General features: G+C 37.0%; 11 protein-coding genes across 17 annotated transcripts; 7 read left to right on the top strand and 4 right to left on the bottom strand.

Annotated features, from left to right (window-relative positions):
- Positions 1–12,102: 12,102 nt before the first annotated feature.
- Positions 12,103–61,542, top strand: grin3ba (glutamate receptor, ionotropic, N-methyl-D-aspartate 3Ba; the record flags this gene model as incomplete). Its single annotated transcript, XM_081373972.1, has 9 exons — positions 12,103–12,555; positions 33,552–34,189; positions 45,299–46,391; positions 46,978–47,123; positions 49,034–49,149; positions 54,365–54,516; positions 58,026–58,190; positions 58,645–58,715; positions 59,441–61,542. 9 exons carry the CDS (start codon positions 12,103–12,105, stop codon positions 59,970–59,972), a joined length of 3,366 nt encoding a protein of 1,121 aa, XP_081230098.1. The 3' UTR covers positions 59,973–61,542.
- Positions 61,543–74,498: 12,956 nt separating this feature from the next.
- Positions 74,499–89,702, top strand: plppr3a (phospholipid phosphatase related 3a). Its single transcript, XM_081373973.1, has 8 exons — positions 74,499–74,834; positions 79,132–79,235; positions 81,321–81,506; positions 81,745–81,874; positions 83,922–84,117; positions 84,634–84,691; positions 85,765–85,938; positions 87,718–89,702. The coding sequence occupies exons 1-8, from the start codon at positions 74,807–74,809 to the stop codon at positions 89,029–89,031; spliced, it is 2,190 nt and encodes a 729-aa protein (XP_081230099.1). The 5' UTR covers positions 74,499–74,806; the 3' UTR covers positions 89,032–89,702.
- A 22,357-nt stretch (positions 89,703–112,059) lies between these two features.
- Positions 112,060–129,207, top strand: palm1b (paralemmin 1b). Of its 3 annotated transcripts, none has more exons than XM_081373977.1 (7): positions 112,060–112,407; positions 118,466–118,511; positions 120,406–120,486; positions 126,699–126,820; positions 126,926–126,995; positions 127,101–127,122; positions 127,487–129,207. In XM_081373977.1, exons 2-7 carry the CDS (start codon positions 118,467–118,469, stop codon positions 127,888–127,890), a joined length of 744 nt encoding a protein of 247 aa, XP_081230103.1. In that variant the 5' UTR covers positions 112,060–112,407; position 118,466; the 3' UTR covers positions 127,891–129,207. The 3 variants fall into 3 exon arrangements, with proteins under 3 accessions (XP_081230103.1, XP_081230101.1, XP_081230102.1); XM_081373975.1 differs by having other exon boundaries at positions 112,264–112,407; positions 127,484–129,207; XM_081373976.1 differs by lacking the exon at positions 112,060–112,407 and adding an exon at positions 113,240–113,328 and having other exon boundaries at positions 127,484–129,207.
- Positions 129,208–130,988: 1,781 nt separating this feature from the next.
- ptbp1a (polypyrimidine tract binding protein 1a) lies at positions 130,989–146,485 on the top strand. Its single transcript, XM_081373974.1, has 16 exons — positions 130,989–131,066; positions 133,424–133,477; positions 136,834–136,864; positions 138,655–138,721; positions 140,189–140,361; positions 140,462–140,608; positions 140,722–140,877; positions 140,962–141,072; positions 141,164–141,344; positions 141,471–141,548; positions 141,647–141,801; positions 142,725–142,758; positions 143,416–143,508; positions 143,581–143,797; positions 143,898–143,975; positions 144,059–146,485. The coding sequence occupies exons 1-16, from the start codon at positions 131,059–131,061 to the stop codon at positions 144,189–144,191; spliced, it is 1,716 nt and encodes a 571-aa protein (XP_081230100.1). The 5' UTR covers positions 130,989–131,058; the 3' UTR covers positions 144,192–146,485.
- Positions 146,486–148,272: 1,787 nt separating this feature from the next.
- Positions 148,273–209,104, top strand: efna2a (ephrin-A2a). Of its 3 annotated transcripts, none has more exons than XM_081373476.1 (4): positions 148,273–149,243; positions 198,884–199,176; positions 203,928–203,993; positions 206,836–208,259. In XM_081373476.1, the coding sequence occupies exons 1-4, from the start codon at positions 149,134–149,136 to the stop codon at positions 206,952–206,954; spliced, it is 588 nt and encodes a 195-aa protein (XP_081229602.1). In that variant the 5' UTR covers positions 148,273–149,133; the 3' UTR covers positions 206,955–208,259. The 3 variants fall into 3 exon arrangements, with proteins under 3 accessions (XP_081229602.1, XP_081229604.1, XP_081229603.1); XM_081373478.1 differs by lacking the exon at positions 206,836–208,259 and adding an exon at positions 208,940–209,104 and having other exon boundaries at positions 148,742–149,243; XM_081373477.1 differs by lacking the exon at positions 206,836–208,259 and adding an exon at positions 204,158–204,337 and having other exon boundaries at positions 148,742–149,243.
- Positions 209,105–214,675: 5,571 nt separating this feature from the next.
- On the bottom strand, positions 214,676–218,569 carry rabggtb (Rab geranylgeranyltransferase subunit beta). Of its 3 annotated transcripts, none has more exons than XM_081373587.1 (9): positions 218,436–218,569; positions 218,083–218,190; positions 217,785–217,982; positions 217,276–217,381; positions 217,130–217,182; positions 216,917–217,027; positions 216,703–216,828; positions 216,048–216,197; positions 214,676–215,893 (listed from the first exon to the last, which is right to left on the bottom strand). In XM_081373587.1, the coding sequence occupies exons 1-9, from the start codon at positions 218,436–218,438 to the stop codon at positions 215,753–215,755; spliced, it is 996 nt and encodes a 331-aa protein (XP_081229713.1). In that variant the 5' UTR covers positions 218,439–218,569; the 3' UTR covers positions 214,676–215,752. The 3 variants fall into 3 exon arrangements, with proteins under 3 accessions (XP_081229713.1, XP_081229714.1, XP_081229715.1); XM_081373588.1 differs by having other exon boundaries at positions 214,734–215,893; positions 218,083–218,132; positions 218,436–218,511; XM_081373589.1 differs by having other exon boundaries at positions 214,734–215,893; positions 218,083–218,132; positions 218,225–218,449.
- Positions 218,570–218,717: 148 nt separating this feature from the next.
- On the bottom strand, positions 218,718–223,148 carry acadm (acyl-CoA dehydrogenase medium chain). Its single transcript, XM_081373858.1, has 12 exons — positions 223,009–223,148; positions 222,288–222,399; positions 222,082–222,179; positions 221,931–222,000; positions 220,902–221,002; positions 220,742–220,822; positions 220,509–220,639; positions 220,331–220,439; positions 220,075–220,215; positions 219,891–219,986; positions 219,520–219,768; positions 218,718–219,437 (listed from the first exon to the last, which is right to left on the bottom strand). Exons 1-12 carry the CDS (start codon positions 223,021–223,023, stop codon positions 219,366–219,368), a joined length of 1,275 nt encoding a protein of 424 aa, XP_081229984.1. The 5' UTR covers positions 223,024–223,148; the 3' UTR covers positions 218,718–219,365.
- Positions 223,149–223,518: 370 nt separating this feature from the next.
- On the top strand, positions 223,519–232,503 carry hectd3 (HECT domain containing 3). Its single transcript, XM_081373460.1, has 21 exons — positions 223,519–224,134; positions 224,386–224,546; positions 225,807–225,899; positions 226,373–226,508; positions 226,632–226,753; positions 227,051–227,164; positions 227,471–227,553; positions 227,659–227,824; positions 227,909–227,990; positions 228,286–228,468; positions 229,030–229,082; positions 230,236–230,300; positions 230,374–230,477; positions 230,640–230,753; positions 230,858–230,947; positions 231,054–231,260; positions 231,392–231,521; positions 231,785–231,859; positions 231,954–232,035; positions 232,120–232,191; positions 232,288–232,503. The coding sequence occupies exons 1-21, from the start codon at positions 223,787–223,789 to the stop codon at positions 232,370–232,372; spliced, it is 2,565 nt and encodes an 854-aa protein (XP_081229586.1). The 5' UTR covers positions 223,519–223,786; the 3' UTR covers positions 232,373–232,503.
- A 1,040-nt stretch (positions 232,504–233,543) lies between these two features.
- Positions 233,544–236,106, top strand: rps8a (ribosomal protein S8a). Its single transcript, XM_081373913.1, has 6 exons — positions 233,544–233,642; positions 234,620–234,726; positions 234,954–235,053; positions 235,260–235,435; positions 235,633–235,762; positions 235,948–236,106. Exons 1-6 carry the CDS (start codon positions 233,639–233,641, stop codon positions 236,055–236,057), a joined length of 627 nt encoding a protein of 208 aa, XP_081230039.1. The 5' UTR covers positions 233,544–233,638; the 3' UTR covers positions 236,058–236,106.
- Positions 236,107–236,249: 143 nt separating this feature from the next.
- Positions 236,250–240,379, bottom strand: best4 (bestrophin 4; the record flags this gene model as incomplete). Its single annotated transcript, XM_081373914.1, has 9 exons — positions 236,250–237,880; positions 238,233–238,369; positions 238,457–238,537; positions 238,633–238,782; positions 238,863–238,940; positions 239,013–239,167; positions 239,720–239,953; positions 240,045–240,139; positions 240,228–240,379. The coding sequence occupies 9 exons, from the start codon at positions 240,377–240,379 to the stop codon at positions 237,589–237,591; spliced, it is 1,374 nt and encodes a 457-aa protein (XP_081230040.1). The 3' UTR covers positions 236,250–237,588.
- A 3,431-nt stretch (positions 240,380–243,810) lies between these two features.
- On the bottom strand, positions 243,811–248,036 carry LOC308696187 (uncharacterized protein). The gene is made up of 2 exons (XM_081374635.1): positions 247,915–248,036; positions 243,811–245,536 (listed from the first exon to the last, which is right to left on the bottom strand). Exons 1-2 carry the CDS (start codon positions 247,925–247,927, stop codon positions 244,353–244,355), a joined length of 1,197 nt encoding a protein of 398 aa, XP_081230761.1. The 5' UTR covers positions 247,928–248,036; the 3' UTR covers positions 243,811–244,352.
- Positions 248,037–272,397: the final 24,361 nt, after the last annotated feature.

The raw sequence follows: 272,397 nt of genomic DNA, 5'->3' as shown, positions 1-272,397 counted from the left end.
ATGATAAGTAATATAATTTACATGTTTTATTATTGTTGTTGTTGGTATTTTAAACACATAGGTACATTTGGATACAATGCGAGAAATATAAATGATATGTAATTATTATTATAATAATAATAATCATAATAGTGAAAGAATTTTAAACACAGGCACATAATTTCAAATAGGAGTAATAAAATGTACTGTAAATGTATTTATACATATATTGATAGAGTATTGGTAGTTATATTATACTTTTTTTCACAGCCTATATGTTTATGAAGCAGTCATGTATGGAAAGAAACAGTCGGCACTCTCCTCTGGGATTCAGCATGTTCTTAGAATCAGATAATGTAACATTTGATTTGATTTCCAAAGAATTTAAGCTTTCCGGTCCCACTATTATTCAAGACTGGGAGACTGATGCTTGTCATAAAATCTATAGCTCTCCGGCTATCTTTATATTGACAGCTAGACTCCAGCCTCTCTGTGAAAGCTAGATGCTGAACACACCTGAAAAGCATTAAAGCAGACAGCATCTATTATTATGTGCTCTTTTCAGTCCTCTTATAACACTCATTAGCTTCTCAGTAACATGAAAAAGGCTTACGTATGTAAATTTGTATGTATGTTAAGTACATACTTGGCTGTATGTCAAGTTCTGTCAAAGCAAATTATTGTTCTGCTTTTGGTTTATGCTTGCATAAGGCTGCATAATGTGGCACAGAGCAGATTCCTTTTTTCTCTATGCGATTTATTAGAACGAAGCACCTCACCTCTCTGTGATCTCTCAAGAACCAAGGACGTGAGAGGTGGGGGTAAGAAAGGTTGGGGAAACAGAGCAGCAGGCATGACTAGACCGCGTCTCATGTCTCGTGCCAGTGTTCTGCATGAACGCTCTGGCCGTTCTCAACACCTCCAGATCTGCAAAGGTCAGTGACTGCAAATCCTCACATGAAGGAGAGGGAGTTCTTGCACGAAGATGGTTTCCAAGTAATAATACATGAACCACAAAGGGGATCAATGCATCTGCCCCTTTTAATCACTTAGGTCAGGTTAATGAAATGCTTGGCGGGTTAATCATCTCAAAAGCCACATATGCTCTGCTTCTCAATTTGATGAGATCACTGAGGAATGCCCTATTAGATGGAAAGAAGATGATATGACTGAGAATGTTCTGCAAAATTCCAAGATTCATGTGCCGCAGAGCTTCTGTTTTCACGCGCACTACCACCGACCTCAATTACCTCTGAATCTAAAGGGCAGGCTCTCAGATATGCGTCAATGAAAAGCAGGATTTGAAAGGAATAGTTCGCCACAAAAATGAAAATTCTGTTATCATTTATTCATCCTCATGTAGCCCCAAAACCCATATGACTTTCCTGCTTAATGCAATATTTGATACACTTTGAATAATGTATTGGTTGTTCTTTTCCATGCAATTACAAAGAATATGCGAACGTACCATAAAACTGTAATGAAGAATGGGCAAAAGCATAATTTAGTTTATATCAGGGGTTTTCATCAGGGGTGAAAGTGAGCCTCACCTTAGAGTAGGTAAGGACAGCCAAGCCCCCCCACCTCCCCAAAATCCCGTCCGCCTGCCCTAACCCACACACGCCTCTGCAGTAAATGTCATCGTTTGTGTGTTCCAGGCAAAGATGAGTTTCAATAACAACTGATAAAATGTAAATATTTTTTAATATTGTATTTGAAGACACTGAAGACAACTTTTTTAAAAGTGCATTCATAAACGATTCTTTGCAACAGCAAATAATTTCCAACTTCATGCAGACCTAATTGAGGCTACTTTTAAAATCACTGAACATCAGTAGGCCTAACCACAAGTCAACAAAGCATGCTTAACATGTGTAATCGGCGCCAAAACTACCGCCGACGACACCAGACGGTTGAAATCGGCACAGTGTGTCTGGGCCTTAAAGGGATAGTTCACCCAAAAATGAAAATTCTGCCAGTAATTACTCACCCTCATGTTATTCCAACCCCGTAAGGCTTTCGTTCATCTTCGGGACACAAATTAAGATATTTTTGATGAAATCTGAGAGCTGCATCACTCCTCCATAGGCTTCTAAGGGATCGAAACTTGCCAGCCCAGAAAAGTTATTAAAGACATTGTTAAAATAGTCAGAGTGGCTACAGTGGCTCAACCACAAGTTCATCAAGCGACGAGAATACTTTTTGTGCGCAAAAAACAACAAAAATAACGACTTTTATTTAACTATTAATTTTCGTCTGTGTTTGCCTGAATGAATTCACGTAGTGTAACAGCGCAGTGCGTCTTGGTTGAACGTCACACACATCACATGACCAGCGTCGGCCAATAGTGAGCCTATGTGGTGACGTACAACCAAGACGCGCTGCGCTGTTACACTACGTGAATATCCTCCTCCTGCAGGCTCAGTCTATCACGGGGTGTGGCGGGGAAAGAGAACGGATTTCTCACCCACTGATTTCCTATTGCGTCCTCTCCAAAATACTTGCAAAACTGGTCACGTAACCCATTCAAATGCGCAGTGATGACCGGTTGGACAGAATTAAGAGGCAGCCCTGTCTTCTCCGCAACATCCTCCAGGGTTGGGAACATTTCCACCGAACCTCGTTCAAACACGAGCACACCACAAGTCCAGCTTTTTCCGGAAAGTAAAAGCTTTCAGCTTTTTGCTCTTGCCCCATCAGTGCATATCCAACAACACCGGCCCCAGTCAAGGCAATTAGCCTGGTAAAAGTTATTCAAGGCCTTGAAAAGTTCGTCAGCTGTTGTGCGGGCGGGTAGAGGAACGCAAAACAAAAAATCTTCCTGCACACTGAGCTCTTTGATAAACCGAATGTACATCATCAGTTGAGCACAGTGTGCGACGTCAGTGGACTCATCCAGCTGAATGGCGTGAAAGGGGCTTTCACGAACACAGTCCAGGACCTGCTCTTTGACATAACAAGCCATGTCTAATATTCGTTGCTGGATGGTATTGTCAGAGATAGGGATCACGTCAAGTTTAGCAGCAGCTGCTTCTCCCAGCATCACTGAACACATATCTCTGGCTCCAGGGAGTAGCAATGTTTCGCCGATGTTATGGGGTTTGCCTGCCTTCGCTATACATAGCGAGACACGATAAGATGCTTCTGTCGCCTTCATGTTAATAGTGCCAAACGACTGTATTATGCTTTTTTGTGACTGCAAATCATCACGCTTCCTCTCAAAAAACTCAACTGGCTTGCTCACTAAATTCATGTGCTTAGTTTCCATGTGACGCCGAAGTTTGCATGGTCTCATGCTATCATTTGCTAGCACCTTCTTGCAGACCACACACTGCGGCAGAGGTGCAGCCTCGGACCCCGACCTGGTGAAACCTAACTTTAAGAACTTAGGATCATATTTTTCCAAATTTTTTGCTGGGTCCTGTCTCCTCCCTTAATGCTGTTTTTTGTTGACTTGGGACAAGGAAACGATGCATTTTAAAGCTAATACACACACGCACAATTACCGATATCAATAGAGCTGCATACAGAGTTATTTTTTTTTCACGTGTCGCGCCTCCCCTGTGGCTCTTTGGCACCCCCCAGGGGAGGCGTGCCTCACCTATTGAAAACCGCTCGTCTATGTGACTCGAATGTTATACATTAAGCTCTTCTGAAGTGATACAATAACTATATGTGCCGAACATACTGACTATTTGTATGTCTGGTGAGCTGTTAACAACTGTGACAGGATCATTGAGATCATTGAGATCATTGAGTTCATTGAGATCATTGCGTAAATGATTAATTGAGTAATCAGTCTAAGTCATGGACAAATCATTCAGGGCTGCGATTCCCAAAAGCATCGTAAGCCTAAGTTGATCGTAGAACAATTGCCACCAATTTTGGGAAACGCAACACAGACTAGTATTAGGAATCATTAAAAAAATATTCAACTCAAACAAATTTTCCATTCAGAAATCAGACTTTGCTACTTCACTCATGAAAAGTTAGTTAAAGTGAGCTAAATAAAAATTCAGTCTTTTGTTCAATATCAGCAGTGGGGACATAAAAGCCTTCAGACTATTTGCACTTAAAGTTCAGTCACTCGTTGGTATGCTGGGGCAACTCAGAAGGAAGGGCACTTTTGAATTGCAGTGTGGCTCTCATGTCTCCAGATTATTAGGAAAATTACCTCATGATCTCAGGTCAAGTTTTCGCCGGTTTGCACATCCACACAGACTAGCACGCCCGGCCCTGCCCCGACAGTGAAAACGCAGCTATTTTTGAGTGCCTAACCACTCGAGCAGTGTACATTGATATACTACTGTACATAACCTTGATGCTGATTCCTTCCTCATGGCCCTCAGACGCTTTACTGTCAGATGTGGAACCCCATTTGAACTCATATCAGATCAGGGCAACAATTTCAAGGGAGGAGGAAGGGAACTCAGATAAACATTTGCAGCTCTTGCCCCTGAACTTCAGGGACAGCTCACAGCTTGCCAGACACCAGATCGAATTCCATTTCAACTCCCCAAATCCTCCTCACTTGCTGGAAACGAGAAATCCTTTCTCTCAAGCAAACACTGACAGTCACTATTGGAGCCCAGTCAGTTACCTTCGAAGTGCTAGAAACAATGTTGGTGGAGATTGAGGGAATTCTGAACGCTAAAACCCTTGGGTTATACTTCCTCTGACATTGCTGATCCAGACCCCATCACTCCAAACTCTCTCTTTATGGGACGGACAGATTCCTCCCTACCTCCAGTGGTATACCCAGAGTCAGAGCTTGTAAGCAGGCGGCGATGGCGTCACAGTCAAGTTCTTGTAGACCATGGAGACACTTTCTGAGGTTTTACCTTCCTGGCCTTCAAAGCCGTCAGAAGTGGCAAGGTAACACATCCAACATTCACCACAGTGATGACAGCGATCCACAGTTGCCTCGAGCCCTTTGGCCGGTGGGACGCATGTCAGAAGTCTTCCCTGGGGCTGATGGCAGAGTGAGGACGGCTAATGTTAAGGTGGGTGCAAAGACATACACACAACCAATAGCATGTATTATACAATTGCCTAGCATTCCTGAATAATGTAAGACACCAATCTGTTACTTAGAGGCCTTTTCATAATTGCACAGATTCTCTCCCCAGAATCTGGGGGCGGCTGTTAAAAAGGTCATTACTTGTTAGAATAATATGCCTTCTAACTTAAATCTTTTTCTTTTGCCGAGATTGATCGATGCACAGCATCCAGCACAGCAGCCAATCAGTGTTCGCTGATCTACGTGTATGCGAACACCCCGCCCACAGCGCTCAGTGTGAAGTTGAGAGTTGATTCTGTCTGAGCATAGCCTAGAAATCTAGATGCACCCTAGCAACAGCAAAATTGATTTTGCAGCCAGGGTAGTCTAGCAACTCTCCGTCAGGCCAAACAAATCGTGTATAGAGTCGGTGGACGGGCTTAACATAATGACGACAGAGTTGTGACAGTTCCCTGCTACGTGAAAACAAAGAATGGCTGCTGCTGCTGGCGAACAGCGGTCCTTCGAATCGGCTTTGGCCGCGACTCTGGAGGACTTTGAGTTAAGCTTTTCTTTGAGAAAAGGACAAAGAGCAAAGAACGGCATTTAAGTCATTCTTAAAAAAAGGTGTGTTCGTAGTTTTGCCGACCAGATACGCAAAAGTTTAATCTATCAACTAGCTCCGCTGGTGGGAAAACGCTCTGGTTGGTTGTAGCGCTATCCTATTGTGTACAGAGGGAATTTGAAAGACAACCGTTTATCCCGCCCCTCGGATTGAGCCCTACCAATGGTGAGTTGCCAGACCTAACATCTTGATGTAGGTCTGGCTTGGCAGTATAGTCTGGGTGCTGATGCTGATGCTGAACTTTGCCGTTGTAAATAACATATAGTTTTGTTCATTTCATGGGTGTTGTGCGTCAATACATAGTGTATTATTTGATCTCTAGTGATCATATGTGCAATACTAGACCTGTTTAATATTTAGTTTTGCCGTTATAACGTGCATTATTATTATGCTGTATGTAGGATATTATCTTTATGCTTAGTTGTTTATATTGATGTAATTTATGTATATTTCATCTGTGTTTGGTGCATTTCAGTTGCTGTCTGCGGTTGAGGTATTCTGAAGTTGTAAACAACTTAATGCGTGTGCGTGTAACAAGCCCAGACAGAGCACCGCTGACAAACTATGTGACGCAGATAAAACTGTTTACAGTTTAATTGAATGTATTACATGATAGCAAGTTTGTTTTTCTTTCATTATTAATCTCATTTCTGTATTTTGTTCATATTCATCATGTATCTGTTTTAAAACACTTAGGGCCTTATCTTGCACCCAGCGCAATTGACTTTGTACACCGACGCATGTATCATTCCTATTTTGCACCCGCGCAAAGCGGACTTTTCCCTCCACAGATGCACATCGGTAAACTAAGAAATACACTTGCGCTCCCCAGGGCGGTTCAGCGCAAAGAGGAGGCGTGTTCCTGAGCTCTTTGATAAGGTTTAGAAAACAATTGCGCCACTAACCAGATAAAAATAGTTTAAAGTCAATGGCGCGTTGCACATGTTATTCATTATTATTCATTACTATTATATGCTATTTTAAGGGCGCATGCTTGGCCATAATCAATGTAGCGTGTGCACAACGCGCACTTTGATTCTCTCATCTACACAGAAGCAGCAGTTTTCATTTTTGCAAATCATACATTATTACGATAGATAGATAGATAGATAGATAGATAGATAGATAGATAGATAGATAGATAGATAGATAGATAGATAGATAGATAGATAGATAGATAGATAGATAGATAGATAGATAGATAGATAGATAGACAATTTATTATAAAAGCATACATCTAGCTTACACATTTACCCAAATTATCATACGCCTGTTTACCCGAAGTTAATTTGGGTGGGTTTCTCCATTTCAATGTAACTTCTCTCTTTTACGGCCCTGACGAGAGCGTTGCTCTCCTTGGCTGTGAACCGCTCCTGGCGCGCGCCTGGCAAATCCGCCGTAACAATACAATCCGCTATGGAAAAAGCGCGTCTGCTCTTAAAGGGAATGTGAGATGACACTCTGATTGGTTTATTTCACGTTACGCCCAAACCACACCTATGAATAATGAAGCTACTTCAGACTAACCCCATTTAGATTTGCGCCGGGCGCAAGAGTCATTTATCCCGCCGGGAAAATAGCAACAGCGCCCAAGACCTGCCCACAAAGTTACTTGCGCTTTGCGCTTGACACTTGCGTTTCAGATCGTTAAAATAGGGCCCTTAATGTTATTATCATGTATGTTTATACTTGCCTACATTTTCTGTTTTTATAGAAAAACCACACCCTAAATAAGGACAACTGCTTTATTATCTGAGTTGATGTGGTGACGAATAAACGGGTTATTCTCAAATATCGGACATCTACTGACCAGTCACTTTGATCAATTGAATGCATCTTTGCTGATTAAAAGTATTAATTCCTTTAAGAAGAAGAAAAAATCTCACTGACCTCAAACTTTTGAATGGTAGTGTAAGTCATGTGGGCCACTTAATGGTGCTTTTATTTCAAAAATAATAGTTCAGTGTAATTAAAATGTATTAATGTTCCTATAATGTTACTGTCAAACTCTATTGAAATCAGTTTTGAGTTGTGTTTCTGGTGCAGTTGGATAGTTGCGTGGCATTTGAAGCAGGGCTTTTCAAATCAGTCACTAATGGAGGTTCTTTACAATGAAGGCTTCTGTTTAAAAAGGAACAACTCAATGGGTTTTGGAACCGAGTTAATGACTCCATTAGCTGGGTTACTTCCTTGTAATAATAATAAAAAAAAAAAACTGTATAATTGTAACCTTAGAACACAAACAGCCATGACATGCCAAACCCATATTGAGAACACAATCAGCAAATGAAGACAGCCCTTAGCTACACAGCGCCTGTACACATGACTAAATAGTATCCCTGTGATAATTCACTAATCTTTGATGGGGTAAACCAGGTTTTCTGTGCTAACATTGCCCTTGCCCTAACACTACTTAAATCAATAAAGCCTTTCATCCAGCTCCCTACACTCTTGCAGGGAAAAAGAAGGGAAGCGAGTAGGTTATTTCAATTGATGGTGGCTATAAACTATGACATGCACATAGCCTACACACAAGCAGTGAGGGCTTGTCTCTGTGGATATGATAAGTATGTCTGAACCATGGTAAAAATAAATCCAGCTCAGCAATACTAACCTACCCAGCGGCAGGGTGAGCTGTACAGATTTACATAGTGCATGTAGGAAAATATAACTTGCAATACAGAACCTTATCCCTCATTAAACTTTAATGCAATGACACAACTTGTGTTTCAGAAAAAAAGTACAGCCAGAAACTAGACATTTTCCCTATTAATCCAAAGTTAGATCTGCAATGCTTTCTGATCATATTATATTTAAAATTTGCACTTCTTGTTGAGTTTTCACAAACTCATTCAACTTCTTAGAGACTTGCAAATGTGTAATCACAATACTTTACCACCTTAATAATGTGTTGTTAAGTTAATTAACTGCATGAAACTCATTAGTTTTTATCAGAACCATGTTTGCTCAGTCTGATAAAACAGAGAGGGGTTATGGAGTATTAAATGAGTTTTTATATAGATACCCTTCTGATGTGAACCAGCTTGCGCTCACTATTTATGCATCCCGACCCTAATTTGAAGTCTAAATTACTCTTCATCTCCAACACAAGTCAGTGGAGTGATAAGGTTTACAGTGTTCTCGTTTTCACGCAGACATTCGTTTGATTTGAAAGATGTGCCAAGCTTTCTAAAAGCAAGAATGATCTTCAATTTAGCACAGTAAGGAAAGTCAACTGCTTTGCCTCCAGCAAATTCTCTTGTAACATATGAGTATATAGCACTTCAGATTTTAATAGAATTATCCATTTTAGCTCCTTCCCTCTCGCGCAGAGTGTTCCGATATTTCACCGCATCCGGCATGCTGCTGAACTGTCTAGTGGACACAAAATATGGAGCTGAAATTAGTCAAGTAGGATGTGCTTAGAATGTAGATGCCGGCGCCGCACAGTGATATTCAAAAGCTCTACTCTCCTGTGCGAGTTGTTCTGTAGAACATTATGGCAGATTATGGAGTGCTGCGACATGCAGTTAGACAGAAACAGCACTGGTGCTACATTTATCCATGCAGTAATTGCAGAGCTTCTGCTCAGAGGCTTTTTCTGAGGTACCTCTCAAATTCAATTTCAGAACTCATTGACTCAACTGTTGCATCTCAAACAGTGCAAATTCAGGAATGCCTAATGCATGTGTATGTCACAATAACAGAGTGAAGTCATAGGGAGAGACTGAGGAGGATTATCTATATTGGCGCTCACATAAGGTGGGTGTAATCCCTCTGAGATAAACATGTCTTTTAATTGGTTTCCTGATTAAAGTGTAATCCATTAATTTATATATTCAACCAAGTTGAAGACAATTGACTATTGGAAGGCTCCAGAGACACACTCTTAAAAAGGTTCAATGGGGTTCTTTAAAGAACCTTTTTGCCAAAAGGTTCTGTAAGGGAGAACTGTCTTAAATGATTGCATAATTTAAAACAAATTATGGGATCCCATAGGAACCCCTAAAAAGCTCTATATATGAATCACCTGATAGAACCCTTTAAGGCTCTATATAAAACCTTTTCTTCTAAGAGTATACAAGCCGTCTCGAAGAAAATCAGAAGGACATACAGTATATTATCCACACCGTGTGAGTCTGCTTTAAGGTGAGTAAAAGACAACCACATACCTCTGCTGAAAATCAAGTGGAGCCATCCATGGGTCAGGACAGGACAGTTGCGTACGGTGTAGGTGTCTTGTAAAATGATTTTGATTTACCCTAAAAATCACCTGCATCTCTGAAATATCCTGAAATGTTGATCTGTATGCACTGGAGCTGAAAAAACAATCAGGCAAGCATCACTGGTTACATGTTAGTGTCAGACATCTGACGGACATCATAGTATACGCCTATTAAGCAGAAAGGCAAATGGTTTTTGGTGACATTGTTCAGAAATTGTTCATTGAGATGTGGTTTAGAACAGGAAAAGAGATTCAATTATATATATTGTTTGGTGACATTGTTCAGACATTGTTCATTGAGATGTGGTTTAGAATAGGAAAAGAGATCAAATAATATATATTGTTTGTTTCTGAAAGAGATTACATATACTGTAATATGGGCCATATAGAGTAAACCATCATTTTATGTGATGTCTGTAGCACACATAAAATGCCAGAAGTTTTGCTACACAAGGACATGCTGCCGAATTTTGACATGGTTCATATGCTTTTTACTCAGTCAGTGGTCTCTAATCCTCAATTAGTCTTTAACATCCAAGCTATTATTACCAGCAAATGGATTTGAGGGTGCAAAGCTTTCCAAAATGCGAAAGTAATTGCTTAAAAACAGTTTCATGCACTGCAGTACTAATATGTTTCTTGTCAGATAGGAAATGAACTATAGATGCATGAAAGAAAAATGCACTGAAATTATGTAGGATCGGATCATAGTGATAAAATGACAATGCTATTGAAAATAACTATTTTCTTCTAACATAAACTTCCAGTGTTCATATTTCTTGTGTATATTTACAGAGGTGAAAGGGGCACATGTTCATTCCTTCCTCAGTTGACTGCATGTGCATACGTTTATTTAGACATTACTGTTCAGGAAGCATTGTGTAATGAGTAGCTTATGGCAGATATACATTTTCTGGTTAATTACTAAAGGAGAAAATAATATTTTAATGAACATATTAACCACCTATTGTGGGAAAATGTCTACGGTACTATAGTACTAAATTAAAATGCTCTGTAAATATGAAAAAAAAAATCTATTACACTGCATTTCAGTTTTGTGCTCAGAGTGACAAGTTAATATATGTGGATTACTGTTCAATAGCAAACAAAGGCCACTGTAAATTAATTATACCGAACAGAGCATCTGTGTTGCCATGCAATTATTATTTAATTAAATAATTTATAAATGGGGTATTGTCCTTGAACTATGCCAAACTGTCTGAATTCACTATGCAATTACTGCCTCTTCTTCATCTCTTTTTAAGACTTTACTGAAATCATTAACTGTGAAAAATTTGCTTGTCAGCTTCTGGAGAGTAGAGTTTTGCACCTGCAATCTCAATTTAAAGGTGCACTCTCTCAGTTTTTGCTTTAGCTTTACATTTAGCGGGCTCTTAATCCTCCCAATAACCAGTGGTTTTGGACTTTAAACTGATGTCTGTCAGTTTGGATGCATGCAGGTTCTTTACTAAATATAATCTGTTCTCTTATTATCAATAATGGACATTCCTGAATTTAATCTCGCCAATTTTGAACAGTGTTGATAGTTAGTGCTGGTGTGCAGATGGCATTTTGCTGTGGTGACTGTGACCATTGTGTTCATGCTTCATTCACTGTAAAAAGCACTGACTGAAAGCACAATATAAAGTACAGTTAATTTATTATTATTCCTGTCATTTTTAATAGTAGTAACTTGCGTAATTACATGACACAACTGGTCATGTGATGTCAACATGGCGGCGGCCAAAAGGGGGCGACCCTCTCCATGTACAATAAAATAAAAAAAATTCTGGAAAAAGTGCTCTTAAATGTAATTTTAATGATATTTCTAAAAAATAAAAAATAAAAAAAAATAAAAAAATCATTTCATTATGTGATTAACTTTTTTAATAAGCAAAGATTACTGAGTGCCCCTTTACTTGTCCATGAAGTTAAGATTTGAAAACATTTTAATAATGTTGCATAAGTGACCTTTGAGGAAGCTTAATTCGTCATAATTTGATCTTCTACCAAACCTGGCGTGGCCACAACTGATCTCCCTCCGAGCTCGGTGATGCTGAAGATCTCCAGTGGCACAGCACCTCCTCCCTCAACGGCGCACACACCACCTCCTCGCATTCAACACTTGGAGTAGACGGAATGGTTGCACTACTTGCATTTTAACCGAGGCTGCATCCGCGTACTCGTAAAACCATTAAGGACAAGAATAACTGGACAAGAATAGAGCGATGCCATCTTGTGACGAAACCTCAATCCAGTTGCGAAAGGAGCAGGATGAATTTAGTGCTCTCCAGATTCTTGGCATACCTTCATGTCGGGCTCCAGGTCGCTCTCCAGATGTTTATTTACCCTTGTCATCTGCATCCCCAGCCCTGTCACATCCTGGCACGCATTGGGCACACAGTGCGCTTGGGTGCGCTCCTGCCGACCCGCCAGCAGTCCAGGATACAGGGCGCCCTCAACCGCGCCCTGGTCCACCTCCGGCAAAGTGGGAACAACTTCTTGCCGTACAATTTGAGCTTGGAAGTACTGTCCCGAGAACCGCTAAATGGAGACCCAGAGTCAATGTTCAGGTGCGTGTGTCAGGATATCGTTGTTCAGGGAGTCTCGGCTGTGCTTGCGTTCCCTCAGAGCCACGAGGAGCTCATACAAGTGGAGTTCATGTCTTCGTTTTTGGAAATACCTTTCATCAGCATCATTGAACAAGGCGAACCTCTTAAGACACAGGTGAATAGCAAACTCATTTTCTTTACTTTTATCCAAAGCGTTGCTTAGATTTTGAGGAAGATGTGGCCAAACTGTTCCGATGTTTTGGCGTCTGTCTGACTTGTGTAAGTCGGACTTTTTTTCGGTCTCGAATGTGCATTTTTCTAATTTCGGTTGTTTTCCGATTGTTTCATCATTTATTCTTCCTGTTACAACTGTCACTCGTTGTTATTGAGACAAAACCTGCATAATCCAAAAGCCGCGAAGTGTTTTGTTTCCGCGTCTGTAACTGTTTTTTTTTTTTTTTTTTTTTTTTTTTGCACTGTCAAACTTTGATATAATGTTCCAAAATTAGTCTGTAACATAGTTACAGATCTACAATGTATCCTTAAACTGTGTGAATTAATGTCAAATGCATGTGCTGTAGTCACCGGGGTAGGTTCAAACACCATTTGAAAACAAGTGCATTTAAGAATCGAATTTATTGCTTCAAATTAACCACCTCCCACCCCATTTCCTTTTAAACATTTCGATTAAAAATGGTAAACATATAAAGAGCAAATATATTTGGAAACAAATATAGAAATACATAAAAGCATAATATGCACTATTTGTGTTTGTCACTCTCACACTTGCAGTACAGATTTGGCTCATTTTGTCCAATGCTTTTGGAAAGTAGATGAAGATGGAAGAAAACCTGCTGACAGATACCAGATGATACCAGTTCTGTTATGTGACATTCCTTAATTTGACCACAAATTATATTATTAGCCAGTTTTTTTATATTATTGTTGTTGTTGTCCCAATCCCTCTATATTGTTACTCTGTCATACAACTTCTACTGTCACCTAAGGAGGGTGGTGGGAAGAAAACTCTATTCTCTGAAAAAAAACAGAAAGAGTCAGGGAAAAAATATTTAAGAGTTAGAGCTGTGGCATATATTTTAGGTGCTTTTTTCCAGGGCCTGGACACAGAGATCCTGATAGATTCCAGTGGAACAATCCTAACACTGTTTAGGGCTCAGGGGTTGAGGCGTGCTGGCTCTCGTTAGTATTCTAAGCAGCAACCAGAGCGGATGCCAGTCACACCAGTTGTTTCTGTCTCCAGCAGTGCAGCCAGTTGCAGCGGTTTCTCCTGGCAGGGAAACCTCAAAAGATTTTCCTCCCGTCAAACTCTGCCAGCATATGGACACAAAGGAACAAAGGCACCCCTGATTTTGCATAAAGAGGCGTGAACAGCGGGTCAGCAGTGAGACTCATCTTTTAAGATGCTCATTCATAACATCATGATTTATCCTACATCTTATAAAGTGTCAGTCAAAAGGCTTTTGTGCGCTGTACATTTACAACTTGGCTGCTCGTAAAAGCTGCTTCATATATTGTGTTATTCTTAGCCAGAGCGAAATCATAAACAAGGCCATTTCTGTGATTAATGAAAATTATTAGCAAAATGTTTGTGATTGCTCCATTTTGACACAGCCCTCAGGAAGTGTGAAATCATTAGTGCCCATCTTTTTCTTTACAGAGCAAGGCTTGGCTCATGCCATCACTGTGGAGTCGTTAACTTTCCAAATTACTTTAACAAATTAAAATATAGATCTAATCCTATAAATTTCCCTGGCCAGTATGGGGACAAGGATGTTCATATATTTTTAGGACACCACCCCTAGGATATTATGCTGTCTGAACGCTTTTCAAAAGTAATTTTCACTATCCTTGCTGAATATCTTCCCCTTTTGGCTCTCTAGAACGAAATAGCCATCCACTGGTGTCTTTTACTGAGCACTAGCCTGAATTTGCAATTTGATTGATTCAAATGAAATAGTTTCTTTCATTTCCATGACTATATTCGCCCCACAGCAAATCAAACGCAGAGTAGATTACCATATTTTTAGCGTGTCTTAAATTATTTTGTTTGCTGACCAAATATACCAGGCCTGTTTCGTTCTGGAAAATTCTTCTGCTCGTCTATGCTTGAGTGCTCATTAACTTGTCTCCCTTCTATAGCAAATATTCCTGAGCACAAAAGGAATTAGCACATGCAAAACTAATTTTGTCCCTTTGAATGAAATCACATTCTAATCCAAAGGCCTTTCTCAATTATGCCTCTTTGTTAGCTTACCAGTGGACAACCACTGGAAGGTTATTAGGCTTAATGAATCCTTAATTCAAGAGAGCCGTTGAGACTGTCCAAATGTTAATTTTGAGCTAAAATCCCGGTCGTAACATTCACAGTGGACTCAGAATGACCTTATTCATGTACACCTAAATTAAGACATTAATTTGTGAAAAAGCTACAGTTATCTTGAAGATTCCCTCCTCATTACTTTATAGCATGACCTTTTGCCATTGCAGTCTTGCAGTAATCACTGAAAATAGTAACCTTTGGAAAATTGAAACCACAGTAGTGGTTCTCAACAGTGCACATTTTGAATGTCCTCCTATCAAACCAGGGTTGAGAACCACTAAGTTAGAGGACAATGATAACGGTCATCAGATTACAGAATATTCAGATATCCAGACAGCACTGTATTTTTACAACAGTTAAATAATACTTTAATGTTTTGAATAAGTAATTACTTCACGACCGCTTAGAAATGTTCTATATAGTATGAATGTGTGTAGTATAAATGTAATCCGGACGTACTACATTCTACCTCATTCATTCTACATGAAGCCACAGAAGAGGATTCATGGATGGCGGTGAAGAGACGCTACTGACGCTGGTAGGTCACATGATAATTTGTTTACCAAATAAATAAACAAATTATCATGTAACCTACCAGCGTCAGTTGCGTCTCTTCACCGACATTCATAAATCCTCTTCTGTAGCCTCATGGGATAGTAAAGTGTCCATCGAATGCACACTTCAGATTCTCGCCGGAAGAAGGAAGTCATCCGGGTACTTTTTGCTTATTATTTTACACTGTGAATTTGTACATACTACTTTTGTCACATACTGTTTTTCGCTTACTACTGTATATAGTTGGGAAGTATGTGATTTCGGATGTAGCAGTCACTTGTTTCATTCCAGAATGAATCAGCTGAGCGAATAATTCAATTACTCGCCCATTAAGAGAGTCACTTGTTTTGTTACTGTATAAATCAATGTTTTGATCAGTGTTTTTTGACAAGTGAGATGAAGGGCAGTGTAAAAGTTGATCTTTTTTATCTTGAGCACCACATTTTTAGAACGCAGTGCCATGTGCAAGACGCTGCAAGAGACAGGCGCACAATGGTCAAACACACCTGTATAGCACGTTTACAAAGAAAAACAATGGAAAAAGTTCACAGTGGAATGCAAAAACACTGTGTGAACTGGCCCCTTAGTCAAAGAAATAGATGCAACAGTAGATGCATTATCAGAACTCGTAAATTGTAAAATGGAGTGCCATCATATTGTGTTAAAATGGAATTTGAAGGAAAATGAGCACAAAACCTTCATGTCTGTTATTTGCATGCGCAGTGTAGTGTGTAAAATGCATAGCTGAAGTAAACCTTACAACATTACCCATTTTTGTGCACTGCACAAAATACATATTTCCAAAAGCACCTGGAGAGCAAGCACTTATTAGTCATAGAGGTGGTCTACACTCCCTCTGTTGATGCCATGCACACATGCACGCAAGTCACCACCTATTCCCAGCCGGTACAATGCTGATCATCGGTGCATTGCTGCTGTGATTGTCTGCAGCCTGGATCGCTCCATTATGGAGGCAGAGGGTGTAAATAAAGTGTGAAATACCTGAAGGAGATGGTCTGTAATCTCCCACATGTGCAGGGTTGAGATAAGCAAAGATGGGCCGCTGAGGTCTGTGACAGTAAGGATGCGGGAAGAACGTGGTGCATCAGCCAGGTGAGGAAGCTGCAAGCTGCGCTCACGGGGCCGAGATGGCTCAGTGTTGCCAGGCACATAATGTTACAGCACCCAAGCACATTCATACGATTTAACAAGCCGCGTATGTGGTTTAATACCGCCTGGATTTGGGTTAATGCCCATATACTGTAAGCCGAGAATGCTCTGACCCATCAAAAGTAATTGAGCAAGTAAGCTTTTTTTTTTGGATGCTCTGGGTTGGAGCCCTCTTCTTAAAAACTATTTTTTTATCCATTTTGATGTGCCTGCAAAGAATATGAGACTTTAATTGAATCTGAAGGTCTGTTTCCAATAAGTGGCACGATTGCACCCCGAGGTACATATGACACTACCCCGACCTTATAACTTATTTTCACTCTAAAATGTGTCTTCAATCCTCTCTCTGCCCGAGGTGAGCTTTGAAGTGGTGCCTGATCTCTCAATATAGCGTGATTGAGTTTTCACCCCACTTCTGAATACTATGTCTCACTGAACAAATCTCACTGGCGTTCAGATCTCATGGCAGAAATGATTCATTGTCTTTATTTTGGCTTTTGGCAGCATTACGGTGGGCACAGCGCTGACCAGGCTGCATCGAATGCCAAAGATTCCTCTCCAGAGTGGCTAATTCTTGTTTTGTCATGGAATGAATATTGTTGCTGTTTTCATTGTCCTAATCATAGCGTACTCTACTGCTCATAGAAAAACAATGAACAGTCTGTTGATCTTTTTATCAGTTAACAGACATTTTAAATCAATTTTCCTTTGAAGGATTCACTCTGTAGCTTGGCTCTGGTTAGGGTCTATATCTCAATCTGCAATCTCATAGCCTCTCTGATGATTGCTTTGATGACAGAGCCGGTTAAGAAAACACACAGAGAGAAACAGCAGCGTCTGTTCGTTTTGGCATGGGAACCTGCAAACGGCATCTATTCTGAATAGGAGAGAGATTTGCATAAGCGGGTATTACAGTTTAGCACTATGGGTACTTTTGATGCAAAGTTCCCTTTCTGTGTTTCAAAGTCTCTCCATAAGTCATTTTCCATCTCGTCGTCTCCTTCTTTTTATTTCCATTAGTTTTGTCTTATCTCTTTCACCCAACTCTCTCATGATTATGTTTCAATTATCTTCCCCTTTTTTGAAGGGATAGAAAAAAGACTTGGGCTGGATAACAAGGCAGAAGATGTGACAACCATTCCCATCATGAGGCACGCAAACGCAGTTCTGCTATTATGCTTATTAATAACTATGCATGCACTTCTGATCAGAGCAAAGTCTCCTGCCCATCTGCCTAAAAATGCCTCCGCTTCAGTTAAGCTAGTGAGGATTTTCACTTTCTGTGGAAGAGATTTGGCCTTTTTTATTTACTTGCATCGGTTTATAAAACACACCCCTGCACTTTAGGCTGGGACACACCAAGGCAATAGTCTGCTGTTGGTTAGTTTTTGAGCATTGGTTGGCTTAGTTGTTTCGGTGTGTTCCTCACCATTGGCTCTAGTCGGACGACGTTGTTTTTTTTGGGGGGCCGAATCAGCGTTAGGCCATAGGGGAGAGAGAGAACTCTGATTGCCTGTTCAGCTTAGCGAACGAGTCAGTGCACGAGAATAAAAGCGAAAGTGATGAAAGCAAGCAAAGAAGTCAAGACCGTACAGACAAAAGGCTGTTATAATTTTGTCATCTTACCTGAGCATTTCGAGTGCACAAATATTTTCATAATAACATGAGCCGACAGGAATGAAGAAAGAGATCAGCATGATTGATATTCAAGATGGTAAGCAAGCGCTGCTTTATTTACAGTTTGTATATCTGCAGTCCTAGTTTCGGTTTCCCTTTTTGAATGATGAAAATTGACTGACCTGGTGATAAAGACAGATATTGACTTACACACAGGTGCAGAACGCACGTGCTAATTGACAGTCTCCTTTAATCCTTTTGGTGTGTTCAAGCGCAGGTTTTTGGATGAAACGCAGCCGATGAGGGGCGACAACACAGTTCTTTGACGTTGGTTTGGTGTGTCCCGGACTTTAAAGGAATTCCGGGTGTAGAACAAGTTAAGCTCAATCATTAGCATTTGTGGCAGGATGTCTACCACTAAAAATTATTTTGACTTGTCCCTTTAAAAAAAATGGAGATTGGCCCATTTCTATGGAAGTGAACAGGGCTTATTTCTGAAGAATTTATAAATAAAGCTTATCAATTTATAAAATAGGATTGTTTTTTTCCTGTTAAATCTGTATTATTTGAGCGGTAAAGTTGTTCTTGTTATTTTTATGGTTGTTTTAAGAATATAGGCATTACATTTTCATGGCAACAAAGTAAAACTTGAACATGAGTTATATCAGAACAGAAATGGGTAGTAATGATAATCTCTGCTGTTAAGACTTAATTTAAAACCAATTAACAAAAATATGTTTTGGTTAGTTTAGTGAAAATTTGTGTCACACTAAAATCATGTTTACGCGCATAATGTTTACATATTATGGCTATATGGGTTGGTCTCAATCAAGTTTCTCACTGTAACCCATATTTTTAATTTTTTTAAAGAAGCAAAAAGTCACATTTTTAAGGCAATTAATTGTTAATCCACATTATAGCACTAGTGCTGATGATTGAGGTTAATTTGTATTGAACCCAGAATATTCTTTAAAACAACAACAGCACTTTTAGTTCAATTTATTTTATGAGCAATTTTAAGATTCATAACACTTGTTCAAGCTTTTATTGTTTTTAATGCCAGTTGAGAACCAGTGAAAGAAAAACAATAACAACCACAGTTTTGCTTTGAATCTTTAACCTAGGGATTCATTAATTTCCACCCTCAGTTGGATAACCCAGTCTTGTAAAGTGCCTGAAGCTGGGTCGTCCTCTAGCTTTGAATGTTTTTGCAGTTGCAGTGCAATATGGAGCTTGTCTCTAAAGATACTCTCAGTGTTAACCGGGGATACACAGAGACAGCCGTGTGGAAGTGTTTATTCAGCTCTGTCAGACTCACTTACTGTTGGCTCTGTGTTGCTGATGATTGCAGACATTGTGCTGAATTACCTTTTGTGCCTCCCTGCACCTTCTTGCAAGGTTGTCCAGCCCCCTAAATGCACATTGCTTGGCTATCAGAATTCTTGTTAACTTTCATCTTTTTCTTTTCTTTTTTTTTTCTTTTTCCATTTCAAGGGAATCGGAAAACATGACCTGCATTGCCTTGACATCTCCTATAACATTATTTTCCCCTCATATAGATGACACAAAGGACTAAAGGGAGCAGGTGTCAACTGCCCGTGTTTATTTACAGCTTCACCTTTGAATCCATATAGGCATAATGAAACATTGGAACATCGGTTGCTATTAATAATGACTCATTCACTGATCATGATTTAATGAGGGTTTAGATGCCCTGTATGTGGATAATGCAAAGCATTGACAGGTAAAACTATTGCTGAAGAAAAGTCCTTTTACAGTTAGAAATAGATTTAGTTTTATGCCAAACATGTATCACAGTCTTTAACTCTTCATTCACTAGACATCATATTTTATTCCACTGGAAATCCATCAAGCTAGTTTTGAATAGCTCGTAGATAGTAAGGAAAAGTAACTTGCATATAATATGTCTTATTTTTCTTTTCACTTATATATATCACTTATACATTGCCAACTTTACTGAACTCTTAAGCACTCACTTGACCGCATTTCTTTGTATTTGAGTCCAAGTTCAAACACTGTGAAACGCTCCATTGTTAACGTACGGCGCTGTTTGAAACACTGCCAGCGGTACATTAAACAAGTGTTTGTCCGAGCTCACAACAGTTTTGCGAGGGAACGCAAATATTGTAATACCTTTGCGAGGGAACCCAGACAGCAACATAGTGTCAGCCCAGATCCGGTCCACATCTGGTACACATGTAATCCACACGTACCAGATGTGGGCCGGATCTGGGCCGACACTATGTTGCTGTCTGGGAACGCAAAAGATGTGAAAAATATTTTTTCTCCCATCCCAAATTTTGACCACCACCTTATCCCTTTAGGGGCTCCGTACCATTGCGATATTCTGCTCAAATGAAAATGTCATACAACAAATTACAAAGCGCTCACCAAAACCATGCATATGGATTGACAGTGTAATCATAGTTAGGGTTAGGTTAAATTAAGTATATGTGCCACCCACAGGCCTATTAGGTGAAGTGGGCTGTAAGGTAAAGAAAACACGAAATATGAAACTACCTTTATTACATAATCCTATTCAATAATTATGCTATATAAGCTTTTTCGTGTCTTCTCTTTCTCTGTAATTTCTTCAATGAGAATAATTGTGATTATAATTTGAGCAAATCGTTATTATCAGTTTAACCGTTATTGTGCAGCTCTAATACGGTATATCTACATATATCTAATGAGAGAATCCAACATGATCTCACAAGTATTCATGTGTATTTTACATAAAGTGTGGTTCTACCACACGTACATTTACGTTTGCATAGACAGTGAAATGTACCATGTTGATGTATTGACATAATTTAAAACATAAATTATCTACAAAACAGCAACTTTACAGATGTGCAAATATTTACGAACTCTAATTTAATACTGAATGCATGGAATTAATCAGCTGATTCGGTTGCATTTATGATAAATGATATGTTTTAAGTCTCATTTATTTAATGCAGTTGACTCGTTTGCCTCATTTAAATTATGACATTTCATGAGTTTCAGTGAGACTTCTGGTGCAAACTAATTTCAAAGAATTACATAATATTAAACAAGAAAATTTATTTTGTTTGTCGTGGGACAAAAAAGGCATTTTATCAATATGCTGTGACAAAAAAAAAAAAAAAAAACGCAACATAAAATGATCCTAAAAATAATCCATGTGCAATGTAATCCAAATCGATGGAAGTTTGTGACAAGTGATATAAAATGCTCATTGGCTTCACAGATTATCCCGGTGATTAACCACTTAAATTCCCTATCTGTCAGTCACTTCGATGTGGTGTCGATGACTGACACTAGGGGTCGCACTTGGGAGCCCCAAACACCTCTGATACTTTGAGAAAAGGCCAATAAAAATTGGCGAGTGGAATTTGCATGCGTTGTATACATTTTCCCCATCGGGCTGGAGTGGAATCTTCCACCCTGTCCCGAGCATTCATGGTTGGATGACTGGTATTTGGGCTTGTAGTGCGACTCACAGCTGCGCCCAGCCCCAGTGCCCTTCTTCCTAAAAGTGCATGAAGAGCTGGCAAAGTTGTGGATGGCACCTTTTATTGTCTGTTCCTATTATACAGATGTTGTGCAAAGTCAAGGAGGACAGAGAACATGTCTTGTTGGTTGCACTGTACGGGCCCACCCAGACTTGGTTCGCAGCACTCATTCTCCTTCCGACAGCCCTCTGGAACCTCCACATCTGGCCCCTGGACGGGCCAGGGTAGACCTTATTGGCTTATCACCAGCAGTGACAGACACAATCACTCAAGCCAGTATGCAGGCTATATGCTGTATACACATTAAACTCTGTATGCTTTGAAGTGGAGTCTGTTCGTGAACATTTGTTGTTCCCAAGGAGAAGACCCACAGACATACACAGTCGGGTCAGTGCTTTCCTTCCTGTAAGAGAAGTTGGAGGGCAGGCTGGCCCCTTCCACCTTGAAAGTGTATGTGACTGCAATAACGGCACATCACGACACAGTGGATGGTAAGTCTCTAGGGAAGCATGACTTTGAATCCTCCTAGGCCATGCCTTATTCCCGCATGGGATCTCTCTGTGGTCTTGCTGGGCCTTTTAGGTACCAAGTGGTGAATCGCTGCCTCGGGATTAGGCAGACCCAGCCTTGTCATGGCTGTGTCCTGCTTGTTTACTAGGACCAAACACAGAGTTTGAGAAGCTCTGAGCAGCTGTTTTGGGGGACAGCAGAAGGGGAAGGCTTTCTCCAAACAGAGGATGGCCCACTGGATTGTGGATGCCATTGCTTTGGCATACCAGGCCCAAGGCGTGCTGTGCCGTTTAGGAGTGCCTGCACACTCCATGAAGAGTGTTGCATCCTCCCGGCCTCTAGTGGACAGCACCTCTCTAAAGCACACACCAAGCCTACATCAAAGAACTAGCGGCGACGAAAGCTGACTGTGTTGTTGCCTTTTGTCAGCTACGTCTCAGCCAAAAAACTGCTCCTGAACACACCAAAAGGATTAACTATCACGTGTTCTGTGCCTGCGTGTAAGTAAATACTTTTCAGCATCTATCCAAATGTATAAAAAAAGTACATTTTTGTCTCTATAAATGTTACATACTAATTAGGGGTGTAACGGTACATGTATTCGTCCCGAACCGTCACAATATGGATGTCACGATTCGGTAAATACAGTCAGATGACGAATACAGATGGTCACAGGCGATCCACACCAGAAGGGGGCACATGCAGTAATGCAACGCTGTTTACTACCAGTAAAAAGAAGAGAAAGAGACAGATGATCATTGATATGTTTACATGTAATCTCTCAACTAGTGTTTCACCTGCAAAAATATATCAGTAAAACAGCTTAAGAATAATATCTCACGTAGCATTACATTTACCTCAGGCATTTACTGTCAACAGCATGTTAGTTCGCTAGAGAAATGAACTCTAGAGAGTAACATTGCGTATATGCACTATATTAGCCTATTCATTATATTTACCTGGCTTGTGTGCAATTTACATGGTTTTATTTTATTTGAGTGTTGATTATTATATCTAAAAATATGTTTGGGCTCTGTTGTTAATTGAAACTTTTAATATTATAGAAATGTGTAGGTAAGGGCTCCCTATATAGTTTACAGCAGTAGCTGATAGAGATAGATTTTTTTATCCTTTAAAAATTTTTAATTCTATTTGAATTTATTTAAAAACAGAGACACATTTGTTTAAAAAAAAACTCCTGTAAAAAACAAAAACAATTTTATGCTGTAACTGAACTCATACCGTGTCTTCTAAACCGAGGTACGTACCGAACCATCATGTTTATGTACCGTTACACCCCTAATACTGTTAATAATGTAGACAATACACAAAATATTTCACCTTTTTTAGTTCTTATCTTAATTATATAGTGACACTAAGAGTTTAAATTTAGAGAGCACTGATACAATTATAAATTTATTATATGAATATCATAATTAGATACCTTTAAGCAAATTATCTAAATAATTATCTAAAGTCAAAATAAAAGTATAATGAAAATCTAATTATATGTCCCGACTGCTCATCCAAAAAGTGCCTACTTAATTGACTTTTGTTAAGTCAGCCTGATAAGAAAAGGTTAACATTAAGTTTTCTGTTTAATTGTAACAAGAGTTTGAATGCTATTAGTGCACTGATGGCCAGAGGAGACCTCATCCCCAGATAGAAACGGACACAGCTAAGATGCCAAACGGCCTTTGACACCAAAATAAGAGAGCTAAAAGGCAATAACAAATGAGCTCCTCAGTTACAGTAAATCTCCATTAAAAGTATGCATGGAAACGATTTGTTTAAACCAACATTTTGCTCTGAATCCTGAATTCTTCTCTGTTCAAAAATCCTTTTAACTGTGATGTACATAAATGTACAGAGCCGTGTTAAACTTTCGGATCGCTAAGAAGTTCATTAGCATTACTTCCGTGAGGCGTACACTGCGATTTGCTCAATTAGCAAGGAAAGCAGTAGGCAGCAAGAGCTGCCATCCATAGTCAGCCTGAAATGCACTGAAATCCTCTCTCTATACAGCCTGGCATATGCAGCCCGCTCTGCCCGGCCTCATCTAGACGCTTCGTATGCAAAGCTGCTCTCAGAATGTTGACTGATAGCGTTTGAAACGTGCAAAGGACATCACAACTAAAGAATAATCTTTTCAGGCTTAATGCAAAAATATCTTCACTCAAACACTCTATCTGATTCAAAGCCAGGCTGGCGGTAAGCGTGCTCCACTGAGGTCTTCAGGAAAGATCCTGATATATGATGCATGACGTGTAATGTGTCCCAGAATTAATGACATTAATCCATTTATGATTAATTATCCATTAATATTTGATAAAATTTTAATTAACTCAAGGGTAAATTAATGCTTTAAGTAACCCTTTTAAGCCTGACCTATGAAATGTTGCTTCATGTAAGTTGATGGTGTCACTTAGAAACTATGATATAAACTGACTTTATACTAATGGATGAAAATCCCATTATAATAATGGCCTGTGATAAACTGAGAAGATTTAACAAAAATATTGTTTCTTCTATGAGTGCCTTTCAATATTACAACCGTAGCTTTACATTGGCTGCTTTTAAGCTCATGTTCCAACTCCTCAGTTTTGGAAAGAGCAGCAGCACCCCTCTATTGTCATCACTGAATTTCCCTAATCCAAAGACTATCGGTCTGTGCTTTGCAGATAATGATGATTTCATGCTTGGATCAGTCATCCTTTTTAAAGTTTTGGTTGACATTTACATGGTCTCTGCTCAGAAAGAAAAACATTTTTCAATCAATGTCTGAACACGGCAGGCCTGAATCCTCCCAGGAGGTCGGGATGCCAAAAAACAGAGACTATTGGTGGGTAGAAATTTATCAGGCTGGGGCGAGATGAAGGCCTCTAGTTGATGGCTTTGGGAAGTGTATAAAACTCTGGAGCAGGATGTCTGAATATGAAGATGATCTAAAATTCAGCAAAAAGATAGTGTTTTTCTAGGATATAGGTGGGTTTGATGGATATATTACTCTGAGGCTGACGGCAATGAATTCCAGAGAAGGTTTATCATTTGGGACCAAAGGCAGGTAGCGGTAGAGCTAGCGTTATCTTTGCACTGTGTACTGTGTCCAGGGTTTGAAATTAACTTTTTCACTCACTAAATGTTTGTTACCGGCCATAAAAGAAATAAACCAGAATAACTACGTCACAGCACATGCGCACACGGCTTTTACACACACACACACACACACACACACACACACACACACACACACACACACACACACACACACACACACACACACACACACACACACACACACACACACACACACACACACACACATAAATATATATATATAATTATTCTTCTTCTTTTTTTTTTTTTTTTTTTTTGGGGGGATTTCATCATACATTTCTTTCTTATTTTTTTTATTCAAACAAAATCTTGTCATCCAGCCATCTCCTCCCTCTTTCATCCTCATCACCAGAAATGTATTTTAGGTTGACTGATCAATACAGTAAAAAGAACATAAAAAATGTTGGAAAATAACAATGTCTTTTCTGTTAACCAAATGCTTTTTAATCTTCGCTGTTGCTTCAATGCAAATGAACAAGCATGCCGTTATTTGTTGCGTAGTGACGTGCATGTTCAAGTAAGCCAGATATGCGCAGATTCTGCACAGTACGCTGTATTTAATATCATGATGACTCAGGAGTTGAGTATTTGCGCTAAATCTGCACAGATTTGGCTTACACGATCTTCCCCAGCAAAGTGAGGAATCATAATAAGTAACCCACCAAATTGGCTAGTGATTTGACAGCGCTACACGCCACAGTTGATTTTTACCCGCATTTGGCGGGTGTTGATTTCAAACCCTGACTGTGTCTTCTGTACTGAAGTAATGTGTATTCCATGACTCGCTCTTAAAGTTCAGTGAACTTTTCAACCTTTTTTCCTGCCAAGGACCCATAAATATGATTTTCCTGTCTTGTCTGATTGTTTCAGTGAATCAGTGTTAGGGGTGTAACAGTGCACAATTTAGGCATATATGTGTATTAAAAAAAAAAAAAAAAATGTATTGTTAATTGTGCAGACACAACTAAGTAGGCCTAAAAAGTGTAAACATTGCAGTCTGTGCAGTCTAACATGTCAGTTTCTGTTTGTCCAAATATCGCTGTCGAATAGGCAGACTAACGTGTTAATGGTTGAAGATCCTCCTTTATTCCCCTCTTGCCAGAGTCCTTTATCGCTGAAGCATATTTTGATGTAATGTGATTTAGCCTATTTTCCCGGTTTCACAGACAAGGCTAAAGCCTAGTCCCAGACTAAAATGCACGTTTGAGCTGTTTTTACTGAAAGCAACGCAACTTGCACTGACATATCTTAAAATATGCCATTTTTTTTTTTTTTTTTTTTTTTTTTTTTTAAGATGCACACCAGTAATGTTTTTTATTAAGGCACGTTTTAAAAAGCTACTTAAATGTCCTAAATTAAGGCCTATAATGCTGGCTTAGTCTAAGCCTTTATTTTCAGCTGATTCTTATGAAAAGATTTATAATAAAGTGAGACCAGATTTAGTTATATAAAAATTTTTTTTTAACAAAAATACATTTTAAAAACCTCTAATGAAAGTTTATTTTTTACATTAAATTTTTATTTTTTTTATTTATTTACTTTTTATATATTTAACTTTTTTCTCACCATGAATATAGCTGTGGTAGCTGGCATGGCTTTAAATTATAGACAAACTGTTTGTCCAAACAATGGTAGAATAAAGATTATTAATATAATTATTATTTGACTGTTTGGTGCAGTGATGCAGCACAACATGCTTCCTTAAATGCGACTGTGACCAAACCTTGTGAGGATGACCCAGACTTTTGAGAGTTACTGAGAGTGCAATCCTGCTTTGTCAACATTATGGCCTTAAGCACAGCACTAAATCACAGCTCCTCGGCTCGAGGACTGTCTCCGCAATTAACTGTAACTTTCTTCGCACAAAAAGCCGCTGCTAAAGTTTATCCCTAATTTTTCTTTAAAGTTCACTGTTGGAATATCTAAAATTATATTTCTAATTCCCAAGCAGGAACCACGCATATTTTGCCAGCCTTTGTAGCCAGTACATCAAACTAATGTCCAAAGTATTGGTTAAACTTTGTGTTTTTCTGTCTGACAGCTCATTGCTTTGCCATGTGCTGCTGGATGTTTAAGATTCTGTTCTGGTGATTTTGGACAGGATCATTTGGTAAATCACCTCATTCATAAACTCACATTTCCCCAAATGGCTTTCATTTTCAAATATTACTTTATCGCCCAGTGGGAGTGCGCCTTGCACTGTTCACCAGGCCTAATGTGAGTGATCGCTCCTATTATAAAGTGTAAAAAAAATATTTTGATTTCAAAGCCTCATTACATTGTTGTTTTCTATCCTATGGAGTTATAAATTTATGGGCTTTCCTTTCACTCACGGAATGGGACATTTTTGCAGTGTCATATTAGGGTCACTGTGGAGCAAACAAGATTTGGAAATGTTATCAAGACTAATAACAGGTCAGAGTCTAGGCAGCTAACATTTAATAACACAGAAATGCCATTATACTTCAGATGCAAACTGTGTGCAACGGTGCACCCAGACAGTGATGTAGTGATATACGCAAAAATGTAACAAGCAGCAGTAACAAACAAACAAAAAACACTTTCCTCTCTTGGAGAGAAAAAACAATCAGTTTGTGGCAAAATGCTCACACTGGCAGCTGCTAAAAGAGCTGAGCTTTGGGTTTCTTGGCTTATGTTTCCCTTTCATCATTACACTATACAAAAGTTTTGATTCCTGTGCCACATATGCACAGTTAAGATAAGAAAATTAAAGTGCCGTTTTAGTCACAGCCTTTGACACATAATACTTATACCATTCAGTTGATTACCCCTAATCATGCCTAATCCCTAAAGCAATAGATTAACCTTATGATGCATAAATTATTAATGTATTATTAAATTCTATAAAATATTTATTTTTCTATGCTTTATATAGCATAAATAAATAATTTCTACGATTTATTTCTTTTTTATTAGATCTTTCTTAGATCTATTTCATTTTAAATAGTCACCATAGAAATGGTCACAGTAGATCTGAAATGATATTCTCATATAAATTTCCAAGAACAACATTTTAGTGGTACTTTGTGCTTCACCACCATCAGCCATGTTGAATATATGATGTCATAAAAAAAAACACAAAGTCTGTGTCCGAAATTGCTTACTCTCTAAGTACTTCTTTTTAATAAGTCCTGAGCGTTAAAAAAGTAGATATATGAATGTGTTTAGTATGAATGTAATCTGGAAATACTACATTTGTCATTATCATTGACTTGTGGCCTACCAGCGTCAGTTGCATCGCTTCACTGCATCTGCAAATCCTCTCCCGTGGCCTCATGGAATAATAAGGTTTCCATTGGATGAACACTTCAGAATCTCGCTGGAAATAGTAGGTCATCCAAGTGCTTTTTTCCTTACTGCTTTATGAATACTGTGAATTCGGACATACTCTTCACATACTGTTTTTTCACCAACTATATAGTAGGGATGTATGCATATTCGGATGCAGCCGAAGACGTATAGCGAGGGCAGAATTATGGGTAAGGGTCAAAGGTCATCATCCATGTTGTCTTGGATATTACATCACACCCTGATGGGTTAAGGATTAGTTTTAGTAGTGGACACTGTGCATCGGAAGTTATTCTTTTCCTTCATGTTTTTAATTATCATAACAGATCAAAAATGTAAAACAAGACATGAAACACTTTGATGATAATGCAGAGATTATGAAGAGCTGCCATCTCTCCGCTTATCTACTGCTGAAGTGAGCCTCGGGTACAGTTTGAGACTTGGGATGTCACACATTTGCCAAGACACCGCTTACGCCTAATGATGTGGCTAACTAAACACAGAAGGGACGCCACTCAGTATGGCAAACTGTGCCTATTTAAGCATCACTTTCAAGCCACATGAACATTTTATGAAGCATGATAGCTACTTTCTTCATCGCATACAAAGTTGCTCACCCTTTTTTAATTATGCTAAATCCTTTTTTTTTTTTTTTACTGATTTGCATAAATAGTCTAGATACATAAGCACAAATCACTCCTCGGGTCATAATAGCCCAAACAATTTGTATGTATAATGATACATAGCATAAATCACTTCTTTATGATCCCCACATGATCCACATCAGATGTCAGTCAGAGCCATAAAGAGAGCCTCGTCTTCATTCGGTAATTAAGCATTTTTTTCTTTTCTTTATTTTCTTTCAAGACTGTAAGTGTTTTTTAATTATTCACATGTTAGTGAATCTTTAACGGTTCCAACAGTGTTTTTTATTTTATTTTATTTTTTTATTAAGATTCTGTCACTCTCAATAGAGAACAAGCAGTATTGATGTACCTTTCCTCGCATTTCTCTCTGCCATAATATTTCTCTCCTCAAAACATTGACATCTAGATAAGCAGTTTTCTTTACGACTTTAAAGCACTTTAGCACAGCACTGTGGAACTAAAGTTGATTACAGAGTAGGGATGAGTCAGGATGGTTGACTAGTCGCCCACAAACCAATTTCTGAATTAGTGAGGATTAAAAATATCTAGAGGTTTTTTTTTTTTTTTTTTTTGCATGATGTTAGCATTTCAAACATCATGCCTCGGAAAGTTGGTCTTTGAATTCATTCACTTTAAAGCACGGTATCAAAACACTGCTTCTTGTAACAAGTCCACTTTTAAATGTCAAGACAATTACTATGGAGGCTTCAGATCGCCTGATGTGACCAATGTTCTGCTGTTTTGCAGAATTCCAACTCGCCATTTTTGTGTTGACTCATGTTTTTGTGAAATTAAAGGTTATAGATATTTAACCTAATTATCTCTTGAATATCTTGAATTTTGAGTAGCATTTACCGTGCTGTGCAGTCTCCACTATTTTTAAATGTTGTTCTGTGTACACATGCAGAGTTGCAGACAGAAATCTTAGGCTGTTGCATCACATTTTGCACCGTGAATGTTGTGTTTTTGATGTGGCATGTCAAGTTTGGAAATGCGTCTTGACACCTGATTTCTGTCTCATTCTGTTGTGCTCCCTTAGGCTGTTTCTGTAGGCAAGACCCAAGGGTATGGAGATTGGGCTGGTTAGCATGGACCCGTTAGCGTTAGGTGGGCCCTGCTGTTAGTTGGCAAAACTTCTTTCACTATTAATACCATTCAAAATGTGCCTTTTATTCTGTATGATAGCTATTTTACCAGGGCATCAATAGTGTGAAATTGACTTTTTTTCTATGGGTTTTTCTTCTGCCTTTTCATGTCACAGGCAGCTCAGGATTATTACCGTGTGTCAGTTGCACTAACCCATTTGGTGGAAATGACCCAAAATATAATATGCCCTTTCTTAAAGAGATGTATCACCCAAAAAATACAAATTATGTCATCATATAGTATACTGTGGAACATAAAAGGAGATATTTTGAGGGGGGTTTTTTTGTCCATACAATGGAAGTCAATAATCACCAAAACTGTTTGGTTACCAACATTCTTCAAAATATATATTTTTAATGTTTAGCAGAAGAAAAAAAAAAGTCATACCGGTTTAGATCGACATGAGGATGAGTAAATTGTGACAATTTTTTTATTTTTGAGTAAACTATTAATTTAATACTGACTAATCCGCTAGTGATTCAGACAACCTACTGACTAGTCATTTATGAAAAATATGTGGTTTTGCAAATCATTGTATGCAGTGGTATTGCTCAATCGTATCTCTTTTTTTCATAATTGAATGCAGAAGCTATGAAACATAATTTCAAAATTAGGTACCGCACAAGCTTATCAGCTATCGGAGCAGAAATCATTGGGTTTTACAAGACTTTAGCGTCTGTTTCAGGAAGATAGACAGTAATTCCAATTTCTCAACTCAATTCTGGTTTGTTTATGGATCAGGTGCCATTGCTGTGTGAGAGTGAGATAGATTCAGCACGTCCTTCTCTACACCTGAACGATAATTTGATGGCCAAACTGCTTTGTATTAGTCCGCAAAACCTGTATGTTGCCGTATTGGATATTACTGAAATGTTACTCTACAACATTTGGGCCATTTATGAGCTGTCAGTTAAAAAATAGCACCCATTTATTTCTCCCTGATGTTAAGACAGATTGTGAAAATTGCTCGCAAGGTGTGGGAAAAGTGGAAATGGAAATAGACGTTTTCTCGCTAAACTTCCAAGACCGAGAGAACAAATCAAACTGCTCATGCTGTTCAGAGGCTGTCAGCTTGTGGATCCATTTAGAAGTGAGAAGGCTAATGTCCTACCGAGCACAGGTATTGTTTGGAGGAACGGCTGTTTTCAGATCGATTGAGCAATGAGAGGCTTCAAGGCTGAAGGTTTGCCTTCACATAGAAGGTGTTTGTTTGTTTGTTTGTTTGTTTGCTATTCACCTGGCATCACCTGGATATACTGGTAAATAAAAGATAAGCCAGCCCCGTTCTCTCTTCTTATCTAAGCTCCCATATGTACGCAGCACAATCCCGGGACCCCCTTGGTCCGTTTCTATTTTTTGAAGTCCTATTCTTTTCTTTCAGCAGAGCAGAACTTCAACACCAAATGAACGGTGTGTTTTTAAATTTTGTCTTCAAATTCATTCTGTTTGGCATCACCGCACGGAGTCGTCAGTGTGCGTGCTAATTTATGTGTGCCCTAAGTAGCAGTGAAAGTCACAGGGACGCGTGTCAGATCCGCGGGCGGTAATGTTATTCCAGTCACACAGGTTTTAACTTTGCGCGGGGACTCCTATTCAGCGCTGCGGCCCCGTGCTGCTCGCTCGCAGCCCCCCACCAGGTTCAAACAGTCCCTCATCCTCTCAGAACACCCAACCATCCCATCTTTCACTCTCACGGCACATTCATGCACGCCTCCCTGTCAGTCCACATCAAAAACAGCAGAGAGGCTGTCTAGAGATGGCCAGGAGCTATTTCGGATGAGAGCTGACGGCTCTTCCTCACTGTTTTAGTGTCTATTTTTCATTCGAGGGATTCATATGTTTGCGTCCAAGATTGCGTCTAAAGGAGTGTTGTTTTCAGGGTTCTTGAGTATGAGGTCATCATAAGTTCAGAGTAAGTAATATATTCCTCTATTTGCCTATAAGGCAGCTTTAGGAGTTGGAAGTCACAGGAGATATAACACTCTCTCCAGACTTCCCTCTTATTCAAACGTATAGTCATTAGGGAATACAATACACATTTGCAGCCTGAAGATATATGTATTTTATGGTGGGGTTTGCTTTTTGTTTTGATGAGTCAGTATGAAGACCTAACTAGGGCTACACGACTTTTTTTTTTTTGGGGGGGGGGGGGGGTTGTTTTTAGGAAGGTACAGTTTGGCCAAACATTTTGTGATTTATATATCATATGAATAAAAATAATAATGATTATTAATAATAAATGAGTATTAATTTTCTTTTAATCACGAGATGTTGACATTAAAATTATGTTTTTTCGTAATAACGAGATAATGTGTCATTAAAACTATACATTTCCTCATAATAACATATGATAAAAACATATACCATAAAAACGATAATGCTTTTCCCATTATAACGAGATATTAAATTGTTAAAACCACATATTTTGTACGTGATGTGACAACCTGAGAAATAGGCCTTTATCACAGTCCACGTTCAAAAAGTTGGAAGCTTTAAATAGTATAGAAACTTACGAACTTCAGCTGTAGCCCATAGCGCATGATTGTTGTGATTTATTGATGTACAGTTCATCACAGATACTTCACATCAACCACAGTTTATAATAATTAATCGGGTAATGGGTTTGATGAAACAAATACAAATGTTGTTATGTTATTGTGACACATATGTCATTATTTAAAGGCCTCCTTCAGAGTCTGACCATCTTTTTAGACATGCAAGAATGTAATACAAACAACATATCACACTGCACAGCATTAGAATTAGACAAGGTTATGCATTCCATAAAACATCAATTATGAGTAAAGACTGTACAAATTAAACTATAATAGAGTGTATTCCAGTGATATCATTTTAACATCACATTGTCTCGTATTATGAAAAAAAAAAAAGTTTTAATGACATGCATCTTGTCATTACGAGAAAATATGTTGTTTTAAGGAGAAATATATCTTGTTTTTAACGACAGAATCTTATTACGAGAAAATATATTGTTTTAACAACATTACATCTCGTTATTATGAGAAAATATATTGTTCAAACTATAAAACATCTCGTTATTACGACACAATTGAGTGGAAAATGTATGTGGCAGCATGTGAAACCATAAAAACAAACCTCACATATAGTTATTTAATTATATCACAGCCTTTATGGTTTGATAATCGCATGTCGCGGTTTTATTTTCAATGAATCATGCATCCCTAGACTTACAGTAACTGTGTATGTTCTCTGGTTTCAGAACCGCTTCCATTTGCAGATGATGACACGTACTCCGCCTTCTGCATTGTCGGAGCTGCTATTAGCGGTGTTGCTGAAGGGAGGCTGGCAGGGTGGAGCGGCAGTTCTTTGTCCGGGAGGTGGGAACACAGTAATGCTGGAAGAGCTTGAACAGTGGGGTCACCTAGGCTTGGATGGAGCCCACTGGCACCTCTGGGAGACCCTCAACCTCTCCAGACTCAAGGAAAATACAAACGAAGACAAGGTGATGGAGCTCCTCTCACAGCTCCTCAGCAGGACTCCTTCTGCTCCGGCGTCTTCCGTGGTGCTTTTCAGCTCCGACCCTGAATGTACGGCCACAGTGCTGCGCAGTGCCAACCAGTTGAGCGTTGCATTACCCCCCATGCACTGGATCATGGGATATCCGCTTAGTCTTGATTCTCTACACTCCATTGGCTCCCCCCTGGGTCTTCTGGCTTATGGGGAGGTGAATCGCAAGCCCCTGAACTTCTACATTAGGGATACCCTGCAGCTCATTGGCAGGGCTGTGTATGCGGCGACCATGGTGAGACCGGACCTGGCACTCATCCAGAACATGGTCAACTGCTTTGACAAGCCCAATAAACATGAGCTACCCTCTTCTGGACAGTACCTTGCCAGGTAAATGTATAACTTTTTCCAGTAGCAAATAGATTCTTATTATTGCTTACACACTCAAATAAAAAATAACACACAGTTAGAGAAACCTGACACTCAAGGAGCAAAACCTCAGCCCAGATCTGCACAACCAAAACTATTCTCAGCCTCACACTTTTTTGGAAAACACTGAACACACTTCTCTACATTAGACACAGAAATCTAACATGTCACTTCTTTGCCATTTCAAGGCACTGCTTTCCTAAATACCACACCTATGAACCAATGAATCAAATACGTAGGTGCTTAATTGTAAACTCAACAATCAGGTGAAAGCTCTATAGAAAGGCAATGGGTGAGTTTACCAGTCTTCAACAAAAATTGAAGGCAACATTGCAGTAAGAGGAAGACGGAGAGTGAGGATGGGAGGTGGAGCCCGTGAAGGAAGAGGGGTAGGGAGAGGAAGAGGTATACCTGGTGGAGGACATGAACAAAGAAGACGAGGACCACACTAATCAGATGCGATTTAAACAACCTTGGTTGACTACGTTGTAAACCATGGTTTGACATTGAGAGAGCAATAATGCGATAGATGACCACACAGTTTTCAATAATAACAGTTTTCAATAATAACAATCCGGTCTCTATCAACACTGTGGTGAATCCTCAACAACATCACATACAGATGAAACAACTCTACTGAGTGCCATTTGAAAGAAATTCTGAAAGAGTAAAAGATCTGCGGCATGAATATGTGCAGGTGAGTAATGTACACTTCAGTATTCTGAATACACAGAACATTTTAACATGTAAATTTATAGTAGGCCCATACTGAACTACAAAATATTGTCTTTTTTTCCAGAGAGATTTGGTAATTGATGCTGATCCAATCCCATATGAATTTATCTTCACAGATGAGGCTGAGTTTAACCTGACAAAAGTAAGAAGAGAGAGAAACATCATTGTCCACAGAGATATTTTGAATGTCCCCCAATGTTCTCTGCAATCAGGCAGAATGGGGTCCTCCACCAGCCTGCCAACTTAGGTCCTTAGAACACGGCCCACATACTCACATTTTTAGACAGACTACACAACATTGTCACAGCAGAAGACCAAATAGATGCAGAGCAGAGGAGATACATTGTCATCTGGGACAATATATCTTTTCACCGATCTGCTCTGGTCCAAAACTGGTTTCATGAGCATCCACAATTTTAACTCGCACCATACTCTCCCTTCCTTAACCCCATTGAGGAGTTTTTTTCGGCATGGCGATGGAAGGTTTACGATCTCCAGCCCTATGTCAGGATATCCCTCATTCAAACCATGAAGGAGGCCTGTGACCTAATGGATGCAGGGTCTGTGCAAGGATGGATTCGCCATTTAAAGGGTTAGTTCACCCAAAACTGAAAATTCTGCCAGTAATTACTCACCCTCATGTTGTTCCAACCCCGTAAGACTTTCGTTCATCTACGGAACACAAATTAAGATATTTTTGATTAAATCTGAGAGCTGGATCACTCCTCCATAGGCTTCTATGGGATCGAAACTTTCCAGCCCAGAAAGTGAGTAAAGACAATGTTTAAAATAGTCCAAGTGACTACAGTGGCTCAACCAAGTTTATCAACCAAAGTTTATCAAGCGACGAGAATACTTTTTGTGCGCAAAAAAACAAACAAAAATAACGGGTAATAATAATAATAAATAATAAAATGTATTAAAGGTCCCGTTCTTCGTGATCCCATGTTTCAAACTTTAGTTAGTGTGTAATGTTGCTGTTAGAGCATAAATAATATCTGTAAAATTATAAAGCTCAAAGTTCAATGCCAAGCGATATATTAATTTAACAGAAGTCGCCTACATCGAACGGCCCGTTTGGACTACATCCCTCTACTTCCTTCTTTAATGATGTCAGTAGAACCGTTTTTTGACTAACCTCCGCCCACAGGAATGCTCCCTCAACTCTACCGAAATTCGTTTACTTGCGCACTTCTTATAACTTACTGTGTTTACTCAGCTCTTACGGTGATTTTCTGAAGTAAAACTGACGCTTCATCTTTTGAGTGATGTACAATAAACTTTATTAAACTCATCAATATATGTTTGATCATCATTCGGACCTGGTCCGAAACAGCAGACTTGTAGGCTATTAATAAATAATGAATAAATACAAGCAGATGACAAATACGTTATAATAACCGTAATTAAACTACTAAACCATACCTGTTTCATCTCTATACAGCACTCTGACTCTGTAGGCATTATTGTTCGACTCGAACTGAACACCGTTACTGAGAGTTTCTGATATTATCATCATTCCGTGAGAGGAGATTGTCCTGAGAGACTGAGCGCGAGCTCATGAAGCTCCGCCCCCTGGGTCGTCCAGCATTAGCTTATTTGCATTTAAAGGGCACACACTAAAACAGCGCGTTTTTCTGAGCCCCAAAAAATGACAATTTAAACATGCTGTAAAAAATAATCTGTTGGGTATTTTGAGCTGAAACTTCACATATACACTCTGGGGACATCAGAGACTTATTTTACATCTTGTGAAAAGGGGCATAATACGGGACCTTTAAACTATTAATTTTCTTCTGTGTGGGCCTCAGAGTGAGTTCACGTGGTGTATCAGCGCAGCGCTTCTGGGTTGTACGTCAGCACGTAGGCTCACTATTGGCCGACGCTGGTCATGTGTGTAATGCGTGTGACGTACAACACAGAAGCGCTGCGCTGATACACCACGTGAACTCACTCTGAGGCCCACACAGAAGAAAATGAATAGATGAATAAAGTCATTATTTTGGGTTTTTTTGCCCACAAAAAGTATTCTCGTCACTCAGCGAAAGCTCTCAGATTTAATCAAAAATATCTTAATTTGTGCTCCGAAGACGAACGAAAGTCTTACGGGGTTGGAACAACATGAGGTTGAGTAATTACTGACAGAATTTTCATTTTTGGGTGAACTAACCCTTTAAGAAGATTCTTCCCTCGCTGTCTTGTGAGAGAGGACATAGCCTGTGATGTGCAGCTAGACAAAGAGATTTATGTTTATGTACTACTATATTCTATTGAGAATATGTTCTGATTTTCATTGCAAATTGCAACCTTTGGAAATGCATGGGTGTATTGACTGATTTCACAATATGGAGAGAAATAAATATTTTCATCAATGTGCAGTACTGGTCTTGTGTGTTGTGTTTGGACAATATATCATATCCTTTACTCTAACAATATCTCTAAAAATCAAACCCAAACTATATCATTAGAAGAATAGAAATGTAGTGTTTAAGATTGAGCACAGCAGTGTAAGTGTTTTAAACAGAATCAAATTATATGTGCCGTACAATGTCAAAATTGTGTTTGTGGACCTTTTTTTATATAGCGCTTTATACAATACAGATAGTTTTACAGAATACAGAAGCAGGTTTACAGTGATAACAGGAAAATTATGCATTTCGTAAATGCATTTCTGCAAAAAAAATGACCATCATCCAGTTCAGTTCTCATACAACCGCGGCAGTACAGTCAGATCAATAATATTGTTGTTGAATATTAAGTAGCAAAACTGTTCATAAACTGTAGCATTTCCAGTAACAAGCTATTGTTCCAACAAGTCAATTTAAATGTAGGACAAAAAACATGGTTAATGGGGGGTACCTGTGGAAAATGTTGCCTATTAGTTATAATATGACATAAACATTAACGTTTAGCAATGCTAGATTTCTGTTGTTTGTCACATTATAACTAATAGGCTACATTTTCCACAGCTACCCCCCATTTACCATGTTTCATATTTCTAGTGTGCCATTTCTATGTGACTCATGTGTGGCTTATATGAACCCATGGTCTTCAAGCCCAGTTATTTACAATAAAACTGGAGATTGTGTTAGAGGACATAGCGAAAGAAACAAATATCCATGGTCTTATTTATTGAAATGTATGTGCCTTAAAGAGTCAAGTGTCATAGATTGCACAAATGTGTGCAGCCCTAACACGTTTTTTTTTTTTTTTGCACAAGTAAACTCTATTTACCATGTTTCACATTCATGATTAATGTGGAATCTGCATGCGACACATGGCTTTTGGACCCCTAGTCTTCAAGCTCAATTTCCTATAGGGGATCTGGAAATTGTGTTTACCATAATTGTCATGTGATACCCAGTATAAAGCTTTTTAATCTCGTATCATCTATAATTTTTCATATTATGAATATTTTCATTATTAAAAGGATATTTTCAGTTTTTTATTTTTATCAGTATATTGTAGTCTAGCTAACTATTCTGTCAAAAGTATTGCTTTGTTGTAGTTTAACTGCTGTAGATTATGAGCAGCCTGTAGCTCATCCAGCTAGAGTTTTAAAGTAACTTCACCAACACAAATGTCTATCCTGGAGGTATTTCAAGTATTATACGTAATCAGGAATTCATTTGTTATCTGATCACGCAGTGCAGTCATTTCAATTAAGCTTTAACTTCACCTTTAGTGATTAGTGTGCATAGACATATTAAGCATATTTAACATTAGGGGAATTATAATGTAGTAAATTCTCTCCAAGGAAAAAGGCTGTATTAGTATTCCAGCCACTGGTATAAAGGTACAGGAATATTCTGTCTCGACTGCAGTATGGTCATTTATGGTCATCAGTATAGTTATTTTTCTGATTGAACCACCGGAGACTTAAAAATGCAATTAACGGACTCAGGGGCATTTTCAATACATTTATACCTCCTTAATCAAAACCATATCCCTGTGTGCATTTACATACACCGTCAAGTTAGCAGTTACAGAATGATACATTCTCAGCAATTTCTGTACGTTAGATATTTATACGTGTATCTCCATACTTGTAGATATATATGTATATATATATATTTATTATTATTATCATTTTAATTTTTTTAAGGTTAAAAATCTATAGGCAATGCAAATATTAAACTGATAAGATCAGTTGAATTAAATGATAGTCAAATGTATTTAAATGAGAACACATAATCAAAGGATTATGTTAATTGTATTAATTATGCCTTGATTAAACACTTATTATTAGGCACTGTAGGATTGAAAATAATCCAAGATATTTGAAATGAACAAAGACATTTGCTTTACTGTTTCCACCCCCTCTTTCTACCACAAGGACCATTTGGAGTTCCTAAAGGCACAGAGGGGCTGATAGTGATCAAGGCCTGTAGGCCAAGATGTGTGTACTTTGGGGGTCGATGAATTGTCACACCTTTAGTACAATGGGGGAAGTTGCAATTATCTCATTGGTCAGTTTGGGTTTTAGTCACATGGCCAGGGAAGGGATAAAAGAAGATTGTAACTGATGCTCTGTCTCTTTGGTGCTCTGGCTTTTTTGATTTTCGGGCCCTTCTTGGCTCTGGGTCTTTCTCTCCCCCCTTTTCTCTCTCTCTCTCTCTCTCTCTCTCTCTCTCTCTCTCTCTCTCTCTCTCTCTCTCTCTCTCTCTCTCTCTCTCTCTCTCTCTCTCTCTCTCTCTCTCTCTCTCTCTCTCTCTCTCTCTCTCTCTCTCTCTCTCTCTCTCTCTCTCTCTCTCTCTCTGGTAACATTTTACATATATACAATTTATGGTATAAGTTATTATCACCTCATACATCTATTTTGTAACTATTTTAAGTGTAACCATAACCATATATTGTCATTAAACCCTTTCAATTACAAATAATGTGCTAAATAGTTTTGATTTGGTATTGACTTTGAAGTGCTACCTATTGCAATGCAATATTGTCACTCTCTATAGCAACACTCTCCCACATATTAAGCTATTGTAACTGTGCTTATTTCCGTCGCTGGTATAGCAGTGGGTGGTAATAGACAAGAAATGTACAGTTTTCTACCATCTTGCTGACAACGTTTCTTTTGTCATTCGGCAGTCTTGCAGACTGAACCCCTGCAGGAAATCCACCCTTACAGCTTGTTAAATGGTTTTGTATTTATACATTTGGAAAATGTATATATGTTTAAAAATACAATTTAATGTTTGGAAATCAGGACCATTAATCCATTTACTTGTGAATATAAAACCAAAGTAGAAAAAAATGTTTGGTATATGGGTGATTCTCCAACTACAGGCACTTTTGTGTCCTTGGCCTTTTTTTGTAAATAAATAAACAAACAAGTGCGCAAATAAACTGTCATTATGAAGTTCATGCTCCAACATCCTAGTAACCACCAAATCTTGCCCCTTTTGCATGGCTGTTTATTAGCAGATTTTGCAGTTTTATGCTTGTCCCCAACCCAGACTGGCCCTCTTTGAATGTTAGAAAATTATATTAAAGGATCGATTTAAAAATATTTTTTAACATGTTTGTCTTAAGGACAAATAAAATAATATGATACCATCGAAATTCCATATGTATATCATAATTTTAAACTATTTTTGAAATAAAATAAGTCTGTCCCCAGGTTTTCCGTCATTTCCACCTCCATCAACAAAATCCACTTTAATAGATCCACCTTAAATATTTTATTTACTTTGTAATCATGGAAATAATAGTGAAAAGGACGTATTAGTTGAAGATGAAACAGCACAAGAAAATAAATCAAGGTAACTCAAGCTTTTATACAGAGTATTTTTATCCACCTTGGCTGTTCAGTTGAATTATGTACAACAAATATGAAAATAATGTATTTATGTTTATTACGAGTAAACAACATAATACGTCCAAAAGTAGCTAAGCCTGACATGACGGTGTGCTAATATTGCAGAAAAACTGCTAAAATGTAATTTCCACCTCCGTCATTTCCACCTCTGAGAAATTACAGGCGTAGCTTTGGACATGATATATGCTGTTTTTGTGCGCTATTTGCATGTTCTCATGACATATTTGTGCTTTTGAACTGAGAACTTTATATATCACCATTCCAGTACACTCTAAATTTATTTTTATTTATCTATATTTATATGAATGTTTTGAGCAGGTTCATATAATTTGCATATCATTTGTAATCATTATTTTTAAAACTATTAGGTATACTGTTCAACTCATATATTTTAAATAACAAAATTCATGGTTAAAAATATTTTGGACTGGCAATTTAAGTAAAAATAAACAGAAACTATCTTTCCACCATAAACCGTCATTTCCACCACTATAGTTTTTAAGAAAAAAAATAAGAATAACCAATGATGTGGATCTAAATGTCAAGTAGTAATAGTTTATTACTTACAATATATGTGTGAGTGACTTATAATAAACATAGACCTGAGCAAAAATGAGATGCTGTAGGCAAAAATCCCAACTTGTGGCAACTCGTGGCATTTAGCAACTTTAAATAAAAATGCATTAAGTTCATGAAGCATTAAGATTTATTTTGTAGCCACTGATGTTGTTGACAGATACATAATCTTATATAACAGTTTTACAATATTATATTGTAATAAAATACCTAAATTGAAAAGTGGTGGAAATGACATCTTTGAAAGCGCTCTTCAGAAAAACTGTTAAAAATAATAATAATCCATGGAATTCTAAATCTGCCCACTGTTATATTGTGTTAGAAGACAAATGAATGAAGCTAGGAAGATTGTTTTAAGAGTGTTTTAAGAGAGTGAATTTTCCATAAACTCGCAGTGCCACCCATATATATATAACAAACTGTAGAGTTTTGTTTGTATTGTGATATAGTCCCTATTTACACTGCTTGAGAACTCTTATCACTGAAGGCTGGAAGAAGCCTTAGCTATCTGCTCACTTCTCCAAATTCGTTTTTTTTTTTTTTTTGGTAAAAAAAAAGAAGAGCGAAAGCACCCTCAGATGTAAGATTAAAGTGCCGCTGTTATATGATTCTTGCTCAGTTGAAAAACTTTTTTTTTTTAATGAAAAAAAAGACAGAGGACCCCTGAGATTTAGAACTCGATTGAACGCAGTGATGTAATCTTTAATATTCACCTCACAGAGTGAGAATCCCCCCCACCCCCATGTAATGAAATGTATTTGCTCTGAGAAATGAGTGTATAGCACAGAAACACAGAATCTGAAAACAACACAACACACAGGGATTATTTGTTCTCTGAGGTGCTAATGCTTTCTGAAAGTTTAATAATAGTCACACGGATAGAAATCTCAGTTAGGAAATCAGCTTTTGCAGTGGCTAACTTATTATACCCTATCTTTTAACTTCTGCTTTCACACCAGATCAAGTGTTCTCCGCGGGTCAAACTAGGGCTATCAGGAGAAATTAATGATGCAGGCAATCATTTTTTTCCCCTTTTATTTTCTCTCTTCTCCCCCGTTTTAATGGAAGTGTACAGTTATGGTCACACAGAGTGCATATCATTTATGGCCTCATTTAGCCACACATCACAAGCCTTTTTCACTCTGGGTTTTTCATCTTCTCTCTGTGACTCAGACATTGCCCAGCAAACCTTTGACTACTCTACATCCCCAGCTGGTTTATTGATGAAAATCGATAATTGAAGTAATTCACGGCATATATTCTGCCATAAGAGCAGTGTGGCTCGGCTGTGTAAGAAATCACAATTATGTGATATATGCAGAACATCACAATAGTAGAATATCTAGAGGTGCATGGTGGGTTATTCACCTAGAAACCATGCTCTATTTACATATTTGTTTGTTTACTACATTGTAGTAGTAAATGCATTGTCTGTAAAAGGTCATATATTGGTTCAAAAGATTTAGTGTGATTTATTCAGGTTTCTCAGGTCATAATCCTGTCCTTTTGTCTTTGAAGGAAGCCTTGAACTTCAGTGGCTTCAAGAGTGATCTATATTTCCGTCTGTTCTTATTCTTTTCTTCTGCATGCTGTGAAACATATTGTTTGAGAATTAAAGATTAAACATTTTGGTATGTAATTTTAAAAGGATAATCATTGTGCCAATCAGTAGCTCTTGAATAAGGAATAATTATTTAAATCTTGGCAGACGCACCATGCAGCAAATTTTTTTCAGCGCACTATGTGACAGCTTTGGCACTTCTTTTTATGACAGTTAGACATGATCACCTAGAGGTGTAATTTTCGTTTAGTATTCAAGGGGACCTGGGTTAAAATCCTTATTTAATACAGACACACACACACACGTTTTATGTTTCATGGGGACTTTCCATAGACATAAGGATTTTTATACTGTACAAGCTGTATATTTTTTCCTCTTGCACTAACCCTATTCCTAATCCTACACATCACAGAAAACTTTCTGCATTTTCAAAACACATCACTTAGTATGATTTATAAGCTGTTTTCCTCATGGGGACCAAAGAATGTCCCACAAGGATTTCAGATATTGCCATCTTTGTGGGGACATTTTGTTCCCATAATGTAGGGTTAACTAGGACACACACACACACACACACACACACACACACACACACACACACACACACACACACACACACACACACACACACACACACACACACACACACACACACATAATGACAGAATGTTTTCATCATTGTATGGACATTTTGATCTCCTTTTGTGTTCTATAGGGAATAAAGTCATCTTACCCTTAGCATAAAATAGGCTAATATATATATATATATATATATATATATATATATATATATATATATATATATATATATATATATATATATATATATATATATACATATATATATATATATAATTTTTTATTATTACTCTTTTTTAAGCAAGATCATTCTTTATTGATGCTCACACAGTTGCTTCATGGATTCTATGGATTATGTCTCTTACATAAAGTGATGAATGGACTTTGTGCACAAAAACGGTAAACTGCACCTTATGTCTTTTGTAAGTGGTATTTTTTTGTTTTAATCAGAGGCTGTTCTGTGTGGTCATTCAGCAAAGCATGCAGCGACAGTGAGATTCCCTGGGCGGTGAGCGTGCGCTGAGTTCCTGTGCAGCTCACACTGCTGTTTCAAACACGCGATCGACTGAGCAAATGGCATTTTCACACAAGGCTGACATTTAAACACTTAGGTGGTCTTGTGTTTTCAAAATGGAGAATTTTGTCAAAGGCGATGAGTTTGGAACACTGTTAATATTTTACTTATAGTGGACCTAAACCCTGTAAATATGGACATACAGTATGAAATAATAGTCAGAAAAATATATTTTTTTAAATGGATCAGTTTATTGAACACTACAAAATCTAAAAAATAAAAAAAAAGTTTGCAAATGGGCTTTTTGTTGGCTATCATGTTTTATTGCACATATAGAAGAATATGGAGCTCATGCTTGAGGAGAAAAAAAAATCCAATTTGGTGCATTTGCTGATATTCATATGGCCAAAAATTAAGATAAAATTTTGATAGATGGTATAAATCAATGAGATATGTATTACAATATAGCAAGCTACTTACATAAAATACATATAAACATCATTTGTCACTCTACAGTATATAAGATGATATTTAAATGCAGTTTTATGATCAAATCTCTGTAGTTTTTATTGAGGGGGCAAACACATATAATGCAATGCAATGTAATGTAATGATGCTTGAGAGATGTACAAATACATGTTGTTCAAAATCCTGATATATTATTTGATACATTTTAACACAATTTTATCTAAATAAAAAAAGATGTATGAATATTCAAGTAAACTTAAGTTGCTTCAGTAAAGATTTCACTGCAAAAAGACACCTGAAGCTGCCATTTCCTTTTTAAATATACTAAAATGTGTTTTACTTATTAAAAAAGTACAAAAGTAAACAATCAGATGACAGAAGGCATGTAGTAGATTGTGTACAATGGGTTTTTCATCAAAGTTTTGATTATGTTCATAATTTAGAGGCCTTTTTTCTCATTAAATATGATATAGTATAGGCTTTACAGGGTTAATTACCAAAGGTAAAAATCTCTTAAAATTTAATATAAAACTGTAATGCAGTCAACAAAGCTGGTACTTAAACCAATTAATATCAATCAATGCCATTATATAAATAGGCATAAAATAGCTATAAAAAATCTTCTTTATTTCTATGTAGTATCACTTCTGTACATTTTACTAGTTTTCACTAGTTAGCTCCTCTGGCTCTTGTGTAGGATTCGGTTAGCTAGAGATTCAGCAAAAAAAATGTTGCTCTGCCATCTCATCACTGTCTTTGCTTTTGCTGGATGCATATATATTCCCCTCACAATTCTCATGTCCCTGCTGTGCTCAGGTTCTTGTCGAACACTTCGTTCATGGGGCTGACAGGCCCGGTGCGAGTACAGCGCTCGCTCTCCAGGGTCCTTACCTCCCAGCGCTTTCACATATGGAGCCTACAGCGGGACCCTCTGGGCCAGCCAAGTTGGGTGACCGTGGCAAGCTGGCAGTCGGGCCGTCTGGAATTAGAGGAACAGAGCCTGTGGCCAGGCATGACCCAGCACCACCGGGAGGGCGGCCCAGGGATTAGGCTCGGCGGACGCTGGCAGGCAGGACTCCCAGTGGCGGGGAGCAGATTGCGGGTCGTGACCTTGGTCGAGCACCCGTTTGTGTTCACACGGGAGGTGGACGAGGAGGGCCAATGTCCAGCAGGTCAGCTGTGCCTTGACCCTCAAACCAACAGCTCTGAAGTCCTCAACCAGCTGTTCAGAGAGCTGGAGCAAACCAACAGCAGTTCACTGCCAACTGACATGCGGAAATGCTGCTATGGATACTGCATTGATCTGCTAGAGAAGTTAGCCGAGGACATGCACTTCGAGTTTGACCTCTACATCGTAGGCGATGGGAAGTACGGGGCGTGGAAAGGGGGTAGATGGACTGGTCTGGTGGGCGACCTGCTCAGTGGCGTGGCTGATATGGCCGTCGCCAGCTTTAGCATCAACTCAGCTCGAAGCCGAGTGATAGACTTCACCAGCCCCTTCTTCTCCACCAGTCTAGGGATCCTGGTGCGCAGCAAGGACACAGCTGCACCCATCGGTGCTTTCATGTGGCCGCTTCACTGGTCCATGTGGGTGGGTATCTTTGTGGCACTGCACATCACAGCTCTTTTCATCACGCTATATGAGTGGAACAGTCCGTTTGGCATGACCCCGCATGGACGCAACCGCATTAGGGTCTTCTCTTACTCGTCTGCCCTGAACCTCTGCTACGCCATTCTGTTCGGCCGGACCGTTGCCAGTAAAACTCCAAAGTGCTGGACGGGCCGCTTCCTCATGAATCTTTGGGCCATATTTTGCCTGCTGGTTCTGTCCAGTTACACGGCCAACCTAGCAGCTGTCATGGTGGGGGAGAAGACCTTTGAGGAGGTGTCAGGGATTCATGATGTCAAGGTAAAACACTGCATTTCATCTTGAATTACTAAAGAAATATACAAACATATTTGATGTAATATTGTGAAATGTAACTATAATTTTTAATCATTGTTTTCTATTTTAAAATATTTAACAAAATAATTGATTCCTTTGATGGCAAAGCTGAATTTTCAACATCATTACTCCAGTCTTCACATGATCCTTCAGAAATCATTCTAATATGCAGATTTTATGTGCAAGAAGCATTTCTTATTATTATCGATGTTGAAAACAGTTGTTCTGCTTAACATTGTTGATGAAACCATGAAGATGTTTTGATTAACAGAACATTTGAATATTTTCAATTTGTCATATTTTTTGTTGATTGACTAAAACTGTGCTGTAGTATGTCTAAATGTGTATCCCTTAAAATGAGAGATCTTGATACTTTTAACATAATATGGTGAATGTCAATTGAAAAACAGTTTTTTACAATTGTACATGCACATGTGGAAAAAACTATACTAGTACCACGTTGCATTTTAGTACTATTTTTGGAAATGATGGGATTATGTTTTCAAACCTTTTTCACTCAGTCAGTTCACTTTTCATTGCTTTTTTCAAGCTCCATCACCCGTCTCTGGGGTTTCGCTTCGGCACAGTTCGAGAAAGCAGTGCTGAGGACTATGTGAAAAAGAGCTTTCCTGAGATGTACGAGTACATGAGGCGCTTCAACAAGCCCACCACTCCGGATGGAGTCTCTACACTCAAGTAAGTGTTTGAACCAGGAGAGAAGACACAAAACATAACATAACATAAGTTGGGCATACCAGTGGTGGAAAGTCCAATGAAAAGGTAACAGTAAGAGAAAACAAGAGAGTGGTTGTGAAATAATCAAGCTGAATTTCTGTGCAGCCTTGAATGAAAAACACTTGCAATAAAGTGTATTTAGAAAGCTATCATCATAAAGACTCGCACTCATTTATATTCTGTTAAGGCAATACAATCAAGTGGTGTTGAACAAAACAAATAAGGCTTTCAAAGGAGATGGGCATCTTGGAAAAAGCCTGAAGGGTGTTGAGCTCAGAAATGGCACAGTGCTGATGGAGACACAGCAATAGGAGGGCAACATGTCAGTTCTTACAACCTCAAAAGCTCTTGACACTCCTGTGGGTCTGCTTTGTATGACGCAGAGTTAAAATCATTTCTTTTTCATGAGGAATTATGCACACCATCCAGCTCACTTGATTTAAACCGACGGAGTCGATAGCAACAAGTGTCAGCTCTCCAGGCTTTCTGTCTGTTTTCTCGGTTTCCATTCATCCTTGAAAGAACAGACTCCAAGGAGAGAAGAGAGGCAGTCACTCTCAAGTCAAATCTAAACTTGCTGAATGAGGCTAAAGGTTCTCTTCAGAGACGAGCGTACGCTTACAGGCGTGCACAAACACACGCACACACACAGCGATTCATCCTCAGATTCAGGCTCCCACATAGTGCAGTATTTACTTTGTACTTTCTGTCTTTATGATTGATGCCAGTTTTCTTCCATGTCAGAAATCCTTCTGTTCGATTCACAGGAGACACCTTACATGGTCAGCATTTTAGAGTTGAGATCGCTGCCATAGTTGGGAGCCATCCTTTTTTAGGACAAGCATCCGGATAGATTGTTTCTTTTCTTTAAAAGACGTTGTGTAAGAGTCTTAGTTTGATCCTGCAAAATTTTCCTGCGCTTTATTTTCTGTCGCACTTGAGGTAAAATGGAGGTCAGCTGATACGCAAGCATTGCCTCACACTATTCATTGATAATTCAGCATTTCTTAAGACATAAACAACAAACAGTAAATTATATCACACTCTAGGGATTTTGTTTTTAATAAAAAAAATGGAAATATCCACATCCTCAGGTCAGAGTTGACCATACTTGAATTCCCTGACCGCATCTAAAATGCAAAAAATGTCTTTGACTATAGCTACATGAGACAGATTGTGGAGTTATTATAATATATATATATATATATATATGAAGACTTCAGATGCAAAAGCCTCTAAGTCCGTTTAAAGTTTTTGTTTAATATTAACATTTTTATCAGGCTCCTATGTATAGGTTTCTACTCAAGTACCGGCATTTCTGAATGGGCTGAGGCTGGGATTTAGTGAGTTTGAAGTCAAAGTATTTGATGAACGTATACTATGTGCGGAGAACATTCACTCAATATTATTATCTCATTTTTGACAGCGGTGGCTTTTAGAGGCTTTTGCATCGGAGGTCTTCATATATTCTTTCATTTTAGGGTGATGTAATCCATGCTGGGTTTTTGTAATTGGCTTTGTTAAGCAGTTGGCTTTATTAGGCAGTGTTATTAGTGAAAGCAGCTTGTATTTATTTCGCCACCCATATTGATAAGTTCCACTATAAACCTCTTTGTGGAGAAAATCTTTTGCAATGTACTACTCAAAAATTGTTTGAAAAAATATACACACACAGTATGCAAAATAGCACTTTCTACTCAGTAAATCTAACTAAATCCTGAAGATTTAAGCAGTTTATAGCTACAGGGTTTGGTTCGGGCTTGTTGTAATCAACTTTTAAAGTCGTTTAAAGTCAACAGTAATTAATTTGCATAAGTTTGGCTGGCGGTGTGTTTTGTTTGGCTCTGACTATCCTCCTCTGTATGTTGAAGGACAGATCCCCCTCAGCTAGATGCCTTCATCATGGATAAGGCTTTGCTGGACTATGAGGTGTCAATAGATGCAGACTGCAAACTCCTGACTGTTGGAAAACCATTTGCTATTGAAGGTAAGGACTATTGTGCCACTGAGCAAATTGCTGTCATTGAGAAGGCTAGCACCTTTGGCCATGTCACATTGAATTATATTAGCTTGCAATACAAAAGCCTGTGAGGCCACAAGGTGTTTCTAACACTTTTTACAGATACATTAGAATTCCATCCCACATTAAGACCCATCCATGAATTCACCTCAAGGCTGTTGTAATTACCCTCCAAATTGAAGCAAGTCAAGTTTGACACATGTCATTTCATAAGCGAAAGCTATTACAGGGTGTAGATGGGTTTCATGGCAGTCACCCAGGCATGTCCGCACTCCGCACCTCTCATCCGGAAGTTATCTCCTGCTGCATGCATAGGAATTTTCGCTGCTATCTGCCAAAAGCTTCCCTCACGCCTCAAAATCAAGCTTTTTATTAGATGGATGATCAAGACTAAACCATCACTATCACGTCTTCTGGCCCGAAATGGACAGCTCCGTCAGGGTCTGTAAACCCTGTAAACAGTGTGGTGCATAATCAAACCATGTAGGTGAAAGACTGGAGTCAGGTATCCAAGGTTGTCACAATAAAGAAGCGTGTTCAATAGCAAATTAGTTTTTGCTATCTATCTATCTATCTATCTATCTATCTATCTATCTATCTATCTATCTATCTATCTATCTATCTATCTATCTATCTATCTATCTATCTATCTATCTATCTATCTATCTATCTATCTATCTCTGTCTGTCTGTCTGTCTGTCTGTCTGTCTATCTATCATATGTCTGTCTGTCTATCTATCTTTCTATTTATCTCTGTCTGTCTGTCTATCTATCTATCTATCTATCTATCTATCTATCTATCTATCTATCTATCTATCTATCTATCTATCTATCTATCTATCTCTGTCTGTCTGTCTGTCTATCTATCATATGTCTGTCTGTCTATCATATGTCTGTCTGTCTGTCTGTCTATCTATCTATCTATCTATCTATCTATCTATCTATCTATCTATCTATCTATCTATCTATCTATCTATCTATCTATCTATCTATCTATCTATCTATCTATCTCTGTCTTTCTGTCTGTCTGTCTCTCTATCTATCATGTCTGTCTATCTATCTATCTATCTATCTATCTATCTATCTATCTATCTATCTATCTATCTATCTATCTATCTATCTATCTATCTATCTATCTATCTATCTATCTATCTATGTATCTATCTATCTCTGTCTGTCTGTCTGTCTATCTATCATATGTCTGTCTGTCTATCTATCATATGTCTGTCTGTCTATCTATCTATCTGTCTGTCTGTCTATCTATCATATGTCTGTCTGTCTGTCTGTCTATCTATCATATGTCTGTCTGTCTGTCTGTCTATCTATCTATCTATCTATCTATCTATCTATCTATCTATCTATCTATCTATCTATCTATCTATCTATCTATCTATCTATCTATCTATCTATCTATCTATCTATCTATCTATCTATCTCTGTCTTTCTGTCTGTCTGTCTCTATCTATCATGTCTGTCTATCTATCTATCTATCTATCTATCTATCTATCTATCTATCTATCTATCTATCTATCTATCTATCTATCTATCTATCTATCTATCTATCTATCTATCTATCTATCTATCTCTGTCTGTCTGTCTGTCTATCTATCATGTCTGTCTGTCTATCTATCATATGTCTGTCTGTCTATCTATCTATCTATCTATCTATCTATCTATCTATCTATCTATCTATCTATCTATCTATCTATCTATCTATCTATCTATCTATCTATCTATCTATCTATCTATCTATCTATCTATCTATGTCTGTCTGTCTGTCTATCTATCATATGTCTGTCTATCTATCTGTCTGTCTATGTCTGTCTGTCTGTCTGTATCTATCTATCTATCTATCTATCTATCTATCTATCTATCTATCTATCTATCTATCTATCTATCTATCTATCTATCTATCTATCTATCTATCTTTCTATTTATCTCTATCTATCTATCTATCTATCTATCTATCTATCTATCTATCTATCTATCTATCTATCTATCTATCTATATGTCTGTCTGTCTGTCTGTCTGTCTGTCTGTCTGTCTATCTATCTATCTATCTATCTATCTATCTATCTATCTATCTATGTGTCTATCTATCTATCTATCTATCTATCTATCTATCTATCTATCTATCTATCTATCTATCTATCTATCTATCTATCTATCTATCTATCTATCTATCTATCTATCTGTCTATCTGTCTATCTATGTCTATCTGTCTGTCTGTCTTTAATATTAATATAAATTGTATAGATGGATAGAAAGATAGACAGATCAAATTATATATAATTTGTAATTAGTTTAAATTGAATTTCTGTATTTTAAAATATTTATTTTAACATCTGTAAAATCTAACATTTTATTATCTGTATGTCTCTCTGTCTGTATATAATTATATTTATAGTTTTTTTTTTCTTCATATAGTTTTATTTCAATTGTTTTCCAATTCTGGTCATTATTTGGTACTGAATTATGGTACTTTTGAGGTCCCCTACAGGCATCAGTTCAATACACAGGCTTTGCTCAAATTGAATGAGCACCCTTCTGTAGAACCGTCTCTTCAGAGTGGACCATTTCCTTTTAACACTGCTGGAAAATCCCTTATTGTATTAGTTTGCACTGCACACTTTATGACTGCCTGGATCCACTCCATTAAGAATATTCCAGCAGCCCGCCGGTGCCCCCTCTTCAAAGAGTTCAACAGCACACATTTATTGGTTGTAGAGGGCTGAGTAACAAAATACAGCAGTGGAACTCAGTAGGAGAGGACAGACGTTTATCAGAATTCAAGGGATGTTGTGCCACGTGCTGAAAGGAGATTGGGGAGGGGGATTGCTTGCCAGTTGCCAGGAGTGATGTGTGGGTTGCCGGTGAGGTGAGGGCTTTGATGAAATTTGTGGATGTCAGAGTTGCGCTCGTATCTCTCCGGCTGCCTGGCTGCAGAGACGCCACAATGACAGACGGTACATTGGCACGGGTTGCCAAAGATTCATGATTGTTCCTTCTCAAGGTTCGCTGACATATCAATAATAGAAGTATCAATTCACACTAGAATGTGGATGGTCTCTTTAACAAAACCCCACAATGATCATTGGACTGGCTGTGCTGTATGTGTAAAGTTATTTATTTGTCTAGATTATCAAAACATGTTTGTCTAAAGAGTACCTTCAAAGCTTTATGCAGGAGATTTTTTACTTTTTTAATATTAACAGGATCAAGAAGTTAATGTTTTACAATAAGGTTCACTTTGTTAATGTTATTTAATGCATTACGCATCGCCTTGTAAACAGTTTGTGCACTTAAAGGTACACAATGTAACTTTTGGTCCTCTAGCAGATAAAAAACAAAACTGCATGCATTTTGCGGAAGAACATTGTTTTGGCTGTGCTTTGGCTTTACATGAGTGTGCGGATGAATAAGGTTATCCTACTGCTCAGAAAACATTCACTACTAGGCTTGAGAGATATAACCAGTTTAGATAGAAAGGATCTTAAGCTGACTAGCTGAAGATGTTACTGTAGCTATACCCATTAATAGATACAGTACTTCCTTGAAAATAAATACCAGCACAGCGCTACAACAACCATAATGAAAGAAACAATAGAAAATGTTTTACAATGAACTCTGTTCAGAGCTGCATATGGCAATTTATCTGTTCAATAAAATACCTTACTCACCTTTAAGTAATAAACGCCATCTCTGCATCACTTTTATAACATTTCAAATCCCTCAGTTCTGGCCTTCTCCGAAAAGCCAAGCCAATCTTGATTCTCGTTTTATTACAAGCTCTGTCGCATTCTCTTTTTGCCAGCAGACTCTCCTCTGTTTGGCTAAAAAAAAAAAAAAGTGTTTCCCCGAAGGTTCAAGATTTAGCTGCTCCATGTACTTAAAAAACTCATATAAATGAAATAAAAGGCCACTTACAGTAAGCTTACTCAAAGTGTACTTTCATGTCATGCTTTAAAGAAGTACACTTATTTTTATGTGATGACTAAAATATCATGATTGTTCCTTCTCAAGCCTCTCTGACAATGAGTAATAGAGGTATCAGTTCACTCTAGAATGTGAATGTGTTCTCTTTAAAGCCACACCGTGTAACTTTTCAACCTTCATAATATATTTCCAAGACCCTTGTGATGGTACATCGACTTACAATAGGTTGAATGACACGTCTGCCATAGCCTGACGGGGTCTGTATCGCTTTTACTGGCACTATGTAACTTCGGGGTTCGGGTAGTAACCAGAGCACAAAAATAACTACAAAATTCGACTGCTTTACCAGCGTTTGTTTTCGGCTTTCGTGCATATGTTTTTGTCATGGGGGCTGTTGTGTTTAGACCTGGCCACTTCATGTGTTTTCTCAGATCGGATAGCTATCTGATCGTGAAAAGACCAGGTGTAAATGTCCTCCGAAACGCATTCAAGACGGATTTGAATCCAATCGCTCAAACCACTTCAGGAGGAGGTCTGAGACGCATTCCAGACGGAACTGAACAAGTGTAAATGCATCTGGTTGTTGAAACCACATATGTAAATTGTACTCCTCCCAAAAATGCTAAAAAATAAATAATAAAAAAAAAAACGTGTGAGAGCGTGTTATAGGCTATATGTTATTGCCAGATATGACGACGCGCTGGAACACGCATCACCGCAGATGAGAGCATCAATTCATCAAGCCAACGTGCAAACTATCGCAAATCAAAGTGAAAGTAAGTCGCAGATGCTTAACACACAATCATCATCATCATTAAAAGTAAAGAAATGAAATGATCTTACCAGGGCTGTTGCTGCTGCTCTCTCTTATTGTGGTCTTTGATTTTGAAATTTTAGCTGATGATCAATAAAATGCAGCTCATATCTGTTGCTTTCGGTGACGTGCACTCCATTAAATCTGCATATAGCGCGAGAATTGAAGATCGGATTTAAATCCGTTTCGCAAAAACACATTTGTGACCAGGTGTAAATAGAATCGTTTTGATAAATCTGATAGCTATCCGATCTGAGAAAACGCACGAAGTGGCCAGTAAGTATTTACGACAGTGCAAGTATTCCACAGCGACTCTAGGGGTCGCTGTTTGACAAAACACAATTTCTCCACAGTGTGCCTTTAACAAAATCCTGCTGAGCTGAGCTGAGCTGTATGTGTAAATTGTTGTTTTGATATTCTTTGTCCTCTCAGGTTACGGGATTGGGCTACCACAGAACTCTCCTCTCACCCGAAACGTGTCTGAATACGTCAGCCGCTACAAGTCTGACGGTTACATGGACATGCTGCACGACAAGTGGTATAAAGTGGTTCCCTGTGGGAAGAGGGTTTTTGCTGTGACAGAGGTGAGCCATCAAAAAAGAAAGGCTGAGAGTGTGCGGTACAGTATATGTGTGCGTGTCTGTTCTTGTTTCAAGCCCTTCTGCCCTTGACCAAGTTCCTCTATGAATTCGACAGGCTCTTGAAAAATCCTTTTGTTTGGAATTACTGTCTCCTGCAGTTTTATAGCCGTTCTGTCAGAGCGACGCCGGACCACCACAATCCATTTTCATTCCCAAGGGCTCCACGTCAGCCGTACCGCCCCACACACCTGAGGCTCTGAGTAGCAGCAGCCAGCGCACTCCATCAATGGAGTCTCAGTCAATAACCTCCCAGGAGTTGTAGCACTCCTGTAAGACATTGTCTTGTACAGTTGGCTTCATTACCTAGCTGTGGTTATGAATGGGGAACTTCATGAGCACAAGCAATGACATTTGTTTTCGGCCCCTGTGCCAGCTGGAACTCATCTCACGCTCTCACTGGAGCCAAGCTGTCCTGTCACCACAGACACAATGTTGTAAAACCACTACTTTGCTGTGCAATAAATTCTGCAAACAGGCGTAAAGGATCGACTGTAGGGTCCTCACAATCAGTTGTCCTCTTTGAATGTTTATTCTAGAGCTGTTTATAGAAGCAGTTTCAGATGCAAAAAGCAGCATTTTATTTCCTCAACGTAATGCCAGATACAAAGATGCGGGGATGAAAGCGATGGGGAATATAAAGCAACAGTCCAACATTAAGTGCTGCATCTGGCATGTTCTCAAAATAAATGAATAATTCAATTATGAATTAAAAAAATGCCAGTATTTGTACCTAAATAATATTTGTTGTTCATATTTGAAACACTACTTCTGTATTTGGGCCAACAGTGTATAAAGCCAAAGACAAATAAATATTTTTGTCTAAAAGAGTAACTTCAAAGCTTTATGTGGGAGTATTGTTACTTTTTAATATTAGCAGGACTATTGGTATTTCATTTTTTTTAAAGCATTAAAGCATAAAAAAAACATTTGCCAGCCACCGCAAGCATCTTTGATCATTTTCACTAAATTTACATGGCCCCCAGAATATTTTGTTGTATAAATATCTGAAGATGTAATACAGCAATAGAAAGAAAAGAGCCTCTGCTTTAAAAAGAAAAAAAAACCAAAACATTTTATTCATGCATTCTTTATTTATCAACACTTGAATGTGAAAAAAAAAAAGCAACACTTTGAACAAAAAACTGAGAAAATCTCATTATACACCATGGTGGGGAAGAATTGTTTCATAAATGATGGAAAATTCCATCAATTGCAGGGAAAGAGTTAATGGATTAGTTATCCCCTTGTGAAAAATGGCCTTGCAGATAGTATATTAATAAATAAAAGACCATTTAAGTTTGCTTAAGAAACATAGTCATGAAAGTGTTGTAGACTCATCTTTAAGAAGTGCACTTTTCTAATAATGTCAAATTCATTTTACTTTAAAGTATATTTTAAATCATTATGTTGTAATAATATTTTGTCATGCTTTAAAGTACTATATTTTGATGTGTTGACTAACATACTGTACTATAGCATGTGTAGAGTTGGCTACTTGATTATAATTTTATTTGTAGCATGCTATCCAATATTACATTTAAGGCTAATATATTTTAAATGTACTAAATTACAGATTCATCATTACAGTTTGTAATTACAAATATATTTACATGCATGACATACACGTTTCAATAGAAATTAAGTTAAAGTATATTTTAGTTTACCATAAATGCTTGTCGGTAGTTCAGCAGTACACTTTAACCAGACAATAGAAGTAATTACATATAAGGATGTACTGGAGTCCTACTTAAATGGGTAAAAAAACTCTGAAGTTTATCTAATTGCATTTAATATAAATTTAGACTATTATACATTTTCGTTTTACATTGTTCACACGTAATTATATTCTTTTAAAATGTATTATTTCTGTTATTAGAACTCTTTTGAGTTTTAACATTAAAATTAAATCCATAATTAATCTTAAAAGATAGATGGATGGATGGATAGATAGAAACATACTGTACCCTATAATATACAGTATTAACTAAAACATACTATACCCTATAATGATAATACTAAAAACCAATACACAAACAAAATTAAATAAAGCATGCACCACCCTATTTTAATAATACTTAAGACATAGGTAAATAAAATATAAAAATAAATAAATAAATAAATATAAATCAGACATCAGAATCAGTTATTACACATTAAAGAGCCTAACAGCAGCAGGCAGGAACGACTTACAGTGCCGTTCAGTTTTACATTTTGGTGGAATCACCCTGTCACTGAATGTGCTCTGCCGAAACACCTCCAAGGCATGTAGTGGGTGCATATCATTCTTCATGATATTGTTTATTTTTCTCAACATCCTCACCTCCTCCACTTGCTCAACCCAGCCCTGTGTGATGCCAATGATGGAGCTTGCCTTTTTAATCAGTTTATTTTAGTCTATTCCTGTCAGATGTGTGTGCGCCCACCCCCCAGCACACCAAAGAAGAGAGCACTAGCCACAACAGTCTTAGAGAAGATGCACAGCAGAGGATGGCAACTCTTAAAAGATAAAATAGAATCGTATTGTATACCGTTACCGCATTATTTTAATGAAATCAGAGCAGCCAACATGAAGTGCAGTGAGCACTTCATCTGGTCAGTGGCACTGGCACGTCTGCATGTACGCATGTGCATTTAGCCACTATCCCATTCTGTAACACTCTCTTGGGAACTGACATCATGATAAAGGGCTGGAGCCAATCCTGTTATGTGCAGAGAATGAACACACTCACAACAGAGGTAGCAGGACTGTGATGCACTAAACATGGGACTGCAGTCTCTCTGTGTGTGCAATGTTAGATGACCAATGAGTGTCTCATTTTGCATGCATGCTCCACACATATGAGGGACAGGAAGTGGAATATTTTCCCCTTTTAATCTACACCAAATCCGCATGACTTTAATTTCAATTATAACAACAATATTTTATAAAATTGTGATTAGTTCTCTAGTCAGCAGGACTCCTCCCTCCTGATCAAAGCCATTGCAGGGGAATGATGGATTCCTTTGTGTATGTTGGGGCTTCCAACACCCGAGGGGGGAAATAATGATGGGACAGGAACAGGGAGGTCTATAATAAACCCGAAGAGAGCAAACCGCTAGGATTCACATTTAATTAAAAAAAAGAGCACTGGTAAAGCATCTACTGTAATATGAAATTAAATATTGGTGATTCATACCGTATGAATCACATATTAATTTTTTAGTCGCAAAAAAAGAAAAGGAATTTCAGCAGAAACTACATATACATATATAAAATCACCAGTTTTACAGAATCCTTTGATTGCAGGTGGACTTTCTGCTATTCTTTTTGCTGATGTTACGTGTGGATTTTATTTTCAAAAAATAATAAAACATCTGGGGGAAATGTGCAGTCATCATCAGAACTGCAATATACTGTGATACTTTCTTCTGTGCTTGTGTGTTTTTATTTCTTGTTGTGTATGTGTGCGCAGACTCTGCAGATGGGTATCCAGCATTTCTCGGGGCTCTTTGTGCTGTTGTGTGTGGGGGTTGCAGGTGCTTTACTCACTCTGCTGGGGGAACACACTTTCTTCAGATTCATTCTGCCTCACCTCCGCCGCCAGCAGAGATTCAAATACTGGCTCCACACCAGTCAGGTGAGTGTGTGCCACCATATGCTACAACTCATTTTCTACAAGTAGAGTTTAAAAACCTTGCTGAATACGAACTAATACTCACCAAAAGTAGTGCCTTTACTTACACATAACCAAAGTTATTTTTTAGTAATTCATATATATATATATATATATATATATATATATATATATATATATATATATGAATTAATATATGTGACCCTGGACCACAAAACACAAAAATAATCTTTTGACATACCCTAATATATATATATATATATATATATAAATGCTCTTATCCAAGTTACAAGGCATGTTCCTTTCATAAAAAGAGGGCATCTGCTCCCTCTAGTGTTGGGAAGCTGAAAGCACAAGTCTGTAGCCTATGTAGTAGGCATATTGTATTTGATTATATACAGTGTATACCGTATACTTAATTTAGTATTGTTCAGTGGCCTTTTTGTTATTTATACAGAAAATCCACCGTGCATTAAATATGGGTTGTGATGATGAGAGGAAATCAGAGGTTGAGAGCAGTGACAGATGGTAAGTTATGATTATTGCGTAACAAATTACCACACTTTCTTAAAAGCGCCATTAAATGTAGTAATTCTCCTCACTGAAATTTACACCAGAACTTGTTAATTACAGCAATTTATTATATGGCTCGCTGGAATTCTGGAATGGGCCAATTCTGATTGGCTAGTTAGAGGTCAAATATTTTTGTATAATGACCACTTAACTGTATAATTGTTCATTGCTCCAGGCAACCAATTTCCAGCATATGTAGCTGTGCTAGTTTTATGTCTCTCAGATCATTCAATGGACTTTTTCTAATTACATTATAACATTATTGTATTCATGACCATTTATATATTTATTTATTTGGTACGTAGCCATTTAATAAGTTGAATAATGTACAGTTAGGCAGTCATAATAGGTTACCTAATCGCCCTTTATTTTGCAGTAATGACCAGTTGACTGTACACTATCATTTGCATATTGTTTGTGTGTAAGAAAATAGTATTGCCTTTGAGCTTTGAACTAATGTGTGCAATTAGTGTTATTTATGTTAAAAAAATACCCATAAAAAAGAAATTAGAAAACAAAGGACAAAAATCTATATTGGCCTCTCCAGTAAAAGTAGTGGATACTGTTTCATTAACAGGATATTGAAGAGGCTCCGTGTTTCGATTGATTGTGGGGTCTGTTTGTGATGAGCTGTGCCCCTGCATCTTGTAAAACTGATTGCCGCTGTGTTTTCCTCTCAGTCCCACCTTGTGCTTGTCAGAGAACTGTAATATCCACCGCCTGCCACCCTCCACTTCTTCTCCTCCGCCCTCCACCTCCTCCACTTCCCCTTCCACTTCTACAACCAAGTGGAACAATCAGAGTGTCAAGGCTGGTCGAGAGGCCAAAGAACATAACAAGCATGTCCACTTTAACTTGGAGACTCTCAACAGCTACCAGCTCCAAGCTCCACCCCCTGGGCCAGAAAGGGGCCGGAGGGGTTTGGTGGGAAGCCCGCCTACCCAGTTGTGTTCCAATGGCGGACCTAATCTCAGTCTTAGCCTGGTGCTCTCACCCCCGGCCTGCTCGGGACAGTCAACGCCGTGGGAAGAGGAGCTGCGGGAGCTGCAAGGGAGGATCGAGGAGTTTCGCGGCCAACTCAGGGCCGCCCTTGCCAGGCGAGCCGAGCTCCAGCGGACCCTGGTCAGACAACGGCTCGATCAATCCCAAACAAGCTCGGCATCTAATCCCACCACCAACACCCTGACCAAAGACGTCAACAGGGGGAGGTGATGTACGCTGTGTCCGGACACTCACAAAGGCAGTGGATATGAGGGGATAAGGGACATCCTCTCATCTGAGAAGTCGTGCTGTGCAATGTTCTGCCTTCTCCTTTCTCAATGACTGCTGGAGTGCTGTAGTGATGGATGAAACACACTGTGATGGAGATTCAGCTTGTAATCCTGCAGTTTGGCTGACTTCCAGCTTCAGAGAGAAAGCATTTGTGTGTGTGTGTGTGTGTGTGTGTGTGTGTGTGTGTGTGTGTGTGTGTGTGTGTGTGTGTGTGTGTGTGTGTGTGTGTGTGTGTGTGTGTGTGTGTGTGTGTGTGTGTGTGTGTTTAAAGCCAGACAACTGGACAGAGAACAGACATTTAATGCACCATTAAATATTCGCTGGCCATGGTGAATATTTGCACCCACAGACGTCCAGCATGAAAATAGATTCTTTTTGTAAATAATTCAATGGGATTATTTAGTGGGATAAGCACCAATGGATCTAGTCTCAGTCTCGGACGGCAGGCCCATGGACCACCCACAGTCCGCTCAGTGACCGGCTGATGCTTATTGCACACAAAAATAACATCTCTAGTTCTGATAAAGGCACATAGATTTTTCTTTTTTTACAGTCCAACCTGTTAATGTTAAGACTAAGAGTTGATACAATGAGGAAGAACTAATCCCTGGATTTGACAAAGTTTGCAAGGTTAATAACATCAGGGTTTGGCTTGAGCAAATTAGTAGCAAGTTAACTATATATCCATGAGCAGAACTACATTCAGCTTTGTTTTATGAATTATGTCCATGATAGAACTTCAGACAGAAATTCAGATTACAATCACATTTTATGCCGCCATTGATGGAAACAGTCAGAATTAGTGCACCTATTTGATTTAATTTTATGGAGTACCACACGTGACATTCGGCAGAATGGCCATGAATTAACAATTCGTTCCCACAAATTCTGATGTTTTATTTAGTTTTCATTAATTCGTTGCGACACTTGTACTAATAAGTTCCCTCTTTTTACTTAAATTGTGGCCATGTTGTAAAAATGTGTTCTCTCATTTCATAAAAACAGGCAAATTAATTAATACAACGTAGCTATGATTTAACTAAAACAAGCAAACTAATTAATAAGTCATGGCCATAATATCTTGGGGTCTTTTCCCCTCTGCATGCCATGAGCAGAGCCCCATACATTTTTCAGTCTTTTATTATATTATTATGATATTATCCATTTCAGATCATCCAAGCCCTAAAGGGCACATATAAAACAAACGTGGTTGGTCAGTTTACATGTCAATCAGGCGGCCTCTTCTTGTCTGAGTGGGCGGTTCTTGGCCAAAATAAGATGCCATGGACCAAACTTTAAATTTTGATTAAGCCACTACTTGTCTTGCTGTGGTGTATTTTTTCCACTTATAATGTTTGAATAAATATATTGTTTGCTTGTGTGTGTTAATGGTGATAAAGATTCTGTTTGAGATGTTTTACCATCAAATGTCACTGGCCTCTGATATATAATCTAAATGTTATAAAGTCTGAAAGAGTTATTGCATTTACTATTATTAATAAACACATTTTCAAGTAATCTTTTATGAGTGAAAGTTTCACTTTTAGCAATTGTTTTTTTGAAAGTCCCTCAACGTTGTGTTAAAATCTGCTCAAACTATTTTGGGTGGTTATTATTTCTGCCAGAGATATGAGACTGTCGCTTTGGTTGATTCAATAGCAAATGCTTAAAATCAATGATTACTAAACAATGATGATTAACAGCCTGGGCTGCGTTTCCCAAAAGCATCTTCTTAAGCCTAAATTTATCATAGAGACAATTGGTGGCAATTGTTCCACGATCAACTTGTGACGCTTTCGAGAAACGCAACCCTGGTTGTAGCAGTCAAATTATTCCACTATTACGAGATGATAGTGTTCTCGCATTCATTTTCAGGGCGAACTTCAAAGTGAGTTTTTAGAGCAAACTGTCTGAGGGAGACTGTCAGGGGACTGTCTAAGGAAGACTGTCAGACGATCAGTTTCCATTGGGAGACTGATGAACAATGGCGTCATTATATTGAGTTGTTTTCATTTCATAGAGAGAGAGCATGCTTGGCTGAGCATTAAGTGTTTGATAAAATAGTGTTAACATTTAACTGTCTTTACTAGTATTGGAGCTCAGTTTGTTTGAGGTAAAATTCTTTGTTTTAATTAATGTAAAATAACTATGGTTAGAAGGCAAAACGAGGAATAGCAGTCTTTACCAATCAAAACACTTCAGAATCAGTAGTTAATTATTAACATGTTTAATTATTGTGTGGAATTTGTATTTTACTAAAAACAACTTAAATACTTTTGAGACATTTTGAGTACTCAATGAACTATATTTACATTACATATTTACATTGACATTACTTAAGTACTTTTAAAAATGAGTACTTGTGTACTTTTACTTAAGTAAAAATTGGTCTTTACAACTTTTACTTGTAACAGAATAATATCTGACCAGTAGAATCTGTAGGCTACTTTCACTCAAGTAAGGAAGTTATGTACTTTGTCCACCTCTGGCTTCAAACCCAATTAAATACCTGATCCAGCTCATCAAGTCCATCAGGCTTATTTAAAACTACAGGTATGGTTGGAAGTTGGAACTGAACTCTGTAGGGCTGTAGCCCTCTAGGAATTGAGTTTTGTACCCTTGATGTATGAGTTCTAGATCTGATATAGGGCAATTTGTTCAGCAGAGTGATATAATCTTTGTTATGATTGCATCATCCATGACCTCTAGGAATAACATGATGCAATTCATATAATGTATGACGAGGATTGCATCATTCATTGTTTTGCCTAAAAAGCAAGTACTGTCTGATAACTGTCTGGTTCATCTTCTCCCGACTTACAGGCAGACATTTTAATCTGCCAAGCCTGTAATAAAGACTATAAAAAGATGGACCAACGAAGCGGAGGGGAATACAGAAGTCAAGGAAAGCACCAGGCTCAGACGGTGTGTCACCTGCCTGCCCCCCTGTTACTCTTAGCTTCTGACCAAGGCTGTATCTCAATACTAGTTTTACTTGATCTTAGTGCTGCGTTCGATACTATAGATCACACAATACTCTTAGATCGGCTACAAAACTATACCGGTGTTCAAGGACAAGCATTAAGCTGGTTCAGATCATACCTATCTGACCGCTACCATTTTGTCTATTTAAACGGAGAAAAATCGATCATAACTCCAGTAAACTATGGAGTGCCGCAAGGATCTGTGTTAGGCCCTCTATTATTCTCAATATATATGCTGCCACTTGGAAATATTATAAGGAAACATGGAATTAGTTTCCATTGTTATGCTGATGACACTCAACTATATATTTCATCACGGCCGGATGAAAACGCTAAATTATCCAAATTGACAGAGTGTGTTAAAGATATAAAAGATTGGATGACGCACAATTTTCTTTTATTAAATCCAGATAAGACAGAGGTAATACTTATCGGTTTAAAAAACCGCCCACAAAACCTCCTTCAATACAACTTTAACATAGTAGGGTGTCCTGTTACTTTATCCTCTACAGTAAAAGACCTGGGTGTTATATTAGATTGTAACTTGTCTTTTGAAAATCATATTTCATATGTTACAAAAACAGCCTTTTTTCACCTTAGAAATATTGCTAAATTACGTAACATGCTATCTGTTTCTGATGCAGAAAAGCTAGTTCATGCATTCATGACCTCGAGACTAGATTACTGTAATGCTTTATTAGCTGGTTGTCCTGCATCCTCAATAAACAAGCTACAGTTAGTCCAAAATGCCGCCGCTAGAGTTCTTACTAGATCAAGAAAGTTTGACCATATAACACCAATTTTATCATCACTACATTGGTTACCTATAAAGTTCCGTATTAATTACAAGGTATTGCTACTGACTTATAAAGCCCTAAACGGCTTAGCTCCAGTTTATTTAACGGATCTTCTATCGCCCTATAATCCATCGCGCTCTTTAAGATCACTAAATTCGAGGCTTCTGGTCATACCTAGGATATCCAGATCCACCAAAGGAGGGAGAGCATTTTCACATTTAGCACCAAAACTCTGGAATAGCCTTCCTGATACTGTTCGTTGCTCAGATTCGCTCTCCCAGTTTAAAACTAGATTAAAGACGCATCTCTTCAGCCAGGCATTCATATAATATTTTAATCTTACAGTTAAATCCGGTCTCTACTTCATAAACGCCAGAGGAGAACTGGCCCCCGACTGAGCCTGGGTTCTCCCAAGGTTTTTTTTTCTCCATTAGGTCACCTAATGGAGTTTTTCGGTTCCTTGCCACTGTTGCCTTTGGCTTGCTCAGTTGGGGATACTTAATTTGATTAATCGATTCAACAGTGCTATTGATCTGCATTACCAAACGTGGATGTTTTACACCAGAAACATACACTGATGTACTATTTTATTTAATACTGTGAAGCTGCTTTGATACAATCTGTATTGTGAAAAGCGCTATATAAATAAAGTTGACTTGACTTGACTGTGCTCTTTAAGGACCTGAAGTGGGACAATCACATTGACTCCATTGTGAAAAAGGCCCAGCAGAGGTTGTACTTCCTTCACCAGCTGAGGAAGATCAACTTGCCACAGGCGCTGTTGATGCAGTTCTACACAGCCGTCATTCAGTCTGTCCTCTGCACTTCAATAACTGCTGGTTTGGCTCAGCTACAAAATCAGACATCAGAAGACTACAGAGGACGGTTCAGACTGCTAAGAGGATTGTTGGTGCTCCTCTGCCCACCCTCCAAGAACTGTATACATCCAGAGTGAGAAAAAGGGCTCAGAAAATCACCCTGGATCCCTCACATCCAAGCCACCTTTTCTTTGAACATTTGGCACCGGTGCTACAGAGCAGCGAGCACCAGAACAGCCAGGCACAAGAAAAGTTTCTTCCCCCAGGCAATCTGCCTCATGAACAGTTAAATGTTCTCCCCACTGTGCAAAGATCAATATCACTTATATTTATATGACAATGCCCTGCCTCTTCTTATTCCATTCCCTGTTAATTCTATTATAATCTGTTTGTATATATATATATATACTGTTCACATATATCTTTATTTTTATTTTATTATCCGTGTACTGGAAGCTTGTTCTGTCACCAAAACAAATTCCTTACCAAACATACTTGGCAATAAAGCTCTTTCTGACTCTGCTTCTGTCCAAACCCAGTCATAGATTTATTCATAGATCCAGTCAAAGATGTATTTGAGTTATTTCTGGTTTAAATTGAGAACCCCTCCCATTATTATTCACTCCCATTCCCAAGTATACACTGACCCAATACCATATCTTGAAAACTAGAGCAAATCAACAATTTTAAGCATAATCTTCATTCTCAGTGACCCAAAATTAGTAAAGTTTGACAACATTTATTGCAGAAGCATTTTGGCTGTGCAGTCATTGCTTGTCATTCTCATGAGCATCATGCTTTAGCCCTTAGCTGTAGTGCCACCCTGGTGCTACAGTTTACACAACATGACCTGAAAGAGAGAGCTGCCATATGTCGATGATTCAAACCTCACACAGCCTGACACCGAATGCTTTCAGGAGAAAAATCTGTCTGTAAAAAACTGTAGTTGCTAGCTCAAATCTCAATATACCGCTCTTAATAATAATAAGAAAAACATTGCCAGGTCACTTCAAAACGGTTGCTTTAAGTATGCAAGTGGGTGTGATTATTAAATAATTTAACTTGTGAATGTAAATATAGAATTTAAAATATATGTGGTTTTTGTGATGTTTTTGGGTTAATTCATTCTTGCCTGTTGCCACTGGAGAGCGCTCCAGGTTGCATGTTGTTTGGCTGACGATGCTAAAATGTAATAAAACGAAGAACAAGTTGTTTTCCCTATACTCACAGTGTTGCGTCAGTTCCTACAAGAAAATATATATAATCAGTATTATACTAGCATATTGATGCAGACATATTATAAATTGGCGACGAGCACAAAGTTCCCACTGCCATTATCAAGCTGGAGATAAAGTGCACAGAATGGACGCAATCATCCTTTGGATGAGACGTTAAACCGAGGTCCTGACTCTTTGTGGTCATTAAAAATCCCAGGATGTCCTTCGGAAAAAGAGTAGGTGTGTAACCCCGGCATCCTGGCCAAATTAGCTCCTTTGGCCTCTGTCCATCATGGCCTCCTAATCATCCCCATATACTGATTGGCTTCTGTCTTCTCTCCACCAATAAGCTGGTGTGTAGTGGGCGTTCTTGCTCAATATGGCTGCCGTCGCATCATCCAGGTGGATGCTGCACATTGGTGGTGGTTGAGGAGATTCCCCCTTCTATGTAAAGCGCTTTGAGTACCCAGAAAAGCGCTATATAAATGTAACAAATTATTATTATTATTATAATCATCGGACATGTCGAAGCATTCGACGAAGCGAGGGAACAATGCTCCATGTATGTAGAACGATTTGAGCATTTTGTGGAGGCTAATGACATCAGTGAGGAGAAAAGAGTCTCAGTATTTCTCAGTGTGGTGGGGGCAGCAACGTACGGACTCTTACGCAGTCTCATTGCGCCAGTTAAGCCTGGGACTATAAAGTATGACGAAATTGTGAGCACACTGCAAACACATTTTACCCCCAAGCCAATTGTGATCGCAGAGAGATTCCGATTTCACAAACGATATCAAGCTGAGGGGGAAAGTATCGCTCAATATGTGGCTGTGTTAAAGAGATTAGTGGAGCACTGTGAGTTTGGCGATAATTTGAGTGACGCGCTGGGGACAGATTTGTGTGCGGTTTGAGTAGCGAGTCGATACAAAGGAAGTTATTGACAGAAACGGCTCTCACGTACCAAAAGGCTGTGGACATAGCAATGTCAATGGAAGCTGTGTCTAGGGAGTCACAGCACGTGAGTAACTCACTGAAAGTTAATGCAATGTCCCTGTCATCAGCGTCGTCCAGAGAGAAATGTTACCGGTATGGGAAGTCCAACCACATTGAAAGTGAGTGTTTCTATACGGAACAACAGTGTCACAATTGTGGCAGGAGAGATGACATTTCACGGATATGTAAAAGTAAGAAAATGAGTGACAAAGGACCCAAAACATCAGTCAAGGTGAAATTCATGAAAAAAAAAAGGATCAGATGAAGAAAAGACGAATTCATAAGGTGGATGTTAATGCGGAAAGAAGTGATCATGACACAACCTTAGATACTGATGCTGAGTTGACACTGCACAAAGTGACAGCAGTACTTGATGATACTTCACGAGTGAGTAAAATGCAAAAATCAAGTTCAATATCATCAGTGATAAAAGTGAAACCTAAAATTGAAGGCCTGCCAAAAGACATGGAAGTGGATACGGGAGCAGCGGTCTCTCTCATTTCAAGTGAAATGTACAGAGCTAAACTGAGCCATATTCTATTGCGTCACACAAGTATTGTACTTAAGACATACACGGGCGAAGTGATTTCTCTAGAGGGTGTCATCAAAGTGCGTGTGAAGATGAACGAACAAAGCGATCGGATTTTTGGAGATTTCAAAATAACCGTAAACCCAGCCCTTTGCCTGGAACATTATCCGTTACCACAGATTGAGGACTTATTTGCTTCACTGGCCGGAGGGCAGCAGTTTAGCAAGCTAGATCTCTCACATGCTTACCTGCAAGTGCCAGTTAATGAGAACTCCCGGAAATACCTTACAATAACAACTCATAAGGGCATGTTTTCGTATAATAGATTACCTTTTGGAATAACATCGGCACCATCCATATTCCAAAGAGTAATGGAGCAAGTACTTCGGGGGCTACCATACATCAATTGTTTCCTGGACGATATCCTGGTCACAGGAAAAGATGATGGTCATCACCTGACAAATCTGGAGACGGTACTTAGTCGACTGGAGAAGTTTGGCCTTCACGTGAAACCAGGAAAAAGTGAGTTTTTCAAGAGCTCACTGGAATATCTGGGACATGTGATTGACGCAGCAGGGCTCCACAAGTCCCCAGACAAGCTGCATGCTATTGCAGAGGCGCCAGCTCCAGTTAATGTTAGCCAGCTTGGATCGTTCCTGGGACTGATAAATTATTATGCAAGATTTGTTCCAAGCCTGGCTACAATTCTTCATCCATTAAATGCAATGTTGCATAAGGACATTAAATGGAACTGGTCTCTGGACAGCGAGGAATCTTTCCAGGAGGCCAAAGCTCAGTTGCTGACACCAAGTGTACTCACCCACTATGATCAAAGACTCCCACTTAGCTTGTGATGCTTCACCCTACGGGGTAGGAGCTGTGCTTTCCCATGTGATGTCTGACGGTCAGGAGAGGCCGATAGCGTTCACATCTCGAACTTAAAGCAAGTCTAAGCAAAACTATGCGCAGTTAGAACGGGAAGCGCTAGGAATTATTTTTTTGATTCAGGAAATTGCATACTTACCTTTACGGATGCCATTTTATTTTATTGACAGACCACCGTCCACTTACTACCATCCTCAGCCCTAGTAAAGCCACTCCATCCATGGCTGCCGCGAGACTTTAGAGGTGAGACTTTTGAGGTATAAAATGTTTAAGGTTTGGGTAGTTCAAAGAGAAAGAAAAAAATACTGTATGAAATGTCATGAATTGTGTTGTATACCTCATAACTGAGTTTACATTCATTTGGAGTGACACCAATGTTCAGTTACATTATAAAATTATCACGTTATTGCCATTCTTAAAGTTGAATTCCCTGTGTTTCTATAAGTTTGGATATATGAAAATTTGATTAAGAGGGGAGAAACTGTGATGTTTTTGGGTAAATTCATTCTTGCCTGTTGTCACTGGAGGGCGCTCCAGGTTGCATGCTGTTTAGTTGATGCTAAAAAGTAATAAAACGAAGAACAAGTTGTTTTCCCAAGGGGGTAATCCATCAGCTGGAAACTGAAGCTTCCCCGGGGCCACCATTGATTAGCAGACCATCACCTGCTGTTAGCATTCCCTTGACTCCCATTCATTTTGGCATCACTTTGACAGAGAATAACTTTACATCTGAGGCGTTCAAAGACTCCATTTGTCCATTATTTATTTCTAAAGAAACACGAAAATGTATAAAAGGCTCCATTACCTTGTATCTTTATGGTCCCGTAGAAGCAGTTTTTGTAAAAATAGGCTAATGATTGCGTCAAAACCACACGACTCTCTGTCGCACAGTAGAGTGATTACCGTACAGACAGGAGGAGAAGCTCGCAGGCAATCGGGGGGACGTGGAGGCATAATGAAAAAAAAAAATTATTAATCAGAATACTTAGCAAAAGTTGCTCCTGCTCCTAGCTCATGGACACCTACTCACGCTCTCCGTCTCTGCACGTTTCGGAAGGGAATGATTCAGATTTCTCTTGGCACAGCTACTAGAAGACAGACAGGTTGCTCACGTCACATCTACGTTGTCAAGCTCAGTTTGAATCTGTGCAGTATGCTCAGCCATCAGGAAGTGAGTGCTTCTAATTATCTTGATTGCGTCAGTTCCTATAAGAAAAATATATATAATCGGTATTATACTAGCATATTGATGCAGACATAATAGTTTTCTCATGTTTTAATCCAGCTTTTTAGGTATAAGCATTTGCAAACCTAGCGGGAAGTGTGGTCCAGCTGAAGAGAGATGAGCATTGGGTTATGATTATCTTTACTGTGGTATCTATTTTGAGTGCTTTTATCACTTGCCAATCTCTGTAGTGGGTCAGTGAAAAGAGAACATCTGGTCACAACTCTATAATAGGACTGAGCTTATACATCAGTTTAAATTATACAACATGTCTAAAAACCTAAACAGAACAAAAAATTATTTAAATACACAGGTTGTGCATTCAAATTACACTGGTCACTTTCATCCTGAACTTCTAGTTAGCAACTCTAAAATTGCCCTTCAACTAGACTATATAATCGTTTTTTGTTTTTCTCAGAAAAATATATCCATACCTGTTATATGTGCAGCTTGTACTTTTATAGTCCTACAAAACAATATCCAAAGAACACAGCTAACTATAGAGCTTAGGTCGCTTTTGCATAGTTTGTGCTTACGGTTTAATAATCACTTGAAACTTAGCAAACTAAGCAAACAAGCAAACACTATCATGGAAACTATGTGTAAACCTTAATTAAACAATTTAATAATCAATTAAAAAGGAATTTATACCTGTAGCCTATGCTATTCCGCTGTAGCCACATTCGAGCTGTTTGAAAAATAGTTGGATGGATGATTCAGCTGAGGGTGCCATCTTCTGGCGAGACGCGACCGTCACAGTATATTGGCTATTCGTTTTCACTTTATTTGCTCGATGGTGTTTTTAGCCCCCAATGGCTCCTTCCAGGCAGCTAACCCTAACCTCAGCCTTACCCATCCCCTCACTGCCTGGAAGGCGCCGTTGGGGGCTAAAAACACCAAACACCACTTTATTTTAATGGTCCCTTTAACACATACTGTTGACTTTAAGTAATGCTGTAGCCTACCTACATGTCTACTAACTCTCATTATTAGAGTGTTAGAAGAGTGTTAATAGACTGGTAGGGTTAGGGTTAGAGTAAATTCACATGTTGCAAACCTAATAACCTGCTGCTGCTGTCCTTAATGTTTATCAAACAACAAAGAGAAAATCCTTCACTTATTATTTCATACAGAGGGGACTATGCAGGTTTTTATTTTGCATTTGATTACTTTATTAAATTTCTGCAATTTCTTGAATAGGCCTACTATTGTTAGATAGACCTAACAGATTTCGGTAACATTTAATAGGTTATTGCCTTGTCGGAAAACAGTGCTTCTTTGCAAGCCCTGTAATCAACTAACTGCTAAAGTATCTCAGGGCATTGTGCTTTACCTCCCTCTGAATACGCGTCTGAATGTACACATCAGCACTGGGTTCTTCTGTCATCCAGAAACAGGGATTTTTGTTCTACTGCTACACAGATGACATGCAGCTCTTCGTGTCGTTCTAGCTGGACAACCCCACAGTGCATGGATCTCTGCGTACCTGGCAGACATCTTAGACTGAGTGAAAGAACACCAACTTCAACTCAACCTATCGGAGACAGAGCTTGTCATCTTATCAGATATAGCCCAGTGATTCAACGTCACAAAAAAGAGACATAAAGGTCACACAAAAGAATGCTGTGAATGCTTTTGCATGTGACTAACAGCTGCATTTAGTCTTACAATAATTTTTTTTAAACAACAACTACTTTTTCAGTGTCTTCACTTCACTGCTTTTGATGTAGACCTATAACAGGAAATGAAATATTGTGACTTTTGATTGATTGATTTGTTGAAGTGATAAAAAGTTAATTACAGTAGCATTCTTAATTCAAACGTGTAACATTCACACAATGGCATACAATTTAGCGTCACATAATAATGGCCCTTGTTTTACTGTTTTCCGCTTTACAACTTATCTCCTCTGCTGTTAGAAGCAATGTATGAAAACATAATGGAATGTTTGTTTCGGTTTCTCAATCACATTGACTGAATTGTTGCCTCCAGAAAACAATTTAAATATAATTGCATCACTTCTACATTTATCAAAAGGAAGAAATCTAAGGTGACAAAAGGATTCTGGGTGAGACTAGCTGTGATGGCAAGCTTCTGCCACAAGGGGTCTTCAGTGCTGTTTTGCAGTAATGTGACAAAAACTGTTTAGGTTTAGTCAAAATAGGAGCTTGTGAAGAAATGCTTCATTGTGAGAAATGCTTTTTCATTTTTAGTATTTCCCATATAGTATTTCCCTCACAGAAATGAAGATTCAGAAGTAAAAAAGCACACTATTACCCGGTAATTGATAAAAATGGTACTATAATATTCCACAGACTTGTGCATGAAATGCAATAGGTCTCTTTTCCTTCCTATTTTTCAGTCTTCCTCAAGTCAAATCTCTCCATAATCTTATCAGCAAGGATGCCACTATGATAGCATGCATCCTCCAAAACAGGACACACTGGTGTAGAAACAATTTCCACTTAGACATTGCAAGTGAATTTTGCAAGCAATTACAAAGAAACGACAAGTCAAACCTTGAATTAAACACGAAATTTTTCACAGCCAGGGAGCCGTATACTCATGGAAAGAAATGGGAATGTCAGTGGACATATACCTTGACGTATGAGCTGGTCCCTCACCACACATTTAAACGGCAGTTCTTATTTCTTTTAAGTACATGGCCATATGAGACGTGGTTTGAAGTGAGACCTGGGCAAAAATCAATCATGATACAATCATGCAATGCGAGTCCATAATGATTATGAACCTGCGAGGACCAGAGCGGCATATTTGGACACAATAATAAGGTCAGTTGTCGTAATAACTGATCCCAAAAGAATTCAATTGAGATTAATACAAATCTTTTCAAGAGAGAAGCTCTTACATTTGAATACTGTGACACTTGGCTACAAGGTCTAATACCTCATTCTCCATTTTGAGTCTGTGAGTGTGTATGAAATTGGTGAGAGCGTGAAACATGTTGTGAAGGCAGTCGAGCCACATAGTGTGTGCGACTAATTGGCCAGAGAGGACGTGAAGAGTGAGGCTGAATGGCTGACTGATGATTTTATTAACTCTCTGCAGCTGGGCCCAATCCTGAGGTATAGGAGGACTGCCCAAGAGGCCTCATACAGTCTCCTGGGAAACTAATGGTAAGTCCATTGCCCCCCCACCCCTCTCTTCTAGTGTTGGAGAGGGGGGGAAATAGGGGGAGGAGCTGTTTTTATTATTTTGCCCCTCGCTTTAGTTCTCTGGTATGGCACATTTGGAGCAATGTGTGCTGAGATTTTGCAGGAGAGCTTTGCATTTATATTTAGTGCCCTGTTTCTTGTCAGATGACATTGTATTTAAGTTATAAAAAAAATAATAAATAAATAAATAAATAAAAACATCAGGGGGGCCTGGTAAACTACATTATGGGGACAAAATATCCAAAATCCTTGTCCTTGTGGAAAACAGCTTATAAATCATACTAAGTGAAAATGTAAAAATGTATAAAGTTTAAAGTTGTCTGTGATGGGTAAGGTTAGGGTTAAGGGATAGAATATACATTTTGTATTGAATAAATATCATTATGTCAATGGAAAGTCCCCATAAAACATGAAAATAAAGTGTGTGTGTGTGTGTGTGTGTGTGTGTGTGTGTGTGTGTGTGTGTGTGTGTGTGTGTGTGTGTGTGTGTGTGTGTGTGTGTGTGTGTGGTGTGTGTGTGTGTGTGTGTGTGTGCGTGTGTGTGTGTGTGTGTGTTTCTGTTACAGTCCGAAATGTCTAAGTAACTGTCCAGAGATTGCAATAAGCCCCCCCCCCTTCTTTAAATTTTAATGATTTTTTTCTGCCAAATTAAAGTCAGTGTGGTGTCATGGGACAAGAAAACCATAAAAGAGCCATTACTGTCATTACAATGAAAAACATTACATATTTTGGCCATTTTACGAAAAGGAATGTTTTGTTCAGGTCAAATCGAATAACTAAGCAAATTCCTTGACATTCATGAATCAAAATTAAATTATATATTTATAACAATATTGTAAACCTTGAACATGTTTGAAAACGTTTTTGAAAATAACTATTAATATTATAGCCAATAAATCAATTTGTTGTTCATAAATGTATGAAACTAACAAATTCATTATTCATGTATTTTGTATTATATTTTTGAAACAGTTTATCATCTCAAACATCCTTATTTGTCATCGATTCATATTTTATTCAATGAACAACCAAGCAGCACCTGAAATCTCACAAAACTTGCTATTTGTGTTTACAAATTTTATTTACATAGCCTATATGTTCGTTAAATATATATTTACCTTTTACGTTTACCTATATTTTCATAAAATGGAGAAATTATTATGTTCTGTCATGTTCTATCTCCCTAATAAAGGTAAAGAGTGGGTCTGGAATTGGGGAATGTTGAACAACATGAACAAAAGTGCTTCAGAACACTGAATATCCAATAATATTCAGTGTTACAAATAATCCAAGACCAGAAACACTCATGGTCGCCCTATGATTCAAGGAAAATGCGAGATTCACTCAAGCGACAAGCGAGCGTGCGGCTGCGATGACGCGCTGACATGTTCTCACTGGAGGCGTAGTGCGCCATGTGCTGCTGCCGTCCGCTTGTGACGGGAAACATAGACACAAAGGAACGCATGGTCCAAATGCAGCCCCACCCAATACAAATAAACAAAGACCCTAAGCTTCGCACCTGTCTAACGTGGGTCCACATAAGACATTTTCTTCGAGAAGAATACCTCAGTATCTAAAAGTAGCCTACAGATAACGTCCAGCATGATGGAGCAGTCGATGCACGTGCACAAAGAGAGGAGCGCGCGACTTAACCCTTGCGGTCGTGAACGGCGTCTTTATCTATTTTCTTGCACATTACGGGTTGATGACTGGAAATAAGCGGGGGTTCAGATGCTCTCCGTGTGTCTGTGTTAAAAAGTGGACCGCCTCCTCCCTCATTTCTGTCCCCTCCCTCAAAAACCCCCCTTCCCAGTAGCCTTTTGTGTTCACGGTGCCCTACACAGTCACTGCATTCCTGTTTCGATTACTATCCGCTCATCCGAGAGCTCTGCATTTGAGATCTTCATGAGAAAGTGGCCCAATTCCGAGGAAATTCCTCACATCTACTTCTGGGACTTTGCTACGTTGAGGAAATATAAGTGGAGTGTCCAGTCCCATTCATACTTTTATCCGATCACTTACCTTCAGCGGACGGGGGGGAAGTGAACACAAAGATATATTGTACAAGCGTGAAATGGATTAAGTCGCATTGAGGAAAGCTGGAGCACCACAGACGAACGAAGCGACGGCGAAGGGGTCGGAGGGAGTCGATGAATTTCCAACATCAACGAGAAAGAGGTGAGATATCAGTGTCTGTCAGTCGGATGGTGACCGAGCCTGTTCCTGGGAGCCCTTAAAAGCAGACGTGCTGAAAGCTGACATGTAGAATCGAGATTTTGGGGCTGGTTCGTAGTATATTTCTTTTTCTGAAATGCACATTAATTATAAAAAAGTTCCCTAGCATTACGCTGGGTGTTTCTTTACGACATCCAGAATAATTCATGACACCATTTCAGGAGAGGAGAGAGGTGTATGTGAGATGGTAACTGACCACGAGGACATTTTGAAATGCCAAATCTGAGAGAAGAAAAAAAAAACTGTAAATGTAGCCTATAATTTACGTTAAATGGGGCTTTCACATAGCCTAAGATGTGCTAGGCTATTATAAGCTAAAATACAATATATGAATGTCCCGTGAAATCGCGTATGCTCTATTCAGCACAGATGATCCTCATCTTCCTTTTTAATGTAACATCTCCGTTGTAGCCATGTGTCGGAGCATTGCTCAGTCAGGGCAGTTTCAGTACCGTGTAGTGGACAGCGCAGCTGGTACAGTAGATCAGTGATTCAAGGGTGGGAATTGTGGGGGGCGGGTGTGTTCCCCCAACCCCAACACACACAATCACACACAACCATACAGGGGTCAAAACAAAACAAAACAAAAAAAGATGGGGGCGGGGGAGGAGGGGGGTCCTAAAAACTATGTATTCTTTTTATTAATAAGTGTACATTTAAATAAGCATGTGTAAACGTTTCAGTAACCAAGAAAGTCATATAAAAGAAAAAAAAAAGAAAAGAAAAAGAAGCTAAAACATAAAAGACTGCACTAAATAGACGCTCATGAACAGAAGTTGCCTATGCCAGAGTAAGCCATATGTCACAAGTTTGTCGCATGCTGTTCTAGGACATTGACAAAGCATAAAGGCCCGTTCTCGCCAGGAACAATAACTGTAACAATAACGACATCAAATTTTTTTATAATCGTTCTAGTTGACAATTTTCAAAAGTCCACACCACAACTAACGACAAGGACACAGAGGAACGATATCGTTGGAATCACTTTAAGAACGATTATTTTTTTCCAGCTGATGAAGGATAAAAATATTGACAGCCAATCAGAATCCACTGAGCACTTACAGCAGAAAGTAATGAAAAAAGTTTATATTTTGTAACACATTTCTGAATCTATATAAAATGCAAACAATAAACACAATATAAATAATTCAATAACGAAATAATAAAGTCATCCACATTTTATGGACTTGATGTTGCATGTTGTTACGGCATACAAAAAGAAAAAAAGTATTAGCTATTTTAACCATACTACTGATGAAAATGTTGGATTCCCAAGGCGAAAATTATTAAATTTGTTTTTTCAAAGCATGATTTTGCTTACATTAGGCTACACAACACACTACTGTAATTGAAGTCCCTTCTTTCACTGCAGACATTTTTGGTTATCTTAGATCTTGGGCATGTGCAGACTCTCTTGCAGGTTCTTTCCAAACATCTTTTTCCAGCGTCGAGTAAGGAACCACTCAAATGAGTTAAATAATCTCTCACTTTCTCTACTATTAGTATGTATTTATTCAGTACCAACTTCCCACCAGCTCAGACATTGCTGAAGAGGCTCACAGACCGACTTGATTGCTGCTTTATTGCTAAGCTCTTTTTATTTGCCAGCCAATAGACTCCTTGACAGCACAGACTTGAGTCTGTTCATTCTCGGCCTTCTCCTTATCCCCCTCTCTCTTCAGAGACAAACAAAGTTGAGCAGGATAAATAGTCCCCTCTCTCCTGAAAAGAGCCTTCTTTGTTTGTGCAGTGTGAGGCGTGGAAGCCGATGTGGCCACCATGTGTCACCCAACTTTCATTAGCTGTCCGCCTGGAGAGAGATGTGGCTATTCAAGCTATTGCATGCTATGTCAATAGTGAATTCCACAAGGCAACTCCAATAAGGGAAGCCTAACTACAGTGAGGAAAATAAGTATTTGAACACCCTGCTATTTTGCAAGTTCTCCCACTTGGAAATCATGGATGGGTCTGAAATTGTCATCGTAGGTGCATGTCCACTGTGAGAGACATAATCTAAAAAAAAAAAAAAAAAAAATCCAGAAATCACAATATATGATTTTTTAAGTATTTATTTGTATGATACAGCTGCAAATAAGTATTTGAACACCTGTCTATCAGCTAGAATTCTGACCCTCAAAGACCTGTTAGTCTGCCTTTAAAATGTCCACCTCCACTCCATTTATTATCCTAAATTAGATGCACCTGTTTGAGGTCGTTAGCTGCATAAAGACACCTGTCCACCCCATACAATCAGTAAGAATCCAACTACTAACATGGCCAAGACCAAAGAGCTGTCCAAAGACACTAGAGACAAAATTGTACACCTCCACAAGGCTGGAAAGGGCTACGGGGAAATTGCCAAGCAGCTTGGTGAAAAAAGGTCCACTGTTGGAGCCATCATTAGAAAATGGAAGAAGCTAAACATGACTGTCAATCTCCCGCGGACTGGGGCTCCATGCAAGATCTCACCTCGTGGGGTCTCAATGATCCTAAGAAAGGTGAGAAATCAGCCCAGAACTACACGGGAGGAGCTGGTCAATGACCTGAAAAGAGCTGGGACCATCGTTTCCAAGGTTACTGTTGGTAATACACTGAGACGTCATGGTTTGAAATCATGCATGGCACGGAAGGTTCCCCTGCTTAAACCAGCACATGTCAAGGCCCGTCTTAAGTTTGCCAATGACCATTTGGATGATCATGGGAGAAAGTCATGTGGTCAGATGAGACCAAAATAGAACTTTTTGGTCATAATTCCACTAAACGTGTTTGGAGGAAGAAGAATGATGAGTACCATCCCAAGAACACCATCCCTACTGTGAAGCATGGGGGTGGTAGCTTTGGGGGTGTTTTTCTGCACATGGGACAGGGCGACTGCACTGTATTAAGGAGAGGATGACCGGGGCCATGTATTGCGAGATTTTGGGGAATAACCTCCTTCCCTCAGTTAGAGCATTGAAGATGGGTCGAGGCTGGGTCTTCCAACATGACAATGACCCGAAGCACACAGCCAGGATAACCAAGGAGTGGCTCTGTAAGAAGCATATCAAGGTTCTGGCGTGGCCTAGCCAGTCTCCAGACCTAAACCCAATAGAGAATCTTTGGAGGGAGCTCAAACTCCGTGTTTCTCAGCGACAGCCCAGAAACCTGACTGATCTAGAGAAGATCTGTGTGGAGGAGTAGGCCAAAATCCCTCCTGCAGTGTGTGCAAACCTGGTGAAAAACTACAGGAAACGTTTGACCTCTGTAATTGCAAACAAAGGCTATACTGTACCAAATATTAACATTGATTTTCTCAGGTGTTCAAATACTTATTTACAGCTGTATCATACAAATAAATAGTTAAAAAATCATACATTGTGATTTCTGGATTTATAATTTTTAAATAATTTTTTTAGATTATGTCTCTCACAGTGGACATGCACCTACGATGACAATTTCAGACCCCTCCATGATTTCTAAGTGGGAGAACTTGCAAAATAGCAGGGTGTTCAAATACTTATTTTCCTCACTGTAAGTCACTAATCAGTTGTCTGGGTATATGCAGAACTGACCATTTATAGTGCTAATATTCACACCACTGTTTTAATATGATACTAGGCAGTAGTATTAAATCACGATATTGACTGGCTATGCAGTCTACCTCATCAAATACCACCACAATGCTGTAATATCATCCAAAACCATTAATGTTGCACTGCAGTAATGTGTCATAAAGCTCTGTTTTTGAACCCCTTAAAAGCTGTACTTGTAATTTAATAAGATCTTGAACAGTTGATATTTTACAGTATGGAACACAAAGCACTCTCCAAGCCAACTTTAGAGGTCTTTTTTTTCTTCTTCATTTTTAGCCGCAAAGACCAGTGGATTTTATTACATGCATAAGGGGTTGATGAGCCTGATATCACACAAAAAATCCTTCATGGAAAATTATTTTTATATATATTTAAATAAATAACCCTACTGACGCTTTAATCAGTGTAATAAATGTACACTCTCTAAATGTGTCTCACATTCGCATCATATTTGCATGCTTAGCAAGACAACCTACAAACATGCCCAGTGATCCATTTACCAGACCGATTTGAACACTTAACTATTCCAAGACCTTTTTAGGTTGAGCCAATTAAAAGTTGCAGGCTATTTAATACCACAAGCATAGACACTTACTTATCTTTTCAACAATATGTGTCTAAATATCATGTGTTTGATCTTATTCTGTCTTGACTGTATTCACTTTTAGATTTTACTCGGCCAAACCCCAAAATGATGTCTCCAAAAGACAAGCCCAAGAAGAAGCCTCCCAAAGACAGCATGACATTACTGCCATGTTTCTATTTTGTGGAGGTATGCTTTCACTGTATTTCAGTTGTTGTGGTGAAGCTTCAACAATCTCTTCAAGCCTTCTTCATCCTGCCCTTAAACTGCCGGAAAAAAATGCATGACATGTCACGCACCGCTGCCTTATCTTGTGAGGAGAGTCATCTACACCGAATGCCATGTACATGTCGCTCTGAGTTACAATAATGATGTGATGAATCTTTTGAGCTTGTAAAATGAAATGTGCATCTTAGCTGTGTAATTTGACATTTGTGAAGTTGACATATAATGACAAATGTGAAGTTGATATTTAACACCATAGATGCTATTTATTTTACATATAGTGAGTCATAATAATGGAAAAGCTTCTCGTCGTGTTAAATGAAGGCGATGTCAAGTACCTCTTTAACCAGGTTTAAGAGATTTTAACAGGATTTCAGCAAGGATTACTTGGGCTTAAACTGCTTTATTTCTTTTCAAGGAGATAATATTGATGTAAACATCTAAGAAAAATGATTGTGAAACATGAATAGAAAATGTATCTAGTTACCTAGACATTATTATTATTATTATTATTATTATTATGATGTCTTGATTTACTTGTTTGAATGTCATTACAGTGGATAAAAAAAAAAATCAAACCAAGTGGCATCTGCAAACAAATGATATCAGAGCTTTTCTTAGAACTAACATCACTCTTTTGCTATTTTGTAATTAATTTAAATAACTTGTCTCAAGTTAAGTTTTCGTTGTTGTATAAAGTCAGTTGCTCTCAAGTTCACGCAGGTGTCCTGGCCAGTAAAGAACATGTGCAGTTCATTGAATTAATATGAACTAGTGATTTTACATATGACACAGAAGCTTCTAGCATGTATGTATTGAGAACGCATCTCTATTTTTAGTGAAGTTCCGTGCTGGATCGCATATTGTTTTCAGAGAAACACATGATCAACGAAAAACAAAGCCGCACTTACTTTCCAGTCATGTGAATGCTTCACTTTGCATGTCGTAACGTTTGAACCCAGATCACGACTTTAAAAGGGTTTATGGAAGTTCAATTTACTAAAGAAATGTATAGCCCATAGCCATATTCATTATCATATATTCAAACAGTATAAAAATTGGCTGAAGCAGTGAACTTTATTAAATAAAACAAAAGAATCCAACACAAGGATAGTCCAAACTAGCGAAGGCAACGTAGTGCATGAAACAACTCCAGACAATGAACTGACAGAACTGAGGGCATTATATACACAGAAAACTAATAAGCAACAGGTGTGTGTAATCAATGAAACAATGAATAACCATAGCAACAAACGTAAACCGAAAGGATAAACAAACTAATAGTCTTTGAAAACGAAAAATAAAACATCACAGATTGTGGCACAGTCAAAATTGTTAAAATACTTTTGGCTTAAATTTGAACAAATATCCCCTGGTTTTACAAACAAGGCTTAAGACTAGTCCCAGAATAAAATGCTTGTTTGAGTTGTTTTAATTGAAAGCAACTTGCACTGAAATATCTTTAAAAAGTGCCTTTGTTTTGTCTCAAGATGCACACTAGTAATGTTTTTTTCTAAGGCACATTTATAAAAGCTATCTAAGGCCTGGTTTCACAGACAGGGTTTAGATTAAGCCATAGATTAGGCCTTAGTTAGAGACAAAACAATGGCTTATTTTAAGATATGTCAGTGCAAGTTGCTCTCAGTTAACACAGCTCAATAATGCATTTGAGTCTGAGCCTTGTCTGTGAAACCAGGGGTAAATGTCCTAATTGAACTAACGCATAATCCTGGTTTAATCTAAACCCTGTCTTTGAAACCAGGCCAATATGTTTTTTTGTTTTCACAGTATGCAAAACGCTTACACTATTTGTTTGTTTTTTCAAATAAATACCTTGTTTTGATATTTTGTCATTTAAAGAAATTCATACATTTTTAAGCTTGGCTTAAGTGTTAAAATGTTTCAGGGGGCCACTGTATGCCTAATATTGTTCGCATGAATAATTCATGAATGAGTTCATGTAGTAAATGTTGACTGATTTCTCCCTCCATAATCCTCTCTTGTGCCACCTTTCCCATAACCCACCTATTCTTTCTCTCTCTCTCTCAGCTGCCAATAGTGGCATCCTCCATGATCTCTCTTTACTTCTTGGAGCTGACAGACGTATTGCAGCCAGCCAAAGTTGGGTTCCGTTGCCATGACCGCACACTGAGCATGCCCTATGTGGAAACGGGAGACGAGCTCATCCCTCTGCTCATGCTGCTCAGCCTGGCCTTTGCTGGCCCTGCAGCGTCTGTGAGTGTTCATACTCTATTCATAAACAGCCTAACCTATTTATCCCAGTGTAGCTTCTGTGAAAATTATACAAAATCCTGTTACTCTATTCACTGATGCAATGTGGGCAGTAACAGTGAATTGCATGGTCAAGGACCGAGTTTTAGCATCTTGTGTAAAGCATAATTAAATACTTGACAGATTGGATTTCTTATGGTGCTTCAGGCAGCTCTCAATATTCTGTGCATTTTTGGCTTAGATCATGCTGGGTGAAGCCTTGATGTACTGCATGCAGTCCAAACTGAAGATTCGCTCTGGTTCAGAAGGGAGTATCAATGCAGGAGGCTGCAACTTCAACTCTTTCTTACGCAGAACTGTGCGCTTTGTGGGTATGTTAAGAGAGACCTCAAGTCTTGGCAAACTACAATTAAACTATGTGTAGTTATGAAAAATGTTAATTGCTGCATATTAAATAGGAAACAAATGCAATGATTGTGTTTTTCTGTAGGGAGAACTATGCATTATTCAATAGTATAGACTTAAATACAACATATCTGAATAAGGATATCGAAATATAAATAATAGAATAAAAATAATGATTTAAAAGTTTGGGGTATGTAATATTTTTAATGTTTGTAAAGAGGTCACTTTATACCACATTTTTATACAAAACCTGCATTTATTTGATCAAAAATACAGTAAAAAACAGTTATATTGTGAAATATGTTTACAATTTTAAATTCTATTTTAATATATTTTAAATAATTTATGGCAAGGCTGAATTTTCAGCGTTATTACTCTAGTCTTCAGTGTCACATGATCCTTCAGATCTAATATGCTGATTTGGTGCTCAAGAAACATTTCTTATTATCAGTGTTGAAAACAGTTGTTTTGCCTAATATTTTTGTGGAAACTATATTATATATTTTTTTCAGGAGTCTTTGACGAATTGATAGTTCAAATGAACTGCATGTATTTCTCAAGTTCACATGTACCTGAAATCATATATAGTAAATTATGCTTATTTGCCGTGCTGTCCGGGGGAGGGCTTCGAGCTCGAGATTTGGCCCAAACTCCCCCCTCCTTGACTGGGAGCAGCCAAGGAACCAGCCAAGATCTTTTTTTTTCTTCTTTTTGTGTGTGTGTGTGTGTGTGTGTGTGTGGGGGGGGGGGTCTTTTTATTTAAAGGAATTAAATAATTAAAGGATTCAAAGGGATTTAAGGGGATTAAGAAGTTACAGGTCTATTGTAGTTATGAAGTTGGCTAATCAATTTAAGTGATTTAAAATATGCACATATTCACTCTTATTCGTATGTCTAAAATGTAAAAAACGCAAAACGCTTCTTGTCTCATCACATTCAGTAATGAATTAGCCTACATAAATCATTTAAATAATAGCATATTTTCAATTCGAAATGGTGAGATTTCATTAAAAAAAGTTGACTAGTTTGCATCACTGGATATTACTGTCGGTCGCTGATTATTTCTATTGTAACACACTCTTTCACTGCTAAAACTAAAGCATCATGTAGGAATTTGCACTCATCTTCTCTGAACAGTAAGGCTCGCCTACATTGATTTGATTGGCCATCTCAATCATTCTTACAGTGACGAGCACTAAGAATTTTAACTTTTAAAACTTTTTGTCATCCGAACATCAAACAGAGCTGTGCGTGCAGATGTTAGTGCTAATGGAGTGCAGCAGAGCAGCATCAAGAATTTCAAAAACTGGAGGGAAAAATTTGGCCATTTCTAATTATTGGGGAGGACTTGTCCCACTTAAAGTCTATGGTGGTTATGGCCCTGTTTTGTAATGTGTTCATTTTGTTTTATTCTTGCAAGAATAAAAAAAATCTTCCATTTCTATTGCACATTTTTAATAGTAACATTTTATAATGAGAAATGTACAAAGATATTTCAGGTATTTCTCAGTCCCTCTCATATGCATTTCTGATTTTACATCTAAGCTGACCTACAAATCATATCATAAATGACCAATCAATATGTTATATGTTGTAGAAACATCTTGAAGTTTACCTTACAACTTGTCATAAAACAAAAAAATCTAAAACAAATTTGTTGAGTTTACTCAACATTTTGAATTAGGAGATTAAGGGTACAGTTAAAATGAAATAATACCCATTTGAATGTTACTTTACACACAAAACAGCTTTAAATGAGAACTTGAGGAGAACAATCTGATGGTCCACTAGGTCTCTTATTCTTAGTTTTAATACTTGGGACTTGGGACCTCCTCTGACTTCTGACATTCATTATTCATACACTCGACCGCCTTCAGACATTTTTACAGGTTTGTCTATTTTGGTAGAAGCATATGGTCGAGTGTTGGCCACGTAAGACTCACACAGACAAACAAAAACAAGCCTGGCTCTGTTCAGACGGTTCCACACTGACAGTTTCTCGTCCCCTCACAGGTGTTCATGTGTTTGGGCTGTGCGCCACTGCATTGGTGACTGACGTTATCCAGCTAGCCACAGGTTATCATACTCCCTTCTTCCTAACTGTGTGCAAACCCAACTACACACTGCCGGGCGTGGCATGTGATAAAAACCCCTACATAACCCAGGACATCTGCTCAGGCCGGGACCAGTATGCCATCCTGTCAGCAAGGTGAATACACATAAACAGCACCATGCTTTCTCACATATGACTGGGTAAATTCATGTTGTTGCTGCATTTAAGCTATTACATGATTTGCATATTTGCATATAACTGCTAAAAAAACTCATTGCATATAAATAAACAGCACTATCCATATGCGCAATTCATCCCCCTAATGTTCCGTATCCAATGTGTGGGCCAAACAAGATGAAAAATAGATATTCTTTATGTTTATTTCAAATTTTTAGTTTCTATCCCATTGCAATGTTTTCCAACAAGGATTACGAATGGATTTGTCCTCAAATCCTTGTCAGGCGGCACATAGAACAAGGAAGCTATGGAACAGAAATGACATTGTGTTTTGCTCACTGAAGTGTGCTTACATTCCTTCTGCATCTCTTTCTTGTCTCATTTACATTTCTTCCTCACATGCTAAAACTCTTGGCTGTGCTCTTTTTTTGATTATTCATGTGATGCGTTACTGAATTTACATTTTCCTCTTTTTTTTTCTATCTGTCTAATCAGGAAAACTTTCCCCTCCCAGCACGCCACTCTGTCTGGGTTTGCAGCTGTCTACATCTCCGTAAGCATTTCTCTGAACTTCTTTCAGGGCACTTTGATTTAAAAATTATCTGATGCAAAATACTTGTTATTTGGAATACAGTGCCACTGTGATTATTGAGCAATCACTGTTATTAGAAGGATCCGGCATCAGCATTAAGCACTGTAGAACCGTGTCAACTGCTGAGTGACCTCTACTGATGGAGTGTAGAGTATATAGGCCACAGTCAGCTTGGTGTCTCCCAGCTGTAGAGCTAGAGATGCTCATTAGTCTTCTTTTGTTAGCTATGCCTCGTTGAACTCAATGTGGGATTCCAACTGTTAATGAAGTCATTCTCTCTGGACTGTGAAAAGAAACATTCAAGCTGCTGTAACTACATTTTGAGTATTTTAGTTCATTAATTGGAAATTAGTGTTATCCTGTTGAATCTAATTGGCTGACCGTACTTTAAAAGAATGAAAACTGGTGGTTGTAAAAAAAAAAATATAATATTATAACATTTACTTTAGGGTTTACAATGTAGCGTTAACTTCGAAGAATAGCGAAAAATCAAACTTTAGATTAAAAAAAGTGTTAATTTGTGACCCTTGACCACAAAACCAGTCTTATGGGTCTTTTTATTTATTTATTGAGATTTCTACATCATCTGAAAGCTGAATACATAATCTTTCCATTGATGTATGGTTTGTTAGGATAGGACAATATTTGGCCGAGATACAACTATTTGAAAATCTGGAATCTGAGGGTACAGAAAAAATCCAAATATTGAGAAAATCACCTTTAAAGTTGTCCATTTCTATTGGCGATAGTGCTGCATCCATTCACAAAAATAAATGTTTTATATATTTAAGGTGGGAAATTTACAAAATATCTTCATGGAACATGATCTTTACGATTTTTGGCATAAAAGAAAAATCTATAATTTTGACCCATACAATGTTTTGTTGGTTATTGCCACAAATATACCCGTGCAACATAAGACTGGTTTTGTGATCCAGGGTCACATTTGAGAAAGCTGTTTGGGGTCATTTCATATTTTTGGAGTTTTACTAGAGCAGTTGTTATTGTTGTGACACTCGTGTTTCTCTACTCAGATGTACTTCAATGCCGCCATCTCAGACAGCACCAAGCTATTGAAGCCTGTGTTGGTGTTTGCATTTGCCATAGCAGCAGCGCTGGCAAGTCTGACCCAAATCACCCAGTATCGAAGCCACCCGATTGACGTCTACGTGGGTTTTGTGATTGGGGCTGGCATCGCTGTTTATCTAGTGAGTCTTTAATTGTTTTGTAGTTTGCTTCTCTGAACAATTTTTGCTTTGACAGCTTCAATTTTAGGTTAGCAGAGGATATCAAGACTTATTTATCTTCCTTCTTTCACTCTTTTCTAATCTTTTGACTGCAAGCTCTATATTTAGGATTTCTATTCTATTAGAGGAAGACAAATCCTTCAGGATTCATCAGGGACAATTTCACAGCTCCTTTTCACTGTCATCTCTTTGCTCCGTCTCTTTCCTCTGATATGTCTTTGTGTTATAATCTCCATAACCAGTCAAGTGGGTTGAAACAATTTCGGAAAGTATAATTTACATTAAAATAGATAATAGGTAAAAGAAAAAAATCAACAGCCAAAAAATGAAAAATAAAATCCAACTTTAAAAGTCTTTAAGCTCTGTATAATGGATGAACAGTAAGTGTTTTGCTTTTACACTACATGACCAAAAGTATGTGGTTTTCTAACTAATGGGTTTGGCTATTTCAGCTACACCCTTTACAGGCATAAAATCATAATACAGCCATACAATCTCCTCAGACAAACATTTATAATAGAATGGGGTGCAAAGAAACTGAAAACACACTCCTGGGCAAAAAGAAAAAGGTCCAAAATGGCTAAACACTAAGGTTTTAATTGTCTTAACCACCAATTATTGGTCAGGAAATTAGCTAAATTTAAGCAAATGCACTATTAAAAAGCCATTGCTGTCTCAGAAAACCAAGGACAGAATGAGTTTTTGGCAGGATATGGTAATTTATGTGTGGAGTGATGAATCACAATGAAGCAATAGTTGCCTGGTGATGCTCCAGAGCGATGTTTTCTAAAATCTGGTGAGAAATATAATAATAAATGCATCTCTACCACAGTGAAGCTTGGAGGAAGAGCTGTCATTGTGTGAGGAGCCTTTTTAGCTGCTGGTATTGGTGAGCTACTTCAATGTGAAAAGGAGAGTATTGCAGAATGGCTTGCTTCCCAGAGGAATTTGGTATTTTCCAAAAAGACAATGCTCCTGAAAATTGTGCATCATGCCTGACACCTAGGCCTACATGAACAATTTACAGTTGGTTTTATGACTGCAAGTCATTCTCTTCAAATGCTATTGAAGTTAGAAACATGTCTACCAATGTCGTATGTAACTTTAGAGACGGTCCCTAAATGTCCGAATATCAAATATTTAGTGTCAAGCCAAGCCGTCTCTGTAGGTAGCCTAGGCTCTGAGATCTGCACACAAAAACAAATGGTTTAGCCAAACACTCAAAACCAAAACAAATAGTGTTCCAACCAATCACCGACAGGGGGAGGGTGTTGTGAGGTTTTGTGCTTGTGCACGGCTGCACGCGAAGTCAGAGCTGAAGAAAAAGCTGGCTCAAAACCTCACAACACCCTCCCCCTGTCGGTGATTGGTTGGAACACTATTTGTTTTGGTTTTGAGTGTTTGGCTAAACCATTTGTTTTTGTGTGCAGATCTCAGAGCCTAGGCTGCCTACAGAGACGCGTTTTTTTGACGGCATGCTTATGGGGTGGGCAGCTAGCGGATCGTTAGGAAAGATTAGATGAATGTGATAAAAATATTTTTGGGCCTGAAATCACTGATACCACCTTTAATGCCCAATGTTCTGAAATTAAATATTAAATAAGCACATATAGTGTTTAGTTGTCCACATACTTTTGGTATATGTGGAATCTAATTCATTTGTCTTCATGTTGTAAAAATGTCTGATTGATCAGTGGACTCTCATTAACCTTACAATGACAAGTGTTTCTCATATTCCAGGCACTATATGCGGTTGGAAACTTTAGGTCACATGAAGAGGCCTCCCCCAGGCCACTGAAGCAACCCCATCCTCCACAAAAAGATCCTCTAAGAGAACTGACACAGCGTGGCCATGACTCTGTGTATCAAAAGGCCCATGCTTCTGAGAGCAACGATGAGCTATCAGCCCCGCCTCACGTTGCTGGCCTGAACCGTAAGGTGCGTCGAGAGAAAGCCTCAATGGGCAGCCTGAAGAGAGCTAGTGCAGATGTCGAGCTTTTGGCTCCTCGCAGCCCGATGGGGAAGGAGACCATGGTGACCTTCAGTAACACACTGCCCCGTGCTAACACCAACGCTATGGAGGAGCCTGCTCAGCGTCACATGACCTTCCACGTGCCGATGGACTCTCAGCGTTCTAAACAGCTGGTGTCCGAATGGAAGCAGAAATCAATGGAGATGCGCAGTCTCAGCCTTAGGGATGAGGAGGAGGAGGGAGCAACTGCGGAGGGAGTTGATGGAGTTGAGGAGGAAGCTTCAGAGGAGCTGGGCATGCCGTCCTCCCTTTATCCTACTGTGCAAGCCAACAGGGGAGCAACGACAGCAGCAGGTGGTGCCAGGGTGATGATACCTCAGAGGCCCGGTGCACCGCAGTTGGTTCATATCCCAGAAGAAGCCACCAGACCACCTCCAGTGTCACCTAAAAGCGTCACCACAAGGGCTAAATGGCTGTCCATGACAGAGAAAGGAGGTCCAGTACCAGCTGCCACGCCAGAACCCCCACGGCTGCCCAACCAGCCAAGGGTTATGCAGGTCATTGCCATGTCTAAGCAACACGGTCCAGTTACCATCACCACACCAAAGTCCTCTGAGACCGCCTCGTCCTGTGCTACCTCCAGCACTGGTTCAGAGTCTCCGTACTACCGCATCCCATCGGAGCCAGACAGAAGCAGCATTGTCACGGTAGACGCTCATGCGCCTCATCACCCAGTGGTCCGTCTGTCTTCAGGCAACGGGAACACCTGGGACTGGAGAAGCACCTCCAATGGTAGCACAGAGGTCCATGAGACTAGTCGGACACTGCCCAGGCAGGAATGTGTGCGTGATTATCGTCCCATGAAAACAGACTCCCTCTGTTCCTCTACCAGCGAGCTTGACCCAGGGATCCTGCCTCCGCCACCTCATCCTGACCTGCTCTTGGACAGCACCCTCAGCCGAGATTCCTCACTTCACCGTAACTCCTCAATCTCAGCTAAAGACTGGGAGCCCGGACAGCCTCACCCAGAACCGGACCACTTCTTTAAGAACTTGCAAACAAACAGACAATTTAAAGACTGAGGAGGGTTTTTTTTTTTGGAGGACTCCAATGTGAATAATTGTGTTTTCAGTGGATGGTTAGAGAATACAGCCTTCTTGGTTATCTCACATTGAGCATCTGGGGTGGATTAGTGCAGTGGAGCACCAAGAGGATCACACAGACTTGAGGAGGCTGTTCAGTGTACATGCACAAACTGTGAGGACCCACAAACCTCAGAAAAATAAAATACAAAATCAAGTTGTAATTAAAACATGTTTATGCTCTTTTACATCTTTACAATTTTACAGTGCAGAAAATGTTTCCTCTTTCAATATCAAGCTGTTCACATTAAGTTCACATGCCATATTTACATTTTTATTTGACGTTTCGTTCATACACAATGATTTACATTGTATTGTACAAGAGGAAATCATGTTACAGTTATCTAATGACTCACTGGGGACAGATTTATTGTGGGAATAATGGCTTTGCTGTGTATGGAATCAGTTTTAAGTAGGCCTAGTCACTTTCTCCTTTTTATACTAAAATATGAAGTACTGTTCCTTGTTTGTGCGTGTTGCATGTGTGTTTATTTATGTCTTCTAGACCTTGGATGGACTGTTACATATCAGCAGGGATGGCCTCTTTCATTTTGCTGCCCAATGTTAAGGTTTTTGTAACAAACTTTGAAAAATAAAGTTGTAATAATACTATGTGCTTTTAGTCAATATTTAGATAGTTGTTTTGTGTCAAAATCAACTGTATGAAAAACAAGTGATTGTGTTTATTGCTTTTTTCCTAAACTTTCATAAATTTATAGTCAGACAGTTTTGATGGATTATAATTTCACAGTATAATATATTTTTATAATTGTTTCAGAACATCAACATCCCGTGCATGTATGCCTTCCGCTAACAATAGAATCTGCATTAGTATATTTTATATAATAGTTAAACAATGTTCAGTCATTTATTTTTTTGGGAAAAACATACCGTAATTAACGTGTGTGAGTACATTAGTACATTAAAAAAATCAGCAAATATTTCTTCAAAAATTAGGTCTGGGAATTAAAACACATTTTATGGGGAATTTTCAGAGACATCATGATTTGTATACTGTACAAACTGTATATTCTATCCCCTAAACCCAACCCTATACCTCTAAACACAGCCCTCACAGAAAACTTTCCTAATTTTTTACATTTTCAAAAAAAAAATAAAAAAATAAAAAATAAAAATGCTATCTTTAATGAGTTCACCAAAGAGATGACTAGACATAATAAACAAGACATATTCGTTCGTTCGTTTATTTATTTATATAGCACCTTACAGACTACCACCGTAGTTCAAAGGTGCTGTACATTGCAATAAAATCAACAGGACAGGAAAAAGACATACAACATCCATGTACAAAGTGCTAAAAGGCCAGAGAATACAGATACGGTTTTAAACGACCCTTAAAAACATTAAGATTCAAGGAAGATCTAACGTCCAATGGTAGATTGTTCCACAATCTAGGTCCAGCAACAGCGAAAGCACGATCACCTTTCGTTTTAAGACGTGTACGGGGAATCGTTAAGAGAAACTTGTTTACTGATCTTAGTCTTGCACCTGCGCTATAGGGCTTGATGAGCTCAGCCAAGTATTCTGGCGCCATTCCGTGTAGTGCTTTAAAAACATATATCAGGATCTTATACTGTATCCTAAATTGTATTGGTAGCCAACCTAACACAGATAGAAGGGGAGTAACATGGTCTGTTTTCCCAGCATTCATCAACAGCCTTGCAGCAGCATTTTGTACTAGCTGCAGGCGGGCAATGTGCGTTTGACTGGTTCCAACATACAGTGCACTACAGTAATCTAGACGTGAAAAAATATATGCGTGAACAACTTTTTCCAAGTCGCTGGCTGAGAGAATTGGTTTCAGTTTTGCTATTGCTCTTAAATAAAAGAAGCAATTGCGTACTACTGTCTTTATCTGTCGATCAAAAATTAAGGAAGAATCAAAAATGACTCCCAAATTCTTTACTTGATCCTGCAAGTATCCCTTCCATAGGCCCAATTGATCGATTAACATTTGGCTATCAGCTGTGCGACCAAAAATAATAATTTCTGTTTTGTTTTCGTTCAGTTGGACGAGATTTTCAGCCATCCACAGCTTTACTTCCTCCAGACATTTAAGGAGAATGGCATTTGAATCCTTACCACCGGATCTCAAAGGCACATAGACTTGAGTGTCATCTGCATACAGATGGTAAGAGATGCCATACTTCTTAAAAATCATTCCCAGCGGGAGCATATACAGTGAAAACAAAGTGGGACCTAAGATGGACCCTTGTGGGACCCCACAGCAAATAGGTGACGGTGCAGAGTAGTTGTTACCAACCTTCACTAAAAAGGATCTACAGTCCAAATAAGAGGCAAACCAATTTAGGACAGTCCCCTGAATACCAACAAACTGCTTTAAACGAGTCAGAAGAATCCGGTGATCAATGGTGTCGAAGGCTGCTGACAAATCCAATAAAATTAATGCTGCATGATTACCTACATCTGTAATTAAAAAAAGATCATTAACAACCCTTAAAAGGGCTGATTCTGTACTGTGACCACCCCTAAAGCCGGATTGAAATTTATCCGAGATATTGTTCTTTGTTAGGAAAGTGGATATTTGTTTAAGCACAACTTTTTCAAGTATCTTGGACAAGCCAGGCAATTTTGAAATCGGCCGATAATTTTTTAGATCATAAGGATCCAGATTTGGTTTTTTAAGATAGGGCTCAACAATAGCTTGCTTAAGGCAAAGTGGTACGATGCCATTCTGTAAACTGCTATTAATAATAGTTCACTAGTTCACACTTACAAATAAGTCAGATAGAAATAGATGCGTATTTGGCGTGCTGTCCGAGGAGAGGGCTCCGGGCTCGGTATTCGGCCCGAACCCAGAGTACTCCCCCCGTATTCCTGGCTGTAAAAGATTGAGCCAAGAGTGAGGAGTCGGGGTGGTGGAGGGATGCTGGAAAACTGTCACGGAGTATTAGGTGAGTTGACAGAGTGGATATATATATACTTCTTGTCATGCTGATTAGGGTAGACATAATTGTTTGATGACGAGTAGATTGGATTGATTATTTGAATGTGCTCCTCCCGAACTTTGTTTATAAAACATCATTTCACTAGTTCACACTTACAAATAAGTCAGATAGAAATAGATGCGTATTTGGCGTGCTGTCCGAGGAGAGGGCTCCGGGCTCGGTATTCGGCCCGAACCCAGAGTACTCCCCCCAAAAGCTGCAAATAAAAGCCGGACAGCCGCCATGATGTTAGTGACCCCCCAAACTTGCAGAGTGCAAAGCTAGCATGGCGTCGGATGGGTGTGCCTCTAAGGTGGTAGGCTGGGGATGGTCATATGTGATGTACTTCTGCGGAAGTGGAGTAGAGTAATGGAGCTCCTGCGGGAGCGGAGTAGATAACGCTGCTGCGGCAGTGGAGCAAATTTAGATGAAGTAATGGAGCTCCTGCGGGAGCGGAGTAGATGACACTGCTGCGGCAGTGGAGCAAGTTTAGATGGAGTAATGGAGCTCCTGCGGGAGCGGAGTAGATGACACTGCTGCGGCAGTGGAGCAAGTTTAGATGAAGTAATGGAGCTCCTGCGGGAGCGGAGTAGATGACACTGCTGCGGCAGTGGAGCTAGTTTAGATGGAGTAATGGAGCTCCTGCGGGAGCGGAGTAGATGACACTGCTGCGGCAGTGGAGCAAGTTTAGATGGAGTAATGGAGCTCCTGCGGGAGCGGAGTAGATGACACTGCTGCGGCAGTGGAGCAAGTTTAGATGGAGTAATGGAGCTCCTGCGGGAGCGGAGTAGATGACACTGCTGCGGCAGTGGAGCTAGTTTAGATGGAGTAATGGAGCTCCTGCGGGAGCGGAGTAGATGACACTGCTGCGGCAGTGGAGCAAGTTTAGATGAAGTAATAGAGCTCCTGCGGGAGCGGAGTAGATGACACTGCTGCGGCAGTGGAGCAAGTTTAGATGGAGTAATGGAGCTCCTGCGGGAGCGGAGTAGATGACACTGCTGCGGCAGTGGAGCAAGTTTAGATGGAGTAATGGAGCTCCTGCGGGAGCGGAGTAGATGACACTGCTGCGGCAGTGGAGCAAGTTTAGATGGAGTAATGGAGCTCCTGCGGGAGCGGAGTAGATGACACTGCTGCGGCAGTGGAGCAAGTTTAGATGGAGTAATGGAGCTCCTGCGGGAGCGGAGTAGATGACACTGCTGCGGCAGTGGAGCAAGTTTAGATGGAGTAATGGAGCTCCTGCGGGAGCGGAGTAGATGACACTGCTGCGGCAGTGGAGCAAGTTTAGATGGAGTAATGGAGCTCCTGCGGGAGCGGAGTAGATGACACTGCTGCGGCAGTGGAGCTAGTTTAGATGGAGTAATGGAGCTCCTGCGGGAGCGGAGTAGATGACACTGCTGCGGCAGTGGAGCAATTTTAGATGGAGTAATGGAGCTCCTGCGGGAGCGGAGTAAAAGACACTGCTGCAGAAGTGGAATAAGTTTGGACGGAGTGACGGAACTTCTGCGGGAGTGGAGTAGATCTGCTGAGGTAGACTTGATTAGCTTGTTTTTTAAACTAACTAGAGCCAGTTGGGTGGAAAAAATGGGCTCCCAATGGAGGAAGATGATGCTGCTGTGGTGTTGGGAATGACTTGCTTCAACGTGAATGAGGAGTTGTAAAAGAATTTAGCTGATGAGGGTTCGTTGGGCTTCTTTGATATGGAAGCGGTTTGAGCGGATGTAACTTTTGAAGGCTTCCGATGACCAACGGCCAAGTGATTGGATCTGCTGCTGAGAGAGGTCTTTTTGAGCAGCTGTTGTTGCTGCGCCTATGCGAAAAGAATGGCTGGAAAAGTGGTCTGCTGGGATGCCTGAAAGGAGCAAAACAGATTTAAGGTGTTTTTGGAACCAGAAACGTGTAACAGGGCGGTTGGAGTCGTCTGCGAAAAGTGGGTCAGAAGGGGATTTAGACTGTGAATTCCTGAAAAGCAAGTAGGCTGAGAGAGTTTGGTATGGTTGGATTGGTGATGAGAGATTGAAAATATATATGAAATGGCCTTTCCTGGTTTGATCTGTCTTACTTTGCTTAATGAAGTAGGAGATGGTTTCGTTGTCTAGCACTGATAGATCTGTTGTTGTGGGGTGGATTTTTTGGGTTGAAGCTGGAAGTTATGGTGAGTTCTGAGCATCTTAGAAAGCCAAAAAAAAGCCAAAATGAACATTGCGTCCAGTGTGCGGGCTGTGTTGGTGGAATGGTAACCTCTGCGGAGGGTGGAGATGCATTTAGTGAGTATGTCTAACGTTATAGGTTTCCTGGCATCTGGGCGGGTGGGTTGGGTTTTTTGAATACCTTTGATGAGCATTGATGTCTGAGAATTTGCTATCTCTGTGGAGGGTGAACCAAAAAGGAGTTTGTGGAAGAATTGGATTCCGCTTAGATAACCCTTGATGGAGCCGGCTTTGAGGTTCTTGATGCTGTTGAGATAGGTTATGAATGAAGTGATGGTGAGCAGAGAAAAAATTTGGAAAAGGCAGCTTGTATATGAAGTGAAAAGACTGAAAACACTTCCATGCAGTTAAGTAGGAGTGGAGGGTGCTGGTTGAAACGGCTTGAAGAATGGAGTTAAGAGAGGCATCGAGAAGTGGTTTCAATGGGTGGTTTATGGGAATATCAGCTCTGAATAGTGAGGTACTGGGGTTGGAAAAGGGTCCGCATCTGGTGCCAGCAGCCTGAATTTCTGGAAAGCAAAACGAGAGAGAGAGTCAGCTATTTGATTTCTGGAACCTGGAACATGTTTGGCAGTTAAAATGAATTGATCGCAAGCTGCGATCCAAATGAGGCGTCTTAGGAGAGGCATTAGTGCGGGGGAATTTGAGCGGCCTTTATTGATGCAATGCACAGTTGCTTCGTTGTCGCAGTGCACCATTATGCTGTTAGTTGACCATTCTTTTCCCCACAGGAAAGCTGCTACCACTAGAGGATACAACTCGAACAGCGCTGAGGATGTTAGTGACTGCGGTGAGTCTAACAGCTGGGTGGGCCATGTAGATGCGAACCAACGGCCTTGGTAATACCCTCCGAAACCAATGGAGGGAGCTGCGTCAGTAAACAATTGGATATCCTCAGGGAGAGAAATCAGATCATTATAGAAAAAAGACAGGCCGTTCCATTGTTTAAGGAAAGTTATCCATAAACTGAGCTCATTGCAACATGAAGTAGTTAGGGAGATTTGGTCCTCTAACGCGTGCACTGATGATGCGAGGAAGAGGAGATGTGAGATGAAAGGGCGGCCTTGCGGGATGATGCGCATCGCAAAGTTTAGGTGGCCGAGTAGAGAAAGTAGCTCTCGTTTGGAACAATGTGGATTTTCTAGGAGGGCGGATGTGACCAGAATAATCCTGTCGATTTTCTCCTTAGGTAGTGAGGCCTGGAAGTTAACTGAGTCCAAATTAATGCCCAAAAATTCGATGGATGTCGCTGGACCCAGAGTTTTATCTTGGGCGATTGGAATCCCGAGCTCAGCGAAGACTTTTTGGACTGTGAGAAGATGCGTGGCTGGGACAAGGTCAGGCGGTGAGATGATTAGGAAATCATCTAATAGGTGAATTAAGTAGGGTATTGAGTAGTTATTGGAAAGAATCCAACAAATTGCTTCTGATAGCATGTCAAAAATCTTGGGGCTGCTTTTGCATCCAAAAGTTAAACGGACAGCGAAGTAAAATTTTCCTTGCCAGCGTACGCCGAACAAATGCCATGAATCTGGGTGAATGGGCATCACTTTAAAAGCAGATGTGATGTCGACTTTAGCAAGCCAAGCGCCGTAACCTGCGTCTTTAATCAAGGATATGGCTTGATCGATGGTGTGGTAATTAAGAGAAAATTGTTCCAGCGAAATAAGGCTGTTTATGCTTGGAAACGGGGAATTGTGTGGGGCTGAGAGATCGATTATTAAGCGTTTTTTGCCTGAAAATTTCCTGGTCGCCACCCCGATGGGGCTGATGCGGAAACACTCGAAAGGAGGATTGTTGAAAGGACCAATCATAAAGCCTGATTCGATTTCTTTTTTTAATCAGGATGTCGACTGCGTCGGGTTCAGCGAGCGCGGACTGGAGATTATCGCATATGATACTTTGAGTGGGGAGGCTTTCAACGCCAGGTTTGAAACCGTGCTCGAGACCCGACAGTAAATAGTTGGTAAAATCAGTGTTGGGGTGGTGGGACAATTCAGAAGACAGACGAGAAATATTCACAGGAGTCGACAAGTAATTTTTTGAATCTTTATTTACGGACCTTTTAACAGGGCATATAGTGCGGGCATGAGCGCCGCCACAATAGCTGCAAACATGCAAATAACGGCAGCGTTGACGAATGCAACGTCCTGAGTTGAAGTTATTGCAAACTTGACTGTTGGATGAGAAATTTCTTCTTTTGGAATCGGAGTCGTTGAAATTGATGTTTGCTGGCCGTGGGACGTAACTGGTTGATTTTTCAGCTGGTGATGGATCTGGGCGGGGAGGAGGGTTAATCAAGGGACAAGCTGTGGTGGAGTGAGAAACGGATCTGCAAACCGCGCAGGATATGTTACGGCAACCTAGGAACACTCTATTGTGTAGCTCTGTGTCTAGAGCGCCCCAGTAAGGGCACTGGTTCCACTGGGCTACTCGGACGGCGCACTTTGCAGAGAACAATTTATGGTAAGTGTAAAAATGGGTTCCTCCGTATGAAAGCGCGAGTTCCGCGATTATCGCGAGATAATCATTTAACTCTCTTCTCCTGTGGGGTAGTGCGGCACAAATTATTTCGCTATAACGGCTGAAAGCAATAGCAAATTCAGAGAACGAAAGAATGCGGGATGAATTATTAACTGGGTTTTTGAGGGTTACTTCAAAATCGCCGCAGTCGATTTGACGGTTTGACACGGGGGGAGGAAGTAAAGAGAGAAGGGAAGATAAATCAATGTCCGCACCTGTGAGGATCTGAGCTCTGATGTTACTGGCAACAGGGGGCGGTTCCATAGCTGTAGCGTTCGGCGGGATGGGCATCGGCGTTGCGGAAAACAAAGTGAAAGGAGAACGATTTTGAGGAAAAGTGTTAGGAGGAAAAGTCCCCGGGGCCGGGGCCGTTTGTGGAGGCAACCTCACACTTGGGTCGACCCCTGGAGCTTGTGGAGGAACAGAAAAAGTGGGAAGGGAAGGGAGCTGGGGAGGTAGAAATGGTGTCTGGGCCTGCGACTCTAGCTGAGGCAGCCTCGTGCTAGAGTCTGGAGGTGGGGCTGCAGGCCACTGACAGGGGAACGGGTTGGAAAAAGAGACAGGAAAATTATATGGTGGCTGAGCCTGCGCCATTGGAAGCATACTCACACTACCGCCTGTCTCAATTAGAAATGGCGTTGAGACGGGGGGCGCGGAGCTGGAGAAAGCTGCGGTTTGTAGCTCGGCGGAGCGGAGAGGAGACTGGGGCCTGGCAGCGGCGGCTGAATCTGGGGCGCGGCTCAGGCTAGCAGAAGGCCTACTGCGGCCTGACGCTCGCGGAAAACTAGGCCCTGCGCGAGAGGGAGTAGGAGTTAACTGGGAACGTGCCTTTCTTCCGGATTTTGCAGATGGAGTGGATTTTGGAGACGGGAAAGCAGACTGGAGTGAAACATACAGGTTGTACAATTGTGCTTTATTCATTCTCCTGGAAAAATGAACATCAGCGCTGATTAGCGCTTGTCTCAATCCCAAAACTGTCCATTTTTCTATAGCCGGAATGGTCGGTTGTGCTGAAGTGTAGGAAGAAGCTGGAGAAGGTGGTGGCAATCTTGATGGTGGAGGTGAGGGCAAGCCACGGCGCCTCGGGGTACGGGAAGCGGCTCGGCTAGGCCGGCGGCCTCGCTGTGTAGCTGGAGGTTCAGCTGCGGTGTCCTGTTGAGCCTGGGAGCTCGTTGCAGTGCTGGGAAACTGCGATGGATCCTGGGTAGCGAGGGCATCGTCATCAGACGGGAAGAGTTCGACTTCGATCTCTGACATTACGACAAATGGGCGGGACCAAATGCTGGAAAACTGTCACGGAGTATTAGGTGAGTTGACAGAGTGGATATATATATACTTCTTGTCATGCTGATTAGGGTAGACATAATTGTTTGATGACGAGTAGATTGGATTGATTATTTGAATGTGCTCCTCCCGAACTTTGTTTATAAAACATCATATAAAATACTTGGGCTGACTATATCAACACCTTCCTTGAGAATGGACAACGCAACTGCATCAGAGGGACAAAATGATCGCTTTAAGTGAAGAATGACATTTCTAATATCAGAAATTGATACTAGTTCAAACTGACTAAAAGAAACCATCTCAGTTAAATCTGTTAACACTGGGTTAGCAACCATGGATGAAAAACTTCCCCTGATGGCATTTATTTTCTCGACAAAAAATTTCAAAAAAGAATCACACGTAGCCGATGCTACAGTAAGACTAGGTTTTGTGCTTGGACAGATCAGTCTATTGATAACAGCAAAAAGTTCACGTGGTGGATTTTTAGCAATCACATCAGACAAGTAACATGCTCTAGAATCATTCACAGCTTTTTGGTATTTTGTCAGACTTTCCCTTAACATTTGTAAGGACACCTGCAACCTATCTTTCCTCCATCTCCTTTCTGTTCTTCTACATTCCCGCCTAAGAGCCCGAGTCTGTTCGTTTAGCCAAGGTTGTGTTTTGTTTTTTCTTTCCTTTGTTTTATATGGAGCAACAGAGTCCATGATATACATACAAACAGAATTAAACTTTGTAGTCAACTCATCTGGATCGACTGAGGGGGGTGCTGACTCGATACCAGGGATTTGTGGAGAGGCAATAAAATAATTTAAGAATTCTGATACTGTAAATGGGGTAAGTATACGGGAATATACCACCGACATAGGAGCAGAAGGACATACACTTGGGAGATTCACATTAAATACCACTGGACAATGATCAGAAAAGCTATGTGGGATAATATTAAGATCACAGATCGAGATTCCTAAAGACAGAACAAGATCGAGAGAGTGACCAAGTTCATGTGTACCACTCCTAACAGATTGAAACAAATTAAAAGAGTCCAACATTCCTAGGAATTCGGCAACCATAGGTTTTCCTGGGCAACAAACATGAACATTAAAATCACCAACAATTAAAATTGCATCAGACAAAAGTACAATGTGGGACAAAAAGTCTGAGAAATCCCCAATGAAGTCTTTGTGATATTTAGGTGCACGATAAACATTTACACAGAGCACCGGATTTTTATAGTCCAACATCATCACTTGGGCTTCAAAACTCTGATAATTCCTAAAAGGTAATAAGCGGCATTTAAAACGTTTGTTAAAAATAATGGCAAGGCCACCACCCCGCCCAGAGTTTCTAGGAGAGGTGAAAAAGTCACAATCAGCCGGAGTTGCTTCCATAATAGGGGTGAGATCAACAGCATTCATCCATGTTTCGACAATAAATAAAAAATCCAGATCGTTGTGTATATAGAAATCATTTAAAATGAATGATTTGTTTGCAAGGGATCTGGCATTGACTAATGCCGTCCTTACCAGGGTGTTCCCAGTCGGTGCATCTACGTCCCCACACTCTTTTATCTTCTGCAAGTAGCTCAAATTACCGTGATTTATACCTTTCCTGATGTGGTACGATCGCCTTGATACAAAAGGTCTGGGCACGGACAGCAGCACCACTGGACAAGCAGCGCGAAGGCACGGGAATCGCAAATCCCGCATCCTCAAGGAAAAAACATTCCACGCTCTCTTTAACAGATAATGAATTAGAGCCTTTGAAGACACAAAAATCTTCAAAGAGGCCTCTATCTAAAGAAAGGTCTGTCATTATTAAAACAGCTGGAGAGCATATGCCGTGCGTCGCGTGACATGTCTGTTTTAAAGACAGTGATCAAATCATATACTCATTTCAGAATAGTACATTAAACATTCAGTGCCAAGTCAGACTGTGACTCAATATTGCAGCTATACAAGAAGAGTGAATGTTCCCTTAGTGGGTCATAAAAAGAGCTGCAGCCAAGGCTGGCATGACTGTTCCAACAGCACAGACTTGACCTCCTTGTGGTGATTCAACATTGCAAGAAGAAAAAGGCAGGGATTGAGCTTTGGGGAAAAGATTTTTTTTCTTTTTTTTTTCTTTTGGAGATGTATGCAAAGATGGAAGATTAGCAGTAAGATCACTTGTTCTATCAATCAAGACCACAACCGTCATGCTGGACACAATGTTTTTGGGTTCTTGACTAGAGATTTATAGTATTGTAGAATTAAGGAATTTAGACCAAGTAGACCAAATCAATGAGATGGAATTATTCATGTTACAATTAATGTCAGACTACAAGTTCTCCATGTGGCTTTGAATGGTTGGTACACTAATATGAAGTGTACAGTACGTGATTAAGTGTAGATGGTGAAGAAGTGTATTCAGCAGCTAATTTAATTAAGTTAAATATGAATACTTTTTGATGGTTGTGATGGTTATTAAACGGGCATTGTTTCAGGTTAAGACAACAGTTGTCTGCTCACATGGTTGGGCATTTTACTTCATGCCACAAAGTACCTCAAAGACACAGTATTCCTGGAAGAAGCATCTCTGTGACCAACAAGAAGTTCTTGCAGGATGTGGATTAACCATTTATCAAAGGAAATGAAGCACAAGAGAAGGTGCAGAACCTGGATTTATTAATCGACAGATTAATCCACAAATGGAGAAGCTGGCATAAATTACATGAGCACAGATGGAAGGGTAACAAGTTGTACTGTCCCTCATTTTGCTTCAATAACAAAAGGCATTAATGTTCACTATACTAGTGAATGTGAGAAAGCATTTGAGTATAGCTTAGCTTTAGCTTCTCAAATGTTTCCTCACATTTATATATCCTCTAATCAGTTTCCTATTTATCAAGAGTGCATTGTGTGAATACTTCATACAAGAAGGTAATGAGAAACCTCACACTGCTTTCACTTGCACTAGCTCTTCAGAACAAATGAATAAAATTGTATTTGAGTGACAAGTATACAACATAAAAACTGAAATTACAGTGATTTGGAAAATGCAGCTTGACTTGGCCTGCTCTCATTTACGTGTGTGCCTTGCATCTCACAGTCAATACACAGTGTAGGCGATCTGAATGGTGATTTGAGCATGAGTGAAATGATTTGAATTTGCTTGCAGATGCATGAAGATTTTAAATGGTTACGTCGCTGTGAGCATGTCCTGCAGGCTGACGCTCTGACACAGTTACACTGTTCTTACAACAGATAACTGACTGTATTCTTGCTTGTTTATGCGTTCATGTTGTGCATTCACAGGCGGATAGAAAGAGAGGTAAAGTCAGCATGAATTGTTCGTTAATGGCCTAAACATCACTTGCATTACTGCTACTGCTCAAAGACTCACCTGCAGTGCTTCTTTCATTTCAATCAATCAGTTTGTAAAGAGTGAGGTATGTGGCCTCTACAGACACATCTCATTGAACAGGCCAGCAGGGGTTTCTATAAAATCTATAAAATCACGCATGGCTTTTTGTTTATTCAAAATGTCATTAAGTGAGTCATATCAAGCTGTCTGTAAGAGGAAACTACGTTTTATGCTGAAAAGATTTGCTTGTCAAAGTAAATTTGCCCACATCAAAATATATCATTTCATATAATTTTTTTCCCGCATTTCATGTATGGGGCTCTAGAAACCCTACATTTCAAATGGAACGAGTAGATTTTCCATAATGCAGTGTTTTTGATGGTTTTTCTTCAGTTTATAAGAAAAGAAAATCACAAAATATAACTTCTTTAAAGGGGTCATATAATGGTACATGCACTTTTACAAGTTGATTGTACTGAAATGTGTGTTGGCAGTGCCTGTACACAACCATCATAAAATGATAAAAATCCATCCAGTATTTTTTTTGTAATCTTCTTATATGTTTTCCCCTCTCAAATCAAGCTGTTCGATTTTGTGACGTCACAAAATCGATGCCCCTCCCACGATGGTTGATTGACAGCAGCGTTTCAACACAGACCCGCCCTCACGCCCTCGTGAGCAAGCTGTTAATCAAAGCCCGTTCATTGTTATTAATAGCTGGAGCACTGACTGAGTAGAATGGCGTCTAAGCGATTGTGGTGTTCTGTTCTTGGGTTCATTGTTATTAATAGCTGGAGCACTGACTGAGTAGAATGGCGTCTAAGCGATTGTGGTGTTCTGTTCTTGGGTGTAATAATGAACACAGCAGTCATTTTGATGTTCCTAAATCCGAACCGCTGAAGACGCAGTGGCTGAGTTTGTTTTTGAAGGGAATATTCCCCACGATCAATGTCAATGCTTTCATGTTTGCGCGAATCATTTCACCAGACTGCTTTACAAACGAGGATCAGTAAAAAGCTGGTTATTTGCTAAGAAGCTGCTCCTGAAAAAAGGATCGGTACCAACTATTCGTGTTCCTGCTGCACCTCCAGAAGAACTGAAGTGAGTAACGTTTTATTAACCTTTAAATTAATCGTTATATTAATCTTTGCAAATCGCTTGCACGCTTCACGATGAATGCGGCCTCAGGGTAGGCAACATTACGGCATGTTTTCTATGTACGACGTTCTCAATATAATTCACAATCCCACATAATGAACGACGCGTTATGGTTATTGTGTTACAAACGGTGTACGCACAGAACAGAGGGGCGGGGTGAGCAAAGCTCATTATCATTTAAAGACACATGCACTTAAAGGGTTAGTTCACCCAAAAATGAAAATTCTGTCAGTAATTACTCACCCTCATGTTGTTCCAACCGCGTAAGACCTTCGTTCATCTTCGGAACACAAATTAAGATATTTTTGATAAAATCTGAGCCTTGTCTCACTCCTCCATAGGCTGCTAGGTGGCCCAAACTTGCTGGCCCAGAAAAGTTATTAAAGAGATCGTTAATATAGTCCAAGTGACTACAGTGGCTCAATCTTAAGTATATCAAGCGACGAGAATACTTTTTGTGCGCAAAAACAAACAAAAATAACGACTTTATTCCACTATTCATTTCCTTCTCTCTGGGCCTCGTAGTGTTTTTGCGCTGCGCGTCTGTGTTATACGTAATCACGCATCACACACATGACCAGCTTCGGCCAATAGTGAGCCTACGTGGTGACGTGTAACACAGACGCGCTGCGCAAAAACACTACGCAAACCAACTAGAGGTCGAGAGAAAAGGAAATGAATAGTGGAATAAAGTCGTTATTAGGGCCCAAGCCCTGAAAGGGCGAAGGCCCTATTGTTTCCGTAAGGATTATTTTTTTTTTCCTTCATTATTTTTTTTTTTGCCTTTTTGCCACTTTTGGGGCCCTTAACATGCTCAAAAACTCTTGAAATTTTGCACACACGTCAGAACCTGCGGCCATCAGGGCCGGGCTGAAGCTGGTATTGGGGCGTGGCAGGGGGGCTCGACAGCGCCCCCTGGAATGGGGTCCGAAAACTTGGTCCATAAATCAAACACGCTTGCATGTAATAATATGAAACTCAGTACACATATAGATCTCATCGGGCCGAACAACTTTCGTGCTCTAAGTTTTACAAAAGCCCAACAGGAAGTCGGTTATTATACGTTGTTTGGAAAACGCATACAATGGAATGTGAAATACTCCTCCTAGGGATTTCATCCGATCGCCACCAAACTCGGTGAGAATAAAGTCAAGACATTGAGGATGAATTCTTGCGAACGGATTTTTGATATCTCGAACGGTTTGGCCGTGGCGAGGAAACGAATTTATGGCGAATAATGGGACACAGGAAGTGTGTTATAACTTCTGCATACATTAACTGATCTTGATGAAACTTCAGCAGTGTGTTCGTTGTAAGAGGCCGATCACATGGATGTGACTATTGTGAGTCAAAGTTATAGCGCCACCAACTGGCAGCAGGAAGTGTGTCACTTTCAAAATGCTTTGAAGTCACCCTCTTAATTTTACCCGATTTGCTTCAAACTTTCTGTGTATAATGTAAACACAGGGCAGATGTAGACCTGTGAAAGGATTATTGATATCTTAGATACTGTTGCCGTGGCAACGCATCAAGTTTTAATATTCTTTTCGGATGCGTTTGAGACTCTTAACATGCTTGAAATTGGATGAAACTCGACAGACACATAACACTTATTAGCCAGTAGACATGTGAAAAGTTTCAGAAACGGGCGTGGCAGGGGGGCTCAACAGCGCCCTCTTGAACAGGGTCTGAAAACTTGGTCCATATATCAAATACGCTTGCATGAATTAATATGAAACTCGGTACACATATAGATCTCGTCGGGCCGAACAACTTTCCCTCTGTCAAGTTTCACGCCAGCCCAACAGGAAGTCAGCTATTATGGGTTGTTTGGAAAACGCTTGCTGTGGAATGTGATGCACTCCTCCTAGAGAATTCATTCAATCACCTCCAAACTCAGTCAGCATGAAGTAAAGACATTGAGGATGCTAAATTGCGGACGGATTTTTGATATCTTGAACGGTTTGGCCGTGGTGAGGAAACGAATTTATGGCGAGAAAAGAGAGACACGAAGTGTTATAACTTCTGCATACATCAACTGATCTTGATGAAACTTCAGCAGTGTGTTTGTGGTAAGAGGCCGATCAGATGGATGTGACTATTGTGAGTCAAAGTTATAGCGCCACCAACTGGCAGCAGGAAGTGTGTCACTTTCAACATACTTTTGACAAAAGTGGGGGGGTTAGTTTTAAATACAGTAAAAAAAAAGTTTTTATATTGTTCTCATCAAGCCGGACAACTTTCTAATTTACATTCATTAGCTCAGAGCAAAAGGAAGTCAGATATTTTGGTCTGAATGTGGATTTTTTTGCAAAATCAGCCTATGAATTTTTAGCCACTCCTCTTAAACTATTTATTTTATTCCCACCAAACTTTTTCAACATGATGAAAATACATTAAATATGCTAAATTGTGAACGGATAATAAATATCTCAAACGGTTTTGCTATGGCGAGGGATTAAAGTAATGTCCAAAAAGGAAAAACTAAAAGCCTCAAATTTTCTAAAAATGTAATTATATACCATTTATTTCTATATAAAAGTATGCAAACATCACAACTAAACATTTTATTTATTTTTTTCAATTTAAGAATGAATTTTAAGTTTAAAAACTGCCAGAATGGTTGTTTAGCCTAAACAATACATAAATAAAGTCAAACATAGTGCTATACTGCCCTCTTGTGTTCAAAATCAGGTAGGCCTATTATATCTATATAAAAATATACTAGGTATGTGACGGTGAGAATATTTTACCACCGGTTAACTGACGTGTGACACCGCTGGGGGCTTTTTAATCGCTAACTTAAAAACGAAAGTAAAATATGTTCGTCCGCACTGACATTTATATTGGTTGAGCAAGCGTTTCAAATGAATTCCTATGGAAGTAGGAATTAACTGAAAAACGTTCACTCTGTTCTGCTCGTTCCTCGCCGTGGACGCGCACCATTATGAATGCCCGTGCAGCCATGAGCATTTTAGTTTCATTTTAAAATTAGCGCCTTTCGGGGGGTGGATTGCTTGAAATTATTTTACAAAAGCACAATTTTGTGTTTTATTGCAACTGTACACAAATATAAGTTAACACTTTGCAGTTTGAATGTCGTCCTGTATAATGACGGAGTATGTTTTTATGTGTCTACTGTTCAATCGCGCCCACGCCACACACACACACGGTTTACTATCTTTGTGGGTACTCTCCATGGACTTAATGGTTTTTATACTGAACAAACTGTATATTCTATCTCCTCACACTAACCCTACCCCTAAACCTACCTATCCCATAAAACTTTCTGCATTTTTACATTTCCAAAAAAACTCATTCTGTATGATTTATAATCTTGTTTACCCATGGGGACCTCTATTTAGGTCCCCACTGTGACACGAGTCCCCATGAGTCTGTGTGCATTCAGGTTAAAGTCCCCACCGGGATAGAAAAACATGAACACACACACACACACTCCAGCATTACAATCTTGACATCGCAGCCTGTTCATTATAGCCTTAATAAAATATAATAATAAAATAGTCAACCTAACATATAAAAATTACACTGCTCTAAATAGTCAGTAGTACAATTCGTACATTCACAGTAAGCACCGCTCGCTCCACTGTGATGTTTCCAAGCAAATTTTTGCGCATGTGAAGAGGATGATTTTTTCCATCAATATTGGAACACGAGTGAAGAACAAAGCCTATAATAAAGAATAGTTTAGCATCCAAATACATCGCAAATGTTGAAACATTTTGATTCTGATGAGAGGGTTACGTGAGCCCAACACTTCTTACTTTCATTTTTACTTTTACATTAAATTTAAAGGATTTGTTGTGGAATATTTTGAGTGTATCATAAAATCTGAATAATAAAAAATAATAATAATAATAAAAAAAAATGAATGAATGAATAAATATATATATATATATATATATATATATGTATATGTATATGTATATATATATATATATATATATATATATATATATATAGCTGCGAGCAGCGATGAAGGGCCAAAGCCGGCGGCACCGCCACCCTAAAGGCACCGGGGTTGCGGTGCCACCGGCTTGGGCCCGTAATCGCTGCTCGCAGCTATATTTTTTGTTTGTTTTTGCGCACAAAAAGTATTCTCGTCGCTTGATATACTTAAGATTGAGCCACTGTAGTCACTTGGACTATATTAACGATCTCTTTAATAACTTTTCTGGGCCAGCAAGTTTGGGCCACCTAGCAGCCTATGGAGGAGTGAGACAAGGCTCAGATTTCATCAAAAATATCTTAATTTGTGTTCCGAAGATGAACGAAGGTCTTACGCGGTTGGAACAACATGAGGGTGAGTAATTACTGAGAGAATTTTCATTTTTGGGTGAACTATCCCTTTAAACGGCGTGCTGAAAACAGAGCTGTTTTTGACCAGGTAAAATGAGTGTTTTCCTACAATACTAATGAGAATTTTTAATTAAAGTATATTACAAACTTTTAATTTAGACCCTAAAGAATCATATTAGCTTGTACAAAAATGACATTATATGACCCCTTTAAGATTTTTCTCCAGTTTTTACTTTCTCATTCTTCACAGTAAAGAAAATGGCTTATCTTACCACAATTTTCCCAATGCTTTGGATTGTTAAATAATAATAAATAGATTATTCACACATAATCCTAAAATAGGTAATTAACATAAATGCCTCTTACACCTCTTCTTGTAGCATGAATTGAAAAAATAACAAAAAATATTAACCAAAAAGTGCTTCATGCAGTAAAATCTAAATTAATTGATTTTATTCAAGTCAAAAATATAATTTAACATTATTTAATCAACCAAAATACATTAGGTTACACCAACAAAACTAAATGTAAGGGTTATATGGGGAGAAAAAAACATTTTTTTATTTACTTTTTAGTTTTTTGTAAGTGGAGCTTCTTATACTGTTGCATGCTCTTTGATTTTACTGTCCTAAAATCTGCTGTTGAGTCTCCACTGAATGATTCCTACACCCTCTCCTAGCTCAAAACCCAGGTGATTTTTGTGGCACAGATGCTATGAACATAAATAGCAGGAAGCTGGTAAAAAAAAAAAAAGGTCCTATACACAGGCCGACAACAGTTTGTGCACTGCATGACACACCACTCATTTTCACAAAGATAACAGTAGCAAAGGATCTAAAATTTCATGTATTCTCTATATAGTCCAGTCTGAGTTACAAAAAAGAGAGAAGTGAAAGCCTCCAGACTACATGACACCACAACTTCTTGAATTGCATTAATCTCTTTCTGCAGGCCTTTCTGTTTTTATGCATCACAAAACAGCAGCTTCACTCTAAATTCCCATAACAGTAATACATCAATTATCAACCAAAACCACCATTCAATGCCCCTGAACATATCCTTCAGCAGAAAACAAATCTCTCACATCTTAAAAAAACCTTGAGCATTAGATTTAACTCAGTTTATTCAATAAGTATGAGCGCGATACAGCGCTTGTTTGATCTTTACGTGTAATAGCCCTATGGCAAACCCCTGCTTCTGCAGTACTAACAGGCTTGAGATTGAGTCTCCAGTTCCTTTTTCTTTTACCTCTACCCCTCCTCTCTTAGAACTGAGACTAAACGAATTGGCCTTGTATAGTGGAGCTCGAGCGTTGACCTTCAAATGTCAGAAACAGACTAGTTCATAGGCCTATTGAAGTTATGAGAGGGATATCTTTATTTCCTCGCATTTATGCTGGCTCATAAACACAAATAAGCATGCAGAACTAGTCAAATGTGGGTTGCAACAGCTACACTAAGCCTTAATGAGTCATATTGTCCCAGAAGAACACCGTTCATTCACATTTAGTTATATCTTCCAATGCTAATTAATACCATTTCATAAGCAGAGGCCAATGAAATGGTGTGCATTAAAAAAATGGTTTGGTCTACAAGTGCAGACTAAAGAAAATACAACTCTGTCCTCAAAGGTAATTCATGTTATTTTTAGAGGATGCAACACATTGGAATCTCCCTGATGCAAGTCAAAGAAATTGTTCTACCTTTGTCATAAAAGATGGATTACATTTATGCTAATGCTATTGTTATTGCATCTAATTTCATCACTGTGAACTCCCAGTTGAGGATGTTTTCAACACCTTGCATTTTGTTCTCACTGCAGATTACAACATTTATTCACTCAGGAATTATCTTATGATTCAAACGTATAGGCCATTTGTGAATTGATGCACTCTTGGGTTTGGGTTGAAAAACGTGGATTTCATGAATGGAGCCTTTACGCCCCCTACAGGAGATTAAGTTATTATTTAGGGTATACAAATATCTATGATTCAAGATTGTATTGAGGGATATAAAGAGAGGGAGTGATTCGCTGTTACTTGAATTTATAACCAATAAGAAATCAGAGGACACAATATACTATATTTAAATATACAATATTTAAATGTTGGACTATACAACATTTGAATATTCTTCAGCGATTGTGTGCTATTTTATCGTAAACACAAACTTAGCAGGCATAATAAGTAGAAGAATTTGTAAAGAGCAGATAGGCTACACTAAATTGGTTGTTGACTCAAATCAAACCTCACAAAACAAATATGGAAAAATATTACAACAATTCCAACAACCCTCCAGTAACAATCAATTTACCTGTCTACTCCGAATGCGAAAATGGGGTTTGAGATCGCTGATGTTTCTGATGTCACAAACTATCTTGTTACCAATCACATCAACGTGTGATCGTCGGTGGATGTTTCTCAAGAAGGCTACATCCTACAAAGGCTGCCACGTTTCAAATGTCACTGAAGGCCATCTCACTTTGAAGGATCCTTGGAAGGCAGCCTTCGTTTCGCGTCCTTTGTTCGGCCTGTTTTGAAGGATGCATCAGATCTATCCTTCGCAGCCTTAAATCACCCACAATCCTTTGCACACATTCCAATTCACGAAAATAAACTGATGGAAAATGAGTCTGAACTGCAGCTTTTGTGAGTTTATTAAGAAATGTAAGGCTAAATGTTTTCTTACATGAAAGCATATATGTTATCTTTTGTTTTGCAGTAAATTAATCACTAACACTAAACTGACAATAATGTAAACCATTGGGAGACTGCAGACGGCTGTTATTCAGTGTATTACATTAATAAAAAGACAGTCAATATAAAGATTTGTAATACAAAGTTTTAATAGTATTGGTAGTAGTGGTAGTAGTGGTGACTCGCCCTGTAGCTAAAAGAGATGATCAATTGCTTGTTAACTGTGGAATGCACAATTAGCTGGCCTGACCTTTTTTTATTGTATGATTTAAAGGGTTAGTTCACCCAAAAATTACAATTCTGTCATTAATTACTCACTCTCATGCCGTTCCAAACCCATGAGACCTTCGTTCATCTTTGGAACACAAATTAAGATTTTTTTGGATGAAATCAGAGAGGTTTCTGAACCAGCCATCTGCAGCAAAGTCATTGCAACTTTCAAGGCCCAGGAAAGACCTTTTTGGGGGTGAAGTAACCCTTTAAAGGGTAAGTTCGGTATTTTACACTTAAAGCCCTGTTTACAGATCGTTTCTGATGAAATAGAACGGTTAAGATTAAAATTTGGACACATGCTGCTGTCCCGAGAATTTTAGGTTTCTTTCGCGTTCCCCAAAACCTCTAGAATGGGTGTATAGGTGCACTGGAACAATCTTTCATAAAACGCATTAAACTTTCGTTTACAAAGACGTGAAACTCACCGAGTGGTCAGGGGTGTTCACTGATATGCTCATACAAAAATCGCTGCAAAAGATGCTTTCCAACAGGTTTTATCGTAGTTTTTGTCCAACTCCATTGACTTGTATTGAATGTGCTGTGTGAGGTACGGTATTACTCTGCCGCTTCTTCTTCTGCTTCTTCTGTGTATTCAATTAAATGCCAGCGGTTTGCTTGCAATTGGCAGAGGTGCATTATCGCCACCAACTGGGCTGGAGTGTCTATTATTCAAGCTCTCAACGGAAGAATCTACGGGTGTGAGACGTTTGAAAAAATAGATCCACAGTTTTACAACGAATGGTAAAACACCTGTTGGAAAGCATATTTTGCAGCGATTTTTGTGTGAGTATATCAGTGAACACCCCTGACCACTCGGTGAGTTTCACGTCTTTGTAAACGAAAGTTTAATGCGTTTTATGAAGGATTGTTCCAGTGCACCTATACACCCATTCTAGAGGTTTTGGGGAAAGCGAAAGAAACCTAAAATTCTTGGGACAGCAGCATGTGTCCAAATTTTAATCTTAACCGTTCTATTTCATCAGAAACGATCTGTAAACAGGGCTTTAAGTGTAAAATACCGAACTTACCCTTTAAGCTAAAAAAGCACATTTTATTTCGCATTGTTGTTGGGTTTTAGTTGTGATTTGAAATGTTTCTTCAACATAATCGTCTTGACCAACAGTTTTGGAGCTTTTTGTCTTTAACCATTCAAGTAGATTGGAAATCCAAACAATTTGCAGTCACTTTGGGTTTGGGTCTGCTTAAGGATGTCTATACTTGAGAAATCTATCCCTTAGCACAGTGGCGGTTGTTTGGCTAGCGGATCAAAAATGTATAGGCTATTTAGAATAGCTACATGTTTTTGAATAGGTCTCAATGGAGAAAAATGTTTTTTGGCCCCATGTAGTTCTGGTAAATACCGGCATGGGACTAAGGGGAACATGTTAACCAACCAAACTTTGACCTCTTGTTTAAACACTGTAAACACTCTCTTCACATGTGGAAAAAACCAGTGTTGTGCTGCCCGTTTACGTGCATATTGTGAGGTTGTTTTTGAATTTAAAATTTGGGCTAAAACTGTATGGTGCTGAGGTGAACTGGAATGTTTCTTTGATTGTTCCACCTAATTCTGTGGCTAAGTAAATATTACAGTAATATTTAACTTTATTTGACTGTATACTCATCGACAATAAAGGCCGATGTCATGTATAACGTTACCTGGTTGTGTGGAGTATTTTACAAAGGTACAGGAAATTAAAAGTTAATAAATAAATAAAACAATATTACTCAAGTTTTTTTTATGTTTTCCTCAATTATTAGCCTACCAAATAGTTATTCAGATCTACTTCATATTTTTACTTACATTTACTCAGTTTATAATGGAATGAAATGTAATTCATTTCATTGCCTTTATTAAATGTATTCAATATTTTTAAGTGTAAAACAGTTTTACCAAAAAAAATCGAGTAAATTCGTAAAAGTTTTTAGAGTGCAGAGGATAGTTAACGAATGGAACCTAATTGTAAAGTGTCACTGGAAAAAATGTCTTAATGCTGATATGGCATGTATTCTCGTTTTATTGAAATACCGAGAATTTCAATTTCCAACAATTTTAACATAACCATCCATCTAGTTTAGAGTCTGTGTTTACATCGTTTATACAGCCCCTCAAGTGTCCGGAGGGAGGCGTATCCAAGCATCTCATCTCACTCACTAGGAGGAGGAGAAGCCAGACATTGCCCTAAACTCTATCGCGGAATAAGTGTCGCGCGGGAAACAAAGGCTTGGCTGCTGTGGAGTCAACAGTCGCGCGCTCCATCCTGAAGCCATGTGAGAGATCTTCTGCTGCTGCTGCTGCAAAGGGACGCCACAACACATTCACCGTCGGGTTGAGCGCCGCTCCCCGGAAAACAGACCACACGTCCTCGCCGTATTTGCAACACGAGAGAATAACCGAATTAATGCCCATCATTAGATAGTAGCAGCTCAGTCATATTGATCGCCTGTGTCATTTACGCCTCCGAGCGGGGGTTTGTTTTTTTCTAAGCGGGCGCGAGAGAAACATTCGCTATCGAAAGGGAACGTGTCTGGCCGTTGAGTAAGTATTCATTTTAGAACAATTGTTATTTTCCTGCGGGTTTTATTGTGTTTCGCTTCCTGACATCTCTGCTTTATTGATATAGTAGGCTTGGTTTTGCAATGGCGCTTTAAATCGTCTGAATGTCTTGAATAGGCTACATTGCAATAACAGTATTGAAATGTGAAGTAGCAATGCGAAATAAGTGACATTTACCTCTTCGAAGAGAGTACAAACGGGTTAATAAGATATAAGGTTGCGTCTTTCATAATATGTTTACATAAATTGTAGCACAAGCTTTCTGTAATGGCCCAATAACACGCTGGTGCGTTTTGCAGCGCATCCCCTTGTTGAAGAAGCAGTACGTGCTCGGGTGTGGGAGAACCACATCTAGTAATATAGCCTACTGATGAAACTGGGTGGGATGATCCAATATGGCCGTGCAGACCTGGATTTAGCAGCATATGATGTTAAATATTTTGGTGCGCAATTGTATTTTGGTCATTTTATAGTTCAGAAATCGGAAAATAATTTCCCCGCGCGCGCAGTCAAATAGGCTTCACATTGGGCTTTCACTTCTGATGCGCCCCCCCTCTCCGTGTCAAATCTTCTCAAATCTTCCATCGTGCGTTCATTCCTCAGCTGGAAACGCTTTATTTTCGCCAAGAGCAAGATGAGAACCATGAAGCGTTTTGTATTATACACATTACGTAAAACAGTTTGTTGTTTATATTTAATAACTGAAATGTATCCTTTTGTGTGGAGAATAACAAGACGCACATGAAGGGGGAATGGGAGAGTGATGTCAACCCTATTACATATCCATTGCCAAAGCTTTGTGAGTCAAATTTACGCTTCCATGAACATTTGAGGCACTAGGTCATTGGAGCCACCAAAGCATGTTCCTGGAAAAAAAATCAATGAAGTGCTTCTGAAATTGGGGTAGGTGCTCTATTCAGTGCATTATGAATTGTGCAAATAATATTTAGGGTATGGCAATAACCACAAAACACTCTGGAGGGGTCTCTTAATTTAATTCAGCTTTAGAATTAGAAAATTAGAATTATCAATGATTTTCTTATGAATAGTTTAAAGTAGTTTAATTTATAATTAAAACAAGTTATGTGGTTAATAACACTTGCAGAGGCATTCACATTTGTTTGAGCAATTAGGTGTGAGAGGTATTGCTAGAATGTGAATATTGTCTTGTGTGAATATACACCCCTTGAAATTTACACTTATCTACATATTAAAGCTGGCATGAAATGAAAATTCAGCCTATCTATTTTCTAAATAAATGTTACAGATCTTATTGGGAACCATTCATCCATGCATGTTTCATTTTAAAAAGTTTTTTTTTAACCTTGTAATGTTAATTCAAAATGTCTAACCTTCCGGTGAAAACAACAGACTTCTTTCTGATAACTTATGCAGGACTTCTCCAGTCATTTAGTCCGATTAAACCCTGCCCCTGAAACCTTGTGTATAATTTACTAACATCATCATTCATTCTGATTGCATTAATTCAGCATAAACTGTATGTAGTCTTCAAACTTCAATACTTCAAAAATGATTTATGAAGCTGCTGATGTGTTTTTAAATAAAAATGCTACTGACAGCTACTAAAACTTGCTCAAATTTTAAATGTTTCTAAGCTTCCCATATGGGACTCACAAAAAATGTCTGTGCCAGTTTTCCAACACAGCAACCCTTATCTGCCTGGGTCCCCAGCCCACATTGCTTGCTGAGAATCATTTATAATTTATAATTAGAGACTATTGGAAAAATTAAGATTTCCCAATCAGTCAACTCAGTGGCACAAGTGCATTAAAATATTTGACATTGTTGCTTAAATATTACGCAAGTGGCCAAATGGTCACATGGGATCTGTCACTTCATGGGTGTGGCCAACTGGCCATCCAACAGCAAGGAGTCTGACTCCTGACAGCTGCGGTGATTTGACACGGTTAAAACTGAACAGCTCTGGATCGTCACTGATGTTTTAACCTCTCACCTATATCTCTTCCTTTCTCTATCAGAACTCTGTAGCAGATAATTGCCCGTAACAGACTCTCCTCATATACTCAAGCCCTTCCTGCTCACTCCAGTCGTTATGACAATATCTTAATGACTGCTACAAAACATGAGTGTACACTTAATGACTCACTTTTTCACAAATGGCTAATTTAAAGGAGGCTTTTTAAAAATAGCTAATGCCCATTTAAACATTTTTGAAAGTGGTTACGGACTACATTCGCTTAGGGTGGAAAATGCTCTTCAGTTTTATGAAGGCAGTTATCTCTAAAATCTCTAACTGTTAACCAGAGATAGACCACTGAAGTGTTACCAGCTATTAAGTGTGACCTACATTCTATATGCTTGAAATATATATGCATGCGCTAACAGCTTTAGAAGGTATCCTCCCTCCCATGGTTGATTGGGCCCTGTCTTATGGCATGTCTAAAAAAAAGGAGTGCATGAAACTATTGGTGCCGTCCTTTACCAGCCAAGCTGGACCTTCTCAAAATCCTCATGATGAAGTTTCTTAAGTCTCCCTCCCACATTCCTCGCAATCAAATAGCACTTAGTATGTAACACAGTGTGTTTCTGTCAGTCCGTGAGTTTGTTCGGGTGGCCTTTTTAGCTCTTAGAGGATAAGTTTTGATATCTTGAACATGCATAATTTGTGATATTTATAAATGATGCATAAATGTGGATAGTGCACAATTAAGCATTTCAATGGGCTTAAAAAGCTTGCCCTCTTACAACGGATTTAGTTTGTAAATAACTGACAGTCATGAACTAAATATGATTTCATTGACAATAGTCAATACTAAAATTCATAAGCAAATGACTTTTTGTGCCATCAGTTGCATGCACATTCAAGCTCCGATGATATCACTGTTCTTGGCTCATTTCTGATCACTGAATGAATGGCCCTGTTTACACCTGGTATTAAGATGCGTTTTGGTCGATCGGATCACAAGTAGACGAGGGAGGCACATACCCATTTACACCTGGTGTCTCTTTTGTCCACTTTCAACCACTTCTGTCCTAATTTCTTCGAGGGGAGGGTCTATGTGGGTAAATGTATGGGTTTTTTCAGATCTTTCAATCTAACGGACAAAATAAGCTAACGCAATTTATGAACGTGACTGGAGATGACGGAAAAACATACGGAGAGCAAATCCCGTCTGTTTAGCGCACTTCCCATAATGTTTACATGTTAGGTCAATGGCCGGAGAGTGGGCAGACTTTTGTGGCTAAATGCATTCGACCACATCAGCGTCTACAATACTAAAGCAATCCAGTCTAATGTGTTTTTAACTAGCCTACCTCTGGAAGTGTTTGAAAGTGGACAAGCTCAAAACATTTTATACCTTTACACCTGTATTTAGCATTGTCCACTTGTGATCCGATCAACCAAATACCAGGTGTAAACAGGACCAGTGAGTTGTTGACTCAAGAACAGATGCAATTGGATCAGTCCAATTCACAAATGAATTGTTCAGTGTTATTTGTGAACCAATTCAACCTTTACAGGTTTAGTGTAAAGAAGCAACTTGTTCACAAATCGGACATCACTCTTGTGTTTCAGAGGGGGCGGTGACTTCTTTCTTCAGTTTGAAATAATGAGGAACAATATGCTTTTATGAAATGTAGTCAAGAAAAAAGTATGATGTTATGCTTTGGAATGAAGTAAAAAAATAAATACTTTTGACTGTCCACCACTGTTCAGATGGTATGATTTGCTCAATGTTTTGGAGTTGTATATCCTGCAAGCCATTAAAATCTATGACTCTCAGGAGAGATTTACATCACCATTCCTGCATCTGAGGAATGAAGATGGGCTTGCTTTTTTGTAATTTACATTGTAATTTGTAATTGGAACCCAATGCATAAATAGGACCTGACATTTTTGTCACATCAAAGTTTATTGCATATACACAAAAAAGGAAGCCTTTGGTTAATGTTATGGCATGTTTTTATTTTCTCTGTAGAAATCTAGCCATGATTATCTATTGGCTGCTCTTTGTCACTTTTGGCATTTTAAACACTTTTGTTGGCCAGTGAGTGAACCAGTGAAAAGGTCACAGCATGGCTTCAGTGTGTTGCCCAGCAGTGGACTAGAGAGGGGAAACAAGCTGTAAGATAAGTGCACCCACACTGGAGACTTCACAGATTGGATAAAGATGGCCAGCGTTGTGTTTTTCCTGGACTCCCAAGTGCTTTTCCAATGCTGTCAATGAGATGTGGCGAAAGGAAATGGCTGCATGGTGTTGAAACTTTTCAAAGAGTTTCTCCTCAGTCTTCCATTCCTAAACCACTGATGCAGTGCTGTTCTAATTTGCATAGAGTTTTAGAACGAGTTAAATTTATTGAAGATAAGTTGGGAAAAAAAACCCTACTAAAGAACTGGTAAGATTATGTTATTGAGTGGAAGAGGATTATGAAACAAGACTAACACATTCGTGAAAATCATCTGAAGTGGCCATTTAAACATGGTCAAGTTTAAAGGTGTCTGTATGCTAGAGAATATACAGAGACGTTTGGTGTTAGACTAGGTTTCCTACAGTCATAGAAAATCTAGAAACATCAAGGAATTCTTACATTGTGATTTGCAGGGCTGGAAAAGTTATGGAAAAGTTATGTTATGGCTGGAACTCTGAATCATTTGCTTATTGCTTTTGTTACAGTCCATGTTGCTCCACTTTTGATGAGTGGGCAATACTGCTCCATGAATCATCCTCGGCGTGATCTCAAGTGCTGCATTTGTGACTATCTGCACTAGTGGTTTAAACTGCAGGTGTTAATGCAACATTGAGTTTTTTACACTGAGGAGTGGGTCTGGGGTGAGATTGAGTTCAACCGTTATTCCATCAGTCAACAGATAATACTTTGGTCTGAATGTACAGAAGTAAATTACTTAAGCTATTGCTTAGATTTCATCTTGCATGATCAGTTCCATTGTGAGTGATTCTTTAGGTCTGAATTTAGATAGAGATAACATATCGACAAACATTCCCTGTGAGGGAGTGAACATGTGACTGGCTCTGCTCGGGTGGGCCATTGAGATCACTAATCAGCTGGATGACTCTCCCCTACAGCCATTTTCAGGAGAGAAGCTCTTTCTCTGTGGACCAGAGCAAAACCCTGCAGTAAAACAGGCTTTGACAAAAGACATCATTGTGCCAGGTTTATCATGGGCTTCCACTGCCCATCTTCCCATTCCATGGTTGACCTCTTTTTATCCATGTGTCCCTTTTCCTTTAATATTTTGTTCTAAGTTTCCTCAATCCATGCATTGTATGTTTTGCCTCCCTCTCACAGGATGCCCATCAATGTATTTTGCTCAACCTTGCCACCTTGAATTATAAATTCAAATAAGAGTTTTGGTTTCTCTTTTACAGTATTCACCCATATCAAAGTCATACTGAACTAGTGGAACCAATAGATTATAAAGCGTTTGCTTTTTAATCTCTCCAGCAACATTGGTCTTCCCTCAGCCTTATGTTGGAGTTCTGGAATCAATTTAGGGAGGAATGCAAAGGCCTGTTAACATTTTTGATATTTACATGCCATTCATAACTTCTCCCTTCATCATTGTTGGACTGGTGTGCTGTGAAAAAGATTTGCAATATATATCGGTGCATATGTGAAGTTTGATTTCTGAGAAGAGAAAAAGAGCTGCCCACTTTTTTTATCGGTTCCTATCGACCTGCTTTCCCTCAAAGGAGAGATGTCTAAAACACTCTTGACAGTCTGGGCTCATATTTTACAGGTGTTCAGCATGTGTAGACATAAAACGGGGTCCATCTGTAATGCATTGTGAAAGAGTACAAGATGTTCATTTTTGCAGGTAAAGGAACAAATTCTTCAATAGGAAATGATGTGTGTGTGTGTGTGTGTGTGTGTGTGTGTGTGTGTGTGTGTGTGTGTGTGTGTGTCTAAAGATCAGGCAGGGATCTGGCAATGCATTATTGAACAAAAATGTTATATTGAATGCTTTGAAGAAATGCCATGGTTTCAGGTAAATGTAAAGTGATGCTAATTACTTCTGTTACTGCATTTTTTGCAGGATGTCGGAAGCTTTGTCACAGCAAGAGAGACTTCGGGCCATTGCTGTAAGTACACTGTAAAAAAAGAAAAGAAAAGAAAAAAAACAGAAAATGTACTGGTAATTTTCTGCCAGGACATTATCCAGTTATTTCGTGGAAATTTCTGTTAACACCTGAAACACAACCTAATGCAATGCGTAATTAAAAAATACAGTTAAAACACCTGTAAAAAAACAATATGGAAAATTCCTTCATATTTATACAGCACATTGTGCCCTATTTTATGGACTTTTTTTTACATTGTAAATAATTACACTAATTCTAACTTATTTTTATTAGGACAACTAGTTAAAAGTAACTGATAAAAGAAAGTATGAATTTCATTAGTGATAAGTCAGGTCTGTGCACCAGGCATGGGACATTTTCTTTTTTTTAATGCAAGTATGCATTCATTGTTCAAAAGTGACATTAAAGACATTTATAATGTTTCAAAAGATTTCTATTTTAAATAAATGCCGTATCTTTTAAACTTTCTGTTCATCAAAGGATCCTGAAATCCAGATTTGCAATTACAGGAATACATTACATTTTAATATCAATTTTAATATTTTAAATTGTAATAAGATTTCACAATATGACTATTTTATTGTATTTTTGATCAAATAAAACCTTGGTTTGCATAGGAGACTTTTTATGCTAACTTATGCCAACTTTGGCACCTTGGTTAGCTTAAGAAAACTTTTCTGACCCCAAACATTTGAACAGTAGTATACACCGAAAATATATATATTTTAAAAAATCATCAAAATAAATAAGCCTTAGTATATATGATTAGCACTTTCAGAATTACATTTTTGTGAACAAAATTCCTCATTACGCATCTTGAATGTAATAATTCTATTAATCACACAGGATTAGCATGAGGACAAATGTGAGGATACAGTTTAGATGCACAGAAGGCCTAAGTGATGTTAGTCTCATGAGGTATTATTATGGTCCTATAGTATGTCAGTGAACATCTATAATGGCTAATGTATGTCCAGCCATCAGCACTAAAGCACTTCTGTGTGTTTAATTATTGATGGGCCTTGCATTGTTTGTGAACAACCAGACTAATGTTGCCTTCAGCTGTTTCCCTTCATCCATCGTCTGAGAAGTGGAGACTTCCTGCATGTGCATGGTCAAGAGTTTTATTGGGAGTTGTGCTTTTCAGTTTAATGAAACTCTGTCTACAGTATGTTCAGATAGCCGCAGAATAGAGCAATCAGTCCTGTTTTAAAGCGCTAAATTCGGCTTTGTGTCATTGGAGGGTTTTAGATCCAGTGACTGTCTTCCATCTGAACTTCTCCTTTCAGTTTTGTTTCCTGTGCGTCACTCAAAGGCTGCACTATACATTCAGTTAAAAAAAACTTCCGCGCCTCAATTGGACTTGTTTATTAAATAACGTTTTTATTAAGATAGAACTTTCTGGTATTATGGAAGTCAGAATGTTTTATATGTTTTATACAGCCGTTAACTGTAAAAAATAGAAAAGGTGCTTGACTGGCCTCTCCTGTAAGCTGTTGCATGAGCAGGAAAATTAGAATCAGACCTGTAGTAAATGTATTTATATGAATAAATATTATATATTTATATTTTAATAAATATATATGTAAATAACTAAAACCGTTAAAAACAATTTTTTGCTGGAAATAAAATTAAAATTAACTGAAATAAAATGAATAAAACCTATATATATTTTTTTTAAAAAAGCACAACAAAATTATAATAAATAAAACTAATAAAATTACTAATAAAACAACTCCTGAAACAACATGATTGTAACTAATATAATAAAGGATTTTTACTGTTTCTTTAACTAAATCAGTTTTGTTAACTGAGATTTGCACAGAAGTTATTTGATTTTGTCAAGTGAGAAGTTTGATATCTTTCAGCAGTTTAATATTTTGTCTCTTTTTAGGAGAAGAGAAAGAGGGAGGCTGAGATTGAGAACAAAAGAAGACAACTGGAGGATGACCGCAGACAACTCCAGCATCTCAAGGTATCCAGACAAAACAGCTGAAATGTTTTCACAAGCCGAGCAGGTGTGTGTTTGTCATTGTCCCTGTGTCATCATTCTGACTGCTGTCAGAGTCTTTCACACAGAGGTTAAGAGTCAGGGTCTCGTCTCGTGGCGTATCTTCCTTATGTAATTTACTGTCCGTCTGGTCACACACACACTTGAAATTACTATTTTAAGCCCTAGTGTTGAAATTCATAATGTGAGAATGATTTTGCGAAGTTGCTGAAAGGAGAGGGGGAGTTTTAACAGCAGTTTCCTGTTTGAGGGGACAAGGGAAAAGATCTGTATCCTCCCTTTAAGTAAAGTTCTGCCTTTTTTTTTAAAGCTGCAGTCTGTATTTTGTCCACAACTATAGAGGCACCAAATGGAAGAGCAAAAATAATGAGTTTTTCAACTTGTTTCCAAAGCAAAAATACAGCCTCACTCCATTCTGTTTAGATTTAAATTGTAGTTGTCTCTGCACATTAAGCCTGGATACACTGTAAACCCTAATAAGTTGAGTTCAAGGGCGTAGGTTTGATTTTGACATAGGAGGGGACTTAGAAGTCCCCCATTTTTGCATTTATGATAGACTTTTGACTGCAATTTCATGTCATCTAAAGCCTTTATTTATAGTTATTACATGGCTTAGTTGAATTCTAATGTAGAATGCGGTCTGTTATCAAGAAATAACAGACCGCATTCTACATTAGAATTCAACCAAGCCATGTAATAACTATACATAAAGGCTTTAGATGACATGAAATTGCAGTCAAAAGTCTATCATATAAGTATAACTGCTAAGTGTAACACACCGTTGCCATGAAAAACAGAGCGTTGCTATGGACGCAGGATTCTAACCATAGAGACGGAACAGACTATTTTCTTTAGCGGAAGCAACACAATCGTTTTTAAACCAATAAACTCCTTTTTAAATCAATATTTTGTGTCAAATTATTGATTTATTTGGTAGGTAGCCATGTAATAAGCGGGATAGTGAGTAGAGTGAGGCGGTTGTTATAGCGAATACAACCCCTTCTGGCTGATTCAAGTCCTGATCAGCCTGTCTGGGTTGTATTCGCTATGACAACCGCCTTGCTCTACATTATCCCTTACATATGGGAGTCAACCCATTAATAACATAATTTTGATTATGTAAACCAACAACATTACAATTTAGCTTTTTGTACTTCATGATATGTAAACAAGCATACATTCATAACTGGAAAAAGTATTCTACATTATTCAGGGATTGACCACATTTTTTAGTCTAAATTGTCTTCAATTGATCGATTCTGTAATGTTATAAGTTGAAGGTAAGTAATGACGACAAGGAGGCAGTTTTATTTTTAACTTTATTCATAGTTCAATTGCTAACTGGCATGTAAATCGTAATTGGCAGAGTGCAAATTACACAGTGTTTTTTTGGGGTCAGAGCGCTCTTAATGATGCTGTACATCACTTTATTTAAATATTAAAAATGAATTGGACCAAAGATAATTCTAGAAGAAAACACACCTGGGACTGGGAGTCTACTGTTGCTATAGACCTTATACAGCAGAGAATCTTTAGAATTTTGTGTTTTAACTTGCGTTTTTGCAGTAGCTCTGTATATTTCTATGGCGTCACTGTCTAAGAGTAATTAGCTGGTGAAGTGGATTGACTTACTGTAGAGTTAAAGGTGCATTGCGCAACATTTCATGTTAAAAATACCCGTTTTTCTAACCCATACATGCTTAAACAATTGCCTGATGGGCTGAATGAGCCCTTCTCTGATCACTGCGATTGCCTCTATAATCCTGTACAGTAAAATAAATAAGAGGGATTCGGGTCGGAATTTGAGACTGGGCGTGACGTCATGCGCGTTCAGTTGCAGTGTTGCAGTTTCGCTTGTCGCCAGAGGGGGCATAGTTCTGCAAAAACTCAGAGACTTGCGCAATGCACCTTTAACAAAAGTTGTAATTTCAAAACGAGCAGTTCATTCAAAAATCCGAAAGATCTTACCTTCATTCTGTGGAAATGCAAACCGGAAGACAGAACACAACAAGTGGGCTGAAAAAGGGCAGGGCTACCTAAGGTCTATAGTAGCGAACATAACTTTCACGTGCATCTGATTGACAGATAAATTGCATGCTCTTATTTCAGTGTTTTGTTTTTAAGTCTGTGGATATTTTAATTAACAGTTAACTCTAAAGAGGGAAAACAGTATCATTTAACAGAATGGTGCAGTTATGTTAAACAGTTTCATATTACTTATTTACACCTTGCAAATAACATAAATATACAAAACATATAAGACGGTTAAAGGTGCACTATTCAGGATTTTCCAATAATTAAATTATAGACTATAAGTAATGCCAACTTATTCTACCAATCCTAATCTAACAGTTTACTACAGTCTACTAATACTCTAATGAGAGTTAGCTGATATAGTGGACCATCAAAATAAAATTTAACCGATTTTGCTGCCAAATGAGTTATGATGCCAAAATTTTTTATTTTAAGTAATGTTAAGTTACGATAACATTGCTTTATCAATGACAGCATTAGGGTTTACAATGTAAGAGAAAATATTTTAACAACTAATAATAATAATAATAAACACAAGTGGATAGATGTAACTTGACGGATCAGAACCTCACTTTTGAACCTCACACATCCATGACTAAAGACACGCGTATTTATTCATGGCCATATATTTTAAATGCATGCAATAATACATTGTGTGTAATATAAATGTATGCAATATAAGTGTAATAAAATGTATGCAAATCCTAAAGTTCCCAAGTCTGCTGCAGAGGATCCATGGTCAGAAATAGTTTGCCTGCGTGCCTATCCTCAGCTCCCAAATATCCGGCAAGGCGATTGTTTCTCTTTTGTTATCTGTCACAACGTGATATTTTTTGTTTGTTGGTTTTATACCTGCCATTGTTTTTTGTGCATAAGGGATTTTGCTCAATAGAGAACAATGGAACAGGCCTTAGTTTCCTACTGAGCGAGACTCAGATCCTTTGTCCTCCCCTCTGTGCTGGGATTGTATTGCGTGTGCATGTGGATGGGTGTGAACATGTGGTGATGTCAGCATATCTGTCACCATGCCAGAATTTGCGGTCACAAAGCCAGAGCGGAGGGTGGGGGTTGAGGGACGAGAACGAGAGCAGGAGAGGGTCAGTCTGGACTGTTTTGAATGTGTACAAGTCACAAGATATTATATGAAATTGAGTAACTTGTTGCTAATTCTGTGTGAAGGATTACATTTAATACTGACCCAGTTTCATAAGAAAAGGGAGTAGCTAAGAGTTTTAAGAAAGCAAAACGAATAGTAAGATCTAATGTTAAAGGGTGTTTTTGCATTTGGTAATTTTCAGACTGTACACAAAAATGTCAGTAATTGCCTTGAGTCAGTCTTTTTAGTTCATGTGACTGTGCTTTTTCTACGAATGGCTCTTTTTAGGATTCTGCGAATCTGTTTTTCTTGTGATGGGGACTTTTTTTGTTGTGTACTTTCATTAATATTTTTAGGTAATTTGCCTTTAAAATACTAATTGCACACATACACTTTTTTTGCTATAAGAAATATAGTGATAAAGCAGGTACCAGTAAGGATGGACTTGCTACAGAGAGCAATGGTACATTTCCCAGTAGGCTGGGCTGGTTGAAGGAAAAAAGTTCCAACATCCACAGACCGGCCCATTTGCAGTGATGGATCCTGTGCTTCATGTGTGATTCACTGTTAGTGAACACCTCTGCTGTATTCTTCTTCTTTTTACCATTGTCTTCCTTCTTGTCTGATGAGGTCTCTTGTTTGTCCATTGACCTTCTTCCTCATGCTTTTGTTATTTTCTTGTTCTTGTTCTTGACCTCACCCTCACCCTCTTTCTTTCTTCCCACTCTTAGTTATATCTTTTTTTTTTTTTTTTCATTTTCTCCTCCAGAGGCCTGTCTGAATGAATCTTTCAGATGTTCAGCCTTGCGGAGTTCAGACACTACTGTCTGTACAGTAGACAGTGTAAGAATGAAAGAAGGAAGAACAACAACAACCTCATTTACGTAATTGTAAAAGTTTGTGATCCAAACTTAATTATTAATGTATGTATTCTCATATAATGTCATCTCCACCTTTATCTTAGCCTCCTTTTTTTGCTCTTCATGAAGCAACAGGTGTTATCAAGCGCTCTGTGATGTTTCTCTTCGGTTTTGCCCTATCATGGGTCTTCGGTTCACTGTTTGATGTTCAGCAGATCTGCTTTTTATCTGCTGCAGGTTTAACAGCCTCTTCTGTCTCTGCTGCAAGAATAGAAACAGCACTGTTGGCAGCAGCAGTTTGTAATGCTAGTTTGTCTTGAATAAGCTTACTCTAATGCCATTGATCACTCGTGCTCATTGAGAAGGACTTTGTTTTTTTACACATCTTAATGTGACATTTCTTAATGAAACATAGGGCAGTCTTTGTTTTTATCCATATGACAGGTGACTGGATGGAACGGGTTGAGATTTCTAAGAACACACAGTGTGCCAGGATGCCTTGCATTGCTAATTGTGGTCCAGTGCCATCTCTAGGGCCACCTTTGTACCCGAAATATCTTCCATCCCTGTGCCAGAAAATGTTCTTTTCAGACAGCAGTGGCTTATTCTGCTTATCTGCTGTCTGTTTCTTCCCAACATGGTCTAGAAGCTCTGTCAGGAAGCCCTGTTTTAGCAGGCGCCTGTCAAAATGTTTCACTATCCAGAAATGTGCAGAGTGTGCATTAGCTTCCAAGGAGAATGCCCTAAAGTGAAAAACTAATGGACAGCTAATAGTCATGTGCTACACTAACCTTAATGGTCCAGATATGTTTACGTCGTCAGCACAATGAATCAGACTGACATAATCTCGTTTTCAAGAGCTCATTTTTGTTAATATTAAGCAATTAGGGACCATGAAATATATTTTTATAGATGTACTACCCTTCAAAAGTTTGGGGTCTGTTATATTTAATAATGATTTTGAAATAAGTCACTTATGCTCACCAAGGCTTCATTTATTTGCTCAAAAATACAGTAAAAACAGTGATATGAAAGTACTAATGCAATTTCAAATTTTCTATTTGAATATTTTAAAATGTAATTTATTCTTGTGATGGCAAAGCTGAATTTCAGCATCATTACTCCAGTCTTCAGTGTCACATGATCCTTCAGAAAACATTCTAATATGATGATATGGTGCTCAAGAGATTATTAATTATTCATTCAATATATTTTCGTGGAAACTATGATACATTGTTTTTAGGATTGTTGATGAATAGAAAGTTCATAAGAACATCATCTTTGAAACAAATCTTTTTTAGCAGTATAAATGTTTTATTGTCACTATTGATCAATTTAATGCACAATTGCTGAATAATTTTTTTTTATCTTACTGACCCCAAACTTTTAAACAGTAGTGTGATCTGATCTCACCATCATCGAGTCCATCTGAGATTACATGAAGAAACAGAAAATACTGAGACTGTAAAGAGTGCTGTAAATACAAAGATTTTATTTATCAATTAACTTCTATTAACTAATTCGGTGGTTCTCAAACCTGTCCTTGAGTACCACCAGCACTGCACATTTTGTATGTCTCCCTAATCTATCTCACCTGATTCAACTCATGAGCCCATTAGTAGAGACTGCAAGAACTGAAATGGGTGTGTCATTGGGTGACAAACAAAATATGCAGGGCTGGTGGTATTCCAGGACAGGCTTGAGAACCACTGAACTAAATCAAATCAATATTTGGTGTGACCACCCTTCATGTTTAAAACAGCTTTTGTCCAGGTACACTTGCTCATGTTTTTTCAGGTAGTTTGCAGGTAGGTTTCTTCAAGCGTCTCGGAGACATTGCCACAGTTTTTCTGGATTTTTTCTTCATGCAATCACAGACAGATTTGACAATGGTGTCCTTGTGCATTCAAACATCTCACTGGATTATTACAATTAATGGCAAAATTAATGTTTGGAGATGTAAACTGATATTTCCTACTCTGACACACTACAGCAAAAGATAAACCTTTTTATTTGGTGAAAATACTAACGTGCCTAAGACATTTGCACAGTACTGTGTGTGTATATATATATAATATATATATATATAATAGTATATAAACAAGTATAATATTTGCAAGATGTTTTTGATGTCAGCTGTTGTTTAAGTGATGTTATCTTTTCTAAAAAGAAATCTTTTTTGACAGTCAAAGGCTTTGAGAGAGAGATGGCTGTTGGACGGAGCGCCATCCAGTGGAGAGGACGAGGCACAGAAACAACTACAAGAGGATGAAGCCAAGACCAAACTACTGGAACAGACCATCCTCAGGTTAAGACCAGTCATTTAGCATTGTTATACCTTCCATACAAAAATGTAGCATACACTGCTGCATGTAGTTAATGTTTACTAATATACATATTTTGTTATTAATAGACTAGAACAGGAGATTGATGAGCTTGAGACTGGCGTGCCTTGGAAAAAAGGAGAACAGGGCAATGAAAATGTAAGGTTAAGTTTACTCAATATGCTTTTAACTAAATTTGCATATCTGTTAAGGTTTTAATGCCAATGATAATACTAACTTTCTGTCATATGTCTTCTCTGCTAGGCACCTGATGGTCCAGTGAAGGGTGAGTGTCAAAATACTTTGTATATTTCTCCATCATTTTCGGTTTTCACATGGCATTACACAAAATGGAATATGACTAAAAAGGATTGCCTTGTTTCAAACAGTTATCAGTTTGTTTGCAATTATGGTGACTGTAATTTCACTGTTGTCATGCGAAAGAGCCACCGGGTCGAACAGCGAACCGGGTGAAAAGTTCAGTGAATGTTCATATCATAGGCTTATTAATAAATACTGAATAGCAGCTCCTGAAAAATAAAAACTCTTAATATTTCATTTGAATGTCCATTTAAACTTAATAACTGGTTATTCACATTTGGCATAAACAGTAGTGAAGCTAAATGAATCTCGTTCTCTTTCCCCAGCAGTTGAGAATGGCATACATCAGCCCAGTCCTAGTGCAGATCAAAATAGCAAGAAACAGATCACAGGCATTGAGGCAAAGCTGCAGTGCACCAACCCTGATGTAGCCATTGAGAATGCCAGCGCAGAGCATCCCGTCACCATGGTGTTCATGGGCTACAAGAATGTAGAGGATGAGGCCGAGACCAAGAAGGCACTGGGCTTAGAGGAGACAGTCAAAGCTGAATTTGTGGTCATTGAGGACGGTGAGAACAAAGGTGGAAACGAAGGGGCCAAAGAGGACCTGGCCCCACCAAACGGCAGTGCCTCCAGTCCTGACAAAGCTCAGGACGAGGCCAAGAAGGAGGAATCGAAGGAAGAGGGCAATTCAAAAGAAAAGCAGCCGTGCAAGTGCTGCACAGTCATGTGAGTGCGACCGCTCACCCTGAAGTTTAGACACTGGCGGAAAACTGACCCCCTGACCATAACGAAACAATGAATGAGTATACCCCGTATACTTATAATTAACTTTTGTTGTCTAGTATGTATTTCTTTTTTATTTCTATTAATATTTTTCTATATTTCTGTCTTGACATTTATATATCTATATATACATATATTTTCATTATGTAATGAAGTCCAGTATTTTACTTGTTGAAGAACTGAAAAATGAGGACCACAACAGACTCCACTTTAGACAACAACATAGTTAAAAGAACATCTTTGTGGTCCTCACCCTTATTTTGTTTTAAGAAAAATAAGACGAACGTCTCAAAATATGAACTAGTTATTTATCTCCCGTATACATTTGTGTTTCTAAGATATTACTTTATTACTGAGAAGAAATTACTATATTGATATTACAATGTTATGCTTTTAATATATATTTTGAGCATTTTGCTTTGTTTTTATTATTATTATTATTATTATTTTATTTTAATTGTTTTGCTAAATCATCTCAGACCACTGTGAACACAGGTACATAGAGTGTAGTCTTCGTCCACAGTCATACATTCTGCATTACACCTCACAGTAGACCAATATGTTTGTAAATATGATCCAATTATTTATGACTCTTCATGCTAGGATAGAATACATTTAATCATTTTGTTTAAAACAGGCTGCTGTAATTTCCCCCGGAGTCCAATTATAACCACATCAGCTATATCTGCTTTAACAGTAAATCACGTTTTATAGGCCAAATTCTATTTACAAAATTACTCATTCTCTTTTCTACATGAAGGATAACATTGTTAGATATCATTATAATCAATATTCATTTTTGAAAATGTAATAACAACATTGCAATGCCTCATATTACATATATGTAGTCCATATTGTTAAAAGGCATTCTTACAGTATGTAAAATATATCTTAATATCATTTGAAAAAAATGCATTGTTTGAAGTTGAGGGTTTTTTGTTAAATGGGTTGCTGTAAGTTGCCCTCAATTAAACAAGAGTCCAACATGTTTCAATGTTCAGGCAGATAATTCCCAATAATGAATCATTCATTGGTGTTAATTCAAGTTCAATAGCCTGGGGTCTAAAACATGTTTCTCATTCCAAGACCAACAGCTTTGTAAATGTAGTTTTGCTGTCTTTATAATATTACAATTTAATGAATTATTTCATTTCCTGTAAGACAGTATGTGTTGTGGATATCAGATAATGTCATGAGTTAAAGGTGCTTTATTGATATGGCCAATGCCTGTTATGGTCCAAGTGTTTAAAACTGGAACAATGACAATAAAACAAAACAAAACAAAAACATTTGTTTACAGTTGTGTAATGGTAATTCTTTGGTAATTTTCTTTGGTAATTTTCACCTACAATCAGTGAAGTCTGACACAGTTACAAATGTGAGTCATTTGGAAAACAAATTGTTTAGATTTGCCAAGGAACATGATGATGATACTATCTATTCAATGCAGAGAGTTTCTGTGAAAAAAGAACTCAATCCCCCGGTTTCACAGACAGGGTTTAAGCTAGTCCCAGACTAAAAAAGCATGTTTGAGCTGTTTAAACTGAAAGCAACTTGCACATATATTAAAATATGTCAGTGCCATTGTTTTGTCTCGAGATGCACACCAATAATGTTTTTTTTTTTTTTTTTTCTACAGCATTTTTATAAAAGCTATCTAAATGCCCTAATTGAATTAAGGCCTAATCCTGGCTTAATCTAAACCCTGGCTGTGAAACCAGGGCAATATGTTCCAAAATTTGCTCAGACATGACTGTCATTGTTTTAGATGTAGACTTCAAATTCCGTATCAAATTCAATTCATGATTTCAGAGCATTCAACCCATATGGGCTTCAAAGTTTCCAATATGTGAAGGTTGCCATCTGCAGGCTAAAATCCAGTTTGGTTACAAGTGAAGGAGGGGTTTGTTGGCTAAAATTATGCTACTCACTACTACTGTCATGTTATATTCAGAGCTGGTGTGTTGAGGGTGGGGGCGGAACATTGTCCTGGGCCCTGATGAGGGGGCCCTACTGTGGTCTTTTATGGTATAGCCTACTTATTGGGCCTGAAGAAGGGGAAGCCCACCCATTAATTTTTTTCCAAGGCACATACATTTTAGTGACAGTGCCAAGTATAGTAGCACTACACACAGATGGTAAGTGAATAACTCAATGATTCTGACCTGAGTACATGGGTAGTAACTCTATAATATGGTTAATTCGGTCATGTAAATTAGGCCACCTTTTGCAATCTCAATGACAAAAAGTGGCTTACTTTAAGGGACAGTTTACCAAAAAATTTAAATTTTGTCATCATTTACTCCGTGTGTCCTTCCAAAACATAAAGTGTCATACACTTTCTGAACTTTCTTCAGCGCAATACAAAAGAAAGTATTTTAAAGAATGTTGGTAACCAAATGGTTTAGGTGAACATTGACTTCTGTTATATGGATAAAACAAAACACCGAGACTTTTCTCAAAATATTTCATTTTGTGGTCCAAAGAAGAAGAATTTTTGGGTGAACGATGCAATGCATCATGCATAGAACAATATTTAAAGGTGCTATAATAGGTCCAAGCTAATAAATACATTTTCTAAATGTATTAAAGGTTTTCTTTTTTGTCCAGAGTTATGTTTAGATTTTACATTTAATAACGGCTGATATGTTTAACCATATAAAATTCCTTAATAATAGGCAACTTCCAAGACTGTGCCTTTTCCACCCATATCTAGTTTCTTCCGACATTATTATAATCCTACTGTTCTTAGCCTATAATATATCTTAGCAATGCGTCTGGTAAAACTGTTCCCTTTGACAGCACATTGAAGAGCTTCGTCCTTTTCGTTGCTGATAATGGTGGGTTCAAGCACAGTTCACTCTTCAACTTCATTTTTCATTGTGGCAACAGGGAAAAGTTTTCGCAAACTTTTTTCGACCGCCTTTCCAGATTGACAGCTCTTCTGTCCAATCCCGCTATCCAAGGACAAGTGAGGTCCCGCCCACACTCGGCGCTCCAGAGTCGATTGACTAATCAGAGAGCAACAATCCCCCCTCCGCCATTTTGTAAGGATATAAGATATACTAGACGGTCTACCTCCCGTCTACGACAACCTGTAGTTTTGTGTAGTGCCATGGACGGGTAAGTTGAAAACATCTTCATTCCAATTATGATACCCCTTAAACCCGTTTTTTCGTTGGATGTTTGATTCATTGTGGTGACATAATACATTATGCACGTTTAAATTGTGTTAAATGGCGTAAAGTGAAGTGGAAATGGTGATTTTTGACTCGTCTCTGCCGCTCTTAATGTCTCCCGTGCCGGAAGAGCCCAAAAGTTGAACCAAACTGACCAACAACCTGTTGCAAGTAACGTTAGTCTAGATGAGACAGCTTTATGAAACACTAGCGAACTTAAACTACAGTATTTTTTTTTTAACCTAACTGGCAAGACGAAAATGTAAAATAGACCTTGTAACGAATAGAAGACACAGAACAGTCACTATTTGGCAACCAACGTGTCTCAGTTTCCGCATTGTTGTTGGGTGGCTAGCTAATTACCTGCTAGCCTGCTAAACCGATACCAGTTCAACTTTATTGTAGCTTTTCTCGTTTATATGCTCGATGATGTTTTTCAATCAGTACTAAGTAAGTTTGATACACGTACAATGGTCCGATTACAGTAACGTTAACTGTTTTCGATAATGACGCGTTGAAGATATCAGCTGCGTTTACACTGGCACAAAAATACGTTTTTTTAGTCCCATTTGACACAGATCCGATTTTGTTGCACAAATGAAAGCACAAAAAATCTCAGATCCTTTTTGCACCCGTTCTGAGCCACTTCAAAATGTTTTTTAATTCCATATCTGGACAGTTGACCAACGTCTAAACTCAAATATTCGATTTCCATTGAAATTTCAAGCCACAACAATGCGAGTTCGACACGTTTTCCCACAAAGATAGCGTTTTAAAATGTCGTATTATGAAGCACTTTCCTGTATTAGCTCGCACTATTGAGGTGGAAAATTCATAAGAGATTGTGCACATAACAGTTATAAACATTCAGGAGCATAGAAACGTGTTTTCAACCTCTGCCCCCTGAATTATTTTAATAAAGTAGCTTCGCTACTGAAAGCTGCATTATGATAACTTGGCTGTTTTTGTAATTAAACTCACAGCTTCACAATTAGCCTAGCCTACATAGAGACGCTGTAAAGAACGCGGGTATCTTCATCAGACTTTATTGCTGACTCAAGGTCTATAAGAAACAAAACAAAACACAAACAAACATAAAAGAACATAAAAAAGTATGTGTAGTACTGACCCTTATATTTGAGAAGCTCACAATAATCTCAATAAAAAAATATTTTTTAAAACATTGTAACAATTATACATTTCATATTTCATATTCAGATTTTATAACACTGCTTGGAAAGTATTAACTCCTGCACTCACAAACATTTCACTTGCATAATGTCGTCTAGGTCTCCTTAACAGAGTTCTCATTGCATCATTATAAACTACTCAAAGCCTCTGCAAACTTGCTGTTCTATAATTTGACCACAATTGAGCAGTATAAAGTGGTGTACAATATGCTTTAAACAATGACATCTTCTCTTCATCTGATCTAGAACCAATCTTGCATAGATATTTGCGTAGATGTCCAAGATATTTTACTTTAACACAGTAAGAATTCTCTTACTGTATCTCTCTCGTTTTTTTATATGAATTAGATTTAAACGAACCATATATAAAATAACAAATGAAAACTACCGTTATTTTTCGGTAACCTATATATATGTTTAGTCATATTGTGTGGGAAAACGTCCATAACCGCTTTTAACTTGTCCGTGCTGGTAAATGGGCTAAGAGTTATAAATTAATTATAATACCACCACAGCCATTCAAAATCCGAGGATCAACCCTGTAGCATAGTAAAGATTTAAGTGTAAATTAATGTGTTAACAGATACTGGATACCAGTCGTGTCTTAAGTGAATATAAATGTTTGGGACAAAAACCTCATCTGGTCAAAAGGTCAGATCTGTGCATAAAAGACTTGCAGTGTAAACACAACCTCATTGTTCAGAACTGATCATCAAGGTTGGAACATGTAACGTTTTAATTACATATTAGTAAAGTATAATCAAAAAAATTATATTTAGGCCTATGTTTCGAGCCGAATCATTTGCATGAGAATGCTTATTATAAATTTGCACATTATATCCACAAGGGATATTTCACCCTTAAAATTTTTAATTCTGTCATTTGTACTTGCTACGTTCCAAAATGGTAAGACTTTATTCCATTCAGTAGAATAGATTTAGGCTGAAAATAGATTTTAGGCAGAATGACAGCCTACAATGGAAGTGAATGCCGACTGAGACCTCTCATTCAGCCTAATCTCCTTGTGAGAAGGAGCAACTTACAGGTTTAAAACATGATAGTGAATGAATGACAAAATATTGGCATAAAATCCTGTTTTTGTCTTCTGCAGCCGGTTAGAGACTGATCTGTATCCTCTGGGATCCAGTTACGTCACTGAAATAGAGTAAGTTTTGCATCTCTTTGCATTTAAGTACAAACAGAACTGGTTTTACAGCATTATCAACTGAATCTACCTGAACTAAATAATTCAAGAAATGTTCTCAAGAGAAGTGTGAAACTGATTGATACTGTTGAGTGGCGTGAAGAGTGGCTTAACAGGCTTGCTTTGTTTTACTGTTTGCTTTTGTATCAGGTTGCATCCTAGAAGGTGTGTCTGAATTGCAACTCTTGTTTTGTCCAACAGCAGTCTGTAGTTCCTGCTGGGCCTGTTTGCATGACATTTGTGTACCAATCAGAAATTACATTTTCTGGACACCTATTGTACTAAATTGTACTGTTCACACTAGGGGTGTGCGATATGACGATTTTTGATCGTGGGCGATTAAAATGTCTCCACGATCTGCTTTTGAAGAAATATCGTAGAATCGTGCATTAGCCTATATCTGTTCTGGCGCCTCTGTCCCAACATACTGAACAACGCGACGTATATTCACATCAAATGTTAACGCAGCGGAACGGGACACTGCAGTTCACAAAAGTTTATAATTTGCATGTGCTTTAATGCCTTGTCGGTTAAACATTTAATTTGCGCGCTCATGCGCTGCTCTAACATGTGTGTTCCTCAGCGCTTACATGTGAAGCTCACATGCACTAAAAGCCTGTCTACCAGCGCCTGGATACTGGACTAAGTTATCTTTCGAGTCTTATTGGCCCTCATTTATCAAAAGTGCTTACACCAAATTTCCAGCGTACACCTGGCGTACACCCAAAACCACGGTGACTTTGAGATTTATCAATATGGACGTTGGCGTACGTCACGCTCAAATCCTACGCCAGCTCAGGAGGTGGTGTACGCACGTTTTGAGTGCGGGAATGCGCAGAAAAACAATTCCTAACACCACAAAACGCACTGACAAACTAAAAGATATAATATATTATGACCCACTGTAAAAAAACAACAACATAGTAATTATAAACTTCAGTGTTTATTTTTGTGCAACATGGACTTCAATGTTTAATTTGTGTGAATTTACCAAAGCATTTGAATTGTAGACATATGTATTCCTTAAGTTGCGAGCCTGTGCGCTTTACCTGACGTTTCAAGCCTTGTTTACTTTCGCCTGGCTCCTCAGCGCGAGTCTCCGCGGACTGCGCGCACACCTCCCCAAACGGACAAGGCGTTTATACTCGACGCCCTCGCCGTTGTACTATTCTTTGAAACGATGGTTAGGCCAGGGTTAGGCCCGGCAGGTGTGCACGGACTGGGTTTAGTAATGAAAGGCTTTCAATGACCAAAAAAATAATTCAGACTGACAAAATAATAAAAATGCCATTCTTCTTATTTTAAATAATAATACAAATAATAACGAAATTATTCTTCTAAATAACAATAAGCGTCATTAATAATAAAAATCTAGAAATCAATATTGTTTCTTTCCACTTTCCTGGTTTCGCTTTCTCTTTCTCAAAGAAGTTTCTCTTCTTTGCCGTCTTCCGTGTGTCCATGGCGTAAAATGAGGGCGTGGGGGGAGCGGAGACTTGAATATATAGGGGCGTGTTATTCTAATGACGATCGATTTCAGCCGCGGCATTTATCAAGGGCAGGTATTGCGTACACCAGAATTTCAAAGGTACGCACAGCTTCATAAATCAGGCGATGAGAAGAGTGTAAGCATAATCTTACGCCAATATATACGCCCATTTCTACGCAAGATTGATAAATGAGGGTCATTGTGCTTATACTGTCAAATACACACAAGGTTTACATAAAGTCGTTTATGTCTAAAGTGAAAGCAAACTTGAGAAAATTGAGAGAAAATCTGCTATATTAGACGCGTCGCGCGCAACTCTTAAAGAGACAGTAGCAATAGTAAACACGCTGCCGCTTGTCCTTAAAGGGATAGTAATAAAAAAAAATAAAAATAAAAATTATCTCATCATTTACGCACTAATGTTGTTCCAGACCTGTATTCATTTCCTTCTAATATTTTCTAATGTTTTTCTAATATTAATATTTTGAAGAATGTGGCTATCCAAACAGTAGCTGGTCCCCATTGACTTCCAAAGGAGAAACATAGGCTATACTATGGTAATCACACTGGGGTACATCAACTGTTTGGTTACCCACATTCTTCCAAATAACTTATATTTTCAACAGAAGAAAGAAACTTATTCGAGTTTAAATCAACTTGAGAGAGTAAATTATGATAATTTGAATTTTTAGGAGAACTATCCCTTTAATGTTAATAAAACAACAAAATGCAAAGAGAAAATCACTCAATGCTCTTGACTGATAACTTTAATAGTAGCTTTAATAAGTATCAATGTTTAATTTATACAGTGAAGTCTGTTTTGTTTTATTTTCATATTTGTTCATTTAATTACTTTCTTCAATGCTACTGTTAAATACACCTACTGTAGCTGAAAATATAAAGCACTGTTTAGCCTATTTAATTTGTATATTAAGTTTTGTATGTGTAATGTGTATCTGTGATCTTAATATTTAATAACAAAGAAAATAATGACACATATTTTTATCTTTGCCCCTGTCTGCCATTTTTTATTTTTATTTTTTATTTTGTTACCTAAGGTTTTGTTTTTAGAATATGGACATTAGATTGCCTGTAATGCTAAGTCACAAAATAGTAAAACCAACATAAAAAGAATCGTGATAAAATCGTTAATCGTGATTTTCCTGAAAAAAATCGTGATATGATATTTTTGCCATATCGCCCACCCCTAGTTCACACAGAATGACAATCTTTAAAATGATGCCAAGTCACTGTATCCAACTGTATCTGGCAACATGTCTGCACTCACATTGGTAGTTGCCGCATTGTTACTGTTTATTTGCATGAACTTGAGCACTTAACAGACATTTTCAGTGAGTTGCAGAATTTGTTGGCAACGCATGGTGACTTGGTGAAATACACTAATGAAATGAAGAAAATTATTCAAATGAAAATTCATCCTATCTATTTTCTAAATTCATGTTCAATGTTTTTTTTATTAAATAAGTCATAACTTAATCTTCCAGTGAAATTCTTCTTCCTAATGATGATATTTGCTGGACTTCTCCAATCATGTTATCTGCTAAAAAAATGACCAAGCTTACATTCAGTTTTGCCTCTATCCAATCAACAATTGATGGGTAGAACCCACTCTCTGCTCTACATTTTTCTTTAATAGTCCTTTTCACTTTGTATTTCACAATATGGAAGAAAAAATGTGTTCCAGCTTCCGTTACATAGCAAACATACTTTAGGGATTGCATAGCCCTATCTTTTGCTGAATTTATCAAATGTGATTGAGCCTCTGATATCTAATTTCCGTTTAATGCTTTTTTTTTATCTTTTATAGCAGTGTCCATGATATAACGGTCGGCACAAAGGTATGTCTGTCTTTTTTTTTTGTATTATTATTTATATAAAAGTGACCACCTCTGACATGCAAATGTTTAATGTTTGTTTCCCTGTTTGGTTGTTGTGGGTGTTCAGTAACAATATTAGTTTGGGTTGTATGTCTGGTTTTAGAGGTTGGGTGTTCCTCCTATTTGTTTTCTAAATTGCTGAGACTCAGGGAACTTGTCTAAATTGCTGAGTCTGAAATTCTTCTCCCATTTGCATCTGATCCTTCAACTGTAATTATTCTGGTCAAAGGGCACCTGCTGTTTAAACAATCACTGTGATAACTGACCCAAAGGTGAAAGAAGTAGCCTACACTCAAATCTTGATGTTCTGGAGGCAATTCAGAAATGGCGACCTGGAGGGTTTAGTTTCTACTTTTTATATTTTGCTACTTAAGATTTTGCAAAAGTTGCATCGTACAGTTATTTACAATATTGCTCTCTTCACATTCATTTGGATGTGTTTGTACATGGAGACTGCCTACTGTTGTTTTCCCTGATGTCTTTCACACATGTGAGGAGTAAAGATGTAGTAGATTAAGTCGGAGTCTGGGCACTAATTACTGTGGTTGGAATGCTGTGCTTGCATTCCTGTCTCTCTGACCTCCTCATTCAACACAGACTGTGCTCTCACCCTAAAGGATTTCACTTTGTCAATGGATGTAAACATGTTGGCACCTGCAAGTCTTAAGCTCCTAGAGACCAGTGTGGGAGTCATGGTTCTCGGCTCCTTTTTTCCTTTCTTAAGCAAGCACTCAAGCTGCAATGCCCCGCAGTTAAAAATAGAGGAAGGAAATGCTGTAGTTGGGTGGATGCCTCTCCCGAAAACAATGGATGGTTCAACCAGACAAGGCTTTCCTGTCATAACTGTTTTATAAAAGTGATGTTGAAACCTGATTCCTGCAGGATTTAGCTGGGAGGAATGTGGTGTCATCCCTCTTTTTTTTTTTTTTAGGAAATGCTGTGCCACATAAACAGTAAAGTTATTTTTCCCTTTCTCTGCAATGTTATTGACAGTTTACTATTGGCTGCTTATTGAGCCCATGGGCTGTATTTAAGGTAAACATTTATCCAGGGCGTGGTAAAGTGCTCTTGAGGCTGTTTGTAGACCATAGGGGAGAAATCAGCCCGAGGACCAGGCGTTCAGCTTTGTTAACAATACTTTCTTTTGGGCTGGAACAGAACACACATTGTGGTAATGGAGTGTAAAGGCTTTGACTTATCCAGCGCATGTGACCACTTCAGCAGAGACTTGCCATTTGAAGTGGTTTATTAAGAGAGTGATGCTGAATGATTTGCTCATTGCTCCATTGGCCAGCCAAGTGGCTCCAGCTTGGCCTTGAGTGAGCGACTTTGTGTTAGTGTTATGGCAGGACACAGCTGCCTCTGTTTACATTTCTGTCTGTCTTTGTTCTGCTTTTACCAGCAGTAAAGTGTAGTGATCTCTTGTGCTTGGATGCCTATGTAGTAGTAATTAATTGTAACCATTAGGCAATGAGTTTGTTCTTGTCATTTTGGAAATGTTCCAATTGGATCATCTTAATTGTGTGATCAGACTGGTTTGGCGCATGCTTATATTTGTCATATGTGTTTCTATAGGCTAATACTATGTCAGATGACAGTTTATGTTACCCTTTTGTCGCTAATGCACTGATGTAGCTGATTCACATCTTGTCGCAGTGTTTAGGGTCTTCTGGTTCGGTGGTTTGAGTGTCCTTTTTTGCAAACCTTGTATATGTGTCCTGCTTAATGAATCACTTCCCTTCTCTTTTCAGAGGGGATCTGACGAACTCTTTTCCTCCTGCATTCCTAACGGACCTTATATAATGAGCTCTGGAGCAGGTAGGCATTTATGGCTGTAGGTTTATACACTTCTGTTCAAAAGCTTTGGGGCAGTATGATTTTTTTTTTATATATATTTTTTTTAATGATCTTTTAAGATTATCAAATAAATTGTTAAATTATAGCCCGGCAATAGGCATGTCACGATACCAAAATTCCAGTAGTCGGTACCGATACCATTAAAATTTTATGGTTCTCTGTACCAATTTCGGTACCACAGCAAAATCTGTTGGAACTATTTTTCTATTTTATTTAACTATTTAAAAAAATATATGAAATTCAATTACTTTATTTATAACAGTAATCATAATTAAATAATACATATAAGCATTAAAGGCTACATGCTGTTTAAACATAAATATTGCTTATAAAAAAATCCCATGGAGATGTAGCTAAATCTACAGTACAGTAGCCTAATATAATTACTTCTGTCAATTTCTTCAAGTTAAACCAAACTTTTATTTTGACGGGTTGCCGTCAAAGACCTTTAAGACCTTTAAGTTTCTGTGTGTGTATGATATGACGATAGTTTTTCTCAAATGAAACGGTAACATGCTCATGAAGTGACTCTCAGAGTAGCTCTGGAGATGAATTTCATCATGTCATCATATCGTTAGGCAGCAGAGACTGAAAACAGCGCGAGCGTCACTCGTGCTTCAGTGTGTGTGTGTGAGGTAAATGAAACCGTTCGTCTGCGCCATTCATTCAAACAGAGACAAGCAGAACATGCAGGGTTAATATTTAAAAAGTCTTTTTGCAGTTTAATATACACGCAATATATATATATATATATCGTGGTATATATCGGCTACAGACAGTGCTCCAAGTAAAAAAGTTAGTCTGGAGCCCTGCGCTTAGATAAAAACACGGAAGCGACTTAAAGCAGCTGCCTATTAGTGGGTACCGAATATACCCAGTACTACAGAAATGTTGGTATCGTCATATTTTCAGTACCGACTTGGTACCGAAGTACCGGTACTTTGACAACACTACCCGGCAATATATTTGAAAAATTATATCCAACTTTACCTGCATACATTCATGCAAGGTAATGTATGCTATATTGTAAATCTCAGCTGTTTATAATGCTGCAAAATGTAAACTATATTATTGCCCAGATCTAATCTGCTCTAATGCAGGCATAAAAATATGAATGCATTATAAACCTTGACTTTTTTTTGTAAAGCTGCTTTGTGTAATGTGAAGTGTTTTACAAATAAAATTGACTTGAATAAACTACATTTTAAAATGGGAAATGTTTATTTTAAATGGAAGTAATATTTCACAATATTACTGTTTTTACCTTTTTTTCTTTTTTTTTACGTAAATGAAGCCTTGATGAACATAAGAGACTTCTTTCAAGAACATTAAAACAAATCTTATTGACCTCAAACCTTTGAAAGTAAATGTACATGTATTTGGATTCTTTAGTGTGAAATTAAAATTGAGATGCATTCCTTTTGTCAGCAAATGGTAATGACAGCAAGAAGTTCAAAGGGGACATCAGGAGCCCTGGCATTCCATCAAGAGTGATACATGTACGCAAACTGCCAAATGACATAAACGAAGCAGAAGTCATTTCTTTGGGGCTTCCCTTTGGAAAAGTGACTAACCTTCTGATGCTGAAAGGAAAGAACCAGGTAAAGATTACTGCTGCCTTTCATTTCCCTCAAAATATGATTATACCCCGCCTTGAATGTACATCATCGGGCCTTTCCTTATTGTGTTATCTCCTCACAGGCCTTCCTGGAGATGAACACGGAGGAGTCAGCACAGACCATGGTCAGCTACTACTCCTCTGTCACCCCTGTCATCCGCAACCATCCGATCTACATGCAGTATTCCAATCACAAGGAGCTGAAGACTGACAACTCACCCAACCAAGTTGTTAGTACAAATTACATCACATTAGACATTTAATCAAGGGTAATTACTCAATATAAATAACTCTTTCAAGAATGATAATGCATACTTGTGCCCTGCCCCCTCCATTCCCATAGAGAGCACAGGCAGCATTGCAGGCGGTGAATGCGGTCCAGACAGGAAGCATGTCTTTGAGCGCTGTTGATGGAGCAGGTATGGGCAGCCAGAGCCCTGTGCTGAGAGTAATCGTTGAAAACCTCTTCTACCCAGTTACTCTTGATGTCCTTCACCAGGTACTGACTTTTTTTTTTAATTTATTTATAGTCCTTAATTTTATTATTATTATTATTCCATTACTTATTACCCCACCCTCCCAGATCTTCTCAAAGTTTGGGACTGTTTTGAAGATCATAACATTTACCAAAAACAACCAGTTCCAAGCACTGGTTCAGTACTCGGATGGAATGACTGCACAGCATGCAAAGATGGTGAGTGGCATAGTGGATCAATATATTTATGGATGAATGGGCAGCTAAATCCCTTCTAAACCATGTAATCATTTGGCCTTACATTCAACAGTCTTTGGATGGACAGAACATCTACAATGCCTGCTGTACCCTTCGCATCAGTTTCTCTAAGCTCACCAGCTTGAATGTTAAGTACAACAACGATAAGAGCAGAGACTACACTCGTCCTGACCTACCTACAGGAGACAGTCAGCCCTCCCTCGATGCACAGACGATGGCTGCAGCTGCCTTGTGTAAAACTTAATCCTTTTTTTGTTTGTTTTTTTACTTCTGTTAATAAATGGCATTTTCAAAATGCATATCAAACTGCATTTTTTTTTCCCCTTTTTTAAATGTATTCATTTATTTATTTTTCTCAGCTGCTCCTGGGATCATCTCTGCATCACCATATGGGGCTCATGGTTTCCCACCAACGTTTACCATTCAGCAGGCAGCAGGTCAGTCATAGCCCTCATAATAAATCTTTGTGGATTGCTTTAGCACGGTTTCCCAGCATAGCATCAATGCTGTGTAGTGATGGCTGTCCCTCCCACAGGTCTGTCTCTGCAGGGCATGCCTGCCGGGGCTCTCGCATCGCTCGGTATTCCCGGTGCTGCGGCGGCCGCCGCTGCTGCTGCTGGACGCCTGAGTTTTTCCAGTCTCACTGCAGGAGGAAACAGTGTCCTGCTAGTCAGCAACCTTAACCCTGAGGTTAGTGCCATTTTGAATAGTTTAGATTCCCTTAGCTTTTAGTTCATTAGCTTATGGTTCTTGTTTCAACAAGCCATACTCCATTTTGGTTGGTAGAACTGTAAAAATAGAGAAATGTTGGAAGGAAATAAAATTAGATGGCATATGGTGATGAATTAACCAAATACTTCATAATGTGTAGCTCTTCAAACCATGTAGTAAGTGTTTATGACTGTGGAGGCTCATTTGACTACTGTACAAACATGCATGTCAACCATTTCTTAATATTTGTTGACCCTTGTCTGAAGCCATCTGAAACATTTCATTTCTAGTATTCCTTTAGAGCTGTGAATATATATTGTCTCTATCTTTCCTGTATTTCATTGTTAATCTTCTCTCCTTTCTTTATTTATTGCCTTAGTGTTCCTATAGTGAAAAGCATTTTAATTTAGCAAGTTCTGCTGACTGGAACACTACATTTTTCTTTGTGTATACTGACCTTGTTTTTTACTTCCTTTTTCTTGTTTCTCTCCCTCCCCATTCCCCTTCCCCCATTTATTATTTTAATACTTTGACCTGGAATCTTTTGCCAACTGACTGCACCACTTTTGTTTTTTGTAATAATTTAAACTCCCTACCCACCCAAACAATATGATTCCCTATTCACACCAATACTGGATACATAAACGATTTGTTTTTCTACTGTGCAACCAACCAACCAACACACAACAACATCCACCATACATTGTCGGATATCCTCCTTTACTTCTACCCTTCCCCCACCTTTTCATCATGAACAATATCACCCACCTTCATGATCCTACCACCGTTTTTCGCCATTCCTGTGGAACTGCCTCGCTGTGGACATGTTCAACCTCCACTGTCCTGCCTCCGATCTTTTCCTGTCCCTTCCTCCCTACGCTGCCTTCCTCTGCTGTCTTAAGAGCGTTACGCCCCAATGCCTCTTTATTCTTTTCGGTATGTTATCATTGGCATCTCCTTTTTTATTACCTTTTTGTTTTTCATATTTTAACTTCATCTAAGATGTGTACTTTGGTTCGTATATGTGACGGAGTTTTAAAGAATTTTTGGACGACTTCATTTGGTGGATGCTAAATTGTTAAATACTGTGGTCATAACTGTTGTGTAGTTTAGACTGATCTTAGCCACATGACTCTGCATTCAATTTGAGAGCCAATTTTATAGCAACTTGTTGCTTATTTTAAATGCCATACCCTCTCAATAAGCCGTATTTAATAATCTTTTGGAAGTTTTATGTTTGATTCCCTGTATGTTTAATCAAAGATTAACGTGCAAATTTCCTGCATTCCTAAACGTATTATTAAACCAATTACTTTGAGTAAATCTTTCGAATAGCGACATACTGTTTGTTGTGAAGTAATTATACATTCATAAATGTAGAAAGCCAGGTCCATTATTGATGGGTCACAATAGAAATTTAGTTTGTACACAATCTGTTTGTACCAGTAATGCATGCCTTACTTGGCTGAAAATTACTTCATTGTATAGATATTTCATTGAAACATTCTTGAGTGTTTGGTTGAGAAAATGGTAACCAATTGTCCTGTCATACAGTAGTCACGTCCTTATGTAGCTACTACTATCTTTTGTTAGGTGTGTATGGTGATGTCATGAGAGTGAAGATCCTGTTCAACAAGAAGGAAAATGCATTGGTGCAGATGTCTGATGGAACCCAAGCCCAGCTAGGTATTTATAAAGGTCTTTAACTTTTTAGCAACTTTCCTAAGAAGCAACACCAACCTCTCTTGCCCTTTTTAGCCATGAGCCACTTGAACGGGCAGAAACTGTATGGTAAGGCTTTGCGGGCCACTCTTTCCAAACACACCACGGTACAGTTGCCACGTGAAGGCCATGAGGATCAGGGGCTCACCAAGGACTACAGCAACTCTCCTCTTCACCGCTTCAAAAAGCCAGGCTCCAAGAACTACTCCAATATCTTCCCACCTTCCTCTACTCTCCATCTCTCCAACATCCCGTGAGTCCACAAAACTAACATCCGTTAGTAACACATCTGTTTGGCTTCTTTAGCACTGCTTTTTATTCAATGTCAACTTTTTTTTTTTTTCTCTTCTTAGTCCTGCTGTCACTGAAGATGATCTCAGAGGATTGTTTCTAAGTTCAGGAGCTGTGGTTAAGGCCTTCAAGTTTTTCCAGTAAGACATTTTTACAGATTTGATTTCCACAGATTGTCACGATATTTCCTGGAAGTTTTAAAATATTGTGTTAATCCTTTCAGGAAAGATCGTAAAATGGCTCTCATCCAATTGGGCTCTGTGGAGGAAGCAATTGAGTCTCTGATCAAATTTCACAATCACGACCTGGGAGAGAACCATCATCTCAGAGTGTCCTTCTCCAAGTCCACCATCTGATGGAGGTTGTTTTGTTTTAAAGAGGTTGAAAGGACTGTCACTTTAGACCAAACTGTAAGCCTTCCACAATTTATATCACTGTGGACAAATGTGTTCCACAACACACACTTGATCATTCCTTTAATTATATCTATATTCACACATGTATGTCTATTTTGTAATTCCACTTTAAACCAGTAGACAAGAGGAACTCTTCAACCCAATGTGACTTGGGTTTTAATAGTACGTTTTCTCAGACGGTTTGTTTTTTGACTTAGTTCATTGTTGGCACACATCGGTTTTGGATCATAGATGCTGCATAGTTTACACTTGTGCCTCTGCGGAAAGCCGCACCCCTTCAGGTTGCACACGCAAAGCCTTGTTTCATTTGTTGAACCTGTAATTAACCTTTTCGAACCTATTCCCTATTTGCCTTTCCAAAAAAAGCAACTGTGCCTTACATGGTGCTTAAAGTTTATCTTCTTAATGGCCTTAGAAATATTTTGATGTTTTTGGCTTCTCTACAGGAACCATTAACCTCAAACTTAAAAAAAACAACAACAACAACAAAAATCCCTGCCTGCTGTTCCTAGGTGGTCCCCATTTAAATTTGACTAGTGAAAACAAGAATGTTTTCCGGAAAAATGTTTTCTGGTAAATTACTTCAGTTTATTAACAGGCTTTGGTTTTCTTCCTGACTGTCACAGCTTATTTTGCGTATAGTTATTCTAAGTGGATCTTTTCCTTATGTACCGTATGTAAGATATTAATCTATAGTTTCATTCCTTTTTTTTTTTTATTGTAGTCACACATACTTCTATACTGTCATCTATTAGGGCTTTTGCCCACTGGGTTCTCTGTGCTTAGACTGTTATATTCTCAGTTTAGTTGGGAGAAACGCTTCATAATTTCCCCATTTTTACCCAATTGCCTTGCTTTTTATGGGTTTTGTCAATTATGAAACTGCTTGGAACCAAACCAGAGTTCACTGATTTTTACGTAATTTTTGATTACTCTGCGTGTGGCAAAATAAGTCATTTTTTCACTTACTGTCACTTGCCATTTATGTTCAAGAAAATTTAGCATTACAGAGTCTTAAGTTCCTATGTGACGTTTGTGTGAACCGAGACACCTGTGACAAGACTTGTATTGTTTTTGGCACTTCTGTGTTGGGGAGGGGTTGGGAAACATTAAGGCCATGGTCTTTCCGACACATCCATTTCATGTTGTTTGTGGCAGAAGTCCTAATGCTCAGACATTCCCTTTTACCTTTGAGCTTGTACTTGTAATCTTTCCATTTCAGTTTTTTTTTTTTTTTACCTTTGTAATCAATATTTGTTTGGGTGTTTTTTTTCCTGAAGAGTAGCATGATGGACCAAAGCATCTTCCCTGTACTGCCAGACAGTTTTTGCTATTTCTTATTGAATTGTGTCTTACTGTGCAGCAATATTGTTTCATTGACTGCTTTGATTTCAGTGAGCAGAGGCAAAAAGTTTAGAGGCCTTATCTTTATATTCTTGCCTTTGGTTTACAAGAAGCAACGCAAGACCTTAAAAGAAAATATTACAACTTAGACAAGATGTTGTGGGCTTTTTTTGGCCTAAAGCATGGATCAAATCATTTCTGTTGTCAGAACAGAACCAAACAAAAGTCTTAAAGTAGCGACAGAGCTCCTTTCTATTACGTTATATAGATACTACTTTCTATTGCGTATATAGTTATACTTGTTTTTCCCACTATGGATGTAATGTTGAGAAACAGAGTGGGTGAGGGCTACTGTATATATATATATTTTTTGTTTTGTACCAGTAATTGAAAATCAGCATCATTTCTGTGTCAAACATGTATATTTTGATAAGGTAATAGCAGACATTCAGCTCATTGTAGAGCCTTCCTTTTTTATTACACAATATTAAAGAGATTTCAACACGTGTCTGAACATGTAATTGCCCTCTTGAAAGCGTAACCTCCTTTTGATATAGATGCTCATACTTTTCTGTCTTCAATAAATCTTTCTTTTTCTTCCTTTCATCTGTCTTTTTTAATTTCTGAAATTATTAAACATCTTGATCTTTTCACGTTCTACATCTGTTTGCTTTGTCAGTCATGTGGTTAACAATCTCTCTTTTCAACCTTCCTGCATTTGGGAGACCTCTAATGACTCACTGGTTTCACCAACTTATTTCCCACCATCTGTTTGCTGTTAGGGGATATAGAATGAGAAATTAGTGTATGAATTCACTTTAATTTTGATGGGAAGCTATTTGAATTCTTGGAGTTGCTTCAAGTGGCTCAATTAAAATATTTTTTAATGATTGTGATGTTCAAAATGAGTTTGTGTATGGAATAGCTGAAGATAAAATCTGTCGTCTAGACTGAAATATGACAATTCCCCCCTGTGTAAACCTTATTCAGAGCAGCGCCGTGAAAGTGAGGCTGTGAGGGATGGACTTACCGTGCTTTCAATGTCATCTTTTTCTTGGAAAGATATATTTTTGCAGTGTTTCATCAGCAGCACAATCCAAAAATGCATTAACACTGCAACCCACTGAAAGCTGGCGCTGCTGTGAATAAGGTCTATTACTGCTTTGCTAATTTAGCGACTTTTCTCTGCCATTATTAGTAGTAAATGTTTTGGTGTGTCTTATTTTTTTTTACAATATTTACAGATTTTGCATATTTGGATGCATTAAGTATGAGCCATATACCAATGTACTTTTAAAGTTAAAAGTTTAAAGAGAGCCCAATAACTAGGTCTGTATTTTTATATGTAGGCCTTTATCTTCTCTATACAGCATGTACTGGATGTGAAATGTTTCTCTCGACTTAATGTTATATTTTGCTTCTCGTACAGAAGGTGGCGCACTAGTTTAAAATTTAAAAGTGGGTCATTCCTACATTATGGTGCCGTTTAGACTGATACTTGTGGAAAATACATGTTTTTTTATTTTATAAAGAAACATGGAATGTTTTAAAAGTCGTATAGGTCAAGAACAATAATGCATTAAGTGTAGCCCAGCTATCTAATACATTTAGGAGGGTTGTGGCATTGAAAAAAAAAAAAGTTTAGCCAACATGTTATTTTGAGGTCACATGATTAGTCAAGCGTTGTGTTCTGATAAAATAGTCTCACTTTAGCATCTTTTTTTTTTCATACAGCTTTTTAACCTCCTCCTCTACAAATCTTTTATTCGTGCCAATATGCCTATCTCTCCCCCATCTCCTTCTCATTTTCTAAAAGTATTGCCTCCTCTCCTCAGAGTCGGAATCCTTGGTATGCATCTGCTGCACATCCCTGCAATCAAGAAGATATACATAAAATATGCAAATGTATTTCATATCCGAATAAATAAATTCAGATGTCCATCCCATTAGCATCACTGAGACATCAGGATTATAAAAAGTCTGGGCATTGAGTGGGTAAAATTAGCCACTTCATGGCTTCTAAACAATGTAACATTTGGTTACCATTTCCAATTATAAAACCTGTAACCTTTACTGGGAACTCAAAAGGCACAGAATCATATGAGTTTTGATGTGTTCATAGAATTGAGATGCAATAGGCAAACCATTTTTCATGGCTCAGAGGATTGCTTTATTGGATCAGGTGAAGCAGCTCCTATGAAGATGAGGCAATGCTGAGTGAGAAAGTTATCTAATAGTCCTGTACCAGACTCTGTTTTTCAGATATTTTAATATTTTGGTTTGCATGCCATTTTCTGCTTGAAATGTCAGTAAATTAGGTATAAGCAAGGGAAACGTAGTTCATTGAATCTTTTGAGGCATGTTACATTAAATAGGCCACATCTATAGTTCTCTCAGCAAACTTTCAAGGACACTGAAAAGAGATAAAAAGGAAAAAGTACAACATCAACAGGTTTTTTTTTTTTGAAGAACCTACAGTTAACAATAGTCTATATGCAAATTCCTAAGTTTTGTTTATAAGTTTTAAATCAAGCAACTTTATACCAAAATCTATTGTTTTGGGCCATGGATGATGACTATTACTGTAAAGATACTATTTGAAGAAAAATGACCCTAAAATGCTTAAGAAAACGCCTCAAAGACGCATATGAGCAATCTTGAGATGACAGTAAACGGCAGAGGTGAGTTTGAAGAGAGCTCGTCCAGGCCCCGCCCCCTCCTGAAGGTACACCGCTGATGAGAACTGTCGCACACGAATCAGATTCAGAATGATGAACCGATGAATTATGAAGAAGTGCGCGAGTCAGATGCATTAGAAAGCTTGCGCGATTTAGTTGATCTAAGCTAAATGTACACCAGATCAGAAAAGCTAATCCAAAGTGTGAGCACAGGCGGAGATGTTTAAGCCAGAATGGGGCAAAATTGCCTTTGTTCCTCCAGGACAGAAAGGACTCGTGCAAACGGCTTGAGATGTGCGTAGTATCTCTGCTTTTCAACTGGAGTGAGCTAGAAACAACACGATTCCGCCAACAACCGATAACTTGTGCGAATAAGATGAAACGTTAAGCAGAAAGGCGTGCGTTGCAGACGAGGCTGTGTTTCTTGTGTGCTTCTCGAGCAGACCACATGGGGTAGAGGTATCTGGAAGTTGCAGCGCTGCAAACGGGGAGCATCACTGTAGGAGGCTCGAGACGCGCATTACACTGTCCCGCGTTCAGATGATGGACGGATTTCTGACAGAGCGATAGAAAATGACCGTGGACCACATTGGAGCCCCCTTGCAGCAAAAGAACCAATTGTAATGGATTTTCCCCTAAAAAACATCAACTGTGTGCCGATTAAGAAGTAAGCTACAGAAAGTGATGCTGCTCGTTCTGAAGGAATGAAAATCGCTCTGGATTAGCCCACAAGCCTAGTTATGATGTTCAAAACTGCGTGTAGGCTACACATTCACTCAAGCAAGCGGGTATTTGAAAACTTGTCTGTGAAATAAGCGTTCGAGAATCTTCGTTTGGAGGTGAAGACTATAACAACTCAAATGGAGTTGCCACTGGTGGTTTTTACGGTAGTGTGTTGGGTCTCCGTATGGTCGGACGACAGGATCATCTCAGACAGACATGCGGTCTACTGGAACAGTTCAAACTCCAGGTGAGTGTACGCTATGGCAAGCTAGCTTAATATTTAGTCCTATATCATGTTAGCGTACAATTTCCTTTACGTTACGTGTAGTATTGACTAATTTGCTGAATTCTTTACCATTTAATTAAAAAATGTTTCATACCTAGTCCTTTCCGATTATTCCAGTTGTTACTGATACCGATTTTACTTTTACTAGTAGAGTAAAACATTTAAACATTAGACACAATATCTATCCTGAATTGTTACTAGTGACATTTTCTCACCAGCTATAATTTGCATTTTGATTTGTCATATGTAATGACTTACAAGATAAGTAGGCTATTTAAATAATTAGTGTCTAACCAGGAGAATAAGCTAACTAGTACCTTATTAAGAACTATATTAGTAAAAATGAAGGGCCAGCAATAATTGGAATACTCACTAGTTAACTTTGAACAGTTGATTTTATCCTATCCAATGGCAAACCTTGCAATTTATTAGTAGGCTATTAGGATAGTGACTAGTAGCAAATGACCACTAGGATCTAATTATTAAGCACTAGCAACTAATTGATTAGGTTCTTCGAGTCACAAATGAATGAATTATTGTCATTAAAATAGGTACAACTTAGTTTTAAGGAATACATGTTAAAATGGTTTGCCATACTTTGTTCAAACCCTGGGCCATAAATCATTACCCCGCTATAAGGCACAGATGATGGAAATTACAAGGTGTAAGTAAAATTGTGTGGACTGTAGAATATGCATCATCCACAAAATATTTGTGACTAAGTATGAGTTTAACACTTCTAATCCTCTTAGAAATGAACTCAGGGTTGGAGAAAAAAGCAATAGGGTTCATATAATTGCCAGGATTTGTTCACCACTGCTGATGCTGTCAGAGGCACTGTATCATTAACAGAATAGCAAAACTTGTTAAATGTATATGATGTGGAGATGCCAAATATACTGAATATCATGGTATTTCACAAAAGATTTTGCATGAGCTGAATAAAAAAAAAGCACATTATTATCATGATGTAGGCTGTTTTAGTCAATCAAGAGTGCAGCAACCCCAGATGCTTTCACGGGTTGACAGGTTTTGAAATCATAAGTTCCATGTGAAGTTCCTTGACATTGCTCATTCCTCCTTATTTCAAGGGTAACTGTGAGCAGGGTTCTCTTGCTGGCTTGGAGGGTTTGCTCAGGGGATGTCAGCCTAATGGCTTTTGACATGCAGCTCCTCAGGTAGAGCTTGGCTAGATAAATAAACACGGCGAAGGTGCTCTCACGGCTGAATTAACAAAGTTAAGAGTGGCTGTCTTGCAGTACATCAGTAGTCTGCCGAGGTTTAAAATATTAAAGAGGCTCAGAGGAAGATTTCTTCTCGAGCTGGGAGCATGCTCTTCCACCTCAATGAAATGTAGGGCTGGATTTGAATTTTTTTGCATTGAAAAAGCCACCCTGATGCGTTTAATCTTCATTGATCCTTATTTAGCAGGATACTTTAACACTCCACATTTATCGTCTGCAGAGTGAAAAAAAGGTAGAGTCTAAAATCCATTTCCCCTGTTTATGATTTAGCTTGAATCGGTAAGCTTTGCTTACATTACGCTCTTAAAAATAAAGGCTTCAAAAGGTTGTTGTTTTTTTCACAACATGCCATAGAAGATCCATGTTTGGTTCTTCAAAAACCTTTTACTGAACAGTTCTTAAAATAACAAATTTTTTTCCCACTAGTGTGAAGGATTAAAAACTTTTGCACTTTAGAGATCATTGTGTGGAATGGAAAGGTTCCATGGATGTGAAAGGTTATTCATGGCTGCCATTAAAGGCTTTTATAATGCTGGAATAGTTTTCAGAACTGAAAGAAAAACACATTTCTTAGATGTGAGTAGCCAGTAACCCTGTTGGCGCTCACAAAGAAAATGTATTTCTATTATTTTCCAGCTACTCTATCAAAAAGAGACGCATTTGCGCCCCACCAAGGGATTGTATGAGAACCAATCCAAAAAAAAGAAATCTTAGGGGTCAGCTTTACTTTTCAGCCCATCCTGACCTCCCTTCTAGTCCTCTTGCAGTATTGTAGTCACAATCGAGGTGAGCCTTTTGCAGGGCAATTCACCTTGAGCATTAAAAGCTTGCCATGAATCATATTTTCTCTCTCTTAAGCTCCCTGTCAGGGGCTTTCTATTGAAGCCCACACTGAAAAGAGGATGGACATCACCTCAATGCCAATATGCTTGTCCTCTCGGGGGTCCAGATGAAAAAAAGAGAAGATGCCCAGCTCTGTAACCCAAGAGGATGGACTAATCTAATCCTGTGGTTTATCCTTCAAAAGGCCCTCTCTTCTTGAAAGCTTTGAGGTTCTTAACAGAAGTCCCGGCTCATAGCCCCTCGCTCAAGTTGTGCTGCGGTTGGCTGGGGACAGCTCAGTGCTGGATGTTGTCTCTGCCTTCGCAAAGGAAAGAAGAAGGAAAAAAAAAACAAGTGGAGCTGAGGAATCCAGTGCTCACAGTGATTCATAGATGGCTGCTGTCATTATTCCCTTGACAGCTCACACTGCTTTTTTTCTGAGACACTCTGCGGCTGCCTTTTGGGCCTGCAGTAGTGCTTTCTGTTGGAAGTCCTGGCAAAGCAACTGAGTGTTATTTGCATGCAGGTTCATCTCTAAATTGTCACCATTATGGAAACAATGAATATGTGAAAAGGTCTTGATAGAAGCCACGAATAGGCCTGGCTCTGAGAAAGGCTATGAATATCTTAACGTAAATTGCCTGTGCAACATACAATGCGTAGAAGAGTCCAGTTTGCAAGTCATTATATCGGCTTATTGTTATTCGTGATTGAATTTAATTAAACATAACCTCTCCTCTCGTCTGATTGTTTGCTATTAGATGGAGTTGCACAACCATGTCTAATGATTTAGACGATCCACAGCTGTGTTGATGATGATGTAACGGCTTTGAAATACCCATCTTTGAGCTGTCTTTACAACGGGGAGAATCTCGAGCACTCCGGCTCAGATTTATATGGTACCCTTCAGTTGGTCTAGTCATTCACATTTGCTCTGTCGTTTTTAGGTGGAATTTAATTTTTAAAATGAAACTTATTTATCTTTTCATGCATATTCGCCTTGCGCTGAGATAGCACTCGGATACTCGGAAGCGTATCGAATTTCCTCTTGTCAGACAAAGCAGGTAGAAGCTCAAGTAGCCGTTCGCACAGTAAAGAGGTTTGATGCTCATGTTCTGATTTGTCATTCCTGTCTATCTCAAGTTTACAACCTTTGTGGCTAAAAATGTCTTTTCAAGATGTTTTCACCCGGCTGTCTCTGCAGAGATGGTCCCGATATAAGGCCACAGTGCTGAAATCTTTCACCATATGAATTATGTTTTCAAAACACAGCACTATCCTGTCAGGAAACGGGAATGGTTGTTAGTTGAGTTTTATTCTTTCCCTCTCTGTTTGAACGTCTCTTTCTGATTTTACTGCACTCTCCAGGTGCTTCACCAGTGACTCATTGTCATATGGGAATATGTCTTGAAATATGTAGGTTCACTGGTTAAAGATTCATCCCCTTTGGTTTTATCATTTGGTTGTAGTGCCGCTAGCGCGTTAAAGTGCATCGTTCTGTTTTCAGTTTTAGCCCTGATTGTTATGTATTTTCATCCAAATTTTTAACATTAGCAGTGGTAAATATTTTACTTTGCGTGGTAAAAGTGTTTTAGTGCTTAAGTTTTCAAGCCCTATTACACCCTAATTACATCTCAGTATCTGATGTGTATTAATGTAGTTTCATCATGGTTTTCCCAAGGCTTAAACATTTCAGTGTTTAGAGCAACTGTGTATGTTTATCTAAGAAAAACAGAATAAAACATGTTCTTTGAGATAGACATGCTGGTCTAAATCATACCAATACATAAAATTGCTCTTTTTACACTTTTTAAATACTCTTAAACGTTTAAAAATAGCACAAGGTGCAGCTTTAACCCTGGGGCTACAGTAAGACCTGTGGCAAACCACTACATTAATGCATGTTTTTCCACTTTCCACAAGCAATCTGGGGGGAAAAAAGACTGTCCTTTTTCCAGTGAACTTTCATAAATCTTTCTCTTTAAATACATAGCAATGGTTGTGGATGTTGCTTTTGCTGTATATCTTGCTTTCAATGCTTGCACAGTATGCTGTATCTGTCTTGGGAATACAACTCAAGGAATTTTTCAAGCTGTCGGAGCACTTGCGGCGCTGTGGAACAGAAGCTCGGCATTGTTTTAGGGTGTGCAGTTTCAGACCTGACACATGCTTGTTCAGCAGTCATTGAATAAACCAACTGTATGTGAAATGTGAAAATCAGATTGTAGGATTCCTGTGCTGATGGAACGAGATTTCTTCTTTTGTGATTTATTTTTGTTAATTATCACTTCTCTGCAGCTTTTACACCTCAGAGCACAAAAGCTAAAAAGGCAATGTACACAACAAAAAGGTGCATTTACACAGTCTAATGTTGCACAAAAGGATGTATAAATGCATTTACATAGGAATTTGCAACAGCAGGTATAAGAATAATAATAATAATAATATGAAATGTAATGTTTTTCAAGTATTGAATTTTTAATGGAAAAATATAAAATGAAAAAAATATATAAAATGAATACTCATTCATGGCAATGAAAATTGTATAGCTCACCTAAAAATAGAAATTCTCTCATCATTTATGTATCACTGATACATATCAGGGTTGGGTATGGTTTGAATTTTAGCAATTCCGATTCTGCTTATCATCGATTCCTAGTTTCGATTCCAACAAGGGAAAAAACCTTAGTTATCATTCTTTATGCAAAACAGCTGAATATCATGAACAAACGTCAACAGGCTAAAGAACACTTACACAAGGAACTTTGCCTATGGTTTTAAAATACCATAGCAAAAACAACTAGTCTGACTAATATAAATTTCAAGCATTATTAAAGACAAGTAAACACTTAGTAATTAAATAAGAACAAATAAATTAGCATTAGCACAAACAAACGAACAAAGATACAAATAAAATAAGTTTTTTAAAGATGTTCAGGTAGGTTTATGTAAAATAACACTGAACTTTATAAATAAAATATACATTACAAATATAGTTACAAAAGTTATTCAGTCAAGATCAGCGAGTACATTTCTATGTCTTTTGTTGTTTGATTAACATAATTACACAGATGGCTGCAGGATTATTAGGCTGCTGTCACTTTAAAGGAGTAGTTCACTTTAAAATGAAAATTACCCTATGATTTACTCACCCTCAAGCCATCCTAGGTGTATATGACTTTCTTCTTTCAGACGAATACGATCGGAGTTATATTAATAAACACCCTGAGGCTTCTGAGCTTGATAATGGCAGTGGATTGCAACCATCAGTTTGAAGCTCAAAAAAGTGCATCCATCCATTATAAAAGAACTCCACACTGCTCCGGGGGGTTAATAAAGGCCTTCTGAAGCAAAGCGAGGAGTTTGTGTAAGAAAAATATCCATATTTAAAACTTTATAAAGTAAAATAACTAGTTTCCGTCGAACATACGGATTTGACTTAAGTCTAAAGTGCAACTTATGCGAGTAATGCGACGTACTGCTGATATTTCGATACGCCATGACGCACTACGCTACTTCTGACGTCATAAGTCATAAGTAGACTGCGTTTGGCCGGAAGCTATCATTTTATTTTGTAACGTGTTAAATATGAATATTTTTCATATTTTGCTTTGCCTCAGAAGGCCTTTATTACCCCCCACCCCCCCCACCCCATTATTAATATAACTCCGATTGTATTCGTCTGAAAGAAGAAAGTCAAGTGCACCTACCACCTAGGATGGCTTGAGGATGAGTAAATCATGGTGTAATTTTCATTTTAAAGTGAATCCAATAGACTGTTACAAATGCATTTTCTTTCTCAACTGTTTACCAAATTTGTATCACGTGAATTTTTCAAAAGGTGATTTTTTTATTTTTATTTTAACCACGTCAAAATCTAAAATTACCACAAAAAAGATTATGAAAATATGTTTTTCAAATAAATGCAGCCTTGGTAAGCATAAGAGACTCACTTCAAAAACAGTCAAATAAAAACTTTAGATATACGACATAATGAGTATTTTATAGCTTAAAGCTGAACAGTATCTGTCTCTTGCATTCCCAGCTAATTAAGTGCTCTCAATAAATTGTGATAATGTCCTTCACTCGTTTTAGGTGAAGAGCGGAATTCATGATAAGGGATCCAATCACTAAATCGAGGACTGAGTGTTTGCAGCTCATCAGACCTCGCTGATTAATGACATCTTAACGGCACTTTGCGCTATCTGCATCATATAATGAAGAGTCTATATATTTCGCTAGATGTCCTCAGGCAATTCTGCACAGCACACGGGATGTGTTCTTCCATCCAGCCAGTGTGTTACTTTACATGTATAAAAGAACAAAAAAACAAGGTTATAATGCTGTTTTCATCCTAGAACATTTGTGATATATAGTTTCCTGACATAGATGATCCACTGTGAGTTAGGTAGCGTGAAGTTCTAATTTCTGTTGCCTTAATCCAAGCTATAACTTTCCATTGTGCTCAGCACCGGAAAGTGGTTGTCCTATATCAAGCCCATCGCTGTCTGTGTTTCTCAGCCCCTCGCAGACATGCCCACAGTGGCTCTTAATTAAGAATGTTGTCACAGAATATAACTTCAACAGATTGGTTATTGATTGAACCTCTTTTCTTGGCAACAGTCTCCAAATCCCCCATGACTTTTTGCCAGCGGCAGCTATTACACACGAGCAGTAGGTACTGCATGTTTAACTCTGCCATTATTCTCCAAAGCCATTTCACTTGCTTTATTTCTGTTACGTGTGGTTATTTATCAGTGCCTTCTAACTGAGGATTAAAATGGGTTGTAGCATAATTCCTAAATACATTACACACGGCTCTGCTTCGGTCTGTGCGTTTAAAGGCAGATAAAAGCCAGATACTAAACCTGTTTGCAGTCCTTAGGCATAGATTTCAGGATGTGGGATAAAATCCCTCCCTGAGGCTTGGTCTCACAAATGATTAGGACATTACACTAGTGTGAGATAAGATATCATTTAACATTTGTGTTTCAGACCTTGGCTAACCCCAGATCATCTTATTGATTAGCACCTTTATACACTTTTGAGCAAAACTGCAAAAAAGCACCATAAAAGTAGACATCAGTGTTTATATCTGAAATATAAACTTTTATCCCTGTACTTCTGTGGTAACTTGAATTATTGTAACACAGAAATAATGATACCGAGTGGCTGAAAAGAGGTTTGTGAAGCTGTTTCATACCTCTACATCATAATAATAATAAATGTTATTTATGGGCGCCTTACTTGACACTCAAGGACACCTTGCATGCAGATAAAACACGTAAAACGATTTACAAGCAACAATTAAAAAAGCAACAAAACAACCTTTACATTTGCAACCAATAGGAGATATGCCTTTTTAGAGATGCGTTTTCAAACGAGATTTAAGAGTAGGGAGAGAGTCACTATTGTGAATGTCCTGTGGAAATAAAAGCTCAAGATCTCATAGAAGCCAAACAAATGCGAGGGAAGAACTAAGGAGAATGTAGACGATGATCTGAGAGTTCGAGAGTATGTTGAAAGTAGGTCAGATAAGTATAAAGGAGCCAGGTTATGCAGTGCCTTGTAAACAAGAAGCACAATTTTAAATCCAATATGCGTTTCAACAGGGAGACAGCATATTTGTTCCATCGTAGGAGTTCCTGTAATTATTTGTACAGCTGAGTTCTGCACTAACTGTAACTTGTGTTCAATTTTAAGGGGAAGACCATAAAATAGAGCATTGCAATAGTCAAAACATGAAGTGTCAAGAGTATGAATCATAATGGCAGTGCTCCTCGTTGAAAGGGCTGGGCGGAGGCGATTATTGTTACGTATGTGATGATAATCCGTCCGAGTAATCTTGTTAATGTGCTTCGAAAGACACCCAGCGTTGAAAGAGCAATTGTAGAGCCATCATTATACACAGTCATTGACAGATTCTTTTTTGTACCTACAAAAAGTGTTTCTGTTTTACTACTGTTAAGCTTGGTGAAAATCAAGTTTTTAATGTTGTTTATATGTCTTAATATACTTTAAGACAAACCATGAGCCTGTCACTGTGTAAAACATGACAACTGCTCTCTCCGCGGCAGCGTTGAATGTTCGCTGTGATTGTACTTAATATGTAAAAATGTAATAGATAGATGAATCATTGTCGTTTAGGAATAAGATTGTGTTGGTGTTGGAATCGAGACTCATTTTTGATGGGATTAATCGTGCAGCTCTACTTTGTAGTGTTTTATATCGTGTTTTTTTTTTTTTGTCACTATTAACTTTCATTATATGGAAAAATTAATCTTTTATGTAACACAGAAGAAAGTCAGTTATATGGGTTTGTAACAGGGCCAGATATTTAATAGAGCACAGGGTAAAATTTTCATCAAAAAATTACAAAGATGCCCCATATATTTCAAATTTGAGGGTTACATGTATTTAGAATTACTGTTTTTTTTTTTATCTGTTTTTTAACAATCAATATTTTGAATATTATTATAAGTTCTGAGTTTTAGTTACTATTTTAATTTTTTTTTTTTTTTTTTTTTTTAAGTATTGATCAAAGTATTTGACAAATGGGTGACAGCGTATTTTTTAGAATAAAAGTTGTCCTCAATAATGTAATGACAAGAGTTAAACATTTTTAGCGAGACGTGTTTAAAAAGACAACAGCTAAGTAAACTTTATAAAGTTTGCATGTGTGTGGGTGGAGAAACTAAAGCCCTGAGGTTTTAGGCATTAGAGAAGGACAGTTTGTGGCCCCTTTTGCATCTCTTTACTATGTCATGCTCTTTTTGGTATTAATGCCAAATGTACTGCTTAGAATATCAATGAAGTGGATGGCGTAGAGAGCGAGGGATGGCATCAATAATTTTTAACGCCCTGAGGAATATTTTATGCATCATATCAGAAAGAGCTGCTTACTACTTGATTGGATACACTTCAAACAAAACAGTGTGGATGTTTCACACAAACATGCAAGTCATGTGTATGTTGAAGTTTGAGTTTGAATCAATGTTTATTAATAGTTAAACTTCTAATCTGCTTTTTTATTTATTTTGATAAGTCTTAGGGGTTAAGGAACAACACTAGTTCAACAAGGAACTGTTAAGATCTCCAATTGTAGCCTGTGGTCAGAAGCGCAGCATTTTGCTGTACAGCGACTGGACTAGAAGGTTCTCTCTGCCCCAATGCCACACAAGGTGCCAGACACATTTTCACCCATGGGACTTCTTTGGCTGCTCAGATTAATGGCAGTGATGTTCTCTAATGGACCATAAGAGCTGCTTCCTGTAATGCACTCAGTGACCAAGTAATAATTTATTCACCCTTTGCCAGACTGTTTTGAACATTTTTCTAGCAATACATGGCAACTTACTCTGCAGCTATTTTTTAAGTTTCCCTCCACTAAGCATGTGTCTCTACACCCCCCAGAGAACTAATTAATTTTCTGAAATCTTACTTCTCTCAGTCTGTTTTCTAATATGAGGGGCTGTAGGCATAAGTTTGTTGTAGGAAATAGTATGTGCATTTGGAAATGACAAAACACAACTTTAATATTTCTAGAATTGCTGGCCTTTGAAACCTTTCTGTGATTGTCATTTTTAAATTTTTGCACCAATATAGTGGATTTATTAGTGGATAATTATTTATTTTTATCCATTTAGTTGTATTTATGTTTATCCATTTATTTATAGTTATTTTGCAGACAAATGACATATGGCCCCTAGGGTTAGTTCACCCAAAAATGAAAAGTCTGTCATTAATTACTCACCCTCATATCGTTCCACAACCGTGAGACCTTCGTTTATCTTCAGAACACAAATGAAGATATTTTTGATGAAATCTGAGAGCTTTCTGTCCCTCCATTGACAGCTACGCAGCTACCATATTCAAGGTCCAGAAAAGTAGTAAAGACATCATTTAAGTAATTGTTTGCGCAAACAAACAAACAAAAAATTTGTTAACACTTCATTTACAAAATAATATTATCCAAACTATGTCAGCTCTCAGGTCAACACAACATGCATGCATCGTGGTGTTCAAAATTTTTGTAAATAAAAAATGTTTTTGATCAAACAATCAAAAAATTAAAGTTAAAGGAATAGATCACCCAAAAATGAAAATTCTGTCATCATTTACTCTCCCTCAAGTTGTTCCAAACCTGTATGACTTTCTTTCTTCTGCTGAACACAAAAGAAGATATTTTGAAGAAAGTCGGTAACCAAACGAATGATGGACCCCATTGACTTCCATAGTAGGAAAAAAAAATACTATGGATGTCAATGGGGACCAGCAACTGTTTAATTACCAACCTTCTTTAAAATATCTTCTTTTGTGTTTAGCAGAAGAAAGGAAATCATACAGGTTTGGAACAACTTGAGGGAGAGTAAATGATGACAGAATTTTCAATTTTGGGTGAACTATCCCTTTAAACCACTGGAGTCACATGGATTACTTTAATGATGTCTTTCCCGTTCTGTGGTGCGTTTCCCGCAAAACGACGTAACTCGCTGCTTAACTACCATAGTACGATGCACCGCTGGAGAAATCACCTAGCTAGTCACGACTGTTTCCCGAAACCGTATGTCACAAAGTATCTTTCAACCACGTTGGTTTATGACGTCTCGCACATGGTGGACTAATAACTTATTTTAATTAATCTGTTTGAGATCGAATTAACGCTAGATTTTGTCATATAAGTTACAGACATGGCATCTGAAGACCATTTCTAATTTTTCTCAGTTATTTTGCTTTATTACCAGACTCAATATTTGGCTCGTTCTTACATAGTAGAGCACGTTCACACACGCGCAGTCTTCAAAACCGGTGCTTTAAATCTCTTGACAAACTAAAAGACGTAAATTACATTTGTATGTATTCTAAATAAATAACACGGGTTGTACTGAATGTCAGCTTGCTTATTTTGCTAAAGATAAGGATTTATTCAGTCTACATCTCATGTAAACTAGAAACTATGCTTCTAACCACAGCTCGAGAGCTGTCGTTCCAACCACACAAGTACAAGTTTGCGATTCTTTTTGCGAACGTTCGTTGGAACGATGGTTTCGGGAAACACCAAATCGTTGAACTATGCTGATAACGACGGAACTTGCGACCATAGTTGGCTAACGATGCTTTTGGGAAACGCACCCCTGGTCTGGACCTTGAATGGTAGTTGCGTAGCTCCCAATGGAGGGACAGAAAGCTCTCTGATTTAATAAAAAATATCTTTATTTGTGTTCCGAAGTAGAACAAAGGTTTCATTGGTGTGGAACGACATGAAGGTGAGGAATTAATACCTGACAGAATTTAAATTTTTGGGTGTACTATACCTTTAAGCCAAAGCATCATTCACCCAGCTGATAGTGATCCCTGTTGTACAATTAAAATGAAGGATGCAGATTGTCTTGTTTTTGTTGAGTGTATTGCATTAGCAGTAGTTAAGTGCAGATGAAACAGATTAACTAGCCTTACTGGGTTCAGAGAGTAGGTCAACGGCTACTAGTCAACAGAATTGTAAATAAACAGTTCCTGTCATTTCTTTCGGTCTCCAATGGCCTGAATCATGTTTGTCATCAAAATGGTATCCCATTGTGTTTTGCATCAATTTTATGTGTGTGTACCTGTGTTTGTCGCTCGCAGTGTGTTGGCTCTGAGCTCCCTTGTCCCTTTCTGCTCACGTTGAGGGAGTCTCATGGTGCTCACTTTAATTCTGAAAGGCAGGCCCGTATAAATAATTCATTTCCCCATTGCTTGCCTTATTTCTGCATGTGGTACAAGTGTTACAGCCAGTCTGCAGGGGAGGGTTTTGGGGAAATGCAAGAAGGTTACAAAGACAGTAAAAACAGGGGTTGGCAGTCACTCTTTCTCTTACTCCTTTTCCTTCTTTCTCTCGCTCCGTATGCACTTTCTTTTGTTTACACATTGTCTTTGTTCCACATATCATCATTGTGCAGATTGTTTTTTCTGGAGCCAAGAGCGATCAAACACTCAAATACTTTGACAAAAGAAATCATCAGAGCCTTACAACCAGCGAACGGTTTAGAAACCCCAATGTGAAATGCCAAGTTGACATTTCAGGAGCCATCAAGTTATTGTTGTCAAAAATGGAGACTGCCCTTTACTGTCCAGTTTGGTCACCCGAAAAGTTGTGCATTAAAAAGGTGAGGAGAATATTCAGTTTAACCTTGTAGGGATAGTCCACCTAAAAATTTAAATCATTTATTCATTCTCATGTATGACCTGTGGATAACAAAAGGAGATACTTTAGATCTGTGCTTTTTTGATATGATGAAAGTCAATGTGTTTCAGTGTTGTTTTAGACCCCGTTGACTTTCATTGCACAGACAGTTGAAACATTCATCAATACATAATTTGAAGGTGTGATGGGGGGAGGTGCCACCACTTTTTGCCAGGGTCGATATTGTCCCCAACACTTGCACAGACATGCATTACACATCCAGATGAAGTTAATTTGTCTTAAATAGGAGGCGATCTGGCGCTGGAATGTGTTTTTGAAATCATGCTGAGTGTTTGTTGCCAGTGTTTTGGCTTGTGCGTATTCTTCACAGTTTACACAGACGAGCGCATCAATCAATCGCTTAATGCGTTGCAGAGACTCTATTCTTTTTAGGTGAAATCGCAAAACAAAATGTACACAAACGTCTCCCTGTTCTTGATATATATAATCATTGATGAACATTTTTTATTTTAATGAGGAAAAAAATTACGAGGGTGGATTAGGGTTGGCAAAAACTATGAGGGTGGCTGCTGTTGTTTATGCATTTATAAAATTGTCGGGTTTCCTGTTCAGCAAATTTTGGTGTGTATGTATTTGGACATTTGCAGTTGATGATATTAGCATTTGAATATAATGACATTTTTGATTACTTTTGTATGATAAACTACACTACTATTTTGAATGTTTGGGGTCAATACGATTTTTTTGAATACTGTATTTAGCAAGAATGCCTAATAAGTAACATTACAATTGTGTTACAAAGGATTTCTAGTTTAAATAAATGCTGTTCTTTTGAACTTAAAAAAGGAGCACTGTATATTGAGCAGCAAAACTATTTACAACTGGTAATCAAATCAGCATATTAGAATGATTTCTGAAGAATCATGTGACACTGAAGACTCAGCTTTGCCATCACAGGAATATATTAAAATAGAAGACAATATTACTGTTTTTACTGTATTTTTGATCAATTAAATGCAGCTTTGGTGAACATAAGAGACTTCTTTCAAAAACATTAAAACATCTTACCACCCCAAATTTGTGAACGGTAGTGTATATGATACTGTGATAGTTCTCCACTTGATGTCCAAATTAACATCTGGATCCTGAAGTAACACCAATTGAGAACTACTGCTGTAAAGATAATCAATGTTTACCTAGACTACATTGTGCAATGTGCATATGCTGAGGAACTATTTAGAAGTGTTGAAGAACTTCAAAAATCGAGTCTGTATGTTCTTTGAATGCACACAGATGGCTCCTGCAATGACTCGACTCTAGGGATGTCAATCTACATAAATTCTCATAATCGATCGTTGTTTAAATGGATGATAAATGAATTGATTAACCGATTAACTACTAAATTACAACATTACTTAACAACCACTTGCTTAACCAACAAAATAGTTGTCGTTTTAAAGCTTAGAAGCTTGGCTTTACAGTGAATATAGGGAATATGACCATCACTTAACAATTGCTTTTACATTTTCTGACATAGCATGAATATGTGACCTGTAAAATTATCGTACATAACAGATAGACTTCAGGGTTGAAACGGTATAACTCCGTCGAAAAAGAAGTTAAAATTTGCAGTATGAGAAATGTTTGGATTTAGAAAAAACAAATGCTAGTTGTCCTCAAGGATAGATATCTAATTTTGAATCGCAGAATCCAGACATGAAAATGTCATTTACAATATAACGCAGATGCAGTTATATAAAACGTTTGAATTGATGGATGGATAAATCGAAAGTAGAGATGTGCAATAAATCACATCGCATCATGGTCTGTGAAAAGCGCAAGAAGACTGTTCCAGGCCGCCACCTAACAATTGTCAAATACACTCAAAACTTGAAGAAATGATGACAGAAATATATTGCATAAATATATTACAAGTACAATAGAATGTACTTCTCAAAATAATAATAACAATAATAATACAATTTATTTAAACATTAAGGGATATATATTTTTTGTCCATGTTTTATTTGAGTAAATTGAGTAAAATTGTGCAGCACTTTGCCAAAAAATCAAAAGATAAAATTCAATTTTCATTTTATTACATTTTAAACAAATGTTAACAAAAATGTAATTAATCAAAATATTAGTTTTATGCATTCATTTGATTGCCACCATTTGTATTCAATCGTAAAAATATTTTTATTCTATTAAACTATTATTTTTTAAATAAATTATTAATGATAAAAATAAGTTGTTAATTAATCCATAATCGATTACTAAATTTAATTGATTAGACTTGTTTTTGATTATTGGAATTTTAATAAACGAAACAAACAAATGGTTTCAAGTTTGTTAGAATGAAGCATTTGTTCAACCAAAAAAACTTTTTTTATTCATTTACCGGTCATTTTAAATGATGGTAATAATAAGAATTGATTGTTTAATACCATGTGAAACTGTGATATTTTCTGATACGGTCATCATACCGTGAAAATCTCATACCGTTACAACCCTATTCTCAACTTGCAGAATATAATAAGCATATTTATTTCAGTTAGAGTTAGAGACCAAACCATATTTGTGGTGTGTAGATGGATTGCTTTGATCGCTAAGATTGACATGTCTTGATTTACCATGCGCCATAGAATAGGAGATCATGAAGATCATCATGTTAGCATCACTACTCGACTCACATTGTTATTGCTTTTAAATTATTAGTGTCATTGAGAAGCCACTTTCCCAAAAAACTGTCTTGGCATAGGCAATGAGATTGTTCCACACAATGCAATGCATTTTTTTCAGCTTGTGACTTTATAACCAGACCATTTCCCTGGAAACCCTCTAAACAGACCCTGCAGTTCTTGAGGCTTGAAGAAAAGTGCTTTTTCCCCTTGAACCCACAAAATTACTGTCTCGTTATGGTCTATTTGTGTTGAATAGATTTCCTCAGTGCTAATCTCTGCCACAGAGGACATTGATGCAGCACAGTGATAGCGATGCATTATATCCAGACCCAATCCTGGACCACCTCATCTCCTTAGAGGGCTATTTCACTTCTACTCTACCCCGGTTTAATGTCGCTCCGTACAATTATACAAGCCTCTCTCATGCACACAATGCCCTGCCCAGCAATTTCAGGCCCTTTTCTGATATGGGTTATTATGCAGGCTTAGAGGTGACTTGCAAAAACTTTTTGTCGGTAAACAGGGCTTGAGAGTCAATACAACGCACAGGTTCTTCGCTCAGCGTTGACATTCAAGAGTCTGGCAGAGAGTGTGGGAGGACCGCTGGGCCACAGAATATAGTTTCCATGACTGCTCAAGCTCACATTTCACAATTCAGATTTGAAGCTGCTATATGACATGCCTCTGTTTTCGCAAGCTGTGCTGCTGGTGGTCTTAGTATGCGTGGGGACGTCTTATAAACTGAAGTTATTGTAAGAACATGGTCGTTCTGTTAGTCATCTTGAAGTTTTACAGAGCTCAAACATTCATCTTGATTACTGACCGGCACTGACTGATTTTATTATGTGATTCTACCTGTTTTTCTTGATGTTGCAGTCTGAGAGTGTGGAGAAGACTAGGAGTGCCACTTAAATTGATTCCTTCGTTTTAATTTCATTTTTTTCAGAGTTAATTTTCAAATTACACTACAGTTCAGAAATTTGGAGTCAGTAACATTTATTTTTTAAATGATTGTTTTGAAAGAAATTCATAGTTTTATTCAGCAAGGATGCATAAAATGAATCAAAAGTGACATTTAGAATGTTACAAAAGATTTCTATTTTAAATAAATGCTTTTCTTTTGAACTTTGTAATTATTGAAGAAAAAATGCATCAACTATTTCCAACATAGATAATAATAAAAGTTTATTGAGCACCAGATCAGCATATTAGAATGATTTCTGAAGGAGCATGTGACACTGCGGACTGGAGCAATGATGCTGAAAGTTCAGCTTTCACATCACAGAATTAAATTACATTTTAAAATGTTCTTAATGTTACTGTTTTTGTATAAATGTAGCCCTGGTGAGCATTTCATTGAAAAATCTTACCAACCCCAAACTTTTGAGTGGTATATTTTACAGTTTATCTAGATAAATGTAACAATAAAATAATACAATAATAAAACAACAAGTAGACAAACGTAATTTAAATTGTTTTAAATGTAGCAAAAAAATAGACATTTTTAGACAAAATGCTAGTCGGAGATTTTTCTACCCTTTAACGTCCATTAATTAAGCAGTTATAAATACATCTATTGTTAATTGGTTTCTTAATTTTTTGTATCTGCCACTAGTCCCCCACAAACTGTATTTTCCACATTTTCTGTGGATAGACAGTGATTGATGAGACCTCTGGACATTCAAGCTAACAAGACTAACCATCTTGTCTTCAAGGATTTAAAGTTTTTTTTGTACCACCTTAACAAGATCAATCCATTGCCATTTCTTCTGAAAATAAGTATCGAGTCTTCTGAATTGAAGAAAGCACTCTTGTCAGCAGATTACAGGAGTCAAGTATGGTCAAGAAGGCTTGGAGAGGATCTTAAAGGAGTGTGTATTTCAGTATGGAGCTTCTTCCTGCTCCTCCGCTGGTCTTTTTTTTTTGATGAAGGAAAAAGCAATCACTTTCTATTTGCAATGCATTCAGCCTATAACTGATTAAACATGAGAGGGCTCACAACATCTGTCATTTCAACCAATCGGGATTTGTTTATATAGTGTTTTGGATGTCTTTTGACTGTCTGTCTTGGACCTTATTAAATCCTCTCAGCACTCTCGGCACGTTTACCGAGTTCGTCAAAATGATCTGAGAAGATTTCAGACCACAGTGTTTGTGCTGATTCATGGCATTCATCAGTCAGCCACTGTAATGAGCTTCTCGAATCAATATCAATAAGCGGAGGATGAGAAATGTGATGAGGACGAGAAAGGCCGATTTAACACTGCCTTCTGCCTCCTCATCGCTCTCAGTCCTCCATTTATTGAATAGGATTGGACTCATCTGTCCATCACGGCTTAGTGTATCACTGACACCAGCTTTAACGGACTCTTGTATCTTTTTCCTCAGATAAAGTAAACACGATTGAGTGCTCTTCAGCTTCATTAAATCTCGCCGAGTTTTCATACATATAAAGCAGGTGTGTTCTCTTAACAAAGATATCTATCTGCATTGGAATATAGATTAAATACCCAGAATATAGAGGAGCTGATTTGTGCAAAAAACTGACAAATATCTCCTCTTTCCTCTGGCGTGTCTAGCAAAATGCTGACCAATGACACTTCTGTATTATTAATAGAACAGTAAATGTATTGATTAAAGGGCTGTGCCTTAATAATCGGCAAATGCCTTGCAATATCGCTTTTCTGACATGGACTTGATGATGATTTTTTGAGTTATTTTAACCACAATTTGAGCATTGTAGCACAGTACATGCTGAGTTTCTGGGTTGTTTCAGTAAATGTCATGCTTTATAGCAACATGCTGTGTGGAGCAAGACAGCGCTACTCAACATGTGGCCCTCGAGCCTTTGCTTTGGAGCCTGCTTGACATCAACAGCAACAATCACAAACATGCCATCTTACTGTTTTAGTAAGCAGCAGGGCGGTATGACAATATAAAAAATGGTACAAATGTGTCAAGTGGCAGAGATTGTGCTGAACCATGTAATGTATTGTATTCTGCAAACTGCCGCAGAGCAAGCGCTTCAAATGTAGACAGCTTTGTTGATTAGAATGGGAGTGATTTAGTTTTCACTTTCAGCCCGTGTCCAGTGTAAACACAAAGAAAATGTCGGTTTTTAAGATGGGGTCCGCGGCCTGCTATATTGTATACAAAATATAAGAGAAAAAAAAAAACATTTTACATAATGTATTTTTGTAGGACTGTCAAAATGAACTGTAAATCTGCTCAGGGTTGATATTGATTTTGAGAAGTGTTAAACAAATACATTTTAGATCAAGTTTATATTTATGTATTGTATTGTATTGTATTATATTTTGTGACTGTAAAGACATTTATAATATTACAGAAGATTTATATTTCAAATAAATTCTGTTCTTTTGAACTTTCTGTTCATCAAAGAATCCTGAAACAAAGATAGTCACATTTTTTAACATTGATAATAATATGTTTCTTGAGCATCAAATCATCATATTAGAATAATTTCTGAAGGATCATGTGACACTGAAGACTGGAGTAATGAGGCTGAAAATTCAGCTTTGACAATGCATGAAAAAATTAAATTTAAAAATATATTAAAATAGAAAACAGTTATTCTAAAATGTGATAATATTTCACAATATTACTGTTTTAATATATTTCTGATCAAATAAATGCAGCCTTGGTGGGCATGAGAGACCAGATCATATTTTTTAGTCATTTGTTTTGGCTTAAGTTAAGTACAGTAACAATATAAAAGCCAAATATTTTTTCTTTTTTTATAAACTTTTTCATGTTTGAAAACCCTTGGGTTACAGTTACCAAGCAGTGTTACAACTTGGAGTACATATTATTTAATGATGAGCAGTCACAGGTGTGTTTAAATATGCTTTTTTTATATAACCGTTTCAAACATGACTCACTTAATCAATTTTATAATGTATGCCGGTTCTGAGTATGTTAAAGTCCCCATGAAATCAAAATTGACCCTATTTACTTTGTTAGCGCATATTACTAGTCTTGTGGTGAACAATTAATCCGTGCAAGAAAATATAAAAAAAAAAATGTTTTTACCATGGTAATCTTTAATCAAAATCTGAAAATGCCCCTCCCCTCTGCATTGGAGGACCTTCTCTGATGACGTAGGTTTGAGGAATTGGTTTGGGCAACGCTTAACCACTCCCCTCAAACCGTTAGTCTGTTATGAGCAGAGATGGAGAGGAGGAGCGCTAGAGTAAAACCCTGCCCTCTGTTCAATATTCCGTTTCACTGGGAAATACGTCACAACACTGGAGAAAAGTCGTTTGCAACTTCCGGTTCACGGGGACTTTAAGTGTTACATAATGTGTAACACTTAAAGTCCCCGTTTGGCCCTGATGCCAAACTTAGTTTTCATCCATCAAGTTTAAAAAAGAGATGAAGTGCCATTCATTTTTTACTCTCTTTAATTTCCTGGATAATCAGACAATAGGCATTAATTCAAGGTTTTATAATTTTTGGAAACAATCCGGGTTAGTACCTGTACATCCCTTTCAGACATCCCTTTTATCCCTTTCTCTTGCGTCAACAGTTACTCCTGTTGGATGGGGTTCATCCAACGTGGTGGTATGCCGACATTACCCTAGATATCATAGCTCTCGATACACCACAAAGACTTGCTGTCCTGGTCACAGATCAGCCAGCGAGGCGCACACCAACAATTTGTCCTCTTTTGAACTCTGATATGTCCTCCATTATGTTGTATGGATTGCAATAGTACTATTGCTTTGCTAACTCAACCTTCAAACTTTGCTCTTACTGATGGAATGTAAAATCAGTGAAGATTGACCACCAGGCCACCCATATATAGGTGTGAAACCTCCAACACTATATTGTGTTTCAGTTTCATTGTCCGACCCCTTGTCTGACCCGCACCTCGGCTCTCCTGTATCCACCAAAACTGTTTGTCGAGAGCTCCACAGAGTCAATATTCATGGTCGGGCTGCTATAACCAAACCTTTGTTCACTCCTGGCAATGCCAAATGTCAGTTTCATTGGTTCCAGCAGTGCAAATCTTAGGCTGTGGACAATGTGAAACGTGTTGTTCTCTGACGAGAAGCCTCAAAGTGGCTCAAAACCCTTTCTGTACTTGTGACACAATGGTTCGATAAACATGAAAGTGTATTGAACTTCTCCCACTTTTGAGCTACATTGGGGCATTTTGGAGAAGCAAGTCAGAAAAAATTTTCCTCCACCAGCATCACATAGTGACCTGGCCAATGTCCTGGAAGAGGATTGGCTCAAAATCCCTCTGGCCACTGTGCGGTACTTGTATCTGTCATTCCCAAGACCAATTGATGATGTATTGGCCGCAAAAAGAGGCCCTACACCATACTACACCCTACACCATTTCATTGTCTAACCCATTGTCCAAAAAACATATACATTTACATATATTCACAACTATAATATACAAAAATACCACCACACATCTATATACTTTGTTAATAAAAACTTAATCACTATACAAATCAGAAGTGTGGCTCTTGATGATAAAGACCTGCTTTGTGGCCCCCGTTTGTTTTCCAAAGGTAATTAACCTTGGAGTAAACTGTGAATACACAAATATTTAATATTATTTTTGGAAGGAAAGATGTTTTTCCACCAAAGAAGGGGGCAGCAATAGTAAACACACCTCCTCTAAGCAGGCACGTGGAGCGGATCAGAGGGCACGCTGATTGCCCATTGGTGCATTGTGTGGCGAGTTTATTCAAGGCTCCAAAACTGGAACGAGTGGCCCCTCCTGGTGAATGATGGGTCAGGTCCCAACAGAGACTGCTTTCCTCTCTGAGTGGGCCTTGTTTCCCCTGGCAACATCACAATCCAGGAGGTCACAAAGGGCTGGGGGAAAGAGGCTTTAGGGTTCAGTTCTGATGGTTATTTCTCCCCTTGTCTGTCAGAGGCTGAATGAGACGGGGAGCTAGGATTACACTGGACAATTCCTCCCTCTCTCACTCCTTCCTCTCGTAATGTGCGTTAGAGCAGCACTGAGAGAAAACGTACACGATCTGCGCTTTTTGTTTCCACCTTCTCGTTCCCTGCTGAGCATGGACCTCCACCAATTCTCAGAGCTGTAGTGTGGAAAGCGGGCGAGAGACTCTTCTGTTCTCACTCATTTAAGGCCTCTCATTCACTAACACAGAAACAAATAGACACAGAACAAGATTTGATTGGCTATTAGAGGAGTTTGCATGACTCGAGACAGGAGTGATGGATAAAACGATGGTAGACTGCAGAACTCCAATACAAAGTTCGCCTGAAACTTTGAAGTTAAGTGAGCGTGAGCTAATGCGGTCTGAAAACAAAACAACAGATATAACAAATGATCCACCCTTTGAGCCTTTTCCGTTTGAATTCGGCAGCATGCAGGGGTATTCATTAAGTGCAAATAAATGAAATCCTCTGAAATCTCCCTCTCTGCTTTTGTTGAGGCGATGAAACACAGAAGCTAATGCTAAAAATTGAAAAGAAAAATAGCAATAGAAAATGACAATGAATAATTCATGAGACATAAAGTCACCATTTTGTGTTCCTGTTTATACTTGTTCCTCTGGAGAATGAGAAACAAACATGAATGCAAAATGCATGTCAGTTTGCTTATTGGAATCACTTTCAGTTATTGTTAGAGCGTTTGTTTTGACCTCCCTGGGGAGAGATGAGCTTGTAAATCTCTGATAACATATCACTGAACTTTACTCTCATGAGTTGTGTTCTCAATTTACATGGTGAGCTTTTAGAGATCTTTGCATGACAAATGAGTCCTATGAAATAAAATAATTTGAAGATGTTTATTTGTACTGTTGTCTTGCTGACATACTCTACTCTAAAGATGACAACGGCGTCCCTTCAGGCCTTCCACCCTATTTAACCATCATTCTCAGCAAATGAAAATACTACTAATGATGATGAACCAGGGAAATGATTTAGGAGATTTAATCTCCAGGTCTGATGTTTAGAAATGCAGCATTATGCCTGCAGGGAAAAACGACTAGAAGTTTTGGCTATAATTGTCCTTGCTTTTGATTAAAAGAGCTGCTTTTTTGTAGATTTCCCACTAGCTTCTCTCTGTAGACGGGGTCTCTGTAGACATTCTTTGCTTATTGAACCATAGATCAGAGAGCTCAACCTGGATAGAGTGACGCAGTGCTGCTTTAAAATACAAAAACGGTGACCATTTAAAAGGGGACATCAAATGTAATGAATTTTTGTGCAGAATAATGTAATGGGTATATTTTGTATGGCTAAGGTTATAAGACTAACAGTAAAATAACACAATTTCCATAATCTAACCAAATCTTCCATTATGTAACCATAAAATTCTAGCATTTTACTTTATGCATTTTGGCAGATGTTGTTATCTAAAAGCCTACTGCACATTGTACTATTTATAATAGTCCTTTGCAACTATTTCTTGTCAGACTGTGCGAACATGATCCACGCTGTAAGCCATGTCACACTGTGGGATCTCAGTTGTCATTGTTGTCAGACTCCACGGCAGTCAAGACGCGTTAAAAACGGATGCAAACAAGAAGACTCGTCCAGAGATTTACATCATCAATCCGTGACACGTTTAGTGACGTGATCTGCATTTACATGCGGGATAGAAATGGTGGCTAGCAAACGAAAACAATCTCTAGCGTTGATTTTGATCATCTTGAAAAAAAAAAAATACGAAAACGATGTGTGTGAAGCAAGTGGTGGTTTGTTGTTGTCTCACTAATTGCGTCATCAGGTTCGACGCTCTTATTTGATTTTGATTTTGTTGTAGGAGAAGTCACACGACAGGGCTGTGCGTCAAATCCTCTGACGTAAAATTGATCTCAATGGTCATTAATCTGGCTGTCGATCCCAGATAGCCAAAATCGTACATTGTGAACCCGGCTTAAAGCAATTTAAGCTAATAAATATTAAAATATGCTATTTATGGCAAGACGTGACAATTATATTGATAGACATATTTCACATGCAACTTTAAAAGTATGATGATAATGTTAGCAACATTTATTTCATGACTTTCTGGAATTATTTTATTCTGGTCAGTTATGGCATTCTGTGGTCTAATGTTATTAAAACTGCAGATCTTTTTGACCATTGTCTTTGGCAACCATGAAGTCTCCTAAAACTCATGTTTCATGTCTCTTGTATCACTCCACTGCCTCTTCTCATATGATGAAGTAATCTAAACTCAAATCAATATGTCATGTCCATTTATTTATTTATTTATTTGGAAAAGTAGCCATGTAATAAGTGGGATAATGTACATTTCAGCTTGTCATTATCTGAAAATAAACCACTCCAGGATAATACAAGAACTCTCAGCTTTGTGTCAGGGTCACGATCACCCTGTCAGGGGTTGTTTTGCGATAATGACCGGCTCGCTGTACATTATACCTTACATAACCGCTATTTGTTACGTGATCAAATAGCACGTCTTGTAGCATGAAATGGAAACTATGGAAAGCATCAACATCAAAATCAAACCATCAAATCTCAGGGAACAAGAATTATTATGCAGGCTAGATATGTTGAATATGCTTTTTGAAAAAAATTATGATAATCAGTATTTTTTTAGAAGCAAAGTTTAAACAGAAATAATGCACTTTACTAAGGGTAAATAGTCTGAGCAATGTCAGGCAAGTTGGTCAAATCGCTTTTGGCAACAAGGTCAGCTTCTTGAACATAGTGTAAATAGACTCTGCTTTTTTTTAACCTTTTTGACACATTTTGCTAAGCTTATACGATGTATCCCAAATATTCAATCCACATGGCAGTGAGCCTGCAGGCAGAGACTTGTCTCTTGCACAGTGTTCCCATCAGTTGAGCTACAGCTACAGTGTGTTTATCATCCAAAGATTCGTGTGTTTTTTATCGCAAACATCTTCTGGACATTTACACTTTAAAAAATGGTGTCAAGGTCACATAAAATACAAGTTTGACCAGATAACCGAAATGACATATTGATTTGTTTTGCATGCAACTCCCGTTCTGTAGAAACACATCAGTTCTTGTGTGATTTCATCTACATTTGTTTGAGGGACTGTCAAAACCTTCCCACAAAGCATTTCATGTTTCTGTCGAGGGCATCAGCGCTATAGTCTTCTGGACATGAAGTCTGACAGAATGCTGAATACCTCACATGAGTTACTGTGTCTCTCACTGATTTTATCTCACCATTACACTCTCATCCATTTTGTTTTGAAGGTTAGGGAGTTGGCAGTAGCCCCATAAAGCTGTACAGGAGCAAACAGCAATCTTTCCTTAGACCTTTCAGACATAAAGAACAAAATGCCAGGAGTTATGTCAATAACACAAGCTCCCTCTCAATTCTGTTTTGTCATTCTGCATCCAGAAAGTTGTTCCAATACCATTAGTGCATTAAATGAGTGGGGTGTCACTTAATTGCTATTCCATTATTTCATTCATCCAAGTGGAAAGACAAACAACATAGGAACTGATCTGGTAATGGAAAAAGAGGTCAATGCTCAATATGTTATTCCAGCATGCCATAGCGCAGAAATCAGAGCCCCCGTTCAGCTTCTGCTCTTGACAGCATCCTACTTATGAGATGCAGTTGGTACAGTGACACCTGTTTGGAGTTTTCTTTCTCTCTCTCTCTCTCTCTCTCTCTCTCTGCGTGGTTTATGTTCCCTTGAGTGTTCTAAGCCCCAGCTGGTGAGAGTCTCTCATCTGAGAGATGATTAATGAACAGGCATACAGAAGGCTGCCCAAAGAGCTCTTCAGGACCCCTCCAGACCGCACCACAGCTCTGCTTGTAAATCATCAGTTATCGCTAGCATCCTGCTGTCAGTGTTTTAGTTTTAATGTGTTTAATGTGTCATTCGTACATGTGCATGTGGGAAATCATTGTTTGTGGAGGTGATGGATTTGTTCTGTCTTTTCAAATAATTGTTAAGTACAGTGGCCCAGTAGTGCACAACACAGCTAAATTTAAAAAGCAAACATAAGTTCACAACACAACGAAATGAATCCACAAGACAACAGAAATGAGCTACAACACAATGAAAAATGTACCACACAACGGAAAATCTACAACACAACGTAATAAAGCCGCAACACAACGGAAATGCTCCCGACCACTAGAGGGCTCTCGGAGCGCGACAAAGTTAGTTTTCCTTGCCATTGTTATATAGAGTCAACAGTCTTAATATATCAACACCGTGATTAGTTTTAACAGTATGTAGCTAACCATTGTATATCAACATTTATTAATTCAAAATCACCTAAGTGCATTCACAGCAAAATCCCCAGAGTTAAATTAACTCTGTTTAGAGAAAATTTGGTCCCGCTCTACAGAGAGTTAAAATAACTCTGAATCAGAGTTAAAGTTAATGAGATACTTAAGTGATTAATTAAGTGATGATTGGGCATTAATGATGAACACCTGCTGTTAACAAGTTCTCAGCAGAGGAGGATTCAACAACTCCATAAACAGCATTACCAGCTTCACTTATTATTAACCAGATTGACTTTATTTCTGTCATACGTTTTCAGAAGGTCTTATTGAGAATTAACAGAGGTTTAGATGTTGACGATTTATTGAAAATGTATGATCACCATTATCGTGATGAGTGTTTCCTTTAGTTGGGCGGTTTGACTTTTCTTGCAAGTTTGTGGTTGTTGTAACAGCTTTTACCAAAACATGTAATTTGTTACAAAGAAAGCCAAAAAAGATGATCAGGTGATATAGTTTTTAACAGCAGATAGTAAAAAAATGCACTTATATCATCACTGTCCAAAAGTGGTCATTTGATGTTAATAGATTATATTCACTAACAGTACTCTCTTGCCACAGATTGGACATTTTGAATTTTTTAAATACATAATAGGGTTTTTTTTTCTAAGACACAGACATCAAGAATCAGCATATGAATCTCAACAATGGTGACATGCTTCATGCTGCAATGCGTCCATGAATCAGCAGACATCAGACATCAAGAATCAGCATATGAATCTCAACAATGGTGACATGCTTCATGCTGCACTCTGGCAAGAGAGTATTGTTAGTGAACATAATCTATTAACAACAAATGACCACTTTTGGACAGTGATGATATAAGCGCATCATTCTACTTTTTGTTGTTGAAAACTAGATCACCTGAACATCTTTGCATCTGGCATTCTTTGCAACAAATTACATGTTTTGGTAAAAGCTGTTACAAAAACCACAAACACTCAAAAAAATAAGCTAGAGTCAAACTGCCCAACTAAAGGAAACACTCATCACGATAATGGTGATCATACATTTTCAATAAATCGTCAACATCTAAACCTCTGTTAATTCTCAATACGAACTTCTGTAAACGTATGACAGAAATAAAGTCAATCTGGTTAGTAATAAGTGAAGCTGGTAATGCTGTTTATGGAGTTGTTGAATCCTCCTCTGCTGAGAACTTGTTAACAGTAGGTGTTCATCATTAATGCCCAATCATCACTTAATTAATCACTTTAAGTATCTCATTAACTTTAACTCTGATTCAGAGTGATTTTAACTCTCTGTAGAGAGGGACCAAATGTTCTCTGAACAGAGTTAATTTAACTCTGGGGATTTTGCTGTGTTATAGCTGCTTATTACATGGCTTGGCTGAATTCCAATATAGAATGCGGTCTGTTATTTCTTTATAACAGACCGCTGCGAAGTATAACAGACCGTTGCCATGAAAAACAGCGCGTTGCTATGGACGCGGAACGGACTATTTTCTTTAGCGGAAGCAATACAATCGTTTTTAAATCAATAACCCCTTTTTAAATCAATAATTCGCGGCAAATTATTTATTTATTTTGTAGGTAGCCATGTAATAAGCGGGATAATGTATAGTGAGCCGGTTGTTATAGTGAATAACAACCCATTCAGGCTGATTCAAGATCCCTCCGCTTCGCGTCGGGATCCCGTTCAGCCTGTCGGGGTTGTTATTCACTATAACAACCGGCTCACTATACATTATCCCTTACATATATACTCTAGTCTAGAATGCTTTGACGCGCTACCACAGCGAATGATGTCTAAGGGAACGTCTGGCAATTCCACCAAGTGGTTAAAGACTGATGACTCTATATAACAATGGCAAGGAAAACTAACTTTGTCGCGCTCTGAGAGCCCTCTAGTGGTCGCGAGCATTTCTGTTGTGTTGCGGCTTTATTTCATTGTGTTGTACATTTTCCGTTGTGTTGTGAACTTATGTTTGCTTTTTAATTTTTTTTTGTGTTGTGCACTACTGGGCCACCGTAGTTAAGAGTGGTGATTTGTGGAAACCTGTTAAATGGGTAGTTCTCCCAAAAATGGAAATTGTGTCATTATTTAATCACTCTCGTTCCAAACCTGTGTGGAACATAAAGGGAGATTTTATTTTTAAACATGTTCATAAACTCCTCTTCAAAAAATGAAAGTGAATTGGGAAAGGGTGTAAAACTTAAAAAGCAGTTCATAATCTTATGGTCCATTTCAGGGTTCAGTTTTCACTGCCTGACAGTCAAAGGGTCTTATATGGGATAAGGTAGGGCTGGATTTCGACAAACATTTTTGAATTAATCTGCTTTGATTCATTTCTGATTCACAAGCTCTTGATCCAATTTAGTTTTAATTTGTTTCCATCACTGCACTGTAAGTAATAACTTGAAATTGATTCAGTAATTGCCATACTGGACTTGCTATCTTGTCAGATTGATTCAAATGGTAACTCTTAAGCTTGTGAGTCTTTGAATAATTTCAGAACCCAAATTTCAGTTTTGGTGGAACCAATACTTTAAAAGTAACAGGACTAGGTGAGATAAGAATGAAGCTCACATTGCCTCTTTCTTGCAGATGATTGTAGAGCTGGTGGTGGTGTGCGCCAACAGAGAGACAGGGAAACAGCGTGGATGTGCAAATAAAGTACTTGTCAGACGTTGACTGTACTAAACACAAATTCATGACATATGAAATGACATAGTACAACATTTATTACTTAAAAGCATCCAGAATCTGCTGTCACAGATATACTCACATATTTAACATGGTGGATTACTTTTTGAGAGCTGAATCAAGTACTATACTTGCAGAGCGCTTAGAAAGAGCATAAAGCGATTCTACAAAGGCAGAACAGTGAGAGCCATCCGGCAAATTCCCTCGATATAAATGCATCTTGTTAGACATCATTAAGAGTATAAAGGTCTAAAAACATAAAAGGGCTGAGATAATTCTGCATGAAAGAGAGGTGAGAGCTCATGGGAAAGCTGGTTATGTTAACGTCATTATGCTGTGCAGTTTCATCAAATGACTTCTTTGATGCATCTGGATAGAATCAATTTTACAGAGTTAATGTTCAAAAACAAATCTGATATCTACAGTATTTATTACTATTGTTTCAAATGTATGAGTACTGTATGCTTGTCTATTAGTGCATACAATAATACTGTACACATAAAGTGTATTTATTCTTTAATAGGTTCTGAGAAGTTGTGTACTGTGTATTGAGCATGAATATTATTTTGACATAATATCAGCCGGCAGGTGATATTACTCGGTTTTTCTTGGAAAAACTAAAAAATACACTCTCTTCCAGTTCCTGTATTTCTCACATGTTTTCCTGTGTTCTGGAGTGTAATTGTCCATCTGTTTGACTTGATCATGCGGAGGATTCAGTGTGACTTCTCTCATGCAATTTATAATTTATTTATCAAGTGACATTTAAAAATCTAGAATTTCATTTGCAAGAATCCTATAAATGTTAACACAAAGTCGAGCAGTCACTAAAGGTGCCCTACAGCAGTTATGTAAGACAGTCAAGTCCCTAATGACTCAGTAAAAGTCACTGAATCACTGAGTCATTGCGCATTACAATGTGTGGGTAAATGTTTAAGACCACATTTTGTTCTAACTTGCAGATAGAGATGTTGTACTAGCATAATAAGTGCAAAGTTAACTTATTTAATAAAGTGTTTACCTGCTAGAGGCATTTATTCACTGATGAAGTGTGCAAATGAGGTTTCTTTGCCACTAGTGGCACCAAATGGAATAACAATCTATTTGTTTTAATGGCCTGACTTGGCTAGACATAATAACTTACTTTGGTTCAACTAAACCTAACTGATACTGTTAACAAAAGCAAATGTGACATAAAAAAGCATTTGCTGAAGCAACCATGCTATTTTAGAATGCTTTGATTGTAATGCACAGGACTCGTGATGTTCCAGTTAAACTACTGAGCAAGTTTTCTATGTTAGAAAAGCCATTCATACAGAGCTGGTTATGTGATGCAAATTAATTAGTTTACCACATGAAAATAAGTCTTTATTAATTGATAATCTGCTCCTGTAAACGTTATTGCACTTTTACTGCCACTAGAGTTCATTTAGCTGGAAACTGCAGTGAATTGTATTTATTAGTGTGGAGGCACGTTTTCCCAGTGAGCCTAGGTTGCATAAAATAGCTGATAATGAGAACTGTGACCACACGTATTCTATAGATTCTGCCACTTTTGTGTTCTCACCTTACCTATTGTAAAATCTGCTTTAGCGCTTCCATTAGCATTCTTAAAAGGAAAAGTTTAAGGGCACCAAGTCATGCATAGTTTAACATTTTGCCTATAATTGAAATTCTAGTAGGCCAACATACCTTTTGCCCAACAGAACCATTAGACCATTATAGGGTGAGGCACAAAATGGTGTCTTAGATCAAGATGACAGATTTCGTGTTATGTGCTAATGTGGAGCTCTTTGCCCCTAGCACTTAGCTCCATGAATGTGAACTCTTGACAGCTGTTGCCAGTAATAACACTACACTTACACAACAGTAACAGGACAGTTCCCCCAAGCATAATGGTCTGCAGGGGCAGAGATATATTACAGTAAGTCTCATCAATGCTAATAAGCTCCAGAGGGGCTCTCAATAACAATTAGTTTCATCATCTGATCCCCAAGCTCTGTGACACACTCATGAGAAACTTTGACTGCCGTATGCCAACAACTACAGATATGTGTGTGTATGATCAATGTACAGGGTGAAAATACCATGATCATTAGTTGACATTAATGTTCGCAGTGTCAGCAGGGTTATAAACAAGATGAATATTTCCTACAGATTTTGTCTAACCATGATGATCATTTAAAGTTGTAGATAAACAGCGCAATGAAGCAGAAAACATTGTAAATACAATGGGGTACAGAAGTGAGAAACCAGCAGAATACTTATATTGTGCATTTAATACATTTTTATTACAAATATTTTCTACATAACAGTTTGAGTAAAATATTTAATTGAACAATTGAATATTTAGGATTGTCCCTCTTTTTTAATGACAACTGTGATTATTCATTGTATCCAAGCATGTTTTGCGAATGTTTCAGAACATCTGACCATCTGTACAAAGGTGTCACATGATCATTTATTAAAATTCACATGATCATAGTTACAAAGTTACTTATTTGATTAGTCACCAAGAAATAATGCAGACTTTCTCCAAATACTATATTTAAGGTGCAGTCCAATTGATGAAATTTTGGCAATATTTTGCAGAAAACAAGGTCCATTGTCAATTGTGAATGGCAAATCAAGCAGTTTTCTGTTGGTCAACACGGAATGAACTTGAGCTCGTTGCAAAGTCTGTGTGGGAAAATCTACCAGCCTCACGTAATTCCTAATTGTGTGGATTCCTATAGAAATGGTCTATTTTCTACATATGTATCAAACATAAATTTCACTTTCCCTTTTTAATTTGAATTAATTTATTGTAGTGCATGATGCTTATTGATTTCATATGGGTTCATTCATTTTCAAGCACTGTTTGATGCACCACTACCCCAAGGGCTAATTGCTACAATGAATCCATTCATTCTCCATTAACACAAGAATGAGGTTTTGTTTTTTTCCTAACAATGGGAGAGAAAAAGCATCTGGAAAGTGTGGGGGGGGGGGACCAATGGGTGTTGATATTTCAAAATGTCCTCAGCACAAACTACACTCACTCAGCCACAGGCTATCTCAGATGACTTTCTAAATAGTAGCAGGATGAATTTTGTGTTGAAAAAATGCTGCAGTTGTGTTGTGTTCCTCTGTGTTGTTGACAGGCTGGTCAGGTGTGGGAGGTTGGGAACTCTTGAGGGACAGTGCAGACACCCTGGATAACTCTAATTGGCCCCGGGTGAATAGTTCTGTCAGCAGTGGAGGAGCGTGGGAGATGGAAGAGGGCCTTATGGAATAGATCGAAAGAGCAGGATCGATCACAATTACAGATTCACTCATATCCCAAGTGCTTGTTAATGACTCTGTGTAATTATGATGGCTGAGAGGTGGATCGTCGGTGGAGTAGTTTTCAGCTACAGCCAGTGATTGGTTTGACATGTCACTGGCCATAGTTCATCATGATGCCACTTCATAGGATGAGTATGAGTTATGAATAGTGTGCGTCGTCACAAATTAGGCTTGTTTCACTCTGCATATATAAGCAGTGCGTAAGCAAAGCTGCAACCTAACTAACAGCATCTTTGCTGCACGACAGAGCTGTGGCTTTATCAGTAACATATCAGTTAATGTTCGATATTACTCATTTAAAGAGAGTAAAGACATTTATAATGTTACAAAAGATTTCTATTTCAATAAGTGTTGTTCTTTTTAACTTGCTATTCATACAAAAATCCTGAAAAAGGTATCACTGTTTCCACCAAAATATTAAGCAACAAATGTTTTCAGAATTGATAATAATACGATATTCTTGAGCAGCAAATCAGCATATTAGAATGATTTCTGAATAATCATGTGACACTCTAAACTGGAATTATAATGCTGAAAATTTGTTAAATTGTGATAATATTACTGTTTCTACTTTTTTTATCAAATAAATAAAATACTTTTCAAAAACATTACAAAATCTTACAGACCCCAAACTTTTGAACGAGTACATTATAATGTTGTGTAATTTAATTTAGTTTAACGTAATTGTTTTTTGAGACAGTATAGAATTTGGTTACACTTTATTTTAAGGTGTCAAAACATTTAAGTACTGAGTAATATTAAGTAACTACATGTACTTACTATAGTGTTAAGGTAGGATTAGGATTTGGTTGAGGGTTAATTGCATGTAATTATGTATAATATACTGTTATTTGTAACAGTATATTATACATATTGGGGATATTATACTGTTTATACTATATTATACTGTTGGGGATATTTTGGGGATATTTAATTTTAATTTTATCAATCAATAAATTCCATTAGAAACAAACCTTGTTGTATTATTTTAATTTAATACTGTGAAGCTGCTTTGATACAATCTGTATTGTGAAAAGCGCTATACAAATACACTTGACTTGACTTGACTTGACTTGTTATTACTATGGTAAGTACATGTAACATATGTAACAAGGACACTGTAAAATAAAGTGTTACCTAGAATTTGAATGTCTCCCATTTACTGTTTTACCAATGGTAGATAGTTAGTGGCAATATTTTGTCATGTTATAGAAGCCTATTTCAGAAGATTGTTCATAAATATTTTTGCAGTGCATTTTCTATGTGTTTTCTCCAGGGTTTTTAGCAAAGCAGAGTCGCGCTGCTTACATGAGCAGTGCGAAGACTGTGACCTGTTAATGTGGGTGCCAAAATGCATACACGCTGCTTATGTGTTGGTGTGAAACAGGCTTTAACAGAAGCCGTGAATGAGCTTCTCGCTTGAGCATCGATTTTGGGGAGATAGTCAGCAAAATCAATTTGCCTTTTTTTCTTTCTTCAAAGATCATTTATGTGCCAGAGGTGGAGTGTAAAGTTGTTAAAAGCTGTGAGAGAAGGAGGAAATGAGCAATATTGTCAAGCTGGAGGAACTTCCTGAAGGTTGGCTAAGATCAACTGACAAGCCTCACAGGGGAATAAAATCAAAGCTCGGTTCAACATCAGCTTCGGTTAGCCTAACGTTCTATAAAATGCGCAGAGCAGTCAGGCATCTCATTTTGAGGAGACTAACCCTTCTATCTCTTTTATCAGCAAGTTTAACCTACACAACAATTAACATGCCACTTTCCTTATGATGACTAGCATCTCTGGCTGCTTTGATGTGTAAATGAGCGGAGGTCGTTTTTTTCCCTCTCCTTCCCCATCGCAGAGTATGTTTACATAACGCAGAGCGCTGGGAGCCAATGAGAGGCAGCGTGCCAGTGCTGCCAAGAGAGGACCGATAGATCTCAGTGTCTGATCTCCGCTTAGCCATGGGCACTGAGAGGCGGTGGGAGAACCCGGGAATACATTATCCACTCAGGGAATTTTAAAGAGGGGGAGAAAGGTGGAGGATGGAAGAGAGTGAGAGATAGGTGGGGGGAGGGCGGCTGTTGGGATGGGAAGGAAGAGGGAAGATTCCCACAGACCACTTGGCCGGATTCACCCACCCAACCCCCTCACTCTCTCTTTCTCTCTTCGCCTTTCACTTCCTCACTGTATGAATTGCTCCATCCAAGTGCTCACTAATGTACTGTACTTTTGTCCTCGATCCGCAGTTTGCTTTTGCTTTATTTATTTACCCTAACAGGAATGCTGCAATCCGCTCAAGGTCAAACTCGCTTAAGTACCTCCATCTGTATTACGTAACCTCAGTAAATATTCTCTTTGTTTCTTATGCCTGACTCGAATACTAAAGCGTGTGCTAAGTTGCGCATGCTGATTTGGAAAGTTAGAGAGGGATCTCATCTGGCACAGCTGATTGAAGTTTAGCATTGCATCTTATTAATTCGATTTAAATATTTCATACACATAGTCTGATTACTGGTGTGTGGATACCACGGCTTCATTAATTACACTGCTGAGAAGACCTGCGTTGAACAACGTTTGGTTTCATTTGTGTACAAGTTGGATGGTACTGGTTTGGTGTTGGTTGTTGGTGGTTGACAAAAGTAGCCTTGCTGGTTAAGCTAGTGGAAATTCCTGGTTTGGTCAGGGTTTATTTGGTTAGCATAGCCCAGTTAGCCCCTGGTTGTAGATCCCTGAACTACACCATCTGGCAAAAAAAAAAAAAAAAAAAAAAAAAATATATATATATAAATATATATATAAATATATAACAATATATGTATAATATATATATATAATTCTCCATTGAAGCCTAAGTCATTTATTCTGACAGAATATTTTATTAATTATCAAATTTCTAGTATGGTCCAGGATCAGAAATGGCACATTTTAAATCTCATACTTCCACTATATCAGCCGAGAAACTGCCATTAAGATGAATGGGAGTGCTAACAGATAGCTTTCCTTTAGGATCTTAGACCTCATTGGATAAACTAGCATTGCATGCTGGAGAACATTGTCCAACATAACATAAGCTGGTGACCAGGGTTTTCAGCAGTAATCTTTTGTTTTATTTTTAATATGGTAATTGCCGGCTATATCAAAAGTTGTTTTCATAAATTATTTATGAAAACCTTGAGGAAATTTAGTAGAGAGTATTTGCAGCCAATGTTGTTTCTAAATATTCTTAGTTCAATATAATATTTAGGGATTTGTGAGGAAAAAAGTTAATAAAAATCATTAGACTGTGTGTAACCGTACATTTTTTTTTAAACATTTTTTATAAAATGTATATCAGCTCTATTTTAGGCTATGACCTGTGGTTTATCTGACTCTCGTTATTTTCTAAATCACTTGAAACAAAGAGAAATCCTGTAGTGAAGATAGTGTGGCTAGAAAGTGCCGTCATGGGATGAAAATAAGTGGCTCAAAGTGCGATACTTATCCCAGACCTCGATCATTTGCTGGACACAGACCAAACCTCAGACACAGCACAGTGCCAGGGACCCGGGAAATCAATCGATGTGACAAACTGCTCGCCATCTGTTTAGGAGGGTCTTCCCCCTTTGAAACCACCTGCCGAGGGGCCGTTGATCTCAGAGACTTGGGCAAGATATCATTTCTTTTTTTAAAAACACAGTCCTTTTTGGTTCTTTTCAAAGTGTGGTACCATGGTATTTTGGACATGGTACTGTTGTATTATCATTGTTGTTTTTTATACATTTTGCAATAATTTTACCATACATTTGCTGACTTATAAACATGTACTGTGGTATTACTATGGTACAGTGATGGTAACAGATGATACAAAATTATGAATATGTTATTGTCATGAAATTCATACATTTTCAAAACGCCATGCTAATACAATGTTACCATGTCTAAAAACAATGTTTTGTATTTTTGTGGAAAGTATGGTAAGATTTGTACAGTGATGTAACAGAAGCTAATACTATGGTACTTTGAAACATACCAAGAATACCATGGTACCATTATTTAAGGTGTGTAACAACTAAAATGAACTACGTTTGTGATTCATATTAACATAAAATCTGTTGCTTCATCAGTGTTCAATACAAACTTCTTCTTTTTTTCCTGCAATCATACACTATATGAGAGTAGTGAAAAGCATTTTTCTTAAGGTTTGCTTTTAGCCCCCTTGTACCCTATATCATGCCATTACCATGATATTTTGGGCGTTATGATACTATGGCACGCTACAGTGTTTTTGTAAAGCCCTGCCATCCTACGTTCCTCACCTCTAATGTAGTGGGAAATATCATCAAGTTATGGCATTCTTTCAAACCAAAGCCTCAGTGTGTTTCTCAGTCATCTATCCATTGAGTGACCGTAGAAATGAAGAGTGAAGGAAAAGGAAACGAGCTCAGCGGGCATTATCTGAGTGTGTCGTAATTGAATCAGCGTTATTTAATGCTATTCAGCTATCCTTCACAGAGGCCCTAGAGAAGTCCCGAGAATATATCAGCGTTACAGTATTACCCATCCTCCTTTGCTGAGCTCTTATGCCTATCTGTCACTGTCCTGTTTTCAAGTAGCACACAGCAGCACTTCTTCCTCACAGGTGTGAGTTAGGAGATAGCAGGACACTACTTAATTCAGATGTTTCCCCTCACAGTTATCTTGCTGTGATCAATGCAACATGACAGTGCTGCTTTTATCAGGGGTATTTATAGGCCAGACCTTGGTGGTCTGTCCCTTCCCCTGACACTGCAAACTCATTAAGGGCCAATCAGAGAGCTTCCACACCTAAGATCTAGTCTCATGGTAAGTGAAAAACCGTGTCTGTATCTTTGCTAGCCTGTCTGTCACCTGACTGTCCTCGCAGTATGATCATGAGAAGGATCTGGAAGGACTGAAAGGACTCGGTTCATACCGCAGAGTGTTAGTCAGGCATGAATTGCTTCAAACTGATTGAATGCTTCATTGAAGAAGATAATTCCTGGCATGTCACCCTCACGGCTCATTCCTACAGAGTCAAATGTTTGTTGCTTGAAAATAGTTCCTGCTTTGTTTACTTAAGGCCTATTACATATGCAGTTTTTAGAGACAATAGCTCATTCACAAACCAAGTCAAGCAGTTAATTAAAAATCAACAAAGACTCTTGACAGTTTACATTTGGAGTCGCACGTAAAGTGCTAAACATTACATATGTTGGCTTCGGCTAATCCACGCTGTAGGGCTGTTTCAACATTATGTGGTTATCACAAATCGGTTGTGATGCTACTGTCACCGCATGCCAAACATCCACTCTTTTTACGCTTCACTTTATAGGCTGTTAAACAGGAGGAGAAGGATCGTCCCTTTTTGAGTCTAATTAGCTAATGGCACAGAACAAGGCGGCGAGGGGCTAAAGGAAGGAAAATAGGATAAGAAAAACAGCAGAGCTAGCAGAGCTAATTAATGAACTTCAAAAGAAAATATTAAAAGTGAGTAAAACCAGGAGCAACAGTTTGGTTAAGTGAATAATTAAGCAGAAGTGCTTACCCTGGTGCCGAATTTCTTATTTTTGGAGTGAAAAAGGCTTTGTGTCTACATTATTGTTAGCATCAGTTTTAACCCAAGGGGCTCAGTAGCTGTTCACCAGTTAGCCTTGCATCCCGCAACACTCTTCTGGCCGACGGCTAAGCTGTTGGGAGAGAAATTTAAATTCGCACCAGCTAATGCTCGAAAGTCACCTACTATGGCTAAATAATATAAAATTATTTGAATGACTGTCTTTCATTGACCTTGATAGAACTAGATATGAAAGTCAGCGGGTTCTTTTGTTGTTGAGTCACCTCTTTGACAGCTATTCCCCTGCGCTTGCGTGGGAAACATCAAAAATTGATGTTTGTAAGAGGACTCTTTTATTTTGAGCTGATGCCCCAAGACATAGCCCTTCATTCTGTACTTTTGGATTTCAGTAAGCAGTCCTTTCATTCAAACAAAAGGAAACATAGCATTGACCCTGTAATGTAAGTCAAGAGGAAGCTAGTCGAGCCGCTGTTAAGGTGATGAAGGTGAAGCTACTTGATGAAACTAAGAAGTGACTGATAAATTATTTTGGAGAGGAAACTCAAAATGAAAAAGATGTAGAAAAGATTATGCCAGTTGAATTACCAAATCATTTATCTACGTAGAACATGTTATGTTATGTTATCTAACATAACAATATAGCATAACACAACAACATAACATATAATGCATGACATAACCCTAAATTCTATACTGTTCCGTTCAAGTTGTTCATTTAGTGTATTTTAGCCCTTAGCTTCGTTTATGATGGAAGTGGTTGTTCGTTGTGTTTGATTCCTTTATTCTCCTGCTTATTTTCCAAGTAAAGACTTTATTATTGTATTTCCTGTGCCGTGCAATTATTACAGCTACCAATAACACCTGACAGTAACATAACAACTTAACCCTAAATTCAGAAGCATATTTCCGCCTATATTATCTTATATGTAGACAAATTAAATTTATGCTATGTTTTATGTTATGTAAGAATAATATAACATAACATAACCCTAAATTCATTCCTTCAGCTCGGAAACACCTTTCTGCATAATATATTATCTTATATGTAGATAAATTGTCATGTTTTATGTTATGTTCTGTTATGTAACATAATGTAAACCTTCAGCTCAGAAACATCTCTCTGCTTAGATTATCTTGGATGTGGATGTTTCGTTATGCTGAAATTCTCAGTAATGTAGTTTTTGTATTCTGCTTGTAAAAGGAGTACAAAATAAATAAAAAAATACCATTTGGAGTCTCAAGACAGCGATTTGTTCATTTGCTTTAAAATTAGGCTGTTGCAGGAGCCTGTGTTTCCCTGGAGTATGTACCTATTTCAAGAGCTCTACGAGGGTCAAGGTTTGGTCAGTGGAGGAGAAAAATAGCGTCCTCGTTTAAACAAGAGCAACTGCCATTTTAGAGCACTGTACTGGCAATTTAGAGATTAGCCAAACCTCCCACAAACTGCTGTAGTTATAGCTCCAACACTCTAGAGACAGAGTCCCCATCTACAATAAACAGAGATAACTAGCAAAATTATTCACACTTTAATAGGGCGGTTGACATGACACATTGCAGCAGAGTCCTGCTTTTTTTCCAATTGTGCCGGTTTGTGGCCTCATATTAATTGAGACACTACATGGAGAATTTGTTTATACAATGGAGTTATACTGCGTGTGTGTGTGTGTGTGTATACAGTACTGTGCAAAAGTCTTAGGCATTTTCATCATAAAAAAATGGTTTTAAGCCAGTTATTTATATATTTTGCTTTAGTGTGTCAGTAGGAAATATCAGTTTACATTTCCAAACATTCCTTGTGCCATTAATTGCAGTAATCCAGTGAGATTTTTGTATGCACAAGGAGTTTGACAACAGCCGGTTGTGCTCCACACGGGGATCTATATGTATTAGGGCTATCGATTTAATGTGTTTATGTAATGAATTAATTATGGAAAAATAAGGTGTAAAAAATTTTTAACGCACCCTATATTATATATTACATTTATTTCAGTTATATTATATTATATTATATTATATTATATTATATTATATTATATTATATTATATTATATTATATTATATTATATTATATTATATTATATTATATTATAGGCCTGTTATATTTGTCAACAGTGATTTATGCTACTTTTGTGTGTGTGTGTGTGTGTGTGTGTGTGTGTGTGTGTGTGTGTGTGTGTGTGTGTGTGTGTGTGTGTGTGTGTGTGTGTGTGTTGCTATTGTTGCTGCAGCTGTTGAAGGACTTGAAGATTTAATTTAGCTGTTTAGGTCCTTAAAGCACTCAGTATTCCGATCACTTTCTATACCACCTCTCAAGTTTGTAGCCTTGTGCCTCTGTGTTAAATTGACCGTTCTGTCTCAGACCAGTCATGCATTTCAGTAGTGAGGACAGCTTTCCACAGGAGCCCTCCTGATTAGAGCCAGTCAAAGAAGAGTCGATGGAGGGTGAAAGCAGAGCAAAGTACTGTTTAGAGCGTATACACATTCATCTGGAATTTTTGTTCAGGACCGTGCCGTATGGTCGCTCTTTTATGTGTGCGGCACGCTCTCATTTGCAGCAGAAGGGGGGGGGGGGGCTGGCCTGGTCAGTTGTCTCGTAAGAGATGGATCTCCCAAGAGCTCTGGTCTGAAACCGATTTTTCAGCTGTGTTTATGGGACAAAAAAGAGAAATGGGGAAAGCGGTGAATTGTGTCTAACTGGCAGGACTGCTGAACACATGCTGTATTTGTTGATTAATGCTCTGAAAAAGGCAACAGATGGTAATGTTTTGCATCTGTCAGAGCAATTACAGAATCAATCAACCTACCCCGACCTTCACTTCAAATAGTCCTAATTTATTTATCATCATGGCGTAGGGGTTGCATATCGAAATTTGTTATATTTATTGAAGTTGGTTTACCTCTTGAGAGTGATAAAGGTCTGTTATAGCAGATAAAGCCATATCGCAGACATAGTCATATTTACTTCATATCTCATTATATTATCTCACCTATTAAAGAGGTTTCTGTGCATACATTTTCAATGTTTTCCAGATAAAGTGCAAGGCAGTTACTAAATCATCTGGTAGATATTGCTGCTTTATACAATCACGGTTTCAACTTGCTCTTTTGGTCTGTTCCAGTTTATGGAAGTTTTTCATGTATAATTTCAGGTTTGTGTTGGATTTTGGAGTCGAGTCACAGGGTCTCGTTTATGGGCCATGTTCGGGCTTCAGCTCGACTGTGTGGATCTGCGCAGACTCCTCAGCAGTCACCTTCACCGAGCTAGTCTTCTGCATGTAAAGACAATCAGGATATTCATTCTCTCTCCTTCCGCTCAAGTCACAATCATGTTGTAAAGTGGGTGATGAAAGTCAGGTGAGCTGCGTGTAGGGGCATGGCCTCATTGGAGTCCTGTCAGTGGAGAGAAGAGGCCCTTTCACTCACTTTTCGAGAGTCTTGTTTAGTTTCAGGCACGAGTGTAAAATCTAGCTCTGAGCCCAGCTTCATCTGTAGGACTCTCACGAAGAGGCTGAGTGTCTCCTCTGTGGACAGCTGTCCAGCATCGTTAGGCTTCCTCCATCAGGGAGACACGTGCCCACTGTGGATCACCTCTGCAGGTGAAGTGAGACGAGACTCAAAACCTCTCAGTTCCCTTCAGCAGAAAGCCTTTGTTCACACTGCACGCAAATCCGATTTGGTTTTCAAATCCGATCTGATCCGTCCGCACTGTCGTTTAGCAAGTGATAAAATCTGATCCGTTTGTTCAGAGCGTGTAGTCAATATCCACTGAATGTGTTCGCTACAACGTGTAAGCGTCAGAACAAATCTAAGAGACTTTCATTTAAAACGACTGAGAATAACTGTCAGCGTAAAAGGAGAGGACACAAAACTGGAAATTGTACCTCTTGTAATATCGTGTGCCTAAAACTGCTGACTCTATTTCTCATTCACTACTAAACATGTCATGTCTCACAGTTCGATGAAACAGTGAGCAAAAATGAGAGTATTTGAGCTCCAATAGTGAATACTTGGTATTCTGTTACATGCATGTCATGTACTGAATAAGAAAAAAAAAACTACTTGACACTTGATCTGACCATTGAGACTGGAATATCTGGAATCAGATTGCAAAAAATAAAACACATATTGGATCAGGTTTGTAAACATCGATCCAGAACTGGGTTTGCTAACACATTTCATGTAGAACTGGGTTTGCTAACACATTTCATGTTTTTTTGGCGTAGATTAGACTACAAAACACTAATTGACTTTATTAGTAATAATAAGGTTAATTAATAAAGTCAATTAACCCCGTTCGGGAGTATTACAAGTGTACACAGAACGCGTTTTTATATTCCACTGCGCTAGATGAACACGTTTGACCCCTGTGCTTGTGTCTTTTGCAGTGTCTCAAGTTAAAAGAAGTTGAGCTTTTAAAATACGAGTCTCAGGACCTTGTGTGTGTGTGTTTTTTTTTCTCGTCCCATTGACCTGCATCTCATTCTTTTACCCACAAAAAAAAAATGCATTCTGTGTAAATAGCCCACAAGCCTTCATTAATTGGATCAATAATAAAGTAAAAAAGTAATATTGTGAAATATTATTACAATTTAAAGTATTTTTTTCTATTTTAATAATTTTTTAAATGTATTCCTGTGATGGTAAAGCTACATTTTTAGCAGTCTTCAATGTCACATGATACTTCAGAAATACTTCAGAAATTCTAATATGCTGATTTGCTGCTTAAGAAACATTTCATATTATTATCAATGTTGAAAACAGTTGTGCTGCTTAATATTTTTGTGGAAACAAACCCTTTCTTTCAGGATTCTTTGGTGAATAGAAAGTTTGAAAAGAACAGCTTTTATTTGAAACAGAAATCTTTTGTAATAATGTACAAAAGTCACTTCTGATCATTTTAATGAATCCTTGAGAAAAAAAAACAAAACAAAAAAAACGTTTAAACAATAGTGTATACAACGTAGACATAGCTTTGGATTTGTACTAAGCAGTAATTTGCTTTGTCCTTTTTTCCGTTGATGGATTTTCTTATCCATTATTACTGTATCCTCCTAAAGGATTCATCAATGACCCAAATGACTCTTGACAATTTAAAGACGAAAAGTACTATAATTGTCACTCTTCATGGCATTATCCATTTTGTAGTCTAACAATAAGACACTTTTGGACTGCTTCTGTTTGACTTGATGCTTTAAAATTCATTCCACGAGAAAAAAATTAAAAAATGATGTTTTTTTCATGTCCTGCCCTCTTTAATAAGTTACACAGGAGCCAAAGCTTTGGGTCCTGCCTCCAGTATCATGCAAAAGAGCGGACAAATCTCCTGGTTGTGACTTCCGTACGTGAAAGCTCATAATTTCACGTTTAAAATGATTACGGCCCCTGCGAGGCTGCACAGGCTCCCCGCTGGCATGTCGCTCTCTATTCGGTGCCGGAGCTAGCCGTGCAAACCGAGCTGCCTAACAATGAGTCAAATATTAGGACCGACACTGCCTGTGGTAAGATGCCACACTCCCGATCCGGTAATTGTATTCAAAAGTATTATTTCTTCCCATGGAGATGCTGCAGTATCCCTGCTGTGTTTCTGTCTGAGCGGAGGGGAATAATGAGGCCGGCTGTATGCTGCAAGGGGGCTGTGGACGGCCTTCATCATCAGGATGGGTCGCTCCCTCCAGAGCCCGGGAGCCTGACTGCAGATTTTTGCCATTGTGACCAGAGGCAGACTTACGATCCAGACGCCATCTATCATACAGCAGCTTGCTAAAGCAGTCAATGGCCCTGATTAATCACTTCGGCCAAGCATTGCTGATTGAGTCTGGATATTAGGGCTTTATTTTATTTTTTTACGCCCTTTATCAATGCCACGTAATAGATTAGATTGCATAGTGCCTGAATTCAGTCACTCGCTGTGATGTGTGTTGCAAAGTCATTTAGAATCTTTCTAGAAAATGTCAGTAATTGCTCGATAAAAGAAACGTAAAATCTTAATACACACTTTCCAAGTTCTTAGAAATGCTCTCATGGTATGGTTTTGAAAAGCTTCTATACCATTTTATAGGAAAGATTTAATTAACGACTTTAAAAATGTCATGTGGTGTGATCAAGTAAATAGAATTTCCTCTTATTAAACATATTTTCCTCAAACCATACATGTGTACACAAGTACATGTGACACATTTTATTGATTATTTAAAATATATACAGTGGTGGCCAAAATTATTAGAATGGTAAGATTTTTTAATGCTTTAAAAGAAGTCTCTTCTGCTCAGCAAGGCTTCATTTATTTAATCCAAAATACAGCAAAATCTAAAATAACTGTTTTCTATTTGAATATATTTTAAAATGTAATTTATTTCTGTGATCAAATTTGAATTTCAGCATCATTACTCCACTATTCAGTGTCACATGATCCTTCAGAAATCATTCTAAAGTAAAAATGATTTCATTTTTGATAAATGCTGTTCTTTTGAACTTTCTATTCATCAAATAATCCTGAAAAAAATTGCACACAACTGTTTTCAACATTGATAATAATAATAAATGTTTCTTGAGCATCAAATCATCATATTGTAATGATTTCTGAAGGATCGTGCAGACTGGAGTAATGATGCTGAAAATTCAGCTTTACCAACACAGAAATAAATTGCATTTTAAAATATTTCACAATATTGCTGTTTTTGGATCAAATAAATGAAACCTTGGTGAGCAGAAGAGACTTCTTTTAAAACATTTTAAAAAATCTTACTGGTCTAATCATTTCGTAACATTGAATATATTTAATAATATTGACATTTTTTATTACAAAGAAAATATAGAAATATTAGTTTGTAAATATTTAATATATTAAAGTATTGAGAAGTATTTTTTCTTTGCAAATGTCATTATTTATTCATAAATATAATTTAGCCTTGCCTTGTCATAATGTCATGAGGTCAAATGATCTGATGATTTTTGAGACATTTATTGACCTTGACACACAGCCATGAGGCGTTCTCTATGATATCGCTTGTTATCAGTTTGATTGTGCTGATTTAAAATGATGTATCAACCTTATGAAGTACCCTGGAAACAGCAGCCGTGTTGACATCATCATGGAGGCTAGATCTGGCCCTCTCATCCAGCATGGCTGTCATTTGGGGAAACTTGTTCAGAATGGCAGCACTCTCTCTCTCTCTCTCTCTCTCGCTGTCCCTTTCTCTTTCTGTTTTGGCAGCGTCAGTACATCCTCGCTCCTCTTGACATAACAAGGTCCGGTTCCCAAGCCCCTGCATCAGATGCGGGCAGCAGATAGCCCCAGCGATAAGTGGCTTTTCTCCTCTCTTTTATCTCGCATGGAAGAGCTTTGCCTTGGAGCTTTGCATTCACAACATTGTGGCAGCCCTTTGCTTTTCCATATCATTAAAAGCCCCCAGTGTCTAGCAGGGCTGGCATGATGGCAAAAGGCCTGCTTGTGGCAAGAACACAATAAGTGGGGCTGGAAAGCCTCCAGAATCACATCGTACCGAACCGCAGCAATGCCTCACAATGTGTAACGCAAGTGTGTGTAATGCCAGAGTTTCGGCTCCACCACCTTTGGATTTACAGCAGTGTGTGCGTGCATGTGCCTCAAGTGATCCTTCGGTACAAAGACTCGGGGAAAATAGTATGCAAGACTTCTGCGAGGCTTAAAGAAATGCTCACATGCTGCCATCTTCACTATTAATAGCAAAATTTGCAGATTTACTGAACTCTGCCATAGAATATGTACTTGCTTAATGTGTGTGTTTGTGTGTGTGTGTGTGTGCGTGTGTATGAAATGTTTTTAGAAATGCATTATTTCCGTTTTTTTGTTTTTTTTTACCAAACTTTTGAATCTTTGAATTGTTCTAAGTGATTTACATAGAATTAAATCCATTTCTAACCAATCATGTGCAACCACCATGGATGATGACATTTGACCCTTACCTATAACTCTAAATGTTTGTCTGACTTTATGTCATTGTGTATTTGTAGCAATTTAAATTCAACATGATTGATGAAAGTTGGGAAGTATTCTATTAAACTGAAATCTCTCAAAACACAGTATTTTGATAAAAGAAGAAGAAAATTGAGAATAATTATTTTCTTGTTCACAAAGATGTTTTTCTCCTTTGGGATTGAATTATTTATGCATAAACATATTTAGAAGTTATTCTACCAGCGCATTTATGTCCTTCACAAAGCTTGTGTGTGCAACGTTTACAATTTTCTCAAATGTTGTTTACCAGAATATGAATGTTCAGCTCCGGTATTGTTGCATATTTTCTCCGATTGTGACACTTTAGATCCATCGAGCTCTCTGTCTAAAAGCAGCCTCAGATACTTGAATGTGAAGATCTTCTGAATATCAAAGTTGTAAGAGACAAAGGGAAGACGACAGCAGGTGAATGAGGAGCGGCATGCTGTGAGGAACTGAAGAGTGTTTGTTTAGAATTCTCCATGATGCTCCGCCTATTTGGGAAAGCAGAGAGATGTGCGTGCGTGTGTATGTACGTGAGAGAGAGATCTTTTGATATTTCTGAGCACGAGCGTCAGTCTGTTTATGATTCAGCTGTCTCCTCATCATGTCTGTTAACACTCGCCCCCCCCCCCACCACCACCACCACCTCCCGAACCACCGTAAAAAAAAAAATCCATTTATTGTGCAATCCCGCGTTTGCCGTTAGAACCAATCCTCAGTTATTTTTAATGAGGTTATGGAAGCCACTGTAAATTCACAAATCGATATTTCACCATGAACCATAAACAAGTTCCTGATGTGCTTTGGGAGAGTTTGAGAAGGTCAGACTCAACAGGAGAAATGTGTTCCTGGAAAGATTGTGAAGGATGAGTTTCACGCACACACACACACACGAGGTTGTGATCCCTCAACATCTGGGATGTTCTGCTCAAACTGATATATGTCCCCTCTGTAATCTGTTCATGCTTGATTAGAAAGAAATATCTCCGCAGCGTTTATGTTGAAGGTCAGGAGCTCCAAACTTTCTGGAGATTTATTCCTTTTGATAGTATAAACAAGTGATTAGACAAACAAGTCACTTGGACTTGTTTGAAAGGACCTAAAATACATTTGTCCGCTTAATGTAAACGTGGCTGAAGAAAGATGGAATTGAGGTAACAGTTTGGGAGTGTGGCTAATCTACAACAGGTGGACCCGATTTCGACTGTGAGAGCTGAATTACAGTAACATATCCAGAGATGTTCCGCCGCATGGAAGTAATTTACGGCACGTTTAATGGCGCGCGGGTATTTGTGTGTGTGTAAATGTGACTGCAAACATCTGAAAGAGCCATTAATCGAGGGCAAAACAAGCTGCCTTTAGAAAAGCATGATGTGGGCTGCACTGTGAGGAAATCACCGTGCCAAGAGTTTGTCTTGTTAAAGGACAGACAGGCAGGTGCTGTAGAGGGCAGCTTGTGAAGATGAGAGCACAGGACCTCATATACTGAACACTGAAGGCTTGCCTAGGCCTGTCACGATAACAAATTTTGCTGGACGATAAATTGTCCAAGAAATTATCGCGATAAACGATAATATTGTTGTTCTGAGACCATTTTAATTTAATATAATTATAATGGCATAATAATGCAGGTACACCTTTTCAACGATCTATAAACTTTTATTTCTAAAGAATATTAAACATTGAAAACGGAAAACATTTTAAATATCCAAAAAAATTAACAAAACAACCAAAAACAATGTAAAATGCAATGGACTCTTAGTGTCTGTTAACAAAATAAATGTCTGTTAATAAATAAAATGGATGTAAACAAAATTGCACTTCAAAAAATATTAAACATTAGGCTTTAGACATTAGGCATAAATAGTGATACATTCCATAACAGGCAAAACTGACAGTTAGGACCTTTGTAAACAAATAAACAAAAAGCCTCAACAAGCCATATCGCACAATTTTGCACTGTTACTCCTGTTACTTTGTCCTCCTGTTAGCTTTGTCAAGTGATTGTGTACTGTCGGGAAGACGGAGACGCACTTTATTGCGTGTATGCTACGCACTGAAAATACTTGGTTAGGATTAGGGGTGAGGAGTGCGTGCGTATTACACGCCATTTGAGCGTATCATATGCACGCAAAAACTATTTTTGGCGTATAAATGGCACGAGAAATAACATTCGTGTTATAGATACGCATTTTCATGTGATCGGGCTCGCTGTCGCAACTCACAACTAGGCTAGCGTCTTCTCTCTCTCCCGGCAGTAGCCGCAAACAGTCCCGCTGGCGCTTTCCCATACAAAGACCATGTGACTGACAACAAAGAGGGTTCACTCCTCCTATACGCTAAAGAACCGAGCGAGAGTGGTCATCCAGTCTCTTTGGTAGAGAGAGAGAGAGACGAGGAAAACAAACAAGCATGCAAATGGAATTATCGCGGCCGGAAAAATTATCGAGCTCATTTTTTTTATCGTGCGATTAATTGACTTATCGACTATCGCGACAGGCCTAGGCTTGCCTGATGGTCCTTCCTCGCTTACAGAGGTGCAAGTGCTTTCTGCTGTTTTCACTTAGATACGTGGCGTTCTATAAAAAAGGAAGGTTCATAGAGTAGTTCACATGTGACACTTTTAGAAAATATTGTGCTCTTGGTTAAATTTCAGTTATTCAGTGCAGTTTGAAAAATCATTGTCTTGTTTTGTTTTCCAGTACAAATTTCGAAACATTCATGAAACAAAATGCATTCATGGATGCATCTCACGAAAACATGGTTTGGTCATATTTCACCCTAAAAGAAAAAGGAAATGCACACACACTGAATATATATTCAAATGTTTGGGGTCAGTAAGATTTTTTATTTGATATTATTACAATTAGAAATAACCTTTTTTTATTGTAATATATCTTAAAGTGTAGTTTCTTCCTGTGATGGCAAAGCTGAATTTTCACATGATCCTTCAGAAATCATTCTAATATGCTGATTTGGTGCTCAAAAAACATTTCTGATTATTATCATTGTTAAAAACAGTTGTGCTACTTAATATGGAAACCATGATACATTTTTTTCCAGGATTTCTAGAAAGCAGAAAGTTCAAATGTAGGGCATTTACTTGAAATAGAAATCTCTTGTAACATTATTAATGTCTTTGATGTCACGTTTGATCAGTTTAATGCAAAAATATATGAAGCCCCGCCCCTTTTCAGCGTTGCGCTTATTGTCTTTTGTCTTTCGGTTTGTATTTCCACAGCGATCTTAAGAATTTATGAATGAACTGCCTGTTTTAAAATCTTCCCGGTCTACTGATATATGTTAGGCATCTGCTTTAAACATTACAATGCTTGTGATAACTTTCATTAACTCTACAATAAGTAAATCCACTTCACCAGCTAATTACTCTTCCATAGCGATGCCATAGAAATACATAGAGCTACCGCTAAAACGGAAGTTCAAAGACAATATTCTAAAGATGGCTGCGTAATTGTTTCTCTGGCGCATAAGGTCTATATATTTAGCGTGTGTGTGTGTGTGTGTGTGTGTGTGTGTGTGTGTGTGTGTGTGTGTGTGTGTGTGTGTGTGTGTGTGTGTGTGTGTGTGTGTGTGTGTGTGTGTGTGTGTGTGTGTGTGTTCGCGTGTGTGTGTGTGTGTGTGTGTGTGTGTGTGTGTGTGTGTGTGTGTGTGTGTGTGTGTGTGTAGATGTTTCACATCTGAGTTTGCAAGCTTTGTTGTTCTTTTAAAATTCACTACTGTAATACAAACACAAAAACAATGCTTTTATTTGTATTACGGTAATTAAAATCAGTACAGTAAATACAGCCATGTTGTACACTACAATATAAAAAAATCCATTGCATTAGTGACATTTTTTGCATTATAATTCTAAAAAATATCTTTGTTTTTTCGATAAAAGATGACCCTGACATATCCATGCCAAACAAAATTGCTTTAAGGCAGTGAGACTTGTTTTCAAAAAAAAATATGTCTTTAAAAAGTGTCTTATCTTGTTCCATTTGGCACATTTGTTACTTGTTTTAAGCATAAAAACCTCAATACATCTATTGTTTTATTTTTTATTTTGTCAACTACAATTTATTTTTCAGTCAAAGGCATATACTCACAGGACTCTGACAACACAGTACTGTCACACACTTTCGCAGCCTCTGTAGGTCACACTGACTTTCAAACTGATTCACTCATGCTATCTTTTGCCTCTCCACCCGTTCTCTCTCCCTCTCCCTCTCCCTTCTTTTTTCTTACACTCTGAGAGCTGCATTTTCATGAAACGCACACTATATAGAGAGAAAATCAAATGCGAAGCATGAAAAATTCTTTTATGGTGCCAGTGTGGTTCAAAGCTTGGATTAAGGGTGGAATTTAATATGAAGTTGATGATTTATATGACAAGCTCAACTCACTGACTAAATTTGTGTTTTTTGTGAATATAATCAACATTTTCATTGATAAATGTTGCTACTGCACTAACCCAAAAATATGAAGGCAAAACTAAGTTGTTTTTTAAGAGGTCTATTTTAGGCCCTAGTCAAAGATTTTTTTTTTTTTAAACATCCCCCTTCTCATTACAGTATTACATCGAGAGTTTGGTTTTCTGTGTGTTCTGGTTTGCCATTCTCTCTCTGCATAATGGTGACCTAGATAGAAAATATGCATTGTGGTTATTCATTCCAGCTTATTCTGTTGTGTTCCCTGTGATTTTCTGCCCAACAGATTTAGCCTTTGTGTGTTAAACATCGTTCTTTGCTGCTGTATGGTTTGAATGGAGGCCAAATGAAAACTGAACTAAAGAATATTCCAGTTGTCCCTGTAACAGGAGTTATGTCAGTCATCCTAATCTAATGCTCTGACTCTCCGTTGCAGGTTCTGGCAGGGCGAATACACGGTGGCCGTGAGCATCAACGACTACCTGGATGTGTACTGTCCGTACTACGAGAGCCCTCAGCCTCACAGTCGCATGGAGCGCTACATCCTTTTCATGGTGAACCATGATGGTTACCTTACCTGTGAGCACCGCATGAGGGGCTTCAAACGGTGGGAGTGTAACCGGCCCCAGAGTCCCGACGGACCCCTGCGCTTCTCTGAGAAGTTCCAGCTCTTCACCCCCTTCTCACTTGGTTTTGAGTTTCGGCCTGGGCACGAGTACTATTACATATGTAAGTGTGTGCACGTTTCAGAAGTGGCTTGTGGTAAACTTCTAAAATGAGAAGTCAAAGTCGACTCAATGTTGCAGTGGTTCTCAACCTTTTTTACTCTCCATTGTGCCCGTCCCCAACAGTATTCGAAGGCCTAACACTTTTAGTTTCTGTAAATTAAATTTTAGGATTCCAGAAGATTTCAAAACTGAATGTTCTTAAACCAGTGAAACCATTGTGATTCACTGGATAAGGATTAGGATTTTTTTACCCTCAATTTCTACCCAATTTAAGATTTTGTTTATTTACCTAGATTTGTCTAGAAATCACACTTTCAAAATTATATTTCGCTAGTACTGGTCTCTCTTCACTGGCTTCCAGTCAAATATTGTATCCAGTTTAAAGCATTATTGTTTGTTTATAAAGGCCTCCACGGTTTGGCTCCTCCTTATATTTTTGATCTTCTTTCATTTCATCATACATTCCAGACACCTCCGATCAACCAGTAGTTTATGGTTGATTGTTCCCAGGAAATGTCTTAAACTGAAAAGAGATCGTGCCTTTTCAGTGGCTGCTCCACAGCTCTGGAATAATCCCTTCTGAAAACTCATCTATTTATTACTGCATATAGTCATAAGTAGGTCCAATGGTATACTTTGTACATTGCATGTGATTGTTTTGATTTCTAGTTTTAATATTATTTTCTTAACTTTATACAGCACTTGTTGTTTTTAAATGTGCTTTATAAATAAATGTGACTGACTTGACTGACACTTTTAAAATTAGGCTACCACATGAGTGTTATTTTAGCATTAATTATTATTTTACATTTTCAGTTTTAACTCTTCATTTTTAATTATTTTGTTATGTGCTTGGTCAAATAACCTATTCCACTTATTCACTTATTACAGCACTGCCTCACTTAAGTTTTCCAAGATAGTGTGAACCAGTCGTTGTGGAGGTTAAATTAAAATAAGAAATATCTTGTTTGTGCGTGTTTTGGCTTATTTTAAATAATTTAGTCATCTTGAGATTGCAGAGTTTTCTGGGAGGCCCTGGTTAAGAACCACTACACTGCGGCTTATTTATTTAGGACAAAAAAGCTCCATTTACATGTGATGTTTACATAGTTTTGAGGTAAAAGGAACATCATTGTATATTTTATATAATGCTATTATAATTTTTATTGATATCATAATACATAAAGGCCTGGCTTCACGACAGGGCTTAGATTAGGCCTTAGTTTAATTAGGACATTTAAGTAGCTTTTATAAACATGCCTTAGAAAAAAACATTACTGTTTTGCATCTAGGGACAAAACAATGGCACTGACATATTTTAAGACATGTCAGTATAAGTTGTTTCCAGTTAAAATAACTCAACATGCATTTTAGTCTGGGACTAGGCTTAAGCCTTGTCTGTGAAACCAGGGGAAATATTAGGCCTACTTATTAAATCCAAGTCTCAAAAGAGGTACATCTTTAATTAAATTATATCTGAGTAGTTACTATACGTAATTTGAACATGAGTTGTTTTCTTTGTAATTACTTTGTTTCCACCAGTTTGACCCATTCGTGTGGATATGTGGACTGACTGTGAACATGACAGGCCGGCATTATCGCATTGACAGGGTCAATCAGCCAATCACAGAGACTTTCTGTGACTTTTCAGACTCCCTTTACGTTCAGCATTCATTGGAATCTCTGAGAACACAATGAGCTCCAGGGAAGCAAAAGAGACGCTGCCTAACTCTGAAACCTCAGCTGGTGGACCTGAGAAAAATCAGTGTTTTACGCACAGTTTGAGCTTGTATTTCACACTATTTGTTTTGTTTTTTGTTTTTTCTTCCATCCTCGGGCAGAACGTTCTAAAGTTACAGGGCATTTAGAAAGACGCGGACAGTTTGTGAAAGAAATAGAAATGCTGAAATAGAGATGCTTTAATCTCAAAAGCTTTAGCTTTTCCTAAATGAACAAACATCCAACAGCTCATTCCCATTATCCTCACAAAGCTTTAAACTGGTGTGTTCAAATGGAAAACTTGTCCTTCAAGCATTTGTTTTACTCTCCTCTAGTGAAGACAATTTAGTGTGGCTAAACCAAATTAAAAGTAGACATTAAACAAAAAACATCATTTTTTTTGTACTTCAACCGCCTAGCTGTTTTAATATGATAACATGAAAGACTTTTATCAGTAAGATGCCGGGAGAAAACAGGGAGCGGCAAGCAAATCAATAATTTATATGGTAATTACAATTCCTGACATGGGAGGCTGTGTCGCGGGCAGATGTGGCTGGGCCGGGAGCCACCTGTGTACAGTACAGAGAGTCTGGTGACTTTGAGCTCTCGCCGGCTTTGTGTCGCAGAACCGCACTGTCCATCAGCAGCCATTCGCACAGCGGCCCGGACGGGCCTTCCTTTCTCCCATGGAGATTGCCAAAGATCCTACATGCTTTTCATTTGACTGCTGATTATTCCCTGATTGACAGCTCAGACTGAAAGGGAGCGAAGCAGGCGCGGAGGGGGCGTCGTTCTGAGTCAACATCCCCTCCGCCCAAGCCCCCCTAAATCAGCAGGGCGTAGCGCTGCTTATCATAAACGCCGCAGTGTTGTCTCCGTGCACTAGAGAGAGAGGGAGAGAGAGATGCCATAATAAGCAGGCAAAAAAGTTCAAAGATACCCTTCAACTCTGTGTTTCTGCCCCCAAACTAATTTTTAATGCATCTGCCTCGCAGCTCCCAGCCAGGTCCTGCATTGTGAAGGCTTTTGTTTCAGGCTGAAGGGTCAGGGCTGGAAAAGGCCTTCGGACACCCCCGCTCCCCCACCAAGACGGCCCCATTCAGCACCCCAGCCGCTCCCTGAGAGGATTGTTTGGTTACCGGCAGCTCTATGGGCGTCATGGTCCCTTGGGGGATTGATGCTTTGAGGCAGGGTCGGTGGGGTCAGCGATGAGAGATGGATCTGAGAGGTTATCACGGGGAAGTGGGGGCTGATCTCGATTGTCTGCTCGTAAAAGAACACGTCCATCAGACCTGGTCAGACTTAACCCCCGGACTACCATCTCTCCGCCCGTATTGATCGGCTGTGATGACATCTTGACAGGCGTCTTCTACACAGCTGCCGGCGGTTGAGGTTGGGTGCTCTCCAATGAACCTAGGATCCGGTGTGCTGGGCATGCCACAAGAATACACAATGACCTGGGGGGAGGGTTGTTCAGGTTGAAGATGACGAACTCAAGACCAGGGTTGGATTTTTTTCAGGGATCCACTGAAAATTTGAGTGGAAATTCAAAAGATATCTAGCAATGCTCTAATAGTGGTTAGAAAGAAAAGATGCATCGGCAACGTAATTTGTAAACATTTTCAAGATAATATTTGAATAATTTTAATACATTGTTGGCTTTAATATGGTGATAAAACTAGATACTAAATAAAAAAGGCAATAATTTCTTTTTGGAAACATCATGTTTCTCAATCACATTTAATTAGTTTAAAAAATAAATTACGAGTTTATTTTGGCTTATGAGTGTTCTCATTGGCTGCATGCTCATGTCTTGTTTTGTGTTAGCACATGGCTTGTGATTTGTTTTACTGGCCATGTGCTTGTGTTTTAGTCATGTTTGGTGTGAGCACATGGCTTGTCATGTATGTTTCCTCCGGTCAATTGTCTAACATAGGATATAGGCTTATTTATAAATAAAAAAAATGCTAGTAAATGGACTTGGTTCAAACATTCTGACACGCAACGGGAAGCATTCACGTGACTGGAAAGAAAGTGAGGCTTTGTTTTTCGTTGATCTGAAAACAATACGTGCTCCGGCACGGAGCTTCATGAGAAATTGCGCTGTGTACTCGATATGCGCTTTGAAGCTTCAGTGTTAAATGGAGAGAGAGAGAGAGAGAGAGAGAGAGAGAGAGAGAGAGAGAGAGAAGAAGAATTTTTTTTTTATGTTTTGGAAAGCCTCTCAGCAAGGCTGCATTTATTTGATCAAAAATAAGATCATTACAATTCAATTATTTTTTATACATTTCTATTTTAACACATGTTACTATTAAATTACTGTCACTTTTGGTCAATTGAAGGCATCCTAGCTGAATAAAAGTATTAACTTAAAAAAGGTCTTTCTGACCCCATATATATATAAACTTTCGTCATTTCTTGCCTGCATTCAGATGGGAATCTAGACCTCGTACTCACCAGCTTGAGAGGTACATTATGCTGTTTTCTTCGTGTGCTGGGTTTTCTTTGTGGACATTAGACTGCGGCCAAGTTCAAATAAATGATTTCACTCCCCCCTTCTTTCACACAAGACCCTATAAGGAAATAAGCAGGAGATGTGTTGTGTCTGGAGTACAGAGATGAATGAAGTAATCTGTCAGAAAGCTTGTGCCTGGGGAGCAGAGATGAACGGTGTTGCTGATGTTCTGGTGGAGCCGATCTGATGGTAGACTGCTGGCTGACTCAATAGTGACTCTTTGCTCTCAGGTCACTGAGTGCTATGTGGGGTAATTTGCTATGGGAACATTGCGTGTCGCAGGCCATTGTATATGAAGACACCAGGCTGGTGAAGGTCACAGCAGTTTCCCTGAAATGAAGAAAATCTCAGACTTTGTTCTTGATTTGGTTGTCAAGGGGTCAAACATTCACAAGCGTCACCTCACAACAGCAGGAGTAGAGGATCTTAAACCAGATTGATTCAATGTCTTGCTGAATGATTATGTTTGTCACAAGCACATTTAGCTCATTATTTCTCTTCTACTTCCTTTTCAACAGCCTCTCCTCATCCTAACCACGCTGGCAAGCCGTGTTTAAAGTTGAAGGTGTACGTGAAGCCTACAAGTAAGTCACGCTCTAACTGTTTCGCCCCGCCGGCGTAGAAAATAATATCCCCTCATGTCTACAGGCCAGCCTTCTGTTAGGCATAACAGGAATGCAATAATAAGCAGTGTTTGACACATTTTCCAGGAACATTTTGTTAATGAGATGTCATATTTATTTTCAAGCTGTGAGAATGTGTTCAAATGCAGTCTGCAGCTGCTGAGGTCTAATGGGAACGATTAGGACTATTGTGGATTTTACCTTCATTACTCACCAATGGAAACCCCAAAAATAAAAATTCAGCTATCATTTACGTAAGATGTATAACTTTCTTTTTTCTGTGGAATAAGAGATTTTGAGACATGTCTCAGTGTTGTTGTTTTTTTTCCCATACGATGAAAGTGATTTGTCACCAAAGACAATGTCTGGTGATTCAATTCAACATTATTCAAAACATTTTCTTTTGTGTCACCCAGAAGAAAGAAAATCATACTATCCCATTTATTGTTGGCAAATGCAGAATCCTGAAAAAATATTATCACAGTTTCCACAAAAATATTAGTCAGCACAACTGTTTTCAACATTGATAATAATAAGACATGATTCTTGAGCACAAAATAAGCATATTAGAATATCTATGTTTTGATCTTCGTTCTGAATCTGATCCAGTAGTTTTTGACAAAAACGTGATTTTCTCAGCTTTTTGCTCAAAATGTTGCTTTTTTTATGAAACTTGCCCACATTCAAGTGTTGATAAAAAAATAATGCATTAAGCTAGAGTAAAACATTTTCGTTTTTTAAGCAGAGGTGCTGTTCTTTCTTTTGATATATAGCCTGTTCAGATGTTCATACAACAAAATATTCTGGATGCCATGACATTTTTGTGAAAATGCTGGCAGTGACTGGTAATTTTTTATTTATTTTTAAACGCTGGGAAAGAGTTAAAATATATTAAAAATAGAACATTTAAAAATTTAAAGCTGCAGTCCGTAACTTTTTTGGGTTAAAAATTATCCAAAATAAAATTGAGCAAATACATAACCAGCCAGTGTTCAAAACTATCTGCTTGCCTTAGCTCGATTCAAAATGGTAAGCTTGTAATAATGTTTTTAATTCCAGTGGTACTGGTGGATCTCCGCAGGAAATTCAAGCATGTCTTTGCATCATTACGTCACATATGTACACATAAAGAAGGCGTCTCGGTTAGTAGGCTATATTGGGTGTGAGGATGTTGGAGGTGGAGAATTAGCCTTTTCTCACAGCACTTGATATAATTAAACTTATCAATTTGATGGTGGATCCAGAAAGGTTCAAACAGCAATCACCAGTGACAACTAGAGATTCACCCGTTGAAAATGCAAAAGAAGGGCCCATGCGAAAACAAGGAGAAATATCGGAAAGGCATTAAAGGTACAATATGTAACTTTTTTGCTTTAAAAATAGCAAAAATCACTATATCTATGTTATATATTTTTTTTAGTTGTGTACTTACATTATCCCGACTGTTTCAAACAACTTTCAAACCAGGAGAAATTTGTTATTTAATTCGAAGACACGTCCCGTTTCTTTATTTCCGTTTTGTCGCCGTCAATGGCGTCATATCCGCGTTGTCCCTGGTTTCCGCTCGTGCTGCCATAGCAACCAGAGCTATGAACCAGAGCCCTCTGATAGTAACCAAAGCGACAGACATGGACAAATGTGTAGTTCGCAATGTCTATTTGCACGCTGTTGTTGTTTCGTTCAAACATTATGGACCATGGCAAGCAGACTTTGGATAAAAAAGAACTAAAACAAGAATCAATATCAGCGTGGTGTTTTTGAGATGCTGAGAGCTCCCATAGACAGTATATAAATGAGAGCTCCACGTCCGAGACTTCGACCGCTCCTACATGTACTTTGTTAAACAGGTGAGCACATTTACATAAAACTAATCAATGTTATATAGTTCAACAATGATAAAATGTTAGAATATGACCTGTATGTTATTCTAATGTTGATCTAGCTTACTGCTAGTCTCATACAGACAAACTAACACATACATTTCAACACACTCAAATGCAGTTTAGTGTGATAGTGTAATGTTAGACCAAGTGAAACAGCGCTGCGTTACCTCACAAGTTTAATTTGTCTAATAAACTGACCTGTGAGTAGTAATTCTGCGTGTAGTTTGGTAGAATGAAATGTCCGTATTCAACCCACGTAAAGTTGATAATTCCGCAAATAACTGCAATTGCAGATTTCAAACAGAGGTGGCGACAAAGAGGAAAAACTATGGACTGTAGTTTTAAATGGTAATAATATTTCACAAGTTTTTTTATTTATTTTATTACTGTCTCCATGAGACTTCTTTTAGAAACATTTGGAGAAAAAATCATATCGACCCCAAACTTTTAAACAGTATTCCTGGTGCTTTGTCATTGCTAATTGTTTAGATCAGGGGAGTCCAAACTCGGTCCATGAGGGCCACTGTCCTGCAGAGTTTAGCTCCAACTTGCCTCAACACACCTGCCTGGAAGTTTGGTTTATAGACCTTGATTAGCTGGTTCAGGTGTGTTTAATTGGGGTTGGAGCTAAACTCTGCCAGACAGTGGCCCTCTAGGAGCAAGATTGGACGCCCATGGTTCAAAACAACAGTGTTCAAGCTCCATTTGGAAATACAGCGTTTATTCTAAATTCATTGGCACAGATATGTCAGGTTGGTGTAATCTATGAAAACCTTGTGTGAAATGTGAACCAGATCCTCTACCTCAGTAATTAAACTCTAATTAGGTCACTGCTGTGGGCCCCTGCTGCTTTGAGTAAAGGTATGCATTTCCTAGCGCTTCCTCTCCGTGTGCTGTCTCTCTGTGTTTGTGTGTTTCAGATGGTTCTGGCTATGAGTCTCCAGAGCCCTTCCTGACTGATCAGAGCCAGCGCTGCAAGGCCGACGGCCCGTGCCTAGCTGTGCTCCTGCTTCTGGCCTTTCTGCTGGCCCGCGTTTAAGAAGCTCCACCGCTGCCCAGACTGCCTACCGCTCTCCCTCCATCCATACTCCCTCAGGGAAGCCCTCTCATCCAGCCCCCCCGGCCCACAGGCTAACGCGCAGTCATCCTCTTTTTTTACTGAACGAGCTCCTCGCAGCTGATCCGAGGACAGAGACGTTCGCCCTGCTTAGCGGCTCATGTAAAGCAGTTGTGAGACTTAGACACCTGTCGTGGAATGTGACCTTTTATATATGCTGTAATGTAATCGAGGCTTGTATTCATGTGCCATTTTGTCACATTTCAGGGCATAGCAGTTTACAAAAGATTTCAGATTTCACTTATTTGGTTAGCTATAATGCCCCTCCCCCCCCCCACATCATTTTTACTCCATACTCAGCCCCTGTTTACCCAGAAATTAAGGGATTTTTCCCCCCAATAACAAATGACACCAAAGGACTCTCTTCAGAGTTTTAGTTTTATTTTCCGTTTGAAGGGAGAGAAGAAATGTGTTTTGTGGTAGCCAGCAGTTAGGGACTTAGTGTTAGACATTCACGTGCATGTGAAACACTGTGAAACAAACTGATCTTCTTACAAAAGTAACGATATATTTTTATTAGCAAAAAGGAAACAAAAGTAGACCTTCTAGCCACTCGTTCAGTGTACGGCTCAGCTGGTGGAGTTTGGATGAGACGCAGCCAAATGTCAGTGCTCACTGCTGGCCTTCGCCTCAAAACTATATGTCTACTGGCGGGACAAGGACACTGAATCTCCGAGATGAGAATAATCGCTTTGGTGCAAACCCAAATGCCGCTTAATAAAACTCTGCATTGTTTTTTCTTTCCAGCTCTGTGGGACAAACAAGCAATGAAACGCAGTGTGTGTTTCAAAAAATGATCTGTGAGGGTCAGGGACTAGCCACTTTTAATTCACCGACGCACGCACTGCGGGCATGGGCGAAAAGGAAATGGATTTTTTGTATTCTATTTCATGTTATTTTTGTAGCATTTAAAAGCAACATTAATTATTCATGTGATATGAGGAATGGTTTTAGTGGCGAAACAGTGTGTGAGTCAGCAGTCGGACGTATTCAGATGGGCCCACTCTCACTCTTACTGTTGTTATTGTGATCTTGTCAAACTGTATTCAGTATTTAAAGAGACAGAAAGCATTTCTTTCCATCTGATTTGATTGTGTCCTCTTTTTCATGTGACGTTTTGTACAGCCAACATGTTCTGTCGAACTGAAGAAACATGCAGAAATGAAAAACAAAAAAATAAAGCATTTTTGTCTACGAGATGTGAGAAAAGATGCATTGTCTAGAGTTGTCAAGTAGCATTTTGACTCAGCTTTGTATAGAATAGATGTTATATGAAATATTATAGATGAGCTCTGCAGACATTAATGCTAAAGGTGCTAAAAGGCCTTTTTGATTTTTTTTCTCCTCCCAAAATCAAACAACAAAACACAACACAGCACATATCTAAAAACTTATTTGTTTTGCTATGCACTGCTAAATTTTCCTGCTCCATAAAGTTTGATCCATTTTGTACAGTATCTAAAGATTGATTGTTAAGTAACTTTATGTAACTGACCATTATAGAAAATGATGTGCTTAAGAGAATACTTGATATTAAGACATATATTTTGAGATAAAAAACAGCTTTAGTACACCCTGTGTATGATTTGATTTTCACTTTTGTTCAAGGTGATTAAATCAGAAAATTATAAGAAACTTATAATTTTCTTCAACAAGGATGCATTTAATCCATCAAAAGTGACAGACATTTATAATGTTAAAAATATTTCTGTTTCAAATAAATGCTGTTCTTTTTTTTATGGGAAAAAAATCACAGTTTCCACAAAAATAGTAAGCAACTGTTTTTAACATAGGGAGTTAACTGAGGTTACAGTACTGTTTGTCTCGTTCTCTCGAACCCTCCCTTCCCCTCCCTCTCTCATCCATGATTCAACCATCATACCATCCCCTATTCTCTCCCCTTCCAGGTTGTTTCGGGGGGTCTCGGCCTACATTTAACTGAGATGATGCCCCCACTCTGAGTCTCCAGGCCACCAACACCAGATGTCCAGATCAACCTGACCACCATCCCTTTCCCATTCATCCTCTCCTTATTCATCCCTAACTTTCTTCAATAAATAATTCTCCAACATTCATGGTTGTGGCGTGGTGCTTGCTCGTGATTGATGATGATAAGAAATGTTTCTTGAGCAGCAAATCATCACGTTAGAATGATTTCTGAAGGATCATGTGACACTGAAGACTGGAGTAATGATGAAAACAGTTATTTTAAATGTTATGATAAGTCGCAATATTACTGTTCCACTGTATTTTTCTTTTACTGTATTATTTTACTGTATTGATTATCATTTATTGAATTGTAAGTTTTAGTCATTAATTTATACAAGTATAAACTACATTTTATAGAATATGTACTTCTATTATAACTCATAAAATGTCATTTAAAAATATAATAATTATAATAATACTGACAATAGATAAATCAAATGAATGCATCTTTTTTGAGCATAAGAGACTTCTTTCAAAAATATTTAAATATATTACCAACCCCAACTTCTGTACAGTAATGTATGCCATAATGTACTAAAAGCAAAATATCAGATTTAAAGTAATACTTGAAGTTATGAAAGTAAACAAAACAGAAACGTAGTACATTAGTTCAAAAATATTGCTATTTCCAATATTCCCCTGTATTTACACTATATCACTATAGCGAGTGCACATGTAGCTCCATTTATACCTTTTAATTTGAAAAACTCCTTTTGGCATTTGTTTTTTCCCACACAGATTGTGTTGCTTCATCTATATTAAATAAAATTTTTGTTTATTTTATGTTTTATTATTATTAATATTACTATTATTATTGTCATATACTTTGACCCTAACCTTTCCTTAAGCAATAGTTCACCCAAAAATGAAAACGCTGTCATCATTTACTCAACCTCAAGTTTTTCCAAACCTGTATTTCTTTCTTCTAAACAGAAAAGAAGATATTTTAAAGAATGTCAGTAACCAAACAGTTGATAAGCCCCATTGACATAAAGGTTTGAAACAGCTTGAGGGTGAGTAAATGATGACAGAACTGTTTTTTTGGGGTGAACTAACCCTTTAAAGGGAAGCTTTTAGCCCTGCTGTATAATTTTGGATTATTTTGTCCAATGTCCTGAAAGACCAGCCTCAGGAAATCTCTTACCTAAACCATGAAAAATGTGATTAAACATGTTTAATACTTTAGCAGAAGCTATTCAGCTTATTTTTACACAGACATTTAAGATGTGATTGCTTTGACGCTGTGTTTTCGGATGCGGGACGGATGGAATGAGTCATGGTCATACATGACTTGACATTCAGGCGGGTGTCTGCTGAGACCGGCTCTAGGCTTTGGCCTGGATGCTCATCCAACTATTAGGTGAGGGATCAGTAGCCTGGCTGGGCTCAGAAAAGTGAATGTCCTATCTGAATATTTTATGCAATGTAGACTATGATAAAAAATACATGCGCTAGAAAAGCATCAGTGCAGGATTTGCAGACTTGGAGATGGCGCTGCAAATGCAAACCAAACCGCCAGTTTGAGGCTGATGTTAGAGGCATTCAGAATGATTATTACTGATGATTAAAATGGCTAGTATAAATAGTGAGTAAAAGATTTATGTCTCAGGCCTACATATTCGGTCTGTGTCACAGCATGATGTGCCTTAAGCTGTCATTTGTAACAATAATTTGAGATAATTTTAATGAAATGTTAGACTCAATATAAGAAACACAGCATGCGTGTTACATGCTGATTTCCTCATGAAAAATAGCCGTTTGCTGCCCCCTTGTGAATGAGACCTTTTAGTAGCTACTCTTGGTCTGTTGAGTGTTTTGTATTGTCAAAGGTCATTCCTGCCACATATAAAACTAATCTCGCACAGAACTTTACTTTTGATTCATATTTCAAATGTTTAAAGGAATAGGCCACCCAAAAATGTCAATTTTGTCATCATTTTCTCACCCTCATCGTGTATTTCCAAACCTGTGCATTTCTTTCTTCTGGTGAACACAAAAGGAGATATTTTGAAGAGTGTTGATAACCAAAGAGTTTCAGTTCCTATTGACTTACATTACAACTTTTGTCCATGTAATGGAAGCCGATGGGGACCAAATTTCTTTGTTATCAACATCCTTCACATTATCGGAAGAATATATATCATCATTTACTCATAAGGGTGAGTAAATAACAGAATTGTAATTTTTGGATGGACGATTTCCTTTTAACCAATCTCTTATTCCTGTATCTCTGCGGCACATCCAACAGTTCCCTGAGGTACAACACAAACACACACGTCTCTAGGCTCCTGAACAGTCATTACATGTTGAATCTGTCAGAGGCATGAGCTCTTTGAAAGCGAGAAAAGCGAACACATCGAGTGTTGAACATCTACAGAGTGCACACTTCAAAAACTATTATGAAATGAAAAGGTTTATGGATGGGCGAGAAATTCTGTGCAGAGATCACAGGAGATCGATGTTTTTGATCAACAAAGAAATACAAGAGCTTCAAAAGACTTTGATGGACATAAACCTGATAAGCGGATATTGTCATGAAGCCTACGCTGCTCATCTGAGATCAGTGAGTATTGCCTTTTCATCTTGCAAAAAATCCAAGAAAGAAAACACAAGTGGTAGTATTGACTTCAATGTTGAAAGCGTTGACTCAGTGAAGTCCAAACGCATGTTTAGCCAGAAGCATGACGGTTTGGGTGATGAAACCTCTGTTGATTGTGAAAAGGATCTGTTAGAAGACAAACATCATACATTGACTCTACCAACGTATAAAAAATCCAACACTAATACTTACATTTCACCACATAAGGATGTAAAAACCAATAAGGATTACTTAAAAGCATCATTGTCTCATTTTGAGTTCTCCTTAAGGGAATGCAATGAAAAAGATGAGGATAAAAGTGATGGATGTCCTCAGAGGAGTTTGCCCAAGAGCCCTTCATATATCGCAGAGACAGATCTGAAGAACAGTTCCTCGACTCCTAGACATTTCACCCTTGACAGAAGAGCAAAACCAGAGCAACAAAGACGACAAAAAGTCGCTCTTCATAAGAGTCCTGCTCCAAGAATTAGGAACCCTTTGCTTGAACACCATTGCCGTTATATGGGTATACAGCAGCATGTCCAAGACAGCAAGTCATTGTCAAGATACTTACAAAATAAAGATGGCATGGACAACGGCAGAAGTCACATGTCTAAAGCAGCCATTAAGCACAGCCTTGATCTGCTCATCAAAGAATACAATCATTCTCAAAATGCTGATATGGTGAGCAACAACAAGCAGAGGGGTTTGGAGGAAAAGGTGTCTAACTTTGTGTCAGAGCTTTCAGAGTTCAGGTGTGACGTGTGACATTCTGTAGTTTAGTTCTTCTGTTTGACTTTAAATAAACCAACATTAGAATTTATTATTTGAATATTACAGAGGATCCTTAGAACTAGCACATAAAGACATGTCAGATAACGATGATAACCATCATCCTAAAGTAGAGTAATCAGTTTCTTGTTTTATAGGCTATGGGGTCTTGAATTTATGAGCAATTGATTGGTAAATCTTTCCACACTATAATATGAAACTCACTCATCATCCTCTGAGGGATTCAGTTCCTTTCTATCTGATTCACACTTCATGCACGGATAGACATAATGCCCTACATTCAGGTCATCAATAGAGGCATCAATATCATTCTGCAATGTTTCCAGGCTTGAAAAAGAAGCACAGACATGAAAAAGATGTACTTGTTTTATCTACTTGAAAAAGCTGTCTGTCAGAGAGAGGCTGATGCTAATAAGATGTCTTTCCACGTGGCTTGTATTTCTTATTATAACACAAATGCAGAGCTGGATTTTTTCTCTCTCTCTAGTGGATGAATAAAATGGTTCAAACAAAAGACCGTGTTTGAAGATTATGTATAGGCAAAGTTAATGTACTGAATTCCCCATGTCTTATTCATTTATCATAATCAAGTAAATCTCATATTCATAAAGCAAGCCAAACATTTACAGGTGAGTAATTTAGCTATGAATTACCTCCAGAGCAAACGTATTTCATTAGAGAAACCAAACAGGCTAATGCATTTTAAGCAAATCTTTGTATCCCTGTCACATAAACCAGTGGTTCTAAACCTGACTCTTTCCAAAAGATTATTTGAAGGAGATCCTATCTAAGCTGATTTGTACCTCAGGTTCTTTATTGTAATACAAATAAACTCAACATTTTTTATTTTAATGTAATATTACTAAATATAGTTCAGTTTAATGTAATATTTATTTGGAGCATTTTGTAGGATGTAATTTAAGATCAACTTTTTTGTAATTTTGGTACATTTCTCTTATCATCCTGTTTTGCATTACATACAGCAACACAATTGCATTTAGTCAGTTAGCAGATGCCTTTATCCAAAGTGACTTACAAACAAGGAATACAGCAAGCAATTCATCATGAAGAGGCAAAGAACGTTCAAAAATACAAAGTTTCCATCATTGCTTAGATTAGCATAAGCTAGACAAGGGAGGGATTAAAGGAAAAGGAAATTGTACATAATCAAATGAGAAATTGCTTTTATGATGTGCTCAAGTGACAATAGGTGATGTGGAGGTTGAACACGCAGTCACAAGGATTTCAATTGTGATTGAGAAATGTATCAAAGCAACTGAGAGAAACTTAAAGGTGGTATCAGTGATTTCAGGCCCAAAAATATTTTTATCACATTCATCTAATCTTTCCTAACGATCCGCTAGCTGCCCACCCCATAAGCATGCCGTCAAAAAAACGCGTCTCTGTAGGCAGCCTAGGCTCTGAGATCTGCACACAAAAACAAATGGTTTAGCCAAACACTCAAAACCAAAACAAATAGTGTTCCAACCAATCACCGACAGGGGGAGGGTGTTGTGAGGTTTTGAGCCAGCTTTTTCTTCAGCTCTGACTTCGCGTGCAGCCGTGCACGAGCACAAAACCTCACAACACCCTCCCCCTGTCGGTGATTGGTTTGAACACTATTTGTTTTGGGTTTGAGTGTTTGGCTAAACCATTTGTTTTTGTGTGCAGATCTCAGAGCCTAGGCTGCCTACAGAGACGCGGTTTTTTGACGGCATGCTTATGGGGCGGGCAGCTAGCGGATCGTTAGGAAAGATTAGATGAATGTGATAAAAATATTTTTGGGTCTGAAATCACTGATACCACCTTTAAATAAAAAAAGCTAGCCTTATTGAGAATCACTATTCCAAACCTTTAATCTAATGCCTTTTGAGCAAATGGTTAAAAATATTTGACTTGTAGTGTGTTAATAGAATCAACACCCAGTTTTTGTTAGTTTGTAACAAAAATTACTTGTTTATAAAATTACATGTTTTTGCCTGAAATCAAATGATTAAATTTAAAATGGTTTCGATGCTTTTGGTGTTATGGTTTTTTAAGTGTTAAAACTGATCCAAATGTCTTAATAAAACTAACAGAGGCAGTGTATGGTGTTGTGTAACAACAACACGAGTGCCAGGAGGGCACATCTCTCGCAGTTGCACTCTGAACAGGTTGTAATGAGAGCCGGTGGGGTTTCATCGTAGCCTAACAACCCTTGTGTTTGTTTCTGCATATCAGTCAGGGATCTGTAGATTGCTGCTCTCCTGATGATTTCACACACTCTGAATTGATTGCCTCTTCACTTTTCCCAAATACGTGCTCATTTACTTGAAAGTTTTACAGACTTTTTTTTTTTTCTGAATACAAATTGAAAAGCACTGTATGAAAAGCCAATTTTGAACAGAATATTAGAAAACACAACATCATAAGAAAATTTGTGAAATTGATTGAAAGCGTGATTGACTAAAACTGGCAATCAATTCAGTTGAAAGATTGATACAAATTTCTAACCTACAGTGTGCAAAGAAATGTACAAGCACTACTGAGGAACGTCACGTAACAGCAGGCCACCGAAATCTCTTCATAATAAGTGTCAGAAGCTCTAGGGGTGATGAACATCAACAGATTAACACCTGACAATGAATTATTCAAATTACACCAATGAAGCAAAATCACTTGAACTTTTGATATTAACATCACATTTATTCCATCCCACACCACAGGCATGTTCACACACAAAAAAAGAATAATTCATCATTCATACCACAACAGCAAAACTCTCTCCCAAATCAGTTGCAAACCAAACATGACTTTTAAAACGGTCGCACAATAGTTCTCATGAATGCTTTAGGGATGTGACGACTAACACAACCTTGATGATTGGTGTGAACAAACTACAGTAAGAGAATTTGGACATAAAATGTATCTCATGCACGAAAAGTATGATGTAACACATGTAAATGTTAGTTTTGCACACTCGCTTTGAAAAAGCCATCAGAGATGAGTGAGTGATCTCTCCCCTCATTGACTAAATGCTTGTGATACCAAAAAGTGACCTGCTGAATTAGTCATATAAATAAAGTTATGTTTCTATACACAGTGAAAGCTGTAATAATATCACATGTACCTCTTCGACCAGCATCTTTAAAGAAAGAAAGCCTCCTAACGGATGTAAGTTCTGTGATATTGTGCCTACATGATGACCAGAACAAATCTCTGAACAAAAGCACACAATGTTTTTCTAAAATCCTCGGTCCCTCTAAGCGGTGTGCCGATCATTAGTTGTAGATGAGAGCTTTCCACGGTTTGCTCGTTTTAAAACTGGGCTGGCTGTGCAGGTGAAGGAGAAGTGTAAAACAGCCATGCTGAAAATGTAAATTTAGCTCAGCAAATCTGGTTGGAGGCCAATTCTTTGAAGCACATCCTCGGGCATGCAAAACACAGGGTTCACTGGTTTGATCTGCTCATCTCCCAGCAAAGACAGACCAGCCACACCAAACAGAGTGTGGAAAGGATCCACCTGGACAGAAAGACGAATGAAAAATATATAATCATAACAATGAAGTGCGGAGACTGATAAGATCTGATTAAAGAATGGTAAGTCCTATAGAAATAACAAGCAAAATATTTATGCATATGCAACATTTTTGTGTGACAAACTCCATAGAGCTTACCATGTCTCCAGGCCTGTCAGCGAAGCCGCCGGTCTCTTCATCCTGGCAAGCAAGAATAAAATTGCGCAGTTTCGCTTTGTCAATCCAGTGAATTCTGCCAATGATCTTCAAAGACGCAAGAACCCACCAGGAATAGCAGACATCAGGCAGCTGAAATTAAAAATAAAATAAAAAATAATTCATCCACAGTTGTATTTTCTCTTTCAGATATAAAATAGTATCTAGGACATAGTTGTGAAAATTTCATTATTTTCTATTTTGTTTATTTATTTGGTCAATTTCAGTTTAGTTTTAAGGTGAACAAATACATTTAATTTAATCAATGTACTCAATTCAACTTTATTTCCAGACTCTTATTTCCAGAAAAGAAACAATAACAGACAATTCAAAATACAATATACAAAACACTTAAAAGAGACAATTATACCATAATACTATTTATGATCCTGCAACAATGACTGGATCAGATGCTCTCTTCCTGAGCAGAATGCACTGATAGTTAAAAGTCAGACTAAATCATACTTTCCAGCATTGATAGAAATATGAGAACAAATGTCATTTCATCTGTAATACCATTTAGTTTTTATTCTTTTTACACTTTTATATTATTTTAAGTTATTTTTCATTAATACCTATGATCTGCAAGACATCTTACCTTCTCTGGTCTCCCATTCAGACCTCCTGACGGCAACTGTCTTTCACAAAGCCACCAGCCCAACAAATCCGCATTTACTTGATGAAGCTGCCCAGTGACGGACAAGAAACCTGTGCAGCAGTAAATCTGAAGACAGGATGAGAAAAACATGACTGAGAGACAGAGGATCGCTTACAAATACACTAAAAGGGCATAAAAAACTCAAATATCTCACCTGACCAGCATGAGACTCTGAACCAGGCCTGCAACCAAACCCACCATCAAAGTTCATACAAGACAGCACAAACTCAACGGCCTTGTCCATGTTGATAGCATCCAACTTGCCCTACAGAGAAATTTGTCTTGTTATATGTATTTAAAACCTTCAAAGGTTGCAGAAAACACCATAAAAGGCAATTTAATCAAATATTGAATGCAAAAGTAGTACCAGTAGTGCCAATGTCGCAACCGCACAAAAGGAAAACCGTGTGTCTATTTCACCTGTTAAGGAAAAAAACAGGCCTTCATGTAGTCATGTACCATTTAAATGTTGTTTATTTAACTAAAGAAAGAAAAAAATATATATAAATGTACCCCATTTGTCCCCAGCGAATGAGCCGTCCTCCTGCTGCAGTCCTCTAACATAGTCCACCACTTTGTCCACATCAATGACATTAATGCAATCATACAAGGACAGGATCTAAAAAAAATTTTTTTTTTTAAGTTTTTGAATTTCTTGAATATTGAATTTCCACTTCTGTGTAGGAATTTTTGTATAGCCATTTATGAATCATTATGGTCACCTTGTAAGAAAAATTGCAGCATTTATTAGAATTAATCCGTGCACTTCATTATTTTTTGAAAAAGTATGAGCCCTCGTAATCTTAAATCAAAATAACTCCTCCTCCATCTTGCAGCGAAATCTCTTCTCTTCTCTGACAACGTGTTTACTGGCATGAGGGCAGGACAACCTGTCACTCACATGAGATCAATTCCCACCCTACATTTTTTTCTTGTTCAGAAAGCAGTTTTCCTTGGATATACGTCACATTATATATATAGCTATATATGGCAACTTCAGTTTGATGGCGATTCCTACTGACCTGTACAGCACTGAGGGTGTAGAGGAGATGAGGGTCGTGGCCGATGCTGGCGCTGATGCCTCCACAGTCGTGCTGGCAGGACTTGATGAAGTCTATGATCTCCTCACGGTTCATTCGAGAGAGCTGACCCATCAGGTCCATTACTGTCAGACCCCAGTAGATGCCACTCATTCTCAAGTACTCTGACAGTGTGTACTCCTGCAAGGAGCCGGTGCCAAATTCATGGGAATTAGCCTCTAATTGTATTTATTTATTGAAGGGCAACCATTTTTTGCATTTTTATAAGCCATAAACTTACATAATCATCCTTCTTGGAGCCATAGGCTGCAATATAGTCTGCATGCTTGTCTAGGAAGAGAGTGTTTGGAGCATCAGGTTTAATGATCACGTCTTTAACCTGGGTTCCCTGAAGAAAAAAATAATTGTCATCAATTTCTTACAATAAGCTCAAAAACTGCAGTCTGGTACATTCCTTTTAGCTCAGACTGAAACTGTGCTGAATTGACTGGGCGGATGACATGACATGCTACAATCATTCTCCTCTTTTAATGTACGCTGTTTTCTTCACAATCGCATGGCCTTTCTTTATGGGGAAACATTATTTGATACACAATTAAATAACTATACAAGCAAAGAAGTGTTTTACATTACCATCCTGGCGGAGAAGTAAGAGAGGACTACAGGCGTACTTCAGCAGTCACACACATTTTACATCATCACATTACTCGTCATTTCTACGGGTGCTCATGAAGGACAAAACGCATTTACTGGGGACGTTATGCGATTCTGCATTCGCATCTTAGACAGACGTTTATGATATTCACTCATTGTTACAAAGCGGAGAAAGCAATGTAGGTTGCCTTTACCATTTCCCCCCCCCCCAGATTATTGTCATAATCTTAACATTATAGATTGTCATACGGAACAAGTTTTATATGAGCCGTTTTTATAGTTTATTCATTTTTGCAACGCTGTTAGCAAAATTGTAAACGTTTAAATACAATTTAAAATCGTGATTTTTAAAAAAAAAAAAAAAAAAAAAAATACATTCAGAAAAAAGTAAGTGATTAGAATTAACATTTTTACTTGTTTACCCAACATTACTTCTTGAGTATCACACTTTTTATAAAATTTTTCACAATGAGGCTAATCATTGTCACACAGTTGCACGAAAAAATATATTATATAAGACACTGCTAAATATTACTTCTTTTGTAATTAAAATATCAATAATACAGTTTCTACTACTGGCCACAATCATTCAGGCAAGAAAACCAACACTTTTTCAAAGCTGATTATTTATTTTTATTTTGAGGAAGTAATAATTACAAAAAATTCTGACAGAGCAATGTAACCATGTTACTTTGTTCAGCTTAACATTTGATCAACTTAGTTGTTTAATGCTACAACACAAATATGGCAAGGCATGCTGATATGACATAAGGCAACGTGAGTTCTGTGTAGGCAATTTACAATCTGTTAGATGCAATCCTGAGATCTATTGATCAAATACATCATCATGTACAAAAGACACTAAACCAAACGATTAGCTCTTGGCATGGAAGTCCTGGCTTTACAGGTTCACTGTTTGAATCTCCCAAGGTGTTCTCTTGAGATGATGAGCCTTTGGATTTGAGCAGTCCCTTCATAAATCTGTGGATTCAGACAATAAGCCATTAATCAAATTCTAGCATTTTTAAAAATGAACAAATTAATAAAGGTCTACAATCCTGACCTGGTAAATCTTAGCGTCTCTCATCAGCTTCTCCACAGGATATTCACTATTGAAACCGTTCCCACCAAAGATCTGGACGGCATCAGTGGCACACTGGTTTGCAATGTCTCCAGCAAAGGCCTTGGCAATCGATGCATAGTAGGTGTTCCTGCGGCCCTCATCTACTTCCCAAGCTGCTCTCTGATAGGCCATCCTGGCAAGCTCCACTTTCATGGCCATTTCAGCCAGAAGGAATGACACTGCCTGGTGCTGGTGGTCAGAAAACAGAAGCAGCTTATTCATTATTTATACTGTAGAATTAAGTAAATTTATTTTAGAATTTACTGTATTAACTTCATAGCATCAGTTTAGGTTGTCAAACATACACCTACCTCAGCAATAAACTTGCCAAAAGTCTTTCTTTCCAAAGCGTACTTTGTGGCCTCTTCCAGTGCTCTCTGTGCAAGACCCACTGCACCGGCAGCCACCTGAAAAGCATCAAGATATATTTGACATGGCATTATGAATTAGCCAACTGCAATTTGTTAGAAGTAATAACTGCAAAAGGACACTTACTGGTGGTCTGGTCTTGTCAAAGGCACCCATGGCAATCTTGAAGCCGGCTCCTTCTCCAATCAAAACATTCTCCTTCGGGATTCTTACATCCTCAAACGTGATTCCCCTGGTGTCTGAGCATCTCTGGCCCATGTTCAGTTCCTGTTAAACAGGAGAATGTAGACATAAGCAAATAGTGCAAAATCTCAAAGTGGTATTAATATAGTGTCTAAGTATCGTCTGAGTGCATCAGACAGCAGCTGTCAGCAGCTCTTACCTTTCTGCCAGGCTGGACTCCTGGGGTGTCAGCTTCAACAATAAAGCCTGTGAAAGCCTTGCTAGTAGGACATTTGGGATCGGAATCTGTGCGGGCCAGCAGGAAGTACCTTTAAATACAAACGAAAAGGTTTATAATTGCCTCAAAAATAGTTATGAATCCAAAGCAGTTCACCTACCAGTTCGCTTTTCCTCCATTGGTGATCCACATTTTCTGACCGTTAACCACATACTCGTCTCCTTTCTTCACAGCCCGGGTCTTTATTGCAGCCACATCAGAGCCTGCTCCCGGCTCCGTCACACAGTACGCCTGTCAACACGGTCACATGCAAAAGAATGTATTTATGTACTTACTATTTCTATGGGAAAGCTTCATAAATATTGATTATTAGAAAAATGATGACAAACTTACACACATTAGAGGTTCTTCTGTCATTCTGCCCAAATATTTCTTCTTCTGGGCATCATTACCACCAATAATGACTGGCATTTGCTGCATGGGAAAAAAATACCATTTAATATAATTACTAAATTAATCACACTCAAAAATAAGGTCCTAAAACTCCACTTACTCCCAGAGAGTTTGCCTCAATGGCTGTCTGTACACCAGTGCAGCCAAAGGCCAGCTCCTCTGTGATGAGACAGGCATCAAATATGCCCAGACCCATTCCACCTGGAACATATTGCAATATCCAACATGGTCAGAATTAAAGGAATAGTGTCCTCATGTTGATCCAAACTCCTATGACACCACTTTGAAAACCCCTGCCATAAAAGTATCATAAAAGGGTTCCATTTGACTTTCACGCTAGCCTGGCTAACGTCAGACCTCTTTCTCAGTGAGACGTGGTCTGGGAACCACATGTTAATTTTCTCGTATTTGAGGCGTGGGTTACGAATGCCCAGAGCCGTTTATTGGGCGCTACGAATGTCTATCAAATGCGCCTATACGTAGCTCATGACATAGCCAATCGTTTCAATTATACCAGATGACGTATGTAGAGCGACAGAAATTCGACGAGGAAGAAGACGAAATAAACTTGCGTTCTAAACTACTTAGAACACTATCTAAGGCTGCATCGAAAGGTAACTTCGCGTCTGCTGCCATGTTGGATCCATAGATATAAACAAACTGCTTCGGTGTGTTGCATAAACGTCGTCATCGTCTTGCTGCTCCCTCCCCGTTCTGTGATTGGTCCCCTCGCTGAGGCGAAAATCTGGTCCATGGTATCCAGGCTGCCTAGCAGCGTGAATAAAATCGCGCTGCGCTCAAGGAAGCATGGGGAAACCCAGGCTGCTTTCACGCTGCATTTCAGCTAATTTCATCTTAAATGTCAGGATGTTCTTTACACAAATCTTTCGTATGGCTTCAGACATATGGACTACTTTTATGATACTTTAATGGTATAACTGCATGAAAACTAGCAATCAGTAGATTATTAAAATATCGAATTTTATGCTTAATGGAAATTATTTTTTTTTTTTTTTTGGTTTAGGTTTGGATTTGGAATGACATGAAGGCAAGTAAATGATGACAGAATGATCATTTTGGGCATCAGCCTTTAGGTCACTCAATAATGCCAGGACCTTAATGTACCTACCACAGTCCTCAGGAATATGTCCATTCATTAGACCCAGCTCCCATGCTCTCTTAATGAGAGGAAATGGATACTGCCAGGAGGAAATCACCCATTACAATTTTGGCAAATCAAAATATGAAATATGGTGGACAGGTAGATTTAAATAACATACTTCACCACTTCTGTCATATGCTGGGGCAGCTGGGACAATCTCCTCTCGTGCAAACTTTCTTGCCAGCTCCTGGAACTCTTTCTGCTGGTCAGTAAATTCTGTTAAATTTGAGGAATAGTGTGTTGAGATGGTGTAATGGTGCCTTGGCATCTTTGAAAACACAGTGAGCAGAAGTAACATTATAATCAGAGGATGATCATACATACCAAAGCTGAAGCCTCCATGAGCTCCCTTCAAGCTGGCAGTCGCTGCTCTGGCACTAGCTTGAGGGCCAGAGCTCTGAAATCTGAGTCCAGCCTGAACACCTGCCCTCAAAACCTGTTGGACAATGATTAAATACAGATCATTACAAATTTCTGCACTGACCTTACAATTTTAAAGATTTACCATGGAATTTTACTATAGTAAATCTTTAAAATTGTAAGGTCAGTGCAGAATTCAAATTCAAATAATCCACAATTTAACCTATACAATAGTACTGCATTTAATCACTATCATCTTAATTTAATAAAATCGAATTAAATTAATATAATTCTAATATAGAATGAGTTTGGCAAAAGTATGATACTGTAGGCTATATTTGCAGTACAGTATGTCAAGACTTGGTTTAACGCTATATCCTGCCAGACACTTTGTTTATAGACAGGGTTACAAAAACTACGAGTAGGAGAAGAGCAGAAACTTCACCACATTAACCAATAAACGTATCACATTTTTGAAAACTTCATGATCCCAGGTGTAATGACATTATCTCTTAACTGCGTAGACTAACGTTAGTTGTTTGTCGACTAGGAAATTCTCTAACAGCCTAGCGTTAGGCTAGCTATCTCTCAGATTCACCAGATTTTAGATTTGAAACAAATAAAATGGCATGCACATGCAAAATAGTTACTGTTCGCAAATACGTCAAGAGAAATGCGTATATACCTTGTTAAAAAGCATCGCTATTTCTCAGCTTCAGCAGCTCAGCTCCTTCAATGCCCTTACAATGTTCACCAAACAGAAATCATGAAGTGCCAACCAATCAACGACCTCTATTTTATCACGTGATTAAGCACCGTCGCTCCAGTGACTTTTGCCCTACTTTTGTTATAAAACCCCAAAGATGATAAAAAATATTACATCTTTTTATGAAGATTTGTTTTTAATCCTCAAGATCTGGAGGACGTGACCAATCGTGTCTTCAATAATCTTATTAATATTGTGTTAAATAATAACCTTTGCTTCAACCTTCTTTTCTGTATGTAATTCATTTATTCATATACTCATTTATTCATATACTATCCAATCTTAATTAAATATTTAAATAATCCTAATTCTTATTTTTTTTAAATGGGATTTAAAAACGTTATGACTTAAAATGAATAAGAAAAATAATAAACCAAAATTAGTGGAGTGTAACAGGCAGTGTTTCCAGTAGGGGGGATGAGTAAACACACACATGGGCGGGTCGCCCTTTAGACCGGTGACATAGCTGTCTTGACAGATGCCAGTATCCGTAGCTTTGGCGCTAGTATAAATGCTTAACTGTATCTAGTCTTTTGTCGTACTGTTCGTTTATTACATCGGATCTCAATAAAAGCGGACAGACAGGTAACTAAATGACAAGCATATGCGAGTGTAATGCTTGCTGACGGCCGAACTGCTCAGTTTTGACACATCCTCAGCTAGCTCTCCGGCTAGCGCACTCAAACTTGAGGAGGGGATGTCTCCGGACGTCAACCCCAACATCCTCCTGGGGAGAATACGCTTTTTAAACAAGTGCATTGAATGTTTCCGAAAAAGTGAACATCTGCCGGAGTCCCTGTGTTACGTGCCGAAAGAGGTTTGCTACAAAATCTGCAAGGATTCGTCGTCGGGCTCCGTTTCCGCGTCCTCGTCAACAGCTGGCAACTCGGGTGGCAAAAGCGTGGTGTCGGTGAGGGAGAGCCCGCATCAGGCGCCACACAAGAAATCATGCAAGTGCAACATCGAGCCCAAGAAATCGACATGTATACGGACAACAGGGGAGGAGTACTGCAACGGTCATGGCCTGTGGGTCAAAATAAGCAAGGTAGAACATGTATATGTATTTTTATGTGTTGCCTGGAACTGGTGTCAGAGTCAGACGCGATTCTTATTGATCTGCTGTATCATCATTGATATCAGAATACACGGGGCTTCCTGGTTCATGACGTCACTGCATGTAATCTGTTGGTGTGGCTCCCGGAATCTTCCACTCTTCAGGCTCAATGGACATTCAAATGAGAGAGTCAGCCTGTTTTGTTTGTCCCTCTGATTGTTTGAGTGCTCTGTCCATCACAGGAGCAGCTGGAGGAGTACCGTGCTGGTCTGGACATAGAGGAGGGCTGGATCCTGGTGTGTAAACACACAGAAGGTGGAGACAGACTTGTGCCGGTGGAATCTCCCGAAACCATCAGCCGCCAACAGCAGCTCTTTGGCTATGACCACAAGCCTTGTAGCAGGTTTGTGAATTTTTAAATGTCCACTATTCTCTATTTCCCTGACCCATGTAAACTTACACTGTGAATCTCCAAATTGTGAGCAAAATTTTGACATTCAAAAGTATGTTTATTTATTTAAAGATAAATGCTTGTATTCAGCAACGATGCATCAATTGATCAAAAGTGACATTAAAGATAGATAGATAGATATAGTTTTATTTGTCCTCAAAAGGAAATTAGGGTACAATACGGTTATCCGGACCACATGTGATGACCTACCCCAACCCCGCCCCTAAACCTACCCGTCACTGGTGTTACGACCAACCAAGAGCGGTTGTGGTCACGTGTGGTCCGGATAACCGTATAGTACCGAAATTAGTTACCTCCGTAGATGCGCAAATAACACAGACAACACATAACATGTTAAATTATCGACTTATGTGACCCTGGACCACAAAACCAGTCACATGGGTCACAATTTTGAAATTGAGATTTATATATCATATGAAAGCTGAATAAATAAGCTTTTCATTGATGTATGGTTTGTTAGGATATTTGGCCGGGATACAACTATTTGAACATCTGGAATCTGAGGGTGCAAAAAAATCGAAACATTGAGAAAATCGCCTTTAAAGTTGTCCATTTATGTTCGCGATTGTGCTGCATTCATTCACAAAAAGAAATGTTTTATATATTTACGATAGGAAATATACAAAATATCTTCATGGAACATGATCTTTACTTAATAACCTAATGATTTTTGACATAAAGGAAAAATCGATAATTTTGACACTTACAATGTATTGTTGGCTATTGACACAAATATACCCATGCGGCTTGTGACTGGTTTTGTAGTCCAGGGTCACATATCATAATACAATCAAAACCAATCACAGTTTTCACAAAAAAGGAGAGAGCATAAGATGACATACAGTATCAATGGCTGATTTCCTATGTGTTTAGAGCTCGTACAGATACAGGAACAAAACTCTTATTATACCTGGCCTTTCTACACATCGGTAATCTATATCTCTTGCCAGGAGGCTGGGGGATTAAACTTTTATAATGTTTTAATTACATTCTATAAAATAAACTGCCATTAAAATTTAACTAGGAAGTCTGACACATTCAGTTTAGTTACGGCTCAGTACTTGAATTGACTGTTAATGTGAAATGCGTGTATTAACTTATAAAACTGTTGATAGTAAAAAAAGAAAAATAAATAATTCTGACGATTCAATGGATATAAATAACCAACATTTTTCCTTAACGGCTATGAAGGTGGGAGCAGGTGGTGGATGTGGAAAACTCCTTACACATGGGTGCCAAACCCAAGGTTGCAGAGCCGGACGAGGCCGCTGTTCGAAAGCTGAGGTGAATAGATGCTCTGACACACAAACTTTAAAAAGGCAAAACAATTCTTTATAATATAATTAAACAAAACTCTGTGATATTTCCTGTTTTAGTGTAATTAATATTTTCTAATATTAAGAATAAGCAGTTAAGAAGTTTTGTCCAAAATTTTTTTTCTAAGAATAATCAAATCTATGGCCAAAAAAATGAATATGTATATATATATATATATATATATATATATATATATATATATATATATATATATATATATATATTAATCAGCCTGTTTTTCTTCATTATGATATCAGAAAATTAAAAACATGCTATTTTAGAAGAGGTGTATTCAAGTAAAATTAAAATAAAAACTAAAATAATTGTCTGTACAGTATGAATAATTTTTTTTTAATAAATGAGTAGATCCAGAAAAAAAATTTGCATCATGTTATCTGCCCTAATTCTGTGAGGGACTGTATGCAATCTCTGTCTTCCAGGTATGTCCCTCCTACATGGGTGTTTGAATGTGACGAGGACCTCGTACACTACTTCTACGACCACATTGGGAAGGAAGATGAAAATCTTGGCAGTGTGAAGCAATGCGTGACCAGCATTGATGTGTCTTCTAGTTCGGTGTGTGAGGGCTTAGTATCATTTTGTGTAATAGTGAAGGGCAGAGTGCTGTGAGTGAACATATAAGATGTTCTAGACTAGTACCAAGTAGTATTAGTAGTAAGTAAGTTTTTATGTTTGAAGGAGGACCCCAGTGGTGGTGCAAGCTGCCTGACAGATGGAGACACTGAGACATTCTGGGAGAGCGATGGCATGCAGGGACAGCACTGGATCCGTCTGCACATGAAGAGAGGCACTGTGGTAAAGTAAGGACAACTGATTTGCTAGTCACTCTAATTATCATGGACTTTGTTCACAGTGCACTAAACCCTGGTTTAGTTATCAAATCCAAACCTTTGAGACTGACTGTCTGAAATCAGAGTTTGCTCAGACCGTGTTGTCAATATTCAGTGTGTCAACATCGTATGAAATCCGATCTGATCGCATTCCAAAAAATCTGATCATGTGTTTGTAAACATCATATTTGATCTGAACGTATTTGAGTCAGATTATAAACTCTGAACATAAAAACATATAAATTCTTTTATTTTCTCTTCCTTTAGCAAACTGATATTAACAGTGGACTCAACAGATGATAACTACATGCCCAAAAGAGTGACTGTATATGGTGGAGAGGGAGATAATCTCAAGAAATACAGTGATGTAACAATAGATGAGTAAGTTATGTGTTTTATTTATTATATATAAGCCTACCAAACTTTTTTGGTGCAATGTTTTGTTTGGAAAGTTTGCTTGGGATATTTACATTTTGCTTAAATAAATGTCTCTTTGTTATTTTGTCATTTCATTCAATAACTTTCATACATTTTAAGTGTGGTTTAAAAGCCCAGTTTTTGTGGCCAGTTATCATTTTATATGTATATGCTCATGCTATATTAGTAGCACCATTTTCAAGTTATAAATATGTAAAGGCTATATACAGTTTTGAATATTGCAACAGTATGGCTTTATTTCTCTCATAGCAACTTAATAGGAGAGGTTTGTGTTCTGGAGGACATGACATCACATTTGCCTGTCATAGAGATCAGGATTGAGGAATGCAGAGGTAAGATTCATCTGACATGACATGCTGTCATCTGAAAAAGAAAGCCAGACTCATGACTGTTCATCTCGATTCTTAGCTATTTCTTGTCATTATATTTTGCTGTAGATGAAGGAATCGATGTACGGATCAGGGGTCTAAAGATCAAATCGTCCTGCGAGCGTGACTTGGGCCTCAACGCAGACGTGTTCCAGTCTCCCAACCTAGTACGCTACCCAAGATTGGAGGGCACCCCTCCTGATGTCCTCTATCGCCGTGCTCTGGTCATTCAGAGGTAACACCCAGCAACATGTGATTTGGTAAGGCCTATATGTGAGCTTTTGTTGACTCAGTATTGTTTTTTTTTTTGTGTCTGAAGGTTTATCACACTCCTGGATAGTCTATTGCCACATATGGTGCCTGCATGGGACTACAGCCTTGGAACATTCAACCAGATCAAAGTTAGTACTCTTTTCTAGGTCAAGTGTGTCTTGTTTGTATATCAGAAGTTTAAACTGGCAAGGCTTTAAATCGCATGCGAATAATAAACATTCGTGATGATGAAAAACAGTAATGTCACGTGAGAGTAAACGCGAGAAAGATGATAATCAAAAAAACTGTTACCGATAGGAATGTGCAGCATGAGGCGAATGTTAGAGACATTTTAATCACTCACAATCTAATATTGTCATATCGCACACCCCATGCCAAACTCTCTTTTTTAACTCTTTCCTCAAACTTTGTGCTGCTCTGTAGTGTATAAAGCAGTTCCTGCTGTTGTCCAAGCGTCGCTCTGCCCTCATCACCCAGTGCCTGAAGGACTCTGAGACCAGTAAGCCTAACTTCATGCCCCGCCTTTACATCAACCGTCGCCTTGCCATGGAGCACCGTGACAACCCCACTCTGGACTCCACGTGTAAAAATGCTGTCTTCACTCAGGTAGTCCACAAAACATGTGCCTATTTATGTACAAAATGTATTTGTTCTGTGTTTGCCTAACACATATACTACCGTGCAAAGGTTTTGTTTTTTTTTTAGAAATGAGTGCAGCAGCAAAACACTTTAAAAATATTAAAAAAGATTTCTAATTCAAATAAATGCTGTACGTTTGAACTTTCTATTCATCAAATATTCATAAATTTTTTCCACAAAAGTATTAAACAACTGTTTTCAACATTGACAGTAATTAGAAATGTTTCTTGAGCAGCAAATCATCATATTAGAATGATTTCTGAAGGATCATGTGACACTGAAGATTGGAGTAATGACGCTGAAAATTCAGCTTCACCATTACAGGAATAAATAGCTTTTTTTAATATATTGAAATAGAAAACAGTTATTTTTATTGTAATGTTTTACAATATTACCATTTGTACTGTATTTTTGATCAAACAAATGCAGTCTTGGTGAGAATAAGAGACTTACAAATCTTACAGAGATCAAAAGACACCCCAGTCTTTTGAATAGTAGTGTTCATAATTTTAATTTGTCGTTATGTAGGTGTATGAGGGTCTGAAGCCGTCTGACAAGTATGAAAAAACTCTGGACTACAGGTAGTCTCTCTCTCTCTCTCTCTCTCTCTCTCTCTCTCTCTCTCTCTCTCTCTCTCTCTCTCATACCCTCTTTCTTATATATATATATATATATATATATATATATATATATATATATGGTGAAATCACAGAAGTTACTGGACTTTATTGTACTTAATGTTTTTAAATAGTCAAAATGCTATGAACAACAAATATACTAGTTCTAATAAACAATAATTTTATTATACTTTATACACACAAATATATATATATATATATATATATATATATATATATATACAGTGCAATGCATAAGTGAATACACCCATGCTAAAGTTGACTAAAAAGAGGAATAAAAAATCATATTTTGGAAATTGAACTTAATGCCTTAATTTAAAAAATTAGGAAAAATCCAACCTTTAAGGACACCAATTTTCTTTGTGAATGAATAATGTATCGTAAATAAATAAACGTTCTTCCTTAAAATACATGGTGCATAAGTGAGTACACCCCTATGTTAAATTCCCATAGAGGCAAGCAGATTTTTATTTTTAAGTATTTTTTTTTATTTTTTTTTAGGATACTATGCATCCTGATAAAGTTCCCTTGGCCTTTGGAATTAAAATAGCCCCACATCATCACATAGCCTTCACCATTCCTAGAGATTGGCATGGGGTACTTTCCATAAGATCATCTCTCAATGCAAATCAAACTAGCTTTTAGGCTAACTGAAATAAAACCATGCCAATCTCTAGGTATGGTGAAGGCTATGTGATGATGTGGGGCTATTTTAATTCCAAAGGCCAAGGGAACTTTATCAGGATGCATAGTATCCTAAATTTAAAAAAAAAAATACTTAAAAATAAAAATCTGCCTGCCTCTATGGGAATTTAACATAGGGGTGTACTCACTTATGCACCATGTATTTTAGGGAAGAACATTTATTTATTTATGATACATTATTCATTCACAAAGAAAATTGGTGTCCTTAAAGGTTGGATTTTTCCTAATTTTTTAAATTAAGGCATTAAGTTCAATTTCCAAAATATGATTTTTTATTCCTCTTTTTAGTCAACTTTAGCATGGGTGTATTCACTTATGCATTGCACTGTATATATATATATATATATATATATCATTTCTTTTTATTTATTTTTTCCTTTCTTTCTTACAGGTGGCCAGCACGATATGACCAGTGGTGGGAGTGTAAATTCATTGCAGAAGGCATCATCGATCAAGGTCATACAGTGATAAACTTAATTCACATGTCTGAAATTAAACAGTATCCTCATCTGAGATTTCTTTCTAGCAGGCGGTGGATTTCGAGACAGCCTAGCAGACATGTCTGAAGAGCTTTGTCCCAGCTCATCAGAGTGCCCTGTACCACTTCCATTCTTCACTCGAACCTCTAACCAGGTATCAAACAAGTTATTGCATGCACTTTCTGTAATTGTACATTTTATGTTTGTTTGTTTTTTAACCCTGCTGTAATCCGTTGCAATGGAGTTAACTCTAATGTAACTGACAAGGTAGTTATGAACCTCTCTTTATATAAAGATTAAACTGTTTTTGGATTAGGGAGCTGGAGAGGCCAGAGACTTCTATGTGCCAAATCCTTCATGCAGAGAATTCCACAAGCTTGAGTGGATTGGGCAACTAATGGGCGCAGCTCTTCGTGGAAAAGACTTTCTGGTCAGTTGTGTTGTGTAATTGCAGTGGGACCTTAGTATTCATTTAAAGTTGTCTTTCCTTGATCATTTGGTAGAAAAGGAGATTTCATAATATTTGTGCTTTAGGTTCTGGCTTTGCCAGGGCTGGTGTGGAAGCAGCTGATCGGAGAAACAGTCAGCTGGACGAAAGATTTTCCTGCAGTAGATTCAGTGCTGGTAAGAAGCCCATATATCTCTCCCGCAGTCTTTTCTTTGCATCTTGGTGCTGACTACTGGAATCAGACAGTGGAACTGATGGAACATGTTTGATGCTGTTCTTTAGGTGAAGTTGTTGGAGGCTATGGAGCATATGGACAAGGACACATTTGATTTTAAGTTTGGCCAGGAGCTTGTGTACACCACACCCCTGAGTGACGGGCGGCTGGTGGAGCTGATTCCAGGAGGAAGTGGAGTGGTGGTCCGATATGAGGATCGCATGGAGTTCATACGCCTGGTACAAAAATCGAGACTAGAAGAGAGCCGGGAACAGGTAAAAAGAAAACTATTGCATTTGGAATTAACAGAATAAACAACATCCTTTTTGAGGACGTACTAAGCATATATTTCTCAATCAGTCCATTAAATCCTGTGCTTAATCCAAGCTGTGTTCCTGCACTACAGGTAGCTGCCATGCAGGCAGGACTGGTGAAAGTGGTGCCGCAAGCTGTGCTTGATCTCCTGACATGGCAGGAAGTGGAGAAGAAAGTGTGCGGAGACCCAGAGATCACAGTGGAGGCCCTTAAACGCCTCAGTGAGTCATACAGCAGCTGACATGAGCATTAAATAATTGATATACTCTGCCTCAGCATGAATTCTCAAAGGCGCTGAACCGAATAGTGGCTGAAAGTATAACAGCTCTGTACAGCAGTCATTCTCAACTTTTTGATTATTTATTAAACTTTTAACAAGTTTTTTATTCAATTTGAATTGTTTTGTTTTGCTAGAATTTTATCAAATGTTTGTTAATGTAAATGTTTGTTAATGTATATACATATATATTTTATTTTCTATCAGCACGCTATGAAGACTTGGAACAAACAGATGTCAGAGTGCAGTACTTATGGGAAGCCCTGATGAACTTCACTAATGGTTAGTAAGGTTCCTTATCATACAACTGTTTTTTAGTTATTTGCAAAAGGAAGTACCTAAATTACTCATGTTGATTTATTTATACTTTTGCCAGAGGATCGTAGCAGGTTTTTGAGGTTTGTGACTGGCAGAAGTCGTCTTCCTGCTCCCATTTACATCTTCCCAGACAAACAAGGGTAAGTTGTAAAGAAAGTAACAAGATATCATGTTCATTTAGGTTGTGATCTGAATAATCGTTCAACAAATGCATTTTTGTCTAGGTCTGAATCCACAGATGCACTTCCTCAATCTTCCACATGTTCCAGCACCCTTTATCTACCCAAATACCCAAGGTGTGTTTATGTAATATAATATTAAGATGATTTCATAATAATGGAATAAAAGTTATTACCTTTTTTGACTGTATTTTAAATGTGTTTAATCCGCAGTGCTAAAGTTTGTGAAGAGAAGCTTCGCTATGCTGCATATAACTGTGTGGCCATAGACACAGACATGAGCCCTTGGGAGGAGTGACCTGATTTTGCCATGTTTACTAATTTTACACAGCAGGGTTTTGGCATAAATGAACTGTAGCTCTGTGCACATGACCTTGTCTACACTATTGCCAATTACATCTGTACAGTATAAATAAATATGTTATAAACAACTCCTGGTTTGCAGTTCTTTCAAGCTTATTAATAAAAATATTTAAAATTTTAGGAAAATCGACAGAGACCACTCATGACAATTTTTTTTTACAAAATATATTACCATTTTAACAATTTGAAATATTTAACTGAATTTTTTTTTTACTGAATATGAAATTATTTTATTTTGTAATGTCCCCCTTTGGTTTACTGACAACAGCACTGAACAAAGCTACATGAACTTCAAGAACGCCCTGATCCAACAGAACAGCTTGTGAGCTGTTCACATGAGCAATGTCATATTTGATAGGTGAAATAGTCCAGAATCAAATTTCTTAGTTTTACATTTTTCAAAAGCCTAAAAATCCTAATTCTAAGTCCCCAGTGTTTAAAGTTAAAGCCATCAATGTTTAGTAAAGTGAATGTTGTTTCTTCAAGGTCAGACATCAGTTACTGATACTTTCATGTAAGCTACTCTTCTCAAAAGAGTTTATGCTTATGGACTTGTGAGCAAAAATATAGATGACTTTTATTAACATAAATATACTCTATAAATATTTTTATATACACAAATATAAATACTTGGGACTGAGTGAAACCTAGGTTTTTGTATATTTTACAATGAGTTTATTTCCTGTACAAAATAAATAAAAAAATTGTTGTGATGGTAGAATAGGAGATGGTAGAACTCGATAGATGGAAGATATACTGTTGTTGCCAAGTTGTTTGTGTACAATCATGTGTTCAATAAAATTGTTGTAACAATTTGTTCAATAAAATAAACTTTCATGTAGGCTAGAAATAAAACAGATGCGATTTATAGTACATTACACCATGTTGCACGCCTGATTCACTGCATAAGTCCAGTAGTTCTATGACCTTGGGTGCAGCAAATTAGTGAGAAAACTAAATATGTAGAGTATGGTTATTATAAATTATTGTTTGTATGTCTAAAAAAACAACACTGGAAATGTTCGGAGTTATGACCATAGACTGTAGGTTATGACCTACTAACGCGTGGTGGCAGTCAAGTGTTTTTCCACTGAACCCAAACCGCTACTCTCGCGATTTCTCCAGGAATTCTCGCGATATGTGTTTGCTTGAAACCCGCCCATGAGCCTTTGCTAACCCTCTTTCTAGCCGGCGCCTGAGAATGGGTAAGTGTTTTTGGATCCTCATCGCTGGGACAATCCGTCATCATCTGATCTATCCGATGATGCTTTTGTTTAAACTCTTTCTGTGCTATATCACAAAGGTAGATTTCAAGCAATATGGGCGCAAATTAGACGATGCAATGCTTTTTTTCAGATATTATAGCGAGAAAAAATAGGAAAGTGACTGAAGCCATTCCACAAGATGGCTGCGCTCATTCGGAATATGCTCTCAACCAGCGTTTAGAGTGTAGTTAAGGCTGTAGTCCTATGCCTAGACTTGTACTAGGCGGATTTATTCCTAGATAAAGGTTTTTCGTTTTTGAGAACTAAAATTTAGTTCAGAAACCAGTTAACACGCCAGGCTAAACGGGCAGGAGATAACGTAACGTGTTAACCACTGGAGGCTGCATGGCCATCTAACGTGAGCTGAAAGTTAGATGGTAACGTTCGTTGTAAATGTTAACTAGCTGTCGTTTACTTCATATTGGTAGTCTTAAATGGGGTGCAGCTTTTACCAGTGTGTTATTGTGGTGGCTCGTGAAGTTAGAGCTAAATACGTCCAAACTGTTAGCTTACTGCTAATGTGAACCTTTTGACTGCAGTTTTTGTGATTCACTCCAGATTTTGCTCTTAAAGGGGGCAGTTAAACGAAAAATGAAACCTGCCGTCTTCTACGTTGTTACAAGCCTGTATGACTTTCTTCCATAGAGCACGAAAGGAGGTTTTAGGCAGGATGACTGAGTTGTGTTCTGTGAAGAAAGTCATACAGGTGTGGAACGACATGAGAGTGCGTAACCTAGACTTATATATATTTTGTTTGTTTTACTTTTAAACTTGAGTGTACATGATGAATCCATTTGCGGAATCCGATTTTTCATGCGGATAACACCTTGGAGAACTGAACACTCATGCATGCGATAGAAGTGAATTCTCTGATTTCTTTTATTTGTTTGTAATACATCTCAATCTTTCCACTTCAGGTATCTCAAGGGATAACTGGCATAAACGCCGTAAGACCGGTGGCAAACGCAAGCCCGTCCACAAGAAAAGGAAATATGAGCTCGGGCGTCCTCCCGCAAACACCAAGGTAAACCTAGCTTAAATGTGTGTTGCTATCAGGAAAGTATCTCTTCATGGCAATGTGGATGATGTAAACACGTCCTTAGGTTGGTCATTTTTGGCCGTTTTGGTCAAAGTCTTTGACCTTCCGATGTTAGGATTAGTCATAGTTACTCTGACACATAGCCGAACTCAAAGTATGTTTTCACGGATCTTTGTTACTTTATATAACCACATTTTTGTGCCTCTTCATAGATTGGACCTCGCCGCATTCACACAATAAGAGTCCGTGGTGGAAACAAGAAATACCGTGCCTTGAGGCTTGATGTGGGCAATTTCTCATGGGGCTCAGAATGTAAGTTTATAAATGTCTGGTGCTGCTTAAACAGGTGTAGCTCTTTCAATGAAGATAATCTGTCCAGTTCTGCTACTGAATGTGCATGATGGATAACATTGTTCTAACTCTGAGAAAGATACGTTCAGCCTGATGTTTCATGTGTTTTCTGAGCGTTTGTTGGATGTTTAGTTTCAGGCTGTTTTAATGTATTAATGACATTTCAGGCTGTACCCGCAAGACCAGGATCATTGATGTGGTCTACAACGCCTCTAACAATGAGCTGGTGAGAACCAAGACCCTGGTGAAGAACTGCGTGGTCCTTGTGGACAGCACTCCTTACAGACAGTGGTTTGAGTCTCACTACGCCCTCCCACTTGGCAGGAAGAAGGGTGCCAAGCTGGTAAATCCAATCAAATTTCCTAATTCAGATTTTAAGTGACTGTCTTTCTTTGATGATAATATTTGTCAGTTCTGCTACTGAATGAGTGTGATGCAGTTTAAGACTCTGAGGAAGGCTTGTAGTTCATAAACCTTCTTAAATCTTAAAATGCACAATGCATCAGCATAATTCTAATTGTGTTTGATTTGTCAATCCAGACCCCTGAGGAAGAGGAGATCCTGAACAAAAAGAGGTCGAAAAAGGTCCAAAAGAAGTTTGACGTGCGCAGAAAGACCAGCAAAATCAGTCCTCTGTTGGAGGAGCAGTTCTTGCAGGGGAAGCTTCTTGGTAAGTTGTTGAAGAGGCCTTTAAGTGACACTGATGTGATGATCATGATGAAACTTTAACCAGTTCTGCTACTGAGACAACAGTGCTGAAGTTTATACCATTTCTGATACTCACTGAAATGTTTTCTGCAGCAATACTACCCTTCACTTTAAGTGTTTAATCTCTATGGTTTTGTTTCTCTCCAGCCTGCATTGCCTCCAGACCAGGACAGTGTGGCAGGGCCGATGGCTACATCATCGAGGGCAAAGAACTGGAGTTTTACCTGAGGAAGATTAAAGCCAAGAAAGGCAAATAAATGTACAGCTCTGTTTGATACGACCATTAAAGAAAATTCCCCAACTCTGCATGTTTCTGCTGTTCTCATTTCATGCAACAATATGTAGTTGTCTTTGCCAAGAGGAGACTCAGTCCCTAATGATATCTTGTTTCTGGTGTATGTTGACATGGCAAGTAAAATGACTGATCTTCCACACAAACATTTTATTAAAAGGAGGATTGAGAAAGTTAAGCAGCTGGCCTCGTACTGCATTAACTGGTTGTAAACTCCTAGAAAAACCACAAGTGTTGAAATTGTTCTTTTAATTTCATGTTTGAAAGTAGTCATTGCAATACTTGTGTACATTTTTTGATAATCAATCCAAATCGATCAGTCTACTACATGTAAATGCATACTGTGAATGGCAAGCCTTACAGAGTCAAACTTTGAATTTTTTTTTCTTTTTATTTTCTGCTCATCTTCAAAATATTCTAAGATCAAGAAAGAACTACACAATACAACTGGTTAATACATTAGCTATGAAGAATTGCAATTGAAAATAAATTTAATATGCACATTTAAAATTTGAAGCTGTAATAAACAATCAGACAGCAACAGTGTCGACCCACATCTGGTATGTGTGTAATCCACCGGGTCTGGGTAGAGTCTTTATAAATTAACATTGATTAAAAAAAGTTGTTCATTAAAGGAGAACTCCGGTCAATTTTAACAGTGAGCTCATTTTTTGGTAAGTTTGGAGTGCTGTCAGTACAGAGAACAACGACAAAAATCGGTGTTGCCTACACCGTGTTATCCTCTTTTTAAAATTTGCACCCTGTTGACTTCAATGGGGCAAGTTTTAAACCTGCTTTTAGCCTCTTAACATCCTTGATGTGTCATTACAAGTGCCCAGCCATGTGAGTGATTCCTTCAGAGTGAACACGGGTGAATCTGACTGCAGTAGATGTGAAAGATATGAATAAAGATATGAATAAAAATTGTTTATTCAGCCAGCGCACATACCTGTATTTTCTTCCTGTTTTCGGTTGAAGTCCATAGTAATCGATTGTTGAGTTCACGCGCGTGATCATAGGTAACTAAACCTATGCGCGTGAACTCGACAATCGATTACTGTGGACTTCGACCGAAAACAGGATGTAAATACAGGTATGAGCGCTGAAAGTTGTTCATTAATCACTGGAAAAGTCCATACTGTTTAAAAGTTTTTTAATGAAGTCATTTGTGCTCACTGCAAGGCTGATCATTACAATTTAAAATATATTTTATATATGTAACTTCTCAAATTTTGGTGAAACTGTTTTTCAGGATTCTTTCATTAGTCGACTTAACATATGAAAAAGAAATCCTTTCTAACACATCTTTACTGATACTTTTAAACAATTTAATGCATCATTGATGAATAAACTAATTTCTTTTAGAAAATCTCACTGACCCAGAACTTTTGAACAGTGGTGTACATTTGTCAAAAGTGCAAGAAGGGATGAGGGTTTAAATATTGCATCAAGTACATGAATACATGACAAATCTGAGTGGGAAGTGGCACATTTATCTATGGGTCTTGGTTTGCTGGTCCTGTAGTTTCAGGTGACCCCAAGAGTTGTTCCTGGCAGACGTGTTGAATGGTCATGTTTTGTTGCTGCTGTGGCGAGAGGACGCTGCTCTTGGAAGGCTGTTTATGTCTACAGCGCTCTCCCTTACTTGTAGATCTGCAGCAAAGACATAAGTGCTGCAAGCTCTTGCTCTTCTGCTTTTTTACTTTGTGTGTAGTCGGCCACACGTTGATGGCAAGCATTTGTGTCTTGGGGGTTGGTACAGATTCCTCATTATCATCCTCAAGTATCCTAATAAATACAGAATTAGAACAATCAGTAATGCAAGAAGGTTTCATATCATATATCAGTTTCCAGTTACTCTTCAGTACCTGTTTCTGTTTAACATTATTTAATCACCAAGAACCTACTAATTTATTATGTTTGATAAGATAACATTTACAGTTAAACAACTTAGCCAATGCATTTGATTATTCCATAGCAAGTTAAGTGACCAACTGACTTCACGTGATTGGAATAATGATATGGAGTAATATGGAATAAACACCTATTTTTTGATGTTTCACCCTACATACAATTCTGCCCGTTTGATATTTACAAATTTGAAGTATTTATGAATTATAAATAGGTTTCAGTTCTCCACCTCATGTCATGTGTAGAACCCATGAAGACAGGTTTCGTATTAGCTAATGGATATGAAGGACCCTTATCCACCCAGTATTTGTCCTTCTCAAGGGGAGGAAGATTTTGATGCATGTCATCTACAGCTAGCATAGAAACCTAGATAAAATAAACATTTCCATGAGTGGTTATGATCAAACATGCGTCCTTTGAAATGCAGTATAGGGTATGTATCAATTTACTGACCTGAATGTTTCGATCTATGAGTTGGTTGGTTTCAAAATCATCATCGTCTTCTCCAAATGGGTTAATGATAAGTTCGCCTACCTTTAGGAATGAATGCACTCTTGATTTCAGAGAAATTGAATCAGTTTTGTAAAAAAAAAAAAAAAAAAGTGCTATTTGCATGCTACCCATCGTACCTTTAACCAGCCCGCGTAAAAGAAGAACTCCAGAAGGGTGAAAATCGGGACATACAAGTCCACAACCTTCTCCTCAGGTTTCTCAGGTTTCACAAACTGCCGCCCAATTAAGCAAAATGTAAAGAAGGAGTAGACAGCCACGGTCACTACCTGCATCCAAACAGAAGTGAGATGACCTGAGGTGAATACTGTGAGCTAAACCCATGAAATATCTGTGAGATGAGCTTCACCTGTGTGTAGACCAAGGGAATGCTGATCCAGTCATAGTGGAAGAGCATGCTGCATTTTGACCTATAGTTGTTCAGCTCCTGACAAAGAGGAAGTATAACAAATGAGTGTGCTTTTATTGTGCATATCTTGACATGTTTAAACACACTTACATCCATAAGCAGTCGCAAGGCTATATCATCTTTCACACGCCCTTCTTTCCTCGCTTGTGATGCCAGGTTTGCAAACCATGCAAGTGGCATCCAGTATTTGTTAAAGTCAGAGTACAGATGGTTTAGTTTCTTGAGCTCCTCTGCAGTCATGAATCCTGCAAAATAGATAGAGGATTTCGATCTTTTAGAGGCAGTGAGACCACCCACCAAAAAAAGATAATCTTCCATCTAAAATTCAAAAGGGAACTATATATTTTCATGGATAAAGACCAATTTAAAGACATTTTTGGAAATCTGTTCAGTTACATTGTTTTTTTTTTCTACTTACTCTAGTACTATACTGTTAAATGTTTTATTTATTATCTATTTATTAATCTATTATTTATTTGAATATTTTTTATTTATTTCAACTAATTAATTATTTATAAATTCATTATTTTTTGAAAATATTCATCTAATTCATTTGAATTATTAATTGTTATATTTTTTTATAATTGTTTTATTGGTAAATTTTTTACACTGTTTTTCTCTAAACTTTTTCCACTGACCCGCTAGCACTTCTTGCGGTTTGAAAACCCCTGCACCGTATACAAACAATGCAGCGGCTGTTTACTTCATTCGTTATAATGAAGATATGGAAAACACCTTAACAGTTCTTCTATTCAAATTCCTCCAAAACATGATCATGATGCGAATTTAGATCTTACCTGCCTCCACAATGTCCTCCAGGCTTGGGAATCTCTTGCGTACGCGTGTACTGATGGAGCGCAGGATGAGGACCGATGACAGATTTGCGTATCTCATCAGAGTTCTCCTCAGCAGACGGCCTCTTTCATCTGTGCCATGGACATTCCCAGACACCACCATCATCAGGTTATCTGGCAGGGGAAAGCTTGTATATTGACCCCACCAGCGTTGAAACGCCTGTGTGACATAGAACCCTAACAAGGACCACAGACCAGTTTAACTTGTTACAAGGAATCCAAAGAGTAAGTCATGTCATGTTGCTATGGTCAGAACATTTATGCTCACCAAGAACAAATGACATAGGGATGAGTTTAGCAAACTTGTTGCAATGACGTGCAAGTCGCTCAAACATCTCCTGTTGTTCGATATTGAGGACACACCTGTAAGATGCAACATAGACTGATCACCTTCTTAATGATCGATTATTGTAAATGTGGATTATCAGAATGTTTGGAAATGTCACAATACCTGTAGATAACACTGATGAAGCTGTACAGTAAGCAGAAGACCATGAATTCTCTGTATAGAAGCTTGTAAATGCTTCCTTTCCATCGGAAGAGCAACTTTGAGAAGCCTCCAAACTTAGCATCGGCCACCTTTAGCGTGTAGGACACCGTCATGGTGGAATTCTAGGGAAAATCCAAGGAATTTAGAAGTCATCACAGTTCTGTCACTGGAACAGTATTTTTTGTTGTTGTTGTTCTTACCTCAAGCTCTTTTCAAGCCCGTCTTCTTTCAGAGAAAAAAAACACCTCTTGCTTTCACCTTTATATGTGTCTTTAATGTGGACCTATCAATCCATCTTGTGATTTATGGTTTGGGAACCCAGTTTAAAAGAACATGTTTGTGGTCAATGTCAGTTTCACACAGGTCTCATCATTATGAATGATTACTCTGGAAAACACACAGTAAAGGTCAAATTTATGACTAGGTATTCATTATGCATTTGCTAAATTATCTTTTGATCAAGATTTTGTTCTTTGTTTATAATAGCCTAGTTTTTTAGTAAGAACAAAAAAAGCTTATGCAAGCCTCAAACGTCCTGGGAGAATGGTTGGGAATCCCACTGTATTTGAAACCCTGTTCTCTGATGCATGTTAATATTCGTTTTAAATAGCAGCAAGTATAAAAGAATCTAGGAATTCCTAGTTACATCAATAAAACCTGATTTCTCTGAAAGACCGTAGTAATATTTACTTAAGTTATAAATCCTCTTTTATGTCACTGCTGTAAAACCATTCCCGTGTGAACTGCTCATCGACAAACACACCCAAAAGAACAGTGATTTTAAAACCAGTAGTGCTTTAAATTCGACCAAACAACCTAGGAGAGAGAACTTATTAGTTAACTGATTGCTATTGAGTTGAATTGGGTTATATCCTTCTTCTTTTGTAGTCTTTATTTCTAGCTGATATGATCACTAGGATCATATCAGCTAGAAATACCAAGGGTTCACTCTAAGCATGGTGAATCTGCTTTTAGCTATTATGCCAGCCGCAGCTGGACCCAGCTTCCAGAGGAGATCAGACGTGCTCCTAGTCACTTTCAAATCCAGACTCAAAACACATCTGTTTAACTATGCATTTACTGAATGAGCACTGTGCCAATGTTCGTCCGACTGTTTGTACTGTACTGTATTTTATTTTTTATTTTTCTAAACTTTTAATTATTCATATTTCTTTTTATTATTGTAATTTCTTCTATGTAAAACACTTTGAATTGCCATTGTGTATGAAATGTGCTATATAAATAAACTTGCCTTTCCTTGCCTTGCCTTTATTAGACTTTTCCCATTGATAACATTGAAGATGTTCTTGAACATGAAAGGTTCAAAAGGCTTAAAATTGAGCCATGAAGCCTGCTGCTCAAATTGTATTTATTTATTTACGTATTTAAAAATGTTAAAAGTTACACAGATAACATTTTTCATGCAGATGTAAATTTTACAGTTGAAATGCTTTTTAAATAATTAAAATATCAAATAAATGCATCTTTAAATTCTTCTTAAATTCTATGTTTCAAACTATTTCCACAGAGAATGCGCTTATTCAGATGACCAGCTGATGCACTGGGTGTGAGGGGTGACTAACGCTAGAGGGGGCTAGACGCTCAGAGAAAGAAAGTACATTGAGGGAGACCCATCACAGCGCTGGAGATTCAAGTTCACTTCATTCACGCAGAACCCACATTTCCTCCCTAGTTAAATACAGCAAACGCTTGATCAGATCAATTCATTAAGGCGAGAAGAACCATGATAAACGTTCCTTTTAGTTCCTTTAAATGTAAAATAGATACATCAAGACAGTAGTCAAACATTCAATTCCTTTTTAAATGTAACTGTCCCTGAATTAGTTAAAAACTGTAGGCTAATTGATGAAAAATGTTTGCTCTTAAAAGAACATTATTGCATTTTCATTATTCAGACAAACATCTATTTTGAAGAGGCATCTTTCTTTCTTTCTTTCTGTGTGAAATATGACCCTTTCAGTAACAACTAAATTAACTGTCTTTGTAACACTATTACAAATAGTTTGCTAAGCAATTATACATTGTATTATGGTATGGTCATAATTGCAATGATGGTTTAAATAAAATAATGCTTCTAAAAAAAAGAACAAGCTTTTGTTCTCAGAGGTATAATCTTGCGTGTTTCAAAATAGAGATTCACACAAAATGCAGCAGGGCAGGTATAGATGCCATTAGAGCGCTGCAGGTTTAACTGGGACTGAGTAACCCAATGCTATAATTACAAACTCCCACACAGAAGGAAATCAGAGCTAGCTTTTTATTACTGTTGAGTGATTTCAGCCACTAATGAATGGGCTGGGTCATTATGGGGACAGAGAAGCAGATAAATGGCATCTTGTGAAGGCCAGTGTGAGACTCTGGAAGGGCTGTATTCATTTCCTACTTGCTCCCTTAGGACTCAGTAAAATGAACAAATTTCGCTTGAAAAATGTTTTCACAATTTCATTTAAACCGCTAATGATATAGATCCAGTAGACTCCAATTAACTATCGCTGAAAACGTCTCAAAAACACCAGAACAACAATTATGTGAAAAAGCATTTATTCGAAGCCGAGAATGAAATATAATTTATTATTTTCAGGATTCTTTGTTAATGCCACAAGCTCTCATATTAAAAGCATACAGAATGACATATATCCAGTGTAACTCATGTACCCAAGATTACAAAAACTGTTTTGTAATTTTGCATGTCAATATCTGTTGTTTCCCCATCACTCATGTTAGAGATTTTGTTCTGCCATTTTGTAAATATAATGAGATTGGCAATGTTATTTTAACATTGTTTTTTAATATAGTATTACAGTATTCATTACTACACACACACACACACACACACACACACACAACACACAACACACACACACACACACACACACACACACACACACACACACACACACACACACACACACACACACACACACACACACACACACACACACACACACACAAAAAAAGAAAAAATTAAATTGTATAGTAAAATTCCATCAAATTTCTATTCCAAATTTCTATCCATTTAATTTCAGCTTTATTTTAATTAACAAAAACTATGTCAATTTTTAATAGTTTTAGTTAATAAAAATGGATGAGACAAAAAAAATCATTTTATAGGTAAAAGTTGAGTGTTATTTGTTCTGTATGGTATATTTACTTGACCTCTTTTGCTTTATTTAGTCTTTCCACTGAAATCTGTTTATGTTAAATGTTACTCGCTGAGTCAGCCTGACATTATCTGAAAGCCACTTCATTCGACCAGTATAGCTGTTTCTGTTGATTTTATTATGCACATTTTTATCTCGCTAAGAGTAAATTAATTATTAACAAGGCCAAAAATAATGATTACATCAACTGTGGCCGGATACAGGCTAGTTACTATTGAATAAATGGTCACTGTTTTTAACACACACACACATACAGTATATATATATATATATATATATATATATATATATATATATATATATATATATATATATAGTTACAAAAAAAGTAACCCTCTATATTTCTGTGTAGGAGAGAAATGTTGGTCCATCATACATAAAATTTTAGCAAAGCATTGTTTTCATTTATAGTTACTATAGCAGATTTGGTTGCTTATGATAAGGACCAGAGGCTGGACTGTGGTTCTGTCTAATGTTCTCTTGTTCCTCTTCATAATATGATATATAAATTATATTTGACACCAAATCCATCGTACATTGACACTTAACACTGTAACTGAATTTGAAACAATGTAATATTACAATAATAATAAAAACTTCCCATCTAAATTACAGTAGAAGACGCAGATATAAAAATCTCAATATAATGAAAATATCCAGGCGACAGCTATATGATATAGCTTATCTTGACAACAGACTGATTGAGTCTGCAAACAGCTTCGCTTGACACTTTCTCAGTACAGTGATTCATTCACGTTGTATGCAAAAGTAATGGTTTCGCACTGGCGCAGTGACTTCCTTTATCACCAACATCAGAGATCCAATTCAATTCATAGACACAAAACTCCAGTGTACTTAATAGTATCTCTGAGGATTTCAACCAAATGCAGCAACTCCAGTAATGTCACGAGAGGTCCACACTTTCATACTCTCCATGATCGGAGTCTTCGATTTCAATCCCAGGAACCAGGCTGTAGTATTCAGTGGACTGGGTCAAGTACGCCTTCTCCCGATCGGCCGAGTCCTTCATCACCTCGCTCACACTCACCGTGTCCAGGTCCTGCTTTCCCACGGTCCCTTCCGTGGAGCAAGTGGACGGCGGAGGAGCCAGCGAGTCCACAGAGCCCAGTTTGACCTCCACCTCCTCATAAATATCCCGAGTGCTGTCTAGCAGGGTGGACGAGGGCTGAAGCATCAGCTGGTTCCTCAGTATGACCTCCTTTCCTCTGTCGACAGACTCCTCAGTGGGCAGTTTGGCATGTGGCCACCGTCCGTTGCAATGGGAGTGGTTGGCCCTTTTGCGAGTTGGGCTGAACGAGGCGGTCTCTTTCTTCTTCTTCTTTCTGCCACAGCACCAGCACAGCACCAAGCTGAGGAGGAGGAGCAAGGGAAGCAGGATGAAGAGAGGGGTCAGGTTGGGCAAATGACACACGTCACTGGTCTGCAAAGACCAAAGCGTCTGCCCCGCAAGATTTTGAGGAGAGGCACAGGTCAGATTACCTACGAGGTCCTGAAGGCTGCTGGAGTTGTCATGCAGACCACCTTGAAGCCCTTTCCACAGCGAGCATGTACAGTCCCAGGGGTTTCCAACGAGCTCCAGATGCTGTAGCGAAGGCTTAAGCGCTGAATGAGGCAGAGCGCTCAGCTGGTTCCATCCCAGGACCAGCACCCGCAGTTTGTCCGAGTTCTGCAGAAATAGCTCAGGCAGACCCTTCAGATGATTCACTCCCAAATCCAGCACTTCCAAAATATAAGCTTTAGCGAGGAAGTCGGCTGGGAGAGATGTCAGTCTGTTCTGGCTGAGATGCAGCTCTCTCAGTGAACTGAGAGCATCACCGACCTCACTGTGATCAATGTGACTGATATTACAGTTAGTCAGGTCCAAAACCTGCAGGTGTGCATGTGACAAAGCCGGCCAAGAGACCTGGTTGAATGTGGATCCTGAGTAGTTCAAGCAGCATGTGTCATTGGGTACCTTAGATGGAAAGTCAGACAAAATGCTGGCCGCTGGACACCCACATCCCCCAGTGCTTCCCTCAGTCACACACAGCATTTGGAGAATCCCCAACCCGCATAAAAACACAAGCCCTACAAAAAGTCAAACAAACAAGGATTAGACAAAATATCAGACTTATAATATTTAAACAGTGAATTTCTATACCATGTGTGGCACCAAATGGAATGACAAAAATAATGATGGTTTCCAAAGATATTTCTCAGACACTACTATACATTAATCTATTGACTGCATACAAATGCTTACGAAATACTGAACTAACAGGATGATATAATCGCACTATTATGGATGGTATCATATTTAATTCATTCATTTTACTCATTCGACATTATATTTTTCTATTTAAAATCCTGGAGCAACAATTCGTTTCGAAGAATTCCGGCACTTACCCACTTAACCCAACCTTTAAAATGTTAAATTGAATACAAATTTTGTCATTATTACTTGAAAAAGGACAGTTTAATGCGCTCTGATTCTGCATCTTCAGAGTGAAATATTAACATGCACGCCAATTCTCTCTCTTTCTGTTATGTTCTGGCTTGACCTCCAGGGATCTGCTTGCTCAGTTTGAGCAGAGAGGTAAAGATCCCATGTGCATGGCAACACTCAGGGCTTCGGCACTGTTGTCATTAGTGTGGGAGTTGGCATGGTGATGAGGTGAGTCTGGGATCACGAGTCCACGCTTCACGGAGAAACATCTTATCTGGCAACCATGCAGCTCATGGTTGGTTGGGAACTGAACAAATATATCACACACACATCCTTTGTTGGCTGAGGTGCAAGACAATAAGTGCTTTAGTTTTCACGTTCATTAAACAGAAGTGAAACAATCATAAATGCTAAACACTGATTATTGACAGCAATCACTGCATGTAACAAGAATTAATGCAAAAGTTTTTCTTTTATTAGTGAAACAATGCTGTTAGGTTTTTTACTATACTTTTTTTTTATTAGTAAATGTTTTCATGAGTAGTTTCAGAATCTTATCTTTAAGAAAACTTTACTCCGGTATCTTTTCCCCTGCTGTACAGAGGACTGTACATGTTTTTGTTCCCTCACAAGTATAGGCCTGGCATCAGACTTTCCTGATGTAAACAATGGAAGTGGAATGTGCAAACCCCCTGACAACACAGACTATCCACATCAGGAACGAGGGCTGAGGAACCAGGCCAATCCAGCCCTGCATTCACTACTGCTGAAACACTCAATCTAGATATCATCAACCGATATTTGCTTACACAACACCAGCCCTGGATTTTCTGGCTCACTGAAATTATAAGGCATGCACAAGTGACAAACATCATAAATCTAGATGTATTTAATACAGAAAATCAACTAATATGAGAAAATCTCATAATGAAGTAATGGTAATAGAGTAGCACAATTTAAAGATTTGCAGATTTAATATAAGATGTCCAACCCCACATTAAGTCCTTAATAATGTGCTCTAATTTCTATTTTATTTTAGGCACTTAATACCATTGGAGAGAAACAATCTTCTTGGCTTAAGTTCAGCAAACTAACAAAACAATCACTTCAATTTTGATCTAAGCATCAGATAAGTGCTAATCTCTCTCTTACATGCACACAGGTTTGTTTTCCTATCTTGGTCGAGACTTTCCATTGACTATTGTTTTATACTGAGCTAATGATATTTTCTATTCTGTAAGCCTAAACCGGACCATCACAGAAACCTGTCTGTCCTGTGGTGGTTCTCAATGTAGAAAAAAACCTGTCCCAAACACACACTCAAACAAACAACTAGCGATAACTTTTTTTTAAACTAAATGTTAAAACAAATCCGGTCTTTGTGTTTCCCTGTTATTTCATATTAGCCTAGTGGATGTAACTGGGCTAGTCCTCAGAATATGAGCTCACTTGGAAATATAACTATTTAAGGAGACAGACTGTAATAAAGAAACTTCGACTGCTTTAAAATTATGACAGTTATTGTGACTGATTGAGTTATCAATATTGTACAAGGGAGATCAATTCTGTGAGGTTAAAGGTACTTGGAGCGCAAGGTTTGTTCCAACTATTATGACATGCATGCTAAAAGTTTTCTTCCTAATGAGTAAACGAATGTATTAAAGCGATGAGATATATATATTCCTACCTATCCTACGTGATCTCATGGCAGAACAATGCGCGCTGTTACACCCAGTCCAGCGCTTTCCTCTCAGATAGCGGATCTTTTACTCAAGCGAAGCTTCACAATGTGTCAGTCTGGTTAACCAGCAACAAGTCATTACAAAACACAATAAAAGTATGTCCGCAAAGCAGAAACGTTTCTAATTAATAAATTAACTTATTTTAATGAACACAAACCAACCTCTCTATGTCCACCGCTGTATATTCCCGGAGCAATCTAATTGACTAAAATCCACTCGGGCAAATATATGCGTGCAATAGTAACAGAGCAACGGTAAAGCGTTAAAGTGACGCTTACCTTCACTTGTCATGATTGTGAGAGCTGTTGGTATAACTGTCGTTCATTCAGATGAGCGCGAGAGCAGCAGTGTGTCCCATCGCGTCTCTACTGTACAGTGTGTGAGTGTGTGTGTGTGTGTGTGTGTGTGTGCGAGCGCTGGGTGTGTCCTGATCCACACAACACCGGCTGGAATGTGGAAATTCTGCTTCCTGTCCTGTGTGTGTGATGCAGAGGAAAGTGTGTGAGTGAGTGAACACAGTGAGAGGGAAACGTAACGTTACCTGGCAGGGCAGACTTCCCTCATTTGCTTCATGTGGGTCTGAGTTTGTGGGGTGTTTGGAGGGGGATGGGGCTCTTAAAAAGGCCTATTCCTTTTACATGAATCTATATTCGTTTCAAGAGCATTTTCAAACAACGTTTTAGTAACCACAAGAGTTGGGTAAAAGTCCACAAACCATAAAAGAGTGTGCTAAGTAAGAAGCGCGGTAGAAAACTGCAGCGTTCGCCTGATGTGGTAACCATAGCAACAACACGCTGCTCGCGCTCTTTCTGTAAAATCAGAATGCTAGAATAATATACTTTATATTGATTATTTTATATAAAATTTCATACCAAGAGCTGAACTTTAGAATCAACTTTAGAATAATATAAGAATAATATAAATACCCAGAGTTGCTTAATAAGCTTGCCTGATCAGACCAGTCTGTTTTGTTTTGTTTTGTTTGGTTTTTGGAGTTCTGTCTCCGACTAAGAGCTGCCCCCGATAATGCCCCCGTTTTACAGCACGTTCAAAACAACCCGAAAATACACTGCAAAAGCCCGACCAACAGAGACTGCTGGTTGCCAGAGCAGTCGTGTAGTGATTATTTTCACCAACAGAGGGCAATATACACTGATTACACGGTTGCGCTGACGCGCTCCACAGGCTCCAATACTTTCACCATGAAGAACCGTTTATAGGCTATACTGTCTATCTATGTGAAGAACTTACGACGAGACATGTTTATATACTGTCTATGGACATGATCAGTGGTTAAACTGGCTTTTGTAGGGAGGGGGAGCCCTTATCGCATCGTAAAATGACTTAATGTGTTGAGAAATGTGGTGATCAATGTATAATTTCACTGTAATAAAGGTATTATCACACTTTAATAAAGGTATAATTACACATTTATACTACACTGTAATAAAGGTATAATTACACAATGTATTACATTGTAATAAAGGTATAATAACTAGGGCTGTCAATCGATAAAAAAATGTAGCCTAATAGCAATTAATCGCATGATTGTTATGAGTTAACTCGCGATAAATCGCAATTCATCGCACATTTTTTATTTGTTCTAAATGTACCTTAAATTAAAACTTTTCAAGTTTGTAATACTCTAAATCAACATGGGCATGGATAAATATGGATGCTTTATGCAAATGTATGTTTATTATTGAAACCATAGTCAACATATAGCATGAAGACGAGACATGTTTCAAAGGTCATAGATGTTTTTCAAAGAACTTGTTCATGTCTATTAGACACACGTAGAAAGAACAAAGAAATACCAGATTCTAATTATTCTCTTTCTTTGCACTGAGCAATTTACTAACACAAACATGCTTAGATTTTTGCATGACAGGGCAGCTCTTCTGAAAATGCTAAATGTACATTTATTATTTATTATTACATTAGTTTGTCTGTCTCTGTGCCCATTTTAATGAAGCTAAATTCTGAATAAAACTGTATTTTATTTTACATAAAACATGTATTTTACATTGTAATAAAGGTATAATTACACATTATTACATTGTATTAAAATTATAATAACACAATGTATTATTACATTATAATAAAGATATAATTTCAAGGTATAATAACACAGTGTATTATTGTAATAAAAATATAATTTCACAATGTATTATTACACTGTAATAAAGGTATTATAAGACAATGTATTATTATACTGTAATAAAGGTATAATAGCACAGTGTATTATTACACTGTAATAAATGTATAATAAGAATGTATCATTACACTGTAAAAAGGTATAATAACATAATGTATTATTACATAGTAATAAATGTATAATAACACAATGTATTATTACACTGTAATAAATGTATAATTGCGCCGCAGTGTATTATTACACTTTAATAAAGGTATAATTTCACAGTGTATTATGGTACTGTAAAAATGTAGAATTACACATTGTATTATGGGACTGTAATAAATGTATAATACCACAATGTGTTATTACATTGTAATAAAGTTATAATAGCACAGTGTATTATTACACTGTAATAAAAGCATAATGACACAATGTATTATTACATTGTAATAAAGGTATTATAACACAATGTATTATTACACTGTAATAAAGGCATAATGACACAATGTATTATTACATTGTAATAAAGTTATAATAGAAAATGTATTATTACATTGTAATAAAGGTATAATAGCACAATGTATTTCATTGTCATAAAGGTATAATTTCACAATGTATTATTACACTGTAATAAAGGTATAATTACAAAATGTATTATTACACTGTAATAAAGGTATAATTACAAAATGTATTATTACACTGTAATAAAGGTATAATTACACAATGTATTATTACATTGTTATAAAGGTATAATTTCACAAAGAATTATATTTTAATAAAAGTATTATTTCACAATGTATTATTACATTGTAATAAATGTATAGTACCACAATGTATTATTATTACACTGTAATAAAGTTATAATAGCACAGTGTATTATTACACTGTAATAGAGGTATAATTTCAAAATGAATTATTATATTTTAATAAAAGTATTATTTCACAATGTATTATTACATTGTAATAAATGTATAATAACAAAATGTATTATTACATTGTAATAAAGGTATAATTACACAATGTATTATACTGTAAAAAGGTAGAATTACACAATGTATTATGGGACTGTAATAAATGTATAATAAGAATGTATTATTACACTGTAATAAAGGTATAATTTCATAATGTATTATTATACTGTCATAAAGGTATAACACAATGTATTATTACACTGTAATAAAGGTATTATAAGACAATGTATTATTACACTGTAATAAAGGTATTATAAGACAATGTATTATTACACTGTAAAAAGGTATAATTTCATAATGTATTATTATACTGTCATAAAGGTATAACACAATGTATTATTACACTGTAATAAAGGTATTATAAGACAATGTATTATTACACTGTAATAAAGGTATTATAAGACAATGTATTATTACACTGTAAAAAGGTATAATTTCATAATGTATTATTATACTGTCATAAAGGTATAACACAATGTATTATTACACTGTAATAAGGTATAATAACACAATGTATTATTACACTGTAATAAAGGTATTATAAGACAATGTATTATTACAATGTAATAAATGTATAATAACACAATGTATTATTACACTGTAATAAAGGTATAATTACACAATGTATTATGGCACTGTAATAAATGTATAATAACAATATGTATTATTACATTGTAATAAATGTATAATAACACAATGTATTATTACACTGTAATAAAGGTATAATAGCACAGTGTATTATTACATTGTAATAAATGTATAATAACACAATGTATTATTACATTGTAATAAAGTTATAATAGCACAGTGTATTATTACACTGCAATAAAGGTATAATTACACAATGTATTATTACATTGTAATAAAGTTATAATAGCACAGTGTATTATTACACTGTAATAAAAGCATAATGACACAATGTATTATTACATTGTAATAAAGGTATTATAACACAATGTATTATTACACTGTAATAAAGGCATAATGACACAATGTATTATTACATTGTAATAAAGTTATAATAGCACAATGTATTTCATTGTCATAAAGGTATAATTACAAAATGTATTATTACACTGTAATAAAGGTATAATTACAAAATGTATTATTACACTGTAATAAAGGTATAATTTCACAAAGAATTATATTTTAATAAAATTATTATTTCACAATGTATTATTACATTGTAATAAATGTATAGTACCACAATGTATTATTATTACACTGTAATAAAGTTATAATAGCACAGTGTATTATTACACTGTAATAGAGGTATAATTTCAAAATGAATTATTATATTTTAATAAAAGTATTATTTCACATTGTATTATTACATTGTAATAAATGTATAATAACAAAATGTATTATTACATTGTAATAAAGGTATAATTACACAATGTATTATACTGTAAAAAGGTAGAATTACACAATGTATTATGGGACTGTAATAAATGTATAATAAGAATGTATTTTTACACTGTAATAAAGGTATAATTTCACAGTGTATTATTACATTGTAATAAATGTATAATAACACAATGCATCATAACACTGTAATAAAGGTATAAGACAATGTATCATTACACTGTAATAAAGGTATTATAAGACAATGTATTATTACACTGTAAAAAGGTATAATTTCATAATGTATTATTATACTGTCATAAAGGTATAACAAAATGTATTATTACACTGTAATAAAGGTATTATAAGACAATGTATTATTATAATGTAATAAATGTATAATAACACAATGTATTATTACACTGTAATAAAGGTATAATTACACAATGTATTATGGCACTGTAATAAAGGTATTATAAGACAATGTATTATTACACTGTAATAAAGGTATAATAACACAATGTATTATTATACTGTAATAAAGGTATAAAACAATGTATCATTACACTGTAATAAAGGTATAATTTCACAATGTATTATTACATTGTAATAAATGTATAATAACACAATGTATTATTACATTGTAATAAAGGTATTATAAGACAATGTATTATTACAATGTAATAAAGGTATAATAACACTGTATCATTACACTGTAATAAAGGTATAATAGCACAATGTATTATTACACTGTTATAAATGTATAATTTCACAATGTATTATTACATTTTAATAAATGTATATTTACACAATGTATTATTATATTGTAATAAAGGTATAATAACACAATGTACTATTACACTGTAATAAAGGCATAATAACACAATGTATTATTACATTGTAATAAATGTATAATAACACAATGTATTATTACACTGTAATAAATGTATTATAAGACAATGTATTATTACACTATAATAAAGGTATAATAACACTGTATCATTACACTGTAATAAAGGTATAATAGCACAATGTATTATTACACTGATATAAATGTATAATTTCACAATGTATTATTATATTGTAATAAAGGTATAATAACACAATGTACTATTACACTGTAATAAATGTATAATAACACAATGTATTATTACATTGTAATAAATGTATAATAACACAATGTATTATTATATTGTAATAAAGGTATAAAAACACAATGTACTATTACACTGTAATAAATGTATAATAACACAATGTATTATTACATTGTAATAAATGTATAATTACACAATGTATTATTATATTGTAATAAAGGTATAATAACACAATGTACTATTACACTGTAATAAATGTATAATAACACAATTTATTATTACATTGTAATAAATGTATAATAACACAATGTATTATTACACTGTAATAAAGGTATAATAACACAATGTATTATTACACTGTAATAAAGGTATAATAGCACAGTGTATTATTACACTGTAATAAAGGTGTAATTTCACAATGTATTATGGCACTGTAAAAAGGTAAAATTACACAATGTATTATGGGACTGCAATAAATGTATAATAAGAATGTATTATTACACTGTAATGAAGGTATAATAACACAATGTATTATTACATTGTAATAAAAGTATAATAACACAATGTATTATTACACTGTAATAAAGGTATTATAAGACAATATATTATTACACTGTAATTAAGGTATAATAACACAATGTATTATTACATTGTAATAAATGTATAATAACACAATGTATTATTACACTGTAATAAAGGTATTATAAGACAATGTATTATTACACTGTAATAAAGGTATTATAAGACAATGTATTATTACACTGTAATAAATGTATAATAACACAATGTATTATTACACTGTAATAAATGTATAATAACACAATGTATTATTACACTGTAATAAAGGTATAATACCACAATGTATTATTACACTGTAATAAAGTTATTATAAGACAATGTATTATTACACTGTAACAGAGGTATAATTTCACAACGGATTATTACATTTTAATAAAAGTATAATTTCACAACGTATTATTACACTGTAATAAATGTATAACACAATGTATTATTACACTGTAATAGAGGTATAATAACACAATGTATTATTACACTGTAATAAAGGTATAATAACACAATGTATTATTACATTGTAATAAATGTATAATAACACAATGTATTATTATATTGTAATAAAGGTATAATAACACAATGTATTATTACACTGTAATAAAGGTATAATAACACAATGTATTATTACATTGTAATAAATGTATAATAACACAATGTGTTATTACACTGTAATAAAGGTATAATAGCACAGTGTATTATTACACTGTAATAAAGGTGTAATTTCACAATGTATTATGGCACTGTAAAAAGGTAAAATTACACAATGTATTATTACACTGCAATGAAGGTATAATAACACAATGTATTATTACATTGTAATAAAAGTATAATAACACAATGTATTATTACACTGTAATAAAGGTATTATAAGACAATGTATTATTACACTGTAATAAAGGTATTATAAGACAATGTATTATTACACTGTAATAAATGTATAATAACACAATGTATTATTACACTGTAATAAATGTATAATAACAAAATGTATTATTACACTGTAATAAAGGTATAATAACACAATGTATTATTACATTGTAATAAATGTATAATAACACAATGTATTATTACACTGTAATAAAGGTATAATTACACAGTGTATTATTACACTGTAATAAAGGTATAATAACACAATGTATCATTACACTGTAATAGAGGTATAATAACACAATGTATTATTACACTGTAATAAAGGTATTATAAGACAATGTATTATTACACTGTAATAAAGGTATTATAAGACAATGTATCATTACACTGTAATAAAGGTATAATAGCACAATGTATTATTACACTGTAATAAATGTATAATAACACAATGTATCATTACACTGTAATAGAGGTATAATAACACAATGTATTATTACACTGTAATAAAGGTATTATAAGACAATGTATTATTACACTGTAATAAATGTATAATAACACAATGTGTTATTACACTGTAATAAAGGTATAATTTCACAATGTATTATTACACTGTAATAAAGGTATAATAGCACAATGTATTATTACACTGTAATAAAGGTATAATTACACAGTGTATTATTACACTGTAATAAAGGTATAATTTCACAATGTATTATTATACTGTAATAAAGGTATAATAACACAATGTATTATTACATTGTAATAAATATATAATAACACAATGTATTATTACACTGTAATAAAGGTATAATTTCACAATGTATTATTACACTGTAATAAATGTATAATAACACAATGTATTATTACACTGTAATAAAGGTATAATTACACAGTGTATTATTACACTGTAATAAAGGTATAATTTCACAATGTATTATTATACTGTAATAAAGGTATAATAACACAATGTATTATTACATTGTAATAAATATATAATAACACAATGTATTATTACACTGTAATAAAGGTATTATAAGACAATGTATCATTACACTGTAATAAATGTATAATAACACAATGTATCATTACACTGTAATAGAGGTATAATAACACAATGTATTATTACACTGTAATAAATGTATAATAGCACAATGTATTATTACATTGTAATAAAGGTATAATTACACAGTGTATTATTACACTGTAATAAAGGTATAATTTCACAATGTATTACTATACTGTAATAAAGGTATAATAACACAATGTATTATTACATTGTAATAAATATATAATAACACAATGTATTATTACACTGTAATAAAGGTATTATAAGACAATGTATCATTACACTGTAATAAAGGCATAATGACACAATGTATTATTACATTGTAATAAAGTTATAATAGCACAATGTATTATTACATTGTAATAAAGGTATAATTACACAATGTATTATTACATTGTTATAAAGGTATAATTTCACAAAGAATTATATTTTAATAAAAGTATTATTTCACAATGTATTATTACATTGTAATAAATGTATAGTACCACAATGTATTATTACACTGTAATAAAGTTATAATAGCACAGTGTATTATTACACTGTAATAGAGGTATAGTTTCAAAATGAATTATTATATTTTAATAAAAGTATTATTTCACAATGTATTATTATACTGTAATAAAGGAATAATAACACAATGTATTATTACATTGTAATAAATATATAATAACACAATGTATTATTACACTGTAATAAAGGTATTATAAGACAATGTATCATTACACTGTAATAAATGTATAATAACACAATGTATTATTACACTGTAATAGAGGTATAATAACACAATGTATTATTACACTGTAATAAATGTATAATAGCACAATGTATTATTACATTGTAATAAAGGTATAATTTCACAATGTATTATTACATTGTAATAAATATATAATAACACAATGTATTATTACACTGTAATAAAGGTATTATAAGACAATGTATCATTACACTGTAATAAAGGCATAATGACACAATGTATTATTACACTGTAATAAATGTATAATAGCACAATGTATTATTACACTGTAATAAAGGTATAATTTCACAATGTATTATTACATTGTAATAAATATATAATAACACAATGTATTATTACACTGTAATAAAGGTATTATAAGACAATGTATCATTACACTGTAATAAAGGCATAATGACACAATGTATTATTACATTGTAATAAAGTTATAATAGCACAATGTATTATTACACTGTAATAAAGGTATAATTACACAATGCATTATTACACTGTAATAAAGGTATAATTACACAATGTATTATTACATTGTTATAAAGGTATTATAAGACAATGTATTATTACACTGTAATAAAGGTATAATAACACTGTATCATTACACTGTAATAAAGGTATAATAGCACAATGTATTATTACACTGATATAAATGTATAATTTCACAATGTATTATTACATTGTAATAAATGTATAGTACCACAATGTATTATTATTACACTGTAATAAAGTTATAATAGCACAGTGTATTATTACACTGTAATAGAGGTATAATTTCAAAATGAATTATTATATTTTAATAAAAGTATTATTTCACAATGTATTATTACATTGTAATAAATGTATAATAACAAAATGTATTATTACATTGTAATAAAGGTATAATTACACAATGTATTATGGGACTGTAATAAATGTATAATAAGAATGTATTATTACACTGTAATAAAGGTATAATTTCACAGTGTATTATATGTATTATTCAACTGTAATAAAGGTATAATAACACAATGTATTATTACATTGTAATAAATGTATAATAACACAATGTATCATAACACTGTAATAAAGGTATTATAAGACAATGTATTATTACACTGTAATAAAGGTATAATAAGACAATGTATTATTACACTGTAATAAAGGTATAATAACACAATGTATTATTACACTGTAATAAAGGTATTATAAGACAATGTATTATTACAATGTAATAAATGTATAATAACACAATGTATTATTACACTGTAATAAAGGTATAATTACACAATGTATTATGGCACTGTAATAAATGTATAATAACACAATGTTTTATTACATTGTAATAAATGTATAATAACACAATGTATTATTACACTGTAATAAAGGTATTATAAGACAATGTATTATTACACTGTAATAAAGGTATAATTTCACAATGTATTATTATACTGTAATAAAGGTATAATAACACAATGTATTATTACATTGTAATAAATGTATAATAACACAATGTATTATTACATTGTAATAAAGGTATTATAAGACAATGTATTATTACACTGTAATAAAGGTATAATAACACTGTATCATTACACTGTAATAAAGGTATAATAGCACAATGTATTATTACACTGATATAAATGTATAATTTCACAATGTATTATTATATTGTAATAAAGGTATAATAACACAATGTACTATTACACTGTAATAAATGTATGATAACACAATGTATTATTACATTGTAATAAATGTATAATAACACAATGTATTATTACACTGAAATAAAGGTATAATACCACAATGTGTTATTACACTGTAATAAAGGTATAATACCACAATGTGTTATTACACTGTAATAAAGGTGTAATTTCACAATGTATTATGGGACTGCAATAAATGTATAATAAGAATGTATTATTACACTGTAATGAAGGTATAATAACACAATGTATTATTACACTGTAATAAAGGTATTATAAGACAATGTATTATTACACTATAATAAAGGTATTATAAGACAATGTATCATTACACTGTAATAAAGGTATAATAGCACAATGTATCATTACACTGTAATAGAGGTATAATAACACAATGTATTATTACACTGTAATAAAGGTATAATTACACAGTGTATTATTACACTGTAATAAAGGTATAATAACACAATGTCTCATTACACTGTAATAAAGGTATAATAACACAATGTATTATTACACTGTAATAAATGTATAATAACACAATGTGTTATTACACTGTAATAAAGGTATAATAGCACAATGTATCATTACACTGTAATAGAGGTATAATAACACAATGTATTATTACACTGTAATAAATGTATAATAACACAATGTATTATTACACTGTAATAAAGGTATAATTACACAGTGTATTATTACACTGTAATAAAGGTATAATAACACAATGTATCATTACACTGTAATAAAGGTATAATTACACAGTGTATTATTACACTGTAATAAAGGTATAATAACACAATGTATTATTACACTGTAATAAAGGCATAATGACACAATGTATTATTACATTGTAATAAAGGTATAATTTCACAATGTATTATTACACTGTAATAAAGGTATAATTACACAGTGTATTATTACACTGTAATAAAGGTATAATAACACAATGTATCATTACACTGTAATAAAGGTATAATTACACAGTGTATTATTACACTGTAATAAAGGTATAATAACACAATGTATTATTACACTGTAATAAAGGTATAATTACACAATGTATTATTACATTGTTATAAAGGTATAATTTCACAAAGAATTATATTTTAATAAAAGTATTATTTCACAATGTATTATTACATTGTAATAAATGTATAATAACACAATGTATTATTACACTGTAATAAAGGTATAATAACACAATGTATTATTACACTGTAATAAAGGCATAATGACACAATGTATTATTACATTGTAATAAAGGTATAATTTCACAATGTATTATTACACTGTAATAAAGGTATAATTACACAATGTATTATTACACTGTAATAAAGGTATAATAACACAATGTATCATTACACTGTAATAAAGGTATAATTACACAGTGTATTATTACACTGTAATAAAGGTATAATAACACAATGTATTATTACACTGTAATAAAGGTATAATTACACAATGTATTATTACATTGTTATAAAGGTATAATTTCACAAAGAATTATATTTTAATAAAAGTATTATTTCACAATGTATTATTACATTGTAATAAATGTATAGTACCACAATGTATTATTATTACACTGTAATAAAGTTATAATAGCACAGTGTATTATTACACTGTAATAGAGGTATAATTTCAAAATGAATTATTATATTTTAATAAAAGTATTATTTCACAATGTATTATTAGATTGTAATAAATGTATAATAACAAAATGTATTATTACATTGTAATAAAGGTATAATTACACAATGTATTATGGGACTGTAATAAATGTATAATAAGAATGTATCATTACACTGTAATAAAGGTATAATTTCACAGTGTATTACATTGTAATAAATGTATAATAACACAATGTATCATAACACTGTAATAAAGGTATTATAAGACAATGTATTATTACACTGTAAAAAGGTATAATTTCATAATGTATTATTATACTGTCATAAAGGTATAACAAAATGTATTATTACACTGTAATAAAGGTATTATAAGACAATGTATTATTATAATGTAATAAATGTATAATAACACAATGTATTATTACACTGTAATAAAGGTATAATTACACAATGTATTATGGCACTGTAATAAATGTATAATAACACAATGTTTTATTACATTGTAATAAATGTATAATAACACAATGTATTATTACACTGTAATAAAGGTATTATAAGACAATGTATTATTACACTGTAATAAAGGTATAATAACACAATGTATTATGGCACTGTAATAAATGTATAATAACACAATGTATTATTACATTGTAATAAAGGTATTATAAGACAATGTATTATTACACTGTAATAAAGGTATAAGACAATGTATTATTACACTGTAATAAAGGTATAATAGCACAATGTATTATTACACTGTTATAAATGTATAATTTCACAATGTATTATTACATTTTAATAAATGTATAATTACACAATGTATTATTATATTGTAATAAAGGTATAATAACACAATGTACTATTACACTGTAATAAAGGTATAATAACACAATGTATTATTACATTGTAATAAATGTATAATAACACAATGTATTATTACACTGTAATAAAGGTATAATTTCACAATGTATTATTACATTGTAATAAATGTATAATAACACAATGTATTATTACATTGTAATAAAGGTATTATAAGACAATGTATTATTACACTGTAATAAAGGTATAATAACACTGTATCATTACACTGTAATAAAGGTATAATAACACAATGTACTATTACACTGTAATAAATGTATAATAACACAATGTATTATTACATTGTAATAAATGTATAATAACACAATGTATTATTATATTGTAATAAAGGTATAATAACACAATGTACTATTACACTGTAATAAATGTATAATAACACAATGTATTATTACATTGTAATAAATGTATAATTACACAATGTATTATTATATTGTAATAAAGGTATAATAACACAATGTACTATTACACTGTAATAAATGTATAATAACACAATTTATTATTACATTGTAATAAATGTATAATAACACAATGTATTATTACACTGTAATAAAGGTATAATAGCACAGTGTATTATTACACTGTAAAAAGGTAAAATTACACAATGTATTATGGGACTGCAATAAATGTAAAATAAATAATGTATTATTACACTGTAATGAAGGTATAATAACACAATGTATTATTACATTGTAATAAAAGTATAATAACACAATGTATTATTACACTGTAATAAAGGTATTATAACACAATGTATTATTACACTGTAATTAAGGTATAATAACACTATGTATTATTACATTGTAATAAATGTATAATAACACAATGTATTATTACACTGTAATAAAGGTATTATAAGACAATGTATTATTACACTGTAATAAAGGTATTATAAGACAATGTATTATTACACTGTAATAAATGTATAATAACACAATGTATTATTACACTGTAATAAATGTATAATAACACAATGTATTATTACATTGTAATAAAGGTATAATACCACAATGTATTATTACACTGTAATAAAGGTATTATAAGACAATGTATTATTACACTGTAACAGAGGTATAATTTCACAATGGATTATTATATTTTAATAAAAGTATAATTTCACAACGTATTATTACATTGTAATAAATGTATAATAACACAATGTATTATTACACTGTAATAAATGTATAATAACACAATGTATTATTACACTGTAATAAAGGTGTAATTTCACAATGTATTATGGCACTGTAAAAAGGTAAAATTACACAATGTATTATGGGACTGCAATAAATATATAATAAGAATGTATTATTACACTGAAATGAAGGTATAACAACACAATGTATTATTACATTGTAATAAAAGTATAATAACACAATGTATTATTACACTGTAATAAAGGTATTATAAGACAATGTATTATTACACTGTAATAAAGGTATTATAAGACAATGTATTATTACACTGTAATAAAGGTATTATAAGACAATGTATTATTACACTGTAATAAAGGTATAATTACACAGTGTATTATTACACTGTAATAAAGGTATAATTTCACAATGTATTATTACACTGTAATAAAGGTATTATAAGACAATGTATTATTACACTGTAATAAAGATATTATAAGACAATGTATCATTACACTGTAATAAAGGTATAATAGCACAATGTATTATTACACTGTAATAAATGTATAATAACACAATGTATTATTACACTGTAATAAAGGTATTATAAGACAATGTATCATTACACTGTAATAAAGGTATAATAGCACAATGTATTATTACACTGTAATAAATGTATAACACAATGTATTATTACACTGTAATAAAGGTATAATTTCACAATGTATTATTACACTGTAATAAAGGTATAATTACACAGTGTATTATTATACTGTAATAAAGGTATAATAACACAATGTATTATTACATTGTAATAAATATATAATAACACAATGTATTATTACACTGTAATAAAGGTATTATAAGACAATGTATCATTACACTGTAATAAATGTATAATAACACAATGTATTATTACACTGTAATAAATGTATAATAACACAATGTATCATTACACTGTAATAGAGGTATAATAACACAATGTATTATTACATTGTAATAAATATATAATAACACAATGTATTATTACACTGTAATAAAGGTATTATAAGACAATGTATCATTACACTGTAATAGAGGTATAATAACACAATGTATTATTACATTGTAATAAAGTTATAATAGCACAATGTATTATTACATTGTAATAAAGGTATAATTACAAAATGTATTATTACACTGTAATAAAGGTATAATTACACAATGTATTATTACATTGTTATAAAGGTATAATTTCACAAAGAATTATATTTTAATAAAAGTATTATTTCACAATGTATTATTACATTGTAATAAATGTATAATAACAAAATGTATTATTACATTGTAATAAAGGTATAATTACACAATGTATTATGGGACTGTAATAAATGTATAATAAGAATGTATTATTACACTGTAATAAAGGTATAATTTCACAGTGTATTATATGTATTATTCAACTGTAATAAAGGTATAATAACACAATGTATTATTACACTGTAATAAAGGTATTATAAGACAATGTATTATTACAATGTAATAAATGTATAATAACACAATGTATTATTACACTGTAATAAAGGTATAATTACACAATGTATTATGGCACTGTAATAAATGTATAATAACACAATGTTTTATTACATTGTAATAAATGTATAATAACACAATGTATTATTACACTGTAATAAAGGTATTATAACACAATGTATTATTATACTGTAATAAAGGTATAATAACACAATGTATTATTACATTGTAATAAAGGTATTATAAGACAATGTATTATTACACTGTAATAAAGGTATAATAACACTGTATCATTACACTGTAATAAAAGTATAATAGCACAATGTATTATTACACTGATATAAATGTATAATTTCACAATGTATTATTACATTTTAATAAATGTATAATTACACAATGTATTATTATATTGTAATAAAGGTATAATAACACAATGTACTATTACACTGTAATAAATGTATAATAACACAATGTATTATTACACTGTAATAAAGGTGTAATTTCACAATGTATAATGGCACTGTAAAAAGGTAAAATTACACAATGTATTATGGGACTGCAATAAATGTATAATAAGAATGTATTATTACACTGTAATGAAGGTATAATAACACAATGTATTATTACACTGTAATAAAGGTATAATTACACAGTGTATTATTACACTGTAATAAAGGTATAATAACACAATGTATCATTACACTGTAATAAAGGTATAATAACACAATGTATTATTACACTGTAATAAATGTATAATAACACAATGTGTTATTACACTGTAATAAAGGTATAATAACACAATGTATCATTACACTGTAATAAAGGTATAATAACACAATGTATTATTACACTGTAATAAATGTATAATAACACAATGTATTATTACACTGTAATAAAGGTATAATTACACAGTGTATCATTACACTGTAATAAAGGTATAATTACACAGTGTATTATTACACTGTAATAAAGGCATAATGACACAATGTATTATTACATTGTAATAAAGGTATAATTTCACAATGTATTATTACACTGTAATAAAGGTATAATTACACAATGCATTATTACACTGTAATAAAGGTATAATTACACAATGTATTATTACATTGTTATAAAGGTATAATTTCACAAAGAATTATATTTTAATAAAAGTATTATTTCACAATGTATTATTACATTGTAATAAATGTATAGTACCACAATGTATTATTATTACACTGTAATAAAGTTATAATAGCACAGTGTATTATTACACTGTAATAGAGGTATAATATTTTAATAAAAGTATTATTTCACAATGTATTATTAGATTGTAATAAATGTATAATAACAAAATGTATTATTACATTGTAATAAAGGTAGAATTACACAATGTATTATGGGACTGTAATAAATGTATAATAAGAATGTATTATTACACTGTAATAAAGGTATAATTTCACAGTGTATTATTACATTGTAATAAATGTATAATAACACAATGTATCATAACACTGTAATAAAGGTATTATAAGACAATGTATTACACTGTAAAAAGGTATAATTTCATAATGTATTATTATACTGTCATAAAGGTATAACAAAATGTATTATTACACTGTAATAAAGGTATTATAAGACAATGTATTATTATAATGTAATAAATGTATAATAACACAATGTATTATTACACTGTAATAAAGGTATAATTACACAATGTATTATGGCACTGTAATAAATGTATAATAACACAATGTTTTATTACATTGTAATAAATGTATAATAACACAATGTATTATTACACTGTAATAAAGGTATTATAAGACAATGTATTATTACACTGTAATAAAGGTATAATAACACAATGTATTATTATACTGTAATAAAAGTATAATAACACAATGTATTATTACATTGTAATAAATGTATAATAACACAATGTATTATTACACTGTAATAAAGGTATTATAAGACAATGTGTTATTACACTGTAATAAAGGTATAATAGCACAGTGTATTATTACACTGTAATAAAGGTATTATAAGACAATGTTTTATTACACAGTAATAAAGGTATAATTACACAGTGTATTATTAAACTGTAATAAAGGTATAATTACACAATGTATTATGGGACTGTAATAAATGTATAATAAGAATGTATTATTATACTGTAAAGGTATAATAACACAGTGTATTATTACACTGTAATAAAGGTATAATAAGTCAATGTATCATTACACTGTAATAAAGGTATAATTACACAGTGTATTATTACACTGTAATAAAGGTACAATTACACAATGTATTATGGGACTGTAATAAATGTATAATAAGAATGTATTATTATACTGTAAAGGTATAATAACACAGTGTATTATTACACTGTAATAAAGGTATAATAAGTCAATGTATCATTACATTGTAATAAATGTATAATAACACAATGTATTATTACACTGTAATAAAGGTATGATACCACAATGTGTTATTACACTGTAAAAAAGTAGAATCACACAATGTATTATGGGACTGTAATGTATAATAAGAATGTATTACACTGTAATAAAGGTATAATAACACAATGTATTATTACACTGTAATAAAGGTATAATAGCACAGTGTATTATTACACTGTAATAAAGGTATAATAAGTCAATGTATCATTACATTGTAATAAATGTATAATAACACAATGTATTATTACACTGTAATAAAGGTATAATACCACAATGTGTTATTACACTGTAATAAAGGTATAATTACACAATGTATTATGGGACTGTAATAAATGTATAATAAGAATGTATTATTATACTGTAAAGGTATAATAGCACAGTGTATTATTACACTGTAATAAAGGTATAATTTCACAATGTATTATGGCACTGTAAAAAAGTAGAATCACACAATGTATTATGGGACTGTAATGTATAATAAGAATGTATTATTACACTGTAATAAAGGTATAATAACACAATGTATTATTACACTGTAATAAAGGTATAATACCACAATGTGTTATTACACTGTAATAAAGGTATAATACCACAATGTATTATTACACTGTAATAAAGGTATAATTTCACAATGTATTATGGCACTGTAAAAACTGTATAATAAGAATGTATTATTACATTGTAATAAATGTATAATTTCACAATGTATTATTATACTGTAATAAAGGTATAATAACACAATGTATTATTAAACTGTAATAAAGGTATTATAAGACAATGTATTATTACACTTTAAAGGAGAACTTGGTAACTTTTTTAACTTAATAAAACTGTCTAGAATTAATTTGGATGGTTAAACAACCTGTTCTGGTGACATTGGTGACTTTCCCCGCTCCCCCCAGCGTTCCCAGGCGGAAAACCAACCTTGCAACTTGGCGACTACCGTCCCGGCAAGATAGAAATTGGAAGTCTCGTGAGAAGCGAGAACGAGAACGAGAACGAGCGCGGAACACGAATTGCTTTACGGCAATTCGACATAAACACACACGCATGTACGATGTATTACCAGATCACCCACCTCGGTAGACATAGCTCCACACGATACAGTTGGCTTGCTCCGATCATAACAAACGCACATGAGCAGCGGTAGAGAGGGGGAGGAGGCCACCGCAAGTGAGTTTTTTACGACCGTGTTGTGAAATATACGCCCCCCCCACAGCTGTAGGGGGAGATCGTGGGGAAAACATGCGACAACAAAAGGAAAAATCAGCGAAGAAGTGACTAGAGTTCTCTAGAGTTGCCGAGTTCTCCTTTAATAAAGGTATAATAACACAGAGTATTATTACATTGTAATAAATGTATAATAACACAATGTATTATTACACTGTAATAAAGGTATAATACCAAAATGTGTTATTACACTGTAATAAAGGTATAATAACACAATGTATTATTACATTGTAATAAATGTATAATAACACAATGTATCATTACACTGTAATAAAGGTATAATAATACAGTGCATTATTACACTGTAATAAAGGTATAATAGCACAATGTATTTCATTGTCATAAAGGTATAATAGCACAATGTATTATTACATTGTAATAAAGGTATAATTTCACAATGTATTAATACATTGTAATAAATGTATAATTACACAATAAATTATTATATTGTAATAAAGGTATAATAACACAATGTACTATTACATTGTAATAAAGGTATAATAACACAATGTATTATGGGACTGTAATAAATGTATAATAAGAATGTATTATTACACTGTAATAAATGTATAATAACACAATATATTATTATATTGTAATAAATGTATGATAAGACAATGTGTTATTACACTGTAATAAAGTTATAATAGCACAGTGTATTATTACACCGTAACAGAGGTATAATTTCACAATGAATTATTATATTTTAATAAAAGTATAATAACACAATGTATTGTTACATTGTAATAAATGTATAATAACACAATGTATTATTACACTGTAATAAAGGTATAATAACACAATGTGTTATTACACTGTAATAAAGGTATAATAACACAATGTATTATTACACTGTAATAAAGGTATAATTTCACAATGTATTATGGCACTGTAAAAAAGTAGAATAAAACAATGTATTATGGGACTGTAATAAATGTATAATAAGAATGTATTATTACACTGTAATAAATGTATAATAACACAATATATTATTATATTGTAATAAATGTATGATAAGACAATGTGTTATTACACTGTAATAAAGGTATAATAGCACAGTGTATTATTACACCGTAACAGAGGTATAATTTCACAATGAATTATTATATTTTAATAAAAGTATAATAACACAATGTATTATTACATTGTAATAAATGTATAATAACACAATGTATTATTACATTGTAATAAAGGTATAATTTCACAATGTGTTATTACACTGTAATAAAGGTATAATTTCACAATGTATTATTACACTGTAATAAAGGTATAATAACACAGTGTATTATTACATTGTAATAAATGTATAATAACACAATGTATTATTACACTGTAATAAATGTATAATAACACAATGTATTATTACACTGTAATAAAGGTATAATACCACAATGTGTTATTACACTGTAATAAAGGTATAATTTCACAATGTATTATGGCACTGTAATAAAGTAGAATCACAATGTATTATGGGACTGTAATAAAGGTATAATAACACAATGCATTATTACATTGTAATAGATGTATAATAACACAATGTATTATTACACTGTAATAAAGGTATAATACCACAATGTATTATTACACTGTAATAAAGGAATAATTACACAATGTATTATGGCACTGTAATAAAGGTATAATAAGACAATAATCATTACTCTGTAATAAAGGTATAATAGCACAGTGTATTATTACACTGTAATAAAGGTATAATTTCACAATGTATTATTACACTGTAATAAAGGTATAATTACACAATGTATTATTACATTGTAATAAATGTATAATTACACAATGTATTATTACACTGTAATAAAGGTATAATTACACAATGTATTATTACATTGTAATAAATGTATAATTACACAATGTATTATTACATTGTAATAAAGGTATAATTTCACAATGTGTTATTACACTGTAATAAAGGTATAATTTCACAATGTATTATTACACTGTAATAAAGGTATAATAACACAATGTATTATTACATTGTAATAAATGTATAATAACACAATGTATTATTACACTGTAATAAAGGTATAATTTCATAATGTATTATTATACTGTAATAAAGGTATTATAAGACAATGTACTATTACACTGTAATAAATGTATAATAAGAATGTATTATTACACTGTAATAAAGGTATACTAACACAATGTATTATTACACTGTAATAAAGGTGTAATTACACAATGTATTATTACACTGTAATAAAGGTATACTACACAATGTATTATTATACTGTGATAAATGTATAATTTCACAATGTATTACATTGTCATAAAGGTATAATAGCATAATGTATTATTACATTGTAATAAAGGTATAATTTCACAAAGAATTATATTTTAATAGAAGTATAATTTCACAATGTATTATTACATTGTAATAAATGTATAATACCACCATGTATTATTACACTGTAATAGAGGTATAATTTCACAATGAATTATTATATTTTAATAAAAGTATAATTTCACAATGTATTATTACACTGTAATAAAGGTATAATAACACAATGTATTATTACATAGTAATAAATGTATAATAACACACTGTATTATTACACTTTGATAAATGTATAATTACACAATGTATTATTACATTTTAATAAAGGTACAATAGCACAATATCATTACACTTTAATAAAGGTATAATAACACAATGTATTATTACACTGTAATAAAGGTATAATTATACAATGTATTATTACACTGTGATAAATGTATAATAGCACAATGTATTATTATACTGTAATAAAGGTATAATAACACATAATTATTACATTGTAATAAATGTATAATAACACAATGTATTATTACACTGTAATAAATGTATTATAAGACAATGTATCATTACACTGTAATAAAAGTATAATTTCACAATATATTATTACACTGTAATAAAGGTATAATTACACAATGTATTATTACTCTGTAATAAAGGTATAATTACACAATGTATTATTACTCTGTAATAAAGGTATAAATACACTCTAATCAGAGGTAAAATTAGGCCAGGTCCACAACACACCCTGACAGAGCTCAGCTCCGTCTCGTTCAGCACCAAATATTATTTTTCATCTCCAGGCAACTACATGGCATATGATAATGAATAATTAGCAAGACTACACAGAGACACCCAGGCTACATGGAATTATCAGATGTCATAATGCATTAATCTCTGCGTTCCCTGGTTCAGCACCCCGCCCACAGTCATTAAGGGAAAACTGTCACAATTCTAAGCGTAACAGCGACATTACCAAGGAAACCCGCAAACAGCTAGAGCGATCGAGTTGCTACCACTGAAGTCCTCTGTTTACAGTCTTGAATCTTTGATTTTTTCTTTATTTTATTTTTTTTGTTGCCAAATCAAATGTTTTATGGTCAAGATTTATCTCGTAGCTGGCTGCCTTGGTTTCAGACATAAAACTCTTTATATCAGCACTTTAATGAAACGTCAATGGAGATATTTAACGGGGAAAACACTTCGGAAAAAAGAGCCGTTAAAAAATGGTGATCACTGTTGAAATCATAGGTCAAATGAAAGTGAAGCTCGTTCTTCTTTGAAGTCTGCATCTACTGGACAGATGGCGCCTCCCCATTGCTCCGGTAAGTGATAACAATAAAAGGAAACAATAAAGTCAAATAATAAAAATAGGTAAAAAAAAGTTTGAGCTGAAAGAAATGTTAGCTGTCTGTATGTTTAACCATTCAATTGAGCTAACGTTAATGTTAGCGAGCTCAGTAACATAAGCTAAGTTAGTTGACATTGCTCAGGCCCATTTTAAACTCTGATTACAGTTTATACCTTTTATGTTTATGTTTTATTTGTATATGTCCCCGAAGGGCAATTGGTTTTACAGCAAGACAGCATACAAAAGGACAATTTACAATACATTAAAAATTCTGTAAAAAAAAAATAAAAAAAAAATAAGTACACACACACAAAACCCAAACAACTACTACCTTCCACCTACTCCCCCCATACCCGAATTTAACAGAGAGATGGAAGTAAGAATAAATGAATGTTTATACCTGTTACTTTTAACAGAGGGAAATCTCAATCGAGATCCTGAGGGTAGAAACTGAAACTCAGAATTGAGAGGATGTGAAGTAACCATTAAAATGGATCGGGCTTTCCTAACTACCTGCCGGTTATACAAGTCGATATTGACTCTGCTGAACTCCTAAGATCTTATTGCTAGTATTTACTATTTTCACCAAAGCAGTCTTTGCCTTCACACCAAGAATTCCATACCAGCATAACATGGTAAATGTTAGCACCGACTCAATATAAGATTTGTAAAACAGAATCATTAACAACCTATCAACTTTAAATTTGGACAGTCTTCAAAGACAGTACAGACGTTGCTGGCCCCTTTTACAAATCGTCTCCACATTTACATTAAAATTCAGCTTGTTGTCAATCACACACCCCAGATACTTATATGATTCCACAACATCAACCTCCTGCTCTTTGATAGTTGTTCTTTTACGATCAGTTTGATTACGCCTGAAGTCAATAATCATGTATTTCGTTTTTAACACATTTATTAGCAGGAATGCATCGTTGCACCAATTAACAAAATCATCTACCACGGGGCCATGGTCGCATTCACCAACACCAAGAAGGCTGACAATCGCGGAATCATCTGCAAATTTTACAATAAATCTATTGTCATGCCTACTTCTACAATCATCAGTGTATAGAATATACAGAAGTGGAGAAAGGACACATCCCTGAGGGGACCCTGTGGGTGAAGACAATACCTCTGACAAACAACCATTAACCCTTACTCTCTGAATGCGATCAGTTAGAAAGTCAAGGATCCAACCAACAATACTAAAATCAAAACCAAACCTTAAAAGCTTCTCTACAAAAATATGAGGTTGTATCGTGTTGAAAGCGGATGAAAAATCAACAAATAAAATCCTAGCATGAGTCTTAGTTCCCTCTAGATGCTTAAGTACCAAATTCAACAAAGTGGCCGTAGCATCCTCAACCCCACGCCTGGCCCTATAAGCAAACTGAAGAGGGTCAAGGGAATCTTCCACCTTTGTAAGAATCTCTTTTTTAAGCAATCTTTCAAAACTCTTCGCATCCAATGAGGTCAAAGCAACTGGCCTAAAATCATTTAGTACCACTGAATGATTATTTTTCGCCACTGGAATGACTGTGGAAGATTTCCATAATCTCGGCACCTTCTGTTGAGTAAGGGACAGTTGAAAAATATAATAAAAAATAGGTCCCAATTGCTCTGCACAGGAAATAAGCAGCCGACCCTCAATATTATCAGGGCCTGCACTTTTCCTGGCTTTGGAATGTTTAAACCCATTAATTACATCCTGTTCTGCAAAGGGGATAGATCCATTTACAGTTAAATTATTTTTCTGCTCACTACGAATATTCTCAAAATCACAAGTATCAAACCTTACAT

This window comes from Scardinius erythrophthalmus (assembly GCF_964197995.2).
Source record: "Scardinius erythrophthalmus genome assembly, chromosome: 9".
NCBI classification, from domain to species: domain Eukaryota; kingdom Metazoa; phylum Chordata; class Actinopteri; order Cypriniformes; family Leuciscidae; genus Scardinius; species Scardinius erythrophthalmus.
Note: the sequence above shows the minus strand (reverse complement) of the source record. Positions and strands in the feature narration are given on the sequence as shown.

Coding starts and splice junctions, on each gene's coding strand:
- plppr3a (XM_081373973.1), top strand. CDS start 74,807: ATGAATTTCCAACATCAACGAGAAAGAG. Junction 79,236..81,320: donor CATGTTTCTATTTTGTGGAG/GTATGCTTTCAC, acceptor TCTCTCTCTCAG/CTGCCAATAGTGGCATCCTC. Junction 84,692..85,764: donor TTGCAGCTGTCTACATCTCC/GTAAGCATTTCT, acceptor TTCTCTACTCAG/ATGTACTTCAATGCCGCCAT.
- palm1b (XM_081373975.1), top strand. CDS start 118,467: ATGTCGGAAGCTTTGTCACAGCAAGAGAGACTTCGGGCCATTGCT. Junction 118,512..120,405: donor AGAGACTTCGGGCCATTGCT/GTAAGTACACTG, acceptor GTCTCTTTTTAG/GAGAAGAGAAAGAGGGAGGC. Junction 126,821..126,925: donor CTGGAACAGACCATCCTCAG/GTTAAGACCAGT, acceptor TGTTATTAATAG/ACTAGAACAGGAGATTGATG.
- ptbp1a (XM_081373974.1), top strand. Junction 141,073..141,163: donor CTGCACAGCATGCAAAGATG/GTGAGTGGCATA, acceptor TACATTCAACAG/TCTTTGGATGGACAGAACAT. Junction 141,345..141,470: donor GATGGCTGCAGCTGCCTTGT/GTAAAACTTAAT, acceptor TATTTTTCTCAG/CTGCTCCTGGGATCATCTCT.
- efna2a (XM_081373476.1), top strand. CDS start 149,134: ATGGAGTTGCCACTGGTGGTTTTTACGGTAGTGTGTTGGGTCTCCGTA. Junction 149,244..198,883: donor TGGAACAGTTCAAACTCCAG/GTGAGTGTACGC, acceptor TCTCCGTTGCAG/GTTCTGGCAGGGCGAATACA. Junction 199,177..203,927: donor GCACGAGTACTATTACATAT/GTAAGTGTGTGC, acceptor CCTTTTCAACAG/CCTCTCCTCATCCTAACCAC.
- rabggtb (XM_081373587.1), bottom strand. Junction 217,028..217,129: donor TTGCGACATTGGCACTACTG/GTACTACTTTTG, acceptor ATTTCTCTGTAG/GGCAAGTTGGATGCTATCAA. Junction 216,829..216,916: donor CAGAGTCTCATGCTGGTCAG/GTGAGATATTTG, acceptor TCCTGTCTTCAG/ATTTACTGCTGCACAGGTTT.
- acadm (XM_081373858.1), bottom strand. Junction 220,640..220,741: donor CAGAAGAACCTCTAATGTGT/GTAAGTTTGTCA, acceptor CCGTGTTGACAG/GCGTACTGTGTGACGGAGCC. Junction 219,987..220,074: donor TTGACAAGACCAGACCACCA/GTAAGTGTCCTT, acceptor GATGCTTTTCAG/GTGGCTGCCGGTGCAGTGGG.
- hectd3 (XM_081373460.1), top strand. CDS start 223,787: ATGTCTCCGGACGTCAACCCCAACATCCTCCTGGGGAGAATACGCTTT. Junction 226,509..226,631: donor TTGATGTGTCTTCTAGTTCG/GTGTGTGAGGGC, acceptor TTATGTTTGAAG/GAGGACCCCAGTGGTGGTGC. Junction 231,261..231,391: donor TAGAAGAGAGCCGGGAACAG/GTAAAAAGAAAA, acceptor CCTGCACTACAG/GTAGCTGCCATGCAGGCAGG.
- rps8a (XM_081373913.1), top strand. Junction 234,727..234,953: donor GTCCTCCCGCAAACACCAAG/GTAAACCTAGCT, acceptor GCCTCTTCATAG/ATTGGACCTCGCCGCATTCA. Junction 235,054..235,259: donor TTTCTCATGGGGCTCAGAAT/GTAAGTTTATAA, acceptor ATGACATTTCAG/GCTGTACCCGCAAGACCAGG.